Genomic DNA, 288,358 nt, shown 5'->3' with positions numbered 1-288,358 from the left:
AGAAATAAATGTGTTAGTTGAAACTAAGAAACTCAATAAAATGTCAAAGATTTTCATTTGCCTGGCATTCATTAGCAGAACATTCCTTCCCTCCCCAGCTCCAGTACTGCTGCTGGCTGCATCCGAGAGGCCTTTGTTGTCAGGGGGTGAAGGTCTTGGCCCAGCTCAGCAACCGCGACCATGGGCCCTGCACAGCAGCTGCTTGCCTCTGGGAACACGGTCAGCAAGACGGAAGTCCAGATGTCAGGGAACCAGATGAAACACCAGCTAGTGCTTTTGGGTTAGTGCTTCCAAAGTAAGCTGCTGCCCAGGCCAGTCAATATTGTGAGCCGTTAAAGAGGCTTCTGCAGCTGCCTGGCCCTGGGCAGGCCTCTAATGGTGAAGCTATAGACGGCTCGCAGACGGGAGAGCTTGCGATATTAGCTGATCCAATGTGCTGGAAGAAACGAAATAACAAAATTGGCAAGAGGTGGGTGCTTTCTGATTGGCACAGAGATGAGGTACAGGGAATTGGAGCAGATAATATGACCAAAAAAGGCATTCTAAAATGGATAGCGGATTGTTTCTTTTTCCTTTTAGAGCTAGGCCTCCCTGTCTAATCGTTACATCTGCTGCAAGGTGTACTGACTCTCTAGGTCCAGGAGCCCTCCCTGGATGGAGGATCCATCTTGGTGGATGCTCCGGCAGCAGCAGAGGAAGAGCCAGGAGCGAACTGGAGGCCGTCCCCCCATAATTCTGAAATAGATACTGCCCACCACGACTAAAGCAACCCAGAGCACCCCAGTGCATGGAAAAACTGTTTTATATCTGTGTTCAGGCAGACATTCTCTCAAATGACAAACTGTGTGCATCTGCTTTAACCAGGAATTTCAATTTGGTGGTCCCAATGTGTGTGTATGTGCGAGTAAAACCAAAGTTATCTGTTGAGAAGGAGGGTGTTGGAGAAACGTCGGGGACATGGAGAAGAATAGTAGCTGGTTGGAAAAGCTGCTGTGGAGAACTGGAGAGAATGCTGACTGAGGCGCGCGCAAGAATTGCTGGGAGGCCCAGCGGGCCCAGGTGAGATGAGAAGACACAAAAATCTAGAGGCAGAATCCATGCTATTGTGTGTTTTTTTCCAATAGCACCCTGCAGTCTTGCAATAAAGGAAGAGAAAGCAGATGTAGAGAGCGTGGGTGGAGGTTTTCCAGGATAGTGGGACAGAAAGGCCAGAGTTCAGGGTGACCATGTGTTTGGAGTAACGGAGAAGGCAGCCTCAGCTGAACAGGAATGGAAAGGAAATCAGGGAACAGCAGGTATAAAGCGATTTCTCTCGTGGAGTTCCTGGAAGCCAAGAGCAAGTGAAGTGAGAACAAGGGGGAGGGAGGTCAGAAGAATAACAGTAGCCCCTTGGTGAGGATGCATTCTCATTCACTCAGGCAACATTGTCTAGAGTCTAACCTCTGAAAGGGTGGTTCTCCTCCTCTTGGTTAGTTGAATAATCAGAAAATTGATATCCTGCCACCACCACCATATGTGTCTTAGTCAGTTCAGGCTGCAAGAACAGAATACAGTAGATTGGCTGGCTTATAAACGACAGAAATTTATTTCTCATAGTTCTCAAGGCTAGGAAGTCCAAGATCAAGATGCTGGCAGATGTGGTGTCTGGTGAGAGCCCACTTACTATGTCCTCATGTAGTGGAAGAGGGGCTAGAGGACTCTCTGAAGTACCTTTCGTAGGAGCACTAATCCCATTCGTGAGGGCTCCATCCTTATGACCTAATTACCTCACAAAGGCCCTACCTTCTAATACCATCATATTGGAGCTATGATTTTAACATATGAATTTTGGGGGGACACAAACATTCAGTCCATACCACCATGCCAACATTTACTGAAAGCTTACCATTTGACAGTGACCATGCTAAGAGGGATTTACAAGCGTGCCCTCATTTGCTTTTGACAGCAAATCAATGGTGCAGGTTTTGTGAATGGGACTTTTCAGACCTTGCACAGTCACACATACACTGAGTGATAGCACTGGGATTCTTACCTGGGCAGAACACTGGCAGAACCCTTCTCCTCCGTGCTTAACTACTACACAAAACTACCATCTTATCATAGATGGCACTATTGAACATTGTTAACAAAAATGATGTGGCTTAAAAATTATTATCGAACATGGAATCATTCATTGATAATTTATGAACTTGGGAATAATATGTGAATCACATTAGTTGATTCATTTTTTTTCTTAACAACCTTGTGTTAAGCACCTTTAATGTGTCAGGTGGCACATAGCCCACACCCTGACACAACATAAAATATGAATTAGTGTTACCATCATCATATTAAATACTGTATATTCATCAGGAAAAAACTTTATTAGAATGTTGCATGTAAATTTATTAGAATAGTCTACGTAACTCTAGACTTCACAATTGAGTTATGAAATTTTGAGTAATTATTCAGGAAGAGCCAAAGAAGTATATCTTATTGACAAACAGACATTAAAATAAAACTTAAAAATGATGTTCTAAGTTTGATAAGAGAAGAAGAGTATTGATGGGATAACAAATAGTAGTCTCCATGTAATTTGAAGAATCATTTTTTCTCATGGTTAGTAAGCAGCCTGCTGTGGTATACTGCAACAAATTCTCAAAGGAAGAACTGAGCAGTTACCTATATCCACTAAAGGCATATTTAGAGGACATAATCATGCACGACAAGGGGAGAAATTTAGGGTAGATGCTAAGTATTTCTTGCCTATGGAAATGATCAGAGACTAGAATGCCATGGGAGGCTGTGGGATCTTTCCCATGAATAATAGAGGGAAGACAGAAGAGAGGCAGTTAGCAACTGAGTCTCTTTCATTCTTAAGTTGTGGGTCATCTATGTTGGATGGATTCCAAATGTCTTTCTCACCTGTACAATTTGGGTGACGAGCCAGGTTTTGTCTTTATCCATATTACCACCGTGGGATGGAAGTAGGAGCTCTGAGGTGGCATGGCGTCCCTAAATAGAGGAGATAAAGTGTAGAGGGAGGAAGGGAGCTTTAAATAGAAGGAAAAGCAAGAATGAAAAAGCTCTTTGCCAACCTCAAAATGGACATCTCCTATACTTGTATTTCAGCATTTATCTTTTTTTTGTGAAGTAGATCAGCCCTGAGCTAACATCCATGATAATCCTCCTCTTTTTGCTGAAGAAGACCGGCTCTGAGCTAACATCTATTGCCAATCCTCCTCCTTTTTTTACCCAAAGTCCCAGTAGATAGTTGTATGTCATAGTTGCACATCCTTCTAGTTGCTGCATGTGGGACACGGCCTCAGCATGGCCGGAGAAGCGGTGCGTCTGTGCGTGCCCCGGATGCGAACCCGGGCCGCCAGCAGCGGGGCGCGCACACTTAACCACTAAGCCACGGGGCCAGCCCAGCATTTATCTTTTAAATAATAATATATTTAAATAAGAATGATACTGTGGAGAGAACATCAGTTAAAATACATTTACTTCCTCTGAGGCTTAAAGAACAGCTCACATTCCTTTATCTGAGTCTGTTATATCTTGTGTTACAGAACACAGTTGAGAAGTTGGGTAATTATCACTTATTTTACTCAAAAGCTCTTCTTTTGCTTGACATATCTCAGTCATGTACTCAGTTCTCTACTAGTAAAGTATCATTCAAATAGGAACATGTTTATGTTGAATATTTTTAAATGGATAATGTAGTGTGGGGTTGAGTTGGTAAAGTGGAAAAAATTAAAAATTGAGGCTCAGACTTTTGTGAGGATGGAAATAATCACAAATTTTTTTTTTTTTTTTTTTTTTTTTGGTTTCTGATTTTGTTAAAAAGGAAGAAAGGGATCTTGGTCAAATTAAAATAAAATTTTAGAAGAACTCTGAATGTTTGGACATAGTAATCTCAACAAATCCTGTTTGTACTTTTAGGGGAATATCTTGTTATAGGATTCCATAACTCAAATATGTAGCAAAAGGGATAAACTGGAAGTCATTGTACTCTAAATAGTTTTAAGAATTTCTTCTCTGATAGACATCTAGCCAGTGTTATCTAAGAACTTACACTTCTACTTTCTTTCAAAGTGTACTCAGCAATTCTGAATGTAAGCCAAGCCTCCAGTCACACTCAGTGCCTTTTCTGTAATGTTGTTTGACATTTTTTTCCCCCTGTTATTATTTCCAGGGCTTTTTTTGTTCTTCTTTATGTCACCTTTTATGTTGCACTCTTGGTGAAGAACATTCTGGAATATTCCAACCATTTAGAAAAAATAGCCTTGTGATGGAGAATGCACAAACAAACAAACCAAACCAACCAAACCCCCCAAAATCCCACATAATTTCAGATCATTAAACAGAAAAGTTTTCTAATAATAAAGGTGGGAGACTTGACTTGACTTTATAGACCATCGTTCTGTGCTCAGAATCTACCCCTTACCCTAACACTTTTAGTTACATGAATATATGGTAAAAACACCTTTCTAGAATAGAAAAGTTTGAGATCTGAGTACTTCACTGTATAAATTACTCTGCAAAAGTTAAAACTTGCTTTTATGGAGGGTAGAATTGAAATTATGCAAATTACATTGTCTTGAAGAAAATAATTGTTTTTCGTAGTGTTGACATAGGCTGTACTGTCCTGGGGGAGTGGGGAGAAACTTGTTCTTGGTAGAAAGGTTTACATGTTCTTCTTTAAGCCCTTTCATCCCAGAAATGAAGAGAAGAGAACTGAAACTTGGAAGGAAGATTATGGGGGTGTATTGAGGTGTATTTCCACTGCATGCCTGAGGAGTTGAGTTGGTTCTAATATTTTGAAATATCATTTAATGCATTTTTCCTTTTGTAATATCTTTTGAACTGAAGCCCTCTTGCCATTAAAACTTAGGCAGAATATCCATGACTTATTACTCCAAAGAAAGGAGACAAAGGGACATGGAGAGGCAAAGGAATCAATTGACTTTTAAATGGATTTTAAAATAACTCAGTATAAACAGTGGTTTTGAAAGCCTGATTTTCGATTGCAAGACCCAATCACTTACATTTTTGGATTTAGAACATGAAATTTTCTCTGTGTCTGTGTCTTTAATGAAAGTAGATTGACTGTAAGATTGTAAGTTCACAACCATGCAGAAATGGAAGCTCTTGAGTAAAGTTCAGTTATAGACCAAAAAAAAAAGTTACATTTCTGCACAACAGTGCAGGTGACTAAATTTTGACCTGCACAGATCAAAATTATAAAGGCAAGAACAGCGTGGAGCAGGATTGCGGCCCCCTCCACTTGAGGCCACTTAGTTTAGTGGAGGACAGTGATCCCAAAACTAACTAACGCAAAATAAATGGAGTGGAAAACAAAAGTAATTCTGGAGCTAAGTGACACGGGAGATGCCCTTCCGAGGCACAGACAACTCCCTCCCTGTCTCCCCTAAAAGCCCCTTCCAAGTCATCTGTACCAGACCAACAGGAACCTCGGAAAGGGGAAGAGAGGCTGAGGTCTTGCCAGTCCAGGAGTCAGGCTGTTAGATCAACACATTTGGGTTTAGAAGGTATGGAAAGAAGGACATGCTCATTTGTTTCTTTTTTAACTTAACAGATTCACTGAGAGAATCTGTCCTCTTAGTGATATCATTTGTTTTTATTAAAGACAATTGATCTTCACTGATATTTCAATGAACATGTAAATAACATATCTCACTCTTCCAGGATGCCTGCAATGTGTACACACTTTTCTTTATATTTTTGTGTTTTTTGAATATAAACTCTCCTATATTTTGCTATTTCCACCAACCACTACATAATTAGGAATTGTCAGTATTCCTATAGTCCTCCTTTTATTTCAAAAGGGCACATTATATCCTACTATGTTTATGTACCATAATTTATTAGAAACATCACTTAATGACAGACATTCATATTATTTTTCTTTTTTACTGAGTGGACGGGAATCCAGTGTTGAACTATGTAATCTTTTGCTTCTATTTAATTATTTCCCTTAAGTTTATTTTTCTTTGAACTTGAACTGACTGGGGTTGCAGGTGGTAGGCTTGCTTCCATTCCCCACAGTCAGTTGACTACGAAAGAATAGCTGACTTTTTAAAATGAAAATAAAACTTTGAGTCTCACTTTGGGCAACAACAGAATTCTCTTTAGCCAATAATTAAACAAAAAAGAACAGAATTTGAGAATAGGGCTGCACCAATGTATTTTTTGTTGTTTTTTAAACAAATGTCTAATTTTAGAATACTTTTAAATTTATAGAAAAGTTGTGAAAATAGTAAGAGAATTCCCACATACCCTACATCTAGTTTCCCCTATTGTTAACATCTTATGTTAGCATTATGACAGTCACAACTAGTGAACCAATGATGATACATTGTTATTAACTAAAGTTCATACTTTATTCATGTTTCCTTTCTTTTAGAGGGTTTGTTTGAAACATTGTCACAACTTGCTTTGTACAATAGGTATTTTAATTGTATGAAAAATTGATTTTTAAAAATCAATTCATACTGTACAAATGGGTGCTCTGAACTAGCCTAGAAGACATAGGGGAAAAGAGCTTATCAAAAATCCTTTCTAACTCATCACACAGATATATGTAGGCAGGGGTCTTATGGATAAAAAAGAAAAGAGGAAAGGTCTGCCCAATTCTTCACTCTCACTCTTCTTCCACTGGTCCCAAGCCAGGGCATTGCAACAGACAGGCATTTTCTGTTGGGACACTATGAGGGGCATTGAGAGCCATGATAAGGATGGCTTTTAAATGCTGGTAGGCCCCTTGAGTTTCCACTGTGTGCCTGAGGAGTTGAGTTGGTTCTGAACATATCACTGGTGAAAGCAAGCTCTGCGTACATGAGAGCCTTCTGGTGACTGTGGTGGGACCCTCTCAGCTGCTGTAGAGCTCCCTATCCCAGCCTGACCCCAGTCCCTAGGCATGGGGTTCTTTGCATCAGAACGGGGCCTGCTTCTTCGAAGGACATGCTTCTGTTACATCAGAAGTGTGGGCCTATTTCCCCTGGCTTGATGACTTCTCAGACTCAGTCAGAGAAGCAGGCGGGGCCCAGTTGGTTGCCCTTCTCTGAAAGATAAAGTTAATCCTGCGCGTAAAAATTGAAATAATATTATGTCCAGTTCATGGTGACCAATGCAATGTGATCTCTAGATCATGAAAAATGGCTGACATGGGCCAGTCACTGAGATAAAGCATTTTACCATGGACTTCACATAGATCATGTTTTACATAGATTATTTTATTTAATCCTCACAGCAACCCTTGGGAACTACTATTATTACGCCCATTTTACAGATGAGGAAACTGAGACATAGAAGGTTAAATAACTTGCCAGAGTCAGTCACATATTTAATGAATGGCAGAGTTAGGATTCAAACCCAAGCCCATGGTTTTAATCATGTTGCTATAAACTTGTGTCCCTAGTTTTTGAGGTAAAGTAAGATCAATAAATATTTCATAAATCAGTGAGTGAATGAATAAAACATTACCCAGGTGGTGAGTGGGGCATGTCTTACATGAGTGGAGCTTAGGAACTATACAGTATATGCTCATCTTTAACTTAGCTAAGTTATTCATGATAGACTTCCTGAAGAAATATAGATATGTTTGCACAATTTTGAGTTTGAATGGAATAGAAAGACTGACAAATGATATAAAGGAGGAAATGATTCTGTATATAAAGAATAACATGAAAAATCATAGTGAAGGAAATAAAGAGAGAGAAAGAAAAAGAGAGCCAAACATTCCTTTGATTGAATTGAAAGTAATACATGGGAATGGAAAGAGATTGAATCCCTGTTGTCTGGGTAGGTTATCTGAATGTGTGCAAATAGCAATAAGGAATCGCCTAAACTCAGTGAGAGGGCATGATGTCGTCATAGTCGAATCTTTTTATTATTTGGCTGCAGGCTTTTGTACTGATCAGGATGTAGGGAGAGCCCAAAGGTGGGAAGCAGGGGACAGAGGAGGCTTCATTCATCCACAGCCTGGATAAATGATTGACCACAGACGTGATGCAGAAGGAAGCGTTTGAGGAGCTGTTCCAGGGACAGAAGACATCCTCCTCTTAGAAGGTCATTTTGAAAATGAAAAGAATAATAACATAATTCATCTCTCTTCCTGACTTCTAAGATTCTCCTTTTTATTTTACTTTTCTTCCTTTCATTATAAGTCAGAATTTGGTATTAATATTTTCCCAATAAATATGAGGCCTAAAATATTTTAAACGTGAATATTGTTGTCTCAATTATTTATGTCATGTAGGGAACAGTAACACAGAAGGACTAAAACTATGCTTTTATAACTTATTGCATTCAATCTGCAATTTGGAGTACAAAAGGGCAAATAATTCTAATTTCATTTTGCTAAGATTAATAGTGAAGTGGGTTTACATTCTTACAAAACACAAAACTGGCAATGAAGAAATAGTCTGAGGAGGGGTTTCAGAAATATTGGGTTTTTGGGGGAAAACCAAATGGAAATTTAAAATTTTCTCTGAAAAATAAACCTAAGAATTAAGCACCTAATAATAATATAAATGTAAAATAATTTTTTAAATTATTTAGGAACCCTATCCTATTAATAGTTACTTTTTTTTATGAGGAAGATTGGTGCTGAGCTGACATCTGTTGCCAATCTTCCTTTTTCTTTTTTCTCCCCAAAGCCCCAGTACATAGCTGTATATCCTAGTTGTAGGTCCTTCTAGTTCTTTAGGTAGGACACCACCTCAGCATGGCTTGATGACTGGTGAGTGGGTCTGCACCCAGGATCTGAACCGGCAAACCCTGGTTCTAGAAAATTTCTAGAAAATTAGGCACAAAAGATGTAAAATGACCAAGGTAAAAAGTGTGCAGTATTAGGCGATAATGGTAAAGTCATTGTAGCAAGTACGGAGGTAGCATTGACTAAAGAGATTAATGATAAATATGTAGAAAAAATGTAGGTAACCTAACACTAAATTTCTAACATAGGTTACCAGTTACCCTTGGGGGACTTTTAACTGTATATATTTACGAAATTTTGAAATTTTGACAATAGACATGCATTATATAGAAAAAAATTTAAATCCAATAAAATCATGAATACTGAGCTGTTGCTTGATAATATGTCCTTAAATTAAGGTGGCTTATCTGAGCTGTATAAATATTAAACAACTATTTAAGGAATTGGCTTGAACACCATAAGGTGTTCTGTATGATTTTTTATTAGGTTCTCAGGTGTTCTTTACACTGAAGAAAAATTAACTGGAGGAATGATATGATCCCTTTTTCCAGCAATTTCATTCTCAAACTGCTTATTAAGGCTCTTTCTCACTCAGCACTCATCTTGTAGTCTGCTTCTCTCACACACGCAAATACAACTCTGAAATTATCCGTGGAGAACGCTGACAGAGAGGCGAGTTCAATCACACAGCAGCACACAGCAAAACTTCTTTAAAATCCTCTTTTAATATCTCTTTCTTTCTCCAGGATTCCACTCTTGATAGAAACTATCATATATCTCTTCTCTCTTCCAGCAAAATCTTTTCAGCTTTGCCAGTAAAATGCCTGCCACTCTCTTCCCCTACTTTCCTGTTCCAGGTTCCAAATGTGCTTGAATACCACAATTAGCTAGACAAAACCAAAACAAAACAGCACCAAGCCAAATCCACAGCCATCTATTATCCCTCTAAGCATGTCATTAAGGAAGATCAATTTATCACATCATATAATATATAAATAATAAACTAGCTGAAAGCAAGGTTCTTTTTCAAATGCAAGGGGCAACATAAAGCATTCCTCTTCTTTATCCTATTCCTATGCTATAACTGCTATTTCTTTCCTAGTGATAGTCATTTCACTCTCATGATTGACCCTTCATGGATGTGCAGAAGGTCACATACCAGTCCATCGGCAACATTTTTTTAATATGGAAAATATTAAGCCACCAGCTGAGTCATTTACCAAAGAAGCATTTTTAACAGGTGCTGTGGAAAAATGACCTGCTAAATTTATAGGTCAGAGTTCTAAGAACTAGTTAAACTAAGAGATGATGTGTGCCCATGCCAGCCTTTTTTTCAATTAGTATTATTTTAAATGTTTACTCAGCTGATGGGAAGAAGATACTTCAGCAACAGCTGTTAACAGAGTCCAAGAGCCTGCTTTGGAGAAAGAAGTGGTGAAGTAGAGTTTCTAGAAATGAGAGGGAAGGAAGCCATCTAGTTTCATGGTGGGGCCAGCTGATCTGATACCCCAGGCACCATTACAATATTGTGCATAGTCCATAAACCCAGAAGTGGAGTTGTGTGTGTGTAAAGAGAGGATTCAGGTTCCTCAATCATCTTCCTTCCTGCTATTCCAGCAGAGCATTTGTATCTTAGGCAATGAACATCAGATGTATAGCAAAAACATCAAATCATATCAGATGTAAAATAGAGAATTCAACTGTGATTAGTGGATATGTTAAGATGGGATTTTTTTTTTACTTCTATGTAGACAAATGAATTTATGAGACAATATAATGTATTTTACTTAAAAGTTATTATAGATGCTTTCTTGCCCTGATGGTTTAAGATTTGGTTCCTGTGATGACACCCAATTCTCACTAGACTGTAAGTACAACGAGGGCAAGAACTAACTTGCCATGTTTACCGCAGTGTCTCCAGTGCCTGGCATGCAACAGGCACCATAATAAATATTTGTTGAATAAATAATGAGGGTACATCATAGATGCAGATCATCTCTGATCTGAAGGACCTTGTAATGACACAATGATGATGATGATGATGATGATAAATAATAGCTATGATTTATTGAATTCCTTCTTTGTGCCAGGGATTGCACTATAAGTTTGCACATAGTATTTCACATTTCATTTAATCCTAGGAAGAATGTATTGTTGTCACCATTTTACAAATAAGAAAACTGAATTACAGAGTTAGGACTAAACTCCATCCAGATCAGTCTGACATCAGGGCCTGATCTTTTTACTGCATATCTTTGGACAAACACATTCTATACACACATTATGAATGTAGAACTAAATTAAAGATGATGGGTCGAAGGTAATATACACTCTTGGCTCTTGAGGAGACAGTTAAAGGTAAATAACAACACTAGAGATATTGCAAGGCCAATTTGCCAGATAACTGGTACAGAAAGTCACTGCTACAATTTCAAAGGGGAAGAATTTTCTGTGTCCCAAAGAGCAAGGAAAATGCTTCATGGAGGAAGGAAGCTTGGACTGGACATTGAAACATGAGCAGAATTTAAATAGGGAGAAAAGGAGGGGAAGGGTATGAACCAAGTTGAGAAGCAGGAACGCACAAGTGTTTAGAAAACAATGAGGAGACCACCGTCACTGGGGCAGGTTTCAGGGACAGTGCTCGTTTAGAGACGCGTTTGCAGAAACATTTGTTGCACTGGTGGTGGCTAGCTCAAATGCCCAGCTAAGAAGTTTGAAATTTATCCTATAACAACCCAAAATGTTTGAGATAGTATCTCATTGAAAACGATTATTTTATTTTCCATTTTAAAATGTTCTATCTCTGTTAACATATTGTTTATCTTCCTCCTAGTCTTACTTCCATGGATGTATCTTATAAATGGGAATCATTTTCTATGAAGTTTGAAATGGAGTACGTCAAAGTTAAAGTCGAGTCTATATCCTAGCCACAGAAGTGTCTCTTGCTGTCGCCCCAGGGTGCAGTGCCCAAAGCTGGTGCTGGCAGTGCACGGGGTCACAGCTAAACTACCCCGTGGCTGCAAGCTGTGCGCTTCTGTGAAGGCTCTACAGTCCTGGTTTTCGTGAGTGTGTTCTCAGAACTGCTGGGCTCCTGAGCTGTGTCTCGTGGACTACTGCAGATGAGAGGTGGGGCCGGTCGGGGAGCCCAGAGCCTGCCCCTCTTCACCCTCTGCAACTCCTCCTCTAAACGCTTACTAAATTGGAATTATGCCTACATTTTTATTTGAAAAATAAATTCTGCTGATAAAATACATTTGAAAACTTCTGCTCCTTAACAAGCACAGACGCAGTTCAATCATCAATCTCTAGCTGACTCAAGGTGCCTAAAAGTAGAGGAGAAACCTGATCTTTGGTGTGTGAAAACAGTGGCTGAGTACTGACCTGGCTTGAAGAAGACAAGTTTTCAAGTCTCGGCTTTGTGTATGCCTGAAAGTGTTGCTGTCATCTATACCCACTTTACTGTAATCTCCCAGCAGTCCAGAAATGAGCTCTACTTAGTACATTTATATCTTTCTTGTTCTAAAGCATTGTGGATATTTGTGTTAGTTAATTAAAAATATTTATTATTCTTAGTTTACCAGACAGCTGATACTAAAGGCCCTGGAGAGAAATACAAGGAGAGCAGGTGATTATGGAGAGGCAAGCAGGAAGCTCATAGGTGTTTATCTTTTATGACCCATTATATCTTGTTCCCCTTATCTACTGCCGTGCAAATAAATTCAGAATTTGCATAACGTATATTTTAAATATCTATCAACACAATTCCTATATCTATTATAAACACTAACCTTGATTGCTACTTTGCCTCTGCGTGGCTATTAGTTTTCTATTCCACTTAATATGCACTTTGCCCTCTGTTGAGAAAGATAACAATGCAACCAATTAATTTCCCTTTTAAGACTGGTTCTGGCTTTTATGCTCTGGTCTTCTGGGAACTAAAATTAGACCACAAATTACTTTAATGAAGAACACAAAAGTCTGCTAGGCAATAGCAACTTCCTGTAATTTTCTGAGATTTAGAGATCACATTGTAGTGTTGATGAAGTTCAAAGCTTTTCCTGGAAAAGTGGATCCATTTATAACTTATAACACTTGGGGAGTAATTTGGCTAAATCAGTGAGCTGTGGTTCTCAAATTTTTGCGTGGATAGCAACCACTCAGGCTACTAATTAAAACCCAAATTCCCAGGTTCCACCTTCTGATATTTTGATTTCAGTAGGTCTGGGGTAGGGACCAGGGCTCTCTCTTTTAAAGAACTACTCTAGGTGATTCTAATACAGGTGGTCCATAGGTCGCACTCTGAGAAATGCTGGAGTACAGAGTAAGTTGACCTCAGTGAAATCTTTTGAGAGGAGTATTTAACAGGTTTCCCTGGAGAGGCTAAACCATGAAGAATTTCCATGTCACCCATCACCGCTGTGTGTAGAACAGTGCAGAGCTGCCAGGCAGTGAGCGGGTGTAGGCAATCCCATTTGAACCTGGAGATGAGGCAGTAAATCATCAGCAATACTGCCTTCCCACCATAGTTATTCAGGCTGTGCTGTTGTTTATGCTTTGGCAATTCCACAGGCTCCTCTGATGATATCTTAAGTAACTGTCGGAAGATACACTTGCTGGTCCTTGAGTTCTGTAAGTTTTTTTTAAAAAAATGTGAATAACAAGTTCTGCAAATCCAACTATTCAGAAATTACCTTGACAACCATGTTTCATATTTTAAATAGAAATTTCTTTTCATTAACTGTTCTTCCCTCAATATAGTGTCACATATTAGAATTTCCCTTCCAAAGATGCTGAAGAAAACATAATCAAGTTGTTTAAATTTGAAGCGGTTTTCTGAATTATAAAAGAGTTGTCCTTGTAATAGACACACAAATATACACTTATTCATGGAAAAGTTTCTTTTGAAGGAAATTGTGTAAAGGGAATATTATTGTCTCATTGGTCTCGACAATAACGGGGTAAGAGGAAAGGGTTACCTTCTCTTCTGTTGATCTTCCACTGCTAGTGGCTCTGCACACCAGTCATTTAGACAGGCAGTCAAGTATTGCTGGGAGAACACCAGTTGGTGTTAGAAGGTACAGACTTGACAGCTGGCTTCAGCACTTCCCAACCATGAGAGCTGAGTAATTACGTTTACCTCTTTCTGCTCTCTGCTTCCTTATTTATGTATATTATCTCATCTTCATTCATTTTTTCAGTCATTCGATACACTTTATTTTACATCTACGATGTGCTATCTTCAGTGTTATGGGTTGGGTATGTACTGTTAGTATTTGAGAAGGGTGGTGGTGGGGAAGATGAAGAGAAGTAAAGGGACTCGCTGTGTTGTTTTAAGTTTCAAATGAGATAATGCAAGTAAACATTATGTCAAGATGTGCTACACAAATGTAAATTATTAGTATTTTGTTTCTCATTCCCTATCCCTGTCTGCCCATGTAATTTGTGTCCTGAGGTACCTATTTGAAGAGCCTTGTAAATATAGTTCTTAAGTAAACACTGTATGTAATATTTAAAGATTACAAATAACCAAAATATCTATCAAGGGGGAATTGATTAAATAAATTGTGGTACTTCTATACATAGGAATGCATACTAATAAATAATGACAATAAATATCTTTTTGAGCACTTATTGGGTGCCAGGGATGACTCTAATGCTTTGTTTATACATTAGATTGCTTGATTATTATAACATGCCTGAGAAGAAACTGAAGAATAGAGAAGTTATGTAGTTTGCCCAAAGTTTCAGAGCTAATAAGTGATGGAATTGGGATTTGATTCCAGGGGGTTTGGTCCTTAGTCTCCACACTTAACGCTAGTCTTTTCAACAGTCAGAATGAACAAAGCAGCTCTCTATGTAGTAGGAAGGAAAGCTCTCCAAGATATATTAGGAAGTGCAGAATGGTACCATTTCCGAAAAGAAAGAAGGAAGAAAGGAAGGAAGAAAAGGAAATCCAAATAGAAAACTTGCATACATACTCATAGAATATCTCTGAAGGATACACAAGAAAATGATACCTGTGGTTGCTTTCTGGGAGGAGCTCTGGATAGCTGGAGAACAAGGACAAAAAACTCCGTCTTCACTATAAACCTCCCTTGTGTCTTTTGATTTTTGTGCCATGTGCATACCTTACCAATCCAAAAAGTAAATAGATTAAAAAAAATTGTAAAGCCCTCGTGATGAATCCTTCTAAAGCAAATAATGACCTTGCAATGTACATCTTATCTCCCAGTCGATATAGTCAGCAATCACAGGTTCATATGTGGGGTGCCTAGGAGAGCTCACTGCAGGATAAAAACTTCAGATGATTTCTCCATGTGGTGCTCTGTGATCTGCATCAGCGTGCAGCTGGGATGAAGCAACCCTCAGAGGAATTAGCCTCAGTCACCTGCTCACTGACAGACTTTCTCCCAGCAGCCCAACCCAGGCTACCCAGAAGGTTCTCTCTCTGGGGCTTCTAAGTCCTGGCCCTCACAGTAAGGCTTAGGAAGCCTGAAAGGGCAAAGAGGAAGGGATTACCCAGTGACAGGCACACAGGAGTTGTCCAATAAATATTTTTTGAATGAGTAAGCCAAAAAAGGGAAGAAAGCAAAAAAAAAAGCAGTTGTATAAATTTACATGCCCCATATCTATACAATGATGAGATTTTTTTCACCTGCATCTGATAAATTGACTCTAAATCCATTCTGAAACAAGTTCCCAGAATGATTTGAGCAAGAGCTATCAGCTTAAAAGTCATCAATGATACAAAAAGTTCTATTTAACTTATCTTTTCCCCCAGCGGTGGGTAGGTGGATGCGGGTATGGAAACAGGATTTTAACTTGATCATCACAACTTGTACCATTCATCCAGTCCATAAAAATCTTTGAGAATTATAAAAGCAAAACATGATGTTCTACTTAGGATTGTAATTTTAAATAGGGACTTGTGGGACCTGAAATCGAGACAGAGGAATTTTTGAGGTTGTGGTTTTGAGATCTGTTTGGCTCCCAGGCCAGACAGGGCTCTAAGGCTCTTGAACGCATCAGAGGATAGCAAATACAGCATATATCCAGATAAACGTGTCAGAGCCCTTTCCCCAAAGTCCAAAACATTGAAACAGAATTTTCTTGGGAATTTTGATTATTAAGTTTGCTGCAATCTTGGACAGAACATTTTCCTTCGCTTCTTCAGAAAGAATGCTATTCTCAGAGGATCAGAGCAGTGTTATCAAACTTTAGAGACCTAAGGATAACCTGGGGAGTTTTTAGCTTTTGAAAATTGCATGTTTATGGGCTTCAGAGATTCTGTTAGTTCTGGGCTATGGTTCTTACTAGTCACTTTAACCAGCAGTGCTGGCAATAGTGGTCTAGGTGGTCATCCACTCACCCAGTGAGAAACATGGGAACACTGATTCCTTTTGACTGAATCCTAGGTACAGGTAGATCCCCCTTCTTGTGTTGCTCCTGTACCTCTGGGACAAAATCCTACCTGCCAAGGCTGAAGTTCAGCTTCTATAAATGCCACAAACACGACCGTGTACCCCAAGTTTATTTACTGGATTTTATTATCTCCCACTGACCAGAGGCCTTACATTTAATTTAAGAGATATCTTTTTAACTATAAGTATATTACAAGTAACACAGCACACACCTATGTCATTTTAGTTTCTGAATACAAAGTAGGATATATTTTTCCTAATTTATGTTGTAACCAAACCAAACATTTTTGTTGTTTCAGAGGAAATGCAAATACCTCAGGAGAAAAAAGTCATTTGCTAATATCATGTGTGTGCCTGAGGCTTTATGTTAAAAATAATTTTGCCAGAAACATAGAAATAATACCTGAATTGCTGCCTTTCTTATGTTCTTAATTTCTAATGTTACATCTTTGTTAGTATAGCCTTTGAGTAAAGCAAAAATAAAGACTTTGTATAATGGGATATAATACTATAAATTTGAACATATTAAGAAAAGATGTGACCTGGGTCATATATAATTCAAGTAAAATTATATTCAAATTAACAGTGGGTTCTATGTAAATAAGAGAGCTTTATATGATACGATATACTGATATCTAATTTATAGTTAATTAGTGATATTTTGGGTTATTTATATCAATTTATATCTCTTGTTCAGAAACGTAAAATCCAGTTTTAATAGGGTTCCAATGAGAAAATCGGTTACACGTGGAGGCATAGCAAAACGTTCAGGAGGCTTGGAATTAGATACAGGTCTGTTTGTTGGTTTTGCCATTCATCATCTATGTGATCTTTCTCAGGTTAATTGACCTCTCTGAGCTTCATTCTCCTCTGTAACAAAGGAAGAAAAGTATCCACCTCGAAAAGTTGTTATAAGAATTAAATAAGGCAATGTTTATAAAATATTGAGCTCATGGTGCACACGTTGAGAAAATGTCAATTCCAATCCCTTCATATATTTTGACTGATAGCATTCCTGAACCCTGAACAGAAATATGCTTTTTATTTTCCCATAAGGATTTAAGTATTCTCTATTCCTTTTTACATTGCTTCCCTCCACCCCATGCATTTGTTTTGGATATAACCCTTTATTGTATCTAAATATGTATGAGTAGAGAAGAAAAGTCAGATTCATTAAATAAAATTTCATTTCTAATTCAAGTCCTAACACTGTAATGCTAATGAGTATTGCATTTGAGTCACTAAATATTTAACCCAAATTAGTCTATGTTTTTACATTATCTTTAAAGGTTGATTTTTAATATTGCTTTGCTTTATGAATCCTGGAAACAAAAAGTGTATCTCATCTTGAATCCTACAACATAACCCAATCTAAGCACACTGTTGTTTTTTTTTTAACTTTGATCATTTTTTTAATATGTAAGTATGGTGTGTTCATTGTAGAAGGATTAGAAAATACAGATTAAAAAAAGAAAAAAATTATTCATAAATCTACAAATCAGAGATAACCACTGATTACATTAGTGTAGATTCTTTGAGACAGTTTTTATTCATATTTATAATTATATGTTATATAATATTATAATCTTTCTGTCACCCTAAAATAAATGTTGATCATCTCCCTCAGTAAAATATACTTCTAAAATAGAATTATTTTGCTGCATCATATTTAGTTATTTGCATATATTATAATGTAGGTAACAAATCCCTATTTTTGAGTATTTAGATTATTCAATTAATTTTGTTATTATAAAAATGCTGCTGTTAATATCCATCTTTATAAAATGATTTCCTTAGTTTGAATTCCTATGTGTAGGATTATTACCTGAATCCAGACACACTTAAAATTCATCATAAATTTTCATATGGAGCCTCATGTCTAATTTCTCCATTAGAGACTTGTTTCTTTTTCTACTTCTAACAAGTCATCTGTGGAGATGTTAATTCACTGTAGCTAGCATTGCAAACATGTGGTTCATAAACTCTTTTTCTTACTGTTAAGGCTTCATAACACCCAGCCTCCAATTAATTCTATTAAAGTTCCTTTTCTTAAACAATGGTAGTTGTCGCCAAATAGTTTTCCCATCATTCATTCATTTATTTATTCAAATGAGATTCTAATTAGAGCAAGACATTGTTGAAAATAAAGAGGAATTTAGGCACTCTCCAACCTCAACCTCATATGAATTATATGATTAGAACATGATGATAACATTGGTCTCTGGGAGGGTTCTTGTGAAGGTGGGTTTGCTCCTTTGAATGTCACTCTAGCCTCGGAACTAAATCCTCAGCATGGTGTTGGTTCTGGATACTTCTCTGCCTGCACTGTGTTGGGCATCCTGTTTTTACCACCAAAGCCTTTGTCCACTTATTGATTGCAGCAGTCTTCATATTTGACAGCTCCCAGAGATGCCCCCACCTTGACTGGCCCTCTTGCTGGCTTGGTCCCATCCTGGGCCAGCTTTCATTCCTTACCACAGGCCATTGACTCATATTAAGAGATCTCCCAGATTTTTATATACACATTTCTGGGCTACTTCTTTCTTGGAACTTACTTTTTACACTTAGAATTGAAGTGCCATACTCCATTGCACATGCACTCCCTCATTTAATCATTCAATACGTACTCACTGGATACCTACACTGTGCTAGGTGCTGGGTGAACAGCACATAGAGGCCTGATGGGAGAGGAGTCTTGCTTCTTTCCCTCCAGCACTTCCCCCAAGCACTTGTCAACACAGAGATTCATATATATCAACCGCCCAACGTCGTAAGGGGTATAAACATACATAACCAACAAAGTATAGGAGTTCAGGAGAGACGTCTCTGCTGAATTGGGGACCTCGAAGGAGAATCTGATAATGAGATAACATTTGAAGTTGACCTGGAATAGATAGAATTTTTTTTTAATCGAGGTAACACTGGTTTATAACATTATATAAATTTCAGGTGTACATCATTATATTTCGATTTCTGTGTAGATTACATCATGTTCAGCACCCAAAGACTAATTACCATCCATCATCGTACACATGTGCCCTGTCACCTTTTTTGCCCTCCACCCTCTCACCTTCCCCTCTGGTAATCACCAATCTAAGCTCTGAATAGAAAATTTTATAGGAATAGTTAGAATTTTTATAGGTAGAGTAGGAAAGAAAGTTCTCATTATCCCTCTAATGAGTAATAGTGAAGAAAACAGAATGGGAACGCAGCTTCTAATTCTCTCTCTCCCACTTTCTAGCCATAGGTACTTTTCGGCCGAGTTTTGTCGTCTATAAATTGGGTGAGTAATACTGCCCTGACATTTCACCAGAGTGTTATGAGGTCAAACTGAGCTAATGTAATTGGGAATATTTTAAAACTGTACAGCAATATATGAGCATAAGGAACATTTAAATACTCAATGTTAGGTTTTTAGCGGTCAGGATATCAATTCACAGTTTATAATTCTACCTGAAAAGCAGCTAAAGAAAATTTATCATGCGAAAAATATAAAATGATTTCAATATAAGTTCAGCTATTATTTTGAAAACAGGTAAATTTCGAGTTAGAGTCTTTGGAATTTTCTTTTTTTTTAAATAATCTTATTTATTTATTTTTTCCCCCAAAGCCCCGGTAGATAGTTGTATGTCACAGCTGCACATCCTTCTAGTTGCTGCATGTGGGACGCGGCCTCAGCATGGCCGGAGAAGCGGTGCGTCGGTGCGCGCCCGGGATCCGAACCCGGGCTGCCAGCAGCGGAGCGCGCACACTTAACCACTAAGCCACAGGGCCGGCCCTGGAATTTTCTAAAGTTATTTCATATATTACATCCCTAATTGTTATTAATGTATTGAGTACTGTGTTAAGTATCTTACATGTATCTTTTGTTCCCGGGTCTTAATTTATAAAGGTGACCTGGTGATGATATGGAGAGATCAATGCCACTGAAAGAAAAATTCAGTGTCATTCACAGTTTTCCTAGAAACAAGAGGCATGGCTCACCATGCAGGGCCACAGGAGGAACAGCAGGTTTTGATCAAGAAGCAGAAGTAAGAGCAAGTGATAGGTTTAGGGAAGAGCCTTTATCAGAGTTTCCGCAGGAAAGGCAAGAAAGGGCAGGATAAACAGTTAGGATTGGCTAGTTTGAATAATTTTGGCAGGCTTTGAGCCTTAGGGATGGTCCCTCGTTGTCTGGTACCTGGTCCTGAGATGGTTAAAGCAGAGGAATATTGCCTCCTGAAATGTACAGGTCAGATAGAGGAGGTATGGCTGTTGATTGGTGAGTTTGCCCATCAGAAGCATGCTCCTGGCTAAGTCTTTCGCCATTTCTAAGCATTGGCCCAGAGAGGGGCAGTTGCTCCTCAGCCAGAATTGTTTTTTAAGATGTCAAAACATGATATAATAAATGAAGGTTTAATGATATAATATAATACATTATCTCATTAAACCTTCATCATACTTAGCTGAAACTTTATGCCCTTTGATTAGTAACTCCCCATTTCCAATAAACTCTCGAGACCTGCTGTGCGTTATTGTACCTATAGTCAACAATAAGGTATTGTACACTTAAAAATTTGTTGAGAGTCAATCTCATGTTAAATGTTCTTACCACAAAAAAACAAAAGCTAAAAAAAAATCCTCATCACAATCCAGTAAATAGACACCATATTCTCCCAATTTCACAGACAAGTATATTGAGTCAGAGAAATTAAGTGATTTGCCCAACATCACATGATTGATAAGTGACAGAATGAGGATTTAAACACAAAATTCTAAACCCCAGCAACCTATAACCACAAGAGTACGTTTACAAATAGTATTCTAATAATTTATTTTCCAGCTTTATAAGAACTAAGGTAATGATAATGTTGGTGAGGATTGTGAAGTTAGAAGTGCTGTTGACTTGGCTACAGTGTTGAGGCTCAGAAGAGTTAAACAGATTACCCGAGGTCACACATGGTTTTGGTAATCTATTCCTGCATAACAAACTAACTCTACACTTTGTGACTTGAAACAATAGATTTATTTTGCTCACAACTTTTGAGGTCAGGAATTCAGGAAGAGCCTGGCTGGATGCTTTGTCTCTGATTCATGTGGTGTCAGCTAGGGCAGCTGGGACAGAAGCAGCTGTTCTCAAGATGATTTCTTCATACATGTCTGGCACCTTGGTCTCCTTGACCTCTCTCATTCTCCATACGGTCCCTTATCCTCCATGGCCTGTCCATATGGCTTCCGCTTCTCACAGCATGGTGGTCTCAGAGTATTTACACTCCTTAAATGGCAGCTGGCTTCCACATGGCAGGAAGCAGGGATGCCAGGCTAATTAAGGGAAATGCCTGAAACCAGCAGAGCATCACTTCTACCATATTCTATTGGTAAAAGCAATTACAGGACTTGCCCAGATTCAGAAGCTGGAGAAGTGGATTCTGCCTTTTGGTGGGGTTGTGATACATTATTACAGCTATCTTTGGGAAATACCATCTGCCATATATATTTAGTCAGTGGCTGAGCTCAGCTATCTAATATTAAAGATCAAAGTCTTAGTTTTTGTATTCTACTGAAACTCAGATAGCCTCACACAGCAATGATTAATGGACCTCTTTTTAAAACTTCAGAGTGACAATGACACATGCCATTGAAAATAAATTGACATTCACGTCTCCATTATCTTCCTGAAGAGGACAGCAAAGTTCCTGATCCATTGAGTAGACCAAATTTCTGTTACTTCTTACCCATATTTTATGACTCTACACTCTCCAAAGAGCATAAGCTTAGGGGCTTCAGGACTGCAGCAGACAGGACAGGTACATCTCAGGGGTCTGAGCCTGCCTGGAAATGGCACTGCTTTTCAATCCTTAGGATATAGTCCATTCTACAGCATTCTGAGGCTTACTCATACCCAAAACGTACTTCTGAGAGTGGGGTTTTCTATATACAAGCAAACTTTCTGCCACTGGATTAAAATTAGACAGTGAACAGAGTTGGAAAATACAGTAGGAACAAATTCTACAACTTCTCTTCTTCATATATGCTAAACAATTTCAAATTATACTTCAAGAACATAAACACTACTCATATTAAGAGTTCACATTTTTTAAAAGACTGAGAACTAAAGCTATATCTATGAAATATACTATACCTCTATTCTGCTTGTCTCTTTGACAGTATTAAAATAGCAGCATAACAATCAGTTTTTTAATAATAGTTTATTAATTCTTGAACCTTTGCCCTTCACAGTATCTAATTTACTTCATGTGAAACCAGAATTCTGTCATTTGTAAAGATACATAAAGATTAATTAGGGTGCCTTTTTTCCCACCCTAATTAATCTCTGTTTTTTAATTCAAGTATCTAGTTCATTTACCTTTAATATGATTATCAATATGGTTGGGTTTAAGAAAATCATCTTGCTTATTGTTTTCTATTTGTCCTGTTTTGAGACTCTATAATTCCTTTCTTATCTTCTTTTCAACTAATAAATTTTTCTTAGTATTCCATTTTTTTTTCTCCTCCTTTGTATTTTTATTATTGGTCTTTTATTTTTGGTAGTTATTCCAGCCATTACAGTATGCATCCTTAATTTATGACAGTCTGTTTTAAATTAATATTATAATATTTCCTTATAGTGTAAGAACTTTCTAAATAATACTTTTATGTGTACGCTTCCTGTACTTTGTGCTATTATTGTCATATATTTTACTTTTACATATGACATAAACCCCATAATACATTGTTATTATTTGTACTTTAAGCAGTGTGTGCCTGTGTCTGAAATTTTACTATCTGAATGATCTGTGGCTCTGTTATATTGTTTATTGTTCTCCTTGGTTTCAATCACATAGTTTTATCTCTGTGTACTTGATCTTTTAAATTCAGTGCCAGTTGTATTTGAAAAATTGCAGAGGTAATTTGATGCCTAAGATAATTATCTTCATCCCAAATGAGATTTACATCAGTCTGGCAGATAGCTTGGGACAAAAGCAATGGCAGATCACCTTAATCCAATCAGGACTGAGATAATTCAAGCTGAGCTTCAGTCCTTGTGAGGGCTGGGCTATTTCCATTCATCCTTATTCCTGAGATGCAGCCCTTGGGGGGCCCCAACCTAAAACCTGGGGATTTTCCAGGATTCCCCGTTTCCTGGCAGGCTCTACCTTTCAATTTTTATCCTATTAAAGTCACAAGGCTGTTAAAAGCCCAGTTTAGCTTCTCAGCCTCTGGACTATCTCTTACAGAATCAGCTAATGTCCCTGGAGGAAAGTGGTCCAAATGCCAGGCTTGCCCTTCTGGATTTTCTTCTCCTGGCTTGTGGTCCAAGGATTCGTCTCTGTCTTTGTAGCTCTCCAATGCTCTCATATTTCTAAAAACAATATTTTGACCAATGTTTGTTTATAAACCTCCCTAGGGTTATACCTATAATTATTTTGATACCTTCCTAGGCTTTCAGTAATATTAGTTCTGAAAAACTTACATTGTGAAATATAACACATTTATAAAAACTCATAAAATATAGGTACAACTTAATTATTATAAAGTGAATATTCAGTGCAACTAGCACTAAAGTCATGACTTTTAATTTTAAGCAAAATTATCCGACTCTGGAAAGTTTATTGATATTTTACAATATGATTATTATAACTGAGTGGGATATACCAACTTAATTAAAATTATAGGTGCATAGAAACTAAAGATTACAGATAATGTTTACATAGAAATGATAAATTTATCTTCAGAAATTTATTAATTCTAAAGTAAAGAGTAACTTTTATTAGCTAGAACAAAATAAGAATATTCTGAAGCTAGTTCACTGATCAAGGTTTAAAGTAAACACACATCATGGATAATTCAAAGTGGGAAATTATCTTGTTCATAATATTTTTTCCACCAGATTTAGGATAAAGAGGTTTGAATATCAAAAAATGGAGCATTTCAATTTGGGAGAAATAAATAAATATCACTTACTAATTTCATGCATTTTAAAAGTTACTGTTTCTTACAAAAGCACATAAATACAGAAAAGATAAACTGCTGAGAACATCTAGTAAAAGAGAAAATAATGATGGAAAATGAAACAAGAGCTAAGATTAGTATACAAAATCCTTTTCATAAGTTTCGTACCATTTTTAGATGTGTGCTACACATTTGACTTGAATTTGTTTTAGTTTCAAAGCAAAGGGGTGATACAATCAGTTTTAAGATTGACAGTACTTCAAACAATTGTTTGTGCATTCACAAACCAACCAACTGTTTAGGAGATGAACAGTTGTTCTTTATATCTGGTACTTATATCTGAGAAAAATATTCTGCTGTGAGCCCTTATTTAGGAGCTCCTTTGATGAATGTATAAAGTGGAATGACACTGATTAATTTTTGACCAACAGTGACAAGAAACATTAAATGTGGTATAGAAAGTAAATTGCTAAAATGGACTGGACAAACAATTACATGAATAATTTTGAGATATTTATTGAGCAGCTGTTCTGTGCCAGGCAGCATCTGAGGCAAAATACTCATGGTCCTGTGTGGGAAACAGACAAGTAAACTGACAGCGGTGTGAGAAAGCTCACCGAAAGCTGGTGAGAAATGGAAGAGACCCAGTTATTCCTCCACAGAAAGGTGACAAGCAGAGTCTTGATGTTGAGTAATATTTCTCAAGTCGTTAGGGTAGGATTGAAGGTAGATAGAATAATGCATACATAGGAATAGAGGCATTAAAAAGAATGGAGATCTATAAATAATTAGGGTTAGAGGGAGAAACGCAAATGGGAAAGAAACAGGATAAAGCTAAAAAAGAAGACAAAGCCATTTGGATGCCACCTTATAGCTAGTGAGCCATTCAACGATTTAAAGCTAGATAGTGACAAAATCAGATTGTGTTTTAGAAAGATTACTATTGAAGCAGTGTGGAAGATGAATCAGTGTTAACCCTGAAGGTAGCAGGAATAGTAAAGAGGATATTTCAAAAGTCCAGGAGAGAAATTATGAGTGTCTGGATTAAAATAGTTGTAGTGGGTATAGAAAAATGATGAATTTAAAGATATTTAGGAATCTAATCAATAAGACTTGATGATTGATTGGACATTAGAAGTGATGGAGATTAGAGAGTCTAGAATATCTCCTGGAATACAGTCAGGAAGGATTTGATTTTACTCGTCACAAGACTATAAGAAGGCTTGCTTCTTAAACTTTTGAATGTGTTTTATTTGTGACACGTACGGTCCGGTCAGCTGGAGCCATCCAGTAGGCAATAAGACATGCAGGCCTGAAGCTCAGAGAGGGGACCTGGGCCAGGGAAGCAGGAGTCGTCACTGTGGAGTTTCCGTCACGACCAGGTGAGCTCGAGCAGGGAAAGAGGCCAGCGAGAGAAGGAAGTGAGGTTGAGCACGGAGCACTGGGCTCGCCAGTACTGGAGTTGGCTAGTGGGAGAAAAAGAAGTCCGAAAGAAAGGCCAAGGAGAGGGGTCAGAGTGCAGGGGGAATTCCTAGATGATTTGTCCCATTATAACTGTGTGTTCTTTTTCTGACTGAAAATATTCCACAAGATTAAAGAATATTCTTGATGTTCCTGATTACTTCTCTAAGGCTTTTAAAAGGGTACAGCTGGCCAAGATAGTGGCAGTTTATATTGTTTCTTTCATGAAAACTTATGCAGTGCTCACAGACTATACATCCAAAGGAAAATAAAATATTATTTCTGCCCTTGGTATAATATGGCATGGTGTGGCATGTTTGGGGGAAAGGTATGATTAGCAGAAAATTTCAACATGAAGCAGTAAGTGGGGTTCACAGTGTAAACGACAGGTGTTGTGTGAGCACAGAGGAAAGATGTCTCCTCTCCCTGCCAGGCTCTCAGATGTTGTCTTACGTGATACACTCATTAGGAATATGAACAGGAAAGATGGTGAAGAAATAGCCCATCAATTGAGATTTAAGCCAGAGGAAAGTTCAGACCTCATCGAGAGGACCAAGACGAGCTTTCCTCTGCCAGTTCCCCACAAGCAGCTGCTCTTCTAAAGGGCAGTTTGATTTTACTGGAATATTTTAAAGAAGAAATGAGAAAAGCCAATGTGAGAGGGTATATTTGGGTTTTGAGGGGTAATGATTTTCCAAATGGCATCTCAGAAGCTAGTCTTTCCTGTTCAAAATCATAGAGAAAATATATTACCCCTCACTTCTCACACACACACAGAGGAATCATTCCTCGTTTAGATAAAAAGTGATGTTACCTGCTGACCTCTGCTAAACCCACCTGCTGATAACACAGTTATTCAAACTCTGCCAATACGATGAGAACGAGGACCAATATAAAGCAGCAATAGTTATGCGTGATTCATAAGTGTAGAAAAACTTTGTCCTATAATAATTAGTCATTGAATAATGAGCCCATAACTTACGGGTCCCTATAGCCAGAGAGAACCACATGAAACTCAAAAAAAGGGGCAAAAGGCTCTTCACAGAAGAGGACGATGCAAGAGAGAATGATGAGGAAGAATGGGAGGCTAACTAAAGTCATTCGATCGTTGAGAGACGTTACTTAGATATCCTGCCAGGTGGCTAAAACGCTGTTAACAGTTAACCAAATCTATATGGCTACCCAGTCTGGCATTTGATTCTTGACATTTTTTCCCCTGATGTCTCGGTAAAGAACTCTATTTAGGTACTGTGGAAATGAAGTTACCTGAATCCAGGGGGAGTAGAGCCTTTCTGCTCAAAGTGTGATCCACAAACCAACAGTATCATCATCTCCTGAGAATTTTCCAGTCTCCCTCCATATTGACTGAATCAGAACCTGCTTCTTAAAATTTGAAACAGACAGAAGTCTATTTTCCTGGTGCCTTGTCAAGGACTTCCTTACCTTGACCCTGATAAGCTACCTATTATTTTAACTTCTGTAAAGTGTTTCAGCCCATATAACCTTACTAGTTGAATGTATTACTATCTATGTAGCTATATAGCAATATAAGAAATTCAATTCAATTGTCATTTATTCTCTTGTTCAGCAAATAATTAATAAGCATCTATATCATCCTGAGAACATAGGTAATAAAGTAGTCCAAACACAGTTATTTTTATGGAAATAAAATCTAATTGAGAAATTATATCTTCACTAGAAAACAAATGTGTGACATAAGTATTCAAACCATTTTCCAACCTGTGGATCCAGGACCCTGAAGGGCTGCAGAGGTATTTCATGGGGTTCCACCAATTTGCTTATCAATGAACACCATCATCTTTCCCAATCAAAGAAAACTAGAAGTACAACTGTCATCATGTGGCACCTATGAATTTTTTCAATGTTAATAAGGTTCATGTTGGACAATTAGCGTAAATTATACACATTGTTAACAAAGTAGAATTGTTAGGTGATCTGAATAGGTTTGGAAGAATGCGAGTACCCTGAGTTTTACAGAAAGTGAAATATACTTAGTGTCTGGAGGGCGTTCTAAGCCAGAGAAAACAGTACACTTAAATTTCTGAACAGATGAAATGGGCAGAGAATGGAAAATAAACATCTAGTAGAGGTGAAGGATGTAACTTAGTCAGGCAGTAGTGAGATTCAGTTAGGTAGATAAGGATGGGGTAAACGATATCAAAATCTATTCTATTTTTAGTTACTCTGTACTTTACTCTTCAAGTTTCCATATATTGACAGGATGGATATCTCATAGTTGGAGAGACATATTTGCCAAGAGTCCTTAAATTAGAATTTCACAGCTGTGGTGTCCAAGCCTGTGGAGGGATTTAGCTCTCAGAAAAACAAAATTCTGCTTTAGAGTGAAGTCATGGTTTCTTTTTAGTTAGATTTCTTTTCTGCCTTTTTTCCTATGGCATAGCAATTTTATTTTGTGCACTTAGAATCTTTCATTATATAGGTATAAAGTAAAAGTAAAAGGTTGGAGAGTGACGTCAGCAAAATGGCAGCATAAGAGTTTCTAGCAATCATCCCCCCACAGAAACATCAATTTGAAAAACTATCCACACATGAAAATACCTTTACAAGAGCCAAGGTTTCCAAGTGAGGCATTACAGCATCTGAGTGAAGCACAGAAATTAGAAAAGATGTATTGAGGAGAGTAGAAAAGATAGATTCATATTACCCTCATCATTTATTTGCCAAGCCCAGGCAGCTCAGCATGGAGAGCGACACCCTTGCCTACATCAGGCTGATTTCCATGGCCTTAGGTAGTTCCCTGCATGCTCCCATGAACCCAGGCCTCTGGCTTACCTGATGCCTGCTGAATCCAGCAGCCCTAGGCAGCTTCTGTGGCCCTAGATGGCTTCCACTGCACCAGGCTCCCAGGAGGCTCCCACAAACTCATGTACCACTGAGGCACCAGGCACCTGACAGTTCCCAAGGCTCCAGGTGTCTCCTGTGGCACAAGGCTTTTAATGGCTCCTGTGAACCCAGGCTCCTGGAACATCCCAGAATCAGCCAGCTGTGTGGCCCTGGGTGGCTCCTGTGGCCCCAGGCTCCTCATCAGCCCCCATGAACCCAGGCTCCCAGCCAGACCCAGTGCCAGGACAACTAATGAGAACCTAGGCTTTCGATGTACCTTAGCACCAGGCTGGCTCTCATGGCTTCCCCTAGCCCAGGCCAGCCCCTGCGGACCTTGACACCAGAACTGCTCCTGCAGACCCTGGGTCCTGGCCTACCCCAGTACCAGGCCAGTGCCCATAGCCCCGGCCTTGAGGCCAGCTCCTAGCTTGCCCCAGCACCAAAGCAAATTCTGCAGACCCAACCTCCAGGCTGGCCCCCAAGGCTCCAGGTTACAGACTGACTCTCATGGGCCCCAGGCTTCAGCTTCACCCTAGTACCAGGCCAGCCCCCATGACCCCACCTTCCAGTCTGGCTCCCAGGAAACCAGGCTCCCAGCCCATCCCAGTATCAGAAGGGCGCCCATGGACCCAGACACCAGGCTCATCCCAGTGATCCCCAATGCCTCATTGGACCCTGTGGACCCAGGATACAGATCTGCCCATGCAGACCCAGGTCCCAGGCCCATCACCACACAGTCAAGCACCAGGCCCACCCCAGTGAACGCAGGCTCCAGGCCGGCCTACCTGCAGACTCAGGCACCAGATCTGTTGACCTAAGGACTCTAGTGGCACGCCCACCTGTGGACACTACAAGATAGCCCACCCGGAATATCTGGGCAGGTTGTCTGCTGAAGGGCTTTGCCTGCCAAAGGCAGTCTATGGAGACTGGATGAGGTTCCTGCTTTCTAAATACACAGAGATGAACTCAAGGCCACTATGATAATCAAAGAAACTAAAAAAACTCCAATGACTAACCCTAAAGAAAAGGAGATCTATGACTTTCTGACAAAGAATTTAGAATAATCCTCTTGAAGATATTCAGTGAACAAAAAGAAGACACAGACAACTAAATGAAATTAGGAAAACAATGCATGAACAAAATAAGAAGTTCAACAAAGAAATAGAAACAATTTAAAAAACCAAACAGAAATTCTAGAGTTGAAAAATAAAATGACTGAACTGAAGAACTCAATAGAGAACTTTAATAACAGACTCAACAAAGCAGAAGACAGAATTAGTGAACTAGAAGACATATTTCAAATCATTCAGTTAGAGGAGCAAAAAGAAAAAAGAATGAAAGAGTGAAGAAAGAATACATGAATTGTGGGATACTATTAAAAGAAACAATCTACATATCATTGGAGTCCCAGATGGAGAAGAGAGGGAGAAAGGAACAAAAAGCTTACTTAACAAAATAAGGGCTGAGAACTTCCCAAATCTCATCCAAGTTCATAAAGCTAATAGATGATCCCAAAACGTCAACACAAAACAAATAATCTTCTCCAAAACAAATTATAATAAAACTGTCTAAAATAAAGAGCAGAGAAAATTTAAGAAGCAACAAGAGAAAAAAATTCTCACATAAAAGGGAACCCTCACAAGGCTATCAGCAGATTTCTCAGCAGAAACCTTACAGGTCAGGAGAGAGTGAGATGATATATTCAAAGTGCTGTGAGAAAAAAAAACTGCCAGCCAAGAATACTTTACCCAGAAAAGTTGTTTTTAAGAAATGAAAGACAGTTAAAAATTTTCCCAAAAAACAAAAGCTGAGGGAGTTCATGACCAATAGATCTGCCTTACAAGATATGCTGAAAGGTATTCTTCAAGCTGAAATGAAAGGATGCTAATTAGTAACATGAAAACATATAAAAATATAAAACATACTGAGAAAGGTAAATAAATAGTCAAATTCAGAAAACTCTAATGCTGTAATATGGTAGTATGTTATTTACTTAACTCTAGTATAAAGATTTAATGGACAAAAGTATTAAAAATAACTATAGCTACAATAATTTGTTAATGGATATACAATATAAAAAGAGGTAAATTATGACATCAAAAACTTACAATATGTTGGAGGGGAAGTAAAAGAGTATAGTTTTTGTATGCCATTGAAATTAAGTTGTTACTAGCTGAAATAGTTATATCTATAAGATGTTTTATGTAAGCCTCACGGTGATCACAAAGCAAAAACCTAAGTAGATACAAAAATGTTAAAGAGAATAGAATCAAAGCATACCACTACAGAAAATCATAAATTTACAAAGAAAGACAGCAAAAGAGGAGGAAAGGAACTACAAAACAGCCAAAAAACAATTAATATGATGGTATTAGTAAGTATTTACCTATCAATAGTTACTTTAAATGTAAATCAATTAAATTCTCCAATCAAAAGGCACAGAGTGGGTGAATGGGTTAAAAAAACAAGACCCAACTATATGCTGCCTACAAGAGACTCACTTCAGCTTTAACAACACATATAGTCTTTTTTTTTTTTTTTAAAGATTTTATTTATTTATTTTTTCCCCCCAAAGCCCCAGTAGATAGTTGTGTGTCATAGCTGCATATCCTTCTAGTTGCAACACATATAATCTTAAAGTGAAGGAACGGAAAAAGGTATTCCATGCAAATGGAAACCAAAAGAGAGCAGAAGTAGCTATAGCAGTATCAGACAAAATAGACTTTAAGTCAAAAACTGTAACAAGAGACAACATCATTATATAATGATAAAGGGGTCAATTCATCAAGAAGATATAACAATTACACATCTATATGCACTCACCATTGGAGAACTTAATATATTAAGCAAATACTAACAGATCTGAGGGGAGATATAGAAGACAATACAATAATAGCAGGGGACTTCAATACCCCATGTTCAACAAGGGAGAGATCATCCAGAGAGAAAATCAATAAGTAAATGTTGGATTTGAACTATACCTTAGAACAAATGGACCTAAAAGAGGTATACAGAACATTCCACTCAACAGCAGCAGAATACAAACTATTCTCAAGAGCACACAGAATTTTCTCCAGGATAGATCAATTTGGGTCACAAAACAACCCTTAACAAATGTAAGAGGTTTGAAATCATACCAATTATCTTTTTTGACTATAATGGTCTGAAATCAGAAATCAATGACAGGAGAAAAACTGGAAAATTCACAAATGTGTGGAAATTAACACACTCCTGAACAACCAATGAATCAAAGAAGAAATAAAAAAATATCTTGAAACAAATGAAAATAAAAACACAAAATACCCAAACTTATGGAATACAGCAAAAGTAGCTCTAAGAGGGAAGTTTATAGTTTATAAATGCCTACATTAAGGAAAAAGAAAGATCACAAATAAACAACCTAACTTCACACCTCGAGAAACTAGAAAAAGAAAAACTAAGCCCAGAGTTAGCAGAATGAAGGAAATAACAAAGATCGGAGCAGAAACAAATGAGATAGAGACCAGAAAAATAATAAAAAAGATCAACAAAACTAAGAGCTGATTTTTTGAAAAGGTGAACGAAATAGACAAAACTTTCACTATAGTAACTAAAAAAAAAGAAGACTCAAATGAATAATATCAGAAACGAAAGAGGAGACATTACAACTGACACCACAGAAATACAAAGGATCATGAGACTACTATGAATAATTACACACCAAAAAACTGAATAATCTAAAAGAAATGGATAAATTCCTACAAATATACAATGTACTAAGACTGAATCATGAAGAAATAGAAATTCTGAAAAGACCAATAATGAGTAAGGAGATTGAATTAGTAATCAAAAACCTCTCTACAAAGAAAAGCCCAGGACCAGATGGTTTCACTGATGAATTCTACCAAACATTTAGAAAAGAATTAACATCTATGCAGAAATAGAAGTATAATGATGTACACCTGAAATTTATGCAATGTTATAAAACAATGTTACTGCAATAAACAAAAAATTTAAAAAATAAATAAACAAATAAAAAGAAAAGAACTAACACCAATCCTTCTTAAACTTTTCCAAAAAATTGAAGAAGAAGGAACACTCTCAAACTCATTTTACAAGGCCATCATTATTCTGATTCCCAAGCCAGATAGGGACACTATGAGAAAAGAAAACTATAGGCCAATATATCAGATGAATATGCAAAAATTCTCAACAAAATACTAGCAAACCAAATTCAACAGCACTTTAAAAGGACCAGACACCATGATCAAGTGGGATTTATCCCTGGGATGCAAGGATGGATCAACATATGCAAATCAATAAATGTGATAAATCACATTAATAGAATAAGAGATAACGATCATATGATCACCTCAAAAGATGCAGGAAAAGCATTTGACAAAATTCAACATCCATCTATGATAAAAACTCTCAAGAAATTGGGTATATAAGGAATGTACCTCAACATAATAGAGGCCATATATGACAAGGCTACAGGTAACATCACAGTCAATGGTGAAAGGTTGAAAGCTTTTCCCCTAAGATTAGGAACAAGACAAGTGTTCCCACTTTCACCACTCCTATTCAACATGGTACTAGAAATCTTACCCAGAGTGATTAGGCAATAAAAAGAAATAAAAGGCATCCAAATCAGAAAGGAAGAATTAAAATTGTCTCTGTTTGCAGATTATATGATCTTATATATAGAAAATTCTAAAGACTCCACCAAAAAACTGTTAAAACTAATAAACAAATTCAGTAAAGCTGCAGGATACAAAATCAACATACAGAAATCAGTTGTGTTTCCATACACCAACAACAAACTATCTCAGAAACAATCCCATTTATAACAGCATCAAAAATAATAAAATACTTAAGAATAAATTTAACCAAGAACGTTAAAGATCTGCACAGTGAAAATTATAATACACTGATGAAAGAAACTGAAGAAGATCAAATAAATGGAAAGGTTTCCCATGTTCATGAATCAGAAAAATTAATGTTATTACAATGTCCGTGCTACCCAAAGCCATCTATAAATTCAATGCAATCCCTACCAAAATTCCAGTGGCATTTTTCACAGGAACAGAAAAACAATCCTAAAATTTGTATGGAACTATAAAAGACCTTGAATAGGAAAAGCAATCCTGAAAAAGAACAAAGCTGGAGCTATCATGCTTTCTGATTTCAAACTTTATTTCAAAGCTATATTGATTAAAACAGTGTGGTAGTGTCATAAAAGCAGACACATAGACCAATGGAACAGAATCAAAATCTCAGAGACAAACCCACACATAAAGAATCAACTAATATTTGAGGAGGGAGCCAAGAATATTCAACGGGGAAAAGATAGTCTCTTCAATAAACGGTGCTGGGAAAACTGAATATTCACATACAAAAGAAGGAAATGGGACCCCCATCTTATACCAGTCACAAAAATTAACTCAAAATGGATTAAAGACTAAATTTAAGACTTTAAACTGTAAAACTACTAGAAGAAAACATAGGGGAAAAGCTCCTTGACATTGTTCTTGGCAACAGTTTTTCGGATATGTCATCAAAAGTAAAAGCATTGAAAGCAAAAATAAAGAAGTGGCACTACACCAAACTAAAAAGCTTTTACATAACAAGAGACATGATCAACAAAATTAAAAAGCAACCTACAAAATGGGAGAAAATATTTGCAAACAACATATCTGATATGAGGTTAATATCCAAAATAAATAAAGAACTCATACAACTCAATAGCAAAAAAACAAATAGTCTGATTTAAAAATGGAAAAAGGACCTGAATAGACATTTTTCCAAAGAAGACATACAAACGGCCAACAGGTATATAAAAGGGTGATCAACATCACTAATTATCAGAGAAATGCAAATTAAAACCACAATGAGATATCACCTCACACTTTTAGAAATGCTATCATCCAAAAGATAAGAGATAACAAGTGTTGGTGTGGATGTGGAGAAAAGGGAACCCTTGTACACCTTGGTGGGAATGTAAATTGGTGCAGCCACTGTGGAAAACAGTATGGAGGCTCCTTAAAAATTAAAAATAGAACTACCATATGATCCAAATATTCCACTGCTGGGAATATATCTGAAGGAAATGAAATCACTGTCTCAAAGAGGCATCTGCACTCACATGTTCTTTGTTGCATTATTCGTAACAGCCAAGACATAGAAACAACCTGTTTCCATTGACAGATGAATGGATAAAGAAAAAACATATATACACAATGGAATATTCTTCAGTCATAAAAGAGAAGGAAATCCTGCCTTATGTGACAACATAGATGGACCTTGATGGCATTATGCTAAGTCAGAGGGAGAAAGACAAATACTGTATGTTCTCAATTTTATGTGGAATCTACAAAAGCCGAACTCAGAAATAAAGAATAGAATGGGGTTGCCAGGGTCTGGAGGGTGGGGGAAATGGAGAAATGTTGGTCAAAGGTACAAACTTCTAGCTATAAGATAAATAAGTTCTGGGCATCTAATGTAAAGCATGGTAACCATAATTCACAATACTGTATTATACACTTGAAAGTTGAGATCTCTTGAATGTTATCACCACAAAATAAAATGGTAATTCTGTGAGGATATGAAGGTATTAACTAACTTTATTATTATAATAATTTCACAATATATACATGTATCAAATCATCATGTTGTACACCTTAAACTTATGTCTTTTATATTTCAGTAAGATCTCAAATCTGGAGGAAAAAAACACAAAAAATAAAATAAAATAAAAGTAAAGAATTGTTTGCAATTCCTTTATGTTTATTCTTGCCAGGTTTGTGAAAGGAAAGCTGCATTAGGATGTTGCAAGTGAAGCTACCCCATTTAAATAAAACTCTCACATATATGAGAGTTACATTGTGTTTCACAGTAATTGTAAGTAATTTCTTCAGTGTCTATCTTAATTATGAATCCTACAATCCGTACAAAGGAACCCTTTTCTAATAATTACTTTCATTCAAGGAACTGATCTGCCTTGATGTCAAAGACAAATGAATTACTCTAACTTTCTTTTTATTTTAAAGCATCTAAGCAATTGAAAGAAGTCATAATATGTTAAAGATCCATAAAAATCTTTATGATTTCTATGTAGATTTTAATAAGCTTGAAGGTGGCACAGTTTTATTTAAGGGACATTAGAGAATATTTAAGTTCTTTTAATCTTAAATAAATCCAACAGTTCATAGATAAATGCAAAAAAATAAATAGGACAACATAATGACTAAATATATCAGGGGTCAACAAGGTATGGCCCACAGGCCAAATCTTCCCCACTGCCTTTTTTGTAAACAAAGTTTTATCAGAACACAGTCATGTCCATTTGCTTTTGACTTGTTTATGGCTGCTTATATGCTACATTGGTAGAGTTAAATATTTATGACAGACACTTTACGGCCCACAAAGCCTAAATATTTTTACTATGAGATCTTTTAAGAACATGTTTGTTGATCCCTGAAATATATTGTCAAAACTACCTAGAAACAATATTTGCACTTATACAATAGGGTATTTCCTATGCCATTAAGTAAATAAAAAATAAAATAATGGAAGATTAATGTTGGAAGAATCTTTACAATCATACAATATATAAAACTTTGTCCTGGACAAGATAAGGAACTTGCAAGAGGCAGTCCTAGGATGCAAACCACAGCCAAAATTTTTTTAGTAGACAAATATCCTATATGATTTTTTTAAAGTACTCTGATCTCATATTTTAAATATATAGACAAACATTGAAGAGAGGGATACATACACACTTAGATAAGTTTAGGAGAATGATGACATCGGCCTATAGGAACATTATTAAGAAAGCTAATGACAAAAGTGAAAGTGCACTTTTGGCCTGTGGTAATGGAGGAATAGCTTCTACTAGACCAGCTCTTCCGTGATAACAACTGTAAACTCCAGACAAAATATATTTAAAAGAAAATGCCTGAAAAGGACTGAAGAGTAACTAAGAACAGGCAGAAATGGGAGATGAAGCTACACATGAAGGAGGGGAGCTGGACAGCATTGAATGAGTTTTTTTTTTTATGTTTGTTTTAGTGTAAAATTTTTATTTAAATGTTGATTTTTGACTGAGGGTAGGCTCCAATCAACTCCAAGCAAGGTGGCTAAAAGTTGGATAAAAACTGCAGTCTTTCTAGCTGAGAGAGCTAGAAGACAGAATTTGATATGACCACAGCAACTGGAAAATGAAGAAGGATATTAGGAAAAGGAGAGAGACACAGGGGTAAGCTCTAAATTCTGTGTATAAAGTCTGCCCCCAGTTATGGCTGACCCCTGAACTCTGCTTGCATATATGGGATTTCAACTGTTGCTTCCGCAGGAGTTACAGAGCTTGGAGATTTAGTTCAGCCAAGTTAACTGCCTGTTGAAACAACAACAAAATGAATACTTTCAGAAGAATAAAACATAATCTTTTCAATTCACAGTGTCCAAGAAAGAATCTAAAATTAATAGACATAAGGGACAGGAAAATGCGATCCATACTCCAAAGAAAATACAATCAATGGATTCTGACCTAAGATGACCCAGATATTGAAATTGGCAGACAAGAATTTTAAAGCAGATATTTTAACTATGCTCAAGGACATTAAGGAAAAATAATTATATATATAATAGATAAACACATTTGAAATTTAAGCAGAGAAATAGAATCTATTAAAAAGAACCAAATGGAAATCCTAGAACTAAAAAATACATTATATGATGTGAAAAAATTACTGGTTTGGCTTAACAGCAGATTACAGAAGAAAGAGTCCATAAACCACTAGAAATTTATTCAATCAGAAGAACAAAGAGAAAAAGATTGAAAAATTTGAATAGCACCTCAGAGACGTGTCAGACAATTGGAGTTCTAGGGTTAAGGGAGAGGGATGCTGGAGCATAAAAATTATTTGACAAAATAGTGTCCAAGTCAGTTCTGCTTCTGTTTAGGATGTAGAAAGTCACAAAAGCACATGGTTCCTACCCTAACCTTGAGTAAAACCAGATAACCTATAAAATCATAACTTTTCTTGCTTGCCAAGAATTGTTGTACTATAGCTCTGAACCACTCATGTTATTGCAAAATCAATATAACCAAAATTCCTTGAGGCAAACAGAAGGAACATTTGTGAAAGAAGCAAAATCAACATCACTTCTGTAGAACAGATCTTTGCCATAGAAACTCTGACACTAGAAATTTCATAAGCCACAGAAGTTGTCCATGGGGGCTAACTGTTCTCCCAGCAGGATGGTTATAAAGTAGCAGATTAAGTTTTTACAGCTTAATCTCCTCTGTTCTGCCCTCAGGGGATTGAAAGTTAGGCACATCTTTGTTATAAAATACATCGTGAGAATTAAAGAACTCTTTCAGGTCCAACTGGAATAAAAATAACTAATATTTGTTAAGTGCTTACAATGTACACTTTTAATTTATTTTAGTTGTTATTACACTTAATCCTCCTAATAAATCTATTAGATAGTTACTATTATCATCCCCACTTCACAGATGAGGAAACTCAGCCCCTGAGAGAAGGGATGAGGATCTTTCTTAGGGTCACAGAGCTGGTAAATGGTGGTGCTAGGATTAGGACCCAGGCATTCTTTCTCCTGAACCCACATTGTTAACTAATCTCTATGTTATGCTCCTTTCTATGTAGAACAGAAGAAGTACTAGTCTAAGGCAACAGCTTATTGGATAGCAGCTGAGAAGCTCAGAAAAGTTAAGTAGGTAAGAGGTAGGAAAAAGATTCTGGTCTTAATCATCTTTAATGACTCAGCAGACTTTAATGGCTTCTGTATGCTCCCATATCTCCTTTACAACTTTGATTTTAAAAAACACTATAAACATATTTAACTGTACTGAGTATCTGTCTTTGGCAATGCCTTGCTGTTCCTACTCACTGATCATATGAAGTGTTAAAATATTAGTGTCATTCTCCATAACAGTTACTTCTTTTTAAAAATCCTATTATGATAATATTGTGGTTTTCATCAAGAAAAATATGCTACAAACCTAAAAGATTCAGAAAACAAGTATAGCTATCATCACTGTCATTTGAGTAGTTTTAAAAATCTTCACTCCATTCAGATCAATCAATATTGCCTTGCCTCTTTATTCTTTGATGTCTTTTTAATAGAAAGTAAACTGTGACATGAAAGGAATAAAAATGAAAAATGGAGACCTCGGCCTTGCTATAAGAAACAAACAAATCAAAGAACTAGGTGAAGATAAAACTCTGTAGCCTCATTTCTTCTTTATCTACTTTTCTCTATGGAGCCTTTGAAATTTTCTGCCAAAACAAGCTTTTGGTCTCTATGGCTAGCACTGTCCTTGATGCTTGCACTGGGGTCTCTTATAGTACTGCAGTGGTCCTCCAGTTCACTGAGCAGATTGCTGGGTTGTCCAGCCAACTGGCATTGGAGCCTGGAAAGTACTTGTGTGCATGGCTCCCACTCCTGTCCAACTTCTGGGCTTGTCTGTATAAAATAAGACTGATAAAGTAGGTACAGAAGGTCCATCCTCTTGCTTACCTTTGAGCTATATTAGAGTTTCATTTAATTGGAATTGAAGTCAAAGAATTAAAAGGATTAGGAAAAGGTTAAAAATGAGCAGAAGGAAACTAAGATCATTGTTCTGTATGACATCTTTGAGCCCAATCAGAGGAAGAGGCTTTCAAGTTATCAACACAGAAAATACAAGTGGAAAAAATAATTGGCAATCTGGTATAATAATATCATTCAAGTAGAGAGAATATGAAAAATTCATTGAATTATGAAACAGATTTATATTTGTCTTTGCAAATAGGCATTTTTAACTCTTAGTTCCTCAGAAACTAACACTATGTAGATTCAGTAATTTGGTGTCTCTAATGTTTCTTTGGGTGAAATAATTTTATAGGCATGGAAGGAATCTCAGCAGTGCATATAAACATCCAAAAAACAATACGGGAAATCTTAGTGAAAGAGTTGGGGGTTTTCAGGATTATGTTTTTAAGTGCAAGACAGAGTTAATTTTGTAGACTGCCAGTCATCTAGTGATAGAATCAGAATAAAACATTCAATGAGAAGGGGAAGAAATATTTACATATTAATGTGAATATATACCATAAATAATATGTACTATATAGAAATATATTCACATTTCTAGAGTTATGTACTCGTATTCATATATTGTATATACATATTTATATTTTTGGAGCTAAGAAATAATGAATTTTTAAAATTACTTTCATTTATTTTTTTGAAGATGTATTCATGTAGTTCAATATTCAACAATTAGAAAAAGTGAAAAGACCTCCCTTCATCTGGTCCCCCAGACACCACGTCCTGTCCTCAGATGTTATGTATGTTTGCAGAGCTATTCTGTGCATGTTTTAGTAGATATATAAACTTAAATATTTTCTTTTTTTACACAATGGTAGCATACTACATGCAATATTCTGTATCTTTGGTGGTTTTTTAACTTATTAATATGTTTATGTATATTCATTTCATTGCATAAAGAGCTTCCTTATTATTTTGTATGAATGTATGCTGGTGAACCTTAATTAAGCTAGTCCCTCATTCAGCTTCTGCCAATGTGGCCATGTGGAATATGGACCTAAAGGAGTCAAATCTTATAATTCTATAAGGTAAGCCAATGGTTAAAATTTTTATGCTAAATCTTCCACATTTTATTTTTTAATTTTTTTAAATTTTTTGTTTATTGCAGTAACATTGGTTTATAACATTGTATAAATTTCAGGTGTAAAAATCTTCCACATTTTAAGTGCAGGAACTAATTTAAAAAATTTTTTTACAAAACTATGCAGAGTGACATCAGCATCATGGAGGAGTGAGCTCTTCCCTTAGACTCTCCCCACTAAGATACAACAAAAAGGATATTTATAAACCAACAGAGGACATTCACACAACACAAAAGACATCTGAGAGAACCACGCAGCCATACGTCTGAAGGTGGAGGTGCTGACACCCCCAGAGGGAGTGGAAGGAGGTAAGGGGATCTCCTCTCTCTCCCTTACTGCAGTGACCCGGGGACCACACAGCTCTCAGAGGAGAAGGGGGAGGGGCGGCCCTCCACAGGAACACTTGGCTCTCCAAGTTCCTTCACAGCCCATGGGAAAGCCCCACGCAGAGGTGGCTAAACTATCGTGGTGGTGTCTTCATCAAGCCAGCATCCCAGGAGAGCAGATAGCGAGGGCAGAGCGAGAATGCCACTGGGATCATACAGGCAAAAGAAAGCGCCTCTCCCCCCACCTGGTGCTTGAGCTCAGCCATTCAACCAGAGCACCCATGCATATGATAGAAAAGCAGCAGCTGTGAGTGAGTGAGCCAGGGTCACCGCCAGCTCAGGACACACAGCTCTGGACCTCCACCCAGTGGTGGCAGGTGGAAACTGTGACCAGATACTATCACTATGTGAAGGCACAAATCCATGCTGTCAAACAGTATGAAGAAATATATTAATAGTCCAGACCAGAAGGAAAATTACAAGCACCTAGAAATCAATCCTGAAGGCACAGAAATTTAAAATCTAAATGACAGAGAATTCAAAATAGCTATCATAAGAAAACTCAATGAGTTACAAGAAAATACAGATATACAGTTCAATGAAATCAGGAACAAAATTAATGAACAGAGGGAATTCTTCACAAAAGAGACTGAAACTATATAGAACAACCAATCAGAAATGTTGGAGATGAAAAACACAATGGATGAGATGAATAAAAATCTGGACTCCCTGAATAAGAGAGCTGATACTATGGAGGAGAGAATTAGCAGTCTGTAGGACAGAAATATAGAAATGTTTCAGATGGAAGAGGAGAGAGAGCTAAAACTAAAAATAAATGAAGAAACTCTCCAAGAAATATCCAACTCAATTAGGAAAGGCAACATAAAGGTTATAGGTATTCCACAGAGAGAAGAGAGGGAGAAAGGAGCAGAAAGCTTCTTCGAAGAAATAATGGCTGAGAACTTCCAAAACCTGGAGGAAGTGGAATTACAAGTAAAGAAGCTAATAGAACTCCGAATGATATCAATGTAGAAAGACCTTCTCCAAGGCATATAGTAGTAAAGCTGGCAAAAGTCAATGACAAAGAAAAAATATTAAGGGCAGCAAGGCAGAAGAAAATAACTTACAAAGGAACCCCTATCAGGCTTTTAGTGGATTTCTCAGCAGAAACCTTACAGGCTAGGACAGAGTGGAATAATATATTCAAAATTCTGAAAAACAAAAACTTTCAGCCAAGAATACTGTATCCAGTGAAAATGTCCTTCAGATATGATTGAGAAATAAAAACTTTCCCAGATAAACAAAACCTAAAGGAGTTCATTGCCACAAGACCCTCCCCTCCACAAGAAATACTCAAGAAGGCCCTCATACCTGAAAAAAGGTAAAGAAAGGGGTTATAAAGCCTTGAGTAAGGAGATAAATAGGTAGACAAAATCAGAAAATTGCAGCTTTCTATCAGAACGGGTTAGCAAACACTTAATTATAACATTAAAGATAAAGAGAAGGAAAACATCAAAAATAAATATAATCTCGTCATTTTAACCACAAACTCACAACACAAGATGGAATAAATTGTGACAACAATAACTTAAAAAGGAAGAAAAAAGGGATGGAATCAGCTTAGTCTAAGGAAATAAGAGGCTATCAGAAAATGGACCATCTCAACTATGAAATTTTTTTATACAAACCTCATGGTAACCACTAAACAGTTAATCAGAACAGAGATACAAATTATAAATAAAGAGAAAACTGAGAAAACTATGATAGCAAACTACCAAACTGAATTGGTAGTCCAAAATACCTGGGACGAGAAACAAAGGAAATGTAGAACAACTGGAAAATGAGTGATAAAATGGCAGCTTTAAGCCCTCATATATCAATAATCACTCTAAATGTACATAGAGTGAATTCTCCAATCAAAAGACACAGAGTGGCTAGATGGATTAAAAAACAAGGCCCAGAGAGTGACGTCAGCATTATGGCAGAGTGAGTTTTCCCATAAACTCTCCCCTGGATAAGTTACAACAAAAAGGACATTCACATGCCAACAAAGGACACTTACACAACACAAGGGGACATCTGAGAGACCCACGCAGCTGCACATCTGAGAGTGGACATGCTGGAGTCCCCAGAGGAAGTGGGGAGAGGTAAGGAGAGATCCTCCCCCTCCCCATCTGATCGGCATCTCTGGTGACTCTGAGTCCTCGAGGCTCCCAGAGAGGGGGGTGGGGCAGCCCTCTGCGAGAAAACGGTAGTTCTCCAAGCCCTCTCACAGCCTGTGGGAAAATCCCATACAGAGGAGTCTGAACTGTTGTGGGCGTGCTGTCAACATCTGAGCACCCCAGGAGAACAGGGAGTGAGGGAAGAGCGAGAAGCCCCCCAGGATCAGGCAGGCAAAAGAGAGAGCCCCTCCTCCCCCGCACGCCCAGCACTCCAGCTCAACCAGCTGGCCAGAGCGCTCATGTATCTCAGTGGGCTCAGAATACACAGCCCTTGACTCCCACCCAGTGGCGGCAGGTGGAAACTGCAACCGATATTGTTAGGACGAGGAAAAATAAATCAAATTCAGCAGGAAAAAATACATTAAATCTCCAGACCAGAAGGAGAATGACAAGCACCCACAAATCAACCCTGTAGGCACAGAAATTTACAACCTAAATGACAGAGAATTCAAAATAGCTGTGATAAAAAGCTCGACAAATTACAAGAAAACACAGATGAAGAATTCAACGATCTCAGGAATTTCTTCACAAAAGAGATTGAAACCATAAAGAAAAACCAATCAGTATTGCTGGAGATGAAAAACACAACGGAGGAGATAAAGGAAAATCTGGAACCTTTAAAGAACAGAGCTGACAATATGGAGGAAAGAATTAGCATTATGGAGGATAGGAATACAGATATGCTCCAGATGGAGGAGGAGAGAGAACTAAGACTAAAGAGAAATGAAGAAATTCTCAGAGAAATATCTGACTCAACTAGGAAATGAAATGTAAGGATTATAGGAATTCCTGAGGAAGAAGAGAGGGAAAAAGGAACAGAGAGCTTATTCAAGGAAATAATAGCTGAGAACTTCCCAAATCTGGGAAAGGAGCTGGAAATATGAGTACAGGAAGCCAATAGATTGCCTAAATATCTCAACAGGAAAAGGCCCTCCCCAGGGCGTAAAGCTGGCAGAAGTCAATGACAAAGAAACAATATTAAGGGCAGCTAGACAAAAACAAAAAATAATGTACAAAGGAACTCCCATCAGGCTGTCAGCAGATTTCTCAACAGAAAATTTACAGGCTAGGAGAAACTGGAATGATATATACAAAATTCTGAAAGATAAAAACTTTCAGCCAAGAATACTCTACCATTCAAATATGGTGGAGAAATAATAACTTTCCCAGATAAACAAAAACTAAGTGACTATGGCCACGAGACCCCCACTACAAGAAATGCTCAAGAAGACCCTCATGCCTGAGGGGAAAAAAAAAGAGAAAGGGGATACAAAGCCTCGAACAAGGAGAAAAATAAGTAGACAAAATCAGAAAAATAGTAGCTATCTATCAGAATAGATCAGCAAACACTTAAATGCCAAAATCAAAGATAAAGGAAGGAAAACAAAATAAATAAATATAACCTCATCACTTTAAACACACACCCAAACACAAGATGGAATAGGTTGTGACAATAACAACTTAGAAGGGGAAGAGGAAAGGGATCAAATTGACTTAGTCTAAGGAAATAAGTGGTCATCAGATAATGGACTATCTCATCCACGAGATCTTTTATAGAAACCTCAAGGTAACCACTAAACAAATAATTTAGAACAGAACCACATATGATAAATAAAGAGAAAACTAAAAGAGTCATCAGACAGAAATATCAAACTGAATTCCTAGTCCAAAACACATGGGACGAGAAACAAAGGAAATGCAAAATAACTGGAAAATAAGCAATAAAATAGCAACATTAAGCCCTCATATATCAATAATCACTCTAAATGTAAATGAATTGAATTCTCCAATCAAAAGACACAGAGTGGTAGGATGGATTAAAAAGCAAGACCCAACAATATGCCGCCTACAGGAAACACATCTCAGCTCTAATGACAAGCACAGGCTCAGAGTGAAAGGATGGAAGACAATACTCCAAGCTAATGGCAAACAAAAGAAAGCAGGTGTTGCCATACTTATTTCAGACAAAGTAGACTTCAAGATAAAATGGGTAATGAGAGACAAAGAGGGGCAATATATAATGATAAAAGGGACACTCCACCAAGAAGACATAACAATTATAAATATATATGCACCCAACATAGGAGCACCAAAGTACACAAATCAACTACTAACAAACCTAAAAGGAGAAATTAACAACAACACAATAATAGTAGGAGATCTTAATACCCCACTTTCATCATTGGATAGATCATCCAGACAAAAAATCAACAAAGAAATAGTGAACTTAAATGAAAACTACACGAGATGGACTTAATGGACATATAAAGAGTACTCCACCCAAAAACAGCTGACTATATATTCTTCTCAAGCATGCATGGAACATTCTCAAGGATAGATCATATGTTGGGAAACAAGGCAACCCTCTATAAATTTAAGAAGATTGAAATCATAACAAGTATCATTTCTGACCATAATGCTATGAAACTAGAAATCAACCACAAGAAAATAACTGGGAAATTGACAAAGATGTGGAGACTAACCAACATGCTACTAAACAACAAATGGATCATTGAAGAAGTTAAAGGAGAAACCAAAAAATATCTGGAGACAAATGAAAATGAAAACACGCCACACCAACTCATATGGGATGCAGCAAAAGCAGTCTTGAGAGGGAAACTCATAGCAATACAGGCCCAACTGAACAAACAAGAAAAATAAACAACCTTAAAGTACGCCTAACAGAACTAGAAAAAGAATGACAAACAAAGCCCAAATTCTGCAGAAGGAGAAAAATAATAAAAATTAGAGCAGAAATAAATGAAATTGAAACCAAAAAAACAGTAGAAAGGATCAATGAAACAAAGAGTTGGTTCTTTGAGAAGATAAACAAAATTGACAAACCCTTAGCCAGACTCACTAAGAAAAAAGAGAAGGCTCAAATCAATAAAATTGGAAATGAAAGAGGAGAAATTACAACAGATACCACAGAAATACAAAGGATTATAAGAGAATACTATGAAAAACTATGCCAACAAATTGGCCAATCTAGAAGAAATGGATAAATTCTTAGACTCATACAACTTCCCAAAACTGAACCAAGAAGAAATAGAGAATCTGAATAGATCAATCACAAGTAAAGAGATTGAAACAGTAATCAAAAACCTCCCAAAAAATAAAAGTCCAGGACCAGATGGCTTCTCCGAATTCTATCAAACATTCAAAGAAGATTTAATACCTATCCTTCTCAAAGTATTGCAAAAAATAGATGAATAGGGAACACTTCTTAACACTTTCTATGAGGCCAACATCACCCTGATACCAAAGTCAGACAAGGACAATAGAAAGAAGAAAAACTACAGGCCAATATTGCTGATGAACATAGATGCAACAATACTCAACAAAATATTGGCAAATTGAATACAGCAATATGTTAAAAAGGTCATACCCCACGATCAAGTGGGATTTATACCAGGGACACAGGGATGGTTCAACATCCGCAAATCAATCAACGTGATATACCACATTAACAAAACAAATAAAACCACATGATCATCTCAATAGATGCAGAGAAGGCATTTGACAAGATCCAACATCCATTTATGATAAAAACTCTCAACAAAAGGGGTATGGAAGGAAAGCACTTCAACATAATAAAGGCCATATATGACAAACCCACAGCCAACATTATCCTCAATGGTGAAAAACTGAAAGCCATCCCTCTGAGAACAGGAACAAGACAAGGATGCCCACTCTCATCACTCTTATTCAACATAGTACTGAAGGTTTTGGCCAGAGCAATTAGGCAAGAAAAAGAAATAAAAGGAATCCAAATAGGCGATGAAGAAGGGAAACTCTCGCTGTTTGCAGAAACATGATTTTATATATAGAAAACTCTAAAGAATCCATTGGAAAACTATTAGAAATAATCAACAACTACAGCAAAGTTGCAGTGTACAAAATGAACTTACAAAAGTCAATTGCATATCTATACTCTAATAATGCACTAACAGAAAGAGAACTCAAGAAGACAATTCCATTTACAATCACAACAAAAAGAATAAAATATCTAGGAATAAATCTAACCAAGGAGGTGAAAGACCTATACAATGAAAACTACAAGACATTATTGAAAGAAATTGATGGTGACATGCAGAAATGGAAAGACATCCCATGCACATGGATTGAAAGAATAAATGTAGCTAAAATGTCTGTATTACCTAAAGCAATCTACAGATTCAGTGCAATCCCAATCAGAATCCCAATGACATTCTTCTTGGAAATAGAACAAAGAATACTAAAATTCATATGGGACAACAAAAGACCCCAAATAACTAATGCAATCCTGAGAAAAAAGAACAAAGCTGAAGGCATCACAATCCCTGACTTCAAAACATACTTCAAAGCAATAATAATCAACACGGCATGGTACTGGCACAAAAAGAGACACACAGGGGCCGGCCCGGTGGCGCAAGCAGTTAAATGCGCACGCTCCGCTGCAGCAGCCCGGGGTTTGCCAGTTTGGATCCCAGGCACGCACCGATGCACTGCTTGGCAAGCCATGCTGTGGTGGCGTCCCATATAAAGTGGAGGAAGATGGGACAGATGTTAGCCCAGGGCCAGTCTTCCTCAGCAAAAAAAGAGGAGGATTGGCAGATGTTAGCACAGGGCTGATCTCTTCACAAAAAAAAAAAAAAAAGAGAGAGACGCACAGATCAATGGAACAGAATTGAAAGCCCAGAAATAAAACCACACATCTATGGACAGCTAATCTTTGACAAAGGAACTAGGAACATACAATGGAGAAAGGAAAGTCTCTTCAATAAATGGTGCTGGGAAAACTGGACAGCCACTTGCAAAAGAATGAAAGTAGACCATTATCTTTCCCTATACACAATAATTAACTCAAAACGGATCAAAGACTTGAAGGTAAGACCTGAAACCATAAAACTTGTGGAAGAAAATATAGGCAGTACACTCTTTGACACTGACCTTAGAAGGATCTTTTCTAATACCCTGTCTACTCGGACAATGGAAACAAAAGAAAAAATAAACAAGTGGAACTTCATCAGATAAAGAACTGCTGCAAGGAAAAGGAAACCAGGAACAAAAGAAAAGACAACCCACCAGCTGGGAGAAAGTATCTGCAAATCATATAACTGACAAGGGGTTAATCTCCATAATATATAAAGAACTCACACAGCCCAACAACAAAAAAGCAAACAACCAAATCAAAAAATGAGCCGAGGAAGTGAACAGACATTTTTCCACAGAAGGTATACAGATGGCCAATAGGCACATGAAAAGATGTTCAACATCAGTAATCATCAAGAAAATGCAAATCAGAACTACACTAAGATATCACCTTACACCTGTTAGAATGGCTATAATCACCAAGACAAAAAATAACAAATGTTGGAGAGGTTATGGAGAAAAGGGAAACTTCATGCACTGCTGGTGGGAATGCAAACTGGTGCAGCCTCTATGGAAAACAGTATGGAGATTCCTCAAAAAACTAAAAATAGAAATATCTTATGACTCAGCTATCCCACTACTGAATATTTATCCAAAGAATTTGAAATCAACAATTCAAAGAGACTTATGCACCCCTACGTTCATTGCAGCATTATTCACTACAGCCAAGCAGTGGAAGCAACCCAAGTGTCCATCGACTGATGACTGGATAAAGATGATGTGGTGTGTATATACAATGGAATACTACTCAGTGATTAAAAAAAAAGACAAAATTGTCCCATTTGCAACAACATGAATGGACTTTGAGGGTATTATGTTGAGCGAAATAAGCCAGACAGAGAAAGACAAACACCACATGATTTCACTCGTATGTGGAGGATAAACTAACACATGGACAGAGAGAACAGTTTAGTGGTTACCAGAGGGGAACTGGGCTGAGGGGTGGGCATAAGAGGTGAAGGGGCACATTGATATGGTGACTGACAAATAATAATGTACAACTGAAACCTCACAACATTATAAACTATTATGACCTCAATAAAATAAAATAAAATACAATAAACCTATGCAAGCCATATAAATTACATCTGCAAGTTAAATCGGACCAGTGGGCCACTGTCCACTTTTCAAAAAATCTCTGTCTCACTAAATTTGAACAGTCAATGGATGAAGAATCATGTGTGTTATGTCCACTCTATGTGAATGTGGTCACAATACCCTATTGATCTCCTTTCATAAAAATATTTTAAAATTTGTGATTTTTGTCACTGAACCTAAAAATTCTATTTTAAGATGAAAGAAGTTACAACATTGGGCCAGCAAGGAGGAGAAAAACAGAGTGTTGATTCTTTCTATAAGATGATGCCTTTGCAGCATATGTAATAAAAGTTGTTTTTTCTTATTTTTCTAATTAATTTTAATTTTATGTTAGCTTTATTTTTACAAAAGTTATACATATACACACTTTAAAAGATAAAATATTCCTATGAGATTTAGAATTTTAAAAGGGCTTTTTCCTGTCCCACCCCTACAGATACTTTGTTCTTATTCCTAGGAGGTAACCACTTTCAGTCCTTCAGCTATTTTTTTTCTAGTATTTGCCTTTATTTCTCTCTATAAAAAAAAAGCTTATACCAATATTTCTTGATTTTTCTAAATTTTAGATACTACCTATTGACTTTCTATTTTGAAAGATTATAATTTAGCTGGACATACACCTCCTTCTCCCCGTTTTCCCGGTTTTTCAATCATCGTTTTTGGTAAGATCACAATCTGGCGTTTACCATATCATCACTGAACTATGCAGTGTAGGATGATTACATATCCTTTCTTACAGCTTTTTATTTTCTCAGGAGATCATTATCATCCTTTTTTCAGTTGCTTACTTTCTATGTATCTGTCACTAATTTTCCCCAGACTTTCCACTTCTCAAAGAAGTCACACTTGCGGTAGTCTATGGGTTTCCTCCTCCTTCTTCCTGCCTCTCTTGCGTGCGCTCTCTGTCTTGGACATCCCCTCTGGAGCCGGCACTTCTGCTCCTGATGAACTGGTTCTGCTCTGGCTTGTACAGCTGCCTTGTCATGGGCACGGCCTTTCCCTTCAGCCTGGGAATTCCCTTCCCTTCAGCCTGGGAATTCCCTTCCCTTCAGCCTGGGAATTCCCTATGTGCTTGGCTTCATTGGACCTTTTATGTCTTGGAAACAATGTCTTTCTCTTTCTTTATTTACTGTCATGGTGTGGTGCAGCACATTTTTCAATGGCTTGCCAAGGAAGGGTGCATGGAAGGTAAAGTTTTTGATGCCTTACGGTATTACTCAGGATTCTCCAGAGAAACGGAACCAACAGGAAGTGTATAGAGAGAGAAAGAGATTTATTTTAAGGAATTGGCTCGCTTGATTATGGAGGCTGGCAAGTCCAAGATCTGCAGGGTGGGCCGGCAGCCTGGAGACCCAGAGAGGAGCTGCTGCTGCAGTTCACGTCCCAAGTCCGTCAGGCTAGAGCCCCAGGCAGGCGCTGAATTGCAGTTCGAGTCTGAAGGCCTGCCATCTGCTGCAGAATTCCTCTTGCTCAAGGGAGCTCAGCCTTTTGTTCTATTCAGAACTTCGGCTGGTTGGATGAGGCCCACCCACACGGCAATCTTCTCTACTCAGAGTAATCTCTTCCAAAATGTCTCACAAAAATATCCAGAATAATTTTGGCCATTATCTGGATACGGTGGCCCAGCCAAGTTGACGTCTAAAATTAACCATCACATATACCTAAAAATTTTTTTATTCTGCCTGCACCCTCATTGATAACTAAGTGTACAATTCTAGGTTGCAGACTATTTTCCCTCAGAAATTTGGAGACACTGCCATGTTGCCTTTTGCCTTCCAGTGTTCCTCTTGAGAAGTCTGATACAGTTTTGATTCCTAATTTTTTTTTTTTTAATTTAAACTTTGCAAGCTTTTAAGGTCTTCTCTTTATCCCAGCGTTCTCTTTACTCTCATTATTTCACCATGCCGGGCCTTAGTCGGGGCTTACCTTCACTAGCTGTGCTGGGCATCATCAGGCTCTTTCAAGTCTGGAAATGTAAGTTCTTCATTTCCGAGCAATTTTCTTGAAATTTTTTTCTTCCTTCAATTCTCCCCATTCAGTTTCTCTGGAATTCTTATTGTTTGGATGTTGGATTTCTTGGACTAATCGTCTATTTTTCTTACTTTTTTCGTCTATAATCCATTTCTTTTATTACTAGTTTCTGGGAACGTTCTCTACTTTATTGTCCATCTTTCTATCAAACATTTTTTTCTGCATCATATTTTTAATATCTAGGACCTCTTTATTGTTCCTAAAGAAAAGCTCCTTTTTTATTGCATACTGTTCCATGGATTCAATATCATATCTCTTGAAAGATACTAGTTATAGGGGCTTTTGTTTTAAGTTTTTTTTTTTTTTTTGTCTATTTCCTAAATTATTACTGTTTCCTGAAAGTTTCTTTTTTTTTCCCTGTTTATTTTGGTATTTCATGCCTCAGGTTTTCCTCAAGCATCTGCTGACCCTCAGCTACTGTTCATATTTAGGAGTGAGGCGTTACAAAGCTGATGGGGTGTTTGTGGGACTGCTTGTGGTCTAGGTGACTTCTCTGAAGAGTGACTGGCTGGGCTATTTCAGGAGAACTCTTCCTTCATCATCTACAGAACTTTCTCTTTGGTCTGAGGAAGGAATCCTCCAATCTCCTGTTTGGGAGATATAAACATGAAAGATAGCATTCTAGGACCCAAATAGGTGAAAAGAGAGGAGTTTTACAATTCAGAATAGAGACTTGCATTTAATCTTCTAATTTATAATATGGTACCACCCGCATCTATGTCTTGTGTCCATGAGTCCAGAACTTCCTTTGTTCTGGACTCACGGACTTCCTCTTCACAGAGAATAAAACTATCAACTTCTACTAGCTTGGAGGAGGGTGGTGTCTCTACTCCACAGTAACCCTGCTGCATAGGGTAGGAGAAGGAGATCTGGGAATCCAATTATTTATCACACATTCAACTATTTCTCAGTCTCAGCTGTATCCGCATTACCCCCTCTTCAGAGTTACCAATGGCTGAATTTCAAGCCTGTCTGCAGCTATGTCCTGGACTCGGCTTGCCTCCTGGCTTCCTCCAGCACAAGCTTAGCCTTCAGCTTTCTTTGGACTGCTAAATCAGTTATCACTGTCTGTCTGCTTTCTTCGAACTTTTTCTCTGCGTCTTACCTTTTTGCTAGTGGATGTATCTCTTCTTCCCTTTTGGAAATCCTTTCATTATAATTTGAGTGCCGTTTTTGGAAGGAGGTATGATAAACACCTGTGTTTAACAAGCCATGTTTTCTTGGAAGTTCAGTCACTTCTTGGATAGTCTTATCATCACTTTAGGTTCTGTTAAGCAGTGAAAAACCTTCCCCACGTGAGTGGGGAAGAAGCTGAGAATGGCAGGGCCAGAGCTAGGATGGACCGGCTTGCTTATGCTTGTGAGGACTGGCCCTTTTGGCCAAGCCTCTGTTAAGGATATTGGGAGATAATAGGCAGAATTCTAGCATAACCAGCAGTAAAGCAATTGCACTGCTTTGGTTGGGAGAGAGGAGGAAAGACAGACTTAGCCCTGCCCAGTGCTAGTATCCAATACCCAAGAAAACTTAGTCAGTGGGACACGACGGGAGGGCCTGTGGGCCATGGCAGTGTTCACAGATATCAAGGTAAAGATGTTTCAGAGAAATCTCTCAAGTTAGAACAGGATCTCAGGCAGTGACTAGCTGAACCGTAGAACGGGATCCAGCTCTTGAGAGAAAGGTTTGGCAATGGCCAGGAAGTTGTTCAAGACAAATGAACATAGGTGAAATGGCTGAGTAAGCACTGGACTATAAATCTAAAGACTGAGGTTGCAGCAAGTCCCTAGCCATGCTTGAACTTGTTTAACCAGCCCTTTCCGAGTTCTGTGCTGTGGGCGCTAAGAAGATTCTAGCCACACTTACTGCATGATTTATGATTTTATCCTCACTTCTGGATAATGTGGATTGGTATCACCCTTAAGGATTTGTGAAAACAAAAACAATGGTAACAAGTTTTTGTTTGTTTGTTTTCCCAAACACAACAGGACCTATTTCATCATAATGAACATTCAGTCTGGGGCCCTGCTGCTGCTGGCTGCTGGCCCTGCTCTGGAGCCTCCACTGTTCTGAGAGAGATGGAGCCTCTGTCCTCCGACCCAGCTGCCCCTCCGGGCAGTGCTGCAGAATCTGGGGTAGGGGCCAGTCAAAAGAAACATGGCTCTTAGTTGGCTTAATTACGTACAGGCCAGTACAGTTAGTTTCAACTGAGTATGCTGCTCAGTCTAGCTTATTCAGTCCTCAACTGACATTCAGATATAGGTCCATACCGCTTCCTCATGAAGGAACTGCTATTGTAGGCCTTCGTCATAGACAAGGGACTGTTTTCAGTTGCTCTGATACCATGGAAAATGTCAGAACAGAGAAATAAATCATTGTGGGTATGGTGATTGGTTAGAAGACAGGTATGGAGAAGAAATTGTGGGAATTCGGGAATTCAGGTCAAGCTCACCTAAAGGAAGGTAATAGAATACCTCAAATAGCTTCACTCGCACTCTCTTATCTTTATGTCCAGGGCAATCAGGACTAGTTCCCCTCTCTACTCAATGTCCCTTATTTTATGATCTTATTTTAAATCTTCACACTTTTGTGACATGATTTTTTTAATAGAGACACAGATGTTCTTTATTTCTCTGAATGAAAGGAATGAGACTGCATTGGTATCAACAAAGAATTTTTTTAAAAAGACAATTTTGTATGTCCCTTAACACAGAGAGGCAAATCAAATTAACGTAATTTTAAGCCAGTTTCCCTCACATATTTTGACTAAAAGACAGAAGAATATTTTCTGAAACTGCTATTATAGTGTTCTTATAGAAAGGGGATTTGGCAATGGCTAGAGGGGACCATCTCTTATCTATGTAATATAATATTTTTTAAAGAGAATAATAATATAAAAAGACACTATTGAAAAATGGGATATACACGTACATTATAAAATATACATAGAGTGTCAGCTACTGTGTTTCCAAATGTCTTTTTGAAAAGAAAGTTTCATGAAGGTGTAAACATGAACAACTCTAAAAGTCGAATTTTAAATTGTGTAGACTATTCTCATTATGACAAATCTAAGAGTATTCCTAGGTAATATGTAGATGAGTTATCACTAATACACATAAAGCAAAGCATCAGAATAAGATTATACAACTAGTAACGGATAAAAGTTATATTGAAACATTTGTGTTAATAGCACCAGATTTTGGAAACTTCTTAAAAAATAGAGTTTACCACAGTTTATCAGAAACTTATCCCTCTGAAGTGGAAGGTCACTTGGGTCACTCCATTTCTGAAGCTGATTTCGTTTGGCTGCTGACTATATCAGTCTGGCCAGGGGGACCAGAGCCTCTACCCTGTTGGCACCAATCCAAGATGGACCATATTGACTGTGTTTTAAAGACTCCAGGGAAATGACACAGGATGCTACCACCTCGGGCTAGGGTTACAGAGTCTTCACGTGTCTTGGCAATTAGCCAATCGCTGATCAGTTCAGTGAAACATTCTAATTAATATGTGTGAGTTAAATGTTTATTTTAGTCAAACAACCAGTTTGTAGAGCCAATGTCAACTTTTTGGCACGATATGGAATAAGTCACTACTTTCCTCTCTATATGAAAGAGGAAAGAGTTTTATAGGGCAGCACTTCAGTGACTGATACAACATAGTAAAGAAGAGAATTGCCCCAAAAAAGAGTTTTTAGATAAAATCTGAAGGTTAATAAACATTTCTATTGACTATCCCATATCAAGATTTTTACGCATTTTTCTGTCATGGGAGACAGAATATAAATTCTAAATTAAACTTTTCTTGACAACTGAGTGTTGCCATTGTGACTGGGCTTATTGGAATGCCCTGGCCATAATTCTACAGACAGAAACTGATGTTGCGGAGTATAGGTCCTAACTCACCAAGGGCTACCACAGATCTAAAGTCATTGCTTTCTTAAATTAAGTAATGAACATATATTACTTTAATAATTATGTACTTCTAAGGTATTTGAGAAAGGAAAGAACAGTGTGCTCATAAAATACTTATTTTTTCAAGCATATACACAAAACATACTGGGAGCAAATATACCAGCATATGGGGAATAATTCTAGCACGTGGTAATTATCATATTTTTGTGTAATTTTTATACTTATTAAATTTCCTGTAGAAAAAAAGTTAGTTGTATTTTAAAAGAAAAATTCTCTTATTTCAGCCATAGAAGCAGAGCAAAACAAGACGTTTGCAGTATCATGACCACCAGGAAGACATAAGATGAACCAGACTCAGAAACTCTTTCCTCTTCCCTGTCTTTTTTCTTTTTACCTCCTTCCCTTTATGCTTTGTATTTTTAACCATTCATTTGCAAGTATTTACTGAGTATCTACTATGTTCCAGACACTGTCCTAGGTTCTGGGATTTTTGGTAATTTTTAGTGATGAACCAAAACGTCAGTGCCTGTTCTGATGCTGACCAATGGTGACGGTATTCAGACTAGAGGACAGAGATTAATCAATTATCACACACACTCCAAAATAAACTTATACTTATTATGGGATCGATAGCTATGATCCCATCTGAGGCCACAGGGGACGCTGGGAGCGAAGGGGTAACCACACCACAGTCTTGAGGAGAAAGCAGAGGTCTAGTTAGAGCAGGAGATAAGAATTACTGAACAGACATTCTAGGCTTCTCTCTTTGGACCAGACACAGAGCTTCTGGGAGCTGTCAGCTTTTGCACCTGAAGGGTTTGGCTTTGAAAGTCATCTTCAGGAAATGAGAGTGATCTTTTATTCTGATTAGTGAGCCTAAACTCACTTTGGTCTCCACATCACCTCTTCTAATCAATTTTGGTACTCAGAGTTTTATTCTCTCTGGGTCTGTGGAAATCCCTCATATCTACTAGATAAGAGGGTGTTACTTTACTAACTCTCATCCCCTGTATCTCAGCACATGCTCAGTGTATTTTTAAAAATTTTAGGATATAAACTCTAAAATACCAAACGACTCTGAGCAGCTGTATTTTTTTTATCCTGGAAAGATATTGGTTTATCTTTTTCTGAACTAAAATGTCTTATTATGTCCTTAGTGTGCAGCCAGCAATACATACTAGTATATAGAAACTTAGAAGTTCAAAAATAAGGAGGGAGAAGGGTTAGGGGCAGTTGAGAAAGCCAGACATTATTGTCTTCATTTAATAGGGATGAAATAAGGTAAATGAGAAGTTAAGTGAGTTTACAAAGATTACATGATAAATGAGTGGCAGAGATGGTATTCAAACCCAGATTTTTTGATTCCAGATCTTATGCTTTTTCTACAGTATATCTAAATAAATATTTACATTTATTTTAGGTTTATGTAGATTTATTCAAGAATGTATTTATTTCAATATCTCTCTGAAGTTAGATTTTAACAAGGTTTTCCAATGTTCTCTCCCTGCTACACTGAACTTGCTTTATCTGACCATAAATTTTTAAGCAGCTGACTTAAATTTTTATACTTGGTATGCAAATAGATATTTGAATCATAAACAGGATGTGTAAAGTTTCTGAAACAACATTAAGGTACTAACCACTGATGCTATTCATTCCCAAATAGTTGAATTATATTTAGACCAGAAGATGGCATGAGAGCTATAGCAATGGAAAATTACACACAGCAAACTGTGGACTTCTGTAAAGGATTGCATTAGAAATCAGTATGTACATTATATAATTGTCTTTTTTTCTGACAAAAGGAAGCATGCTTTTCCTTGTGAAAATTTCTCCTTCATTTTAAATTACATAATGACTGCAGAAAAACATAAACACACATACACACACAAATTAAAATTAAAACCACTCAAATCTCACAATCCAGAGACAACTATTACCAACACATTAAACACCTGGGAGGCCAGTGTGCATGCTCAGAAGGCTAAGTTTTATGCCTAGGGGTCCAGGGAGACCAGATATAGGTCTATACTGCTTCCTCACGAAGGAACTCCTATTGTAGGCCTTCGTCACAGACCAGGGACTGTTTTCAGTTGCTCTGATACCATGGAAAATGTCAGAGCAGAGAGATAAATCAGTGTGGGTATGGTGATTGGTTAGAAGACAAGTACGGAGAAGAGACTGTGAGAATTCGGGAATTCAGGTCAAGCTCACCTAAAGGAAGGTAATAGAATACCTCAAATAGCTTCACCCGCCCTCTCTTATCTTTACGTCCAGGGCAATCAGGACTAATTCCCCTCTCTACTCAATGTCCCTTATTTTATGATCTTATTTTAAATCTTCACACCTTTGTTACATGAGTTTTTTAATAGAGACACAGATGTGTCTTGGAGATTAAGATTTCACAAGTGGAATGACAGGTGAAATTCTTGTTGGGCCAGCTTCCATGTGTAGAGATTGAGATTCCACGTATAGTGGGAGGTGCCAAGCTTGTAGAGCTAATTTAAATTCTTGGAAATTAAGATATTATATACACACTGCAAAATATTATGCATAGGTTCATGTATTGTAGAGCCAACCTCTACGACTTAAACACCAGGTTCCATGTCTTGAGGGCCAAGTTCAGTACATATAAGGCTGTGCCATGTCTCAGGCATGAAGACTGAGATTCCACACATGGAGCACTATATTCCATGCTTGTGGGTATATGTTTCATCCTTGAATTGGAGATTTCACATTGGAGCACCAGGTTCCATGTTTGTAAGGCCAGATTCCATGCTCAGAGATTGAAATTCCTCATATGGAGTGCGAGATTCTTTGTTTGCATTGCCAAGTTTCATGCTCAGAGATTCAAATTATACAACTAGTGTACCAGGTTCTATGCTTATAGTGTGGAGATTTAAATTCCTTATGATATATTAGTCTGCTTGGACTGCCATAACAAAATGCCGTAGACTGGGTGGCTTAAACAACAGAAAGGTATTTTCTTATAGTTCTGGAGGCTAAAAGTCCAAAATCAAGGTGCCAGAAAATTCAGTTTCTGGTGAGGGCTCTCTCCCTGGCTTGCAGATGGTGGCCTTCTCACTGTATCCCCATATGACATTTCCTCTGTGCATACACAGAGAGAGAATGAGCTCTGTTGCCTCTTCTTCTTATAAGGATATCAGTCCTATAGGATTAGTGCCTCACCCTTACCACTTCATTTAACCAATGCCTCCTTAAAGGCCCTATCTCCAAATACAGTCACACTGGGGGTTAGGGCTTCAAAATATGAATTTGTAGGGGATACAATTCAGCCCATAACACATGGTGTGGAAGGTATGATGCCTTGGAGAGCAGTTGCCATGCTTTGGAGTGCCAGTGCCTATGACCGAAATGCCAATTTCCATGTCTGGAATGCGAGGTTTCAAACGTGTCTGGCCATGTTTTATTCTTGTAATCCACACCTAGAGTGCCAGCTTCCATGCTTGTAGGTCCAGGGTCCATGCTTAGAAATCAAGATTCCACACACGGAATGCCAGTTTCTGTAATTGTAGGGCCATATTCTACCCCTGGATGTTGAGATTCCATTCATAGCATTCCAGTTTCCTTGGCAGGAAGACCAAATTCCATTTGTGGACAGCCAAAATCTATGATAGAAATACAGGTTTCCATATCTTGGGTACCAAGATCCACGTTCTGATGTGGTCCATTTTTAGAGATTGAGAACTTACACATGTGGTGCCATTCTTCACGCTTGTGAGTCTAGGACCCCTGCGTGGACATTGGGATTACATACATGGAGTTGCAGGATCCATGGCTAGAAGACCAGTTTCCAAGTTTTGGTGAGATCATGTGCATGACTGAAATACAAGGTTATATGTCTGTAGTGTTATGTTCCACACTTAAAGAGCCAAGTTCTATGCTTTGGGATCAACATTCCACACATCAAGTGCCAAGTTCCGAGCTTGTTGAGCCTAGTTTTTATGCATGAAATTTGAAAGTTTACACGTGGCAGACTACATTCTATGCTTGTTGGGTCAGTTTTCATGTTTGGATATTGAGTATGCATGCCTGGAGAGTGAAGTTCCACACCTGGGAGGCATGGGACCACGTTTTTCAAGGACAACTTCTATGACTCAAATGCCAGATTCTAAGTCGCAGGTATGACATTCACACAGTAAGTCCATGGAGATTCAGATTCCACACATGGAATGCCAAGTTGCTTGTTTGTAGGGCCTGGTACCATGATTGGAGATTGTATATCTACCCATGTAGTGGTAAGTTCATGATTGTAGAGCCAGGTTTCATTCTCTGAGACTGAGATTCCATATATGGAGTGTCAGTTTTCATGCTTGTAGTGCCAAGTTTCATGTTTGGAAATTGGGATTACGTATGTGTAGTGTAAAGTTCTATGACAAGGTTGCAAGTTTCCTTATATTGTATAGTCAACACCTATTTCATACCTATATATCCAGGTTCCACACCTAGAGAACGAAATTCTATGCCTTGAGAAGCAGGATTCGCTTTTTAAACTGGTTTGTATGCCTGAAAATTCAAATTCCATAGTAGAGGTCTAAGTTCTATGATTGAAGGGCCACATTCTATACCTGAGGTGTTAGAGGGCTAATTTTATGCTTACAGGCCTCGTTTCTACTCCTGGAGATCCAAGTCCATGCCTGCAAGGTTGGATCTCATGTGAAAAACCAGATTTTATGCCGGGAAAGGCAGAATTCACACCTAAAAGTCTTAAATCAATGTCTGAAAGATCAGATTCCATAATTGGTTGGTCAGATTCCTTTCCTCTAGGCTCATGTTCTACACGGAGAGTTCAAAGTTCCTTATCTGTTGGATCAAATTCTATGTTTAGGGTCAGGTCCCATGCCTTGAGTGTGAGGTTCCATGCCTGATGGCCAGGTTTCACAACGAGATGGCCATGCTTCATGCTGGGAAGGCTGGGTTATGTCCAGGAAGTCCAGGCTTCATGCCTGGTGTGCCAAGTTCCACGCGTGTACTATGGTTCCATAGCACTAAGGCAGGTTCCATGGCTGCAGTGGTTGCAGGGCCCCTTTCCATATCTGGAAGGCCCCAGATTTCACATGTGGAGGGACAGAATTCATGTCTGGAGGGGCTGAGCCCATGTGTGGAGGGCGTGAAACTTTTCCTGTCTAGAGGGTCCATTTCCACACTGGAGGGTCACATTCAATGCACGGGGCCAGGTTTCAACCTGGGGTGTGAAAGGGGGAAGACCTCATTCCATGCCTGCAGGGCCAGACTCCTTTCCTCAAGAACCAGGTTCCTATGAGTGGGAGACGTTTACTAGGCCTGAAGGACCAAGCCTGAATAGCCTAGTTTCATGGCTGGAAGGCAGGGTCCATGTGCCAAAAGCAGGCAGCCCAGCCCTTCTGTGCTCTAGCTGGGAAAGAGGATTTACTTTCAAATTTATTGTCCAGAAATGGCCATTCTAATTGCCAAATTGAGACTGTGTTGTGACATAAGTGACCCAAGAATAAGCAGAAAAATTGTGAGTCTTGCCGGGAGTTTTTATGCAGTGGCACAGTAAAAAAAAAAAAAAAAAAAAAAAAAAAAAAAAAATTCTTCTACTGAATACATTTATTTGAAGGGGACAATGGGAGGCACAAATCAAATATTTTGGTTACACACTAGTGGTGACTGTTTAACGTAGTAGTTACGCCAACAATTACTGAGTACTAATTAAGTCCATACCTGTGTTGCTAAGTTTATGTCTGAATTGTATTACTTAGTTCCATGGAATGTGTCCCATTATTTGACAGATAAATAAAACTATGGCACAGAGAATTTTACTGATTTTCCCAAAGTCTCCTAGCTGGTTTACAGTAGAGGAAGAATTTGAACTCTGCTGCATTTTTTGTATTTTAAATGATAATCGGCTATGTCTGCAGTCTTGAATGAGCCCCAGACAAGAAGTAGTTAGTGCTAATTCCCTGGCTGCACAACCAGACTCAGCTGTGTCTGTGTTATGATACACAAAACTTACATTTTGAACTGCAAAATAATCTTACATAGTGTAAGAATGAAATGCTATATCAACTCCAACAACTCTTCCTTATAGCATTAAAAAAACAAGTTCCACTCACCTTCAGAAGTATGAATTTATGGCATGCACACAGTGTGATAGTCATAATTAGTTTTTATGAAGCAAGTTTTCATCCCTGAAGCGTGTTATGAAATTAACTAATTAATCTTCACCGTATCCTTTAGAGAGAGATAACTACTCTGTCTGCAAAGAGCCTCTGTTATGGGACTCCAACTGCTTTATGAATATTATATATAGTGATAAGCAGACTCCAGCCACCTCAGATACACACAAACTGACATTGAGGATATTCGGATTCATTCATTCACTACGCAAATGTTTATTTAGTGTTATTACTAGAAATTTGTAATGGTGGGGCTGATGGCCACACGAGGTAAGACCTTGTCTGCCTGGGTGAATGCAGTGGAGATTATGAGGGTGAGATTTTCTCTTTGGAAAAAAGATAACAAATCTCTCTCGACCTCTTCGCCCCAGATATAGAATTGGTCTCATAACGGCAATTCAGCCAAGTGCAGAGACTTCTTCCTCTGTTCACACTTTCCAACCTGCAGAGTTTATTTCTGGCTTGGCTACACAACATGCATCTCCTTGAACTTGTAATGCAGCCCCCCAGTGTTTGCATTCCATTGCTCATCATAGCTAGTGCCACTTCCCACTGCCACATCTCCCCCTTCATTTTCAGCCTTGTTCCATTCTCTAGCACCACTCTCAACCCCACAGTCTGAAAAGAGTTAAGCATTCCTAGCCCAGAAATCTGAGGTTCAGTATTCAATCATCTGTTCACTTAGCACTGAACGTTAGTCTAGTAATACATTTGAAAGCTAGACTTGTGTCTGGTCTCAGGTGAGGTTCCCTAGAAACAGAGTCTGAAAGGGCACCCTGTGCAAGTGATTTACAGAGGCAACGCTTTCAGGAGAAACCAGTCAGGAAATGAGAAAATCATGATAGCACAAGTGTTGGAACTACGGTTTAAGGAGAAGTCTGGTCTCAGCCTGATCTCCTGACCACAGGTGTGCAATTCTCATTCCAGTAGTAAGGGACTAGGCTAGTATGTGCCCACATAAGTCAGTCACTGGATATGAGCCACCCACAAAGAGCGACTAGGTCCATAACTGGGACATCTTTAGGTGAGGTGGCCCTCATCAGCTTTGCAAAAATATTTGTCAGCAGTCTACACCTACAGTACCTGGGGGATAGGTACACTGGTCTGGTAAAGGGGATCTGGGCAGAGCACCACCAACATCTGCTATAGCCCACCTTGTACCTCTCAGATCCACTTACTTTTTGCATTGTTTCCTTGATGCACTCACAACTTCTTCTATCTTCTATTTATTCACAATTTCTGTGTAAACCTGTAAGAAGAGGCTTAATGAGACAAACTTACAGCCCTACCAGTGCTGTTGGTTCAGAAGAAGTAACCGAAACTCACTATCACCCTCCTTTACTACCATGCTTTATTTCTCTCATCCTCAGCTCATGCTTCTGATGGTCTAGGTGGCTTGCCTGGTGGCTGACCTAGATCACATTCCCAAGGTTCTGAGCCCTTGATTACCATGGCATAGTTGTTATATTTGCCCACCTCAGTTAAAATCGAGTGTGGGAGTACACCTAGAGATGCTCAGCGGATAATGTGTGTGCCAAGCATATCTCTCCTTGTCTCTCATATAATACCAGTCCTACCTCCACATGACATTAGTATGGTGTCTCATTTCTTTGTCTGCTGGTCTACTAGAACAATGATCCCAAAGTTAACAGGTAGTAGCCATAGCTTTTTGTTTAGTGAGACTTTTACTGTGTCCTTTGGTGGAAGTATTCCCTTTCTGGGAATGAGGATCTCTATTTCCACAGAGCCTAAAGTTATAGAAGTGGGAAACACAAATTCCCTGAGAAGGTCATTGGGAATGATGTTGACTGCGGCCCTTTTCACTTCTGCACCTTACTTCTCAAACCCACGTGTTCTATTTATCGGGAACACAATACCATGTAATGGATATTGATATAGGGCATATACTGTATCCGGAAGAAGAGTGTCCCACAAATCATAGTTATATTTGTAAGCTGGTATATTGTAGGAGCAATGGGTCACATCATCACGTGTCCACTGCTGCATCTCCTTTGCCATAAAGTGAGTCTCTTGGTCCAAGGCAATGTTATATACGATCCCATAAAGAAAAACCCAATAACCTGGTTATGGTACTGACTGAGATACTGTGGAAAGGAAAAGTAAACTTCTACTGCTACCTCAGGATGAATTGCTGTCCTTTTCAGAGTAGAAGAGGTCCATGTAATCAACTTGTTACCAACTGTCTTATTGGTCTCCTTAAAGAAGGAAACCACATAAGATGCTCAGTATTGTTCTTTCTTATTGGGAGGCCAGATATTCAGTAGTGGTATTAGCTAGATCAGCCCTGGGAAGAGAGTGCCTATAATTTTGGCCCATGTATAGCCTCCATTTTTGCAACCATGACTATTTCGTTGATGAGCCTACTGCATAAGCACACGAGTGGACAATGACATAAGCCAATAGGCAAGTAATCCTGTCCACTTCGTTGTGTAGGGCTTCTTCCGCACTGGATGCTTTCCAGTGATTATTAATGTAGAATACAGAGATATTCGCACTCTGTGCCCATTCCCCTAGGTAATATTCACACACCTCTTTCCTAAGCCTCCTTGTTCCCAGTCCTCTCATCTTGCTTGTTCCAGGCCTCTGACCAATCAGCCAAGCCACACACCACCATCTGTGATTCTATGTACATTCTTAATTCAGGCCATTTTTCTTTCCACACAAATAGATGATGAGGTCCTTTGCATCAAAGTTCTGTCCTTTGGGAAGATTTCACCTCACCACTGTTTTTCAGGGTCACTCCCAAATTCATCATCAGTCCATTTTCAACTTGCAGAACCTACTCAGTTAAACCATCTGTGAACCAAACCTGGGGTTTTTCCTCCTCCATCATCAGATCTTAGGGACCCCCATGAGGCCATAGTATGAGCTGAGGAAGAGGTGTTGGTACAACAGTGTTGGGTATATGGATATGAATCACCTGTTCTGGTAGATTAATCTTGCCTTCTGGACATGGTTAGGTCCAATCCCAGATATTCCACCTCCACTTTATGATGGATTTCTGTTGACTGTATGACATAGTGAGTCTGACAGAACTCAGCTTGCGATAGGTAGTTCTGTCTGTATCATCACCTGACGTCCCACAGTCAGAAGTTTAATATCCACTAAGGCTCCTGAGGTATGCTAAGAGAATTTGAAATAGTTCTCTGCTGCGGATACCATGGCGTCCTCTAGAACGCTCGGTGTCTGTACTGTTATTCTCCTATTAGACTTTGCTAGAAACTGCACACAGATAGCTATAGTATTGTGGAATCTGCTGAGTCACGTGGCAGAGCTGCTTGTACTACAGCCCAGACCTGCCACAAAAATCCTTTCTCGCTCTGAACCCCGCTCAAAACTGACAGCTTTCCATATAACCTGGTTAATGAGTTGAAGCATCTCCAAAAGCAATATATGCTGCTCCCAAAACCCAAAGAGGCCCATTAGTGTTGTGCTTCTTTCTTAGTGGTAGGAATGACAAGGTAAGATAACTAGTCCTTTACCATGAAGGAGATGATTGACATACTCCGTACCATTGACTCCTAAAAGTTTTGCCAATGTAACAGGCTTCTGAAATATTTTAGGATTTAGCTTTCACCCTTTGGAGCACATTGTCTTACCAGGGCATGTAGAATACTTGCCACTTCCTGTTCATTAGGGTCAAATAAAGTGATGTCAGCAGTACAATGGACCAACGTTATGCTCCATGGGACATCCAAATGATCCAAGCTCCCTTGAACAATATTGTAACAGGTATCAGAAGAGTTAACTAGCACTGGAGCAAAACCATGAATACATACATCCCACTCACACCACATGTGAGTGTGAACAGTTTTTGCTCCTTCTTCTTGATAGCTAGAGAAGGATACATTTTCCAGATCAATAGCCAGATACCACATACTGGGAGCTATACTGATCTCTTTGATTAGTGACAGAATTTGGCACAGATGGTTGTTTGGCTAAATTTGCAGTGCCCACTGTTATTCACCATAATCTATTCAGTGCTTGCAGGGGCCAGCCTGCTGAATTAAATGGGGATGTGATGGAGTCCACCACTCCTGTGTCCTTAAAGGGTTTGAAAGTGTCACTAATCCCTGCCATTCCACTCAAGGTGTGATACTGGTTTGGGTTTATTGTTTTGGCTTGAAAAGGGAAGCTTCAGGGCATTCCACTTGGCCTTTCCTCCTCCAGTAGCTCTTCTTCCACAGGTCAAGGAACTACTGTGAAAATTTTGCCAACTACTAAAATATTCCTTCCTATTTTACATTTGGGAATTGGGAAAATGAGCACTAGGTGAGTCTGTGGATCCAGTGGATCAACTGTGTACTATACAGAAGATAGGTCTCTACTTATTACCTGACTCTGTTCACTGCTGCTGTAATGGGGAAGGGGCTCATGATGGCACTTGGAGTCACCAAGGGTCAGTGTCAGCTCAGCCTATGTCCAGCAACCTTCAGAAGATACAGGCATCCCCAGTGCACAACTACCCAGTAAAGACCCATGGTCTCTTGAGGGAAGGACTGGGGACTTACAACTCGCTGTGGTATAGCAGCGTTCTTTATTCAAGGCGACCTAGCAGCCTCTCTTTTAATTGATGGGTTCTGAGAACTGGCTCAAGTCTGAAAACTGGGCGGGGGATCATGCCTTTCCATTGGGCAGTTTGTGTGCGTGTGCATGTGTGTATATATATTCTGTTGCCTATCCATAGATCTTGCCTCTAAGAACACCATGTTTTTATAAGCCATCTACATAGACTCTTGAAGGCACCCGGGCCACCATTCTGGCCTTGCTGCCCACAACAGTACTTCCACCCATCTTGTTTCTGACAGTTACACGCTATTGCCTGACTTCTGCTATTCTGAGATGCATCCTTCTCATTGCTCCATAGGAGCTTAGTTCTGTAACAGTATCTCCTACTATCAACTTACAGAGGACACTGAGCATGTCAGTGATGATGGTGTCTCCCTCTCCAGAGCATTCCTTATTGCCTTGATAAATACAGTATTCTTTGGGTCTTCCCAAGGAAGTTAGCTGATAGATCTTCCAGTCTTGCATGATAAATCCACTTTAGCATGTCCACTTCTCTGAATCTTTTGATCCTTGCTTCTACTGCATCAGAGCATTCTTAACTAGTACCTCATATCACCTCCTTAAAGAGCAGGACTTCAGGTTACTTACTAGGTCTCAGTATGGCAGAGCTCTGGAGTACGGAAAGAGAGAGGCAGTATCCCGGTTTCTCGGGACAGGTTCCTGCATCTGGGACTCAGTATGGAAATACAGGTGCAGTACTAGAGTCAGGAAAAGGCCTCTAGCACATGCTTGTGATGCCCAACCCAGGTCCCCTTTACCAGGCTGGCGTACTGATTCCCCAGCTGCTTTGAGTGTTGACTGCTGAACACTCAAATCTGCCTCCTTCCTCAGAGGACTGCCCCGGGCTGATAGGAACTGCTTTACCACCTCTCCCCACTCCACAGAACCAAGGACTGGCTGCTGAGGTGGTATAACATTCCAGCCTCAGCAGGGCCTGACTGGGGAGGCCACACAAGTATCAGCAGGAACAATAGCAGTGTGCCTGAGGGTCATTCTGAGGGTGCTGAGCTGGGAGGCGTGAGCCAAAGGCTGGATGAGGGAGAATTGGACAGCCTGCGGGATTCTGCTGTAGTCAGCAGCTTATGCCCTGCCAAAGGTCTCTAGAGCTGGTTCTAACATGCTGTTACGATGATGCTTAGGAGCTTGGACGAAGCAATGGTCCATGTTAAATCAAGCAGGGAAGGCAGAACCACTGTATTCCAGAGTCACTTCTCTGGAATCAAGCCTTCTGCAAGCTGTAAGACTGTGGGATGATTTAACTTTCTGAGTTTCCTTGTGAATAAATTGGGGATAATGATACTACCTACCTCGCAGTGTGTGAATGTTAAATGAGTTATGAGATGTACATTTGCTTCAAATAGGGCCCAGCATAGTAACCTCTTTGACAATATAAATTATTATTGTTTTCATCACTACTGAAAAAGTTCTTTGATATATGTGGGGTGCTTGGGCCTCTGAATAGTGCCTCTTCCTAGACTCCCCACTGCTTTACTCAACCTGCATATTGGAAACCAACGTTCTCCCACCTCAACCTTCCTTCCTACTGGTCCCCTCTGATAGCATCGCTCTTGTCATACTTCCTGTTCACTGATCATATTTCCTGGCTACTAGGATCTGCCTGCTGGCTTCCATTCCCAGTGGGCAGGTCTAGTTCTAAACTGCAGCCCTCTCATCTGCCTCTCACTTCTACTCAGTCTGCACTGGCAGGAAGAAGACCTGACTCCGGAGGGAGTGCAATGGAGTGTACTATGCTCTCTGTGCTTGGGAACTAATGGCATTATGAAGCCAGAGCCAGCCTGAGATTGTAGGAATCTTCAAAACCACTATGTTTCATTTATTCAACTTTAGTGCTTTAGAATATATTTTTATTGCATCACTGTCTCATTTTGCAAATGAGTGTCATTTTTAAGCAGGATTTGTTCCTGTCACATGAAATGATACATTTGTACATTTGGAACTGCAAATCTGGTTACTTATACTTTATGTAAGCAAATTAAATTTTTTCTTTGGGATTATTGGCAATATTTAATATTATGAATTCTATTGAGATGTTGAAGAATTTTAAGAATCACAATACTTGATCTGGGCGGTAACCAAGAAGAGACAACACACGAGCTGGGACTTGAAGGGTGACTTCAAATTTCCCAGGGAGAGATATGGGATGGGGTAGAGCAGATAATGGATATGCTGGAGAAGGGATGGCTTGAGCAAAGGTGTGGAAAAGGGAAAGGACAGGGTTAGTGGGAGGAATACCTACTGTCCAGTTTGAAACACAGTCAAAATAACTGGCTATAAAGATAGTATGGAGGCCCATCTACAGAGGTCCTTGAATAGTGAGCTTCAGAGTTAAATCTTCATTAAACGAATTCATATATGATAATAATACCATAGGTGATGTTATGGGTTATTGATACATATACCAAATCTTTTGAGGTTAGAGTCACAGTGGACCTACCAGAATGAAAATTCTTCTGTTCTTATTTATAATGAGTGCCATGGTATCATTATTTAAACATCTCTTAATGTGAACTGTTTAAAAACTATAAATAACTTTACAATATTTCTAATTATAAAATAATATACAATCATTATACTTTTTTAAATATAAGAAAAAAACTAAAAAGTCACTTGAAATATTATTATCCAGGTAAAATGGCCACTAATATGTTGTATTTTAGTAATCTTTCTTCCCAATATCTCTGGACTTACACACACACACACACACACACACACACAGTTAGTCACATATCTTTACATAATTGCATACATTATATCATATGTTAAATATTGTTTTTAACCCAATTGGATGCAATTTTGAATATATCAAAATTTATTGAACCACTTATCTACTCAGGAGCATTTGGATTGTATAAAAATGTGGGGTCCATAAACCGTGTTAAAATGAATATACAGCATACACCTATATTGACCCAATTTGTATTCTCCCCCAAATGTTCCTTGTCCCACCTGCCTGCCAGGCCCTCAGCCGCTTTCTCAATGGAGCTCAACGAACAGCAGCTGCCTTTGCACCTGCCTCACCTCCTAGCTGTGTGGGCCGCCTCCGGCTCCCCCAGAGATGAGAGTCAGGTGGCGAGAGATTCAGCAGGGCAGCTGCAGCCCAGGCCGGGTTCAAAGGGACCCCTGGAGGCTCTGACTCCTCCCACCACTTCCCAACTCAGAGCGGGCGGAGTGCTGGGCGCTATGGGCGGGGAGTGGACCTGGCTTCCCTTGGCTGCCTGGACGAACCACAGCCTGGAGGTGTAGGAGTACTTCATACTGGGCGGGGAAGGGGACAGTGAGGCACACTGACCAGAGAAAGACAGATGGAAAAGCCGTGACAGATGAATTTTCCCTCCTTTCTCCACCCCAGGGGAGTTTCCAGGCGCAGCGGATCTACACAGCCAGACCAGAGAAATCGGGCATGAGCCAGCAACTGACGGTGTTTTCTTGTGAAACTGTGGCCACCTCATTAAGTACCATTTTTTTTTTCTCCTTTCCTTTCCGACCTGCCTTCCCTTTTCCATCACTTTTGCTGCCCTAGGATTTTACCTCCCAATAAAGCCTGACCATGTAAACTTTGCCTCAGACTCTCTTTTCTAGGCTATCCGTGCTAAGACATCTTTGTCTGTTGTCTGCTTATCTCCTTAGAGAGAAGTGCCTGGAAGTAAAACCACAGCGCCCAAGGGCATAAACGTTTTAACTTTAATACAAGTTGCCTAACTACCCTCCACAGAGGTTGAATTAGTTTACCCACCCTCTCATCAATTGAATGCTAATTTCTTTTTGAGGCAGAAAATGATGAACTGTGAAATGAATTATTTTTGCTCACCTTTAATCTGTTTTGTATTTTGCTAAAATTAACACTAAATTCATACTAATTCTGAAAGAAAGGTTCAATAGCTCACTGCACTTTGGCCTTTGGAAAAATGCTTAATGGTACATTGTAATGTTTTATTTGTTAACCAGTTGTCCTCATGCATTGTTCCCAAGAAAGAAACGAATATATAACTCATCTAATTTAAATTTCCTTTGTTTATATGAGGTACCAAATTTGCTGAGTTTTAAATTTTAAGAGAACAGAATGAACATAGCAATTTATCATGTAACAGAGCTGCATTCAACAATACTTACAAAGCCACTACTTAATACATAGTGGGAAGAAAGTAAGGTACACCGGCCTCTGCCGTTTTTGAGTTTGCAGTCCATAGACACAACAACAGACAGTTTGCAGTTTGAGTGTTTTGATAGAAAAAGTATCAAGTCATGAAAGGGCTGCCTAAGGCTTCCCACCCAGGGGGAGTGAGCTCTAAACTGAAACCCGGAGAATGAAGAGGAGTTGGGGAGGCAAAAGCATGGAGGTGGGGGACTAAAGGAAGCATGTGTGTGTGCACACAAATACTTATTCACAGGTGTGCATGTAAATGTGTGCATGTGTGTGTGTGTGTGTACATGTGTGTATGAATGTGTGTCTGGAAGATGGGCTCATGGGGAGAAATGAAACTGGATTTTGCAGGGTATTGAGAGCAACACGAAGGACACAAAGATTCGTTTGGACTGAATCCCCAGGTCTACGATGCCACTGAATACTTGTGAGCAGGGAAAAAATGAGCTCATTTTTAGGATCATTGCTCTGACTGTGGGTTGGAACATTAATAGGGGAAGGAAATACAACGGGTAGGAGTTCCAGGAAGAGGCTCCAGCTTCAGGGGTGAGGTGCTCCAGGGGTGAGTTGGGGCAGAAATGCAGACAGATGAAGGGCTATGGATTCCAGAACTATCTATGTGTCAGAATTCATAAGACCTAGTGAATGACTGGGTTTGTGGGGGGTGAAGGGAGTCAAAGATGATTCCTACTCTTCTTGAAAAAGATTAAAATTTTCCATCAAAGTGTGTCCTCTTCTTTTGCTCATATTCTCAAGGAGCTATGAAGAGATTTATGTAACTGCTTGTTACATAAATTAATGATGATTAACTTTTATTGAGCAACTATTTTGAGCCAGGCATGGAATATTTCATTTAATCCTCACAACCCTCCATGAGGTAAGTGCTATTATCATTCCCACTTTCAGATGGAGAAACTGAGGCACGAATAGGTTAAATGATTTGCCTAAGGTCACACAGGTCAGAAGTAGAAGAGCCTGTGCACGACCCAGCTCCCTGTCCCCCAGCTCGCTCATTCAAACATCTCACATTGTCATGATGGCTTCTATTAGCCAAAACGAAAGAAAACCCAGTGAAGCTAGGAAATTCTTTTAAACTAATTCTTTTAAACCTAAAGCAATTTTTCCCTTCAAAATAATTCAAAAAGTTCATTCAAAAGAATTTTAAAAGCCCAATTTCTTAGAAATTAGGCATCAATTACGGCTAATAGGGCAGAACTTCACAATCACTTATCAGTTTGGGAGTTTTTTCCCTTTTTGAAATATGACTGATATTGCCAATTTTGAAAGTGTTATCCCTTTAAACCAAAACCTCCCCCTTCCATTTTTTTCTAACAGACAAATTTGAAGCTGGGAAGAAAACTGGAAGGAGGAAGTCATTGCTGTTGTTAAGCTCTGAGAATTTTCTCAAGTGTAATTCAGTCTGTAAATTGCTTTAGTAAATTAGACTCTTGAAAACTTTCCCTAAGATGTAAATAAAATGGTGTATTTTATATGGTACCTAATAGGATTGTATCTACTTACCTCAAGGATGTACTACAATCCGAAAGGACTGGTTTTCTTCATAAAAAATATTCTAAGAGGTTTATGCTGTGGGTTCTGAGACGTCTACTGGAAGAAGCTGTGTGACGAGCACGTGGTTTCCGATTCCTGCAACAAAAAGTGGCTTAATAAATCTAATAGAAAATCACATTTGAAAAATTGTTTCAAATAACCTTGGCTCATGCACATACTAGGTGACATAATTCAGCTTTTTGGGGTTCTATTTTGGAGAAATTGTTAAGTAGTCTGTTTTTACATATTTTTCTAATTAGAGGCTAATTTGCACTTTTTAAGGGAAATGCCAAATTCATTCTGGAAGTCCCTTTTCGAATATAAAGGAGCAGCCAAGAGGGGGAAATGCTAAGCAGTGTGAGACGGGGCACGTTCACCAGCCACACGCCGCACCCACGTGCAGAAGGTGGCTGCTTGGACAGCGCTTGCCAGCGCGAAGAGCGGGCGCCCTGGCAGCGATCACGTTCTCTCTTCACACCTCTTTGAGGTTAGTAAAGTTCACAGTGTTGCACACATAATGATGGCCCCGCTGTGTGCCGGTTACTGACTTATTCAAACAGTGTCATCGAGAGCTTCCTCTGCATCAAGAACAGCACTAAATGCCAGGGACTCAGTGATGAACAAAACACTCTGAGTCTGCCCACCAAGTCCTCATGGCCTGATTTACGTCCATTCTCATTAACCCCCAAAATCTCACAAAGTGGCTGTTAAAGTTCAGACAGGTTAAGCGACTCGCTCATGGCTTCATGGCTGGCAAGTGGCAAAGCTGGGTTTGGCTCCCCAGTCCCACCCCTCCTGCACTCCCTCATGCCGACTCTGCAGGGTCTAGCGACATGTCCCCAGGAGTTCATTGTGAGATCCCTAAATGTCCACACTTGTATGAAGAGGCCAAGTCAGAGAGAAACTAAGCCTGTTTCCATGGCCTAGATAATACCCTTGGGGCATCTACACAGAGTTGTCAGGTCCCCTCTCCCACCTCCTAACAAGCCTGAATTTTTAAAAAATATAGATCCTTATTAAAATTATAATAGCTATTTCCTATATTTTCTGATTGTGAAATGGTAGCTAACTTATCAACACTTAACCTTTCTCTTTTGGGGGATGGGGGTCCCCATGCTGTGTCTCCCTAAGGACACTCATCGCCTGCTGCTGGCGACCCAGCAGCAGCTCTGCCCGCCCAGCGCCCAGCCTCAGCAGCCAGGCTTACGGCTCTCCCTCCAGATCCTGAGGCCCCTCTGCTTTGTCTCTGTATCTTTGCATCATCAATTCATGTAATTGGATATTATGACAAGGAAGCAGCTAACAACCATCATTCTCTTACTCTGACTCCTATGTTAAGTATAATATTTATTTAATCTTTCCTTCTTTTGTTCATTCATTTCACATTTATTGAGTGCCTACCATGTATCTAGCAATTTACCAGACAAAAGATATAGATGAAAAATGCAGTTCTTACTCTCCAGCATCTCGGAATTTAGACAAGCAAGCAGAGAGGACACTAAAAAATTATTTTAAAAAATGGGATAAGGGACATTAAAGGGGTATATAGAGAGCGCTATGGAAACCAGCACGCTCTTCTGGGGAGGAAAACATGCCTGAGCTGGTTCTTAAAACCCACTAAGTGGGGGCAGGCTGACTAAGGAAGACCGTGTATTCTAGGCAGAGAATGCCAAGGGCAACAGCCCAGGGGCATGGGAGAGCAATGCATATCCAGGGATCTGCAAGTAATTATAAAGAACCACATTTCTGTGCAAGCTACCATGCTAAGTGTTTTACATGCATTTTTTAACTGAATCCTCATATAAACCCTGTGCAGTAGACAGCATTCCTATTTCTATTTGAGAGTGGAGAAAATTAGAGGCTAAGTCACATGCCTTAGTATTATCCAAAGATAAGAAGCTAGGCTGGGATTTGAGCCCAGGTCTTGCGGATATCAAAATTTGTCTGCTTAACCACTCCATTCCACTCCAGTAATTCTGCGTGGCCAGAATGTTGAGGCTAGGGGGGAGGCAGGGGGAGAACGGCAAGAGATGACACCAGCAAAGGTTATTTTACCTTGAAGGCTCCAGTGAGCCTCTGAAAGATTTTAAGCCATTCTGGGCTATGCTTAGATGTGCATTTGAGAGGGCTCCCTCTGTGCAAAGTGTAAAGTATAGACTAGAGGGAGGACAGATGGGAGGCAGGGAAACTAGGCAGGTTGCTGGGGCACTGCTCCGGGTGAGAGCTGCCGGTTTTCTGGTCTCGTGTGGTGGCGATGAGGATGGAGGGGAAAGAGTGAATTCTAAAATAAGCCCTGCAGCTGAGTGGATAGGGGTGGGGATAAGATAGAGTCAGGGTGAGGGGCAGTGAGGGAAGGAGTCTAAGGTGATCCTGGCCTTCTCTTCTGGATGAATTGATGAAGGGTGACATTCTTTGACAAGATATGGAAGATAGGCTAATTAGGAGAAAATGATGAATTCATTTTTAGACACATTCAATTCAAAATGCCTAAGAAAAATCCACAGGGAGATGTGCATCAGCCGGGCTGAAACGTGAATCTCTAGGTGAGGGGAGAGTCTGCTGGTTCCATAGTCATCAGCCTACAGACTAGTAGAAATGGTGGGATTGAACAATATCAGCATGTGGAGGAGAGAAAGAGACAGTGAGAAAGAGGGGAAAAGGTGAACCAGGCGCACGATTTAGAAAACATTAACATTTAGAAAGCTACGAGAATTAGAAGATTTCACGAAGAAAACTAAATAGAGGAGGAACATGATCAGAAAGCTGGGATAAGAGTTTTAGGAAGGAGGGAGCAATCGGTGGTGTCCACGGCTATAGACAGCAATCTCAGTTGTAGTGGCCACCACTGCTTACCAGGCGCCCATGTGCCAGACACCCCTCATGCGCTTGATGTGAAGTCTGGCTGGTCCTTACAATACGGTTGCCAAGCAGCGGTGCTGGCGGGGATAACAGTGACTGTCTCTGCTCAGCGCAATCTCTGTGCCTAGCATTGCTAAGCCCTTTGCACACAATTCCTCTTCCTTGTTTTTACAGGAGAGAAAGCTGGCCCATGAGAAAGATGACACAGGACACACTGATGGTAGCAATGCATAGAGTTGATGGAGGATACTGGGGGCTTTGAAGGGAAGAGCTCTAAGCTGAATAAACCAGTAGACGGGAGTTTTATTTTACTCACACAGTGGCATAACAGAAAAATTTTATCCTCAGGGTAAAATAGCTCATAGGAAGATACCCATTATTGGTTCATCATTTTGCCCAAGGCACTTACTACTCCTGAGCTCTAATTTTGCCATCTACAGTTACAGAAATGGACAGGCAGAACAGGCACTAATGGGGAGCTGTGCCTGCCTCCCTCCGTCTTCTCTCGGCACTCACTGCAAACCTCTGGTGTTGCTCGTGTCTCACTGCATGAAAATTATCTATTAAAATAGTGTCTCCTTAAGTTGCATAAGTTCTTCAGGGGCAAGGACTCATCTTTTTCATCATTTCCCAAGCTATGCCTGTCAGTTGCTTGGCATGAAGCAGACACTCAACAAATATCTGAATAGAATCATTTTTTCTATCAAATTTTTTCCCAGTGACTTAACAAATGGCTCTCTTTAACAGGAGGAATTTAGATTGAATTCATCAGTCAGACTTCAAGCATCAAAAACTAACTCAGACTAACTTTTCAGAGTTTTCTAACTAACTTTTCCATAGGATAGCCACTACGGAAAACAACATGGAGATTCCTCAAAAAATTAAAATTAAAATTAAAATCAGGACTACCATATAATCCAGCCATCCCACTTCTGGGTATATATCCAAAGGAAATGAAAACAGGATCTCAAAGAGATATCTGCACTCCCACACTCATTGCAGCATTATTCCCAACAGCCAAGATATAGAAACAACCTCAGTATCCATCAATGGATGAATGGATACAGAAGATGTGGTATATATATATATACAATGGAATATTATTCAGCCCTGAGAAAGAAGGAAATCCTGCCATTTGTGACAACGTGGATGGACCTTGAGGGCATCAGGCTAAGTGAAATATGCCAGACAGAAAAAGATAAATACCACAAGGTATCACTTATATGTGGAATCTAAAAAAAAAAGAAAAAATCAGGAGCTGGCCCAGTGGCACAGTGGTTAAGTTTGGCATGCTCCGCTTTGGCGGCCCAGGTTTGCAGGTTCAGATCCCGGGTGCGGGCCTACACCACTCATCAAGCCATGCTGTGGCAGTGACCCACATACAAAATAGAGGAAGACTGGCGACAGGTGTTAGCTCAGGGCCAGTCTTCCTCACTGATAAAGCAAAACAAAACAAAAAAAATCAAACTCATAGAAACAGAGAGTAGAAAAGTGGTTGCCAGGGGTGGGGGGTGGAGGGAGGAAATAGGAAGTGGTTGATTAAAGGGTACAAACTTTCAGCTACAAGATGAATAAGGTCTGAGGATCTAATGTAAAACATGGTGACTACAGTTGATAACACTGTATTGTATAATTGAAATTTGCTAAGAGAGTAGAACTTAAATGTTCCTAGCAAAAAAATAAAAAAACCTAACTGACTAAGGTAAAACATAATAGAAATTTTAAAAGGATCTTCCAAGTCTCTCAGGAAGTTGACGGGAAGGCTAGGGATCAAGCTGGGAGGACAAGGCTGCCGTCATCACAGCCACGGCCTCCTTCTCATGTTGGTTAAATTGTCTCGGACTCCGCTGGCATTGTGGCCACCTGACACTATGCTGCTTTTGCCCACTGCCATTAATAAACTTCCCTTCATGTCCCTTGACCCAGATTTAAAGATTTTATTTATTTTATTTTTTCCCCCCAAAGCCCCAGTGGATAGTTGTATGTCGTAGCTGCACATCCTTCTAGTTGCTGTATGCGGGACTCGGCCTCAGGATGAACGGAGAAGTGGTGCCTCGATGCGCACCCGGGATCCGAACCCGGGCCACCATCATCGCAGCGCGCGCACTTAACCACCAAGCCACAGGGCCGGCCCCCTTGACCCAGATTTAAAGTCCCAAGTGAAGCATCCTGTCGCCTGAGCCTAGATCTCAGTCTCTGCTCCAGCAGCCAGGGGACAGGGAAAGGGACCATCTTCCCTCCTCAGAAGAGGTGGGTCCTGCCCCTGATCAGGATCCACACTATAGAACAGTTCCCTAGAGGAGGAAGAGAATTTGATCTTAGGCCGCCAAAGCAACGAAAATGCCTGCTCAGCTGACTAAAGGATTCTGAATCATTGCTCCAAAGGATAGCCTTCCACAGAATTTTTTAAAATATTAATAAGATAGATTCCTTGCTGTCTGAAATGGTTTAGATAACAGTTCCTCCACGAAGTAGAGATGGATTGAAATACAATACATCCCCTAACAGCTACCATCTCCTGAAATGCTAGAAATACTTTTGTGTTAAAGTCTTATCATAAGAAGCCTGAGAGCTGGAATCTAGAATTACATTCCTTTTTTCTCCCCCTTGGACTTGCTGCAAAGAAGTTGGTAAGAAGATGCATTTCCTCTCTCCAGTTGGCTGTCTCCTGTTTGTGACTGATACTACATACAGCAGTGAAGCATCTGTGTTTCAGGAAAACGATGCGTGAAAATAGTTTTCGAAAATGCACACTGTCTACATAAAAAGAAAACCAAAAATATGTTTAGTTATCACTTTGTAGAGCCTATTGAATTTGGCTGTGAATGGGAATCTAATTGCCATCCGTTCCTACTGGAGCCTTCTACGAACATTACATTTCCATTAAGTAGAGATGTCAGCTACAGCATCACGGTGCTCACGCTGAAACCGTAAAAGAAATTGACTAGCTGGTTGTTTAATAATTTATATTTCTTCTTGACAGACCATTAGAGGAAATAAGCAAAGCCACAGGTACAGAAAATATCATTCGTGTCAGCAAAGGTATAAGGAACATATTTACTGAAGTGTTACAAATGGCTCCCTGGTTTTGAACGATGACTACTGATTATTCTCCTATTCTTCATTTATAATCAGAGAAAGTCTTCTTCATCACCTGCTTTTGTTACCATGGGATTGGCATAAAAGTATTGCCACTTGCAGGGCTGAATTGAAGAACTGAGGGACCCACAGCTCGGGTCAGAGAGGCCAGACTTAAACTGCGCTTGGTGCAGAAAAATCTATTCGATCTTCCATCCAATGGGAGTAACAAATAATACTGTATTTTTTAAACTTGGTAACCTGATGGTTGTGGTCAGTCCCCCTCCTCCTTCTCTTTCTGGTTTTTCTTCTTCAGTGATTTGGATGACCAGTATCCATTTGATGAGTTGGCCAGTCTGTTTTTAAATAATTTTGTACTTTCTTTTGGTGAGCAGTTGTCAAAGGGAAGGGGCTATTTCAGCAGTTCAGATAATGAGATTTGCAGTTAATAATGTAAAAGCACACAAAGATGCCAGATTCACATTGCTAATGCACAGTCTAATCAATATCTGCCCTGATTAAGTCTGATGTCTCTAATTCGTTACCTAACTAAGTCCAGAGTTCTATCCCCGGACTTCAAGTGTCTTCACCCTATAGCCTCTGCCGATCTTCTGATATTTTATTCTACTATATCCCCATAAGTACAGTATAGATCAGTTCAGTGGTTCTGAACCCTGGCTGCACACCGTAACCAACTGGGAAGCTTTTTCTAAAAACAGTGATGCTTGGGGGCCGCCTCATGCTAATTGAATACGAATCTGGAGGTGAAGCAAAGGCATCAGTTTGATTTTTCTGTTTTTTGTTTTTTTTTTTAAACTCCTTATTTTGGTTATTTATTGTTACAGAATAAACCACACCATGACTTATTTGTATAAAACAGCTACCATTTTATTGTGTGTTATTATGCTGACTCCTGAGGGTCAAGAATTCAGACAGGGCACAGCACTGATGGTGTGTCTCTGCTCCGTGATGTCTGGGGTCTTGGCTGAGACAACATAAATGGCTGGGCGTGTCTCAAACAGCTAGGTGCTGGAATCATCTAGAGGCTTCTTTATTCATTTTTCTGCCACTTAGGCTGGGATGACTCAAAGGCTGAGTTCAGCTGGTCCTGTCAGTCATAGTGTCTACATATGCTTTCCATATAGCTAGGACATCCTCCAAACACGGAGGCTCAAGGTAGTCAGATTTCCCATAGGAAGCCCAGGGGCCAGGAGCAAATATTCCACTGAAAAAGGTAGAATTGTGAGGCTTTTTAAACACCTAGCCTCAGAAAGTCCATAGCATCGCTTCTGCTACATTTTATTCATCGAAGCAATCACAGTCTTTCAGATTCAAGGGGAGGAGACCCACCCCTCTATGCGAAGAGTGTCTATGAATTTGTGGCCACATTGTAAAGTTGCCATACACCCCTGGTAATTCCAATGTATGGCCAGAATTGAGAACAACTGGATCCAGCAGGGCTGGGACTTGGGCGAGGTGAATGAGATACCTAGGGAGCAAAATTGAAGAAGGCAGTCACTCTCAGGACCGCGCAAGGCCAGGGTGCACCTCCTTACCTTTTGTGCCTAAGGCACCTCCCTGGGCTGGCGCTGGTCCAGGCTCTGCTGTAGAGCACCTGTACGTGACTCATGGGTGGGGGAGGGACTTGGGTGCCTGGGTCTCATACTGTGATATTCTGACTCAGTAAGCCTGGGGTGGGGACTAGGATTCTGTATGTTCACAAAGACTAATTACAGATTTCCACGAGCTTTCCTAGTGCCATGCCTTTGTTCATGCTGTTCACTCTGCCTGGAATGTCTTTTCCTTCTTTTTCTATCAACTATGGAATATCTACCAATTTTTAAGATCCATTTCAAATACCACCTCTTTTATCAAGACTTTCTTGGTCCCATCAGCCAGATTATGAACTGGCCCTCCTCAGATACCCATAGCACTTTTTCTATGCCTTAAGGCACTCACATTTGTCCTGTATTATGGTTGGTTGTGTGCCTGTCTTACAGAAAGAACAAGTTCTCCTTTCTTGGAGGGCCATGGAATGGCGATCTAGAGCCAGCCCATCAATTCTCAGAGGCAGAGCCTTGTTTGGATGAGGTACTATTCCTTTTGACTCATCTTACTCCCAGATAGTTCAACTTTGTGACCCACACAGCGATTGGCACGTGCCTTGCACATATTAGACGTCCAATAAACAGTGGATATCTCTCCTGATGAAAGGTGAGATTACCATTTTTGCAGCCCTCATAGAAGCTCTCAAATACTGAATAGTTACCCTAGTTTAAATTCTTAAGCATAGGGAGGGACTGCATCCTTTATTGTGACTTCAACTTTGGAAAACTTCTCGCTTGAATGTTATCTGACAATCTTTTCCCCATAGCGAACATTTTTTTGATGCTTACTCTACGCAGTGCCCACAGCACTACCTTTGTCGATGGCACTACCACATTTAAGCCTCAGAACCCCTTGAGGTAAGCACCGTCATTGTGACCATTTTACTGATGAGGAAAACTGAGGCTGAAAGATTTAGTGACTTGATAGATCACAAGATAACAAAGTAACCGAGGCTGGTTTGGAACCCAGACCTCTGAAGATTCCAACACTAGGTGGTAAACCCCTACAGTAATCCAGCTCTTCGTTAACTGGTGGCATCGATTAACCTACCTGCCTTAGGGGAGGATGGGGCAGACAGGTCCGCTTGGACAAAAGCAAAGTTGGCAAAACCTCTTTGAAACCCTCTAACTCATGTGGTTTCCACCCTGGGCTGCGCTCGCGGGCGTACTACTCCGCGCTGTGCCTGCTCTGGACGGACGCCCTTCCATCTGTTCTCCCTCTCCGGCTGGGCCGCCTCCTCCCTCGCGGCACGTGGGCTGCCGCGGGGCGGGCGGAGGCCCCAGAGGTGGATGGGCGAGCTGCTGCAGGCGGGGCTGAGCCGGCTCCGGGCGCCGTCCGCGCGGGCAGGGGCGGCGCGAGGCGGCGCGGGAGCGCGGAGGCCGGAGCCCGGAGGGAGCGCGGGGAGCCGCGAGGACGGCGGCCGGGGAGCCGCGAGGGCGGGCGCGGCCAGGCAGCGGTGCGGCGCCAGGGCGCCCGAGGATGGAGGACTCCCAGGAGACGTCGCCGTCCTCCAACAACTCCTCGCAAGAGCTCAGCTCTGCCCTGCAGCTGTCCAAAGGCATGTCCATCTTCCTCGACGTAAGTACAGCGGGCAGGAGTTGGGCTGGTGGTCCCCAGCGTCTCTCCTCTTCCCCGGGAGGAAGGGGGTCGGTCCGGGCGCTGATCAGCCAGGGTGTTGACCCCGGAACACCGGCGAGAACTACCTCCTACCTCGCTCCCCTCTCCCCCTGGAAAACCACCGAGGCAAATGGCAGAGAAATGACCCCACTCAGCTTGTAAAAAGGGCTGTCATAGACCTGCAGCTTGGGGCTTCACAACCCTTGAAGAATTCTGAAAGTTAGATTTCCCAACAGTGTGGGTTTCGGAGAGAGACTAGATTTGTAAATACAGCAGGATGCATTCGGGCGAATAGGGCGTTTTAAAGGGGGATGAGGGGGTGAGGGAGCATCGTCCCAGCTCATCTCCACTGTGCTCTGTTGGCAGCCCCCAATCTCGCAGATGCTCTAAGGTGACCAGGGGAAGCCAGCCCCACCGTCCTCCCCCAGCTCTCTCGGAAAACAATTACTTCGAAATCACATTTGTTTGTCTTTTTACAGCCGTGGCTATGAAAGATCTCTTTCATGATGATTCTTTTTTCACTGCCACCTCCCATCTCCCATTTTTTCGTTTTTCATCCCTGTTATTCTGCTACCCTGTACCTCTCCAACTTGTAATCACTGTTATTGTCTGCATCAATTCTAGCTTTGGACTGCCCTTCCTCTGGTCCTCTCTGTTGCTTGGGTATTGATTCCCTTCCTCCATTTCTCTGATATGATGATCATTCTTTCTTTTCCTCTCTCTGCTATTTTTCTGCCCTCTTGCTGTGGTTTCTCTATAGCAGTTTTATTTATTATTTATTTTTCAATTTTGCTTTACTCTCCCTTCCTGCTGTTTTTGTTCTCTATATTCTCACCCTGTTGCACAGCTTTTTTCTGCCTTTTGTATTCGTGATTTTCCTGTCCCTCAGTTGACTGCGCCAACTCTTGGCTCTCTCAGCCCCTCAGTTGTCACATTCCTGCTGTCCCCCGAGGTAGTTTCTGGCTCAGTGGGGACAATTCTGGCCGCTTCTTGTTTAGGCATAACAGAAAATGGGCAAAGGGCATTGAGGGGTGCTGCATCCTCTTTCCTCTACCCTTCTCTGAGTTATCAGTTCATATTAAAATCCAAGTGAGGGGACCAGAGGCCAAATACATTTATTTGTGGAGAGATGAAAATATGAGGAAATAAAATTATGGGTAACAAAATGGTGAGGCAGAGATAATGAAGATAAGGGAGTGGGGCAAGGAACCCTCCCAAGTTCATTTTGAATGGATTAGCTGGAATTTTTTGATTGGGAGAGAAAACCCTATGAATACTTAAACCTGATGTAAGGCAAAAGATATAGACAGGATTCCTCTGTGTCTCCGGGCAGCCTTCTCCCCTCATCCTCGTGTGGTTCCACCTGAGGATCCAGGCATTCTGGGCTCTGCCATCTTCTCGCCAAAACACGTGTTGGATGCCCATTCCTTCCCTCAGCAGGATTGTTAAGTATCTTATTCTTCGTGAGCACTCTCTTTGCTTGGCTTGGGTCAATCAGATGATGTTATTGGTGCTAATGGTTTAACTGGCTGATATTATTTCTTTTAAGTCCTGCTGTTCAGAGCCACAAAGCCCTCAACGAACTGAGCTGGGAGAAGGAGGAGGCACCACAGCACACTTGAGAAGGAAATCCTTGGGGACAGAGTGAGTCAGGGCCCCTGAAAGTCTCGTCTCTTATGAGGTTGATGGCTAAGCTGCCGTGAAACTGATTCAGGGAGGGCAAGAGGGCTCTCCATTCCTTCTGACCTGATCTGCACTCTGTCCCCCAGGATGCCAAGTGCTTTCCTGTGACTTTTTTAAAGCAGTTAACAAATCCCGGTGACACTGGAGATGAATGGATTGAAGCTAGATAAATGGAAAGTCATGATCCCCGACACACACACCAACTTGGCCCAAGTATTCAAACTGCTATTTAAAAAAAAAGAAAAAAAGAGGAAATTAAAATATCATTTATTATTATATATGCATGACTGTTCACAAGTTCTGTAAATAAACAGCATCAGGTCCTTGTCCTAAAGGAACTTGAGGTCTATGAATAGGAAAGCCTTGTCTTCTTATATCTGTCTCTAGAATTTAAAAATAAAAATATGAAACTGATTTCACATGAGAGGTGTTGACATGCTTGTTTGCCAGTAAAATGTTAGAGTCTCAAAAAAACCTACCACTGGATTTTATCTCTAGTAGAAAAGATTTTGTTTACACTTTTCTTCAAGATATTTTGTGAAAAATCTAGCACTCTGGAGAAATATGTGCCGTGAAAAAGGATTTGTTACTTAGGAATTTTTGAATTATTCATTTCTGGATCATATTGCTTTTAGCAAAAATAAAATATGATATATAAATACACATTTTTATTTGATTGGTTTTAATATATTCTAGTGGCACTGCTAAGAAAGATTGCTTTTTGAATTCTATTCAGATGATAATTAGTAGATATTCCCTGTTCCAAGAAATGAAACCAATTAGATGCTTCTGCATCACTTAAACTAATTTCCAAATTTGAGGAAAACTTTGATTTATATTCCAATGCCACTGGAATAATCAATCCTGTAAGAAATGATTTAAACTGCTTTTGAGGATACTGTTAATGACATGACTAGACATGTCCAGCTGGTTGGAAACTAGCCATAGATCAGAAAATCAGAGAAAGATTTACCACAACTGTTGGCTTTTGCTTCATTTTCCTTATCTCCAAATCAGCAATAATAATGAGTATGATACTTAATTCTAAAGTTGTTGTGAGTATGAAATGAGTTCATAGGACAGAAAACTGAGGGAAAAAAGGGAAATGTGATATATAAATTCGAACTATTATTGTTACATCAGTGTTCCATGTTGAATTCATAAATAACAGCAGCCAAACCCACAAACTGATACAGGGAGTATTTCTTCATAAATCTAACTTATATGATTTTCTTTCTAAAAAAATGACAATTAAGCATCAATTCATCATAAATACTCTTGAATACCTAGTGGGGGACTTAGAAAACCCAGTGCTGTGACAAGGCATGCGTGCACACTGAGGCCAGTGCAGTGTCTTTGCATGGGGCACACCTGCCACCCACAGGAGAGGGGCTGAACTGGTTCCAGAGGGCAGCAACATGGAAGGACCAAGAGGAGATGACCATGATTTTCCTTTTTACACCAGTATACTATCTTTTCCCAGGTTGTAGCATTCCAGATAACAGAGAATGAACTCTAATTTAGAATATAGTCTGTATAGCCTGTATAGGCCCTCTTTTGAGTCATTACCTTAATCAACTCTGCTACGGTGCAAAGAGAGAAAAGCAAATCTTCAGCTCATCCTTGAAAACAAGATAAATCCCAAAAGAAGTTAGTTGCGACTTTACCGGCTTGATGACACTGTCGTCTTCCAAACAGTTTTCCTTTGATTTTCAAATGGAAGGGAAGTGGTGAGGCAAGTGGGGCCGGAAAGGTTGCCAGGGAGAGAGATGACTTGACTGCTTGTCTTCCCTCCCTTCCCCCAACCAAGCACGCCCATGATACCCTGAACAAAAGGCACGGTGCCTGGATGGTCAGGGGCTTCGTGGGAATGAGTAATAGTTTCTCCTTGCAAAGATGCTTCATTCCAAAGCCCTGTGTGTACTCATCTGTATGAGAGGTGACATTGACAGAGGACTGACAAAGCAGACACTTTCCAGGGGCAGTGGTTCTAGGACTGAACTCTGTTATAGCTCCACGCCTCCTATCTTGCCTGATGCACAGTTGATTATTTGAGTGAGATTAATCAACTTGCACAGTTGATTATTTGAGATTGTCCAGTTGGGAGAATGACACTTAGCCCCATTATTGTCTACCCTAGTTGGCAAGGCAAATGCTACTCTACTAGTTTCAGGAAACAACAGAAATAAGGAAAACTTGGTTTTACTGTTATCGTACATTAAACGTTGTTTTCCTCCACAAGGCCTACACTAGGCAAAACTGAGAAGATGAAAGTTGACCTGATGATCTTTTCTCCATCCATCTTTCAGTGCCCAGTTCCCTGCATCCTATCTCGAGGTGATTTAGTGGCCTGATAGCAAAACTACCTGCCAGATGTCCAGGCCACACACTATGACTCACCAACGAGGTCTCCCCTTCTGCATGGTACTCTGTGTTCTGGATGAATCCCGACTCCCTGCCCTGTATCTCAGTCTCTCAGGTGTCCACTAAGCAACTGACCAGCTCATCTCATTACCTAATTTTAACCTGGTACATGGGAGGAGGCACTTAGAGAATATTAGTTCAGTGAATGGTGATAATGTCAATATTTTATGCCTCCAAGATAACATTTGCATTTTAACACCTGCATTCAATAACTTAAAGTGAAAAGTGAAGAATTTCAGTCAAGGCCATTAAAGAATATCTTTTGGGTAAAGGATGCTATTTGATAATCCTTAAATTGTTGCAAAAACATAGCATCACCTGCATTTAAGCTTTAAGTCTGACTAATGTTTAAATCTATTTACTATCTATCTTGTGACAAGCAACCAATAAGATTAGCTGATCCAGATTACTGTGGTAGCATAATGTAATGAACTCAGTACTCATCTGCAGTACATTTTTTATTAGTCTGTGGGCTCAGAGGCGAAATTTGCAGCAGAGACAGTCCTGTTCATATTTAATTACAAAAAGCTGTCTTAATAACAAAAGGGACTATCTTAATTTCATCTCTAAGAGGCTGAATGCTATTTAAGATAGTTCTTTATAAAATGAAATGACAGAAGTCCTAGGTCCAAGTCTCTGGTGTGTGGTTCTTCCTATTCTAGTCACTTCGAACTCATAAGGACACAGTAGAGCTTGAAACAGCATCTTAGAGTATATTAAAGGTAAGAAATAGACGGTGCTTCGTGCCTCCCTGACTCTCGGCTGGGGCTTCATGGTTTCAGAGGAGGGGGAGAAGCCGGTTATGATGGAGATGGGTCCCCAAAGTCTCCACTAGAAATTACCTCTGTGGAGTAAAAAGAATTTGTGTCTCTTTCTGCTCTAAGCATAGAAGCTCTTACTACTGAATGTAGTCCTCTTGCAATAATTAAATAAATTTAGTTTTAAAAAGGGACCAACTTCTTATGCATGCAAGTCAGGGTGATATGTATCTGCTGGGAGTTTTTCAGTGCTAAGATTTTCAGTAACAATATTAGTATTTTGTAATAAAGCACATTGTAATAATGATTAGATTTGTCCATACCTCATTTTCATGAAGTCAACAGAAGGAAATAAGGGTAATGTTTCTATAGTGGAAAGCAGTAAAACAGGCAACTTTGGAAATTAAAAACTATGCTCATGTTTCAAGCTGGCCACCAAGAAGTGATGACCTACGTATACGAGTAGCTCTGGTTACTTAACCATAACTACGTATTGCTCAGGAAAAATGATCCTCAAGTGCCCTTTTCTCATGATTAAACGTTGTCTTTGCAATATGGTAAAGAGATATTTCTTTGGTACTGTATATAACATAGCTATGTATTATATTATCCAGATTTTTTTCTATCAGTATACAGTATCAGTTAGGGCTAATTTCATTGTTGCTAACAGAAAAAATAACCCAAACTATCTTAAGATTAAAAAAAAATAACAGTATATTGATTGCTAACAGAAAAAATAACCCAAACTATCTTAAGATTAAAAAAAAATAACAGTATATTGATTGGCTCCCATAATGAAAAGCAGAGCTCATCCTGTCGGGGTGGCTTGATCAGGGGCTCAGAGAGTGTCATCAGGACCCAGTCTCTGGACATTGCTTTCTTGAGTGTTGGTTATTTCTAGGTTATATATTGTATTAATTTCCTAGGGCTGCCATAATAAAATACTACCAAGAGGTGGTTTAAAAAATAGAATTTATTCTCTCATTTCTGGAGGCGAGAAGGGTGAAATCAAGGTGTGGGTAGGACCGTGCTCCTTCTGGAGGCTCTGGGGAGAATCTATTCCATGCCTCTCTCCCAGCTTCTGGTGGTAGCCATCCGTCTTCGCATTCCTTGACTTGCAGCTGCGTGACTTCAGTATGTGCTTCTATCATCATACGGCCACCTTCTCTGTGTCCCTGCATCTCTGAATCTCTCTATCCTTATAAAGTCACCAGTCACTGGATTCAGGGCCCGCCACAATCCAGTAAGACATTATTTTAATTTGATTACATCAGCAAAGACCCTATTTCCAAACAAGGTCACATTCACAGTTACTGGAGGTTAGGACTTCAACATTTGGTTTTGGGTGACACAGTTCAACCCATGATGTATATGATAACAAAGAGGCTGACAGCAGCTCCTTAACTGTGTCTTCCCAGGTTCAAACCCAGCAGAACAAAAGTGTATCCTTCTTGACAACTCAAGAAAAACCATGGCCTATGGTTCACTGGCCTTACTATGCTCATGCCTGAGTAGTCACTGTCCCTGAGGGATCTGACACCCTGTTTGCCAGGCCTGCGTTCTCTGCCCAACCCTGGAGCATATGGGCTGACAGTAGGGGAAAGATTGGTTTCTCAGAAGAAAATTGGAGATCATTACCAGAGATACTGGATGGTATCATATCCATCAAAGATGATTTAAAATGGGTCCAAGATCATATAATTAATGCATGGAAGATATAATATAGACATGTTAGCTTCTATTTATCCACAATTTATTTTGTTTCTCTTTATTCCCAGTTTTATTGATATGATTGACTTACATTAAATTGCACAGTGAAACACTGATGAGTTTTACATATATAAACACCTGTGAGGCCATTGCCACAATCAAGATAATAAATATGTCTATGACCCCAAAAAGTTTCCTCACGTCCTCTCGTAATCCAGTCCTCCCTGCCCTGCTCATTCCTATGCAAACCCTAATTTGCTTTCTGTCACTGTAGGTTAGTTTGCATTTTCTAGAATTTTATGCACATGGAATCATATGGTAGGTATTCTTTTGTGTTTAGGTTTTTTACTCAGCATAATTACTTTGTTATCCATCCAAGTTGTTGTGGGTATCAAGAGCTCCTTCCTTCTTATTGTTCAGTAGTATTCATTATGTGGATATACCATGGCTACTTGGTCCATTCACTTGTTGATAGACATTTGGGTTGTTTTCAGTTTTTGACTGTTATAAAGAAAGATCTCAATTGGGAAATATTTATTTAAAATTGGAACTTCTTTTATTTAATAATAATGAATTATGTGTGAGTATAATGTCCATTGCAATACTTACAAAAAGTGGTGATAAAATTTTTCCTTTATCTTTTCCAGATACTGAGGAGAGCAGACAAAAATGGTAAGACCAAAAATCTACAGTTTCTATTTATTAATCTCTTAACTTTTAGATCACTTCATAAGGAATAATATGGAAGCGAGAGGAGAACCCAAGAAATTGACACATAGAATGTCAGTTTCTTGTGGTAGTAAGAGTTTTAGGCAAGTTCATGGCTCCAGATATTTGTGAGAAGTTGACAGAGGTGTTTACATTTGACAGGGAGACAGAATTTATGCCTTTGAAGTAAGAAGCCATCATACTTGGGCTCTGGCTTTTCCGTTTTATGCTTTAAATTAATTTTAAAGTAATAACAGCTTCTATTTGTTGAGTGTCTACTGTGTGCCAGACATTGGGCCAAGCGCTTTGCATGCATTATGTCTTAGAGTTAATAAGATGTAGCTCTGAGACTTGAACCCAGGTCTGTGTGGCACCAAAGTCTAGGCTTTCCACACTGAACTTCATAGCCCTTGAGGGCTCCTGCTGTACTCTAAGATGGTTACCTGGCAGCATGCATTGCCAGACTTATCTCTACTCTTTGGCTCTTGGCCATAGCTCTTCCATTTGAAGTGTGTGCAGTGGAAGTGATAATCTATAGAGACAGAAAAGTAGGAGAAACTAAAAGGAAACATTGCTACATCAAGGGAAATACAGTTTAAATGATGCCTACACAAAGTCCAATTATAAGCTGTCATAAGCAATATCTTTTGACTCCTTTTTCCTACTGCAAATTTTGTTGCATAGAATACCAAATCAGAGCTTATTGAGTTTATTCTTTTGCTGTAGTGTAAGTACACAATAGAGCTATATTCTTGACAAGAGCGTCTTGACCAATTTAGGATACAAAGAGTACTTTCCTTTTCTTGAAATACGGGTTCTTATCTATGGGGAGAGATTATAGGCAGAGTCCAGATCTGACAGTTTAAAGACGTATGTTGTAGTCTAGTTAGCCGTTAAGCAGCCAGACCAAGGAAAGCTTGACTGGCACTGTGCACCTTTCCACCAACAGAAAATATATTAACCCAAGGAGCAGTAAAATAGTGTCCCAAATCCTCGTAATACATGACTGAGCCTGCCCATCAAAATGTTTTCTCAAACGATGTTGCAATGATTGATGTATTATCAGTTCAAAGGGGCATTTTTTTCACTTGAACCACTTGATTAATTTTAAGACAGATGGGATGACGCTCTCACCTTGTCTCCTCGTCCCGCCCATTGCCCTTATGCCTGATATCCAGCCCCAGTGATGCTGAAAGCACAGCCGAATCACTCGTCTGTCTCCATGCTGCCTGCCTCGTGTTTCAGCAGCCCTTTCCAGCTCAGAAATGATTTTTCTCCCTCTCTACCCAAGTTCCTCGTTCTCTCAAGCTCCACCTTCCTTTCCTTGGAGCCCAAGGCTCCTACTGAGGATCACTGTTACCTTTGTATCTACCACTCTTCTTTCCAACAAAACTTGCCTCTTTGGTGGCCCCCTATCATAATCTGTAGTTGTAATAAAAAGCACCTGGAAAACCAGTTCACATGATTTATTGGATTTTATGGCAATTGCATATGTTATGCTCTGTAGAGTGGTCACTTGCACTGGCAGCCCCGTGTGGTCCTGTTTGGTCCCATATTTCCTCACCTGCCTCCTCCCCTTATATGATACCTCTCCCCTCCTTGCTCCCGTCCTAATGCCTGAGCCTAATGTGCTGTCAAAGCTGCCTGCCCTTCTGCTCTTATTCCCACAGTCTCCACCAGGCACCCTGCTCTGCAGCCCTCTGCTGTGCTCGCGGTTCCCCATCCGCCACTCCTCTGTGCTGTTGTCCCAGCTTTGATCTCCACCTGCTCTAACCTTTCCATGCTTAGCCAGCTTGAGAACTCTCATGTATTGCTTGCATGCCTGCTCAGAAGATACCTCATCTAGGATGCCTTCCCCAGGTGCCCCCGGCAGGGCCCCACCTTCTCTGTGCCCTCCACACTTTGGCGTCTACCGATTATTGCCCTGTGGTGAGGACGTCAGTTGTTTGTGGAGATTCTACTTCTCCAAGCTGAACATGCCTCTCCAGGGCAAGGAACTTGGCTCATGAGTAGACCTGTGCCCAGCCAGTACTAGGTGCTCAGTGGGTGTGTGTGTAATGAGTTAATAATGATTAAGGACTTTCCACTCCATTATTGCTCTTCTCCCTCATTCCCAGTGTAAAGTGGGGGCAGGGCAGAGTCAGGCTTGTTTGGATTTAAATCACAGTTATGTCACCTAGCTTGGTGGCTTTGGGTAAGTAACAAACTCTGCACCCTCAGCTTTCTCATCTATAAAATGGAGATAACAACATCGACCTATGTCATGGTGTTATTATGAATAATAATTGAGATAATATATGTAAAGTCCCCAGGCAGTGCCTGGCACATAGTAAGAACTTGTACCTGCTCATTTTCTGCTATTATTATGATTAATATTATCACTCTTAGTACTGAAACCTTGAGCTGTTTTTATGTTGTGGTGCCTTGGCTATTGGAGACACTTGATGACATTCTAGTCATTTCTATTTCAGTGAAGTTTAGTGGGGAAAAAAGTCTATTTATCACAGGTGCAGAATGGAAAAATGGAAAAAGGATAGTGGATAATCTAATGTAAATGAGAAGATACCAGCATTAAAAAACATCCTTCCATACCATGTGTTCATCATATTCTGTACTTGCAAATAAACAGCTGCTACACGTATTTGATCTCTGGGTAGCAGACCCTTGTATGATCGACTCCCTTGTGGACTGCATAACTGGTGATGGAATAACAAGGGGATACGAGGTGATAGCGGTGTAATGGTTAGCCTGCCAGACTACAGATTTAGTTTTTGGAATCTATCTAGCATGAAAGAGAAGCTACTGGAAAAATGGGAAAAAAAATACATGATTAGTGATTAGCTATAATAATGGTGTCTTAGAGAGATTTTTGGTTTTGGTTGTTTTTAAATCATAGGCTAGGATCCTAGACATAAAGATAGACCTCATAGTAGGATTGCTTAGGAGAGATGTGAGTGCTTCCATCTAAAGAACCCAGAATTAAACCTAGAAATGCAAAACTCCCAAGAAAGCTTACATGTATGAGGTTGAATGAAAATGGAAATGATACACTGGTATTTGTAAAATTTGCAAAAAGATTTTTTTAGCCTTGGAAAAAAGCAGAATGAAAAGGCTCGTAGTGGTGAAGAACACCATCTGATTCTTCCTGTTGATGTGCACTTGCTGAGATGTGCCGCCGTTCTCTACCTGCTGTTCTCCATCAGCAAATAGGTGGGCTGTGCTTTTGATCCAATTTAAGGACTGATCTCTTTAGGAGATGGTTACATTTCTCCTCGGTGGCCTTCAGTCCACTCCCGCAGCCCATACATGGTGACCTGTGAGGGCAGAGACAGGGCTTGTTTCACACAGCTGCAGACCCACAGTGGGGAGCAGAATGCCTGCCACGACATAGGTGCTCCATAAATGTTTGTGAATCTGTTTGTAAGAAGTGCATAACCAACAATTTGACCTTGAAAACTGAAGAAGAAACACAATTGTATATATCAGTTCATCAAACCAGCATTGTTGTTATTTATCTGTTGTTTATTAATTAATAGTGTTAGTAAAACGTATTGAGGACATATGTGGGCTAAGCCCTTCTCTAGGTATATGCATTGTCTTCAGTCATTTTGAAAAGTCTACAGAATAGACAGTTTAGAGCCGTGGGAAGAACACAGGCTTTAGTTTTATGATGGTGAGCAAGTTACTCAACTTCCCCTGCCTCAGTTTCCTCATCTGTGAAAGAGGATAATATTACTTCTCCCATTAAATTGTCCTGAGAATTAAGTGAGAGATTCTGCCTCTAAAACACTTAGTCTTGATCTCGCACATAGTAGTAATTGCTCAATATTTTTAGTTATTTTTATTATTTCTCTCTCTCTTTTTTTTTTTTTTTTGGTGAGGAAGATTAGCCCTGAGCTAACCTCCGTTGCCAATCCTCCTCTTTTTCCTGATGAAGATTGGCCCTGAGCTCACATCTGTGCCCATCTTCCTCCATTTTTTTTATGTGTGGGATGCCACAGCATGGCTTGATGAGCAGTGTGTAGGTCTGCGCCCGGGATCTGAACCTGCGAACCCCCGGTCGCCAAAGCGGAGCGCGTGACCTTAACAGCTATGCCGCCCGGCTGGACCCTATTTATGCATTGTTTGAATGAAGTGAATGAAGCTCAGAGACGTTAAATAATTTCTCCAGGTTACACTGTATGTTAACAGCAGAACCAGGATTCTTGAACCCAGGTTGCTCTGACTCCAAATTTGGTGATCTTTCACTTTATTATATATCACATATACTTCAGTATACACATGCATGAGAATAATTATAGTTGTAACTGAATTTGCAAAGATCTTGAATATGTCCTGATTCCCCAATACACAATAGTTTTATTGATTTAATGCACTAAATGCTTCCTTGGTAATCTGAAAGAGTTAAGACTCTTTGAATGACTAATCCACTTCAAGAAAATAATGGCTTTAAAAATCCTAGTCTAGGGCCAGCTCCGTGGCTTAGCGGTTAAGTGCGGGTGCTCTGCTACTGGCTGCCGGGGGTTCGGATCCCAGGAGCGCACTGCCGCACCGCTTCTCTGGCCGTGCTGAGGCCGCGTCCCACATACAGCAACTAGAAGGATGTGCAACTATGACATACAACTATGTACGGGGGCTTTGGGGGAAAAAACAAAAAACAAAATACAAAACCCTAGTCTAAGAACAGTAGACGTTGTATTTGTGTGTTTGGAATATTTTGAAGACTTCAGTATATCATTATATAACCCATGTTAATGGATTAAGTGAGAATTGGTAAGAGCCTTTCAGTTTGGTTGCCCAATGTTTGGTTTATTCAGTTAACATGTAAAAATATGGGTGAAACAAAGGTTGGATGAGTGGGAGTATTTTCCCTGCAGACCGAGAACTTGAGAGTACCAGCCGGAGGGCTGTGGATCTGCTCCTGCATCTCCTACAAGGCTAGCCTTGGACATGAGCTCCTCAGTCAGGCATCACTGGCCCCCGCTGGGCTCCACAGCCCTCTGACTGTCTATTCAGGGCTCCTGGCTCCAGTAAGGATGAAAAGACTAAGGGTGGGGCCCTGGAAATCAGGATTATTGGCATAAGGCTGATCTTTATTTCCTAATTCCTCACTATTTTCTCAAACTGTTTGGGGAGAATTAGTGCAGCTGAGCCTCAGAGAACTGATCAAAGAGCAGCGGGGGTCCCAGACGGCCCCAGACACTTGGTTACTCTCGGGCCTAGACAGACTTGCAGACTTTTCAACTACACCCATAGCAGCTTGAAAGTAAAAGGAAAGTCTAGTAAGAGTGATTCATGCCCTGACAACGACCCTATCTGAAGAAGTGGCCCCTCAAGCAGTGCAGAATGTGGGGGTGCGTGAGTGCAAGTTCTGACTGTAATGATTGTTTTTTAATAAAATAAAGGAAAACAAATTTTCTATTTCTATAGCACTTTTTTCCCCCAAAATGTAGAGCAGTTTCAAGCTCATAAATGTGTTGCTTTTCTGCCAGAAACAGAAAACTGTGAAAATTCTTATCTTTACATAGCTTGGCTTATCAGCTGTCACAGAAAGAAATAGAAAATTTAGATTCAAATTACTGAGCCCTGGGCAGCCAAAGGCTCAGAAATCAGACCCCGGAGCGTATAGACAAGTATCTACCCTAAAATATGGCTTCTACATTAAGTGCTTTCTGTAACCCAGAAATACGGGTTGGCAGCCCAGAATTCCTTTCCCTTTCTGCTCTGCACTGTAGTCATCTCCTCAACTCCATCTGGATCCAGGAGGCACATAGCACTGATGGTTAAGCTTATGACTCTGCACTCAGATTACCTGGGTTCGAATCCCTGTTCCACTTACTCTGTGATCTGGGCAAGTGACTTAAATTTTTCATCTGTAAAATGGAGATAAAGACAATGCCTCTCTCACAGACTCACTGGAAAATTAAATGAGATAATATATACAAATTCCTTGGAAAGGTGTCTGGCCCTTAAAAAGTTCTTAATAAGTGTTACCTATTTTCATTTTCTGTTCTAACTGTTATTCTTATTTGGTGAGATTGTCGATCACAGTGTCTGGCCCGCCCTCCCCCTGGTGCTGAATTGTTCAGCGGGCAGTGCCCAGAGGTCTGTCGGTGATAACCTTGCTAAGGCCCCCAGCTGCTCTGGGGCTTGTCCTACGTTTTCCCTGGCCATTTAGCATTTTCCATTTTTTGCAAACCAATAATCCTAATATAATTTCTTATGTGTGCTTGTTTGTAATACTGGGGTCACTTTTAGTTATGAGAGCTTACTTATGAATATCAATTGCTCTGTTAATAAGTGGTGTTTCTGCCATTTTCCTTAATATTCTAAATCACACCTAAATTGCTAAAAATATAATAGCCTGTACGTTACCAAGACTTACATGGCCATGAGAAAATTGGTTCAGACTTCAAAAGAAAATAATATTACAGTAATAACAATAAATAACCCTAGCAAAGGATTACTATATGCCAGAAGCTATGCGAGGTATAATTTCATTTATTCTCCATAATAATCTTACAAGGAAGTTAATATCATTATCCTAATTTTATCACCGAGTAATCTGAGATATAGGTAACTTGTTCAAAGACACTGAGAGAGTAAGTATGAGTTATATCCAGATTCCCCTCTAACCCGAAAGTCCTAGGGCTTAGCCCAGAATGCTTTGTGTACTGTGGCTCATCTCTTAGCAGACTTATGCTGTTGAAATCTAGAAGTATAATTTTTCCACGTGAATAATGCTAAGTAATTCAGTGTAATTTAAAAACAAACAGCAAAAATGTATGGAATTGTTTTGGCTATGATCCTGTTTGGAGGTGGCATGGTACGAGGGAGGTTTAGAACCAAAAAAGACAGCCCTTAGTCTTGGCTCTATCATTTGTGTGTTTGCTCATTCATTCATTCATTCATTTGTTCATTTATTTTCCTAGCATTTTATGACTGCCCTTTATATGCCAGACACTGTGCTAGGTGGTGAGATACAAAGATAAAAAAATGTATAAACCTTAGTATACATTTACCAGGGTGTGATCTTGGACAAATTAATTAGCCTCTCTGAGCTTGTTTCCTCTTTTTTAAAGAAGGAATAATAAGACTAAATTAGCAGGGCTATTGTGAGGAATAAGCAGGGTAAATATATGTAAAGCCCGAGGATTTTGTTTAGTATATTGTGAATATTCAACACATATCAGTTCCCTTCTGCCTTCCTTAATTTTGTATAAGTCCTAAAGATATGACTTCTTCACTTTGTGAATCAGCTATGGAAGGCTGACTAAGAACTGTGAGCCCTTGCAAGGCTTCTGTTGCTAGGACAAAGGGTATATTTGTGTAATGAAGGTAACTCTTCTTAGATTTTTGCTAACAGATCTGGAGAAAACTTAGTCAATGACCTCCAAACTCTTAGGGATCTGAGGTGGGGAATGGGTATTGGACAACATTGTCTTCTGAGAGCTTAGCATCTTATTGATAAATGGTCATAAACACGGAGAAAATTGAATAATAACGTCATCAACAATACAAGAGGTATCACTAAACCAAATGAATGGTAAATACACTAATGTGTAAGAGTCAGAGGAGGAAGAAGTATTTGGGCTCCGGGTAGCCTGGGTAAGCCTGTGGAATAACTGTCCTCAAATAAATTTCTAAAGATGAGTAGAAATTGAGATAGCCAGAAAAAAAAAAGATGGTTATCAATCAGGACCAATTCAGTTTAAAGTGACAAAAATCCAATCCAGGTAAAGTTGGGAGTTTGTTGGCTCTTGTAATTGAAATACCCGGGAAATGATATAGCTTCAGGCATAGTTGTATCTAGGTGTTCAGGAATCACTTCCTCTTTCGCTGTGTCCCTCCCTCTCTCTCCATCCCAATTTTGGTTTTCCTCTGGTTGGTTTTACTTTCAGGTAGGCTGTCTTACCAGGAGTGAAAAGATAGCTCCTGGAATGCATCCTACCAGTTCAACAAGTCAGAATAAAGAGAGAGTGTCTCTTCCACAATAATTTTAGCAAAAATCTCAAGATTTTCTCTGATCGATCAACTAGAGTCACACGCCCATCCTTGAAGCAGTAACTGGGAGATGGAATGAACGGACTTTTCAGGCTGGGATTATGTACACACCCCTAGAGTAGGGTGGGGTACATAAAGCCCACCTAAAATACTTGGCGTGAGAGAGAGGACCAGTGATCTCTCAAGGGAAAAATCAAAATATTTTTACCAAAATAATGGAAATTAGTTGGTGACCAGGCGAAAATAACAGATATTCCTCTTTTGGAAGGTAAACTAGCTGGGGAAGCAGTGATTATCCATTGGGAATGAAGGTATGGAGGAGGGGAAAAGAAAGCAATTCAACTATGTATTGTATTCCTTTTTCTATATTAACACCTATATTAAAACATTTAATTTTTCATTTTGCAGTAAAATTTGCCTACAAATCGAATATTCTTTACGTTGCTAATTTTGAATCCACATTCTCTACAAATGACTAAATTTTCCTCCAACAAATGTTTCATCTGTCATTCTACGAAAGGCTGAGTAAATGGGGGTGTGTTTTTTGTTGGCTTTTTCTCAGTCTCGCCTAAAATGCTATTGTTAATCTCTATAGAAGTGGCATTAAACAGATATCTTTTTCACTAAAGTAGAAGCGCATCATTTCTAGCCATGAAAAACTAATATACACTCATTCCCTCAAGATGCAGACAGTTTTTTCATATTCCCAATACAATTCTAAATGACAAAAATATTTTGATATAAGAAATAAGCTTTCCTGATAAAGTAGCTAAATATTTGGTACCAAGTCAGTGAAGAGCCAAGCATCTGACTGAATTATTCAGTTTTCTACCTGATTTCTGGGCACTTGGTAAATTTTAAACGAACGGCAGCTTTAATGACCACCTTCCAAAAATGTGTCCCAAGAGATGTGCTTTCAAGGACCACATCTGAATTATTTAACCTTGTTGTATTTCAGTTTTCTTTGGAAAGAAAAGTAAGAATACATATCTACTTCATTAAATTATTGTAATGAATACAGTCAATAAAATTTAGAGTAAAAGTGTTTTGCAAGATAACAGGTCAACATAGTTTTACTTATATGAGCACTGGTACATAAAACATATTTCATCCTCCCGAAGAGTCGGTAGAAAACATGAGAGCCAGCATAGACTATCTAGGGTTAAGAAAATGAATCTATTGAGTTGATTACTGAGTTAAATATGGTAGATTTCAAGATCTAATATGAATAAACATAACTATTTTACCATGTTGATAACATGGTGAGTCAGTTTTTAATATATTAAAGTATTTTATTTAATTCTATATAATTTTCACACTCAATTATATATATTTTTTAAATAAACTTTTTATTTTAGAACAGTTTTATATTTGCAGAAAACCTGTGAAGCTAATATAGAGAGTTCCCATATACCTGACATCCACTTTCCTTTATTATTAACATTTTACGTTAATGTGGTACATTTGTTACAATTAATGAGCCAATATTGATTGATACATAAACTAAAGTCCATACTTTATTAGATTTCCTTAGTTTTTACCTAATGTCCTTTTTCTGTTCCAAGATCCCATCCAGGATACTACATTACATTTAGGATCCTCTTGGTTGAGACGGTTTCTCACACTTTCCTCGTTTTTGACAGTTTTGAGGAATACTGGTCTGCTATTTTATACAGTGTCCCTCGATTGGGATTTTTCTGATGGTTTTCTCACGATTAGGCTGGGGTTATGTGTTTTGAGGAGGAAGATCAAGAGGTAAAATGCCATCACATCATATCAAGGGTATATACTGTCAACGTGTTGATGTTGGCCTTGATTGCCTGTTGAGGTGGTGTTCGTCAGGTTTCTTCACTGTAAAGTTGACTCTTTCCTTCCCTTTCATAACTTGACTCTCTGGAAGGAAGTCACTGTGGACAGCCCACACCTAAGGAGTTGAGAGTTATGCTCCACCTCCTTGAAGACTGAGTATCTGCATGAATTAGTTAGAATTCTTCTGCATGGGAGAGGTGTCTGTTCTCTCATTTATATATTTATTTATAACACTATGAACACATGGATATTTATTGTATAGTTTGGATTATGATCCAATACTACTCAATTTATTTTGTTGTTCAAATTGTTCCCACTTTGGCCATTGGGAGCTCTCTCAGCTGACTCCTGTGTGACTTGAGCATACTCTCGTAACTGAGAGTTTTTTAGCACTTCCTTACCTTCTAGCACTATCAGATGCTTCAGGCTCATCTTTGATAATTCCTGTCCCAGTCTTGGAATCAGCCAGTTCTCCAAGAAGCCCTGATATTTTTTACTGAAGAATGGTATTAGAAACCAAGATCTGGTGCTAGATGTTCTCGTTGTTACTGCAATGTCATTGTTGTTTCTGAGATCTCTCAGCTGATGGAGCAAGTAGATATATATGTGCATACTAACCCATGTATACTCTCATTTCTATAAATATTTCTGTATTTGTATCCATATTAAGCTAAACATGAGTTCATGCTGATATCCCAGACTCTAAACCACTACCACATGGATTATTCTAGCCTCCTCCCTTTGCTTATTAGCAACCTCTCACTCTAACAGTGACAAACCTGGCTACCCCAGTCAGCCATTCATTTACATAACTGCTCAATTCCAGTGCACATGTGTAGTACTCAGACTGTCTAACATGAACCCCATGGGAAGCAACTTTATCAGCTATGGTATATGCTTATGTACAGCTTATTTTGCCTTTAGCTTATAGATTCCACTCGTTTCCAAAGTTACTTAGGTCAGCACTGTTTTCCCTCACTCCCTTCAGTGAGGTGGTTTAACACATTTCTAACACAGTTATTTTGTCTCATTCTGCATTCCATCTTGGGATCTCCTGAACTCCTAAATGACTTTTTAAGAATTTGCACACATTAAAGTTTATTCTTTGTGCTGTAAAGTTCTATAGGTTTTGACAAATGCAGAATTTCAAATAGCCATCATACTGTGTCATGCACAATAGTTTCCCCACCCTAAAAATCCACCGTTCTCGTCCTTTTCACCTGTCCCTCCTTGCCCTGAACTACTGGCAACTACTGATCTTTTTCCTGCCTTTATAAATTTTTCTTTTCCAAATATCATAAAATTGGAATCATACAATAGATAGCTTTTTCAGACTGGCTTCTTTCAGTTTGCAATATACATTTAAGATTCATCCATGTCTTTCCATGGCTTTATAGCTCTTTTTTTTTTATCATTGAGTAGTATTCCATTGTGTGGCTGTACCAAAATTATTTTATCCATGCGCCTAATGAAGGACATTTTGGTTACTTCCAATTTTTGGTGATTATGAATAAAGCTGTTATAAACATTCACATGCAGGTCTTTGTATGGTCATAAGTTTTTGACTAGTTGGGTAAATACCTAGGAGCATGATTGCTGCATAAGAAAATGCCAGTGTCTTCCAAAGTGGCTGTACCATTTTCCTTTCCTACTAGCAATGAATGACTGTTCTTGTTGCCCCGCATCCTAGCCAGGAATTGGTGTTGCCAGATTCTCTGGGGTTTAGCCATTTTAATGGATATGTAGTAGTATCTCATTACTATTTAAATTGTTAATTCTCTATGACAAACAATATTGAAAATATTTTCAGATGCTTATTTGCTGTCTGTATATCTTCTTTGGTGTAGTGTCTATTCAGATTTTTGCCCACTTTTTTCATTGGCTTTTTGCTTTCTTATTGTCGAGTTTTAACAGTTCTTTGTGTATTATTGATGTTAAGTCCTTATTCAGGTATATGTTTTGCAGATAGTTTCTCCCAGTCTGTGGCTTGTCTTTCATTCTCTTAATAGCATTTTTTTTTCATAGAGCCAAATTTTTTAATTTTAATAAAGCCCAGCTTATCAATATTTTTCTTTCATGGATTGTACTTTTGGTGTTGTATCTAAAAACTCATCACCCAACCCGAGGTAACTTATATTTTCTCTTATTTTGCATGTTATATTTAGGTCTATGATCCATTTTGAGTTAATTTTTATTATCTCAAAGGTGCAAGGTCTGTGTCTAGGTTCATTTTTTGCATATGGACAGCCAATTATTCCTGCATCAGTTTTTGAAAAGACTATTCTTTTTTCTGTTAAATTGCCTTTGCTTCTTTGTGAAATATCAATTGACTATATTAGTGTGGGTATATTTCTGGGTTCTTTATTCTGTTCCATTGATTTTTGCATCTCTTCTTTTGCCAGTACAACACTGGGTTGATTACTATAGCTTTAGAGTAAGTCTTGCAATTGGGTAGTATAAGTCCTCAAACTTTGTTTTTCCTCTTCGGTATTGTGTTTGTTATTCTAGGTCTTTTGTCTTTCCATATAAACTTTAGAATCAGTTTGTCAATGCTACAAAATAGCTTGCTGGGATTTTGATTGAGACTGCACGGATCAAATGACAAAGATGGGAAGAATTGACATCTTAATAATATTGAGTCTTCCAATCTGTGAACATGGAATGTCTCTTCATTTATTTATTTAGATCTTATATAATTTCTTTCATCAGAGTTTTGTAGTTTTCTACATTTAGATCCTTTATATATTTTGTTGGATTTATACCTAAGTATTTCATTTTTTGGTACTACTGTAAATGCTATTGTTTTAAATTTCAAATTCCAATTGATTGTTGCTGATATATAGTAAAGCAATTGACTTTTGTGTATTAATCTTGTATCCTGTGACTTTGCTATATTTGCTTTTTAGTTCCAAAAGCTTTTGTTTGTTTGGATTTTTTTTTTTGCTGATTCTTTGGTATTTTCCACATAGACAATTATGCCATCTGTGAAGGAATACAGTTTTGTTTCTACCTTTGCAGTCTATATACCTTTTATTCCTGTTTCTTGTCATATTGCAACAGCTAGGATTTCTAGTATATTGTTAAATAAGAATGGTAAGAAAGGGCGTCTCCTAAGATCTCTTCCTGATTTTAAGAGGAAAGCATCTACTTTCCCATCATTTAATGTGCTTTTAGCTTTAGGTTTTTTGTAGACGTTCTTTATCAAGTTGGGGAAATTCCCTTCTCCTCCTAGTTTGCTAAGAGTTTTTATTATTAATGGGTGTTCAGTTTCATAAAAAGTTTTTCTTCATCAATTGACATGATTGTAAGATTTTTTCATCTTTAGCCTGTTGATGTTGTGGATTACGTTGATTGATTTTTGAATGGTGGCCCAGCTTTGCGTAACTGAACCAAATCCTACTTGATCGTGGTGTAATCTTTTTAAATATTGTTGGATTCGATTTGCTAATATTTTGTTGAAGATTTTTACATCTTTGTTCCTGAGCAATATTGGTTTAGAGTTTTCCTTTCTTGTAATATCTTGATCTAGTTTTGGTATTAGGATAATGCTGGATTCATAGAATGAGTTAGTAATGTTATTTCTGCTTCTATTTTCTGGAAGAGATTGTGGAAAATTGATGTCATTTGTTACCTAAATGTTTGATAGAATTTACCAGTGAGTCTGTCTGGGTCTGGTGCTTTATTTTTTGTGAAGCTATTAATTATTAATTCCATTACTTTTGTAGATATAGACTTATTAAGATTAACTGTTTCTCTATGTGTGAGTTTTGACAGTTTGTGCCTTTCAGTGAATTGTTCCATTTCAGGTAAGTTATCAAATTTGTGGGTATAGGGTTGTTCATAGTACTACTTTATTATCTTTTCAATGTCCATAAGAACAATAGTGATATCTCTTCTTTCATTTCTGATATTGATAACATATGTCTTTTCTGTCTCTCTATTTTTTGCTTAGCCTGTCTAGAGCTTTATCTATTTTATTGATCTTTTCAAGGAATCAGCTTTTACTTCTGCTGATTTTTCCCTGTTGTTTTTCTGGTTTCAATTTCATTGATTTGTGCTCTAATTTTTATTATTTATTTTCTTCTGCTTGCTTAAGGTTCAAATTACTCCTCTCTCTCTAGTATCGTAAGGTAGAAGCTTAGATATTGATTTTAGATATTTTTGCTTTTATAATATATGCATTTAATGGTATAAATTTCCCTCTAAGCACTGTTCGCATTACATTCTATAAATTTTGATATGTTGTATTGTCAATATTTTTTTCAATTTTTCTTGACACTTCTTTTTTGATTCATGTGTTAATTAGAAAGGTGATGCTTAATTTCCAGATATTTGGGGATTTTCCTGCTATCTTTTTGTTACTGATCTCTAGTTTATTTCCACTGTGGTCTGAGAACATACTTTACGTGACTTTTATACTTTAAATATGTTAAAGTGTGTTTTATGGCCCACACCGTAACAAGATAAGTGGCATATCTTGGTGAATGTTCCATATGAACCTCAGGAGATTACACATTGTGCTGTTGTTGGAAAGAGTACTCTATAAATGACTATAGATGAAGTAATGGATAGTGGTAGTTCGTGTCAACCATATCCTCACTGATTTTCTACGTGTTTAATCTATCAGTTGCTAAGAGAGGAGTGTTGAAGTCTCCAACTACAATAGTTGTGCGTTTTTCTTTTTATTTCTATCAATATTTGCCTCATGTATTTGACGTTAGGTACATACATGCTTAGAATTGTTGTCTTCTGGGAGAATTGACCCCTTTATAATTAGGTAATGCCCCTCTTTATCATTGATAATTTTCCTTGTTGTGAAGTCTACTTTGTCTGTAATTAATTTAGCTACTTCAGCTTTCTTTTGTTTTTTGTTTAGACAGTTTTTTATTTTTTTTGTGAGGAAGACCAGCCCTGAGCTAACATCCATGCCCATCCCCCTCTTTTTGCTGAGGAAGATTGGCCCTGGGCTAACATCCGTGCCCATCTTCCTCCACTTTATATGGGACGCTGCCACAGCATGGCTTGACAAGCGCTGCGTTAGTGTGCACCCGGGATCTGAACCCTGGGCCACCGCAGCGGAGCATGCACACTGAACCTCTACGCCACCAGGCCGGCCTCCAGCTTGGTTTTGCTTAGCGTTATTATGGTATGTCTTTCTCTATTCCTTTATATTTAGCCTAAATGAGTCTTTATATTTAAAGTGCGTTTCTTGTAGACAATATATGCTAGGCTCTTGTTTTTTTACCCATTCTGACAATATCTGTCTTTTAATTGGTGTATTTAGACCATTCATATTTAAGGTGATTATTGATTGTTGGATTAATATCTACTATGTTAGTAGTTGCTCTTGTTCTTTGTTTCTTTTTCCCCCTCTTTTTCTGCCTTATTTTGTTTTAAACAGTATTTTATATAGTTCTATTTTATCTCCTCTCTTAGCAAATCAATTATATTTCTTTTTAAAAATTTTAGTGGTTGCTACATACATTTTTCACTAATCTAAGTTTGCTGTTTTTTACTAATCTAAATCTGCCCTCAAATAACACTATACCACTTCATGAGTAATACAAGTGCATTATAACAGAGTATTTCCAATGATTCCTTCTGTTCTTTATGAAATTGATATAATTTATTTCATTTATCCATATTATAATTACCAATATGTTGTTAGTATTATTACTTTGTACAAACAGTTATCTCTTAGATCAATTCAGAATAAGAAAAATAAAATATTTTATTTTACTTTTATTCCTTCCTTCTCTGACACTCTTCTTTTCTTTGTGTGGATCTGAGTTTCTGATGTATATCACTTTCCTTCTCCCTAAAGAACTTCTTTTAACATTTCTTGCAGGGCAGTTCTGCTGGCAACGAATTCCTTTAGTTTTGTTTGGCTGAGAAGGTCTTTGTTTTTTTTTCACTTTTGCAGAATAATTTCACTTTTAAAAATTTTAAATATTGTTGTACTATGTGTGGTACTTTTCTTTCAACACTTTAAATATTTCACCCCACAATCTTCTTGCTTGCATGGTTTCTGATGAGAAGTCTACTTGTAAGTGTAATTCTTATCCTTCATCCTATATAGGTTAGATTTTTTTTTTCCTCTGTCTCTTTCTAAATTTCCTCTTTGTCTTTGGTATTCTGCAGTTTGAATATGATATGCCTAGGTGTAGGGTTGCTTTGTGGGGGATGTGGAAGAGGAAATTTAGTCTGTTTGGTGCTGTCTGAGCTTCCTGGATCTGTGGTTTGTGTCATTGACTTTGGAAAGTTCTTGGCCACTATTATTTCAAATATTTCTTCTGCTCTGTACTCTCTTTCTTCTTCTGGTATTCCAATTATATGTATGTAGCATCTTTTGAAATTTCTCAGAGTTTTTAGATGTTCTGTTCTTTTCTTTGTTATTCTTTTCTTGCTATGCATTTCAGTTTGTGAAGTTTGTATTGACATATCTCTAGCTCACTGAGTCTTTCCTCGGCTGTATCAAGTTGACTGATAGCACATCAAAGGCATTCGTTTCTGTTACAGTGTTTTTGATTTCTAGCATTTTCTTTTGATTCTTTCTCAGAGTTTCCATCTGTCAGCTTACGGTACCCCATCTCTTCTTGCATAGTGTCTACTTTTTCCATTAGAACCCTTAATATATTCATCATAATTATTTAAAATTTCTTGTTTGATAATTCTAATATCTGTGTCGTATCTGAGTCTGGTTCTGAGGCTTGCTTGCTCTCTTCAGACTGCTTTTTCTTGCATTTTTGCATGCCTTGTAATTTTTTTGTGAAAGCTGAACATGATGTATCAGGTAATAGGAACTGAGATAAATAGGCCTGTAGTGTGAGGATTTATGTTAATCTGACTAGGAGTTGGGCTGTGTTTAATGTTTGCTCTTGCTATAGGTGCCAGAGGCTTCCAGTTCTTCCTGTGTCCTTTTGTCTCCTGTGTTGACTTTGGGCTTCCCTAAGTACTTCTCCTCAGAGAGAGTCTGAGTCTTGCAGTTCTTTCAGCTGTGACGCACTGTTGTTATGCGGGAGCCATGCTGGTGTGATGGTAAGGAAACGGGGGAGCAGAGGTATTCTATAATCTTATGGTTAAATGTCGGTCTGTTAGTGGGCCTGTGTCCCTGGGCCGCGACTTTCGCAAGTGTTTCTTAGTGCCTCCCACCGGCAGCTGAGACAGGAGGGCCGGAGGGACTGCAGTGGGAGAAATGCCCTCCCCCAGGTAGGCTAGGGCTCTGATAAAATCTTTGCCCCTGGAGAGTAGACCTCTGTCATGGAAGACGCTCAGGCACATCTCATGATTACTCTTCCCCCTTCCCTGCCAGAGCTACAGGGTGATCTTTCTTGTCTTCTTACTGTGAGAATCTGGTAGGGCTCCTGGAGGTAAAACCACGAAAGTATGGAGGCTTCTTAAAGTTTTTTCCTCTCATGGTAGTCTGCACTCAGCCTCCAGCAATTCATCAGAATTACTATTCAAGCATTCCTGTCAGTTTATGGCTCCAGTAGCTCCTGCTCCAGGGAAGCGTTTCCTGGCTGTGATTCTCTAGTTTTGCCTGTTTCTCCAGATTTTGGGTGGTGCTTTGCCCTGTAACCAGAGTTCTCTGATGAGTCCAAGAAAAGTCACTGATTTTCAGTCTGCTCAGCTTTCTGTTGTTCTAAGGACAAGAGTAAAGATGTCTAAGGTCTTTACATATCAGAGCTGAAACTGGAGGAGCTTCTATTTTATTTTTATTTTTATATTGTCAGTAAATTGTTTTAGATATATTGTCAGTATATTGTTAGTAAATATAACATTAGAATCTTGGAACAAAAGTGGGCTTTTATTTAGAAATAAGAAAGTTAATACACAGTGATATTAAGTGACTTGTACAAGGTGATATGTACATTTACTAGAGAGTGTTTAATCTATTAAATTTAACAAAATGTTAATATTTTTTTTTGAATTTACAATTTAAGAACTTCATTTTAGAAACAAGTTTGCTATTTTTTATTTCTGCCTCTAAAATTTGCATACACATGCAAAGTACATGCTATCCTTTGTGTATTAAACTCAGTAATGCTTCCCGGGTGTTCATTTTTGAACTCAGAGAGAGTCTGACTCTTGTAACTGTTTAAGCACTTCTGGCAAGGAGCTTGCTAGAACCATCTTTATAATAATTATTTTAAACACATCACTACAAGCATCACAGAATGTGTATCACTGTTGTTGTTATGGAAGACAATCATGTTTTGGTGTTTTAATCTTGATAAACTACAGTATTTAAAGTGTTAAAAAATGTTAAAGTCATACATGAGAGAAAAGCCCGTGTTTTGAAAGCATAATCATTTTCCATGCTCACAAAGCCTGACTAAGATTGCGGTAGCTGGGGAGGGATACTGAGATCAGGGCTCCGGCTATTGGGGCATTCGTGGAAATGAAACTTGAAGGAGATATTGAGCGTTTAAAGAGCCTCTTTTTTTTTTTTTCAAGGAAGCACTAGTTTTAGGATGTACAAAACCTGATTACCCAGAAAATAAATTAAAATTTCTATTTTTAAACAAACATATTAAATACCTCTTTTCTATATGTAATCAATAAGTGCTTTTTGAGGAAGAGTAGAAAATGGGAATTAAAAACACATAAATGGTCCCTTAGCAAGACTGAACTAGTAAATCCACCCCAAATCGTCCTTGCTCTTGTTGAACTCTTACTGTGTGCTGGGTACCGTGCTGAGTGTTTTCTCTATAGCCTCTTACTTACTCCTTGCAACAGTCAAGCATTTATAAAATATAAAACTTAGAGACTTTAGTTAGCCCTTTCCTTTCTCACTGTAGGCATTCTCCCTGGGAGAACCAGCTCACAGACTTCTAGGACCAATGACTCTGTGCTGATAACTCCTAAGGGTACATCTCACCCTCTCTCTCTCCCTCATCCTCGCCCCTCCTCCCTCTCTTCTTCCTTCTTTTCTTCCCTCCTTTCCCTCCACCCCCGACCCTCTCCTTTTCTAGACCCATATCATCCCTCTGCCCACTGATGCCGCTGCTTGTTCCACAGGTACAGCTAATTTCAACATGTCCAGAAGACCTCTGTACGTCACCTCGTGCTTTTTGCCCTGTGTTCTTTCTTACAATGAATGGTGATATCATTCATCTGATTGCTCCATCCTGGCAAGTGGGCATTATCCTTGACTTATTGCTTCCTCTCACCCATCATCTCTAACTGATCACCAGTTCCTGTTGATTCTATTTCCTAAACAGATTACAAATTTGTCCACTTCTCTGTGTTTTTACTATCGCCAGCTAAGTTTATGCCACCATTGATTCTTGCCTGAATTATTGCAATATCCTCTTAATGGATCTTCTCTTCTAGTGGCATACCTCGCCTCTTCATGCTACTCACTGCAGCCACAGTAAGCTTTCCTATATGACAGTGGCTCCTGAGTGCTCTTGAAGTAAATTCAAAATTCTTTACCATGATTTTTATGGTTTTTCATGACACTGACTCTCTGTGTTTAACTCTCTGGCTTTTGCTCCTTCACTCCCAATCTATATTCTTTCTTTTTTCCGGCTTTATTAAGATATAGTTGACAATTTAAAATTGTATATATTTAAGGTATACAACTTCATGATTTGCTATACACATACATTGTGAAATATTCACCATAATCAAGCTACTTAACATACCCATCACCTCATATAGTCACCATTTTTTTATTTTGGTGCGTGTGGTGAGAACACGTAAGGTCTACCCTCTTAGCAAATTTCAAGTATACAGTATAGTCATGTGTCCCTTAACAATAGGGATACATTCTAAGAAATGAGTTCTTAGGTGATTTCGTCGTTGGTCGTTGTGCAAACATCATAGAATGGACTTACACAAACCTAGATGGTATAGCCTACTATGCTCTTAGGCTATATGCTATTAATCTTATAGGACCACCATCATATATACTGTCCGTCATTGACCAAAACACCATTATGTGGCGCATGACTATACAATGTTATTAACAATACTTACATTGTTATATGTGAGATCTCCAGAACTTATTCATTTTGTGTAACTGAAACTCTGTACCTCTTGACCAACATCTCCTCATTGCCCCCTCTCTCCAGCCCCTAGTAACACCATTCTACTCCAATATATACTCTTTGACTGAGTGTACTGATTTTTCTTTTCATTTTCCAACCCATATTCTTTCTTGCCTCTTAACTTTGTAGTTGGCATTCCCTCTGCCTGGAACACTCTTCCTCTTTACACATCTTCCCCCGTTAACTTCTGTTTTTCATTTGTGTCTCAACTGAAATATCACTTCTTCTGAGAAGCCTTCCCTTTGCCCTTACATCTGGAATAGATTTTTTTTCTACATGCTCCCATCACCTTATGTCTCCCAGAATTGCCCGTATCATATTGTATTTGGCTGTTTATTTGCCGCATCCTCCATCATAATTATAAGAGCCATAGGGCTTGTCTACCTATATTCTTAGCACAAAACAGTGTTTGGGCTTATAGTAGGATCTTGATGAAAAAATGGATGAAAGTGCTATACTAGTAAATGGCAAATCCATGTTTAATACTCAAGATTTTCTTTGTTCTAAGACTGTGCTCTAAGCAACTGCACTCTACTGCCTCATCTCAAAAACATTAATGGAATTTGGAGGATAAGGTCAAAGTCATTCAAAAATAAAGCAGAGAGGGGCTGGCTATGCTCAGGACAAACTCAGGCAAAATATGTAATTCTAATAGAAAAAGCTCAAAAACCTGTACTGTTTTGTGGTAAAAGTTAAGATTTATTATAATAAGACATCAAACCTCACAAGATTTGGCTGTTCTGTGAGCCACACCAGTATAAATCAAGGTTTAACTGTGTTGTTCTGTTTCAAAAGAAAAGATCAGCAGGAAAATTGAAGTTGAAATAAAACATTTTAATAAAAATTTCATAATTGCTTCATTAATGTAGAACCACACTAGAAGGGAATATTTTTTCTCCCTTTCCTTTAAAAAAAATATACTACTTTTGTTTAACATTAAGGCACTAGTCTAGAAATATTCAACAGTAACTCTTTGCAATTGATTGTTTAAAAATGTGGCAGTCTAAAGTGAAAACTTCCAGTTTGGTATGTGGTAAAAACAGGCTTTCAAAGCACACTTTCCATCCCTCAAGTCAGAACTGTAATTCAATGTGTCCTTTTTCTTTTTATATTTTTTTCCAATAAGAATTCAGAAAAAAAAAAAGAGCTTTTAGCCTCCATAGAATCACAGAGCACTTGTTATTCAATGTTTTTATTTGATAATATGTGCGTTATTACTTGAACTCATTTATGGTAATTATAAAGCAGTATTGCAGAGGCCTGCCCTGTCCATAGGGTGCACAGGCAGCCTCGTTCTTTAATAGCCTGGTTCAGCTCACCTGAGAGCCAGTGAATATTCACCAAGGAAAACACATTCTGCCATGAATATGAACGTATTACACTTGCGTATCACTGTGGTAGAGTTGGAAATAGTAGGTTGATTTCTGTTTTTCTTTTCTTTCTTTTTTTTGTTTAAGTAGATGAAAAGGTCTTTTCCTTTCTCTCTTTGACCTATACCTAGATTTGGTTTGTGTCCAATTCCTCAACCTGGCAATATGTTTTTCATCAAAGTAAGGAGATGCACAGTAGAGATACAATTCTAAGTCTCATCTGGGATATACATCGGGTTACATGGTGCTAAAGCTTAAAGTAGTCACTTGAGACGTGACACTAAAATAGCCCATCCAAAACAGAAACATAAAATTAGACAACTGATGAGCTTGGTGGATTAAACTTCATTTTGTAATGGGTTGCTATGACGTTTGAATGGCTGAGCTGGCCTGGTCCAGGGGGCTCCTGGGGGTCAGGAACTCATTCTGTGCCTGATCCAAATAGAGATTTTATGACCTCTAAGGCTGTGTCTGCCCAGTTAACTGTTGGCAAGAATTAACTGGAAGATTAGTTTAATATACCCATTAAGTTAAAAAGGAAAATGAAACACAATTTTAAAACTCTCAGGGGTCTTTATATCTATATTTTGCAAATAAGAATTTTTGAAACGTTACAGCCTTTAAGTCCCTATCTGAAAAAGTAAGTAATTCAGTGATTAGGCCTATTTTGTCCTTTATAATAATACGTCTCAAGCATTAGTGTAAGGAGGAATCACACAGGTTGTTAAAAATCCTGATGTCTTGTCTGCCCACCTCTCCATGCCCCTGTGAGATTCTGATTCTCTGGTAGGGCCCAGGAATCTGCATTTTAACAGTTCTCCAGGTGGTCTGTGAGCCATCTTTTCAGGGAAAAAAATGCTCTAAATGAGCCTTGAAGATCCAATCCCAGTGAATCATACCTTCCACTCAAAGACACTTTCTACTTTGTTCAGTGCAGTGTTGTTGGTAGGACCAGCCTATAGGAGTTTTGTGACCTTGGGCAAGTTCCTCCTTGGACCTCAGTTGCTTCTTTGTAAAAGGAGAGGATCTTGTCACCACTTACAGTCATTGGGTGTCTTACCCGAGGTGACTGACAAGGCAGCTCCTTGCGAGGAGAGAAGGTGCTTTCCTCGCCCTTCATGTCTGTTCACTCCCTGAGATTCTCTGCTGCTGGGTCTCGTACAAGTCTCTTCCTTTCTTCTGTTATTAATATGTTTCTTCCATCTCTACAATTTACCTGTTATTCAAAGTCAGGCGCAAAAGTTACTAAAACTCCTCATGCCCCCAAATGAAAAGATCTTTTATTACCCCAACTCTCATATGTTCCAAAGTGTGTCTGTTACTGCACTTACTGTGTTGTACTGTGTAATGTTCTTATACTTATGTCTGCACATCTTATCTCTTTTATTCAACTCCCTCATTGTCTTTCACTTTTGTATCTCACAATAAGTAAAATGTGTTTGGCTTAAAAAGTGTTTGTTTAAAGAGTAAAGAAATGAACACAGTTTGCTGGACGTAATAACAATTCTGATATTCACATGTTAGCATCCATTCAATCAATATACACTTAGTAAACATCTACTATTTATTCTGCAATCTGCTAGATCCTGTATGTCAAGGCAAAACATCTAAATAGTTGACTCTGTCTTGGTCTTTTATTTGGTTGTGTGAATATCTTTTTGGTGTGGCTAGTTAAATTACTTGTTAAATGTTAAATGTTTGCCATATGTATAAATGAACCAAAAAATACTCCAAACCATGTAGACATAGTTCATGTTGGTGTATACATCTGCAGTATGTATTATAAACATATATTATTTTTCTTTTTAACTCCTTGAATTGTTCTTTCTTTTTGAATACATTTGTGTGCATGCACAAATAAACCTGCACAAGCTTTTGAGCAAAGTTTTAAAAATTAAAAGGTAAAACAATGTACAAAGTTGAAATGATGTGCTTCTCTTCTCTTTGTTTTTACCATTTCAGATGATGGAAAATTGTCCTTTGAAGAATTCAAAGCGTATTTTGCAGACGGTGTTCTGAGTGGAGAAGAATTACGTGAGCTCTTCCATACCATTGATACACATAATACCAAGTAAGGAACGTTTCATCACTGGATTCTGTAAACGAGGTAGAGAGAGGATGAACAAGTACATACCGATGAAGCAGAGAGGGAGGAAAGCTACAGAGGGCTCATTTTGTAATGCTCACCTGTGTTTAATCCGAGGTACCCCCTCTCTAATATTTGAAATGCTCTGAAAAACTGAATATTGAATTGGAAAATAATGATCTTCTGCCAAGACTTCTCCTAAAGTAGTTTTAGAGTGTACAAAATGTAAAACAAAAGCATAGATTATAAATAATTCTAATTTATCATTAAGAAGAAAGTAGAATTTTACCTTGTTTCTTAGGTTTCATCTCAGTTTGCTTCATTTAAAAATTTTCCTAGAGCCATTCTTATATTAGTGTAGTCAACTGGGAAATTGCAGCAATCATCTGGACAATTCAGATGTGTTGAACTCCAAATCACTGTTACCTGAGAGATGCACATAATGCAGGACATAGAATTTTCTCTGAATAATCAATTTTTTTTCTCTGAATAATCAATCAATTTCTTCTACTTTATTTATTTTACTTATGTAAATCTCTCCTTTGCATTAGTATAGCATTTATAAAGTTTCTGTTTCTGTTCTCACTACACTTAAAAATGTAAAATAATGAGGAATTTAGGATACAGAACAACAGAAATGTGCTGCTTGATTTGGGTAACTGAACCAAATCACATTGTTTGTGACGGTTGTGATTACAAAAACCTGATGTGGAAATGCACCATTTCAACTACGCCTTGAGACCCATCAGTGAGTCTACTGCTTGAACAATCACTGTCTTGCTTTAGGCAAAGCGTTGAGATGGTTTCAGGCCAGCATGCCAAGAAAATGCTCTGGGGCTACATCTATGCACAAATGTTTTCTTGCAGCAGACTAATAAGAAAAATTAGAAGATTAAATTCACTTGCCAGAAGCAGCTGAATGTTTTTAAAACAACCAGTTTGTAAGTTTCTTGACTTCTGTTGAGGTTTCAAATTCCCTATGAAATGGCTTAAGGTTTTTGTTGTCAGAAACAGTATTAGCAGAAAACTGTATCAGAAATTCCATTCTGTCCAACAAATCTAAGAATATCAAGTCCCCAGTAGATATTGGTGGAGGAACACGGAACCAGCTTATAGTTTAGTGGAGCAATAGACCCACTAACTGATCATTCAAAATAATATCATAAATGCTGTGATGGGAGGTATGCACAGCACACTTTGGGGTGACAAGGCGGGGAATTTTAGCCCAGCTTGATAGGCTCAGGGGATGTTCCTATGATTAGTTAGCCAGGAGCTGAGTCTTTATGGGAAAGTAGAAATTAGTTAGGTAAAGAAAGAGATGGGGGAATATTCCAATCAGAAGAGAAAGCATAACAAAAGACCTGGAAGCATAAAGTCAATGGGAGCAACAGGTATTTTCTTATTGCCAAATGACAGTTGTGAGGCTGAGAGTGGGAAGAGAAGAATCTGGACAGGAGAGAATGGGCCAGACAAGAAGGAATTTGCATTATGAGATGCAAAAGTGCTTCAACTTAATTTATAAGCCAGGGAAAGCCGCTGAAGAACTTCAGCCAGGGAGCAACATCTTTGTAGGAGCAACATCTTTGTAGGTCACTGTGGCTCTACTCAAGGATAGGCTTAAGGGGGTAAAGATGGAGGAAGACGACAGATGTTAGCTGAATCTTTAAATTACTGCTAGGGAATAATATTTATGCATGGAAGAAAGAAAGCTATGTTGTACCGTTCTGCGAAATGATAATTTGAATGAAAAAAAGAGCAGAGGCTTCCTTTGTGGCTCAGATTTTGGAAGTTGAGAGGCTAACATTCCACCATGAATGTTGATTATTTTTTCCTCTTCACAGTTATTATTAAAGTTTTAACAATATTTAGGTTTGGAACAATTAGTGATAATCACAGTTCCAGAATTAGATGTCATGGAGGTTTTTCAATACATATTTACTTATATTAATGAAAAATAAAGTTTTCAATAGAACTTTTTGGTCTGATTTACTATTTTATTTATATATTTATTAGTTGGAATTACTTGGCATAGCATTAAGATTACATTAAGTGATAAAGAAGTATATGTAATGATTTATACGGTAAGTCTAAAGGAATAATTATTACTACCAGTTACTCTCATATATGCATAAGTAACAACAAGAAGTGTTTTCTGATCATAATGGTGTTCAACTTGATTTGGAGCTAATGTAGATCAGATATTGACTTCTGAATTATATCCAAGAAATTCCTGTCAAAAAAATCCAAGACGTCAGTGTTGGGCTTTGAACTTTTAAGGAGATTAATTCAAACATTGGCACCAAAATTTCAGAGCTGTATTTCAAGCAAGTGATAACTTTTATCTTTGCCTGATCCAAGTTTTAACTATTTTAGTGATTGTATTATATATGCCATATATCTTTCCCTTTCACGTGCCTTCAAAGAAAATATGCTCTCATATGGTCAACATCCCCAACCACTCTGATCTGATCAAGGGTGCAGCACGGCCTGAAGGAACCAGTTCATACATGACTGATCAAGTCACTCAGACTCATCATCTCATGTTTGTGGCAAACCCCAAGAGTCAGAAACCATGAATGTCTGTTGCTGAGGCCCCAGGGGCTGCCCGGTTCCTGCTTTTCCTGGTGTCTGGCGGTTTAGCTTCACTCTGGAGTCCATTAAATTGTTATCCACTTAATACACTGCGTTTGCTTGAGCTTGTTGAGTAGGATCCTGCTCCTTGCAAAAGTGTATTCTCAGACAGTATTACCTTAGCTCGTCCCTGCCATCCATGGAAATCCAAGTATCTTTGCTATAAACATTACATTTTGCCATGTTTGAAAAATGACATAAACACCTTGAAAATATTTGGAAAGAAAGAAGGAAAATACTGAGAATGTATCTTGCTAATTGAATTTTCCCCTTTTGTCTCATAAAGAATATTCTTAAAATATTTTGCTTGATCATGAGAAGCAAATATTATTTAGTAACATAATTATAGCTGTGCCCATATTACAACATATTTTAAATATTAAAATTAAGTAAACCATTCCTTGTAAAATGACATCAAAAAAACCTTCAGGTTAACCTACAGATTTTCAGAAATCATATTTTAGATTTTAAATGAACAAACTGTAAACATAGAACTGTGCAATGATTTAAAAAAACAGTTTTGACAAATACAAAATGTATACTGCCACCTCCACACACATTTTGGTAGCAGTCTTAATTTCCAAATCCAACTCTTCTGTGTTTTTTCTTCTTTCATTTCATTTATTCATTTCTTTGCTCTTTCAATTAAAAAAATCAATATATTCATTTGAGAAATTATGTTAAGAGCATTTCACTGCAGTGTTTAGTATGCCTTAGAGCCACTTAGATCTTTTTAGTCAAATTTTCTCTCATGGATGCAAGTAAACTATAACAGACAAACAGAAAAACAAACCCCAAACACAAAAACAAACCCCAATACATGCAACCTCCTAAGAACTTACACATGTGAGACTGTACAAAGATTCTGCACATGAATATTACCAAGGTTGGAAGTACTTCAGGTCTGAACCATAGAGAATGTTTTTAGTGTATTTCAAAACTGAACCATCAGCTACTTGTCTCTCTGCCTGTTGTCTGGGGAGGTGTGGTCACCCTTCCGGCCTGCCCGGGGACAAGCATAAGCTCAAAACTCAGTATAATCTCATTCTAATGAGAAGTCCATGAGTCATCCCAGTTGTTTGATTAGAATTTTAAGATAATAAATGTTTTGCTGGAAATTCGTTCCTCATCTATATGGCCTCAAGATTTCATTCAGAGCAGAGACTTTAGAACTGAAAAGAACCCTGAATGAAAGTAGGAGAAATCTGAAGGCATCAGAAGTCCAACTTTCCATCACCTTTTTAAAAAATTATTTTTAAAATTGATAGTTCTTTTCCATTTGCTTGGATAATTGGAAAATTTTCATGAGTTTTTCTCAAATAGAGTAATTGGTTGAGTGTGGAACAAAAGACGAGATTGTTTCTGTGGATAATACCTGAGATATGTGGCATAGCAAGGGAAAAGAAGGTCAAAATGCAAGTTTTTGTCAACAGGGAAAAATATTGTTGAAAAATTTAACTCTCTCAAACTTTCAGAGGAAGTACACAATCTAATATTTCAGAATATTCTGAGGATTGTTATGTCTACCCTGCTAAGACTTTCATGATTTCGCAGACTTTTGTCATCTTATTTTAACTGTCTCCTTTCTAGGTTAAATATGCCTAATCTCTCTTTTTCTTAAAAAAAGAGAAAAAATTGTTAATTTTGCAGTCATTTTATTTAGCCTTATTGCATTTCTTCCAGCTCCATGAAAGGTTTTTTGAACACACTTTTTTTTCAAATTTTGTAAAAGTTACTGTTTAGAAAAGAATACTTAAAACCCTTAAAGTTTAAGTGTGGGAAAAAAAAGCAATATTAGCAAAAACGAAATCTACAGCTTTGGTAACTTACAAATTGAAACTACCATACCAGTTAGAGAGCAAGAATGGGTAGATGGGAGATCATTAGGTCAAGAGGAAACTTCCATTGTTCCTCAAAGGTGCTCTCATTCATCAGAAAGACAGCTTATCTACATTTTCAGTCAGTTAGAGGAAAACATGGAGAAATTAGCGTAATTCCTGTGGTGGTAACCATAGCACAGGCCGGGGAAAGATCCCCTGGAGACCAAAAATGATTCTCCCAGTATACGCACTTTGGAGTTCCAGGTTGTCAGGACAGACCAAATGGCAGACCAGATGGAAGTTTTGCTGTTAGGTCAGAGAGTGAACGCACAGGGAAGCTTCCCAGGGCCCGCAAACGGAGGCCTGTGACTGGAGATGGACAACTGATGTGTTCAGATCAAGTGTTCCTTATTCCGGGCTAAAATAATTCTTTTGGATGTTGAGCACTGGGATTTCAACCCAGTACTTGTTAAATCACTGAAGCACACCAAAGCAAAAGAAGTACCACCACCTACCAAAAGAGCATTGTCCATCTTGAGCTAGCTCCGAAAGTTTAAAAAGCTCTTTCTCAAACTAACCTGAATTTTTTCTCTCCAAACTTCCACTTATTTTTCTTAGTTCTGTTCCTTAGGGCCATGCAGAATATGAATATCTTACGACAAATCTTTCTAATATTTGAAGACAGTTTTTATGCACCAATGACGAGATAAAGTCCCATAATAATTGGAGAGTAAGGATATCAAAGGGTTTGTTTCAAATGGCAGAATTTTGTTCCTTCTGAAACAGAAAAAGTTGTTCATTTTATGTTTATGCATGACAGTTAAATTCTAAAGCTTGATGAGTTGGTTGAAGCCACTTTCTTCCTTGAACTATCCATCACACTGCTTAAGTAGACACATTTTGTGGGCAGTAAGAAAAGAAGGCAGGAGTAAGCAGTAGGTTGGTCTAAAGGCCAAAGGGAGAGAATAACATTCTTTTGACAGATTTTCCTCAACTTCTTCTACTTGGCAGAAGTCACAGCAGTGCAGAAGATGATAGAGTAGACAGAACTTTACTGGTTGTGAATGACAGAAACGTAAATTAAGCTGACTTAAAGAAATAATTATCTGGCTCATGTATCTGAGAAGCCCAGAGATACGCTTCATATGTGCTGCAGCAAAGTACTTAAATGGTGGTACTAGGAATCTGTCTGCCCTCATCTCTCACCTCTTCTTTTCTCTATGTTGGCTGTTCTCTTGGGAAGACTCTCTTGCTGAATGGTCAGGATGGGTACTGGAAGCTCAAGGTTTGTTTTGCCACCAGCTTGGCAAACACTGCTTTTTCCCAATAGTCCCAGCAAAATTCTGGTCTTGAATTTTGTTAGCCTGGCTTGGATTTCATGTACACCCCTGAAAATCACTGTTTTCAGCAAAACATAATGTGAAAGGGAAGCAGGATGCTATTATCAGAATAAAGAGGAATAGATGGTGGGCAGGCAAAATTTGAGTACCCTGCAGATCAGATAACTGCCTACTCAGCCTCAAAGACTTCCCTTTACCATCTCATATTTTAGAGGAAGATGCTCCACTTCCCCAAGAAGACGAGGGAATTGGTGGAGTTTGAATTCCAGAGAGTTCCTACTAAGTGTGGAGTCAATCAGGAAGATATGAAGCTGTCTGTAATGGAAAAGATTGAAGCCAGGGAGAAATCCTTGTTTTTACAGGCATCTTGGTTCCACTGAGCTGTCCAGGGTCCTGGCCTCTCACACCCCACCCCACCCTTCCCCCTCCTTGACTGTCTGATTGTGTCTGTTCCCAGCGTTCATGTTTTCCCAAACTCCACTAGAATCATGTCCCTAATGCCACTTCTTTCTCCTTGTGGTCCTGCCAGCTCTCTCTATCTTTAGGGACTACCAACACCTTAGGCAGACTTAGTGAGTAACACCTGGTCTTTAAGATTTTATTTATTTATTTATTTTCCCCCCAAAGCCCCAGTAGATAGTTGTATGTCTTAGCTGCACATCCTTCTAGTTGCTGTATGTGGGACACGGCCTCAGCATGGCCGGACAAGCCGCGCGTCAGTGCGCGCCCGGGATCCGAACCCGGGCCGCCAGCAGCGGAGCGCGCGCACTTAGCCGCTAAGCCACAGGGCCGGCCCAACACCTGGTCTTTAATCTCTTAGTTTTTCTCCATAGTCACCCACCTAACTTAGATACTCTGGGCAGTTCTCACAGATTGCAATATCTTAATTTCTTAAGAATTTAAAAATTAGAAAAAATTATGTACATGGCTACAAGAAACACTATTTGATTATATCTTATACAGGTGTACTTTTTGCCACATTTTTAGAGACTGAAAACAGAAGTCTTAAATCCTGGTAGGACTCACTCTAACCTATAACCAGATCTCCAGTTACCGATTCCATTTGGCCATTAGAACTTATCTGTGGCTATCAAATTTCCTTATTATCCATCCATTTTTTAGATGTGCCTTTCACTGCAATAATTTCTGAAATCCATTTACTTTCTTTGAGCATCTCTATCTTGTGAAGATATGGAGAGCAAAAAAAAGGCTATTTCCTGAGAGTTAATATGTGTATGTTTTTTTTTGGTAAGGAAGATTACCCCTGACCTAACATTCATTGCCAATCTTCCTCTTTTTGCTGAGGAAGGCTGGCCGTGTGCTAACATCTGTGCCCATCTTCCTCTATTTAGTACGAAGGATAAGCAGTGTGTACGTCTGCATCCAGGATCTGAACCTGCAAACCCCGGGCCGCTGAAGCAGAGCAGACGAACTTAACCACTACGCCATCGGGCTGGCCCCCCGAGAGTTACTTTTAAAATTCTTTTCTTTCCTCTGAAGTCATTTCATTGGCACCATTGCCATTTTCTCCTAAATCAGGCCACTCCACAATTTACTGTGTTGATTAGGGCTGAGGATTCTTCCCTGGAGGAAGAGGGAGGAATCAATGAAGTCTACTTTATAATTAAGAAGATTAGCATAGTTTGGGGGATTTATAGAGAATTTTAAGGAGTCTTTTTCAGGTAACATGGAAATGGTTTCTCCCTAGTTATAATTTCTGGAAAAAAAGTTGGTTCCAATTTTCTCCAACAAAGGTGGTAGACAAGTCAAATTTTGTTTCAAGGCAGTTCGTATATAATTTCTTTAAAAATTTAATTTCTAAAGGAAATATTTAATTTTTAATTGAATAGGGAAATACATTTATTGAATGACTATGTGCCAGGCACTTACTTGCATCATTTTATTTAATCTTAACAAAAACCAAATAAAAAGGTATTGTTATTCACAGCCTACAGTTAAGGAATCTGATACAGAAAGTTAAGTAACTTGCCCAAGGTTACACAAATAGGATGAGTAAGGGCCTGGGATTATCTTAAGGCTACTTGAAAACAAAACTCAAACTCTTTCCGTTGTCATGCCACCTCAGTAAATTTTCATATTTTTAGCTATTTATTTTGTATATCAGCAATCAAAGTATTCCAAGGCTAGTTTTTAAAATCACTTTCAGGTATTTTATTCTTGATGAAAAGGTGGTTAATTCTCTCCAGCAGTAGAATATATTTGGATGTACAGTATAGAGGTAATTGCTTTAATTGCTGCCTTTATTTCTTCTCTTTTCATATCTATTATGTAGGATTTTTACAGTGTGGGAGTTGATACAATGCAGAAATGTTATTCTTTTTCTCTGTGGACATTATTTCCATTCTTCGCACATTTCCTCTTCCTCCATGCTACCTTTGTATCTGGAATTCATCTTCTACTTTTGGACTTAGACTCCATTCCATCACTTGGCATTTGCCTTGTTTTCTCCATTGTTCTTCAGAGCACTCAGAGAGTTTTACTGTTTCCTTTAGTCATTTGTATTAAAGGCTTTTGCTTTCAAACTTTTTCAGATATTTTATATTTTTAATCTTATCTAAAGAATTATTCTCTGGTTGTCATATCTTCCTCCCAATAAAGAACTTGATTTCTCTTTTAATCTTAATTGAACTCTCTCTTCCCAGCAGCCATGATACAATTGCTAATGACCACTGCTTAAAACAGAAATTGTCTACTGAGGAATCTAGGTGAATTATTTATTCATATAAATGTCCTGTTCTTTCTTACCTCGCCAATATCCACCAAGTGGATGAAATCAAGCCAGTAAAATGTTAACCCCAATCTTTTTAAAGTACATGATGCTAGCTTCTTGGACAATTTCCTCTGTCTCTCATCTCCCATGTCTAAGGCACTGACCAATTCTGTCCTTTTTCTCCCCAATTTATTTATCCTATGAATCCATATAATTCTCTTTTTCATTACCACCACTACCTAAGTACCAGCTTTTTCTCTTTTACAATTACATTATTTTCAAAAATGATCAGTATGATGAAACAGGTACAATTGTTTTTCTCTATGACAGCTCAAGATTTCAGAATTCTTGAAATAAATGTAGATTACAAATCTCTTGAAAGTCATTGCTTACTTTTGAAATAAATATTTTTCAAGAGCAATTTCTTTGGAAAATATTTTCCCTCCACAACAAAAATTATATAAATAACATTTGCTTATTGTAAAAGGAATTCAAACAATTTATAGGAATTATAAGAAAGGGCATAAAAACACCTGAAGTACCACCACCTTAAGATAACTACCAGTAGCATTTGGTTGCAATACTTCTAATGTGTGCATTCTGTTTTAATCACAGAGAACTGTTTTCTTTTGGCTTTCTTCTCCTCTCCCACCGTCTACCCCTATTCCATTTCTCATAACCAATCTTTACCAGCAGCTAAAGTGTAGTCTACTGTATCTCTTTTCCAGCTTATACAATCATATACACATCCGTATGTCTCATGAAAGCCTTCCCTAACCTTCCTTATTAGGTTAAATTTCTCATTCTGTGTTTTCATTGTAATATGTATCTCTGCTCCGCAGCACTCATATCAGCTATGATTTTATATTTGTTTTGTGTTTATTTGATTAACATTCACCTCCCCTGGTCTCAACTCCATGATTTGTTTTCCATTGATTCGCAGGACCCAGCACCGTCATACTGTGACATCAATGAGAAGGGGTAGATCCCTGCTCCCCCATACCGCATACTGTGCATTTTGCCTGAATAGCCCTGCCTGTCCCCTCTGCCTAGTTGAGTTTTCCAGGCATCAAGGTCCGCCCAACTGCGTGAAAAGCAGTGCTGCAGTGTGGAAGGAACGCAGGAACTGGCCAAGGTGGGGTTTAAATTCCTCCACTATCTAGCTGTGAGGACTGTGAGTGATCTTTGCTCTTTATGGAACCTTAATTTCATTGGCTGTAAAATGGAGCCAACTGTAAAAGCCCATGTTGAAAAGTTTAGCAATAATATGTAAACACCTGCCACAAAATAATAATAATGATTATTATTATGATGATGTATTCACTAACCTTCCCTTCTTTCCTGATCATCTTCTTTCTCCAAATTTCTATAATTATAGTTTATGCTTTCATAAGGTACTACTTAATTATATAGTATCATCTGTTATGTTAATCTTGTCTCCAAATCTAAATTATAAACTCCTTTGAGGCAGGGACATTGGTCTCCACTATTTCCAGGAATTGCTGGAATACATTTAATAGGTACTTGGTTAGTTGATTGCTGTGGGAATGGGTATATTGATTAAGTGTAAAAACAACATGCAAAGGTACATTGATGGTGATTTTAGAGTAGAAAAAGCAATGCCACTGATGGATCCTGTCAAATAAAAAAGGAGAACTGACTCTTTTTGTTGGGAACAGAGTAAATGATAAATCTGGCTTTGGATTCTCAATTAAACAGTTTTAAGGGTTATTTCTCTTTTAAAATAGTTATCTACTCCCATGAATTAAGAGCCATGAAATGTGATGTTAAGATATAAATGTGGATTATTTTCTTATTTTAACAGACTCAAAATATGTTCAAATTAGGGATTCCTGTTTATCCCAATATATTTAATGAATCTGCATTTATATCTAAAAAAAGTTTCCAATGCTTAAAAAGAAGCTCCTATTACATAGAATATTATATTCTATTTTCTAATCTTAAAAGCTTTCTCAGTGGGGAAAAAATAGCAAGAATTTTTAGTAGTTAAACTATAATAGGAAGAAAGCTGAGCATCGGTATTAACTGAACATTATTGTTCCTGACTCATTCACTAATGGGTTCAATGGTTTAATTTTATTTTTAAGTTTTTCTGGGAATCTATTTTTAATCAACTTTAGATTAAAAACAAAGATTCAGAATAATTAGAAATCTGCCTGTGGAGGGCCATAGGGTTTTGATCATTGGCATGAATAATTTTCCCTCCATCTTTCCGTCTTTACTGCCATTGACATTAATAAATAGAGACTTTAAATTAATAGATTTAGACTTGAGACTGACACAAAGAGTTTCTTTTTCTTTCTCTTTCTTTTTTTGAATTGTGAATAGTTTCCAAGTGAAAATTTAGATTGTCAAACTTGACAACTGTTATTCCAGTTGAGATTGCAGCTTCCAGGAAATTAGTCGCTTATTACCTCCTTATTCATTTATTTATTCAACAACTACTTATTAATCATCTACAATGAATACTGTATGGCATGTATTATGCATAAGTGAATAAATATTACTTCATATTCATTGAAAGCTGGCATATTGATGGATAGAAAATTGTTTTCCAAATATATTATGGAAGGCTGATTCTTTGCAGAAATGCTGTCAATGGCTCCCACTTAATGTGATTGGAAAACATGAAAAGGCACTCTTGTCCATTAATATTTCCATTTCTATGCCTGTCTTTAACCCAGGATCTTTACGATAGTTAATTCTTGGGGATAAAAATACAATTTAACATGTTTATGTTACTGATTGAACAACCTATCTTTTAACAAAAATTAGATTGTCTGAAAGTTATTAGTAGGAGACTAACTTTTTAAAAATAGTTTCAAAAAACCAGAGACTCTTGGGTTATATGTTAATGGAGGTCGCCTGTCTCTCTTTGGCCAAAGTTCAATCGTTTAAGAAAATAATGTAGACAAGGGAAATGAAATCCCATTACTTGAAAAATAATTGATTGGAACCCCTCCTGTGGCCTCATCAAGAATTGAATAGAGAGAATTACCATTTGACCTTTATTTCAGAAATGTAAGTGAAAATAATAGAACTGTGTGTACTGTCTCTGGGCCCCTGTCTCTGTCTGGTTTGTTTTGCTGTCTCTTACTCTCACTCTTATGCTGTAATCCATCTTCAAACTTGATGTCCAAAACTTGTGTCTGTACCAGACTCACTTAAATTAGAATGGATTCTAAGAAGTCTCCAGTCTTTGAATTTTTGTTTTGCTACTTATTCTAATTATCTCTTTGCATTTCTGCTGTATTTTGAATTCCTAATCTCGGATTTTGCCCTTTGTATTTTACATTTTAAAATGTTTTTATTGTCCATGGAGCTCACTGTGTCTATGTCTTGGCTGGTTCATGAAAACTCAAAGGGATTTTGTCTTTAATATAGAGTCTGTTCAGAGAGCCATATTCCAATGAAAAGATCCTGGTGTGTTTCTTATTTACTTTTGTTTAATATATGAAAAAATTATTATCCTCATTGTGTTAGATTAGAACTAATCTTTAGAGTGCAGAAAATGATCTAGATTTCAAATCCCGTGACAGAAATCCCCCTTTCACAGTCATAGACTACATAGGAAATTTTTGTCCTTGATTTATTATTTCAAGTCTTTGGCACAAGGTTTCTTAACCTGGGTAACATGAATCCCTAGCAATTTAACATATAATGTTATAGATATTGCATATTTTTATTTGGGGGGCGGGTGGGGGATGGTTGATACGTTGTTTCGGATGTTCAACGTTCTGTACCGAAACAGCAGAGCCACTACCTGAGACTCAGCTTTCCTCTTAACTTCTAAATCCAGTAAGTCACCAGCCTTTTGTGAGTAATTTTATATCAACCTCGATATAGCAAAAAAGAGTTTAAATATTGTAAGAGACTACCACAAAAACCCAGTGACGTTCTTGGGAATTCCAGGGAGAGTTTCCTGGAAATTAGGGGGAGAAGGAGGCTATCCTGGTTGAACTGCGAAGGTGGCCTGTGTCTGGGACTCTGCCTTGCCCATGCGAGCTGAGCTTGCTGTCCTTTTCACAGAGAGCCGCTGAAGGTTCACCATGTGCCAGATATGCTGCTTAGTCCTAAGGGTTCTGTGGTGAATGAGGGATTCATAGCTTAGCAGAGAAAGCAGAAAAGTAATAACTTGATTAATTATATGGGGAAATACAACTACTTTGGGGTAGGGGTGGGGGCTCACCTAGTCTAAAGGGTCAACCAGGACCTCTTAGAAGTGACTTTTAAGCTGAGTCATGAGATATGATCAAGAAGAGGTGTGGATATGGGTAGAGATGGGATGAGAGAAGTTTCCAGCCAAAGAAAATAGCATATGTGGAAGTCTTTAGATGAGAGAGAGTGTGGCATGTTGGAGGAACTGAAAGACATTAAGCATGCCCTTAACATGGAATTCAAGAGGGCGAAGGGGAGAGGGACTAGAAAGGCAAATGGGCCCAATTGTGAAATTCCTTATGAACCAGTGGGGGTCTCAGATTTCTACCCTCAGGTCAGTGTGGAGACATGGAGGGTCTTAAACATGGAAGTGACTGGTTTAGGTTTATGTTTTAGAAAGGTAGACCTCCTCAACATGGAGAGAATTAATGGGAGGTGAGAAGTCTGGAGGCAGAAAGATCGGTTAAGAGGCTGCTGCAGCTGTACTTGAAAAAATATTCATCTGACATCGTTTGGAAGTCTGCACCTCTAGTCTTTCTGAGTTGGCTTAAGTCCTTCTGATCTGGAAAGATTTTAGGTCACAATTACTTTGACGTTGCAGAGTGATAGTAATGGTTAACTTTTATGGATCATTCACTACGTGCCAGATCCAGTTTTAAGCACTTTCATTCATTAGCTTATTGAATCTTTACAGCAAACCTATGATTGAGCCCATTTTGCACATGAGGAGACTGAAATACAAAGACATGGAGTAATTTCCCCAAAGTCACACAGAGAATAGGGGAGAAAGCTGGGCAGTCTGGCTTTTTACCACTGCTCTATGCAGCTTCCTGTGAAATCGATCCTTGTACACTGCCTCGCTGTCTGGCAGAGCAGTCATCTTCGTTTTCTTTCTGACAGCCCTGACCAAGTATACTTTTCAGTGCTTTACTATGTTTGAATATTAAGTGAAACTAATAATATTTTCTGACAGGAAATTGTGAAAATTCATGAAACACATGTTAAGAAACTGTTTAGTCTGCCAGCCAAGGAAGGTGCTGCATAAATATGTGAGGTTTGTTTCACTGGGGTTAGTAGTACTTGTGGGTGTAGAACCACATGAAGGACAAATTCACTGTTCATTGCTGCCTCCTGGGTTAGGGACAGGGGAAAAATCATGGTGGCTGTGAAGCTGTACCATTTGTTTTGTTCTCTGTACACTGTCCTAACTCTTCTTTGGGGGATATTGCTGGCATCTGTGACTAGGAGCACTGGTATCCTCAATCAGTAGAAATCTGATATTTCAAGAGGTGTTACATGGAAGAACAAAATGGTAGTGACGAGCCTATCAGTTTAGTGACCAGGTAGTTGAAGACATTTGATTGGAAAATGTGTGTAGAAATGACCGATCTTAGGCAGAGAGCCCTTGAAGGTTAATCTCTCTCTTTCTTTAGAGCCCTTGAAATGTAAACTCCAGTTGACAGGAATTGCTTTTTTCTTAATCCTGTCTTCAGGATGCAATAGTAGTTTGGCAAATGGGCTTTCTTCAAAAAAGAAATTAACACAGTATAGAGACAGATGCAGGTCAAAAGGACCTTGACTTCAGTAATAACAGGAGAATATTGGAGACCACTTAAGCTTCTGGGTATCATCTAAGAAAGGGAGTTAAGAACATACGTGCTGGGAACTCCACCTCCCTCTCTCTCCTCTGAGTGTTTAGTTTCTCAACAGTGAAAACGGCCTGGGGACTTGCTTTCAAGGACAGCGAGGAAAGGGGGGAACTGAGCTGACTGGGTTTCAGACTTGAGAGAGAAGAACCTTCCTGATGGATATGGGGGTGGTGGCAGCTGTGAGAATTAAAGGAAAGCAATCTGAATCCTGGCAGGAATTATCGAGGAAAAGGGCAAACAGAAGTAGCCAGGCCTGAGAAGTAATTTGGGACACTGAATAGTCAGGAGCTCATGCAGTTCTCTAAAAGATAGAGACTGGGGTATTCCCCAAGCCGGGCCCCAGGGAGCCGCCTAAAAGGTCCACCCACCTCCAACTCAGAGGTCGACTTTTGTCCTTAGGCTTGAAGTTCCATCCCGTACATATCTATATGTGTGCCAAATAGATGTGATGTTACTTCTTTCTGCGTTTTCCCATTGTTTCTCATCCCTTAAAGACAACTGCTGGGTAGGAGGGAGGATTGGTTAAGCTGCATCTCACATTGTAGAAGCTGTCTGCAGAGGAAAACTGTCAGCGGGCTCTCAGGGGCCTGGCTGTGTGGGTGGGCTTCTTGGTTGCTGTTCCCTGTTTGTTTTATGAAGACTAGAACAGCTTGTCTGCCTAAGCTCTTTGCTCTTCAAATGAGTCCCGCGCTGTCTAGCCCTGCAGTGTGCATGATTAGAGCTTTTTAGCCACACTCAGAGGCTTTTGCAATGTAGGACATTTTCTCTACAGCCTCAGAGTGCTGAGACAATTCTGCCATTTTGATGGCCAGAGGATTTTTCTTTCGCTGTCTTTCTCGATGGATCTCAGAACGTTATGTACACATGATTTTTATAGTGTGTGTTTTGCTAAGGACTTTCAGTGCAGTGTAAATGGTAAGTGATTGTAGGTGCCAGAAAAGTTGTCTTAGAGATGAGGATAGATGGAAACATGTAAAGTTTGCTTCACTATTTTGTGCCCGTTCCAGAATCATTCCTTTGGTTGAATGGGTGGAGAATTACTGGTCTTCTTTTCCCCTTCATATCCAAGAAGGTTATACGTAAACACTTCCCTTAGCAAAAGATGGAGGGAAGAATCTTCTTGTGTTTCCTCCTTCTGTTCTTTTTCTTTAATTTCTTTTTTTCTTTTAAATTTCGGCTGTATGTAATTATATTTTGATTTCTGTGTAGATTACATCATATTCACCACCCAAAGGCTAGTTACTGTAACCAGACTGAAAAGTCTGATCACCAGGTTCATGGTCAGTGTAAGAGAGGAATTCAGACACCGACACAACAGAATCAGCAAGCAAGTAAAGATTTATTAGAGGAAAGGTCAGATACACTCTAGGTGAGGAGCGGGCAGTGCCAGAGAGCGCATCCGCCCCGAGTCTTGGGTTAGTTTTATTTTTATTTGGGCTGTTTAGAGGGAATTTGCATTATCTGGTTATCCACCAATAATGGTTTTTCCTCCACCCACACGTTGGGAGAGGGAGTTCTTGACCTTTTAGCAGAGTCTCCGGAACTCTCATGGCAGCCATCCCCAGAGGAAGGGGGGCTAATGCTTGTGGAATTTCTATGTAAATTGAAGAATGGTCAATGTCCTCTAGAGGTGTAGAGCAGAAGGCTTTGTTTTGTGTACTCATTATTTTTATCATGGTGGTTGAAGGTCTCAGACTCCGGTGCTATCTGTATCTTGTGGGATGCCAGCAAGATGCTTCTTTGATGCAGTGAGGTCTCCAGCTGTGATCTCTGGCTCATGTGTATCTAGCTACCTATCTCATTACCATCCATCACCATAGACATGTGCCCAGGCACCCCTTTCGCCCTCCTCCCAACCCCCTTCCCCTCTAGAAACCACTAATCTAATCTCTGTCTCTATGTGTTTGTTTGCTGTTGTTTTTATCTTGTATTTATGAGTGACATCATATGGTATTTGACTTTCTCCCTCTGACTTATTTCGCTTAGCATGATACCCTCAAGGTCCATCCATGTTGCTGCAAATGGCAAGGTTTCATCTTTTTTATGGCTGAGTAGTATTCCATTGTGCATATATACCACATCTTCTTTATGCATTTGTCCCTTGATGGGCACCTAGGTTGCTTCCAGGTCTTGGCTATTGTGAATAATGCTGCAGTGAACATAGGGGTACATATATCTTTACACATTTGTATTTTCATGTTCTTTGGATAAATATCCAGCAGTGGAATAGCTGGATTGTATGGTAGTTCTATTCTTAATTTTTTGAGGAATATCCATACTGTTTTTCATAGTGGCTGCACCAGTTTGCACTCCCACCAGCAGTGTGTTGAGAGTTCCCTTTTCTCCACATCCTCTCCAACATTTATTATTTCCTGTCTTGTTAGTTATAGCCATTCTGATGAGAGTAAGGTGATATCTCATTATAGTTTGGATTTGCATTTCCCTGATAATTAGTTACATTGAACATCTTTTCACGTACCTTTTGGCTATCTGTATATCTACTTTGGAGAAGCATCTGTTCAACTCTTTTGCCCATTTTTTAATTGGGTTGTTAGTTTTTTTGTTGTTGAGATGTATGAGTTTTTATATATTTTGGAGATTAACCCCTTATCAGATGTATGGTTTGCAGATATCTTCTCCCAATTGTTAGGTTGTCTTTTCATTTTGTTGATGGTTTCCTTTGCTGTGCAGAAGCTTTTTAGTTTGATGTAGTCGCATTTGTTTATTTTTTCTATTGTTTCCCTGGGCGGGTCAGACATGGTACTTGAAAATACGTTGCTAAGACTGATGTCGAAGAGCGTACTGCCTGTGTTTTCTTCTAGAAGTTTCATGGTTTCAGGTATTACATTCAAGTCTTTAATCCATTTTGAGTTAATTTTTGTGTATGGTGTAAGATAATAGTCTACTTTCATTTTTTTGCATGTGGCTATCCAGTTTTCCCAGCACCATTTTTTGAAGAGACTTTCTTTTCTCCATTGTATGTTCTTGGCTCCCTTGTTGAAAATTGGCTGTCCATAGATGTGTGGGTTTATTTCTGGGCTTTCAGTTCTGTTCCATTGATTGGTGTGTCTCTTTTTGTGCCAGTACCATGCTGTTTTGATTACTATAGTCTTGTAGTGTATTTTGAGATCAGGGAGTATGATACCTCCAGCTTTGTTCATTTTTCTCAATATTCCTTTGGCTATCGGGGGTCTTCTCTTGTTCCATATAAATTTTAGGATTCTTTGTTCTATTTCTGTGAAAAATGTCATTGGAACTTTGATAGGGATTGCATTGAATCTGTAGATTGCATTAGGAACTATGGACATTTTAACTAGGTTAATTCTTCCAATGCAAGAGCACGGAATATCTTTTCATTTCTTTGTGTCTCCTTCAATTTCTTTGAACAATGTTTTATAGTTTTCAGTGGACAGGGCTTTCACTTGTTTGGTTAAATTTATTCCTAGGTATTTTATTCTTTTTTTTGTAATTGTAAATGGGATTGTATTCTTAATTTCTCTTTCTGCTTCTTCATCGTTAGTGTATAGAAACACAACTGATTTTTGTATGTTGATTTTGTAGCCTGAAAATTTACTGTATTCATTTATTATTTCTAAAAGGTTTTTGATGGGTTCTTTAGGGTTTCTGTATATAAAATCATATCATCTGCAAATAGTGACAGTTTCACTTCTTCCTTTCCAATTTGGATCCCATTTATTTCTTTTTCTTGCCTGATTGCTCTGGCTAAGACTTCCAACACTATGTTAAATAAGAGTGGTGAAAGTGGGCATCCTTCTCTGGTTCCCAGCTTTCAATTTTTCTCCGTTGATAATGATATTAGCTATGGTTTTGTCATATATGGCCTTTATTATGTTGAAGTACTCTCCTTCTATACCCATTTTATTCAGTCTTTATCATAAATGGATGCTGTATCTTGTCAAATGCTCTCTCTGCACCTATTGAGATGATCATGTGATTTTTATTCTTCATTTTATTAATGTGGTGTATCACGTTGATTGATTTGCGAATGTTGAACCATCTCTGCATCCCTGGAATAAATCCCACCTGATCGTGGTGTATGATCTTTTTAATGTATTGTTGTATGAGATTTGCTAGTATTTTGTCGGGGATTTTTGCTTCTATGTTCATCAGTGATATTGGCCTGTAATTTTCTTTTTTTGTGTTGTCCTTGTCTGGTTTTGGTATCAGGGTAACGTTGGCTTTGTAGAATGAGTTAGGAAGCTTCCCCTCCTCTTCAGTTTTTTGGAAGAGTTTGAGAAGGATAGGTATTAAGTCTTCTTTGAATGTTTGGTAGAATTTACTAGGGAAGCCGTCTAGTCCTGGACTTTTATTTTTTGGGAGGTTTTGATTACTGTTTTGATCTCCTTAGTGGTGATTAGTCTATTCAAATTCTCTATTTCTTCTTGATTCAGTTTTGGAATGTTGTATGATTGTAAGAATTTATCTGTTTCTTCTAGATGATCCAATTTGTTGACGTTTAGCTTTTTGTAATATTCTCTTATAATCTTTTGTATTTCTTAGGTGTCCATTGTAATTTCTCCTCTTTCATTTCTGATTTTATTTATTTGAGCCTTCTCTCTTTTTTTCTTGGTGAGTCTTTAATTTCTAAAGCAGCTATAATTTGAAGGTTCATGAGTGGAAAATCTTTAATATTTTCTTAGCGTGTACCAGAGAAATGAATTTGACGACTTTTCATTGGCCTCGTTGTCTGTTGTTAGAGCAAACTATTACATGCTCACCCACCAGAACAGTGAGACATAACTAGGTGACAAGACTCCATGGATAATTTTGACACTGAACTCTGGGATTTGTTTCATTTCACTTAAACAGATATTTACCAAGCACTGGCTATGGGCTAGAAACTATGCAATGGCAAAATCTAGCATAATTTTTGGACAGAAGTATTTCCTTCTGAGCTAGATGTTTCCTTTTAAACTTTTAGATCACTGACAATGTGTGTCAAGGAAAAGAAAAACCTTGCTTCTGCAGGGAACTTCTAGGGCAACTCCTTCATTTTACATTTGAGGAAACTGAGTTCAAAGAAGACAATTATGACTGACTGAGCCTGGGCTAGAACCCATGTCTCCTCAACGTGTTTCTCTCTCTTTTCTCTATTCTGTACTGCTTCCTTACTTATAGGTGTAAGTAGGCGATGAAACTCAGGTGGATGGGAAATGGGAAATGTCACTTTTTTTTCCCCTATAACAACTTAATTTCTGTTTTGAGTGTCCATTCTGCTGAGCGGTAGAAATTTAATCAATTTTAATTTAGTCAATTTTGAGTCATTCTCTTCCTTTCCTGGGAAACCATATAAGTCTAGGGCCTCACCTAGTGCAAAATCATGAGAGAGGCGGGGCACCTCTTCCTCTCTGTGGTCAGCGCTCCGTGATGCATCTGCAGTGGTGTCTTCCTTTCCACCTGATCTTTGGTCATTAGTTCAGGCAGGTCCCTTGCATTCTTCCTTTTTCTCAACCCCCAACCCTTTTCAGGTCTACCAGCTCCCTGTGCCATGCTTCTGCTGCTCTCAGGTCCTGGGGGTCCCCATAGTGTTCCCAAACCAGTCTCTGTGCAGATAATTCAGTGAAGCTGTCTCAGCCATACCATGCAGATGTGTCTGCTGCTCTCACCCTGCAGGAGATCTCCTCATTGTGGAGGAGAACACAGTCTTTCTATCTGGAGATGGGTCACAAGACCTCCTATTGTCAGATCTCAAACTGCCCTAGGGTTCTACTGCCAAAAAACCACCTCCACTACCACGTCCACCTTACAGACTTGGCCTTGAGGGGAAGACTCGGTAAACGACCTTCTCAGGGAAGATAATACCTGAATCTAAGCGCTCTTCACTTTCCTTTTCTCTCCTTTCCTCTTCTACTCTAGGGCCTCTTTATCTAGTTAGGGGTGGGGAGGCTTAGCTCTTACTGAGCTGTAGTCTTCTAAATCTTTTATCTTATCTGAGTCTAGACTTTTGAATTTTGGAAGTCAAGAACCTGACCCCTTGTATTAGTCAGAGTTCTTCAAAGAAGCAGAACTGTTAGGATGTGTATATATAGAGAAAGAGATTTATTTTAAGCAATTGGCTCATGCAATTATGGAGGCCAGTAAGTCCAAAATCTGCAGGGTGAGCCAGCAGGCTGGAGACCCAGGAAGAGCTGATGTTGCAGTTGAGGTTCAAAGGCTATCTGCTAGAGAATTCCCTCTTGCTTGAGGGAGGTCAGTCTTTTTTCTATTCAGACCTTCAGTTGATTGGATGAGGCCCACCCACATTATGGAGGGCAGTCTGTTTTACTCATAGATCACTGATTTAAATGTTAATCTCATCCAAAAACACTCTCACAGGTACGTCCAGAATAATGTTTGACTGCATATCTGGGCACCGTGGCCCAGCCAAGTTGACACATAAAATTCACTATCACACCCTCTCTTGTCTGTGGTCTGCCTTACCATTGCTTCTCCAAGACAGTAGTAACTTGGTCAGTAGAAGGAAATAATGGCAGGACTGTGGGGGTCGAAGCAGATGGGGAGAGTTTGGTCCATATTTTTAAAATAACTACCATGCATATTGTAGTACTTATAAATTTATTTTGACTGTTATTAATTAGAACTTTTCAATATGCTACTTCACAAGTACATTTTCTTTTTTGCAAGTGTTTATCTTTGGTCTTCCAAAAAAATAAAAGTTTCTTGAAAGCAGGCACTGGTTCATCTGCCATTGGTTACAAATATAAATATTTTGTACAAATAGTCAATTAATAAATTCCATTAATTGAAAAAAATTTGTTTTTAAACCACAAGGTGCAGCACTATATATTTAAGTGAGAACTATGTAATTTTCAAGGAATGTTTGTCACTAAGAAAACATATAAGGGCCCAGCCCGGTGGTGAAGTGGTTAAGTTTGCATGCTCTGCTTCGGTGGCCCGGGGTTCACATGTTCAAATTCCGGGCATGGACCGATGCACTGCTTGTCAAGTCATGCTGTGGCAGCATCCCATATAAAGTAGAGGAAGATGGGGGCCGGCCCTGTGGCGTAGTGGTTAAGTGCGTGTGCTCCGCTGCTGGCGGCCCAGGTTTGGATCCTGGGTGTGCACCGATGCACCGCTTGTCAGGCCATGCTGTGGTGGCGTCCCACATAAAGTGGAGGAAGATGGCCACAGATGTTAGCTCAGGGCCAGTCTTCCTCAGCAAAAAGAGGAGGATTGGCATGGATATTAGCTCAGGGCTGATCTCTTCACAAAAATAAATAAATAAATAAAGTAGAGGAAGATGGGTGTGAATGTTAGCCCAGGGCCAATCTTCTTTAGCAAAAAAAAAAAAAAAACAAAGAAGGAAAGAAAACATGTGAGGTATAACTGCTTTCATTTAACTTGAAGTATTTTTGGATTTTCTTGAGAATTGCATTTTATTGTCTTTAGGCAAAATCAAAGGACACTAGTATGTTAAAAGTTCTAGAAAAAATTTTCCAAAATGAGCAATGTTTTTTGCTCCAAACAGTAGAGTGGTTTTTCTTCTTTGACTGTCATCTGTGTTCTTAATTTTTAAAGTAGATTTTCCCTGAGTGATTTTTGAAAACCAGCAAAGTAATGTTTACATCTTCCTTTGAGTTGCTGGGAGACCACAGGGTTTTCGAGAATGAAGTGCCACCTGGTACATCCTAAATTCCGTGAAGCAGAGATCAAGCTGGGCTAAGTGAACAAAAAGTGGCGTATCCTTAATTAGCACAAAATGGTACCTAATTACCTTCATGCCAGCTGTAATAAAACACTGAGCACAGCTAAGATGGCATTTGATTTTAATGTGACTTACATAAGGTAACCTTTCTGAACTGGAATGACTCCACTCATTTTGCAAGTTGCATTTTAATAGGCATCCTTCGGGTGTGCGTGCTGTCACTGTGCTAACCATCTTCTGCCGCTGATAGCTAGTGCTGTCCTCAGCTTGTTATCATAACAAAACAGTGTATCGTTCAACGTCAGGATTGCAGGGCGGTTATTTCACTGTGTGCTTACACTTGTTCTTGACACCTCAAAAAGAAAGAAAATAGACATTTTATTGTCATCAAAATGGAAACTGCAGTAATTAAGTCATAATAGGTTTAATCTATGAACTTTGCTTGATCTCTAGATGGAACTATGATAGTTCTAGAAGCCTCGAAAAACTACCTCAATAAATATTTTAGAGTGTTCTTATTGTAAGAGACTAGCTATGACTGGTCTTCAGCCTTTTATAGCAAAAAATTTAAGACAGAAAATTTAGTTTTAAGTACCTTCGATAGTAAGAATGTATCAATCAAAAAATCAGGTATTTTTTTCACTTTATGCTGTTTTCTATTCATTTATTCTATAATTATTTATTGAGTGCTTACTGTATGCCAAACCATCTAGACTAGAATTGACCGATATTTTAAAATAATAGACAAATTTAGATTGCTGTTTCTCACATTTGCTAGTTTTATGGCAGAAGATTAAAAAAACAAGATTTTATTTAAAAATTTTCCAGTATTATTTATTTTTAATAAAACTATTAACAAAAGATTCATAGGTGATTATTGTATGTAGTTATAATTTCCATATTTGTAATAAAATTATTTGCATTTGTACTTGAACTCTCCAAAGCAGAAAGAGAATGATTCAATATAACCTGTCAAGCAGAGTAGTCGCCAATTAACTTCAAATCATTTAAATTTCCTCTTCTAGTTGTCAGAAAGGAACAGAGAGAGGAAAATCAAAAATGGAGATGTAGAAAGGAGAAACTAGAGGTATAAAAGAAAAGTAAATAAGGTGAGGAAGGAAAAGACAATTACATATTTGATTTTAAGGCTCATTTTCTTGAATGCAAAAATAACTCAATATGATTTGTGAATTTGCCCTGAAAGAGGAAATATTATCTTCTCTGATGGTAGTGCCCCTTGATACTCACTTCAGTAACTTAAAAATGGCCCTGTGCACAAAGCAGCACGTCTCCCCACAGCACGTTATGTAAAGAATCAGTGAATTAGCGGAGAGTGGAAAGAAGATTTCGGCTTGAAGAGATCTGGAGTAGTGTCAGAGAGGCCGGGGAACTGGCAGTCTGGGACAGATAGCGAACCCTGGAGAGATGAACCCTGAAAGGCGAATCTTGTTGAGATCTTTTGTCATAAATACAGAGAGCTGATAAATATGTAACACCTCTTGCGGAAACATCATAAAAATCACAAAGTATGCTTTATTGGACAGCCCACAGGAAAGAGCACTAGACTAGGAAACAGATCTAGAGTTTTGGTACTTTGTCTATATCTTATTGGTAGAGTTCAAGTCTATTTCCATTGAAATCATTAAATTTCTCTTTGGTTTTTAGTTGCGTTTATTTCTTTTGTGTATGTGTGAGGAAGATCAGCCCTGAGCTAACATCCATGCTAATCCTCCTCTTTTTGCTGAGGAAGACCAGCTCTGAGCTAACATCTATTGCCAATCCTCCTCCTTTTTTTTTTCCCCCAAAGCCCCAGTAGATAGTTGTATGTCATAGCTGCACATCCTTCTGGTTGCTGTATGTGGGACGCGGCCTCAGCATGGCCGGACAAGTGGTGCGTCGGTGCCCCCCCGGGATCCGAACCCGGGCCGCCAGTAGCGGAGCGCGCGCACTTAACCGCTAAGCCGTGGGGCCGGCCCCTGGTTGTGTTTATTTCTTAACTTCCCCAGTTCACAGGATCCAGTGTCACCTTTACTAAAATGAGTTAAAATGAATTAATGTACCTTTAGTGTTGTTTTTAGTTTTATGGCAGGGGGAGGGAGTGTTTTTGGAGAGATGCATCAATAAAAATCTCTCTTTGATGCCCTACATGCTCACTCATTGTTGGGAAATATCTGATTGCCTTACGTGGATGTCTGTCAGGAAGAGTGCAGGCTAAACATCTGCCAGATTCCTACTTTGCAGAGCACTGTGCTAAACATTTTAAGCTGTTACCTCCTTTTAAATTACCACCACCTGTCAAGACCCTGAAAAGTTCAGCAACTTACCCAAGGTCACATAACTCAAAAGGATGGATCAGGGAATCAAACTAGAACTTTGTGGCTTCAAAGTTTGAATTTTCTCATCATGATCTGTTTTCTCACCCATCTCTAACTTGGCGGCGCCCATTTTAAGTAGAGGAAACTAAGATTGAGAGTGATTGAGTAATGTGCCTAAGCCGTGCTCTTGTATTTATAACAAGTCACTGATACTTCTTACAGTATTTGCTTTTTAGCTTTTTGGAGGAGGGGATGCAAGATTAAAGTCCATACTCAGTTGTATATTTTAAATTTCATCTTTATAGAAAGACATTAGGAAACTAGTTTTATTCTCCCAATGGAAACAAAGCTCACAATTTTTTCTAACGATAAGCATATATTAAATATATCATTTCTTTGCCTGTTCAAATTTGCAATAATCCTAAAATAAAGACAGTACTATTTGAAGCCGAGAAAAACATAGTTATACATGGATTATTATTGCACAAAAATGTTCCCAGGGAAATCGTCTCCCCTGAAGCCAGACTCCCACCGCAAAATGCTTCAACGAGGAGCCTCAGAGAGGGCTCTGAAGGCAGGACTCGGCAGGTGCTCTGTGGCCGCGCCTGGTCAGGTGCATCTGATGGTACCATCAAGTCAAGGATGCTGACTCAGAGAGACCATATCACTATATAAGTTATACCTGTCCAAGCTTCTTTCACTTGTTACTCCTGTTGGGGCTTTCTTGCTGTTTCTACTGCCACACCCAGAAACAGGATCATCTGACATAGCTGAGCTGTAGCGCAAAAGCATGGAGAAAACTCCCTGGGAATAATGGCTGGAATGAAGTCACTAATAATTATATGGGAGTCACCTGTGTTGTTTCTAAGAGGGCAAGGCACTTAAGCCTTGGTTGTGATGTGTATATTGTATCATCTATGCATGTGTATTTTAGTTATTTAGAGTAACACTAGCAGCTAATATTTATTGAATGCTTACTCTTTGCCTGACACGTCAAATATTTCAAGATTTATCCCCTTTAATCCTCAGAACAACTGTAAGGCTGAATTTACCATTATCTTCACTTTACAGATAAAGAAACTGAGCCTCAGAGCAGTTAAGTAGCTTGGCTAAGATCGTGCAGTTAGAAAGTGTGAGAGTTTGCTTCAAACCCCATCAGTCTGACTCAGGAGAGTTTACTGTTAGCCACCCACCAGTGGTTCTCAACTTTGCCTGCATGTTAGAATTACCTGGGAGCCCTCTACAAAGTCCCTAGGCCAAGACTGTACCAAGACCAATTAAAACCTTTGGGGGCAGGGCCTTGGCATCAGTATTTTTGGAGCTTTCTAGGTGATTCTAATAGGCATCCAAGGTTGAGAATCCTGGCACAATGACCCACTACTATTCCTGGTGCACTCCCAACTCCTGGGAGGCACCACTGTTTAAGAGGTATTTATAGAACACTGAGCATGATATCAATAAGTTAAGAAATTACCCATGTGCTCATGAATTTACTAATCTAGGAGAGAGATGACACATGTATTACGTTTTTCAGCTAAATAACAATACAAGGCAGCGCCAAATTGATTGGAGAGAAATACTGTAGAACCTATGATTTGAACGATAAGTTTAGGAGGTTCTCAGAGTACCAAATTAGTGTATGTATATGATATATATTTGCAATTTCCTGGTGGATGAATGGACAGAGATGATTCGTGGCTTTAATCAAATTCTCCGTAGGGTCAGTGATGCAGGAAAGGCTAAGAATCATAGCTGAGAGTTCAGAGGAGTGAAAGTTGAAGATGGGCTGGAGTGGTCAGAAAGAGCATGAGGAAGAAGATGGAACACACAAAGGGCATTGAAGGGGCTCAGCATGACAATATGAGAGGAAGGAAGGAGGAAGTCTTTCCAGATCCTGGTAAGAAAAGGAGCAAAATTCTGGAGGTAGGAATATGTCCTCTAGTGTAAGGGTAGTGGAGAGAAGTTTTGCTGTGGGGCTCCTTGTAAGAATTTTTTTTAAACATCAGGGATGATTTTTTTTCTTCTTTTCGGGTCCCACACTAATTAATACATTCCTTTTATAAGCCTGGGAGTTAAAGGCAGAACTCTATGAAGATACGATCTCTAAAGGGGCTTGTGCAAATCCCTTTATTTTCTATTCCAGATGACACTCAGTAACAATCAGATATTACCCCCTTGGGCTCCTCAGATTTCTGTGATGATGAGGTCTCTGTTGGAGCTGTTCCCATGTCCAAGGAGAATTGAAGACACTCCCCACAATGTCCGTTTCTCTGATCTTAGGAGGGCCAGTCGAGGAGAGGTTCATCCACAGGCAAGCTCTGTAAACAGAAACTTCTCTCCTTTAAGGTAACCCAATGTGACTGGCAGTGATGACATACAATTCCACCTCTCTCTTCCTCGTTTGAGCTTCCGGCAAAGAAGCAAGCAGGCAAAATTTTCCTGACATAGGGCAAGATATAAAGACTAAAGAGCATCCCATACATTTATTCTCTTTCCTTTGTCATTCGTTTAAATCATCACTTAGAAAAAGAATGGCCTAGGCCTTGTTACACCATCCTCTCCTAATAAAAGAATAAATTCCATATGGTTAAGGGTAAAGTAAATACTCTCACACGGCAAATGACTAGGAACTCCCCACACTTTTGGTCTGCTGAAGCATAATTACTTAAGTGTCCCTTAGAATGAGAGCTACCACTTTGGGGGATACTAATTATATGTCAGGCACTGGGCTAAAGGCATTACATATATTAGGTTATTCAATCTTTACAAACAATCCTTTGAGAAATGTGTACAGTCATGCATTGCTTAACAATAGGGATACGTTCTGAGAAATGCGTCATTAGGTGATTTTGTCATTGTGTGAAGGTTATAGGGTATTCTTACACAAACCTACGTAGTATAGTCTACTACACACCTAGGCTGTGTGATACTAATCTTATGGGACTGCTGTCGTCTATGCAGTCTGTCATTGACCAAGATGTTGTTATGCGGCACATGACTGTCATTATTATTATCCCAAATTTACGCATGAGGGAACTCTAGCTTAGAAATGTATGTAACTTGCCTAAGGTCACACATCTAGTAAATGGTGGAGCCAGGCACACATTCAGCTCTCCTGAATCTGAGGCACTACTGGATACCACCTCACAGTACAGATTTAAACCCAGGTTTGAAGCATGAGACTAGTACATTGAGAATGGGAGGTAATCTGATAACAATGAATTGGAGAAGGAATTGCTGGGGTTTGGAAGGAGTAGATAGAGGCAGACACACTGATGTGGTACTTCTATATAAATAACCTCTCAATTAGTTGAGAGGTAGCCTGTTTTAACAGCTGTACTTATGAGAAGGGACTCTACAAATAAATTATGGTACATTCATCTGGCAGAAAATTACATAGCTATTAAAAAGAATGAGACAACACTATATATATGGATAAAGAAAGATGTCTGAGATGTGTTGTCAAGTAAATCAAGCAAGATATAGAATAGCCTGTACAGTGTGCTACTCTTTGATTAAAAGAGAGTATGTATGCTCATGAATTTGTTGGTGAATATAAGAATATCCTTGGAAAGATACACATGAAACTGGAAATAATAGATGCCCCTGATAGAAGTGAACTGTGTGGCTAGGGGATGAGGTGGGAGCAAATAGACTTTTCACTGGAGGTGCTGTTTTACCTGTTCAATGTTATGCCGTATACATACATTATTATCTGCTCATCGATCAGGTATGCTGTTGGTATGATGATGAAGATGAAGTTCTCATTGGCAACAGTGGTGTTTAAAATAAGCTTGCAAAATTTAGTTTTAGAAATCTTAGTAAAATGAGACATTTTATGAGGCAAACCAGTGAAGTGGACTCATGTTTTAGTCCTGAAGGGGAATACGCAGGCCATTGAAGGAATATATTGCTCAGCACATGTATACAGACGTTTGTATCTGTTTGTTTAAACTTATATGATTTTTCTTTGAGACTAATTTTTTAAATATAGGATCACTATCCAGCCATATTTTTAAATGGCTAAATTAGTAAGTGAATGGAAGGGATTCTATTGGATATTGGAGATATAAAATGTATGCCAATACCCAAAATGTTTTTACAAAGTATTTTCCTTACTTCTTCTCCCCCAACTCACATGCCAAATTCAGAACATCAGAAACTTGCTACTAGTGTGTGAGAAAGTTGGAATTGATACCATGTATCTTGGTTCTACACAATAACCTCTCTCCTCTTTCACTTATAATCAACATTTTGCATTTTTTAACTTAAAATAGTGCTTAATTTTTTCTACTTCTGTTCTTTCTGATAACATAAATATTACATAAACCCCAGGAGAATTGATTTTCTTTTCATGTCTGTCCATATCAAGCTCTTGAATGGATTTTGGTGAAAACACAATACTGATTTTAAAGGGGGAAAAAAAGGAAGAATTAATTTTTCACTCCTAACACTATCTTCCTCCACTGTATTGAAGAATTTTCTGGAATGTTTCTACTTGCCTTTCTTATACTGTCTCCCTGATGACAAAGATTGAATTCTCAAAGGCAAAGTCATGTTTGAAATAAGCCCAGAAGATTGAATTTTAGAAATATTAGTAGAAAGAAAGGTCAAGCATTTTATGAGGCATGCTAGATTCAGAATTATGTATAACAATTTTTCATCACATAAAAAGAAAGGTATAGACATGCTCCGAACCCATTTTTCCTACTCTTCAAAGTAACCTTTTAATTTCCCTGAGTTTTTCATTTGTTGAAAAGATTTAGACATTCCTAGTCATATCAAACTTTCTTAAATTAGGAAAATTTTCTGATGCTTTTTGTATATTTACAAAAATGTGTTTGTGAGTTTTCTGAGACTTAACTCTTAGACCTCCATCTTGTGAAGTGAAGTTTCATTAGTGAGACCATTTTATATGTTGCCAAGACAGACCACTTTATATAGAAATTTCATTAAGTAGTAGATAGCAAGATGGAGAGTATTAATATGTTTAATGCTTTCTTGACATTATTTGAAAAGTCTTTAAGCCTTAGAATCATAGACATTTTTTTAGTTAAAATTGGGCTTTTCTAAAATCCAGTTATTTTAAGAGATAAGACAATAGAGACCTAACATTTGTGGCAGAACCAGAAGTAGAACACGTTTTTATTCCATATTGTGCTGATGTTTCTGATACAAAACATGTTTCTTAGAAAAGAATTCTGAAAATGCAAATAGAAGCGTGAAGAACAGTCTGCATCATAGCAGCTTCTGTGCTGGCACTCCTCAGAGTGTGGACCGCAGATTGATGCTGGCCCACAGACTGTTACTTGTCCACACTGAGAGAAGGAGAGAACTCGGCGGTGTTTAGAAACTTTTATAGTGATTTGACATTGCTACGGCCTCCAAGCACATGATCTAGTCATTCATTTTTATGTTTTTTTACGAAACTATCATTTTGGCAGAAATTGGAAATTTTAAAATCTCATCCTTCCCCACAGAGAGTTTGAAAATCACTACTCTGGAGAATGTTTGTGAGGCTCCTGAAAGAGTTCCAAGTGGAAAAGGAGCTAGATAAGAAATCACTAACAGGTAGAGGAGGGGAGCGGGAGGAGGGAGAGGAGGCCTTGAAACCACTCGGCAGTAGACACAGCTGAGCAGAGCAGAGCAAAAGACCCAAATTGTATGTCCCATGTGAAGGGAAGGTTAATTTGCCCCTTAATAGAAAAGAAGTGCTCTCGTGGGTTATGAATTCTCAGCCTTCTTTCAGCCTCCTGTGACAGAAACCAAACTCAAGCTAGCTCCAGCACAGGAAAAAAAAAGAGAATTCATTGGCTTGCGTAACTGGAGACTCTTGGTGTAAGCTTGTCACAGAGATTCTAGGGACTTGGGGCCATCATTCTTATTTATTCATTCATGCTGTCCCAATCCTTACTCTAACCCTCTCTCCCATCGTTTCTTTCTCGGGATTATCCCACTCTGTTCTACCACAGATGGGATTCTGCCGTGTGGTGGGGGAAGGAGAGTGGCTGTAGGTAGTGCAAGGCTTATATCACCTTCCCTTAGCCACTCCAGAGGTAAGAGGGAGCCCTTCTCTCAGAGCCCATACGTAAAACCCCAAAGGAGCACTCTGAATAGCCCCACTGATGCAATGTGTGCAATTTGGGGCCATTCATCACAGCCAAAGGGAGAGGAGAGTACTTTCGTGCACATGCCTGTGGCCCAGGGTTTGGGTTAACTTAGGATGGAAATGGGGTACTATGATCAACAGCCCCACCAGAAACCCCGAGTTGAGCGCAAGTTCTCCAAAGATAAAGGGATGATGCAGAACAAGCAAGAAAGGTTCACTGCATTATAGAGACTAATCTTTTCATGTCAAAACTAAAAGGTATGAGAAGTAGCAGGAGGTAGGAGAGATAAGAAGGAAGACAATCAGAACAAAGACAAGGAAGAAGAGCCCCCAGCAGATACTGAAGCTCTGATGGGGGATGGGGGTAGGTGTTGAGCAGCAGAGAAGCAGTGTCAGACAAAACAGAAAAGGAAAGTGGAGGGGTGGAAAGTCTTATATATTTTATTGTCCTCCGAGGACATCAGCCATGAGACAGCTTTTTAGTTCTGGAATACGGTAGATGTCAATCAGCCAGTTAGAGCTGAAAATCCTCTAACAGTTTAGAGTATACTGTTAAGCCATAGCAACTGCTTGTCAGTTATTTTATGCTTCGGCAGTTATCCAGCACAGTGTGATGAGAACAGCATCTGGCAAATTTTTGTTTTCCCCCAACCCCCTCTCTAGTATTACCTTATTGATATAACTTTAAAGTCGGAGTGGGTTTTTTTTTTCTCTAAATATGAAATACCGTTACAAAAGAATCTCTGTAAAAGATCCATTATACTGGCCTCGTGCACAAGTTTTATACCTGACATAACATTCAAGATGTATTTTTTAACATCATTTGTGTCTAGAAATCTGTTCAGAATCAGAGCCTTGGAGAAAACTGTGACTTGACATCTTGTTTGAGTCTTTGAATGGTGGGCTCTGGAGTTAATCTATTCACCAATACCTGAACTCATGAGAGCAGACTCTCTCACATGCCATGAACATGATCGTGCGGGTGAGGCAGGGCCAGTGCCGGCTGACAGATGGTGCTGTGGCTCATGGTAGAAACCCTCGATCAAATGTGGACCCGGAAAAAGAAGCTGTGCTCAGGTGAACCTGTTTAGCTGTCAATCAGTGCTGCTGAAATTGTGGTCCTGGAACCAGCAGCATCAGCATCACATGGAAGCTTAAGAGAAATGCAAACTCATGGGCCCCATTCCCTGGTGGGGAATCTCTGGGCGTGGGGCTCAGGAATCCGTATTTAACAAGCTCTTCAGGTGATTTTATGTACCTAAAGGCTGAGAGGCACTGGTATAAATAGTGGCAGACTATCCACTAACCTTTTGGGAAAAGCCCAAAAGGTGGTTGTAGGAACGAGACTGAGGTTTGGGTGAGAAGACAAGACTAGAGCTAAAAGGAGTGATTGTCACAGACCATTGAGTTATATGCCCATTCTGGGAATGGCTGGCCCAGACTGCAGTAATAACTGCCAAACTAGTCTCTTGGCCTCTTTCTCCCCTCTTTCTGTTTAATCTCAACCCATCTGTCAGTGACCTTCATAAAGTGTAAATCTGATCACGTCACTCACCTTCTTGAAATTCTTCTGTGATTCCAAATTGACAGAAAGATAAAGTAGAAACTTCTTAGATTATCACATGAGGCTTTTCATTGTTTAATTCCATTTCTTCATTAATGACTTATGTTCCAGCGAAAAGAACTACTCAGTTTTCTGAGTAGTTTAGTAATTTAGAAGTTTAGTGATATATTCCTACAGTCTTAATTTTTATTGCAAATAGTGTTTCTTCTAACTGGACTATTCTTCCTTTGTCTGCCATTTCTACTCGTATTTAACCTTTGTGATTTAGCCCCCCAAATTTTATCCTCTATGATATAGTCCTTGATACCTTTTGCCAGTTAACCACTTCCCCAGTAGCAACTATTTTATTGCATTTTAATTATTTACTGTATGAGTCTACCTCTAAACTGAGATGCTAGAAACTAGTGATCTGTTGTAGTCATCTCAGTGTCTACTGCAGCCTGATATACCTATGGCAGTTGGAACAATGCCTGGCACATAGCAGTGAATGTTTTTAGGATGTACGAATGAACAGAAACCCACACCAAACCTACTGCAGAAGACTTTACATGCTCTATCTGGTGGCAAATACTACTTTACAAAAAGATTTACTTAAGTATGGAGATACTATTTATCCAAGATCAGATATTCAATATCTTAGGATAAAATCCTGAGTTTAAAATTACATTATAATACTGGTGATAGAGCTGGTAAAAAGACCCAGTGTTTGGAATGCTTACCCCAGTGTCCCTCTAGTGACCCTGACTGATACTTAAAGGAGGACTGGGTTATGAAGTTCATTTTCATTGAGCTTTGACATGTGACAGCTGTACAAAGGCAAAGATTTTCAGTTAATTGACGTTTGAAGTTGTTTTTTAGTAATCTTCATCATCTTTAAGAGGTTTACTTCTATTCCAAATTCATTTAAACTTTTAAAAATCAGCAATGACTGAATTTTATTGGATTTCTATTTAGCTTAGTTACTATGATGGTTTTTCTCCTTTAAGTTTTGATGTAATAAGTTATATTGATGTAATGCCTAATATTGGACCATTTTTGCATTCCTGTACCATATCTTCCTCGGTCAAGGCATTATTCTTATAGTAATGTATTACATCTGCTAACATTTCATCTGGATGTTTTGCATTTATCTTCCTAAGAGTAATGGGCGTCTATTGTATGCATGTAAATATTGAGCCATGTAACTCTTTATTATGTGCTAGAAATCATTTGAAATAAGCATTGAATCAGGCTTCCCTCAAAGGTTGAATTTAGGCACAAGAGTTCCAACAGGTCTACCAAGTCAGGAATCATGGTAGCTAACATTTATTAAGTGCTTACTTTGTGCTAGTTACTCTTTTAGCTGCTTTTTATGTATTAACTCATTTACATCCTATGACATGCCTATGAAACAGAATTATTATTATCTTCATCTTGGGGCTGGGGAATTGAGACACAGAGACATGAAGTACTCAGGGTCACATACATGGTAAATGGTAGAGTCAGGATTTGAACTCGGGCATTCTGGCTCTGGAGCCTACACTCTTCACCATCGTGCAGTATTTCCTCAGCATGATACTGGGAGAAAGAGAAACACAAATCCCAGGGGTTATTTGTTCAAAGACAGAATCTGACATAATCATTGTTAATAACTTATGATTGACTATTTAAACAATGTAGAATTTATAAGAGAAATACCATAACTACATATCATCTCTTACCATAATATAGATTGGAGGAATAGCTGTATTTAACTATTTAAAAACTTAAATATTACCAAAGTAATACTTTTTCTTTTTATCTTTTCAGCAATCTTGACACAGAAGAACTATGTGGTAAGTTCCTTTAAGACCAATTGAACTCATTACTTGCTTTAGATTGAAAAAGAACACTGTCTTTTATATTTCTACGTACTTTGAAATTAATGTCATAGATTAGGACTTCTGGAATAAAATAAAAGATAATCAAGATCTCAAGGGATTTCTTTATCAGTGAGTTTTGCTCAAGTGTATATTTCACTGAGGAAAGAGTTGGGCCTCATAAATTTGTTAATGGAAGGAGAATTGTTATTGAAATTGGTATAATTAGTTTCAGAAGAGCAAATTCTCCACCAGTTTAAATATATTTTTAAATTGGTGTTTAATAAAACTTCATTATTCTCTTCAAATATATTGTGCAGAGTCTTTTGTTAGTGTTTTTCAAAGCTGACCCTTTGACATGTAAAAACAACTTTGTCCCATACCTGCCTAAACCATTCTGGAATTTTAAATGTCACTTGCAAAACAAGTGATTCAATGGCTAGAGAGAAATCTTTTTAAATTCCTGATGTAATGACCTCTTCATTTATTTTCTTCATCTTTGTGGTTGGAAACAAAAGTCAAAGGTTACAAAAGTAGGAATGCAAATTTTGTTTGTTTGTTTGTTTTTTGTGAGGAAGATCAGCCCTGAGCTAACATCCATGCCAATCCTCCTCTTTTTGCTGAGGAAGACAGACCCTGGGCTAACATCCGTGCCCATCTCCCTCTACTTTGTATGGGACGCGGCCACAGTATGGCCTCACAAGCGGTGCATTGGTGTGCGCCCAGGATCTGAACCCAGGCCACCAGCAGCGGAGCGCATGCACTTAACTGCTACTCTACGGGGCCGGCCCCAGGAATGCAAATATTTTTTAGATTTATTTTTTGTTATGAAAAAGTTATGAAGCATTGTAAGACTATTCAATTTGAAACAGCCATATTTCTCTGAAAACTGGAAGGTTTCAAGTTTTACATTTTAAGAAAAATGTAAAAGGTAACCCCTTCGTCCAAGTTTCATATTATTTTCTAGGCTACTTAAAATAATTTTGATGATTAGAGATGAGTTTCTTTGAAACTCTGAATTAAAGCCACGAGCACTTTCTGAATATCTTGTAATTCTTACAGATTTAAAGTTTACCAAAACCATCAAAAAGCCATTTTATAATACTCAGGAGTGCTTATCTCACATTTCATCAAAATGGTGGTGCAACACCAAGAGATGTCATGCCAGGACAAAATGTCAGAATACAGGATTTCAAGACAGTAACTCTGAACAACACGGATATGATAATCACCAACCAGTAGCTTTCAAATTTTCTAATGGTCGGGAAAAGCTGTTTCCTGTCCCTGTGTAGTGTCTATCTCACATTCAGTGAGAAGAATCCAACTGAAAAGCAAGATACATTTATACTGAAATAAAGTTCTTTGGCACCAAAGCAAGTCATGCTTTAGTTGGTTATGAAACACTAGTAGAGAAAAACAGGGAACATCCTGACATGCTGTCACACACAGTCAGACCATGACCCATCCACACGGGGGTATTAAACTATTCTAGGTGGGCAAAGGGGCCCATGTGGACCAATGGCCACCAGGCTTTATGATGAATAGCAATCACAATAAAGGTCAAATTGTGGTCCATTCTCATCCATGTACAGATAGTCCCTGCCAGTGGAGAGATGAAATAGAGAACTGAGTAGATTATATTGATAATTTCATGAGGATGGGAGACCCATTTGCCTCAAATGCCTGGATGTGTCGGACCAAAATAAACATCTCTTCAAATCATCTAGATAATTCTTTTTGTTTTCTGCTTAACATTGCTTAAGTAGGCAAGGCTCATGAGAAAGCAAACAGTTATAAGGGCTTTTAAGATAATATTTAGTGGCTCTTCTTTACTTGCTATGTTACTTACCTATTGTCATTAAAGAATATTACATTATCTTCTATCTTAGTATGATAGTATATCTCCACTTGATCATCTACAATAAAAGTGATTTTAATTTGTCTTCTATAATAATAGAACTACATTAGGAACCTACTCTGTAGTTATTGAAAAAGCTTTGACTATGATTTTCTCTCTTAGTGTTAGTTGGAGAACCTAGGATATGGGTTTTTTTTTTTTTGTGGTTAGCATTTTTTAGCAACAAACTATTTTTTAATTAAGGTATGTACAATTTTTTGAGGTAACAATTGGTTTATAACATTATATAAATTTTGAGGTGTACATCATTATATTTCAACTTCTGTATAAACTACATTGTGTTCACCACCAAAATTCTAGTTGCCATCCATCACCATACAGATGTGCCCCTTTACCCCTCTCGCCCTTCCTAAACTCCTCTTCCTCTCTGGTAACCACCAATCTGTTCTTTATCTATTTCTTTGTTTGTCTTTGTTGTTTTATCTCCCACATATGAGTGAAATCGTACAGTATTTGTCTTTCTCCATGTGACTTATTTTGCTTAACATAATACTGCCAGGGTCCATCCATGTTGTCACAAATGGCAAGACTTCATCTTTTTTATGGCTGAGTAGTATTGCATTGTGTATATAAACCACATCTTTTTTATCCATTCTTCTGTCAGTGGGCACTTAGGTTGTTTCCAAGTCTTGACTATTGTAAATAATATTGCAATGAACATAGGGCTGCATATATCTTTTCAAATTAGTGTTTTTGTGTTCTTTGGATAAATACCCAGAAGTGGAATAGCTGGGTCATATGGTAGTTCTAGTTTGAATTTTTTGAGGACTCTCCATACTGTTTTCCATAGTGGCTGCACCAATTTACATTCCCACCAGCAGTGTACAAGTGTTACCTTTGCTCCACATCTTCTCCAACACTTGTTACTTCTTGTGTTTTTTGGAAGAGGCATTCTAACGAGCTTGAGGTGATATCTCATTGTAGTTTTGATTTTCATTTCCCCAATAATTAGTGATGTTGAACATCTTTTCATGTACCTGTTGGCCATCTGTATATCTTCTCTGGAAAAATGTCTGTTCAGACCCTCCATTTTTTAATTGGGTTGTTTTTCTTGTTGAATTCTATGAGTCCTTGATATATTTTGGATATTAACCTCTTAACAGATATATGAATTGAAATATCTTCTCGCAGTGAGTAGGTTGTCTTTTCATTTTGTTGATGGTTTCCTTTGCCATGCAGAAGCTTTTTGATTTGATACAGGTTCACTTGTTTATTTTTTTCTTTTGTTTCCCTTGCCTCAGGAGACATATTCAAAAAGATATACCTAAGACCGATGTCAAAGACTGTACTGCCTATGTTTTCTTCTAGGACTTTTATGGTTTCAGGTCTTACATTCAAGTCTTTAATCCATTTTGAGTTATTTTTTGTATTTGGTGTAAGATAATGGTCTACTTTCATTCTTTTGCATGTGGCTATTCAGTTTTCCCAACACCATTTATTGAAGAGACTTTCCTTTCTCCATTGTATGTTCTTGGATTCATTGTCAAAAATTAGCTGTCCGTAGATGTGTGGGTTTATTTCTGGGCTCTCTCTTCTGTTCCATTGATCCTTGTGTCTGTCTTTCTGCCTGTACCATACTGTTTTGATGGCTATAGCTTTGTAGTATACTTTGAGATCAGGGAGTCTGATACCTCCAGCTTTGTTCCTTTTTCTCAGGATTGCTTTGGCTATTGGAACTCTTTTCTTGTTCCATATAGATTTTAAGATTCTTTGTTCTATTTCCATGAAAAATGTTGTTGGGGTTTTGATAGAGATTGCATTGAACCTGCAGATTGCTTTAGGTAATATGGACATTTTAACTATGTTTATTCTTCCAGTCCATGAGCATGGAGTATCTTTCCATTTCTTTGTGTCATCTTTGATTTCTTTCAACAATGTCTTATAGTTTTCAGTGTACAGATCTTTCACCTCCTTGACTAAATTTATTCCTAGATATTTTATTCATTTTGTTGTGATTGTAAGTGGGATCGTATTGATTTCTCTTTCTGCTAGTTTATTGTTAATGTATAGAAATGCGACTGATTTTTGTGTGTTGATTTTGGACCCTGCAACTTTTCTATCTTTGTTAATTATTTCTAATAGTTTTTTAGTGGATTCTTTAGAGTTTTCTATACATAAAATCATGTCATCTGCAAATAGTGACAGTTTTACTTCTTCCTTTCCAATCTGGATACCTTTTATTTGTTTTTCTTGCATAATTGGCTCTGGCTAGGACTTCCAATACTATGTTGAGTAAGAGTGGTGAAAGTGGGCATCCTTGTCTTGTTCCTGTTCTTAGAGGGATAGCTTTCAGTTTTTCACCACTGAGTATGATGTTGGCTGAGGGTTTGTCATATATGGCCTTTATTATGTTGAGGTACTTTCCTTCTATACCCATTTTATTGAGAGTTTTTTTCAGAAATGAATGTTGAATCTTGTTAAATGCTTTCTTTGTGTCTATTGAGATGATCATGTAATTTTTTTTAGTTCATTTCATTAATGTGGTGTATCGTGTTGATTGATTTGCGGATGTTGAACCATCCCGGCATCTCTGAAACAATCCCACTTGATTGTGGTGTATGATCCTTTTAATGTATTGTTGTATTTGACTTGCTGATATTTTTTTGAGGATTTTTTGCATCTATGTTCATCAGTGATATTGGCCAGTAATTTTCTTTTTTGTGTTGTCCTTGTCTTGATTTGTTTTAGGGTAATATTGGCCTCATATGATGAGTTAGCAAGCATCCCATCCTCCTCAGGTTTTTGGAAGAGTTTGAGAGGGATAGGTATTAAATCTTTGAATGTTTATAGAATTCACAGAGAAGGCTTGTAGTCCTGGGCTTTTGCTTTTTGGAGGTTTTTTATTAATGTTTCAATCTCTTTATTGTGATTGGTCTATTCAGTTTCTCTATTTCTTCTTGATTCAGTTTTGGGAGGTTATATGATTCTAAGGATTTATCTACTTTTTCTAGGTTGTCCAACTTGTTGGTATGTAGTTTTTCATATTATTCTCTTATAATCCTTTATTTCTGTGGTATCCATTGTAATTTCTCCTCTTTCATTTCTGATTTTGTTTATTTGGTCCTTCTCTTTTTTTCTTAGTGAGTCTAGTTTAGGGTTTGTCCATTTTGTTTATCTTTTTAGAGAACCTGCTCTTAGTTTCATTGATCCTTTCTATCATCTTTTTAGTCTCTATTTCATTTATTTCCACTCTGATTTTTATTTCCCTCCTTTGACTGACTTTAGGCTTCATTTGTTCTTCTTTTTATAGTTATTTTAGATGTAGTGTTGGATAGTTTATTCGAGATTTTTCTTGTTTTTTGAGGTAGGTCTGTATTGCTATCTACTTCCCTCTTAGTACCACTTTTGCTGCAGCCCATAAGTTTGGGTATATTGTGTTTTCATTTGTCTCCAGGTATTTTTTTATTTCTCCTTCAATTTCTTCATTGATCCAATAGTTGTTCAGTAACATGTTGTTTAGTCTCCACATTTTTGTGACTTTTCCAGCTTTCTTCTTGTAGTTGATTTCTGGTTTCATACCATTATGGTCCAAAAAGATGCTTGATATGATTTCAGACTTCTTAAATTGTTTGAGACTTGTTTTGTTTCCCAACATATGGTCTATCTTTGAGAATGTTCTGTGTGCACTTGAGAAGAATGTCTATTCTGCTGTTTTTGGATCAAATATTCTATATGTATTTATTGAGTCCATCTGGTCTAGTGTTTCATCTAAGGCCAGTGTTTCCTTGTTGACTTTCTGTCTGGATCATCTATCCATTGATGTAAATGGGATGTTAAAGTACCCTACTATTATTGTGTTACTCTCTATTTCTCCCTTTAGGTCTGTTAATAGTTGCTTTATTTACTTTGTTGCTCCTATGTTAGGTGCATATATAATAATAAGTGTTACGTCTTCTTGGTGGAATGTCCTTTTTGTCATTATATAATGTCCATCTTTGTCCCTGGTTATCTTTTTTCGCTTGAAGTCTATTTTGTCTTTTAAATATTGCTACACCCACTTCCTTTTGGTTGCCATTTTCTTGAAGTTTCATTTTCTATCCCTTCACTCTGAGCCTATGTTTGTTTTTAGATCTGAGATGTGTTTCCTGGAGGAAGCGTATTGTTGGGTCTTGTTGTTTAATCCATCCAGCTACTCTGTGTCTTTTGATTGGTGAATTCAATCCATTTACCTTTAGAGTGATTATTGATATATGAGGGCTTAATACTGCCATTTTATCTTATATTTTCTGGTTGTTCTATATTTCCATTGTTTCTTTTTCCTTGTGTTTTCTATCTGCCATTTCAGTTTGGTTTTCTGTGATGTGTTTCTCAGTTTCCTCTTTATGTTTTGTGTCTCTGCTATGGATTTTTGTTTTGTGGTTACCATGAGGTTTGTTTAAATGTCTCATAGGTAAGATAGTCATTTTTCTGCTGATAGAATCTTATATCCATATTCCTATGCAGGTTCCCTCCTTTTCATCTTCCCCATCTATATTTTTGTTGTCACAAATTATCCGTTTTGTATTGTGAGTTTGTGACCAAGTTGAAGTGGTTATAGTTATTTTTAATGCTTTCTTTCCCTTTAACCTTTATGTTGTAATGGAGTGTTTACTAACCTATTCTAATATAGAGTAGCAATTTTCTGATTCTGTCTATTTATCACCTTGCTCACAGCTTTTTATACCTTTGCCTTTTTGTTTCAGGTAGGAGAGCTCCCTTCAACATGTCTTGTAAGGCAAGTTGTAGTGGTGATGAACTCCCTGAGCTTTTGTTTGTCTGGGAAAGCCTTTATTTCTCCTTCATATCTGAAGGATAACTTTGCTGAATAGCGTATTCTTGGCTGACATTTTTTATCTCTAAATATTTTGAATGTATCATGCCACTCTCTCCTGGCCTGTAGATTTTCTGCTGAGAAATATGCTGATAGTCTTTTGGGGGTTTTCTTATAGGTTATTGTGTTTTATTTCCCTGGCTGCCTTTAACATTCATTCTTTGTTGTTGACTTTTGACAATTTTATTATTCTGTATCTTGAAGAAGGTCTTTTTGCATTGAGATAATTGAGTGTTTTACTAGCTTCATGGATTTGATATCCATTCTTTCCCCAGGTTTGGGAAGATCTCAGCTATTATTTCTTTAAGATCTCTGCTCCCTTCTCTATCTCTCTCCCTCCCTTTTCCTCTCCTTCTGCAATACCCATTATCCTTATGTTGCCCTTTCTAAAGGAGTCAGATAATTCTAAAAATGTAGAATTTCTGCATCTAAAAAAAAAAAGCTTAGTTCTCTCTCCTCTTCTACCTGCATTATTTCTAGGTTTCTATCTTCAAGCTCACTAATTCTCTCTTCCATATAATCTGCTCTATTTCCAATGCTTTCTAATGCATTCTTCATCTCATTTATTGAGTTCTTCAGCCTCAGAATTTTTGTTTGGTTCTTTTTTAGTGTTTCAGTCTCTTTGGTAAAGTATTCCTTCTGTTCATTGATTTTATTCCTGAGCTCACTGAACTTCCTTCCTGAGTTTTCTTGTAGATCACTGAGTTTCCTCATCACAGCTATTTTTGAATTCTTTATCAATTAAATCACATCTTCCATAACTTTATTTGGTTTGTGGAGAATTGTTATTTTCTTTTTGTGATGCTGTGTTACCATGACTTTTTGTGGTACTTGCTGAGTTATTCCTCTGCTGGTGCATTTTGTTGTGGCAAATACTTTTCTCATTTAGATATAGTTTTGTTTGTTTTGATTCCAACTATTCAACCAATTGGAGGTTAGAGGCCTTTCTTTTGTTTTTCAGCAGGTGGTGTTATAGTGCTAGTTTTTGGTTTCTCTTACCTGAGCTGCCTCTGGCTATATCTGAGAGCCTGCACATTCCACCCTCCACTGCCTCTACTGGGTGTGTTGCCTGTACTGTCATCATCACTACCTGCGCCTCTGGGTGTCACTGAAGACTTGCTGTTGCTGGTGTTGCTGTGGTCACTGGCTTTGCTGCTAGGGGTACAAGAATGGCTGATGCCTCTGCTACATCTCAGATCACCTGAGTCAGAAGTTCCACTGCTGTGGTGGGGGGAGGGAAGAGAAGGAGCTGGCTTTACAGGGCACTACCTCCGCTATTGTTTGACACTATGTGGTTGCAGGCACCTCTGCAGTGGGGATGTCAGAGTTGTGTGCCTCCCTCCACTGCTGCTTCTACCAGGCTCGGAGCCACAGTTGGGGGTCTGGGATCATGGGCCTCCACTTATGCTTATGCTTCTCTCTCTGTGGCCACTGGTGGAGCCACGGCTGGCTGGCCAGAGTTGCATGTGCTCCTCTGCTGTTGCCCACTGGGTTCTCTGGGGCTGGGGGTGGCTGACTCAGGTACCATGGCCAGGGGTCCAGGGTCCTGGGCACTGCCTCTCCTGTTCCCCTGTTTTTCCTCCTCTATATGCTCCAAACCACCCTTCATATGTACCAATATGTGGCTCTTTTGGTGTCCTGGTGTGTTGGACAATGTAGCCTTTGTGGGGTTATGGGTGTTTTAATCACTGTAGATTGAAGAGGAGAGACAAGGGGATCCTCTCATACCCCCATGATGATGATGTCCAGTATGTGGGGTTTTAATTCAACAAAATTGCTATATATTTTTAAACCCAGTGATTATACTCCCAATCATGTGTTATAATCCTTTGCCTCTGTTCAAGAATATACATTTTAATTTCCAGAGAGTAGTTTCACTTCTCATTGTTTTGTGAATATAAAGTAAATATTTAAGTTGGATTCTAATCAAAACCAAATGCTTCAGTGCTAGTAAGTGAAATATGTTGACTTACACCCCACACAAATTCCCCCTTGTGCATGGGAGGGACAGCACTTGATTGGCATGGAAAGCAGATTTCTATGCTCTTTCATAGAGCCAATTAAAAGGTCCAGGTATCTAAAAATTTCATTCTGTTGCTTTTACTTATTTTGTCAGTTTACTGAATTATGGACCCTAGAACTCATAATCTATTAAAATAAAGTATTTCTTTTTTAAAATGTATTTTTAATTAAATATTACTTTCAGAATTTTAAAAAATTTAACGATATGGAATTATGTAGGTACATAAGACATACCTTACACCTTATATAAGGTATATAAGACCAAGTCTTTCACTCCTTTTTCCTTGATACTGATCTCCACTGCTAACTACTTGGAACATATCCTTCCAGACATTTTTATGCATATATTAACATTGATATATATGTATATGTATTTTTTCTAATAGTGAGATCATACTGTATGCTCAGTGCAGCTGCATACTCTTCTACCTCATTTTATTTGAAAAGGTTGTATAGTGCCCCATTTATGTTAACTTTTTCAACCAAGTCTCTTTTAATGGATTTTCAGGTTGTTTCCAACTTCCCTCTGGGACAATCAGCATTGAAGCAAATACCCTTGTTTGTATCATCTTTGCACCCTTGCCTGAGTAGTTCTGTATGGCAGATTACTAAAAGTGTAATTAGTCAGAAGTCCTTCCAATGTGTACACCCACCGGTAGTGTATAGTCGTGCCACATTTATTCACTCTTCACATAATTGTGAAGGCCTTTCCAAATAGCAGGTTTAGGTCCTTATCTTTCCTATTAGTCAATACATAACTCAATTTTATTTAGGTAATTATGCTTGAACTCAAGCATTGAGTCTTTGGTTTTCTACTCGTGCCATCTTTTAGCCTGTGATCTAAAATCTGTCAAGAGCAAAATTATTACTTTCCTGACCTATCCAGTTTATAACTGTTTTTATAACCTTACTCATTTTTACTGAGCTCTTTTGCAAATGTTGAACTTAGTAGCTAAGTATTTTGAGATATTTATAGATGGGTGAAGAATAATTGCAATGAAAGTTCATGTAGCTAGAATGCTTGATCTGAAAGCTTCATGAGCAAGGTTGAATATATTCAATAATCTAACTTATCTAGTTAGTTGTTATCTACCAAATATTAAACTATTTTAAAAGTTAGATAAAGTCTGTAAATAGGATTATAGAAACTGAGAGTATAGGAAACTCCCATTAAAAAACTTATAAGCTTCATATGGAAGGTTCCTTTAAGTAACTGTGCCCAAAGCCCCTCTGGTGAGACTACAGAGGAGCACCAGCTTGCATTGCCAGAGTCTGGGCACTGCTGAGGGGCTGTGCTGCCAAATCTGGATACTAGAAACTCAGAAGTCTGTATTCCTCTTCCAGGCTGTTAGAGCTTGGCTACCTGGCACATTTATAAAATCAACAAAAAAGAGTTATGTACAGTTTGAGTGACACTGATCTACATCTCCTCAAAATAACCCATATTCTTACATCACCAACTTGCATCCCTATTGAGAGCATAGGTTCTCTTTCCCTCCCTCGCTCCCTCCACAGTTATTTTCTTTCCTATCTACCATACTGCCTGGGAAGCTATGGCAAGGTTCATACTGTGGGGTTCATCTGAACTCATGAGGATGCTTTGTGAGACCAGTTCCAGTGCAGCCTTTGTAATAGCTGTGCGTCCTCTGGTTCTGACTTGGAAATATCAGGCCAGACCTGAAAACTCAGCAACTTGGAGGGCTGAGATGCAGAATAGAAAAAACTTTGTAATTTGATCATGCAACACCATCAATTAAGTCCTGTAGCAAAGGGAGACACTAAGCCTTATTAGTTAGCATTTTATTAAAGATGTTGCATTGAAAATCCACAAGGATATAATTTGCTTTCTGACAGATAACTTGTTGAATACATCTGTTTATAAATCATGCTCTACTCTTTCATTATAACCAGTGCCAGACTCTTCTTACTTCTCAAAGCTTCTTCACTTACACTGATCGGGATCGGTTCTCACACATTTCCATATGTGCCATACCACTCTATTTGGCTCTGGCCTATGGTACCCACATGCAGGATTCAATAAAATTAGGTCTTTTCTCCAGGAAGCTAGTCTAGTTACCAAAGGATGAGTTTTAAGGAACAAATATTCTGAATCTTTCTTTCTCTCTAATGCTATAATTTAAGGACAAAACAAATTTACCAGTTCACGTTGGCACCATGGGTCCAATAAGGAACATGAGTCACAATAGCAGGAATAAAACATTAGTCTAAGCTCAGCCACTTCCAAAGCCATCACAAACCTTCCTTCCCTGCTTGCCACATCTTGGGGTATGCAAATACTGCTGACATTTCAGGATCCTGCCGACTTCCACCTAGTAGCTTTGGTATGACGCATGGTCCTTGTTTTGTGATGAAATCACTCCTGGAAATTGATGCTAATTCTTATCTCTCCTGATGGTGTGTCATCGACATTCCCCAAACCTCCCACAGTGTATCTAGGATAACCTTTTTAATAGAAAAATTTGAGGATGTCACTCTCCTTTTCAAAATTGTTCCATGGCTTCCCATTGTCCATAGTGGTTTTCAGATTTAATCTGCATCCTAATCTCCTAGCAAGCCTGTTTTTTTTTTTTTTTTAAAAAAGGTTATTCCTAGGCCTCAACCCAAAGATTCTGATTTAGTAGAGGAGACCTTATTAATAATTTTCATTTCTAACAAGTATTCTAGAGCAGTGCTTTTCAAACTCAAATATGCCTGCAAATCGCCTGCGGTCTTATTAAAATGCAGATTCTGACTCAGTAGGTCTGAGGTGGGCTTGAGATGCTGTGTTGTGACAAGATCCCAGGTGATGCTGATGCTGCTGGCCCACAGACCACAGTTTGAGCAGTGAGGCTGTAGAGAATTCTCTTGAGAGTCTGATGCAGATGGTCAAAAACATTGACCTAGACTTCAGGGTAAAATTCAGAGTGCCTAGCAAGGAAAATTTCCAACAGATCCAACTTCCTCTCTCATCACTGATTTTTAGCATCCTGCTTCCTTGCTGCCTTTTCTCCTTAAATTTCTCCCAATCCTGTCCTTTGTGTCCTGGCAATGCTGAATGACACAGACGCTGCAGACATGACAAGATATCACCTGCTTCTATGCCTTTGTTCACCCTCCCTCTGATTATTCAGCAGAGTAAGTTCTGTTCACCTGTTAATTCAGGCCTTGTCAGCATCTCCTCTGTGAAGCTCTCTCTGACCTACTCCAGGCAGATCTGGGCATTCTTTGCCCTACATTTTGATTACACCTTGTACCTGGGCTCTGAACCGTTGTCTTGAACAGGATCACGGGTAGGGCAGTTGTTTGTTGAAATGTTTATTTCCTCTACCTGATTGTAGGCTCCTTAAAGATAGAGGCTCTGTCTTTTCATCTTTGTATTCTAAGCTCCTAAGATAGCACCTGGTGCATAGAAGACACTAAATAAATGTGTGTTAAGTCATGGATTATGTAAATGAACCTTCACTATGGTGAAATGGAGGAAAAATTCTCTCCATTTATCTATGTTAAATGTCTCTGGCTCTTTTATCTAACTTCCCTCTTTGAGTTCATTGGAGCCCTACTTGCTGTGGCACATGTCCCTCAGTGAATAAGTTATAAAACAATTTGGGTGACACTGAGCTAGCTGCACCACCTCAAAATAACCCTTACACTTAGATTCACAACTTAAGTTCCTATCCAGGGCTTAGGTGTTGTAATTCTCTCTCTCCTCAGAGTTATTTTCTTTATGATCTAGCATATTGCTTGGGGAGTGGTTTTATTTGTTTGTTTTTCTCTTTGGATAGTTGAGACGAAGGAATGGATGAGTGAAGGAAGGAATGAGGCTAGATGGGTGTCAGATCCAAAGCCTCTGGTCATTATCTTATGTGCCTCATCAGAATATGCCTGCATTGGTTGATTTCAAAATAGAAAGACAACTTTTATTCTCTCCAGGGACCTTCACTGATCAAGCCAAATATCTTGTCTATGAATGAAATATTTATTTTAAAAGGTGGTTTTCCTTTTTGTATTTTTTATAACTGCTTTTGTAGCACCAAATTCTTTTGTTTTCTCTTTATATGTTTCTGGCTGCTTGCATTTAAAATCCTCATTACAGTCTTCCTTGAGTCTTGTATACATTAAAATAAATAAAAATGTACTAACAACTTCACCATTTTGCATTTTTCTTTACACTTTTTGCTTGTTTCATCTTAGTATGGACTCTATTCTGATACTGATTATCTTTCCAATTTAAGAATATTCTATATCCACATTAACTGCTTGCTGATTCTGCAAGAGTTTTATCCACAGGGACTTTGTTTGTTACAGATAATTGCATGGACAAGGTCAGACATCTTTGTCAACACTGTCAGAAAGTCAACATCATAACCAAGAATTAAAATGTAATTTTGAGGCAGGTATTTAAGGAATATCTGCTTGCTTATCTTCCAGCTAGTCCCCCTAAAAGTACCTTTATATGACATGATTTGCACCACACTATTTTTTTAAGGAATGCATAATCAGAAATGCGTTTGCTTTTTGTCAAAAACAAGTCATTTGTTTTTAATCCATGTGTACACAGACTATATTTTGACAACCATAATCTAGAACTGATTTATTGCTCACCTGTGTTTTCTTTCTACTTGGAAGTCTGCACATTTTACTAAGAAATGAGTCAATGATACTTCCCATTTGTTATTCATATCAATGTCAACAAGTAATTCCATCTGGAGTTTTAAATTAATCAAGAAAGTTTCCATCAAATGCTCAAATTTATCTCAGTGATCTCAAATGGCTTATATGTGATTATACTTATCATTCAGTTTAATTCCATAAATACTTATGGCACATTAAAGAGAGGGAATAATAAACTACAGTTCATCCAAAGATAAGTTCTTAGGAATGCTGAGGTCTGTTGATTTTCTAGTAACTGAAAGTTCTAGGTCTTTTCAATATATGACTTTCTATGAATTTTTGTTAGGCTAGATCTGTCATTTCAGAAATATATAAATTTCTATGAGTAAATATAAAGTTTTACATTTATCTGTCTTCTATATTTCAACTTACTAGTTTGGGATCAGTCTATGTTCCATACTCTTATTTTTAATTGTAACATCCAGTGTATTATTTATTCCTGCCAACTGAAAAATGTGATAAACATGCCTTTTGCTCTACCCAAATTGTTGAAAAACACTCAATCATGACAGGAATAGTTACACAGAAGGTGCCACAGGAGACCTCCCTTGTGTTTTGTTGCATTACTAATTCTTAACCTTGAAGAGAGCTTACCTTCCTGAAATGTGTCCCAGAAGAAACAATAAAATATGGCTTAATTTTTTTCTAAAGCTACTATCCTAGTGAGAGCTATACTAATATGCTGTTGAGAACAATTTTTTATTGAAAGTCTTGTCGGTAAATGCAAATTCATTTTTTTCCTATTTTTGTAGGAAAGAATATTTCTCTAAGAATAACCATCCAGTTTTGTTTTTTTGTTTCTTTTTTTTTAATGCAGTGAGTATATTGACACCTTAGTCTCTTTTGAAAACCTTCCAGTTTTCATTTATAGATGACACTTTATTTGTTTTACTCATTAATGGAGTAAACCATCAGTTGATTTGTTTTGTTTTGTTTTGTGATTACCTAAATGCAAACATGAATTTATTTCAGTATTTTCACTTTTCAGAATATTTTTCTCAGCACTTGGGCGAGTATGAGAATGTGCTAGCGGCACTTGAAGACCTAAATCTTTCCATCCTGAAGGCAATGGGCAAGACAAAAAAAGTAAGGAAATGTTTATTTTCTATAAAATCTGTTCTTTGGACAAGATTTTTTTAAATCATACTTATTTCCTAAAGTATCATAAAAATATACATTCATTTTTATCACTAAGAATTTATTTTTCTTGGTATTAAATGAGCTATTGTATTCATTCACAATACAATTACAAAATGCTTACTAGGTAACAGATACTGTGCTTTGTGCTTGAGGATACAAAGAACTGTTCAAGCAGCTCTTATTTTTGTGGGGAGACAAGTGTGTAAACAAGAAATTACAATACAGCATGAGAGACAGAAGCACAAGATGGAACACAATTTATACTGGAGGAAGTGACACTGGAGGAATTAGAGATAAGGAAAGTAGTTATAGCTAGGCAAAGGACAACCATACACACAGAACAACATGTGCAAAGGCCCTGTGTTGGTAGGGGCACAGGGCATTCCAGGAAATAAAGATGGTCAGTAAGGCTAAAGTCCAGAAAACCCAAGAGTGGCATGGTGTGAGATGTCACTGTGGGCATGATGTTGTCAGCAAATGTAAGGATTTAGATGTATATCCTAAATGCCAATAAATCAGCCACTATTTTAAGCAGAGATATGAAAACTCATGCAATCTTTTGAAATTTAAGACCATACGAGAATTAGCTTGGGATTAGGATGGAGAACATGGGGCAGGAGAATCAGGAAGATGGGTGAGAAGGGTAGTTCACTAATCCAGGTGAGAGATGTTAGTAGTTTGGAGGTGTTGGCAGAAGATAACAGAGAAAAGTAAATGAATTGCATATATATTTGAGATCCTATCAGTAGAACTTGGAGAAGGATTGAGTATGGGGAATGGGAGAAGGAAGTGTCGAGGATGAACCCTAGTTTTTAGCTTGTGTACCTGGGTAGTGGTGCTACCTAGACAGAGAATGCTAAAAGAGGAACAGGTTTGAGGGGTAAGATCATAATTTCTTTTTTAGACATATTGAATCTAAGCTGACCTTAAGACATCTAAGGAAAGTCAAGTAAGCCATTGGGTACATAGATCTCTATCTGAGAGGTGAAGTCTAGATTGGAGATATAAAACGTATGAATTGTCAGCACTTAGGCAAAGGATTTGAAGGACATCATCTGGAGAGAGGATGTAAAGTAAAAAGAGGAGGGGACCTAACACTGAACTTCAAGAAACTTCAACTTTTGTTGGTGGGGAGAGGAGAATGAGCCAGCAAGAGTCTGAGAAGGAGTAGACAGAAAAATGGGAGGAAAGCTTGGCGAGTGTCATGTCCAGAAGTTGAAGAAGAGAGTATTTCATGAAGTAGAGAGTGGGCAATAGTGTTGACTCTGTGGGGGGTCAGAATTGGCCACCCTGAAATGTGTCTCTTTGGCTTGATTTTTATTATTATTAGTAGTAGTATTAGTATTTTTGGTGAGGAAGATTGGCCCTGAGCTAACATCTGTTGCCAATCTTCCTCTTTTCGCTTGAGGAAGATTGTTGCTGAGCTAACATCTGTGCCTATCTTCCTCCATTTTGTATGTGGGACGCCGCCACGGCATGACTTGATGAGCGCCATGTAGGTCCACGCCTGGGATCCAAACATGCCAACCCTGGGCCGCCAAAGCGGAGCCCATGAACTTAACCACTACACTACCAGGCAGCTCCCTGGCTTGATTATTTTTAAAAACAAAAGACTCTGAAAGAAACTCTGATCTTCCCCTAACTGACTAAAAGAATTTAAGATAAAAGGCCTGTTCTAGGAAGGAGCTAACACCATAAGATAGCTGTGGTGTGAGGTAAACTAGATGTAAGAGACAGGAAGACACTAGCAAGTCCATTTGTATCAAAGTTCTGTCTCTCGGGTCCCATTGTCTGTAGATGGCCCAGCAAACATCTGTCTACCAAACATCTGCTTTTCCATCTCCATGTGAATTGCCTTCCTCCCCTCTGAAGTCCCAAACCACTACCCCCAACACCCTCCTTTGTCTTTAGCTGAAGATGGTGTTTAAGGTGGAAGCTTCGGCCATTCTGGCGAGTTACTCAGTTTTCCTGGGTTTTTCCCATGTATACGTGTTATTAAACTTTGTTTTATTTTCCCCTGTTATTCTGTCTCATGTCAATTTAGTTCTTAGACCAGCCAGAAAGACCTAGAGGGTAGAGGAATAGTTCTTACTTCCCTACAACTGCTATGGAGAGGTCAAGAGAGATGAGAATTAAGGTTCCCATTGTTAATAAGTCAAAAAAGACATTTTAGGATGTAATGTACATAACCAAAAGTAAAAATGTTTTAAAATATATATGGAACATCTGGATAAAGACAGTAGATTTATACATACAAGGAACCCCACTTGCTCCTGAAGCCCCATGAAAAAGACTGAAATGAGACTTTTTAAATGGGGAAATTTATAGCAACAAAATTTGGAAACCAAAAAGCAAATGGACAACAGTCAGGTAGCTGACAGCAGACCTGAGGCATTTGACTTCTTGGCCTGTGGTGGAAAAGCAGAAAGTCACCAGCTTGGTTTGTAGAAAGACTCAGGAATTGGTGGCACTAGTTGCTGCTGAAACAGGAGGGGGATGGTAGGGCTAAAACAGGGTGACCTCTTGGAAATCTAAGTAAGGAGCAGTTAGATCCCCAGATCCCCTGTTCCTCTCTGCCCAGCTGAGCAACTGCCCCTTTACCAACCCAGGTAAAAAACACGATGACTTGTTTTCTGAAAAAGTAAAAGAAAGGCTCTCTGCCCCGAGGTGGTATCAGCCACACTTGGGGGATTAAGTAGAAGTTCACATATTAAATGACAAGACCTCCAGCCAACTTCTCTAATTTAACTCCCAGAGTGTTGGCAACCAGGCTTACGTTCTGCAGACAGAAAGAGGTTGTCTTTGAGAAATCGAACCAGTACAACAGAAAAGATGTAAAGATTCTCTAACGGTACAGCTCAGCCAGATCTCCCTCTTCTCCCCTCAATCCTAATCAGCTTGTTTGTGGCCCATCCTTAAATATGCACAGGAAAGGCAGAGACCAAAACAAACAAAAAAAGAGGAGGAAGTGGGAGGGAGGGAAGGAGACTGAGGGGTGGAAGGAGTGAGGAACTATTATAGGGACTATACAGCAGATGAAAACTTCAAAATAGTACCCTTAGCCTCCTCAGAGAGATACGAGAAGATGTTGCATCCATGAAGCAAGAGTAGGGTGACAAACAGAACAGGAAAGAGCTCTTGGAAATTTAAACAAGAGGGCAGAAATAAAGACTTAACAGAATTCTGGAAAATAAAGTTTAGAAAGTCTCCCAAAAAGTAAAGCAAAAAATAAAGTATAAGAAAATTGGAACATCAGCTGAGGATGTCCTATATCCAAATAACAAATTCCAGAAAGAGAAAAGAGAAAAATGGAATCTGAATACATTTTCTCTTGACCTCTTCAGGAGTTTTTGGAAACTGCATAAAATTTCATCCCTTGGGAACTTCTCTCCAGAAATGGTAATTTTTAAAACCTATGCTTGGTGTGGCTGGCTTCTCTCCTCATTCCTGAGCTCCCATTCCTCAGAAAGGTCTTCTCTGCCCACCTTATCTAAAAGAGGTTACCTCTACTGGGGTGTCTTGTGTTCCTTGCCGGCAAATATCAGAATGAGTAACTATGTATTTATTTGTTTTTGTTATCTGTAAAGTGGGAAAAAGGCAGTGTCTTTTTCGAATACCCAGAGCCTAGCACAAGACCTGACAAAATGCACACAATAAAAATTTATTGATTGATTAAATGGATATTCATACAGCTCCAAACGCTAGATACTTTTGCTCCTGAAGGGAGAATTGCTCCTAAGTCCATTTAAGAAGCTTTCAGGTTTCCTTTAATTGGAAGGAAAAGCAAGTATATAATCTTCCTTATTGTCTCACAAATTGCATTAAAATCATGTTCTTTTCCTTGTGTTAACACAATGAGGCTTTGTGGGATTGAAATCAAGGTCAGCCTGTTATTTTGGTCTCTTAGGTACAAAATCTTTTTCTTAGCACTGACCCTTAAAAATACATTTGATCTGTATAATCATACTGCTTAATCAAGGAGAAGGTCTTTGGTTTAAAAAAGAGAAATGGTCAAAAATAAAATTAGAAAAGGTTCTTCGTGTGATAGCTCAAAGATGAGTACAATGCAGAAGTTTCAACATTTTTCAAGCCACTGTTGAACTGACGTCTTCTCCAAACTGTCGAGCACAGTGAACCCTTCTGAGTGAGAAATCCAGCATTTCTTTTGGAGAATCTCTCTATATTTTTAGCCAGATGAAAAGTCCTGTCTCAGTAGGAAGGGCTGACTGTTCTAGGTTTTTATGAAAAATGAAATGCAAGCCATTTCTGGTCTGTCTTAGCAGGCAGTGCCTCTGTCTGCCGTATCAGAGGGTGGATAAAGTGGGTTCCAGCTGCTTCACGTAAGCGCCAGGAGGTGACTCAGGACAGACACAGACTGTTAGTATTTTCCTCTTCCTCCCTCAACCCCAGCCTCTTGATAGCTCCTCAAGGGTTACCTGGATTGTTTTACTTTGCTTATTTTTCAGAACAAACACCATAAGTCATATTCCAAATGATCATTCGAAAGCCCAGAAGGTAGCGAAAACCAGAACTCCCTGCCCGACTTTGAAATTTCACAAAAACGTTGGGCTTGTCAATTTGTTTTTCTTCTTTCCGCAGTGGGGTGATAAGCTAACTGACATCATTAGTATGTGATGTGCTTGTTATCTTGAAGCAAATGTAGAATTCCGATGCTCAAGCTAAAATTCATCTTGTGCTATGTTATATAAATATGAATGGGATTCCCTTAAGCCTTATTGCTAAGGCTTAAGAGGAGACTATGGTAAGCTGAAGTGAAGAATGGTGTTCTGAAAATAATCACATAGGGCCCAGCCGCATGGCCTAGGGGTTAAGTTCGGCGCACTCCACTTCGGCGGCTGGGTTCGGTTCCTGGGTGCGGACATATACCAGTCGGCAGCAGTCCTGCTGTGACGGTGACCCGCATACAAAGTAGAGGAAGATAGGCACAGATGTTAGCTCAGGGCAGATCTTCCTCAAGCAAAAAGAAGAAGACTGGCAACAGATGTTAGCTCAAGGAGAATCTTCCTCAGGAGAAAAAAAAAAGAAAATTACTTAGCATGTGGCCGTCACCCTGCTGAGTTAAGCTTGGAAAATGTCCAAAATTAAAATGGGTATATATTTTATAGTTTTCTCTTGTAAGTTTTTTCAAACAAGCACATCCTACAATACATCTTCAATGATTTTAAGAAAAAAATAGACGAGTTCTAGCGCTGTTGGGCCTTTGTCTCTCTCTTGCTTCTTAAATCTGTCTTTGGGATCTATGTTTTTTGTCTTCCTGGCATCTGTAGACTCCTTCATCCTTCAACCTTCCCATCTCTCTTCTATCTCTGTTTCCTTATATTTAGCATCTGGGCCTCTCCAGGCTCCATATTCCTTTCACTAGTTAAAAATCACAATCATTTGATTTATAAATCTTACTATAGAGAAGAAGAAGAAATAGCAATAGGTCTCAGAATTCCTTTCTGGGGAAAACATTATTAATTAATACAATTTTATGCTGGATTTATCACTAAAAATTTCCTTTGTTGCAGGCAAAATATAGGAGCTGAACTAATACCAAGTGCAAAACAGTGAAACACCCTCTTAGGCTCATGGGATGCAGGCACTCACATTCTTCATTATAGTTTCTTTACAATCCTTTTAAGTATTCACTGAAAATAAAATGAAAAAATTATTCTTGGACTTCAGAAAACCATAAGGAAACACTTTCCAAAAAGCTTATTTTGATATCCCATTTGTTCCTTGAAATGATCTGCTTTTATGTGAGTGTGTTTAGGGAGGAGGAGGTAGAGACTAGGGGCATGGAAAATGGGAGAGAAGTGTCTTGAGGTTGCAAATTGGGCACAGTATGAGAGAAGCCCTGTTTCAGGCCTACGCCTTAGAATCCTCCTTCCAGCCTTGGCCAGACTTCTGCCCAGTGCTGGCGAAGGGGAACCCTGACCCTTGGAAAGTTGGCTCCATTAAGTCATGGGGGCGTGGCCCTCTGGGAGACCCATGTTCTTCTGAAGGAGTCTGCAGTACCTGCTGACTCAGAGTAAGGAGTCCTGGGCAGAGGATCTTGCCCCCTATGTCTGAACAGGGAGGGGGCAGAACTGAGATCAGAGGCCTGACCCAGTTCACCTGAGTCTGACTTTTGGGGTAATTTAAAGGAGGGAAGAGACCACTTTGAGGTTAATGGTAGGGTTCAGACAGTGGTGTGGGAGGTTAGCTCAGGCAAAGATCATCAACAGGTGGTGCCGAGGAAGAACAGGGACAGAAGCTCACAGCGAAGCCTGGGCATGCTCAAGACCTGGACTGGCACCCGCCTGGCAACCACATCACTAGTTCTTTCTGGCCATTGGTGCAGCCCTGCCAACCTCCTGGCAGCCAACTTGAATTCCCTGAGCCAAGGTACCAGACAAAGCCCAATGTCTCTTCTTCCCTACCAGCTTAGGGCGTGAGTGGCTATGAACAAAAAGAGAGTGAAGGATAACTAAAGTCTCACATTTATAAGTGCCTAGGGTTTCACTGTGCTTTAGTATACGGTATTTCATTTATTCTCCAAAACATCCTAGTGAGGAATGTTAGGCAAATGGAAATATATTCATTTCAGAAAGGTGAGTCACAAAGCAGTTAATTTATTGATATCATAAAGTTAGTGAGGTTTATGTGGTTCCTTATTGAACATATTACACACATGCAATCTAAGTCGTATCACGACACACAATTTCTGGTGTTAGATACATTTGGTCTTTGAGACAAATGAACTCTTCGGAGTTCAGCTATGGATCAGCAAAGGCCTGGAGACTGCCAGCTTCTCTGGCAAGGATGTTTTAAATTTTGTTTTAGGCAGATAAACAAGTAGGTGTCCAGAGCTTAGTGTAATATGTGAAGAATACATGAAAGAAATTATAGACAGAAACAATGACTAAATGCTGAAAGAATAATTAAATACTGAAATCAAAAGATGAATGGTGCATAAGCAAAGTTCTAGACAAGGGAGTTCATATATTTTTAAATACGTAGTCTATTGTCATCAGAGAAATAGATGGAACTTTAATTAGAAAACAAGGGAAGTTACATGCCATGTCAAACAAGGGAAATTTAGCTTTTTATTACTAGGAGAGTGAACTATACCCAAAAGAAAAGCTAATATACTTGAGAGCAATGAGCAAAAATATTGGTGGCCTTCTGAGCTCTGGGTAGATTTATAAAAGATCCAAAAAGGAGTACAACTGACTTTTTTTCAAATAGTTGATTAACTATTCCAACACTATTTCATGAGCAATCCGTTCTTTATTTACTCAGTTAAAATGCATTCACCATTTGCTAGGTACTTAATACTCAGGGTTGGGTCCCAGCTCACTATCCCATCCCACTGATAAAACTATATATTCTAGTATCATCAACAGATTGTTTTAATTCTTGAATACTTGAGTATATTTGAAAATATGAAAGTGCAAGTCTGCTCTGTTCTTCTTTTCCAAATAGTTTTTTCCTCTGTTTTGCCATTTTTACATAAGTTTCATTATTGCTTTTTTTCCAATTCTAAGGAAAAATCCCATTGGAATTTTTATTGGATTTGCATTAAATTTGTAAGGTAATTTTGAGAGTAATTATCATCTTGGTAATATTATGTCTTCCCATACAAGTGCATACATTTTTCTGCATTCATTCGAGCTTCCTTTTATATCTCATTAAATTTTTTATACTTCATATAGTTTCAAAACATTTCTGGTTAAACCAATTCATAAATATTTTATATATTTGTTGCTTTTATAAATGGTTTGCCTCTACATATTACTAACTTATTGTTGTTGGTATATTGGAAAATGCTGTTTTTGGATATATATTTGGTAACTAGGTTAGCTACATCTTGAGTAGCTGCTCTGTCTGTGACATGCCACTCATCTTCCTTTGCTGATATTACGGGCTTGAATATTGATATCCATTGCCACTTACTAGAAGAACCAACCCATCTCATCTGTCTTCAAGAAAAATCAACCAATCTCTACATAGTCTTTAGCTTTCCAACTCACCTTCTCCGATTTTTCTGATCTGAACTTTGAAGCTATGCTTTATGCCTATTGTTGGGTAAGGTTTCAAATTCTGCTTCAGGGCCACAAGGCCATAATAAAGCATGACCCTACACTTTACAGTCTTGTGTCTCAGGGGAACAAGAGTTTTTCACAATACCAAATGTAACTTTAAGAAGTTTAAGTCACAAAATACTACAAATACAAACTTGTAAAACATTAACAAATTCTTTATATATTTTTATCAGAAGAGAAAAACAGAAATAATAAGACAGTGAACAAATAATGTATTTAATTGCCACTACATTGATATAAGCTATGGATAAACTTGCTGTTCAAAAAAAAGAGCTCAATGTTAACTGAGTAGTCAGATAAGACTTCACGGAGGAGGTGATACTTAAATGAGCCTCCAACACTGGGCAGGATTTTAGTAGAGAGAGAAGACAGAAGAGCCTGTAGGTAACGGCCCTTCTTTGACCTTGTAAGGAGGCAGTTTTGGGGGCTGGTTCTGCCAGAGATCCTCATTTGTGTCCAGAAGAGGCTCTGGTTTATCGACGGACAGGGTCGGGTCATACTGACTACGCTTTGCCACATTTGACCTATTTACTGTTTCTTGAATAAACACCAAGCGGTGATCTTGCAAATAATCTTGAGACAAGAGGAATTGAAAAACAAAACAAAACAAAACTCAAATTCCTAGAGCTGTGACAGTTAGAGACCTCAGGTAAACCTCTGGGGTACCTCAAAGCCACTTTCTTTGTGATCACTTTCTATTTTCAGACAATCCTACCAGTCCCCCCAACCCTACTCCCACCCCAACCAGAAATAAGATATGGACAGACGTTATTTGATTGTGTCATGTACCTATTGGCTTTGAATTGCTGTTTATTTCCTTCGTGGGAATCTTTTTTTAACTTATTTTCCTTAAATCTCTGGCTGGAACGCTTATGTTCTTAATAGAAATTGGGAGTTAATTTTCTGTCTGATGAAGTGAGGAGTACAAAGTACACTACTGTATTTAAACAGAAAAGCTGGTTTATTTTGCCGAAGGATATAGTTCTGAACTACGGTTGCCTTGGTGAAGTTATAGCCCTATTTCTGAAGAACTCATCTTCGAAATGTTCAAAGCTAGATAAGGGAAAGAGAGGTTAGTGCAAACGTTTATAAGGGGATACAGAGCACAGCATGTGATTCCTTCTGTCATGAGAATCAAATCTGATATGACTCATTTCTTTTGCCTGAAGTGGAAAAGTGCAGAGGGAGAGATGACAACACTGGCCTGTGTTGTATTTCTCAGATCTGACAGGCATCAATTAGCATCACGTTGAAGCTGTTCTTTCCCTTTCAGGTTTGTCGTTGCAAACAAAAAACACTAAATATCACTTGAGGATTATTTAGTTTTGCCAAAGTCTTTATTTGAATAGTATATTCAAAACCGATGTGTGGTGTGTTACACTTGTGCTTCCTGTATGGCCACAGCACACGTTGTGTGCTGTCCCCTTTGGAAGGATTGATTCGCTGATCTGACTGGTGGGCACCAGCACACGGCCCGTAGCTCTAGCAGTCCTGCAGGTTGTAGCATGGTCTGGGATCTCCGGGTGGTTCAAAGTGACGTGCTCCTAGAGTTTCTTTGGACTTGGACAAAATTCAGTTTGAATTTCTGTTATGGATCATATTCACTTTTTGACTACCAATTGCCCTGCCGGTGGTCTGACTTCTGACAGTATGAGAAGGAGATGGTTTTCATTAATTGTACGCATAGGTTTCAAATACTGGCCATGTGTTGTTAATCTGTGAGATTGACTGTCTACCCAGGCAACCTCTTAGCTTTTCTTTTAAACAAAATAATAATAATAATGTAATAATTTATTAATTACCACTTACCAAAGACTATGCTAAGCACTTTTATTTTAGTATCTTATTTAATCCTAATGTTTTATTAGATAGGTTATGATTTTGCTTTGTTCCTATAAGTGTATAAAGAAACTGAGGCAAAAAAAAGTTAACTCACTGAAGGTCACACAGCTGAGATGTGGACAGCTGTCTCAAACTGATGCCTTGTGAATTTCTTTCTAGCCCTCCTTGGCTTGAAGCTACCATGGTTTCTAGTCAATTTCTTGAAAAGATGACAAAAATCATGGTTGGAGAGAAAAGAAAAATATTTTAGGACTTATTAGTTGTAATAGTTATCTACTGCTGTGTAACAAATTTCCCCCTAAATTAGTTATTTCATCAGTTTCTGAGGGTCAGGAATCTAGGAGTTGCTTAAGTGGATGATTCTGAATCCGAGATTATCATGAGGTTACAATCAAGTTTTGAGTTGGGTCTGCAGTCCTCCGAGGGGCTTTGAGGAATTGTTTCTCAGAGACTTTGGCACATCCAGAGGGAATAGCAAGTCAGTCAGGTAGCTTCAGTTCCTCATCACGTGGACCTCTCCATAGGGCTGTTCACATGACATGGCAGCTGGCTTTCTCCAGAGCAAGTCCTCAAAAAGAGGGAGAGACAAAGATACACGGAGAGAGACTAAGATGAGAGACAGACTAAGATGATGATATAATCTTGGCAATAACATCCTGTCACTTCTGCCACATCCTGTTCATTAGAAACAGGTCAGTAAGTCCAGCCCACACTCAAGGGAAGGAGAATTAAACTCCACTTCTTCAAGGGAAAAGTATCAAAGAATATGTGTACAATCTTTACAACCATAATAGTCAACTTTTCACTGCGTGTGTGCGTGTGTGTGCTAAGATGGAGTGGTAGAAGGGAATCTTTATCTGTTTTTTTCTCTATTAATATCTGCCTCTGTGAAAAGAAACCAAATTGATTTTTAAAACTGACGTACATGTCCATTCCTTGTCTTAGTTGAGGATTACTAATGCTGAGAGAGAGAATCCGTTATGTTTTCAGGACTGTGCCTCAAGCCACATATACAAGTGTGTGTTAATGAAATAGGTATCAGTAGATCCAAAACATGTATAACAACATAGAAAATACATTTTCCTGTGTTTGAGTTAACATTAAATATGACTAGTCTAAAACAAGTTTTTAAAGAAATACTTAAAGGTATCAACTTTCAAAAAGGCTTCCTGTGTTTTTAATGACTGAAAATCCATTTCTCTTAGGAACGACTCAGTTCAGTCACTGATTCAGCAGAAACATTGTGCTAGGAAGTGGAAAAGAATCTAAGTTGTGCCACACAGTGCCCGCCGAGGCTCACTCTAGAGGAGAGTGGGTAATGCAGGACTACCTGCAGTGCAAAGCTCTGAATACATTTGGTAGGAATCATTCCAACTACACAGTAAGAATAGAGGACAGGAAGGCATCACTTTGTCCAGCTGATCTGCAAAGTTATCAAGGACTAAATGGCGTTTAAGCTGAACTTCACAGGATGGAAAGAAGGTCTTCAGGCAGCGATTGCTGGGATACAGCGAGAATGGAAGTCACTTTCAGGAAAAGAAGGAACATAAGCAAATGTGTGAGAAACACAATGCATTTTCATGGAAATACAGAGAATACAGCATGTTTGAAGCATAAGGCTATTTTGGATACTAGTAGGTATTCAGGCTGAAAGGCAAATTGGATGGGAAATTTAGAGTTTAATTGTTAAGCAGCAGAGGGACGTTGAAAATTTGACAGGGTATAGAGTCGGTCAAGTGGGGGTCCATTAAGTGAGCTCTTACTTCTCTCATGTATACTTTTCTGGTTTCCTGACTGTCACCTCTAAAATGAGCATAATGTTTACTCCAGTTATAATATTCATCTTTATTTTTTGAAAGACTAGTTATTGTGTACATTATGCCATTTTGTGCATATTTATGTGTATGTGAATCTAGAATTCTAATTTTTATGAATTCTAGAAAGCTTTTCACTATTTTCAACAAGCATTATTTATTCCACATAGAAAAAAATATGATGGAACTATGAATTTTTCTCATTTTTAAAAATGTCATTTTTGATCTGATTCCTTTTTTGCTGTTAACAGTCAAAGTGAGTTAAGAAACACAAAGCCAAGGTTGCCAGTGCTGAGTGTTTTCCTAGTTGAGTGTATTTTTACATGATCCAAAAGTACTGGATAAAGGCTAAGATACAATGACAAAACCACAGTTATGCAAAATGTTCAGAAAATATTGGTATAAGGATTTTCTCTTTTTTTCAGGAACATCAAAATTTGTAGGTTACACACTTTCTTCCTCACATGCTGATGTCATTTTTCTGTATTACTCTGAAAATCAGTATTTCAATGAAACAAAATTGGGGTAGGTGAGGGGTTAACTCACAGATGTGCTCTCTATTGTGCGAGAGAAATGCGCCTCGATTTACCTTATGATTCAGTCAAGTATCAGCAAAATAACTGATTATAGTAAACATTTGTTAGCATCATGATTTCTATCTTTTTAAAAAAACATTAGATCACTAAATATCACACCTATCAAAGTTTCTTTGTAAATTATGATATTTAAAATTATAAATTATATTTAATATTATAACAATAAAGAAACATTTTAAATGAAAAAGAAATCACCCATATGACTATCACCTTTGTGTCTCCTTCAGATCTTTGTCACCTTTCGCTCTTTCTTGTATCCCCTGTGGTCAAATCAATCACCTGGTGCCAGTGATTCATCTCTGTAATGTCGCTCCCATCCATCCTCTCGCTCAGCCACCCTCTGGGCCACATGTGGTAGGACTGCCATGACTGCCCCTGGGATTCTTTGCTACAGACACTGCATTCATTATTCTGCTTCCAGTGTGTCTGTAGATCATGCTCCACCCTGCAGGATGAGAAATCTTTCCAAAAACAGAACTTTCCCTCATCTGCCTAAAACCCTGCAATGGCTCCCCATTGCCCTCAGGAAAAAGTCCAAACTCTGCCCGGGGTACAAAAGACCCAGCAAAGGCTGGCCCCTCGTTGCCCATCTGGTACCCCCACCTATCTCTCTAGTCCTACCTCTTGCCAGTCCTAGGTGATTTTTGCCTAGCTGTACTCAGCCGTTTACAATTCCCGGAATGCCCCAGGTTTCTATCCCATCTGGACCTTGCCATATAGTGGTCCTTCTGAGTGGATGAATTCCTTTGCCCGCCCCAGGTTCTTCCTCAGGGCTCCAGTTATCCACTTGCTTTTCATCTGGCTGGTCCTGTAATATTCCTGGTGATGCTACAGGACTCAGCTTAAACATCCCTTCCCCTGGGAAGCCTTGCTTGAACTCCAAGGGGAGTTGGATGCTCTCAAAGCACCTCATGCATAGTCCCATGATCACTATCCCTTTTTACTTGTCTGTCACCCCAACTGTTTTGAGATGTCTTATGGTGCTAGGGCTAGTGAACGCACTCAGTAAAATTTTTTGAATATATATTAGCTAACAGGAGAAGTGAGGATATGCTGCAGGTTACTGCTGATCATGAACCAGCTAGAAGGGAATAGGGGCTCGGTAACTGCAGTCCAGCACTGGACAGGTTGGAGAGCCAAAGTGACCGTCCATTCCCAGGAAGTAAGGGGAAGGTGAGGGGAAGCAGAGTCGTGGAATCTCCACCAAAGACTGTTTCTAAAATTTGGAATGATTACTTGCCCAGGGCAGCAACATCCTCTTCCTGAATTGACCAGCTTGTGGAGTGGGAACCACCTCTCTCCAGCCGCTGGGGTTCCATAGACAGTCAGGGCCCTGGCGAGGCCACATGCATTGTGTGGCCAGCTGGGGAGGGCTGGAAAAAAGAAAGGGATTAGCAGTTTTCATCATAGCACTCATACAATTTTGTATTTTGTAAAGGATGCTATTTTTTTATTGATGTTTTAATAGTTTTTAACATTGTGAAATTTTGGGTTGTACATTTTTGTTTGTCCATCACCATATATATCACTCCCTTCACCCCTTGTGCCCACCCCCCACCCCCACCCCCACTGCCCCTGGTAACCACAGTCCAGTTTTCTCTGTCTATGTGTTGGTTTATATTCCACATATGAGTGAGATCATACAGTGTTTGTCTTGCTCTTTCTGGCTTATTTCACTTAACATAATACACTTCAGGCCCATCCCTGTTGTTGCAAATGGGACGATTTTGTCTTTTTTAATGGCTGAGTAGTATTCCATTGTATATATATACACCACATTTTCTTAATCCAGTCGTCAGTCGAGGGACACTTAGGTTGCTTCCACTGCTTGGCTATGGTGAATAATGCTGCAATGAACATAGGGGTGCCTAAGCCTCTTTGGATTGTTGATTTCAGGTTCGTTGGATAGATTCCCAGTAGTGGGATGGCTGGGTCATAGGGCATCTCTATTTTTAATTCTTTGAGGAATCTCCATACCGTTTTCCACAGAGGCTGCACCAGTTTGCATTCCCACCAGCTGTTTATGAGGGTTCCTGTTTCTCCACATCCTCTCCAACACTTGTCGTTTTTTGTCTTGGTGATTATAGCCATTCTAACGAGCATGAGGTGATATCTTAGTGTTGTTTTGATTTGCATTTCCCTGATGATTAGTGATGTTGAACATCTTTTCATGTGCCTATTGGCCATCTGTATATCTTCTTTGGAGAAGTGTCTGTTCATTTCCTCTGCCCATTTTTTGATTGGGTTGTTTAATTTTTTGTTGTTCAGTTGTGTGAGTTCTTTATATATTATGGAGATCAACCCCTTGTCAGATGTATGTTTTGCAAATATTCTCTCCCAGCTGGTGGGTTGTCTGTTCATCTTGATTCTGGTTTCGTTTGTCTTATAGAAGCTCTTTAATCTGATAAAGTCCCACTTGTTTATTTTTTCTTTAGTTTCCCTAGTGTGAGTAGGCATGTCATCCGAAAATATTCCTTTATGACCAATGTCTAATAGTGTGTTGCCTATATTTTCTTCTATCAGTTTTATAGTCTTAGGTCTCACCTTCAGGTCTTTGATCCATTTTGAGTTAATTTTTGTGAATGGCGATAGCAGATGGTCCACTTTCATTCTTTTGCATGTGGCTGTCCAGTTTTCCCAACACCATTTATTGAAGAGACTTTCCTTTCTCCATTGTATGTTCTTAGCACCTTTGTCGAAAATTAGCTGTCCGTATATGTGTGGTTTTGTTTCTGGGCTTTCAATTCTGTTCCATTGATCTGTGTGTCTGTTTTTGTACCAGTACCATGCTGTTTTGATTACTATTGCTTTGTAGTATGTTTTGAAGTCAGGGATTGTGATGCCTGTGGCTTTGTTCTTTTTTCTTAGGATTGCTTTAGCTATTCGGGGTCTTTTGTTGCCCCATATAAATTTTAGTATTCTTTTTTCTATTTCTGTGAAGAATGTCATTGGGATTCTGATTGGGATTGCATTGAATCTGTAGATTGCTTTAGGTAATATAGACATTTTAACTATGTTTATTCTTCCAATCCACGTGCATGGGATATCTTTCCATTTCTTTGTGTCATCATCAATTTCTTTCAATAATGTCTTGTAGTTCTCATTGGATAGGTCCTTCACCTCCTTGGTAAGATTTATTCCTAGGTATTTTATTCTTTTTGATGCAATTGTAAATGGTATTATCTTTTTGAGCTCTCTTTCTGTTAGTTCATTATTAGCGTAGAGAATTGCAACTGATTTTTGTAGATTGATTTTGTACCCTGCAACTTTGCTGTAGTTGTTGATTATTTCTAATAGTTTTCCAATGGATTCTTTAGGGTTTTCTATATATAAAATCATTTCATCTGCAAATATTGAGAGTTTCACTTCTTCGTTACCTGTTTGGATTCCTTTTATTCCTTTTTCTTACCTAATTGCTCTGGCCAAAACCTCCAATACTATGTTGAACAGGAGTAGTGAGAGTGGGCAGCCCTGCCTCGTTCTGGTTCTCAGAGGAATGGCTTTCAGTCTTTCCCTGTTGAGTATGAGGTTGGCTGTGGGTTTGTCATAAATAGCCTTTATTATGTTGAGGTACTTTCCTTCTATTCCCATTTTGTTGAGAGTTTTTATCATAAATAGATGTTGTATCTTGTCAAATGCCTTCTCTGCATCTATTGAGATGACCATGTGGTTTTTATTCTTTGTTTTGTTGATGTGATGTATCATGTTGATTGATTTGTGGATGTTGAACCATCCCTGCATCCCTGGTATAAATCCCACTTGATCATGGTGTATGATCTTTTTAATGTATTGCTGTATTTGGTTTGCCAATATTTTGTTGAGGGTTTTTGCATCTATGTTCATCAGCGATATTGGCCTGTAATTTTCTTTCTTTGTATTGTCTTTGTCTGGCTTTGGTATCAGGGTAATGTTGGCCTCATAGAATGATTTAGGAAGTATTCCATCTTCTTCTATTTTTTGGAATAGTTTGAGAAGGATGGGTATTAAATTTTCTTTGAATGTTTGGTAAAATTCACCCGAGAAGCCATCTGGTCCTGGACTTTTATTTTTTGGGAGGTTTTTGATTACTATTTCAATCTCTTTACTTGTGATTGGTCTATTCAGATTCTCCATTTCTTCTTGGTTCAGTTTTGGGAGGTTGTATGAGTCTAAGAATTTATCCGTTTCTTCTAGATTGTCCAATTTTTTGACATATAATTTCTCATAGTATTCTCTTATAATCCTCTGTATCTGTTGTAATTTCTCCTCTTTCATTTCTAATTTTATTTACTTGAGCCTTTTCTCTTTTTTTCTTAGTAAGCCTGGCTAAGGGTTTGTTGATTTTGTTTATCTTCTCAAAGAGCCAACTCTTTGTTTCATTAATCCTTTCTACTGTTTTTTTGGTCTCAATTTCATTTATTTCTGCTCTGATTTTTATTATTTCTCTCCTTCTGCTGACTTTGGGCTTTGTTTGTTCTTCTTTTTCTACTTCTGTTTGGTGTAATTTAAAGTTGCTTATTTGGGCTTTTTCTTGTTTGTTAAGGTGGGCTTGTATTGCTATGAGTTTCCCTCTCAGGACCGCTTTTGCTGCATCCCATATGGTTTGGTATGGCATATTTTCATTTTCGTTTGTTTCCAGATAGTTTTTGATTTCTCCTTTAATTTCATCAATGATCCATGGGTTTTTCAGTAGCATGTTGTTTAGTCTCCACATTTTTGTCACTTTCCCAGGTTTTTTTTCATAGTTCATTTCCAGGTTCATAGCATTATGATCTGAAAAGATGCTTATTATGATTTCAGTCTTCTTAAATTTATTGAGGCTTGCTTTGTTTCCCAGAATATGGTCTATCCTTGGGAATGTTCCATGCACGCTTGAGAAGAATGTGTAGTCAGCTGTTTTTGGATGGAGTGCTCTGTATATATCTACTAGGTCCATCTTGTCCAGTTTTTCATTTAAGTCCACTATTTCTTTATTGACTTTTTGTCTGGATGATGTATCCATTGATGTAATTGGGGTATTAAGATCCCCTACTATTATTGTGTTGTTGTTAATGTCTCCTTTTAGGTTTGTTAATAGTTGCTTTATGTACATTGGTGCTCCTATGTTGGGTGCATATATATTTATAAGTGATATGTTTTCTTGGTGGAGTTTCCCTTTTATCATTATATATTTCCCTTCTTTGTCCTTCTTAACCTGTTTTATCTTGAAGTCTACTTTGTCTGATATGAGTATGGCAACACCTGCTTTCTTTTGTTTGCCATTAGCTTGGAGTATTGTCTTCCATCCTTTCACTCTGAGCCTGTGCTTGTCTTTAGTGCTGAGATGTGTTTCCTGGAGGCAGCATATTGTTGGGTCTTGCTTTTTAATCCATCCTGCTACTCTGTATCTTTTGATTGGAGAGTTCAATCCATTTACATTTAGGGTAATTACTGATATATGAGGGCATAATGTTGCTGTTTTGTCACTTATTTTCTCGTTCTTTTGCGTTTCCTTTGTTTCTTGTCCCATTTGTTTCGGACTGACAATTCAGTTTGGTTGTTCTGTCTTTATGATTCTTCTAGTTTTCTTTTTGTTTATCATATGTGGTTTTGTTTTGATTATTTGTTTAGTGGTTACCTTGAGGTTTGTGTAAAAAATCTTGTGTGTGAGATATTCCATTATCTGATGGCCTCCTATTTCCTTATACTAAGTCAATTCAATCACTTTCCTCTTCCCCTTCTAAGTCGTTCCTGTTATACCTTATTCTATCTTATGTTGCGGCTGTGTGTTTACAATGATGAGGTTAATTTTATTTTTGGTGAATTCTTTCCTGTGATCTTTGATTTTAGTATTTGAATGGTTGCTAACCTGTTCTGGTAAATATATACTATTTTTCTGAGTTTATCTACCTATTTTTCTCCTTGCTCCAAGCTTTGTATTCCTTTTCTCTCCTTTTTTCAGGCCTCAGGGCCTTCTTGAGTATTTCTTGTAGTGGGGTGTCTCGTGGCCATGAACTCCCTTAGCTTTTGTTTATCTGGGAGAGTTACTATTTCTCCATAATATTTGAAGGAGATTTTTGCTGGATAGAGTATTCTTGGCTGAAAGATTTTGTCTTTCAGTATTTTGAATATATCATTCCAGTCTCTCCTAGCCTGTAAAGTTTCTGTTGAGAAATCCACTGAGAGCCTGATGGGAGTTCCTTTGTACGTTATTTTTTGTTTTTGTCTAGCTGCCCTTAATATTCTTTCTTTGTCATTGACTCTGGCTAGCCTTACCACTAGGTGTCATGGAGAGGGCCTTTGCCTGTTGATGTATTTAGGTGACCTGTTGGCTTCGCTTACTGGTATTTCCTGCTCCTTCCCCAGATTGGGAAATTCTCAGCTATTACTTCTTTGAATAGGCTCTCTGTTCCTCTTTCCCTCTCTTCTCCCTCAGGGATACCTATAATTCTTATGTTATATTTCCTAATAGAGTCAGATATTTCTCAGAGACTTTCTTCATTTCTTTTTAGTCTTGTTTCTCTCTCCTCTTCCTTCTGAAGCATATCTGTATTCTTATTCTCTAAAATGCTAATTCTTTCCTCCATATTGTCGGCTCTGTTCTTTAAAGATTCCAGATTCTCCGTTATCTCCTCCATTGTGTTCTTCATCTCCATCAGCACTGATTGGTTTTTCTTTATGATTTCAATCTCTTTTGTGAAGAAACTCCTAATCTCATTGAATTGTTTGTCTGTGTTGTCTCGTATTTCGTTGAGTGTTTTTATGATAGCTATTTTGAAATCTCTGTCATTTAGATTATGGATTTCTGTGTCTTCAGGGTTGGTTTCTGGGTGCTTGTCATTTTCCTTCTGGACTGGTGATTTCATGTATCTTTGCATTGTGGTTCCTGTGTTGGCTTTGTTTTTCCTCATCCTGGAAATCTCTGGTTGCAATTTCCACCCGCTGCCACTGTGCGGTGGTAAAGGGCTGTGTAATCTGAGCCCCCTGCACTCTGTTGCGGTTTTTCCGCTGCGATCCTCGGTTTTTACACTGCAATCTGCTGGTCGGATCATTTGGTCTGGTCTGCTGTGGATCGCTTGGTCTATTCTGGTCGGCTGAGCTGCAGGGTCCGGTTTTCGGGGAAGGGGGCTCTCTCTTTTGCCCTCTGGGTCCCTGGCCTGGGGGGCTTCTTGTTCACCCCTCGTTATGCACTCTCTGGGGTGCTCAGATGTTGATGGTAGCCCTGTGGCTCTTCTGAGTCCTCTGTGTGGGAGTTTCTCACTGGCTGAGAGAGCCCAAAGAGCTATGGTTTCCACGCTGAGGGCCACCCCTCCCCCCTCTCTGGGAGCCCCCGCAGCCCTGGGATTGCTGATCTGATGGGGAGGGAGAGGAGTTCTCCTTACCTCTCCCCACTTCCTCCGGGGGCCCAGCACGTTGCACTCTCAGATGTGCAGCAGTGTGGATCTTTCCGATCTAGCTTTTCACTGTCTGGGATTCCGTTGTTGGTCTGTGACTGTTCCTTTTGTTGTATCTTATCGGGGAAGAGTTCACAGGAATGCTCATTCCGCCATGATGCTGACATCACTCTAGGATGCTATTTTTTGAAAAATATTATAGGTCAGCAGTCAAGTTTTCTCACTGTTGGATGTTTTTCCTTAATCCGTTATGTTGAACTTGTCTTTAAAATAGTTTTGTCTATGACACATCTTCAGTTCATGATCTTCTGTTCTGACATTTCCAGAGCTGTAACCGAGATTATAAAGTGGCAGAACATGGTAGGTACAGGTGAGTAATATTTTTAGAGTTTCTTAGAAACAGCCTCGTTTGTATGCTGATAATCTAAAGAGCAAGGAGGAAAAAGACATATAGCACAAATATCATATACAGTGGGTTGATAACATATTTAGTTATATGTTCTTAACAGCTCCACTTTTTTCCCACATAAATATTTTTAACAATGATGATGATAAATAGAGGCAGTTTCTCTCAGAATATAAGAAATTCCTGATCCTAGAGAAGAGAGAAACCTCCTTTTGTTTCCTATTAATTCTGCCTTTGACTTCTGTGTAGGTCACTCCTGTACGATAATAAATGGAAAACTATTCTCCCCCAAACTCTGCAAATTGGGATATATGCAGAGATGTCTCTGGAAAGAACAATTTCAAAATCAGGTAAAACGTGATTTGAATCCCAGTTCTGCTACTCGCCAGCGTACGCCCAAGTTAGCCTCTGAGCCATCCTTTCTGCATTTGTCAGATGTGAGTAACTAGACTTCCTTCCCAGGGATGTGGGGAGGATGGAATGAGATAATGTATGTAGGGTATCTAGCACCACGTCTGGCTCATAATAGGGACTCCAGAGAGACTAGTTACCTTTTTACTTCCAGGGTCATTCTCAGGTTTCAGCCTTTGTTATTGGAAAAAAATTGCTAAGCATGTGTTTTGGAGCTTTATACAGATATGAAGGATTATTTCTTAGAAAAAGAACAAAAACGTTTTGTTTCTACAAGGTAGGGAATTCAACAGAGCAGCTAACTTAATCTAAATAAATTTGGAATGTTGATCCTCCAAAGAAATTTAACTTTAAATCAGAAGTTGAGCATCCTGATTTAAAAAAGAAAAAAGGATAATAAATGCGAGCACTTGATGAAACTTTCCTTCTTTGTGAGGATACACATTTCAGCTGACCTATGAAAACCAAACCAAGAGTTGGGACAAATGGACTTGTTTCTGGAAGAACTTCAGTCTGGTGGATGCATGGAGATGCGTGCGTATCCCCGAGTGACCCGCCAAACTGCTCCTTAAGGGCAGAGACACATATGCTTGTGTGGAGGTGCAAATGGCTGTCGATAAAAGAGCGATCAAAACCCCACGGAAGTTAATTCACAACAATGTAGGGGCACAACTGAAAAGGAGGCACAGCTCCTAGTCAGCTGTTTCCTCATTAATATGATCAAAACAGATCATCCGCGGCGACAGAACACACACTTCTACGACCCTCTTGGAAGCACAAGAGGGGGGTGTAGAACCTGCCTACTCGGGGTTATAAATAGCTCCAGGAGCAGAATCCAATGCCTCTGAATCCTAGAGAGAAAACAGAAAACGTAGCCTCTAAGCTGAGGAAACGCAGACTTCTTTTGAAAAGCAATAAGCAAACAGGCAAAAGGTGTGGTGTGGCGGGGATCAGAGTGCTTTCGCAATCCAGTTTAATAAACACGCAAGGAGCACCTACCACATCCAACGTGTTGCCGGGTGTTAAGCACCAGGAGGAATATAACAACAAAAATTAACCCCTACCCACCAATGAAGTGACAGGATAAAACATTTGTATTAATGGCTACTCTGCTGTCTTGATCATTGTGCTGCAGGTTTTTTTCTGCTGTTGGAAAAAATGATTGTCAATTTGATGAAGAGAAACAGTAGGAAATTATGTGAAACCCCCTTTCCTATCTGACAATGTTTAATGCGAAATAGATCTTCAGGCTCTTTGCAAGGAAGGGGCTACTGTGAGGAGTGGACTTTTGGCGTAGGAAAAGGGCAGTATCTGGAAGGGGCTGATTTCTTCCTTTAATTCTTACTCTCCACTGCCTTTGATGTTTTCTCAGGCAAATCAGAGACCCAGGTAAAGTTAAATCAACTGATCATCAGTAAGAAGATAATTCCTCCAAATTACTCATTTTAGACAAAGCTTTTTGTAGTGAGCCTGTATTCAACGTAGCCTAAGAGGCATTTTATAGCTGAGTCTTAAAGAATTAGCAGGTAGAAAGCAGCAATAAAAGTCCCCTACTTCAATTTCAAGCTAAATTCTTGGCAGCTCTTTCTCTTCTGTTCCCACAAACCTGGTGGGGATTGTTTGAGGAGGAGTTAGTATGCAAATTCCCTACAGGTCCACCACTCCTTGTCTGCAATTCCAAAATCTGAAAAGTTCTGAAAACTAAATGCTTTGACTTTGTTGATGTTGTTGTTTGGTAAGTTTAGCACCAAAATCCATTTGGTAGCAAAACCTTTTTTAACATTCAGGATTGTGCTGCAGAAATATCAATATGGTCATTATAAGGTGATGGCCCAGATCCTGCTGGGGGTATGTCATAATATATGGTATATGCTGGGTATTGCCTTTCTAGATTTTAAAAAATTCTGAATTTTGAAACACATCTTACACCAATAGTTTCAATAAAAAGATTGAGTTAAGATGGCTATATCGTTATATTTGCTCTGGTAATAGATCTTCTAATTATTCTTTCATACCATCAGATTGTATGCTTCAGCAATGCTGAAATGCAGTACTATCCTATGTTAAAACAACAACAACAACTACTAATTCTTTGTGAACTTCATTGCATTTCAAAGAGCAGCAGAACACATCAGGCATAGACAAGTGAAAATTGACCACTGGTACTGTGGGGAAAGTATGGATGGATTTATTAACCTTTCAAAAATGACACTTATGAGACTGAACTAATTATGTTTGTGGCAAGTGTACTGGCATGGAATGAATTAGGAATGCTTCCACTTGTAGGCTTAATTTAATTTACTAAGAGAAATCATGAGCTGCCTTCTGAAAGTCACTACTGACAGATGATTTAGATGGCTTTGAGCATAACCAGTTGGTTTAAAGAATAATTCCTTTTTATATTTACTATTGCTACAGATGAGGTTGTTTCTTTTCAAGCTCTTTATCCTCTCTAATGTTCTATAAGAATTTTCCTAGTTATAACCTATATCTTTTTGGGAGATAAAGAATGTGACCTCAAAATTGTGCCTTATGTCTGGAAATTCTCTGTAATCAAACTACAGTTAAGAAAAGCCCATAATCACACACCTAACAGTGGAGTTGCATTTTAAGCAGATGGAAAGGCTAACTGCCAAGCCCAGGAGTTCTCCGTGAGAATAAGTTCAGGTAAGAAGGAAGTCCAGGTCTGCCACAAGGCCCCGTCTGCTCTCACCTCCCTGCGTTCTTCCACCCACCACCACTTGGGGCCCCAAATCCAAATTAAAAATATAGTCTTGTCTTTAGACCTGGAGTAGGACCATTTATGGATTTATACCAATATTCCCCCATTTCACTGAAGTCAGACATTATATTAACCATTTAGGGACATGTAAAACCACAGAGCCCTGAAAAATGAACAAATTCAATATTTGGAGCCACCTAGGGCTGAACGTCCCCAGAAGGTCTAAAACTTCAGTAGAAGCTGCAGCTCCTAGAGTGCTTCTCAGCCTTGCCAAGATGACTGAGCCCAGATTACCGCCTGGACCATGCTCCCCTCACACCCCTGACCTCTTTTCCTGCGTGATTCTTTGCATCTTCCATGACTCAATATCTTATACCCACCTGACCTTTTCACACAGAATCCAATTTAATTCTTGTTAATAGGGGTAGCTACTATTTATTGAGTATTTGATACGTATCAGCTGCTGAGATGTATTATCTCAATTAATCTTTTAGCCCAACCTCACCAAGACTCTCTCACAGTCAAGCACCTGGCAAATGGTAGGTACTCAATCTAGTTTCTTCACCTCTCCTAATAGTTCATTTGCCTCATCCCAACTGAGATTCCTTTATCTACAGCAGCAAATATTTATGGAGTACTGTGTCTGCTCAAATCCTCTGGAAAGCAGATACCAAGATGGAATTAGGAGTGTAGGAGATTTTTTGGGAGAAATGCCGGTCAAGGGTAAAGGGTAAAGGGGAGAGGAAGCAAGAGTAGCGAGAAGAACCTTCAGAATGTGATCAGGTCTGACACCTGGAGAAAGACATGAAAGTTAGGTAGGAAGAAGCTCTGAGGAAGTCTTGGCCAGGCCACTGGGGAGCCCAGAGCAAAGCTTGCCCATAAGAGGAGTCCCACATCAAGCAGAAATGGCCCAGCTCTTGACTTCACATCATTCAATCATTGGCTAGGAATGGCCTGAAGAAAATGTGGCTTCAGCGTGAATATCTCAGAGGATCCCTAGGGTGCGGCAGCTGGAGGCTTCAAGTAAGTACACCCTTTTGGCAGGTTCTCTCTTGTGGCACCTCCATGGCTGCCACAAGTAACTACTATGTACCAGAATGTGATTTCAGGAACATGGGTAAAGATTCAAGAATCCTTAAAAAATTCACCTTCAGAAATCCATTTCTCTTAAGTCTCAAAGGTTTTTCAATCTCTAAAAGTCCAGTCTTAACAAATTTTTAAAAGGAAATGTGCCTGAGAAGAGAAAGACTTGAAGTCCTCATTAGCTAATAACTTAGCAAAGGATAGTTGAAAACGTGCTAAGAGTGGCAGGATGGGACCCAACATTTATCTGAGCTGAAGAAAGGAAAGGAACTCTGGGACAGAGAGAGATGTGCAGGAAGGGTAGTGACTGCACCAAAAACAAATTGCCTAGATCTAGCCCTGCCGTGGTTTGTGATATGCTGATGCTCAAATGTCATCCCTGTTGTATGCAATATTATATAGTACATTTGATTTTTGTATTTATTTTTTATATATTTATTATACCCTGTTTTGATCCAGAAAGATTTACATTGTTTCCTTCTTCATTATACGAAATATATAACACGTAAGTTCTTATTCCTGATACCAGTTTAATAATGAGGCTAAATGTTATGGTTCCTAGAATGTTCTGGAAATATTCTGAGACCCAAGATTGACAGCGTATGAGACAGAAACCCAGCATGTCTCCCTAGAGTCAGATACCCTAGTAGGAATAATCAGCGTTGCTGAACAAATACTGAGTACCCAATGGGGAGCTTTGAAGACCACACTAGTATTTAACATGGTGTCGTAAAAGCACCCTTTGATCAGAAGGAATAAAAGCTTCCCTCTGCTTTTCTCTGGGAGTCTGCTTAGTGTTTCCACAATTTCATTGTTAGAGTCGTTTTCTTCAGTTTCTTAAGAAAATAAGTAGTTGCTCAACAGTGAAGCAGATGGCCTCAGTCCTTGTCTACTGAAGAGAGAAGAGTCAAGGATCACACGAAGTGTCAGGATGCGTGCAGCAGAAGGTCATAATCCTATGCGCTCTGCGTTTCCCTAGGTTGACCTTTTTGAGGCCGTATAGCAAGAAGAGAATGGTAGAGTGGGCATGAGAGAGTTGATTCAGCTGTGGAAAGAAGAGGAAGAAATGGTTCTTTTCTTCCCACCCAGCGCTAGATGAACCGGTGAACACAGACTTAGCCTCTTCTGGGGTGGAAACTGTGCCCAATGTTCGCATTTCATAGATTTGAGGGAACAAACACAGAGGAGGTAGTGGACTTGCCCAAAGTCACACTATGGGTTAGTGGCCAAGCCTGTTACCCAACATAGAATCACATCCCTCATGAGAATCAAAAATATTATTCAGGGGGCCTGCCCAGTGGCGTAGTGGTTAAGTTTGCACGCTCCACTTCAGTGGCCCAGGTTTGCATCCTGGGTGTGGACCTACGTGTGGCTCATCAAGCCATGCTGTGGTGGCATCCCACATACAAAATAGAGGAAGATTGGCACAGATGTTAGCTCAAGCAAAAAGAAGAAGGTTGACAACAGATGTCAGCTCAGGGCCAATCTTCCTCACCAAAAAAAAAAAAAAAAGGAAAAGAAAAAAATATATATTATGCAGAATTGGGTAGAAATACTCAGATTAGTTCCTTTCAGTCCAATCACTAAACCGTTAACACAGGGCCTCTTCTGAGCATAATGAGGATTATCACTGTAACCTTCCAGGTACGGGATTCTACATCTGTTGCCATGGCAAAGGAGCAAAATCTAAGCCTCTGATTAAAATGCATCCTTTTGTAAGAAATCATCAAGATTCCTATCAGAGTTTCATCACTGTCTTAGTCTTTTCATTTTCCATAGTCTCCCGAGCCTGGAACTCAAAGCGCCTGCTTGAAATTTGATTTCTGTTGTTAGTATACTAACTGAATTAATTTTGCTCTATCAGTTTCTTGATTTTTTTTCACTAACATAAAGGTACTTTAATCATTCTGAATATTTGAATATTTTGATTTCAGTGATGAAAAATAGATTGATGAATAGTGAGGCTATAACGTACACATATTTCTTCTAGAATCTAAATTTTACCTTTCATTACTAAGGTTTTTGAGTGTTTGATTCAGTACAGAACACAGAAAACCTATCTCAAGTATGAAAGAAGAATAGAAAATTATCAATGAAACAGCTGGCCGCCTGGAGACATTCCTTCCAGTGTCGGCTTTGATAAATCTTTACCTGAAGGCCATAAATGTTTCTGAGAAAAACCTTATGAGGCTGATATGATTTAAGTGTCTCTGCTGAAGAAAAACTAGTTTTAGAAATTATGCTGCGTTTTTGCTACTATCGACTTAAAGAGAAATTCAGCTGCAATTTAGATGATGTTTCCTCTCCTTTTTAATTGCTCATTTTCTGCCTTGAAAAGCGTTTTTTCCCATGGTGCCCTTCAGGGCACAGGTTTAGAATGAAGAGCCTCAGCCTCTCTTAGCCTCATGAGGCTGGGAGCTGCTGCTCCTCTCCAGAGATGCGCAACACCCACCTGGGAATGATGGAGAGGAGCTTTGGGTGTTAAACACTTTTTGAGAGGGGGCAGCAGGGAAGGGACGCCTGTATGCTAGGCTGGGAGAGCTGTGTGATCTTGAGCAAGTATCCTTAACCTACCTGGACCTCATTTTTGGACATGAGGAATTTGGATTTGATGGTTCCTTCCAGCTCTATAATGCGTTGTCTTTGGCTAAGTAGCTAATTGCCTATGAAGTTCAGTGACTTTCTGATACTGAACTTTGTTTTCCACGTCAACAGACTTACAGATGACTGGTTCTTGCTATTAATTAAATACATCTCTCTCGTGCCAAGGGAGACTGTTTAGTAGTTATGTAGATTCAATGGAGGAGTGAGCATGCTCCCTAATTAGTGAACCCTGTGTGTAGTTAGTGTTGGGCTAAAATCTCATTTGTACTCTCTCAATGATTTTGTGTGTTAATGTAACATAAGTGTTTGTTGAATGAATGCATTTTAATCTGTACAACTTCAAAATCAGGTGGTTTTATTTTATTTCCTTTTTTAGTGAACTTTACACAGTTATATTTACAAAGGGGTATTCAGTAAAAGATAGAAGTACTAATCTACATCTTTTTTCCCAAAGTAAAGATTAATCAATGAGCTTGAAAGTAAAGCTTTGTTAAAAAAGATACTCTGTGTGTGATAAGAGTAATTTGAAAATAGAGATTTGGAAATATATATTTTTTTCTTACATATTCACTTATTTATTTTAGTGTGGTAAGAACACTTAACATGAGATTTATCCTCTTAAATTTTTAAGCATACAGTACATTACTGTTGACTGTAGGTACAATGTTGAACAGCAGATCTCTAGAGCTTACTCATCTTGCTTAAGTGAAACTTTAGGCCTGTCGATTAACAACTCCTCCTTTCCACCACCCCCCAGCTCCTGGCACCACCATTCCACTCTTTGATTCTATGAATTTGACTATTTTAGATACCTCATATAAATGGAATTATGCAGTCTTTATCTTTCTGTGACTGGCTTATTACACTTTGCATAATGTCCTTAGGGTTCATCCATGTTGTTGCATGTTGCAGAATTGCCTTTAAGACGGAGCAGTATTCCATTATGTGTATATCACCACATTTTGTTTATCCATTCGTCTGTCTGTGGACATTTAGATTGTTTCCATATCTTGGCCATTGTGGATAGTGCTGTAATGAACGTGGGAGTGGTAATATCTCTTTGAGATAATGATTTCAAATCTTTTGGATAAGTACTCAGAAGTGGGCTCTTTTTGAGAAACTTCCATACTAGTTTCCATAAGAGCTGCATCATTTTACATTTTGCAAGGGTTCCAATTGCTCCACGCCTCTCCAACATTTGTCTTTTGTTTTTTTTTATAATAGCTATCCAGACAGGTGTGAGATTATATCTTATTGTGATTTTAATTCACATTTCCCTGATAATTAGTAACATTGAGCATTTTTTCATGTACCTGTTGGCCATTTATATGTATTCTTTGGAGAAATATCTATTCAAGTCCTTAGTCCATTTTTTAATTGGATTATTAGTTTTTTGCTAGTGAGTTATAAGAGTTCATTATATACTTTGGAGATTAACCCTTTATCAGATACATGGTTTGAAATATTTTCTCCCATTCTATCGGTTGCCTTTTCACTCTGTTGATTGTTTTCTTTGCTGTGCAGAAGCTTTTTAGTTTGATATAGTCTCAGTTGTCTATTTTTGCTTTCATTGCCAGTGCTTTTGGTGTCATATCCAAAAAATTGTTGCCAAGACCAATGTCATGAAGCTTTTCTCCTATGTTTTCTTCTAAGAGTTTTACACTTGCAGGTCTTATGTTTAAATCTTGAATCCATTTTGAATTGATTTTTGTATATAGTGTAAGATCAGGGGCCAATTTCATTCTTTTGATTGTGGATATCCAATTTTCCCAATACTGTTTGTTGAAGAGATGATCCTTTCCCCATTGTGTAGTCTTGGCATCATTGTCAAAGATAAGTTGACTGTATATGCATGATTTATTTCTGGGTTCTCTATTCTGTTCTGTTTTTCTATATGTCTATCTCATGCTAGTATCATACTGTTTTGATTACTGTAGATGTTTAATATATTTTGAAATCAAGAAGTGTGATTCCTCTAACTTTTTTCTTCTTTTTCAGGATTGATTTGGCTATTTGTGATCTTTTTTAGTTCTGTATGAATTATAGAATTGTTTTTTCTATTTCTGTAAAAAGTGCTACTGGGATTTTGATAGGAATTGCATTAAATCTGTAGATCACTTTGGCTAGTATGGACATTTTAATAATATTAATTCTTCTAACCTTGAACAGGGATATCTTTCCATTTATTTGTGTATGCTTTAGTTTCTTTCATCAGTGTTTTATAGTTTTCAGTATGTCAGCCTCTCACCTTCTTGGTTAAGTTTATTCCTAAGTATATTATTCTCTTTGATGCTATTGTAAATGGGATTGTTTTCTTAATTTCCTTTTCAGGGAGTTTGTTGTTAGTGTATAGAAATGCAGCTGATTTTTGAATGTTGATTTTTATTTCCTGCAATTTTGCTGAATCTGTTGATTAGTTCTAACAGTTTTTTTATTGTCTTTAGGGTTTTCTATGTATGAGAACATGTCTTCAAACAGGACAATATTGTGTCTTCCTTTCTGATTTAGACGTCTTTTATTTCTTTTTCTTGTTTAATTGCTCTCACTGGGACTTTTAGTACTATGTTGAATAGAAGTAGTGAAAATGAGTGTTCTTACCTTGTTCCTGATCTTAGAGAAAAAGCTTTGTTTTCCACCATTGAGTATGATGTTAGCTGTGGGGCTTTTCATATTTGACCTTTATTATGTTGAAATACTTTCCTTCTATTCCTAGGTTTTTCAAATTTATTTTTAACTGGGTAACATTGGTTTATAACATTATATAAATTGCAGATGTATATCATTGTATTTCAACTCTTGTATAGACTACATCGTGTTCACCAACAAAAGTCTAGTTGCCATTCATCACCTTACAGATGTGTCCTTTTACCACTTTGGCCCTCCCCTTCTGGTAACCACCAATCTATTCTGTGTATCTATGTGTGTGTTTCTTGGTTTTTTATCTTGCACATATGAGTGAAATCATATGGTACTTGGCTTTCTCTGACTTATTTCATGTAACATAGTACCGTCATGGTCCATCTATGTTGTTGCAAATGGCACGATTTCATCTTTTTTATTGCTGAGTAGTAGTCCATTTTGTGTGTGTGTGTGTGTGTGTGTGTGTGTGTGTAGTGTATACCGTATCTTCTTTAACCTTTCATCCACTCATGGGCACTTAGGTTGTTTCCAAGTCTTGGCTATTGTGAATAATTGTGCAATGAACATAGGGGTGTGTATATCTTTTCGAATTAGTGTTTTCATTGTTCTTTGGATAAATACCCAGAAATGGAATAGCTGGATCATATGGTATTTCTATTTTTAATTTGAGAAATCTCCATACTGTTTTCCATAGTGGCTACACCAGTTTACATTCTCACCAGCAGTGTATGAGGGTTCCCTTTTCTCCACATCCTGTCCAACACTTGTTGTTTCTTGTCTTTTTAAAAATAGCCGTCCGGACAGGAGTGAAATGATATCTCATGGTAGTTTTGATTTGCATTTCCCTAATAATTAGTGATGTTGGACATCTTTTCATGTGCCTGTTGGCCATCTGTATATCTTCTTTAGAAAAATGTCTGTTCACATCCTCTGCCCATTTCTTGATTGGGTTGTTTGTTTTTTTGTTATTATGTTGTATGAATTCTTTATATATTTTTAATATTAACCTCTAATCAGATATATGATATCTTCTCCCAATTGATAGGTTGTCTTTTCGTTTTGTTGATGGTTTCCTTTGCCATGCAGAAGCTTTTAGTTTGATGTAGTCCCATTTGTTTATTTTTTCTTTTGTTTCCTTTCTATTCTTAGTTTGAGAGTTTTTATCATAAAAAGATATTGAATTTTGTCAATTATTTTTTCTGCATCTGTTGAGATGCTCATGTGATTTTTATCCTTTATTTTGTTAATGTGGTGTGTCACATTAGTTGATTTTCATGTGTTGAACCATCCTTGCATCCAAGGGATAAACCCCACCTTGTCATGGTGTGTGGTTCTTTTAATGTCCTTCAGATTTGGTTTGCCAGTATTTTGTTGAAGGTTTTTGCATCTATGTTCATGACGGATATTGGCCTACAGTTTTCTTTACTTGTAGTGTGTTTGGCTGACTTTGGTATCAGGGTAATGCTGGCCTCATGAGTTTGGAAGTGTTCCCTTCTCTTCAGTTTTCTAGAAGAGTTTGAGAAGGTTTGGTCTTCTTTAAATGTTTGGTAAAATTCACCAGTGAAACCATCTGGACCTGGGCCTTTCTTTGTTGGGAGATTTTTGATTACTGATTCAATCTCCTTATTAGTAATTGGTCTGTTCAGGATTTCTATTTCTTCCTGATTTAGTCGTGGTATGTTTCTAGGAATTGATTCATTTTTTCTAGGTTATCCAGTTTGTTGGGATATACTTGTTTATAGTAGTCTTTTATGGTCCTTTTTATTTCTGTGGTATTAGTTGTTATGTCTCTTCTTTTATTTCTGATTTTATTTATTTGAGTCTTCTCTGCTTTTTTCTTAGTCTACCTAAGGATTGGTCAATTTTGTTTACTTTTTCAAAAACCAATTCTTAGTTTTGTTGATTATTTTTTTCTATTTTCTATTTCGTTTGTTTCTAATCTAGTTTTTATTTTCTTCCTTCTGCTAACATTAGGTTTAGTTTATTCTTCTTTTTCTAACTCCTTGACATATAAAGTTAGGTTGTTTACTTGATACCTTTCTTCTTTTTTAATGTAGGTGTTTGTAGCTATAAAATTCCCTCTTTGTACTGTTTTTGTTGCATCCCATATGTTTTGGTATGTTGTGTTTTGATTTTCATTATGATGTTTTTTGATTTCTCTTTGGATTTCTTCTTTGACCCATTAGTTGTTCAGGAGTGTGTTAAGTTCCACATATTTGTGAATTTTCCCATTTTCTCCTATTATTGATTTTTAGCTTCACACCATGGTGGTCAGAAAAGATACTTGATATGATTTTAGTCTTCTTAAATTTGTTAAGACTTGTTTTGAGGCCCAACATATGATCTATCTTAGAGAATGTTCTGTGTGCACTTGAGAAGAATGTGTACTCTGCTGCCTTTGGGTGGAATGTTCTGTATATGTCTGTTAGATCCATTTAGTTTACAGTGTTGGTTAAGTCTTCTGTTTCTTTATTGATTTTCTGTCTGGATATTCTATCCATGTATTGTATTTCTATTTGTTTCTCCCTTTAGTTCTGTCAATGTTTGATTTATATATATAAGTGCTTTGATGTTGCATGAATGTGTATTTATAACTATTATTTCTTCCTGGTGAATTGACCTTTTTATCAATATATAATATCCTTCATTGTCTCTTGTGACAGTTTTTGACTTAAAGTCTGTTTTGTCTGACGTAAATATAGCTACCCCAGCTTTCTTTTGGTTACAATTTGCATGGAATACCTTTTTTCATCCCTTCACTTTCAGTCTGTGTGTCCCTTAAAGCTGAAGTGAATTTCTCATAGACAGCATACCCATAGGTCTTTTTTTTTCCATTCAGCCACTCTATATCTTTTGATTGGGGAGTTTAATACATTTACATTTAAAGTAATCACTAATAGAGAAACATTTACTATTGCCATTTTGTTAGTTGTTTTCTGTTAGTCTTGTAGTTCCTTTGTCTTTCCTCTCTTGCTGTCTTCCTTTATGTTTTGTTGATTTTTTGTATTAATATGCTTTGATTTCCTTCTCTTTTTCTTTTGTATAACTTCCATAGGTATTTTTTGTGGTCACCTTAGGGCCTACATAAAATGACTTATAGCAGTCTATTTTAAACTGGCAACAACTCAAGTTCAATCATATACAAAAAGTCTACACTTTAAACTTCTCCCCTTTCCTGCACATTGTTATTGTTGTCACAATTTACATTGTGTATCTTTTAACATAATTTTTAGTTATAGTTATTTTTTTATTACTTTGTCTTTTAATTTTTATACTAGAATTAAAAGTGATTTATCCACTACCATTATAGTAGTACAATAACCTGTATCTGTTTATATATTTACCTTTACCAATGAGTTTTATACTTTCTCATGCTATCATGTTGCTGTTTAGTGTCCTTTCATTTCAACTTGAAGAACTCCCTCTAGCACCTCTTGTAAGGCAGGTCTAGTGATAAACTCCTTCACCTCTTGTTTGTCTGGAAGTCTTTATCCCTCCTTCAAAAATGAAGGAGAGTTTTGCAGGGTATAGTATTCTTGGTTTTCAGATTTTTTTCTTTCAGCACTTTGGATATATTATCCCACTTTCTTCTGGCCTGCAAAGTTTCTGCTGAAAAATCTGCTTAGAGTCTTATGGGGATTCCCTTGTATGTGACAAGTTGCTTTTCTCTTACTGAGTTCAAAAGTCTCTCCTTGTCTTAGACTTTTGACAGTTTAATTATAATATGTTTTGGTGTGGATTTCTTTGGGTTCATTTTATTTAATGTCTTTTGGGATTCTTGGTCTGGATGTCCATTTCCTTTCCCAGATTTGGGATATTTTCAGCCATTATTACTTTGAATAAGCTTTCGGACCTTTTCTCTCTTCTCCTACTAGGACTCTGATAATATGTTTATTGGTCTACTTGATTTTATTCTATTTGTCTCATAAACTTTTTCTACTCCTTTTCATTCTGTTTTACTTTTTGCTCCTCTGATTGAATTGTTTCCAGTGACTTATCTTCTAGTTCACTGATCCTTTCTTCTAATTCATATAGTCTGCTGTTGAACTTCTGTAGTGAAATTTTCACTTTAGTTATTGTGTTCTTCAGCTCCATGATTTCTATTTGGTACTTTTTAATGTTTTCTGTCTCTGTTGAAATTCTCTCTTTTTCATCCATTGTTCTCTTGACTTCAGTGAGCATCTTTATGACAGTTATTTTGAATTCTCTGTCATGTAAATATAACTCCATTTCTTTTGTTTTATTGAGGTATAATTGTTGAGGTTTCAGGTGTACAACATCATGATTCAATACTTATATAGCAAAATGGTCACCACAATAAGTCTAGTTAACATCCATCATCACACAGTTGTTACAAAATTTTTTTTCTTGTAATGAGAACTTTTAAGATTTACTCTCTAAGCAACTTTCAAATATACAATACAGTATTATTAACTACAATCACGGTGCTGTACATTACATCCCTAGAACTTATTTTATAACAGGAAGTTTGTACCTTTTGATCCCCTCATCCATTTTGCCCCTCCCCCCACCTCTGGCAACCACCAATCTGTTCTCTGTATCTGTGAGTTCAGGTTTTTTGTTGTTGTTGTTATTTTTTTTTAGTTTCTACATATAAGTGAGGTCATACAGTATTTCTCTTTCTCTGTCTGACATTTCACTTACCATAATGCTCTCAAGGTCCATCCATATTGTTGCGGATGGCAGGATTTCCTTATTTTTTGTGGCTGCATAATGTTCCGTTGTATATATATACCACACCTTCTTATTCATTCATCCATTGATAGACACTTAGGTTGTTTCTGTCTTGACTATTGTAAATAATGCTGCATTGAACACATGGGTGCAAATATCGTTTCAAGTTAGTGTTTTCAGATAAATACCCAGAAGTGGAATTGCTGGATCATATGGTAATTCTATTTTTAATTTTTTGAGGAACCCCATACTGTTTTCTGTAGTGGCTGTACCAATTGACATTCCCACCAATAGTGCACAAGTGTTCCCTTTCTTCCACATCCTTGCCAGCACTTGTTATTTCTTGTCTTTTTGATAATAATGATTCTAACAGGTATGAGGTGATATCTCGTTGTGGTTTTGATTTGCATTTCCCTGATGATTAGTGATATTGAGCACCCTTCCACATACCTGTTGGCCATTTGCATGTCTTCTTTTGAAAAATGTCTCTTCAGATCCTCTGCCCATTTTGTTTTTTTGCTGTTGAGTTGTATGAGTTCTCACATAACTCCATTTCATTGTGGTTGGTTTTTAAGGATTTATCTTATTCCTTTGTTTGGAACATCTTTGCCTTGTTCTTCATTTTCCATGACTCTCTGTGTTGGTGTATGCACATTAGACAAACCAGGCACCTCTCCCAATCTTTATGGGCTGACCTTATACAGGAGAAGACCCTCACCAATCAGCTCACTGAGAGATTCTTGGGGCTTCTACCAACTCATTCCCTCCCCAGGGGCAAGCAGGAAGATGTGGTTTTTCTCCACTCATTCTATGCTGAGCCAGGGTTGGGAGAGGAGGGTGGTAACTATGGTGTCTATCAGGCTTGGACTGGGGCTAGACTGCACCAGATCCATCAGAGCTCCTAGACTGGTAAGAGAGATGCCAGGTCTTTGGGAAGCCCCAGAGAAGTTGGGGACACTGGACACACAGATCAACTCTTTCTCTCCCCAGGGGAAAGCTGAGAGCTAGGATTATTCATCCACTCATTCTGTGCTAAACAGGGGGAAAGATCTATGCCATCTACCAGCCTAAGCGATTATCTCTCTTCTTCCAGCGTGGCTAGACTGTGCCAGACCCATCAGAGCTCCAAGACTGGCAAGACTGATGTCAGTTCTTTGGGAAGCTGTGGGAAAGTCGGGGTACTAGATGCATGGATCAACTCTTCCCCTCCACAGGGGGATGGCTGAGAGCTGGGATTTTTCATCTGCTCACTCTGTGCTGAGCAGTGGGGTGGATCCATGGCATCTACCAGCCCAAGCCAGCATCTCAGTCCTCCCTAGGTGGTTAGTTAGTGCCCGGCCTGTCAGAGCACCAAGACTGGAAAGACAGAAGATAGTCCTCTGAGGAGATACTTCAAAAAATTTGGGGTGCTAGATGCACACACCAACCCTTTCTCTCCCATGAGAGAAGCTGGGAGCCAGAGATCTCTTCCTGCTCTTATGGTGCTGTGCTGGGGCCAGGGACTCTGGTGAGAAGGTGTCTTGACCTCCCTGCTGGCTTTGGTGAGTCTGGTTTTGCAATCACCCAGGGTTCAGGAGCCTCTCAGCCGGCTTCTGGATTTCTCACAAAGGGAATTTGTCCGTGAATTGTTGATGAATCAGAGTGTTTGTAGGGGAAGAGAGTCTAGGGCTTCCTACTCTACCATCTTGCTGATGTTGCTCTCCTATTTATTTTCTTAATAATAAGAACTGGAGTCTCTGATTTCAAAGCTCATCCTCTTTCTAGCAAACCACAGTGCCTATTGATTGAAACTTCCCAAATTCTTCTGCTATAAAACATATCACAATTGAGATATATGTGTAGAAAAGAAATAAATTATGTTATGCTTACAAATGCAAAGGGGCTCTCTCTGCATGTATTTATAATACACACCCACAACACACAAACACACGTTATATGTATAATATATATAAAACTATAATGTTTATATATGTGCTTACATTATAGTCTATATTCTTGGAATGGTCAAGCTTATCAATAGTCAAACGTGAATTAAATTGAGAGTAATATATACTTTCAGCAGTAAAAAAAATGTTTCAAATAATGCTCATTATTCAAAAACACAGGACAATGAAGATTCTCAAACATGATAATGGGACTTTCAATTAGTACAACCTATTGGAGGGCAAGTTTAGTGAAATGTATCTAACACTTTCAACTGTATATATCATTCCACTTAGTAACTCCACTTCTAGAAATTTGTCTAAGGAAATAATTTGGAATGTGTGCAAGGAATGTTCATCATATAATTGTGCAATAGTAAGAAAAATTAGAAATTATCTAAATGTCCAACAATATGAGATTGAACGAATAAATTATGAACACACTAGAATATACCATTCAGCCATTAAAAATTATATTGCATGGGGCCAGCCCCGTGGTGTAGTGGTTAAGTTCAGCATGCTCCACTTCGGCGGCCCAGGTTCACCAGTTTGGATCCCAGGCACAGACCCACACCACTCGTTAGCCATGCAGTGGCAGCAACCCACATATAAAATGGAGGAAGACTGGCACAGTTGTTAGCTCATGGCCACTCTTCCTCAGGAAAAAAGAGGAAGATTGGCAACAGGTGTTAGGGCTAATCTTCCTCAGCAAAAAAAAAATATATATTTCAAATGAATATTTATAGACAAAGAAAGATGCATGTATTTTTAAGTGCAAATAGCTGATTACAAAACACAATTTTTGGAAAATAAACAATATATTATGGGTATTTTTAATAATTTTATTGAGGTATAATTTAATACCATAAAATTTACAAATTGTAAGTGTACAATTAAATAATTTTTAGCAAAGTTATAGAGTCATATAACCACCACAATCCAGTTTTAGAATAATCTTTTTTTATATATTTTATGTTGCTCATCTGTATTTTCTAATTTATAATGAACTAATTGTTACTTTAAAACTGAAAGTTATTTATCTTTTTAATTTAAAATATTAATACAGCTGTATCTACAGAAAACATGTTTTATCTTTTCAGCCACTTTAGTCTGTAATTGTAGGTTTTTTATGACAAGAGTCAGCAGGTTCTTTAACTAGTTACTAAAAACAGAGATGGTTTTTAAAAATTTTTTTCTATGGATCAGTTGTTACTTATGAACAGAAAGGTCCAAATTTACCCATTAGCTGTATGACCGTAGGTTACTTACTCTCTTACATCAGGTTTGTGAGGCTCAAATAAAGTATCTATAGAAAATAATTAGCAATTTCTGTTTATGGCAGTTTTCCTTGAGCATTTGTCTTGCTAAAACAAACTAAAAATGATGGATACAATATATTTTTAAAATTCCTGAAAGTATCAATTACCTGGCAAGAAAGTAAAAGTGCCACAGAAGCTAAAATCTAAGCATAAGAGGGAACTTGAAGAAATAAGCAGTGTGAGGAGGCTAACTATAATCCAGTAACCTTAAATTTTACTTTTCAAGCTTTTCAGAACACCAGGGGAAAGAGAGAAAACTTAGCCACCACACCCCCTCTCCAAGGTAAGGATTCCAATAAGGGATCTACTGCATAAACTTGGAACCCAAAGGGCTTCACTCTGCACAGCAAGGAAAATCATCTCTAATCATCCTGAGCATCAAATAAACAAAAGGGAAAAAAGAGTGTGTCTTGAGAATTGTAACTACAATTTGACCCTCATGTGACTTTGCAAGCCAAATTTAAACTTTCTGGGTGGTGGGAATAGCCTCAAGCCAAGAATTTAATTTAAAGTTATTCCAAAATTGTGGTGTTCCCAGGAACTGGACAAAAGCAAAATCAAATCCTCTCTTAATTTAGATATTAAATAACTTCCACAGATTCATCTTGCAAGTAATATGAACTGATAGTAAAAAAAAAAAATCTCAAAACACACAAAGACTTCATACATTGAAATTATTGGGGAATAAATATGTTAATACATTTTTATAAATACATGGTGGGCTTAAAAATATGAGAAATGAGCTAGAGTATACATAAGAAGACCAAGCAAATTTGAGAAAGAACCAAAAATAATTACTAAGAATGAAATAAAAAATTGGAATTAAAATATCAGGAGACTAGTTCAACAATAGATTAGATACAACAGAAAAGAGAATAAGTGAACTGAAAGACAGAACTGAAGATAACACACAGAATGCAGCTCGGAGAGACAAATACCTAGAAAATATAAAAGAGATTAGGAGATGTAAAGAACAGAGTGAGAAGTTACAACATACCTCTAGTCAGAGTTCCAGGAGAAATTAATAAGAGAGTTTAGCAGGAAAAGCGATAAATATAAAAATAAATTGTATATCTGTAAACTAACAATAGTCAGAAAATGTATAGAAACCTAACTTGTGATAGATCTGGCAAAAATGTATAGAAGAAGAGTAAAGACTTAAGAGTTTTATTATGTAAGAAAATAGTTTAATAACTTTGGAGTAGGGAAGGATTTTTAAAATAAGGTATAAGCTATATCTTTATAATATGGTATGACTGATAATATTTACTTCATTATGTTTAGGAACATCTATACATCAAAAGACAGCCCTCAGAATTTGAAGATAAAAACCCCAAGCCAGGAGAACATAATTGCAAAACTCAGCTATCAAAGGATTGATATCAAGAATGTTTAAAGAAATCCTTTAAATCTGTAAGGAAAAATCAGAATACATAATAGAAATAATGGCAAAATACAGGACCAGGAACTTTAAAAGGGAGCAGGGCAAGTCCAATATTGTGAAAATTACTGAACCTGTTTTTGTTTGCTGAGAGTTGTGAGCTGTAGTATCAGACAATTGTGATTTCTACTCATCTTTGTCCAAGTTAGTGGAGGGCTTCAAGGAACCAATACAGAATATTTATTCTTGTACCCTGGAGTTTAAGAGACATTGGGAATGATTCACCACTTACTTGTGGTGAACCCTAAAGGTGAGAGGCTGCGATTGGAACTGTCCCTGCCTGGTAGCAGATAGGAGAGCAAGGCTGCATGGTTAACAGCCACATGTCAGATGGAGTTGGAATGAGGATTTATTCATGTTTTAGCTGTGGATTCCTCAAGATGGGTGAGAAAGAATAAACTACGTAGATTAGTAGTTATATTATTTAAGAAGTTTTACTATATTACATCTGGGTGCTGATTTATTTTTATTTATGCTGCTTGGCATCTGCTGATTCCTGAATCTGAGGTGTCATGCCTTTGTTCACTGCTGCAAAATTCTTAGCTATTGCCCCTTTTCTTTCTTCGCCTCTTGGGACTCTATTTATATAGTTAGACCTTCTCATTTTCTCCCCTGTCTCTTAACTTCTATTTCATATTGTTTATCTCTGTGCTTCAATTTGGAATGTTACTTTATATTTATATTCTACTTCCCTAATTCTCTCTTCATCTGTATCTAATCTGTTATTTAATCTACCCATGAAGTGTTTAATTCATTTTTTTTTGAAGTTTTTATTGTTTCTTTTGAAATCTGCCTGGTCTTTTGTATAGTCTTTCATTCCTTTCTTGTGTTTCAATTACGTTTTTTATTTCTTTGAACATTGAAGCATGTTTCTGCTGACTCTTTTTCATGATTCTTTTTTTCTTTGTGCAATATGGATATGTGGCTAGATTGATTTTTTGTTTTAACTGTGAATTCATACTTGCATGATTAAATTTTTGGTTATTCTGAGAAATCTGGTGTGATGATGTATTCTGTAAACAGAGAATATGTTTTTGTTTATGACAAGTGCCCCAGGGTACTACTACTAAGAACTACTTTGAGTTAATCTCTCAGTTTAGGACTCCCCTGGATCATGCAGGTAGAGGAACTGAATTTGAGACTCTAATGTGGACTAACCTTTGGTTATAAATTTTCAGGAGTTTTTTGTACCCATAGCTAAGACTAAGACAATTTATTCGTCATATTCCTTTTTTCATGGGTGTGTTCCAATGCCAACTCCCCACCTTGACTCGTCTCATCTCTTCCCAAAAGTTGTTAAAATATGAAACTCAAAGTTTCTAGCTAAAGAAAATTCCTAGAGGACAGCAAGGATTTCAAAGCTAGATTACTAGTCTGTTTCCCGTTCATTTTGTACACTCTTGGTTTTCTCTTACTTTCTTAGAAGCGCTGCTGTGCCTTTATAATAATATTTGTCATGCTTTATCTACCATTTTTGTTTGTTTTGTAGAAGGAGCATTTTTAAGGATATTTAACCAATCTTATTGCCAAAAGTGGAGCTTGCAGGAAATTTGTGTAATATAAATATTATCTTACAATTTATATGTTTGAAAATAAGATATTTAGAACTGATTTTAAGTAGTCTGTATAATCACCTAGAAGGCTTTTTTAGAAAGGAGAATACAGGTAGATTTTTATAAGCCACTTTATATATATATATATATATATATATATATATGTATATTTCCCCCCACATATATTTTTAAACAAGAGGAGATTGGGGGGATTACTTTTTGTAATCCACCCAGCGGTGGATGGGTGGATGTGAACAAGCAGGCTGCATTATTTTATCTATGCTAATACCATAGAATCCCTTCCATCATGAACACTTGACTTGTTATTCAGGATGCTCATGAAGATTGCAGCTAGCTTCTAAGCGTTTTTGTTAGTGCCACTGAGTTGATTCTGACTCCTAGTGATCCTGTATACAGCAGAGCAGAGCCCTGCTCAATCTTTTTTGTATCATCCTCTCACCTTCCAGTGCTATATCAGATGATGCTGCTATTCATAGTGTTTTCACAGCCAGTTTTTTCAGAAGTGGGTGGTCACTCTAGCCTGGTGGCGTAACTTTCAGTATCACCGCCACATGCAGCCACCACAGTATGACAACCGACAGACAGGTAGTGTGGTTCCCTGACTGGGAAATGAACCTGGGCCGAATCTTAACCACTAGACCACCAGGGCTGCTCATCTAGATATCCTTAAAACCGAGTCTGGGAGTTTCCCCCATAAACGTCTTTGCCACAAGCATTTTCGCTGCAAACATTTTTGAGGCATAACTAACTGGCCATAAGGCGATTTTGCCATAAAAAGTAGAATAACTGGTTGCAATTTTGGTTTCATTTCTTCTCCATTGAAGAAGTTCTTACAGTACTTCCATTTTTACATTATTTAAATCTTAGCCTTCATAATGGTCTACACAGTGATGAGTAGACGTGATAGTCTTAAAATAGTGGTTGATAACAACTACGTATATCAACCTGAAAGAAAATATGGTGATAAAACTTACTGGGAGTGTGAAATAAGAGAGTGTGAAGCCAGATTGCATACAGCACTAGAAAATGATAACATACCAGTTTGCAAATCGTTTGGTGAGCACAGTCATCCTTCCCCCCTGTCAAAACCGAAAGTTTAACCAAGCTATGGCAAATATATTAAAAAGGCAGCTACTAAAGTCTTTTTAATGTTGTTATCAATTTTAATGTCCCTCTTTCATTTTTTGTTATTGTAACTTTTACTGCAAAATTGCCTTACAGCCAATTAGTTACGTGGTGAAAATGCTTGTGGGGAAAATGCTTGTGGCAAATGTGCTGTGACAAAGGTATTTACGACTAAACTGCCTAGAACTCCCTAAAACAATCCAGGAGACCTTGACACGAACCCAATTTTAAGAAAGTCAAGCCAAGGCTGTGATTTCAGGTGATAGCCAGTTTCTTCTTACGTTGACCAGTTATTTTGAACAGGTGGGGGAAATGGTGAGTGCTGTCCCTCAGTGTAACATTCCAGACTTGCAAACGTGGGAGACATAACAGTCTGAAATTGTAGTCGCAAAGAAATCGTTTATACCCTTGTTATCAGTTGTTACCGTATTGAAGGGTGAGAATACACCATATTTCATTAACTTCTAAGATTCATATTCTTTCACTTTTTTGTGTGTGTGTGTGAGGAAGATCAACCCTGAGCTAACATCCATGCCAATCCTCCTCATTTTGCTGAGGAAGACCGGGCCTGAGCTAACATCTATTGCCAATCCTCCTCCTTTTTTTCCCCAAAGCCCCAGTAGATAGTTGTATGTTATAGTTGCACATCCTTCTAGTTGCTGTATGTGGGACGCGGCCTCAGCATGGCCCAACAAGTGGTGCGTTGGTGCGCGCCCAGGATCCGAACCCAGGCCACCAGTAGCGGAGCGCACGCACTTAACCGCTAAGCCATGAGGCCGGCCCCTTCTTTCACTTTTTAACATCTATGAAATTGGGATGCATCTTGTGCTCGATGGTGTATAAAATAGAGTTACAAATATTTTTATTTCCTAGTGGTGTACAAAATACCAAAATGATGCATCTTATAATTAATTTGAAGTATAATATTTTGGTTTTTTGAAGTCTCACTGGAAAAAAAATTCTTGCCTATTTATTATTCTGAAAAAGTCATCTATTCCCAGGGATATTTGTTCCTGAATAGAAAGTTACTGGAATAATTTGGTATTCTGTTCATAAATGGGCCACAGAGGCAAATTAAATCCAAAAATGTGTTAGTGCTCATATATATTATCTACTATTTCCCATACATTATGCTGTTTGGAAATGCTCATAATATTTTAATACCCAATTACTCCTTCAGACACAGAGTTTGTTTAAATCAGAGACAAGGATAATTTGTCTTTGAAAGCAGAAAGATCATATATGACCCTTTGAAGACGTATTTGTCTCTGACAACTTCAGTGACCTAGGCATATTAACTCAACATAGTATAGGACTGTGGCTAAGACAGACCTATCCATCTGACATACTATTAGGAGGAGTCAAATTACATGTGAATATTACCCTTGAGATATTACATGTGCTTAAAAATGGATATTCAAAAAAAAGTGTGTGAGCAATAGAGTGGAAAGCAATGTACTTATGGAGAAGAAAATTTGGTGATATTTTATTATCAGCATCAACAAATATAAATTGAGTCCAATTTATGTATGAATATAGCTCTGTGCTCTTTATACTGAAAAACTTAACATTTGGTTCTGTGTTATGCTCTAGAAAAATGCTGGCTAGCAATTGAGATAGAATACGAGAGGTGATAAAAATTACTAATTTGGAAGTGTTTACAGATTTTCTAGTCCTACTGCCTGCCAAAGAGTACTGTATTTTACAGCCCAGATCCATCTACTCCCACGACCTCTCAAACACATGAGGATAGTATATCTCTACCAGGCTGGTTCCTATACATATCTTAACCTTTTCCTCCTAAAATAAAGTGAAAAGAAGAAAAGCCATACAAATCAAATGTGGAATTGAATGATTATAGGAAAACACTGTTTAGACTACTACCCAGATCAAGAAACCAAACCTGCCAGCCACCCCAGACCTTCCATGTGCCTGTCCCAGTATAATCTCCTCTCTCTCCTGAAGATAATAACCAATCTGATCCCTCTAGTAATCACTTCCTTGCATTTTATTACGTTTTCGTCACACAAATGTACATCCCTAGAAACTATAGTTTAGTTGTGCCCATTTTTATGCCTGTTACATCACTTTTAATTTACAAGTTACCGTGCAATGCTTTAGAGAGGTGTTCATGGTCTAGACTTTGCTGATTGCCTTCTCATGGTACAGTTCAGCTTGATCTTCTGAACTCTGTTATTCTGCAAATTGTCAGCTGAATCCAGAGTTTCATTTGGCAAGACTATACCTGGCAGTGTGTTATCTCATCAGGAATCACGTACTGTCTGGTTTTCTCTCTTTTTGGTGTTGGCAGCCTTTGATGCTCAATGCATCGATAGAGATTGGAAAACTCCAGCCATGGGCCAAATTCTTCCAACTGTTGTTTTATATGGTCTATGAACACAGCCAGAATCATTCATTTAGGAATTATCTATGGCTGCTTCCATGATACAATGGCAGGGGATGTGGCCTCTTGGTTCACAAAGTCTAAAATATTTACCATGGAGGCCTCTACAAAAAAAAGTCTGCCAGTACCTGGCCTACATCATCAGTCTTTGTGTTGAACACCCTGTAGTCATTTTGGCTGTCTGAAGCTCATTCTCTAGTCGATTCCTCAGGAAGAGCTCATGGGAACAATATAACTTGAGTTTTTGCATGTTGACAATTTTTCTGTGCCCTTTATATTTAGAAGTCAATTTTTCCTGATGTAAAATCCTGGCTTCAATTTCTTTTCACTTTCTTTCTTTTTTTTTTTTTCCGAGGAAGATTAGCCCTGAGCTAACATTTGTTGCCAATCTTCCTCTTTTTTTTTTTTCTTTTTGCTGAGGAAGATTGGCTCTGGGCTAATATCCATGCCCATCTTCCTCTGCTTTATATGGGACACTGCCATAGCATGGCTTGATGAGTGGTGCGTTGGTCCGCACCCGGGATCCAAACCTGCGAACCCCGGGCCGTCGAAGCAGAGCACTCAAACTTAACCACTATGCCACCGGGCCGGCCCCTCATTTTCTTATTTTGAATATCTTAAATATGTTCCTCTACTTTCTTCTGGTATAAAAGTGTTGCTTTTAGAAAGTCTCATGATAATCTAGATTTTTTTTTAACCCCATAAATCATTTGCTCTTTATGTCTAAGTACACCAAGAATTCCACTAATTTTACTAAAATGTCTTGATGTGTTTGTTCTAAGTTGATATTCTTAGATATGTGGTATGCTTTCAATATCTAATTTCAAGTCTTTTTCTTTCAGCAAAGCATTCTTGAATAATAGATTCCAGTATTTGTTCTGTCCTTTGTTGATTTCTAAACTTATTCTTTAGGAACTCTATTATAAGTATGTTGGATCTTCTTTGCTATCTACAATATTTGTCACTTCCTCTTAAATTCTTTTTCTATCTTTTCCTTATTTTCTTTTTATTTTTAAACATTACCTCCTTCTCGTTTCTATATATTAAAGTATTGCCTGTTATGTTTGTTTTCATGTTCCTTTTAATTTAGACTTCATTTCTGAAATGATATTTTTTCTTCTATTTCTAATTCATTTCTGGATTCTATTAGCTTGTTTCTGAGTTAGTCTAACTCAGATTTATGTTGTTTCATTTCTTCAATATTTTTCTTAATGTCTTTCAACTCATTTTTAAATACTTGGTCATACTTTTGATCTGTTTTGTGGGCTTGTCCTCATGGTGTGCTTTCACTGTCTGCAGAATGTTATTTTCCTTTTTCTTATACTAACATTAAATAGAATTTAACCTTAATAATTGTCTATTGCTCATTTTAAAAAACACTAATTTTCCCAAGAACGCTGTGTTCAAAATAGTTTTGCTAACTTCAAAGAGCTCCCTCTTAGGTAGTTGTCTTGTAGTACTGAAAAATTTAGTGGCTTTCCTTTTTAGATTCCCTGGCTCTGTTTCTCTCCCCTACTTTTATTTAATTGTCTTTCCTTTATCTCTGTGACCCTGTCAGAGGGTCACAGTTTTGATTTGACTCCAAGCAGTTTGTCTTCAGTGTGGGGCCCTTCTAGCATACTATCTTGGCTAATTGATTTCAAGAATTCACAGGGGTTACACAGTTCCAGCCCCTTTATGCTTTACTAGGATTTTTATGCTCACTCACTTTTGGATAAAACTCCTCTCAGCTTTAACTGATGTTCTCAAGTTAGCCAATTGTCCTTTCTAGTGAATATTTGTTGGTTATTTTGGAGTTTTCTTGTCCTCAGGTCTGTCACATATCCCATTGCTTCCCTTTGTTTCTTCCTGTACATCCAGTGATACTATGCAGTGCAGACCTTGTGGCTGTTGGTGATTTCGTCTTTACCTACTCGTAATTTGAGATTCATGATAATACCTTGAAATCTAGTTTTGTTGTATTTGTTGTCTATGGAGTTTGTTGTTGTTTTTCTCTATTTGCTCTATCTGACTTCATGTGAGGATTCCAGGAGTTTCAAAAACTATGCCACCAGTATGGCCATTTTTCAGAAATCCTCCTGTTATTATTTTTATAGTTTCTACACTTCTGTGATACAGAATCAGGGAAGGGTTTAGATGAATAGAACCAGACTCAGGGAGGCTTGAGAAGAAGGGAAGAAATCTTAGCCAATATACATAGTAAGATCTGAGAGAAAAAAGGAAAGGAGAATAAAATCAGATTAGAAACTGAGAAAGAATTTTGAAGAGATTCTAGAAAATGAAATGCTGTGGAAGAGGATATGGCTGACAGAATTCAGAGGAGATAAAGGGGAATGAAAGGAGTGTTGTCTAGATCTATCAATTGGATCCCATGTACTATCCTGGATGAGAAACAAGTCAAGAATAGAAATACTTTTTTTATTTTGGGGTTGAACTCTACATTTTTAACTTGACACTCCTCAAAAACTGAATTCCATGGGTCACAACTTCAATATGGTAACAAATATGTATGTAAAAGTAATACTTTTTTGTGTGTGTGTGTGAGGAAGACTAGCCTTGAGCTAACATCTGCTGCCAATCCTCCTCTTTTTGCTGAGGAAGATTGGCCCTGGGCTAACATCTGTTCTCATCTTCCTCCACTTTATATGTGGGACACCTGCCATGGCATGGCTTGATAAGTGGTACACAGGTCTGCACCTGGCATCCTAACCTGCGAACCCCAGGCCACCAAAGCAGAACACGTGAACTTAACCATTATGCCACAGGGCCAGCCCCAAAAGTTATACATTTTTGAATAAGCAAGGCAGCAGATGTGCAGCAGAAAATATATGTAGAAAGAACTCTGAAAAATTAATATTTGTGGAGAGCCTGCTACATACCAAGCACCAACCATATATTTATTCTAGCAGTAATTCTGAAGTGGACTATTATCATTAACATTTAAACCTAGGTCTTGTGAATTTTGAGCCAATGATCTGTCTATTACACTTTGCAGTATCCTTCCTTCAGTGGGTTGATAGCAGTGATAAAAGTTTATCAAAAACTATAAGCTAGACACCATACTGTGTGCTTTACATGCTATGTTTCATTTAATCCTCACAACAAGCTTATGAGATTAATACTATTCTTATCCACAGTTAAGGAAATAGGGACTTAGGCTGAATACTTTCCCAGGTTCACACTGTTGAGTGGCACGATCACTAGTTAGAACTTAAGTGTAACTATCTTCAAACCCAGATTCTAATCACCACACTATGTTTTAGATGTGGATAAATGTAATCCGAGTCTTCATCTCAGATTAATCTTGTTTATTATTGTATTATTAATCTAGTTAGCTGTTAATCTCCAAATTTGGGCTGACTCTTTATATGTCCCCATCTTCATACTCATATGTATTTTCCTGAAATTCTGCTTGTTTGAAGAGGATTACTTCTCAGTAGAATGGGATTATTCTTTGGACAAAGACATTCAAGAATCTTTATTTAAGGAGCCGGCCCAGTGATGTAGTGGTTAAGTGTGCACACTCCGCTTCAGTGGCCCGGGGTTCGCCGGTCTGGATCCTGGGCATGGACCTATGCACTGCTCATCAAGCCATGCTGTGGCAGGCGTCCCACATAAAAAATAGAGGAAGATTGGCAATGGACGTTAGCTCAGGGCTAATCTTCATCACACAAAAAAAGAATCTTTATTTAAGATTCAAATCTCTAAGATTTATTTATTTGAGATTTAAATCTTTAAATAAATCTTAAAGTCCAGGATGAGCCCTTTACAGTGGAGTTTGTCAATGTAAAGGTCTTAAATAATATAACTCATCTCTAAAATATTTTCTCCTTTCAAACTACAGAATATCTAGTTGATAGGGCATAGAACTTAGTTAAATTTATTGTTTATTTAATAACATTTTATTCTAAAATTAGAGCCTTGTTTCCTCTTTCACTAACCTGCAAATCTACCATTCCATTAATCTTTGGGAGCCTGCAATTTGAAAATATTTTAATCTCTTGTTTTGCCGTCTAAGATTTCCAAAGACCTATCTGGAATTAACCTCAGTCCATTTTTAAGATTCTTAATTAAAGATCAGTTCTTTATTATTTTTTTATTTTTTAAGGCTTGAACTTGGTATAGTGTTCTCTCAGTTAAAAAAAAAAAAGTGTCATTTAAAATAAAAGCCTAAGAATGTTTCAAAAAATAGGATATAGATAATATAGTCTAAGCCAGTTAGCATTAAAAAAAAAGTAACAGTTTTAGGGAGAGTAGAAAAAGCCAATTTTATCTTTGTAAAAGTGCACATTTTCCTGTTATAGAAGCCGGCACAGATGTCTCACACAAGAACGGAAAGAGCTACAGGGGCTTAGATCAAAAGCCAGTCAGAAGCAGTACCTCCTGCTAAATGTGGTTGTGCCTGATCTCATAAACAAGGAGACACTGAGACTGCATGTCACTGAATTGATTAATTTTCAAATAGGGCAAATACAAACAGGGAAGACTGATGCTCTGATTTTCCTAATTAACTCAGATGATTCATAGTGGGTTAATAGCTAAGATCTCCACTCTTCCATCACCCAGTTGGGCAAGAGCTCACTTTCTGAGAAATGATCTGACAATTAAGATGCTTAGGCAGTTCCCTAAGAAACCTGATTTTCAAAGCACTATTCTTCTAATCGTAGGTTTTTTACTTGAATGAATCCTAGCCGTGTTCAAACTCCACACAAAGGAAATATGTGGATTGAAATGTTTACATTCTGGCTTTCCAAAAGCACAAATGGAAATATTAATGCTGCTTGGTTAACAATTTCCACTTAATGATTAATTTAACTGCCAATTATAAAAGACTTGAATGAACGCTTTTGGGATCTGAGAAACATAGTGTTAGCCTTCTTTTGCCCATATCCTTTCTAGTAGACATAAAGGACTAAACTTTGTTTGGAAAAAAGCAGAATCTGGATATCAGGTACCATTCGTACATTTTTTTTTTTTTTTTTTTTTACTGCTTTATTAGACCAATAGAAGTTCTTTCTGCCAGTCTGTCAAATGCTGGGCTTTGCTCAAAGGAGCATATGCCTTAAACCAACATAGTACCAATCTTCTGGGAGTTCAATATGTAAAGATCCCTTTTTGTACCTTCACAACCAACACATTTGTTGAGAATAAAAAGGGCCAGGCTTTGACATTTTCCAGCTTGTTATCTATTTAATTTTCCATCTGCTTCTTTTGCCACTGCCTTCCAAAGGAACATCTGCTGCAGATCTGAGAGAAGGAAAGAGAGATTGGATCTATGCCACCTGGGTCTACAGTCCTAAACCTTGGGATTCAGGATAAGGGAAGGGAAGAAGACTAACAAATGTTCCAGAAAATGAAATAACGACAAACAATCTGTTAAGAACAAAGCTGTATTTCCCTTTATTGCAGAGACCATATGACTGGGCACGCTGGATGGCAGCATCTGCCACCAGCAAGGGCCAGATGCAGGGAGAGGCAGCTAGGGCTGGGGAGAGGGAGGGCAGGTCCCAGAGCTCAGACACGCCCAATAGTGCCTGAGGCTCCAGGTGGCCCCCTGCTGCTCACATACTCTTTAAGCATTTATGGGGCAGCTGCTATGAGCCAGGCTTTGTCCTGGGCATTCTGGAGGCAGAGATGATTAAGACATATTCTCTGCCTTTAAAGAGCTGGCGTAGGATGGGGGAGATAGACAAGTAAACAACAGATTACAAAATAAAAGGATAAATTCTATCCCCCAGGCAGGGAAAAGGTGTTACAGGAACACAGGGGAGGGAAAGGAAGTGTGCCTGATCCCGAGAAGAGAAGTGGTGGTTCAGGGGAGGAGAGGCTGTCCACAGACGATGCTGTGAGCAGAGAAGAGTCAATAGGAATGCAGGAGAACAAGTGCTTTTCTCTCCTTATTGTCAAAGAGCAGCTCAGAACAGCACATCTCCGTAATTGACTCAAGAAACTTAATCCCCTAAAGCCTTAAACCCACACCCTACCCCTCTCAATGTCAAGTCATCAACGCTTCTGTCAAGTGTACCAACTGGGTCGCGCCATCTCTTCCTGTCACCTGGAAAGTCACCAGTGAGGACAGCACACTCGTATCAGAGTGAGAGATGAGTCTCAGCGTAATCACAGTTTCTTGATTTGCTGCAATAGTACAACGATGGAGTAGCCAGTTGTCTGATTTAACATAAATATCTAACTCTGACATCACCGTTATATCTTTATATGTAAGACTACAATAGCAAACACAATAAATTCTTAGAGTTAGGAGCTGATCTGCAAATAATCGAGTATTGAATGAGTATCTGCTCCGGGTACCACGAGGCATATAGAAGTATAAGACATGGCCTTTGTGTCTAAGAAGCTGAAAGCTAACCACAGTGACCACTGTTGAAATTGGATAACTCCAAGAAGAAAAACATCTCCTTTCTGTAGTTAGGACATGACAAATGAGAAAAGAATAAGGCCAACACAATGCTGCGTTGCTCAGTAAATACATGCTTCCTATACTTGTCCATGCTGTCTACAAATAGGTATAAAACTTTTATCATTTGCTTTAGATTACTTGCAGTGTATACTGAGATGCAGTTATAATTGGCATGATCTCTGACTACAATTACGTCTTCTCATCATTTTAATAAATTTTATTTTAAAAATATGCTTTAGCAAAATGGCATAACTATGGGGAACAGATCAAGCACACCTCTTTTTCTATCATTACATTTTCTTTTCATCTCAAAAGCTTTACTCACTTTTTTTTTTAAATTTTTTGTTTATTGCAGTAACATTGGTTTATAACATTGTAAAAATTTCTGGTGTACATCATTGTACTTCTATTTCTGCATAGATTACATCATGTTCACCACCCAAATACTAATTACAACCCATCACCACACACATGTACCAAATTATCCCTTTCACCCTCCTCCCTCCCCCCTTCCCCTCTGGTAACCACCAATCCAATCTCTGTCCCTATGTGTTTGTTTATTGTTGTTATTATCTACTACTTAATGAAGGAAATCATACGGTATTTGACCTTCTCCCTCTGACTTATTTCACTTTGCATAATACCCTCAATGTCCATCCATGTTGTCACAAATGGCTGGATTTCATCGTTTCTTATGGCTGAGTAGTATTCCATTGTGTATGTATACCACATCTTCTTTATCCATTCGTCCCTTGATGGGCACTTAGGTTGCTTCCAAGTCTTGGCTATTGTGAATAACGCTGCAATGAACACAGGGGTTCATGTACCTTTACAAATTGGTGTTTTCAAGTTCTTTGGATAAATACCCAGCAGTGGGATGGCTGGATCATATGGTAGTTCTATCCTTGAATTTTGAGGAATCTCCATACTGTTTTCCATAGTGGCTGCACCAGTTTGCACTCCCACCAGCAGTGTATGAGAGTTCCCTTTTCTCCACATCCTCTCCAACACATGTTGTTTCCTGTCTTGTTAATTATAGCCATTCTGACGGGCGTGAGGTGATATCTCATTGTAGTTTTGATTTGCATTTCCCTGATAGTTAGTGATTTTGGCTTTACTCACTTTTAAAAAACACATTGAGAAATAATTTTTTGAAGCTTTTGTTACCACTGAATAGCAAGCAATTTGATCAAATTAAATATTTTGTATATTTCTTAGACCTTGAATTAACTCACCAAAAATCCTCATGTGGTCATTATAAGCATGTAATGGTTTGTTTTATGGTTAGTTTGTTAGGTGGAGTTTAAAGACATTAAAATTTTTAATTTTTAAATAAGACGATGATAAGAAAATTTCCTGTTTTGTTCACCTGCAAAGAATGGTTAAAAAGAGACTGATGAGTGAAACCTTTTATGATTTCAAATTAGGAAAGAAATGAGGTTTATATGACATTAGGTTGTTCTACTAACAGGAGAAAAATTCCAAAGTAATTTATATCAGGAGGCCACAAGTCCAGTATTTCCCAATTTAGAGTTGATAGAAGCACAGAATATTTTTGAGTTGGAATGTATGCCAGAGTTACTTGGTCTGATTTGTAAGTGAGAAAGCTGAGACCCAGAAAGGTTAAACAACTAAATCTTATTTGTTTGGGTTTACAACCATGCCCTCAAGTTCCCCAGCACATTGTGTCTCCTGGCACTATCTTGTCCCCATCACTCCTTTCAGTTTTGTATTTTCAACCATGAAAAAATCATTTTGTTTAGGGATAGAGCCAAAGAAGTCTTTTCCTTCGCTGAACTTATGTCTACGGAGCTCACTGGAGACTCTAGGTATCAGGTTTAGCTGGCTGGTCCCATGACCTGAAAGAGTGGTCCTGGCGCTGTCCCTCTGTGCCAAGCTGGTTCCCTTTCTTTGTTGCTTCTCCTTGAGACTTTAGAGGACAGGAGCAGCAGGTAGCACCATCCTCAGCCCACCTGTCCACCTAGACAAAGCTCGGCAAGTGTAGCTGTTAGGCGTGTGCTGATCTCCCTGTAGACCTAGGGCTGTTGAACGAATGGTGCTTCTCTGGCTGAGGTGTTGTCCTAGAAGTTAGATACAGTGAGCATCAGGTAGAGTTCCTGAGGGAAGGACAGAAGCAGATTTAGTAAACCGTTTAAATATTCCAAGCCTAACATTTTCTAAATTTTGAGATAACATCATGTAATTTCCTTTGGCTTCAGCATAATGCAGATCGGCGTAATAAAGACATCAAGAGGGAATTAAGCCAATTGCTGAAACGTGACTGCCTTTAGCTGGTAGTAGAGAAAATATAGGAGGGCATGGTCATCATTTAAATGAAACATATAACAAACTCTGAGTTAGTCACATTCCAACCATTTTTCCAGATAAGATTTTTTCTTTTTCTACAGATGTCTATTCCATAATTTTGCTGGATTTTGTCCTTTTTCCTAATCTTGAGGCAGGTGCAGTGGGAGATGAGATATTCCAGGTGTTTCTGTACCTCTTTTATTCAAATTCTGGGAGGTGGATAGAGCTCTGCCCCAGCCTCCAGGGCCCAACATGTCTTCTCTCCTCTTTGTCTCTCTTTCTTGAGGATTAAACTGAGATTGATGGGTACGTGGGGAAAAAACTATCCCTGGCTATTTTTCCCTCCCCATACTTCTAATTGCATTTGTTTTGTCATACTTAGGACTACCAAGAGGCCTCCAATTTGGAGCAATTTGTAACTCGATTTTTATTGAAGGAGACCTTGAATCAGCTACAGTCTCTCCAGAATTCTCTGGAATGTGCTATGGAAACTACTGAGGAGCAAACCCGTCAAGAAAGGCAAGTTAAATGTTTTCATGTAATATCTCTTTAGTGACTGTTTATGCAAGACCCTTTGAGAAGCGTCATACTTTAGTGAAAACTAAAAATGAGAATTAATAGATTTAAATAGAATGGCAGGGACCTCCACTGGGTGCTTGCCTTATATTTGCCTCTAAAATAGACCATTCTACTTTTTCTTTTTTATTCAACAAATTTTAATTGAGAATTTAGTGGATGGAGAACACTTTAAAAGACACTGTGATAATGTAAAATATACTTTATAAAGTCCCAATCCTTGAGGAGGCTAAAGTCTATTACATAAATAAGACATGAACACTAAAACTATAATGCAAGGTACAAAGTGGTAAATACCACAGAGCAGAGGAAATAAATTGCCAAGGGATTTCAAAGGAGTAAAAGATTAAATATGGATAGAGAGATGAAAGACAACTTCATAGAGTGTCCTGGTAATATTTGAGCTCATCTTGCTAATGAGTATAATTTGAAAATGTGGAAATGGAGGGAAAGAGCCTTATAGGCTAAGTGAACCTGGATATAGCGGGGACCTTGAGAATTCAATAAGCCTAAGTATTTAAGGGAAAAGTGAATGATGGGAAAAGATTTCAAAACTACCAATTGACATCACTGAGAAGATAAGTGGTATTATAATAGTTATATAAATAAAGGCACTTAACGCTAAAGAGAAACCTGAATTAGAAATATGTAAAGCAGACATCAAAATAATTCCAACCAACAGTTGGTACTTTCTTGAGTCGTCATTGTTTATACCTTGCAAGGTAGAGAAGGGCTTGGCAAAACTCGTGCTTTATGCAACATATTTTTGCATGTGTTAACTTTGAACCTATAGATACGACTTATCTAACTGTTGCATTTTAAATTAGGGAAAAACCACACAGTAAGTTTTTTGAACAGTCTGATAATAGACTACTCTGTAGGGCTGATTTTTCTAAACAAATTACTGGATACATAATTATTATGACATCTCAAAAAGACAGTGGAATTTTCAGCCATGTATTTGCAATGTCAAAATGAGTGAGCGCCACCAAATTCTAACAAAAAAGCCTGTAATCTCAGATCTAATGAGCTTGTGCAGCCGATGGGTGTGTGCTCTTCAGTGAATGTGTGTGGTGTTTTCACATTATAAACTTCCTATTTCACTGCATTGGGTGATACCATATCAAATGGCAAAGTGTAACAATTAGCTTTAGAAAAGCAGCACCCCAACTCCGCAGGTTTGAGCAGAAGATAGCTGAATGTCTTGAAGCACAATGACATCGATTTCATGTTCCTAATGAGACAATAAGGCCTGTTTTGTTGTTTCTTTTGTTTAGATTTTCTTGACATAAAATAGATTCTCTCTTTTTAGAATTAGTCTTTTGCCACCTGAGCAGAAGCTTGAAAAGGTGCTCTGCTCCCCTTCTTCGCCTGCACTTTGGATTGTTTCTATAGTCACCTCCTGCAAGCTTGCGTTCTACATTCGCCACCATGTAACGAATGTGTAATGAACAACCATTCTTTGTGTCAGGCCACAGGCTAGCCTTGAACTTTAATGACCGCTGCCAACAGCTGCACAGCAGCTGTGTTTAATGAGAAGGAGTGTGATAATACAAAGTTTAAGGAAAGTAGAAAGATGCTAGAGGACTAATGAATCTCTTATTTTTAGATTTCTAGCTCAAAAACAGCTTGGAAGAGCAGGAAATATACAGTCTGAAGTCAGTTTGGGTAGTGCTATCATATAGTATTTGACTGAGGCCCCCAGCGATGCTCAGATCCCACCGCAAATCATTGGTACGCCTCCTGGGGAAGTTGCTAGAAAAAGTACACAAACAAGCAAATAGAAAACAAGGTTCCACTATAGGTTTTGCCCTTACTATCCAATGTGAAGTCTCTGGTGACTCCGACTGAAGCATGTGAATTAGGCCCAAGCCTACAGGGACTGTCTCCTCTCCCAAGTCTCTGTCTTCCTATCAACTGACCACCAGAAACCAAAGTTGAGGAGAGCCCCCGGCCTCACAGTGGAGAGAAGAGAGGGGAAAGATGGCTGTCCCTTTTCCATGATACCAAACAAGAGACTAGTAAAGAAGCCTCATGGGAAGACAAGACTTGAACTTGAACTTTAGGGTGGATTTAATGACAGAATATAATGAAAATGATATTCGCCCTGAAGGGATAGGTGTCCTCACCCCTCCCATATTACCCATCTTTTCTCATCTGGCTAACTCCTCCTAGTTTGTTTGGTCACTGTTTGGACAGCTCTTTCTCTGGGAAGCCTTCACTGCTCTCAAAACAGGATTTTATACCTCCCACTCCATCATTGTGTACTCCCTTGGTACTCTACTTATAATCTCAGCCTCTTTCTTGTTTATTTCCCCCATTAGACTTTGAGTTTCTAGATGGCAGGGGCTTTGCCTTGTTTCCCTCTACCCGGCACAATCACCTGTTAAATATATGAAACTGATGAATGAAAAGGAAGTCCAGGTAAAGGGAACCCTATAAAGGAGCAGTGGATGAGGGCCTGGGACAGTGAGGACACCAACTTACTTGGCATCTGGGATTAAGAAAGGTCTTAAAAGCTAGATAGCTGCATTTACATTTAATACTATCAGAGATTGTCATTGAATGTTGTAAATAAAAGAGAAATAACCCGAAAATGAGGTTTAAAGGAAATTAGTCTCCCAATGGGTTTGTAGTAAAGATGTAGGGAAGAGGAGAACAAGCTCAGAGAGGAGAGGTCAAATTAGTGTATCAAAAAATTCATCAGTTTATTATATCATAAAGAAGATTTCATGATGCCCTGCACAGTTAAGGGTTGCAACCAGCAGATATCTTTAAAAATCCCAGGGTTATAATAATTTTCTTCCTCTTCAGCATCAATATTACTTTGGGGGTTAATATTTGTAAAACCTAGGGATACAAAGACTCCTTGGAATATAGCGAATTTTGAGAAGTCATCTATTCTAGCTATCAGCCCCCAGGGAGTAATTACAAAGTTTCATTCATCCTGCAGTAATGAGTTAGACATGCCATGTTGGGCAAAATGTCTGTGTCTATTCATGTGAAAATGGCAATTTCAGAGAGAAGGGATGCTTACAGCTGGAATGCCACAGAGGTGAGGTTTTCAGATGGCGTTCTGCAACACTCTTTGTATCTGCCTTTGCAAACTGGTGAAACAGGAGCCCTTTAATTCTATGTCCTTTGAAAGTACCTAATGGCCAATGACAAGAAGAATCGTTACATTATACAGAAGTTTCTCTCTAGGGGACTCCTGTCCTCTTACATAAGCCTCTTCCTCAAAAGCCAGATTTCTGGGAACACATTTAATTACATGTGAATTTCTTTTTTATAATGGAATCTTCAAGTTTGCTCTATTTTCCAAAGTTCTTCTTTATCCAGAGAGATGACTGATTCCTTCTGGACTTGGAAGTTATTTTTCTCCTTTTGCTGGTTGTTACAGAAGTAAGGAAAGGCTTTAATTTCACCTACAAGTGATTATAAAAGTTCAGGCAGTTTTCATTCCCTCAGCTTGAACATAGAGAAAGACTGCTCTAATCACCTACTCCTAGGACCACCGAAGCTGCTAAACAATGGATATATTTTTTTTACGCCATAGGAAAATCTGTAGGGAGATCTAGTTAAAGATTGGAGAGTAAACATATATGATTTCTTTTGTTGCCTCCCTAATTGCTTCAAAAAATGGCATTAAAAGTGCCTGGACAAAAAAGGAGTTATAAACCCACAAAGATGAAAAAGGATAGAAGAGCTGAAAGGACAGAAATTTGGAATATGGAAAGAAGGTGAATCTAATGGTAACTGACTTGGAAGATCTGAGAAAGCTGAAATGGGAGCAGGCAGTGTAAGGAGCCGAGATGCAATGCGGTTGGTCTCACAGAACCCCGGACAGCCTCAAGAACTGGCCTCGCCACGTGCAGCTGGTAGTGGGGGTGGAAGCGGGGCTGACGTGCTGTCGAAAGCTCCACCCAGTGCTGTGTAGTGACTGCCGCTCCCCAGTCCTTGAAGAAGCCTAGAAGTGTGCTCTCTGGAGAAAGAGACCAGATATACACTGGCACAAGTGGGGGTCAGGGCATGAGACTGAAAAATGAGGTGTCAAGTGAAAGTCTCCATGCTGAACAGTGAGATTGGAAACCCCCTCAGCATGCTTTTCTCCCAGAGCACTGACAGCCAGCCTCCTACCCTCCAGTGGGGGGATGCATCTCTGAGGGATCTCATCAGTCCAAGGGAAAAGACTTGAAGGTACTAAGAGTCTGTGTCCCCCAGTGAACAGGCCTAGCCAGGCCACTCTACAGTGGAGGCTGCCAGTGTGTGGGACAGTCACCGTCACACACACAGATTCCAATCATCCTGTAGTTCCTTCCTCTGAAACAGGCTGGGACAACCAAGAGAACAAATCAAATACAAGAAAAGAAGCTGAAAAGAAACAAACCAGAGAGCAGAAGAAAACTTCCAAAAGAAATCATCAGATACCCTCAGACAGCTAAGAGAAGATATTGCATTTATGAATTAAGGACAGAATGCTATTTTTTGTTTCAAAAGAAGAATATTCAAAGCACACAAAAGAGCTCTTGGAAATTATGATTGCAGTCATGAAAGCCTCCAAGGAAGGTTTAGAGATAAAAATGTGATGACATTTCCACAAAGAGATGAAAAATAGGAAAGAAAAAATAAGAAAACTATAGGGCAAGTCCAAGAGGTCCAATGTTTGAAAAGTAGTAATTCCAGAAAGAGAATAAAGGAGAGAAATTGTCAGAGAAATAATTCTCAGAACAAGGACATGAGTTTGCACGTTGATAGAACAGACCAAGAGCCCATTACAAAAAATAATACAAGTCTCACCCCAAGGCACGTTGGCAAGCAGTACCTCTCATAAATTTTCATTTCATGATCAGAAAATCGTTATGACCGATGCTTGAAGATCTGTTCCTTGAGGCAAGAGACTGAAGCCCTGACGTTGGGGTTAAATGTTGTCTCTGTTGTTCAAGGCAAGGGCCAACCAAGCCGGAAGTCCTGTCAATCCAGTGGCCTGGAAAACGGTCAAGTCGCCGCGTCCAGAGACACAACAGCTTCTCCCCCAACAGCCCTCAGTTCACTGTAAGCGCTCCAGGTAAGGCAGCTTTGTCATTGTTCTTCTTCAGAGTCGACTTGATGTGTATTTTCACATTGACTTATTTTTTAAAAAAGCAGCTACAACAACAATAGTAATGGAATGCTTTACTTATGCCAAATACGTTTATCTGAAACCACAGTGGCAAAGAGTCTAAGGTATTAAGAACTGGAGTGCTGATTCCTCCCCATCAGCTCTGTCCGAATCCCAGCAAGTGTGCCTGGGCCGTACACAGAGAGCTGGTGGGTAGGGAAGAAGGTGGCTCGGTCACCTAATACATGAAAGACTTGAGACCTATGGAAATCCCCACCGTCTTCGAGCAGAGATCCCCTTTAGTCTGCACCCTAATATGCTCTTAGATCCCAGGCCTACCTAAGCATACTCTTAATTCATTTTAGGAAAAGGTTCCTTGTCTCCTTTCGTGATAGGATTAAAGTCACAGCTGGTGTTTTTGAAGTGTATAATGTAATATAAGATTTATTGGACTAAAACCTTAATAATAATTGTTAGGTTATTACATTTTGACAGTGTCATTTATAATAATTACTTTAAAATCACTTTGAAATATGCAAACTCACGTTGCTAAATATCAGAGTAATTTTTATAAAGCATATATATGCATAAGTGTGTATGTATATGTGCATATATATGTATATACACATATCACTTCAGCATGTCATTTTAACACAAATGAATCTTTAAATATCTAACATTTCAGAAAATCAAAGTCCTAACTATAGCCTATATTTACACAGACTGTATTTGAAAGATTTCAGAGTGCTTTCTTGAACACTGTCATATTTTATCCTACCATCTTATAACATAGATGCTCCATTTCTCCAGAAAGTGAAGTGATTTGTCCAAGGTCATGGGGATGATTGGTCCATTTTTATTGTGGAACAAACAGCCCCAATCTCAGTGACTGCAAGTGCAAATATCTGGGTTCTTCTCTCTCATGGGTCTATTCTTGATTTTGATTCGGGTGCTGTCAGCTGGACATGGCTCCAGGCTGTAGGTTGGCTTCGGCTCTGCTCCTCATGTAGCTTCCTGGGATCAGTGACTACTTGGAGCAGTTTCTTCTCCTGGTGGGTGTCAGAAGTACAAGCAGCTGGGACAAATCACATAGCTCATTTAAAACCACTCTGTGCATCTTATCTGCTAACTCCCCATTGGCCAAATGAGTCACATGCCATACCCAGTAACAATGGTGGGGAAATGTTCTCCACCCATTGCGGTAGGAGACACTGGAAAGTTGTGAGGCAAAGGCTGTATACATATAATTCTATAACAGGAAGAAAGTGAAGAATTGGGAACAGTAATACAATCTACCATATGTGGCTAGAAATGACAATACTAGGTTCCCGAGCCAAAACATAGATTGTTCTTCTCACTTTAGCCATTTAGAAAACAGAGTTTTGTCCTTCTAAGGGACTTTGCTGTGACAGCCACCTTAAATTCTTCTAGGAACAACCCAGAATGGAAATGTGTTAACTAATTTGTGAATTAAAAAATAAACATAAACTTCGTTTATGCATTTATAATATTTTCTATTATAGAGCACCCTTATTCTGATTTTTTGTAGCCACTACTTTGTGGCAATGCTACTGCTTATTTTTGCATCATAATTTATTTGGTGGGCTTTGAGGGGCGATTCACCCGAGAAGGCTTATAGAGAAGTGAATTCTAATGTAAAGTACTACCCATTTATAATTTAGGTTTTATCTTCCTAACATTCAATGCTGAAATAGGCTTTATAGTTTTGAATTCAATCACATACTCCTATCAAGAAATATTAAATAATATTGCTTCAGCAAATGCCTGTGAAAATGTTTTGAGCAAACTGCAGTGAGGATGCACAAGGATGCTAGGAGTTTGTGCAGGGGGCCCAGACCACCACTCTTCCTTTTGCACCTTTGCATGATAATAACAGCAACAATAATCGCAGCAGAACTTGTAAAATGTTTAATCTGGTGTGCATCCTTCTAGTTTCCGTATGTGGGATGCGGCCTCAGCATGGCCGGACAAGTGGTGCATCGGTGCACACAGATATATATGTGTGTGTGTATGTGTGTATACATGTACATACATACACTACATACATATATGCATACATATATGTATGTATGTATACACATGTGCATATACATGTATATTCTAATTTAATCCTCACAATGACTATGAGGCTGGTGATATTATTATTCCCATCTTAAAAATGAGAATACCGAGGCCGGAGGAGTCAAGTGATTTGACCCAGATCTGCAGGCTCCAGAGTCTGCTCTCTTCCCCACTGTGCCATGACCACAGTGTCCACGTATACTCAGGCTAGTCTCTGGGAAAGGAGACACCAGCTACCTTGCCCATACTTCTCTTTGATTGTAACAATCTGTACCTTGTTGTGGTCAGGGCTGTGATTTCCCTGCCACTGCCCTAGAAGTGAGTTTAGAATTATTGATTGATGCTTTCCTTTTTTCTAAAGAAAAATCAACCACCTTATGGGGTGGTGAAAATGGCTCAGCAGGATGTGTTCTTTTGAAAGGCCAGTACAGGCAACAACATAAAAGAACAGACTTGTGCAAATGAACCCACTGGGGTGCATGGATCTAGGGAAATCAATAACTTAGAAAGCACTCATGTAAATATATTTTTTAAAAATGTGTTGACTTCAGTGACACTGTGTTCTTCCTTCAGGGCAAACGGAAAGCTCTGAGATACCAAAGCATTCTTGCTCTGTCTAGAATTTAACATATTTTTCTCATGATTTTCCCCTCAAGGGTTGTTAGAAGAAGATAATCAGTGGATGACCCAGATAAACAGACTCCAGAAACTAATTGATAGACTGGAAAAGAAGGTGCGTGCTTCCTTTTCTTTCTTCTCTCTCTCACTTTTCAGTGGATTCTCACCCATTATTTTTCATTGCCCCAATATGCATGGCTGCAACATGAATAGAATAACAGCCAGGATCCCAGTGATGCTATGAATGGCTGCTTGGTAATTATTTGAGTTTTTTGTTAAATATAGAAGCTCATGTTAATTCTCATTCCTCCCACCCCTACCCCTAGTTATATTTAAAACAGGACGTAGGGTTGAAAGTTAAATAGATCTACAGCATTGCCTCTTAGGTTCTCAGTGATGTGGGTAGCAGTGTGCTTGAAGGATGCAGGCGCCAGCTGTTAGGGATAACCTGGTTGATGTCTTGGGAATGTTTTAAAGTGATTCAGGGGTGGGCCAGCCCCATGGCTTAGCGGTTAAGTGCACACGCTCTGCTGCTAGCAGCCCGGGTTTGGATCCCGGGCGCGCACCGATGCACCACTTGTCCGGCCATGCTGAGGCCGCATCCCACATACAGAAACTAGAAGGATGTGCAACTATGACATACAACTATCTACTGGGGCTTTGGGGGAAAAAAGTAAATAAAATTATAAAAAAAATAAAGTGATTCAGGGAAATAGCTGTGTGATATACTAAAAGATGAGATTATATACTCGACTTCTAGAAATTAGCATATTAACTGATGATTTTTTGCATTAAAACTACCCAGTTAGCAAGCAAGTTAGGATGTGATGAAGAACTCTTCAGAACTATATTTTGTTTCCAATTATTGTATTTTTATTGACTAATTCAATTAGTACCGAATAGTCCTGATATTGTAGTCGTATTCCCTTTAAACAGCTTTGATGGAAGATGCAGCCTTTGGCAATCATTAAGAATGTGAGTTTTCTGTGCATGCCAAGCACCAAGAAAGAACATTTATGTTTGAGACAGAGTTACTGACTTTGAAGAACCCACAGTTACCTTATAAAATAAGCTATATTCCAAAAACCATGAATTAACAGATTTTTTGTGTGTGTGGTAGCACAGAACCAGGTTCATACGTATTGTCAGTAAATACTTGCTGACTGACTGAGAGATGCTGAGGGAGTGGAGCAGATGCTAAAATTGACAGGTGCTCACCTGAGGGAATGATTACAATGAGCTGGGGTGCTTGGGAAGATACCTTGTGTGTCAGGAAGGGCTTAAGTTGGCCCTTAAAATTGATGACAATTAGGAATTTTGATTGCAAGCAACAGAAATCACCTCTTTAACCAAAAAGAGAGTTTTCTGGAAGGATATGGGAGCCACAGGGGAAATCTCAAATAGGAGTCTGAGGATTTGAGCCTGAGTGTCTGAGACAGTTAGACCATTAGCAGAAAAGGGAGGGACAAAGGAGAGAGAATTGGTGAGGTGAGAAGGTGGCCTGTTTCTTAGGTGTGTTAATTTCAAGGATACAATAGGACGTCTAGGCAGTAATACCAGTCAGACGTCAGTAGGCAAGAAGTCAGCCAACAGATCAAGGTCTTAACAGCCATCTCCACAAAGGTGAAACCTCAAGTCTTGAGGATGGGTAAGGTCTCTGAAAAAGAAGATTCTGTACAAGGAACCAAGTCCAGGGGAAGCAGCCTTGGAGAGTTCCAGTCCATCTGCCACCACATCATCATTTATTAAATTTACATTGACCACTTACTGGGGCAAATAACCTAAACGAAGAGCTTGCTGCAAATCAACTTTCCTCCTTTCTAATTTTATTAATTGATATGTGAGCTGAGACTAAAAAGATTCATTGGAAAAATAGTGGCTCTGAAAATTAATTTTTCAATGGTGAAAGGTCTGGAAATCCAGGACCCTATTTGAAAACAAAACCTTGTTAAAACATAAGGATTCAGTTGTTAAATAAGTTTGGGTTCATTTAAAGAACATAAATAACTATTTTTAAAAATGGCTTCAAAGTTCTGGGAAAATCTGTCTTTATTTGGTGTCTTAAATTTACACAGTTATTTTTAAAGGAATAGCTCAAACTTAGGTTATACCTTTTTTCCAACTTTAAATCAAAATATTGTCACGCCCTTCTTTCCTAGACTTTTTTCTCCTTTTGTTTCTATGAAAGGGTTTCATTTTGAGGACAGTGTCTGAGAGGTTTACTAAATGTACAATGGGACGGTCTTCAGCATGGGGCTCCAGCTGTGTGGGGCTCAGCATGATCTGTTTTAATGAGTGGAGAAGCAGTGCAAGTTCAGTTTTCTTCTATGACTTATTCTATACTGTGCTGAATTAGATTTTTAGAGAAAAACTACCCAATTGCCCAACAGTAGCTAAGTGCGTGTCATTTCACTGCTGACTGTCTTGTCTCCTGCGGTTGTGGGCACCAGGTTTGATCTCCCCATTAGAAGCAGGCGTACCTGTGGTGGAACACGCATTATCTTTTCTCTCCACTAAGTACTTACAATAAATCTTCCCTGCGCTGTAAACCAAGCCCAATACCATTCCTGTGGGGGAAAAATAACACGAGATTTCTGCAAGTTTCTTCAGGCATTCCTTCTTGCCATTTCAGCCTCTGTGAGTATTTATGGGGATCAATTGAGATTATATCTCATGTTTTGCTTGAACTCCACAGAAAACACCTTTAATGTTTAACAAAACAACCACCCCCAAACCTCTTCAGTTTTCATGAAGTCCTGAGTGTGTCACCAGATCACAGGGTATCCTCATTTGACGGGGTGTCATGAAGGGTGTTGCACTCATCCAACTTGTTTTACGTTTTTCTAACCTTAGATCAAAGAAGGTAGAAGTGACAAGTGTACTTGAGTTGTTAGGGAAAGGCAGTCAAAGAGATCACTGTTGTTACAGTTTCTGTCTATAGAATACTTTTTAAGATTCAGTTCACATCTATATGCATTATATAAGTTTGCCTTCACAGAAGAGCTCTGATTTAGATGGGGCATTCATTCAGCCATTCAGTTATTCAACTAACATTTATTGAGTGTCTGCTTTATGCCAGGTACTATTCTGGCAGTGGGAATACAGCAGTGATCAAAACAGATAAGGCCCTGGGTCTCTGGACAGACAGACAAAAACCAAGTAAACAAATCCATGAAACAAAGTAATTTCAGATAATGTAAAGTGCCATGTAGAAAAAGTAGGGCAATATGATAGAGATGGGGGGGGCGGTGGATACTTAAAGTGGGTGATCTGGGAAGGTCGCTTTAAGGAGATGATATTTGAGTTGAGATGTGAAAGACAAGAAGGAGCCAGCTAGATGAAGACCTAGAGATAGAGAATTTAAGGCAGAGGAAACAGTAAAAGTGAATCCCAGAGACATTAAATAACTTACTGCAAGTTCCACCGCAAAAGAACAGCATAGCTCGAGTTACATAGCTCTGTTATTAATAGGCTTATGTTATTTCAGACAGTCTGGGTTTCTACAACTTTCAATTTATTTCTTATCTATTTGAAGGAATTACTGTGCATAATCCTCACTTAGCAGCTATGCTAGGATATATAGTCTCAGAATGAAGTCCTCAGATTATCTGCTTGGTTTCACTGGGACATTAGCATTATCCGTTGATCATCACAGAAAATTCTCGGGTCTTTTTAGCAGCCCTTCATTTTTAGCAAATATCAATAATGTTTTCATTTGCCTTTTAATTCAGTTTTTAATAAAGCAATATTATCACTAGAGCATAAATGTATTATTGCAGTAGCACTAATGACTATCATGATCTCCCAAGAAATGTGGCAAAACTCACAGCAAAAGAAATCAGCCTGGTCATCCTAACTTTTTCTTTTTACTGTCCTATCCTTTCCTTCTCTGCTTTAATGAATCTTCTGTCTGCTTTGTTCTCTTTTAATGGCATCAGTGAAGTAAACTTAAAGTAATAACAAGTTGAACACATCTGAAATGGCTCCTTACAGTCGATACAATGGGTAAAAGTCTTTATTGGAACAGCTCAATTAAAAAAATCAGACGTACTTCATCTCCTTTCAGATAATGAGGTTCTTTTGGTTCAATACTAGCCATAAAAGAGCTACCATTCAAATATATGGTGTTTCTTTTAATTAACTAGTTTCTGGTTTTCCCCTCATTTTTTCCTCTAACTGAAGGATCTCAAACTTGAACCTCTGGAAGAAGAAGTTATTGAAGGGAATACTAAATCTGTAAGTACTTTTTCTAGGTCAAAATTTTAGAAATAGGTACTTTGAAAACGATTTAATTTCTTCAAAATTAGTTACTGTCTTAGTGAAAATTTCAAAAAGTAAGTAATACATGGGCATATTTCATTTTGTATGCCAAGTAGTATCTTCTAAATTGTGCTTTGTGGAAACCTAATGCCTACCTCAGAGTTTTTGTGAAAGCACTTGGCATGTAATATGTGCAAAATGAAGATTTTATGCATGTATAAATCAATGGGTTCTTAGATAATTGAATGAATATGACTGGCAGAGAAGGGCAACATTCAAATTTGTGTCATAAACACATTTTGTAAACTCTGCTAGGCTGAGTGCTACACCTGAGCTGAAACTTGGTCCTATTTGTTATTATATTTCCAGCATTCAGCCCAGGGCCAAGCACACTGTAGATGCTCAGAAATCATTTTTCAAAGAAAAAATTGATGTTTAGAGAAAAGGGAACATTTATGCACATAGGGAAAAGATGTCCAGCCAGAGTGGTGGCAACTTACAGAGACTGAAAGAAAATGGACAAAGTGATCCTGATAGGTACGTTAAATGCAAAAAGTTACTGAATAAATTAACTAATTGAAAAGCAACACATACCATGCTTTATTATTTTACTTTATTTTGAGGCACATATTTATAGCACAGTCTATTTTGGGAAATTGGATGCTTGCATTTACATTTAGTGGAAATTTGGATTTTAAAATCTTGGGTACCCACAGAAAATCACTGATACCTTAAATGTACTATATAGTGTGTAGATCTTGTAGAGTCAGTCACATTTACGCAAAACAAAGATAGGAAATACCTTTCACCTCTGCACTGTGCATTTACTCCACCGGCACTGCCTATGTGATAGAAGGTGAGACTCACCTGTGGGTCAGCTCCTGTCCGTCTGTCCAGACTCACAGTACAAAGGGAGTCTTCATAGAGGAAGCTTTGAGGTTTCTCAGAAAAGTTTAATAGTAGCTGTTATGATTAGAATCCCTATAGATATGGACACATTCCCCAGATATAAGCTATATTTTCATTACACGTTCAGTGCTTTTAAAGACAGGAATGAGGTCTTTTAATTCATCAGGCACCCAGAGTTTTAAAGTAGTGGATTTTGGTGGAAAGCCGAGAGGAGAGAGGGTCGTTGAGCACACCTACTGGGAACAGCAGGTCTGTGCAGTCCCACACTCACACAGCATCACTAATTCAACAGGGCATGGAAGTACTTAAAAAACAAATGGGACTAGGACAGGTGGTTCGGTAGTCAATATTATTTAAAAGCTGGGAAGGATATTTCTTAACTATTTTCAACTATGTGTAAAGGTAAAATAAATATGCTCTTTGGGAACACGCATATAGTGATAGTTTGCACTGGTTTGTTTTTTCAGAAATAGCGGTAAAATACTTGGCATTAAAAGTTGTATTTTTTCATTAGTACGTGCATTACTGTCACTTCCTGTAAAACCTCTGCGTTCAGAATGATCAAAACAATTTTTCACTGTTATTTCACAGCTAGCACTCATAATTGTATGTTACTATGGTTCAGTGATTTGTCCTGGTGACCAAAACCAGGTCTTTAGAACTCATTGACTAGAGAGGTATTTTCCTTTACCATTAGTGAATACGTGAGAACTTTGAAAAATAAATTTCGCATCAGAAAGCAAAGAATAAATTTTTGTTTCTTTTTCAAAAGCTGATCATTACTGAGCCTTTGCTGTGTGCCCAGTGTTGTGCCACACACACACACATAATTCATTTGCTGTCACATTAGCCTCAGGAAGTGGCGCTGTTATTCGCCGCATCTTCCAGAGGAAGAAGTGAAGGGGCAGCGAGGTTTCAACACCACCGCTGAGCCCACTCTCTTCCCCTCACTGCCATGCTGCGGCTCTGGTGTCTGCTGCACTTCTGAGCGCTGAAGTCGAGTTGCGGTTTGCTAGCGAGGTTGTGAGCTAGTGGAGGGCTCCGTCTCATGCGATTTCCCACATGGAACAGAGCAGATTATCGGGTAGGCTTATTTATGCGCACAGCGAAAGTCCTGAACCCTAGCAGCTGCCGTATCTAGTTTTTTGGGTATGAGCCATTACATAACAATGAGTCTAGGATATGATTTATTTTTTTAAGTCCATTTTTTTTCTCAGCCTGGAGTAAGAGAAGTAACGTTTATTGAGTATCTATCCTGGGCAAGATCTGTACATACACTGTTCCATTTAATCCTCCCACTATTCCAATTTTATATATCAGAAGACTTAAGATGAGAAAGAGTGAGTAACTTGCTCAAGGCCACATAGGGAGTAAAAGTGAAGCCAGTTCTTTTAAGTCAACACCTCTTGCTCTTCGTGGAGAAAGAACAAAGGAAAGAGGACAAGACGATGCAGAGAGCTGAAAGAGCACCTGCCAGTGACGCCGTGCTCGAGGGTTTTCAGGACCCCTCACGTCCTTTCTGGAATGAACAGTGTGTAACAAGATTTGTTAAAGGATTTTAAGAATAGTCAGTAGCTAAAAGCAAAAGCATCTTGTTTGTTCCACAAATAACTTGATCACCAACTATGTGTCAGGCCTTGCGGGAGGGTCTGGAGATAAGGTGGTGACTGTTATAGGCTAGAAGACAGACCAGAAAGAAACACAGGCAATTAAACAAGGATCTACAATAAAATGTGATGAGGATTATTATGGGAAAGTATAGATTTGCACAGCAAGAGAATACAGCCTAATTTAGGAGGCCAAGAAATGCTTCCAGAACAACACAATATTTAAGATGAAATAAAAAAGAATAAGTAGGAGTTTTAAAAAATAATATTTATATATCTTTTACAACATTGAGTTCTAACATTGCACTAAAAGAACACTAAGGTGCTACATAGGAATATTAAAATGTTCCAAATGACTTATAGCAAGCATGTCATACAGAGAGCAAGTTTAGGAATTCACAGTTTTATTCTTGCTATACTAGGAAATAAATGTACATCAGGGATAAACCCAGATCTGAAGTCCAAGACCATGACTTTATGACTCATTGAAAATTTGGGGACCATTTATTATCTTCTAGCTATCAAGTACTAAGAATTGGGTATGAATCATTGAAAAGTGAATATGATTTTTATTTTTTTGGCTAAGGAAGATTAGCCCTGAGCTAACATCCGTGCCCATCTTCCTCTAATTTATATGGGACGCCACCACAGCATGGCTTGACCAGCAGCGCGTTGGTGCGTGCCCAGGATCCGGGCCTGTGAACCCCGGGCCGCCGCAGCAGAGTGCGCGCACTTAACTGCTTGCACCACTGGCTGGCCCCAGAAAGGTCAATATGATTTTTGAAGGGAATCGCTCCACCTGAATCCTTTCTGCCCAGTGCCATTGTTTGCTTTGTGTGGCACGTTTTCTCAAACGACTATTGGAAAAAGATGATCATTTTCCAGATATTTTCTACATTCAAAAGCAGTTTTTAAAAAGTCAGTGTAATTTCAAACAAACTTTGTTCACCTTCTGGTGCTTCTCAAAAACTGACTTTTCTTGAGCATATTATTGTGTACACTAGAATAGCTTATCATACAAGGAGTTTACAAATATAACATGTTTTTCTGCCTGTGTCCCCTCATCAAACCTGTGAAGAATGTTTTGTGAGGTAAATCAGCCCCTGCCATACAATCTTATATGTTTTGGGGGTTATTGCCCACAACTATGTCCGGGACTACCAAAACACAGTCTTGTTTTGCAGTAGCTGTTAAGAGATTCAGTGAGAGCACACAAGAAAGGCTGTGACGTTTCTGGAGACGTGCTTGGAACACAATTGTGAATGGAGCAAGCAGAGCCAGACAACGTGAAACAAATTAGTCGCATTTAAAACATTTCTCTGTCTCCAGTGATTAAAACTGAAATTTTTTGGAATAAAAAAATCCAAAGAATGAAAGGCACATGCAGCTATAACCTAATGTCACTGGCAAATACTCTTCTGTAAACTTGGATTAACCCTTCATACTTAGACTGTGCCTGTCAGCCCTAGAAGCCCCGAATATTCCACTATAGTTCCATTGTAACAAAATCCATGTAAGGTAGGTGATAAAGCTGCACTCCCGCTCCCGCAGCAAAGGAACAAAGATGGACACTACTCCACTGCACCATGAGAGAACGGTCTGTTCTCGCCATAGGATCTCAGATTTCGGTAAGGATTGCAGGCTGTGTACTTGACACAAGAGACGTATAGAAATATCATGAAGATATTAGGACTCTTTCCCCACGTCTCCATACCCCACATCCCACAGCTTGACCTCACCAGCATAGAAAATTTAAGGATTTTCTTTGGACCTCAGAAAGTTTACCTCAAATTAACCAAGATTTAAAAAGCTCCACTTGTCACAATAGTCAAAAGACGTGGGCAGGTTGTCTGGGCCTCATAAATTGATTTCTGTGTAAACGTCTGAGGAAAGGAGAAAAAAGACATGCCTTGTTTGGGTTGCAAAGTAAATTTAATTTTTCCAAATCATATTCACATCCATGTATATAAGTGAGTGAATCAATTAGCTATTGCTATATAACAAACCACCCCAAATTGAGTGGTTTCAACCACAATTCTGCAGGAAGGCATTTTGGGGTGGGATCAATTGGGTGGCTCTTACGGTCTCAGCTGGCCTCCTCTAGGCATCTGTGGTCAGCCGCATGCCGTCTTTGCTGATCTTGGCTGGCATGACTCACTGACTCAGCTCTGTTCTCTGTGCTCTTTAATCCTCCAGCACAGAGGCTGGCTAACTACAGCCCACTGACTATTTTTATATATAAAGCTTTATTGGAACACAGCCACACCTGTTTAGTTATTGTCTATGGCTGCTCTCACACCAGAACAGGAGAGTTGAGTAGTTGTGACAGGAACTATATGGCCTGCAAAGCCTAAAATATTTATTGTCTTCTTATTTACATAAGAAGTTTGCTGACCTCTGCTTCATCAGGGCTTGTTCACATGACAATCTCAGGGATCCAAGAGAAAGAGGGGAAACTTACAGGCCTCTTGGGGTTTAAACTTGCAACAGACACACTGTCACTTCTGCCACATTCTGTTGGCCAAAGCAAGTTAGCAGGCCAGCCCAGATCCAAGGGAATGGGAAATAAAATCCATGTCTTGATGGAAGAAACTGAAAAGTCACACTTCAAAGGGCATGCGTTCAGGAAGTAGTGAAGGGTTCTGGTCATATTTGCAATACACCCCACAGGATCACATAAGAATTGCCTTCGGACTAAAAGAATTATGGTGGAACAAGTGGATATATTTATATATCTCTTTAGGAAAGCCCATGAGAATCATCTGAGTCATTGTTAACCACAGATACCTGATCAAGAAGTCCCTGCAGATTTCTGTCAAAAGGACACGTCTGCAATTATTTTGGGAGAGATTTACTTTAACTCTTAGTTATTGATATTAAAACCAGTGCCTGGGAGAGTCATACAGCAGGCTGGCTGTTCATTACATGACCTTAGGAGATAATTTTAGACTTGTATCTACTGATTCTTGATCCCTGATCCTGAAGGGAAATAAAAAAAGCTCAATTAAAATTACTGAACTCATTAGGGTGGCTGGGCTATGGAGACAAATAGATCCAAAATGTAAAATGATTTCAACATAATAAAAAGTTTGTTCCTTGCCCAGTAAACTATCTACACAATGATTCAGGGACGTGGACTCCTCTCATCTGTGGCTCTGCCATTCCTAAGGCACGTCTTCATCCTACCAACAGGAAATGGAAAGGATGTGGAGGAGGCTCACATCCTTCTTGAAAGTCTTCTCTCAAAAGCAGTACACAGCACTTCTGCTCATGTTCTCTTGGTGAGAACTCATTAGCTGGCTCCACCTAACTGCAAAGGATGATGGAATATGTAGTCTAGCTGTGTACCTAGAAAGAAGAAAGAATTGGATTTTGATGAACAGCTTGGAATCTCTGCCACAGTCTACCTTCTGGTCATCAGATATTTATTTGCATCCTTCTTTTCATATATATAGCACATACTCACAGACCCCTTCACAAGGGAGACCACCCAAAGTCTCTTCCAGTACTGCTTCTATCTCAAAATCCAGCATCCCTGAATGATGGTCAGTCTTCTGTGTAGGGTTAGGATGTAGTCCCTTGAGGTCTGACACACTTATGAATAAAAAAGAGGTAAGTTATCTCTACTGCCCCCCCCCGATAAAATATTAGTGATAAAACTGGGCCAGGATAAATGCCATAAAAACTGCCATTCAGAAAAGGGATGCCTAGGAAACACAGCATCTACTGGTTCATTGCAAAAATGGATTCATGCTGGGAAGGTATTGTCAATGAAGGAAGTTCCGTGATTAGACGTGGGATCTCCATTTTGGGAGGAAATCTGTTGTCCGTTGTTGTTCTTTTGAGAGTGCGTTATCCTCCATGACCACGTCTGAAACAGCCCATTGGAGAATATTACCTTTCTTGGGGATTATGCAGTATTTACAGCTTGCTTCCTGCCCATGTGAGTTTGGAGGCCTAAACATTATTTTAAGCAATAAACAGTCAAAGGATTTTAAGTCTGAGATCAAGATTTATTTGGCAATACAGTCCCATCAAAAATTTAGTAGAATTGTGATCAATTTACATATAGTCAGTTTCATGTGCTAGTAATCATACCTAAAATTACTCCTTAGACATAGTTTACCAGCCTTGTTTATTTCTTTAAAACCCTGTGAAGATAAGAATTCTGTTTTGATCCATTACTGTATACCCAGAATCCAGCACCTAGTATTTACCTGTAGGAACACAAAGTAGGAACATTTGTTGAATATACAAAATGCCTAACAATACCTACAATGTAATTGACATTCAACGAACGGTAGCTATTCACATGAAGTGAGAAACTCATTGGAATAGGAGACAGTAAACCAGGGGCTTAATTGTTGCTCTGTCACTACATAGCTGAGTAATGTTTTGCAAGTTATTTTCCAAATCGTCCTTAACGTTGTTGTTGTTTTGCACTTTTATGATGCACCCCTCAATCCTTTTTTTTTTGCATTTTTATGATTCACTCCCAACCCTTGATGAGGAAAGGACTAATTTTGAGATCAAATACCATGAGAAGCCCATAGGCAGATCTTTAGTGGTGCTATAATGGTAGTAGGATTTGTTACAAGTTACAAGGAGCAGTTGGCATCCAACCCAGTGTGGTCCATTAAATGCAGGCTCCATTTAATGCTGTGAGATTTTGAGTGGGGCCTATTGTGTGTGGTTAATATGTTTGAGAACCCTGTGATGGTTCATGTGCCTTTGGAAATGCATCAGTGAACACATTTTTTGAAATGTGGTTGTTTGTAATGATATTCACAATATGTCTAATATCACAAAACATCCAAGGAGAAGCGGGAGCTGTGTGCTGGACACAGTAGGACTTCTCTTTAGGATTTGGTGACTCTAGGTCAGTGATCCCAACACCGCTGCACATTAGAGGCACTTGGGAAGGTTTTTGTAAATAAAGTGTCTGCACCCCACTCCCAAAGATTCTAATATAAATGCAATTTTAAAACCTCCCCTGTGATTCTAACAGAGAACCACTGCTTTCAAAAGGGAAACATGTCATCGTGAAGAACACTTTATCATCTGTTGCTAGAGGCAAGGAAAATATCCTGCCTATATTACAGCTTTTATACAATATTATTACTTAGACTAGCCTTAGCTTTCTTGGTGATATTTTTAGATGAGAGTTGGTTGCTTTGTGAGGAGGGATGGGACGGGCAGTAGGGGGTTGGCGTAGGGAGGCTCCATGCCGGCCAGCACAGTAACACTCGTCCCTTCCTTGGCAGCACATCATGCTTGTGCAGCGTCAGATGTCTGTGGTAGAAGAGGACTTGGAGGAATTCCAGCTTGCTCTGAGACACTACGTGGAGAGTGCTTCCTCCCAAAGTGGGTGCTTGCGGTAAGTGCTGCTGTGCATGCGCCGCTGCGCATGCGCCGTAGATGAGGGTAGGTCTGGAAGATGCGTTTGAGAATCCACACATAAAGTTATGCTGGTCATTCCAGCCCTCTGGGAGATGCATTTTGTCCAGTTTAACTGGGTGTTTTGTCTTTACCCTTAGACTCCATGTGGATTTGATCATTAGGGCACCAAGGGAAATAAAATGGAGAGAACAATTTGAATGAGAAAAGGAGTTTCAAATGGACTGAAATTCTCCCTTTTGCATCCAGGCAGACCCACACCCTGATTTAAAATCACCTGTGGTAGATGAGGCCCAACTCCAGTGCATCTAGCTCTGATTGCTCCCTTGGCAGCAAGCCCTGTGGCCTAATAACCATTTCAGCCATTATGACATTGCACCATCTCTGACGTCTTCATTGCAGACCTTGGTCATTTAAAAAAAAAAAAAAAGTTCTTCCCATGGCCACTCCAGCTCAGACTTCGTTATCTCTATTATACTAAAATATACTAACTATTCATCTTCAGTTTCTCCACTTTAAGTGGTCCAATAAATAGCTACTAGAATAATTTTCCAGAACAATTATCATAGAATTCCCTTGATCAGAAACCTGCAGTAACTTTGTAATGAGTGTCTTATCAAATGCTAGATGTTTATCCTGACCCTACGATTATCCTGCCAGCAGACCCAGGAATCCGTAGCGCTGCTGCCATTTGCCCCCGTCACTGAGCGCTGTGCCTCAGCAATGCGCAGCTGACGTTTGCCTTTCCAGCGTAAGCGGTGTCTTAGACCTGGCCACCTCCTTCCCAGAAATGTGTACCCAGCTGCAGGTCTCTGCCAGCCAGTGCTCTACCTCAAGTCCACAGCCCAGCCCGACTCACGTGCTTCTGGAAAACTGCCACAACCGAATCTACCCCTACCTTGGGAGCTTGTTTAAACTGCATATCATAATGCTCTTCAAATATTGCTTTGGGAAAGCTTTTTAGCATGCGTGTGTGTGTGCATGTGTGTATGCACACACAGAAACACATACTTCATGTCTCTGAGTGCTTTGGTGTTCCTCCCAGTAATTAGTTATATTTTATTCATATTTCAGCATAATACTTCCCCAGCTAAGAAGTCTGGCTCTGGAATTAAACGTGGGATTGTTGTATTAGATTTGTGGTTTGGGGAAAGACCCTTACTGGCTCTAAGCCTCAGTTTCCTCATCAAGATCCTCATGAAATGGTTGTGAGGATTAACTGAGGGCTCAGCACAGTGCCTCCCATCCACAGAGGCCCAGGAAGTGTGAGCTGGGGTCAGTGGTGCGTTTACTGTGGCTTCCTCGTTGTCTGGCTGGCTGACCTCCTCTCCAGAGTATAAGAGGACTTGCTGAGAGTCACTGATGTCAGACAGCTCGAGATCTTCCCAGGAGTGCCTTTCTAACAGGGACACAGGAAATGGAAATGCTGTGTTTCCTTTGTTGTTGTTGTTCTGCTTCACAACAGGCTCAGAAGGGCACAAATCAAAGTCCCATGTTAGTCCTTTTAATTCAGTGCCTTAAGAGAGATTTGCTGAAGTGAGAACATATGTAGTTTTAAAAAGTCTATTCATTTAAGAATAAAACTGAATATTTAGAAAATGCACAAAGAATCTATGTATATCATCCACAGTGTAAAGTGCAGAAAGTGGAGCTCAGTAAACTTTTATTGAAGTATAATTGACATACAATATCCTATTAGTTTCAGGTGTACATCACAGCTATTCAATATTTATATACATTGCAAAAATGATCACCACGATGAGTCTAGTTACCATCTGTCACCATACAAAGCTATAACAATATTATTGATTATATTCCCTATGCTATACATTACATCCCCATGACTTATTTATAACTGGGAGTTTGTGCCTCCTAAACCCCTTCACCTATCTTGCCCACCCCCCAGCCCTCCCCACTCTGGTAACTACCAGTTTGTTTCCTGTCTCTATGAGTCTGCTTCTGTTTTGTTCTGTTTGTTTTGTTTTTTAGATTACACATATGAGTGAAATCATATTCAGTAAACTCTTTTTTGATTAGTGATGATATAAAAAAGATAAAGTCTGGTTTGGTGTATCACAATCTCCAGGGATAGTTTAGATTTTTTACATTTATAAACATGGCACAAAGTTTGATTATCTTTAAGGTTCAAAAACATTGCTTTAATATATGTTGGGAAAATGACCTGAAGCTACTAGAACAGCCCAGGGTGAGGGAAACAGGCTGTGAGGATAAGAGAGTAAATACATTTGTGTTGCCTGCCGCAATCTCTGTTCTGTCAATAACCAGGGGAAAAAATCGCTCCCTCAGCTCCAGCTGTGACGTAAAGGAAAGGAGAGTATTTTTCCTGTAAGATAAATTGAGACTCTCAGCTTCTCCTTTTCCTTGGCAAGACAGCTTTGTTTTTTAACGACTCTTCACTCATTTTTTTTTTTTTTTTGAGGAAGATTAGCTCTGAGCTAACATCTGTGCCCATCTTCCTCTATTTTGTATGTGGGATACTGCTACAGCACGGCTTGATGAGCAGTGTGTAGGTCCACGCCCTGGATCTGAACCTGTGAACCCTGGGCCACTGAGGCGGAGTGTGCAAACTTAACCACTACACCACCGGGCTGACCCCTCTTCACTCACTTCTTATTGCTGATTTTTCAGCTGATTTCTTTCTTTTACTGGAATTATCAAAAAGTAGACTTTATCAGATGGAATGAGCATCAGAGAATCTCCACACATGGATGGAAAATATGTGGAATGCACGTTATGCCAGTGTGCCTAACTTCAGTTGTACCAGTTAATCAGATTCAGTTTTCTGTGTCAACTGATGAATAATCACGTCACCCATGCCATCAGTCATGCTCCACCGCACCGGCACAGCTGCCTAGTGCTGGGCTGATGAAATAAGGCTCTAGGAATCATCAGAGTTTTGCAGTTTCTTCTTCTCCCGTCATGTTTGGCTCAGCCTCACCTGGGTTAGACAGGAAATGCTGCCATAAAATAAAGTAGAAATTAAGGATGTCCTAGATTAGGCATTTGCATCCATTTTCTTGTTTAATCTTGACTGCAATCATCTGAGGTGTATATCACATCCAGTTTAGGAGGAAAAGGCTCAGATGGGTTAAACAACTTGCTTAAGTTTATCTGACTCCAAAACCCATGTTTAATCTTTCTTGCCAAAATTTGGTCATCCTTGGAGTTTCCTAGACTTTTCTGTGGTTAACCAGGAGTAGAATGGACAAGATCCCTCCCATTTCAATTACAAGGTCTTACTTTTTTAAATTCAGGCCACTGAATTAGAGAGGTCTTTGACTAGGTATTTGACTAGGAGACTCACAGGTTTGGGGGCTGACAGAGGCTTTGTCAGAGTAGTCAGTGAAAAACTCAAGCAGATCAACTCTGTGACCCATGTATAACACACACACTTGCACACATGCACATATGTGCACGCACACACACACTTGCACGCACACACATTGATGCTCTTTTTGCTATTTTGTAATTATGAAGGCTCATTAATCCCAGTGCTTGGTGTGGAGAGGTACCAACTGAATATATGTGGTGTACACAGTGTGTTCTCCATGCTTAACACCAGAAATGGTGAGAATAGTTTCTGCTTTGAATGATCTTACAATCCAGTTGGGAAAACAGGATACTCATTCGTGAGCAATTAACGCCGTATTCATGGCCTAAAATTTCACAGCTGTTATGTAGAATAAAATGATTTCTGAAGTTACTCTCAGCTATGAAATTTTAGAAGTTGTATGTGTTCTAAACTCCATGCCATGGGCCTAGGCAGCACGAATGTGGCATTGTATTATAAACATCAACCCTGAGACTTTTACCATGGCCAAAGTAGAATCCTTAAGAACTAATGGTACCTGTGGCACACTGAGCCATGAATCATTTATCAGCATTTTTATATAGATGAAATAAATTAGTGAAATTAAATTATACAGATGAAATAAATTTCTCCTTGATGTGGAGAAATGCGGGGACTGTCCCTCCTGTTGTGCCTTTTCTCCAGTGGTCAGGCTCTGTGATAAGGTAAGGCATGCAGGGAAAAGAGGAAGCCAAGAGGAAGGAAGAGTTTTTTCCATGATGAGCCAGTTGCCTTAGGTAAGATCTTGAACCCCAACTGTTCTTGAGCCAACCCTTTTCCCATAGAAGCCATTTCACTGACATTTTCCAATTGCTGGAACTATTCAAGGTCTCTGGGAGCTCAAGGCTGAAGCTCTTAGGACTGCATCCAGGGACAGCTTAACCAAAGAACTCTCGCTGCAGCCAGTGAGTGTTGTGTCACAGGAAGTATGAACACATCGAGGAGGAAGACTGAAGGCGTTTAGGTCAGTGGAGTCACATAGCAACAGCTCAGAGGTGTGCTGCGTGATTCTACGTTTGCCAATAATTGAAAGCTAATCATTCAAGCTCTAAGCCTTTTTAACAGAAATATTGCTGACAGAAACATTTTTAAAAATTACTTCATAATTAACTTTTCTTGCTGTCTCAGTGTCATCATTGCATATGTATCATTATCTGTATCGTACAGTCTCAAATAGCAATGTCCTTAAATGTCACTGCTATATATTGGTCCGTTTCACCCTTAACTAAAAGCATCCAGTCTGGTAGAACAATTCTGGTTAGCATTTTCACCCATGTCCCTTTGAGACAAAAATCTGCACTCTCTGCACTGGTCTCTCTCTCAGCTCTGTCATCAGGCTCTTCGCCAGATGGCCTACAGTCAGAAAGAAAAAGGGAGCTATACCAGCAAGCCTTCCTCTCATGTCTGAGCCTAAGGATGCAAACGTTTCCCAGAAGCCCTTGCTTCCTGGCATACTTCCCTTGGCATCTCATTGGCCCAATTCAAGTCACATGGTTATTCCTGACTCCAGGGGAGGTTAGGAAACAAGTATCCAGCAGAAAGGAGTGAGGCTGTGATGACTGTCTCAGCCAGCACTGACTGGTACAGTGGATATACTGCAGACGAGCGACAGCAGGGCTCTGTTAGACAGGGGGAGTGACAGTCGGGGAGGCAACAGACAGTGTCTGCCACATGACCCCCAGAGTGACTGTGCAGGTAAAATGACTTCATCCCTGGGAAATGCGTAGATCAGGGCCTGGAACAGAACAACAGTTAGCAATCATCACCACTGTGATTAGTGCATATAAGAATATAATTATGATTATCAGCATCATTATTGGCTTGCTGCCTCTCATTGTTTTCATAGATATGTCTGTTTTTCCCTCAGTTTCTTTTCCCTCCTGTTCCTTTTACTTCTGTCATGCTTCTCAGCTTTGACACCATAAGGCTTAGCTTTCATCACTACTCACCCAGTGAAAATGCTACTGTCTTTTTAGCTGTTGAGCTAAACACACACACAATATCCGAAGTACTGGGCTAAGCATTCTTTGTGCAACCCCTTATTTAATCCCCATAGTACTACTGTCATCATTTTACAGATGAGGAAGTACTAGGCCCAAGGTGACAAAGCTAGTGAGTGGTGGATGAAGGTAAGCCTGTTAGGCCATACTTCAAACCACTATCTTATCACACTGTGATATCTTCTTCAGTCCTTCAAAAACTTGAGAATTATGCTAAAATTTTGTGATTTTCTTTTAGTCTTATAGGTAGTCTAGAAAAAGGAAAGTTCAGGTAGCAGGATAAGTGGGTTTTTAATGTAATAAGTTGTACAAATGAATTAGTTTGTAGAAGGCAGTTCATGAAGAGCCTAAAATGCTAGCCTAAGTATTTTAAACTTTATCCTAAAAATAGTCATGGATTAAAATTTGTCCATTACATTATCAGGTTATGTTTGGAGATTACAGACCTTTTAAGACTATGATGGAAGCTATGGATTCTCTTCCTAGAAAAAAATAGATACACACATTAATTTGCAGCTCATTTCTGGATTTCAAGGAAACCCGCCCCCCCCCGCCCCCCCCCCAAGCCTATCCATGACCTCCTGGGATTAGAAAATCTCTGATTTCACTTTCTATTCAATTCCTTTGATTCTATTATAAACCTTTTCCCCACAATCTGAAATTAAGCTAACAATATTTGCTACATCATACCTTAATGAAGCAAGCTAGATAAACAACTCTATGAAAAACATTAAACTATTTACAGGCAAAGAGCTAAAGAAAAAAAGTATTAAAATTTCTGTGTGTAGTTACCACCACCTGCTGGTCACGCTTAGGTAAATCCTAAATCTACATTTGGCTTGACTATTATACTGGTATGTGTTCTTTATTCTCTAATAAATCAATATCTTTTTTGTTTTTCCAACCTCTTATTTTGATTTCTAATCTGAATATATTGTGAAACATTAGGCTGAACAAGCCAGACTTGTGGAATTAATTTTTTAAAGGCATCTTTATACTGGTCTCCCACTCTCCCTTAAGTTTATGAATCTGTCCCCTCCTCCTTTCTTTCTACCTTAATTTGGATCTTCATCACTCACCTAAGTGATTTCACCACCTTTCTAGCTTTTCTTCCTGCTTTTTACTTTTCTCCATAGGATACCTCACACTGCCATCAGAAGGATCTTTTAAAACCATGACACTGTACCTGTTTTAAATCCTTCAGTGGTTCTTCATTGCTCCTCACCGCTACAGGATTAAATCCAGCCTTCGCCTCAACTTGTCTTTTCAACCACCGCCCACCACCCCTCCAAAACATACTATATAGGCTTTAGCCATTCTCAGGCTAATCAAAGAGCCAGAAGAAACACATTTGTCTTCCCTAAATTGGAAAAGCAATTAAAAAAAAAAACTACAATTCTGGCCAGAATGTGGACTCTCAAACTTGATCTGGACAGAAAGGTGAGAGGTGTGTGTGTGTCAAAGAGAAAGAAGGAAGACCTTTGGGCAAACTAGCAGTCAGCTGTGTAGCAGCAGTGTGGTCCAGGTGGCTCAGCTGGCTTATAGCAGGACCCCAAACAGAAGCTGTAAATCCAGGGACAGGAGTAAAGGCCAAGAATTTGGCAAGAGCTCTAGAGGCTGACAGGATCAATCCAAAGAGCTACACTTGAGGGCAAGGGCAGTGGCAAACACACATTTTTCTGAACCAGGGCACAACGGATACTCAATCTTTTTGAACAAATAAATGAAATATTACAAAAATCATATTTGTGATGTCTATAATATACTGAGACAGTCTTCATGATGGCAAACCAGAAAACTAAAAAATTATGTCAAACAGAGATACTGAAGTAATCAATTCTTGACAAAACTTTCAATTTTCTTGTCTTCAATTTCCTGTAGCTAATTATGCCTTTTTTCTTCATTTCAGTATTTCTATACAGAAGCTTTCAAATGAATCTCGCTATATGATTTATGAGTTCTGGGAGAATAGTAGTGTGTGGAATAGGTAAGTTATGAGCAGGCCTTTTTTTTTTTAATTGCCAGGGAGTAATATTACATGATGTAATTTTAGGGCTTGTAGGAAAAGCTCCATTCCCTTTACCTTACCTTAAAACCTGTCCCATTTGCTCATTTTCTTAAATTCCACACTTTTAGGAATTTATTTCATGGATTAGAAACCACTTTTCTCTTGAAGCACAAATACTTTTGGTGATGATCTCACTTTAAATATTACCATTTTACCGATGCTTCTGGTAAGAAGATTTAGATGTGGCTCATGAGTGTCTGAGGTGGGGGGACAAAGGACACAGACAACGAAGGATGAGAAAAAAATTTACTTCCTAATTTTTCATAAGCTCTGCAGTTATTACTTTATTTTACAATAAAACTATATATAATGGTTAAGATCAGCACAGCTTAACTTTTCTAAATGTAGACACTGCAAATAAAAGGGAAATTCAAGACACTGGGAAAAAAACAAGTTAACGTCTCTTGGTAATCATTCTACAGTGTATATCAAATCATCACGTTGTACACTGAATATATATATTTGTCAATTTTCCTCGATAAAGTTAAAAAACAAATCAACTTCTTTGAAGTTAAAATAATAACAAATATATCATTAGAAAAATGTGATGAAGGAAATTTTTGCTATTCTGAGATTATATAAATAATTCTAGTTGGTTTTAAATGGCACAGAGAATATAGCTCTCCAGTGAGCCCATACTTAGGGTGTTAACTACAGTAATGGAAGTAACAGAATACTTGGAAATTTAGTTGATACGTACTTCACCTACAAATTTTATTTTTGTGGCTATTTTAAGGCACTTTGTGCTATAATGCATAACGACACCAAGAGAATTTCAGGCACAGAAGGGAGCTTTAAAGGCAACTTTTTCAACTCTGTGCTTCCAGGCCTACAGTGTAAGATAGATGATTTTTATTTCTTTTTATTCTGTAGGGGTGGAAATTCTATAGCCTCTCTTTTTAGCTATCCTATTTCTTAAACATACTGACAGCCAAGATATTCTTTCTGTTTAAACTTCTTGCCACAATTAAAGCCTATCTCCTTTTGTTTTATCTTCTATAGAGAATTAATGTTCTCCTGTTTTTAAAAATATTCTTTTAAAAATTTATGATAATTGTTATATTCCTTGAGTCTTTTTTTTTTTAAAGGCTAAATAACCTTAAAAAGAAGTCTGTATTCAGGCACTTAATCCAAATCATCCAAAACCTTGCCACCTTGACTGAATTTGAACTCTGCTATACTCTGCCTTAGGAAGATATGTAATAAAAATGCATGGCTTTAACCTATAATTATTTATACAGCCACCTTCAGACGAATTATAGCAAGACATTTCAAAGAAGTAACGTGGATTTCTTGGAAACTCCAGAACTCACATCCACTATGCTAGTTCCTGGTAACTATCCTGGGTTCATAATGCTTCTATGTGCTTTTGTATTGTCTTTCACTTTTTAAAAAATAGTTTGTACTTTCCCCCCACAATTTATTGATGGTGCTCTCTTTATTATTTCTTTATAGATCTTAAAATTTGAGAGTGGAGGGAAAAAGTAAGAGATCTATATATTCCATCGCCTTTAGTCCTTAGTTGAGCCTATTTGTATTCCTGGCTGTGTTAAACCTAATGTTAGTCATTTGCTGGTCACCTTTAAAATTTTAACACATTTACAGTACAAGTCAAATCATGGTATTTCAAATTATTCAAATGCTTTACTACATTATAGTGTATTGAATAAAATTTGAAATAAGTGACCCACAGACTAGACATTAGAATTATATTAGAAATAATTTACTATAATAGCTGCTAAAATATTATTTGTATTTTGGGGAAAGGAGAAAGGAAAGAAATTTGAAATGAAATTGTCTAAGAATTCTGGCCTAGCCAAAGCTCATTTAAGATAACTGAGAACCAAAATTTATTTGCTCATCTACCCATCCATTCAATTACAGATTAAACATATATTTACTGAGTTAACACTCAGTGCTAGGCACTGGGGTTAGTGGGGTGCTTAGCCTGTTTACTAGCACTGATTGAGCTCCAATTTTGAACAAGCATTGTGTTGGGAGGTAGAAAGGGTACAAAGTAAAAATGCAGTCCCTACCCGTAAAATGCTTTCTGTCCAGTAGGAAAGACAGATGTTTGCAGGAAAAAACCAAGCTCAGGGCATAACATAGTAGTTATTAGAGTCATAATGTGCTATGTGGATTTAGAGAAGTGATTGCTTCTTTAACAGTTTTTAACGAGGAGATGATCCTTGAGGTGGACCTTAAAAGATGAGATTTGGACAATAAAGGTGGAGAGGAAGGGTACTTCAGTAGAGGTAAACTGTAGACACAAACAAATGCAAGAAATGCTGAATGTGCTTGGCCAGTTGGTGCAAAGGTATGACTAAAGCATAAGGCTTATATATGGTACATGTGGAGAGAGAGTAGGAAATGAGGTTGAAAATGCCATAATGAAGAGTTTGAACTTTCTTCTTACAGTGATACGGAGTCATTAAAGGTTTTTGAAAGGGATAGTGAATGCTCTAATCAGTAGTATCTATGTCAGGAGGGAGAAAGGTGGATGTCATAGAGAGGAGAGAGATTGGTCAGGCAGGCCAATAATCTAGGCCAGGATAAAGAAGCATCTGAACCAGGAGCTGCCCAGAGTTCCCTGCGGAAACAATTTTCAGGAGTTAACCACAGCAAGATGACGGCTGAAGCCTGGGATTGGTGAGCAAGTGTATAAGAAAGAACAAGATATCTAACAGAAGCCTGGGAAAATGCCTTTAGTTAGAAGGTGGGGAGAGAAAAGCCTCTTTGTTAAGGAGACTGAGGAGAAGCATAGGTCAGAGAATCATAGTAGTAGAGTGTCAAGGAAACCAAGAGGAATAAAATGCAAGGAACTGTGCTCTTCAGGGACCTATGTAGTAGAGTGTGACTAAAGAGAATGGCACTGAAAATTGGATTTGACAAGAAGTCAGTGTCCAAGAGTACAGTTTAATAAAGTAGTAGGAATTTAAAAATTAGGGCAGATTTTGATTGACTGGGAAAAAATGGAAAGTGAAAAAGTAAATTCTAGAATTGAACGTAGGTGACTAGATGAGGGAGATCAGGTGTGACTGCTTTCAAGTTGGCTGACTCACAGTCTCAGCCTGAGCTCTAGTTACATATTTACTTTAGATCTTAGGGACAGGTTTGTCTGGTCTAGAGATGGTAGACTTGTAGAATTTCTCTTGCTGTATATCTCAGATTTAATCCTCAAATAAGAAAGCCATGAATATGGTTGAAATTTCTCGTGATTCACAATTTGACTCATGCAGTTTAAACTAGGATGCACCGGGCCGGCCCCATGGCTTAGAGGTTAAGTGCGTGTGCTCTGCTGCTGGCGGCCCGGGTTCAGATCCCGGGCGCGTACCCACTCACTGCTTCTCCGGCCATGCTGAGGCCGCGTCCCACATACAGCAAGACGTGCAGCTATGACATACAACTATCTACTGGGGCTTTGGGGGAAAAAATAAATAAATAAAATTATAAAAAAATAAACAAACTAGGATGCACCATAGCTTCAGGAAAATTGCAGGTGAGTGTGGTAGCACGGGGTATTAAGGAACAGACTTCAATGACTGCCTTGAATTTACCCAAAAAAAGTTTTAGCTCAACTATTATACCAGACTTGAACAGTCTGTTATAAATGGGAAGAAAAGAACTAGAACATAAATAATTTCTGTAAATATGACTGCTGCAGCCTTTATGCATAGAATGCAGGAAAGCAAGATCCACATCTTATCTATCTTCACATCCCTTACAGTAATGCAGTGTTAGTACAGTGTTTGGCACAAGGAAACAAATATTTCCTAAATGAAGGAATAAATAAGGACTTTGACATCATCATAAATGCCATCGGTATTCAGTCATGACAACTTCCCAAGAAGTCCTGACACTTGTAATTTTCGTGTCTTCCATCATACCCATTTTCAACTCTCCTTTTCTTGAAACTACTGATTCAACAATGTAGAAGCAACAGAAGAAGCTTGTTCTTATGGGTGTTTTGAATTTTTCCAGGACAGAAAACACTTGAACAAGAATACAAGAAAGAGTACAGAAAGGGAGGCTAATGAGTTAGTAGGAAAAATTACCATAGCAAGAATAGAGTATTTATAGTAACTTGATTGATTTTTCTGGCCCAACTCCACTTCATCATCTTGGATTAACTTTCAGTGCCATTATTAGTGTCATTAGTACATGCATTATATTACTCTCTCAGAGCATTTTGTAATTTAGAAAGAAAAACTGAGTGAGTGTAAATAAAACTGCATCAATTCCTGTTCTCAGAGCTTGAATTCAATACAATTTAATGCCTTTTAACTGCTACCTTATTTTACATTAATTTTCATATCACATCTAATTTCAACAATAACTACGGGAATTTGATAGAAAAGAAAAGTTAGGCTTGATTTCTAACACAATTTTTTAAACCTGCCTCAAACAAGATTTTAACATCTACTGGGGCATCCTACTCTATTTTAAAGTGAAAGTTTTGTTATTGCAACAGCATACACACCTCCTGGGACAAAAAGCTGAATTAGCTTATATATATTACTTACTGTTTTAATGGCCATATGACTTCTAATATTTTTAATAACTAGTTTTGTGCATTTTGTGTGTTATATGGTTATGAAGGCTAAAAATAGAAAGAAAAACATGTTAGCTGTACATATTTAGACCTAAAATAAAAATCTGAAAGAAAAAAGCTATTACATTTAGAAACAAGATGAATAGGTTTGTATTTCTAATTTAACTAACAAATTATGATTTCTAATAAGATTGCTTTTTTAAAGATTTCTAAGTAGTCTACCTAATACACATCTTAAGAAATAAAGCAACTAAACCCGACTGCATCCAGATTAGAAAATACAAACCAAAATATATTCCTATGAACTCGCAAATATAAAAATCATTCAAATGAGGCATACTGGAATATGGCAGCTTAAGCCCATTAGCCATCATAAACCACCCAGACTAAAAGACTATGCGAATTCAGTCTATGGAACAGAATATCCCTTGGCAGAGGGGAAAGGACTGTGGTTATGGGAAAAGAAGATACATGAGAAAGGAAGATCCTATTGCTAGTTAGTGTATTATTTAAACAGCTTTGAAAACAAATTTTAATCCTTTCTATTTCTCTCTTTCTCACAGCATTCCACCAATCTTACTTCTTTGCCATAGGTTTGTCTTTGGGTTATTTATATTCACTAGGGAAAACCATTTCCAATTTTATAGTATAGATATACTAAAAAATATTTAAAACACATCGACTTCCTTATACCCAATCTTTCTGAAATCAGTATATAAAAGTATCTTTTATGTTATATTTCCAAACTAGTGCCAGTACAGGGTAGATTAAAACAACAACATGATTTTATTTTCAGGGCATTTATAATCTTATTGCCAAGACAAGGTCTATTCATACATAACAAAAAATTTTTAGTTAGCGTATGACCAAGTGCCAGAAGATATGGTACAAATAACTGCATAGGAAGTGTTCAATATTGGCTCAGTCAGGAAAAAGTGACTAGAAAGATAAGTAATTCTTCAGATTAAAGGTGGGGGAAATGCTCTCTTTAAGAATGATTTGCACCTTTAACTTAATTAGCCTGGCAGTTATTTTCATTATTTAAAAAATTGTTTCTCTCTTTTCAGCTTCATGGTGGATCCTGAACAACAACTAGATGTTCCTAGACATTTTCTTTAGGGTTCCAAGTGCAAAACAAGCGTTATCTAAAATGTGAATTAGAAAATTCTCCATAGTTATTCATCTACTCAATACTTTTAATATATTTACTCTAAGATGTGCACTCTTCTAATATGTCTTCTGTAACTTTACCTTTCAAGTGAATTTTAGCTCAATTTTCAAAGTTCACTATTATTCTCAATGTTTGCTGCTGTTTTGCTACATTGTAACCTAAAACCCTTTAGTCACAAAATCCTAGTATGTGAAAAAAGTATGCACATAAAGGAACAAAATTGTGAAAAAAAATTATAAAGAAAAATTTAAAGTGTCCTTTATAGGACAGTTTTTGTAGATGTGTCATAAACTATAAAGGTTAAATCAATGTTTTGTGATTTTTAAGTAACTGATTTTCTGTGAGAGTTTATTCTTCAATAATGCCTACTCCATTCCCAATTTGTGACCCTATGCCTATTCACTTCAGAAGTTAATACATGATCCCATATGACTGGTGTCCTTATATGCAGAAAGAGAAACAGCAGGGATACACGTACACAAAGAAAAAGCCACATGAGGACACAGTAAGAAGGTGGCCAAGTGCAAGTCAAGAAGAGAGGCCTCAGGAGAAACCAAGCCTGACAGCACCTTGACCTTGGACATCTAGTCTCTAGAACTACGAGAAAATAAATTTCTGTTAAGCTAAAAACAAAAGTTAATACATGAGCATAAAACAACCTTGGCTATAACCTATAGAATCTCTATCCGTCTGTCAGGTTATAAACTGGTTTTTCACAGTGAACAATTCTGTGAACATACCATTTTGTGATGTAATGCCATTATATCATTAGTATCATAATTCCCTAAATGTAAGTGAAAAAAAATCAAGAAGAGAGGAGAGTTTTACTTTGAGAAAATCTGGTTCAAATTTTATGGCATATGATCCAGAGAGTATGTGTGTGATCCAGAGGGCTAACTTTTCTTATGAAAAAGACACTTGCATTTAAATAACAATTTCAAAATACTTCGAAAACAAAATTTTAACCTAAGTGAACAAAGAATATATAACAAGCATAAAACTTTAGGGAAGTAATAAAATAGTAGGGAAGGTACGGAACAGAAGACACTTATTTTCCAGTTTCAACACTAGAATGACTACAACCCCAGTTTCACTAGAAGAACTAAGTACCTTATATACTCTGGTGTACAAGCTCATAAATTAACTATTTTTAATAAAATCTATTCTGATTATAAACACTGTTAATGAAAATACAATGCATATACAAATTTGTTACCATATTATTCTCTAGTCCAAATTCCTTTGAAACCACAGGTCTTTCAGGAAAAATGTTTCCTGTTTCTTTTAGTGTTGGAAAACTCAGAAAAAAGGAAATGTTGAACTAAAATATTATTTTTTAAATATAAAATCTGACCTAAAATATTTTCTCACTTTTGTATAACCTCAAGCCCTATTCAATCTAAATAAAATTATTTTTTTCATAGCTTCTACTAGACATAGTAAATTTTGACATATAATATACACACACACACACACACACACACACACACGGGTGTGTGTGTATGTCTCTGGTCATTTCTAAAGATGAAAAACACTAAGAAACAACACCTGGCTCAACTCTTTTAATTTGTATACAAAGCAAAGAAAAACATTAATGGAGATATACAATGATTATTCAAACAAGCTATGTACAAAGGCAAATAGATAATAAAAGTCTTTGTAGTCTCATTCTGATTATATACAGAAAGAAAGGATCAAAAGACTTTGAAACTTAGGGGATTTCTGACATACAAACTCTTCTTGAAAATGGTTACAAATAATTTCAAAAATACAAATTATAGCCAGTCAAAACATTGTTATGGCCGGTCCATTTCAAGTATCAGATTCAGAAAGTACATCAAGTCTTTTGCGTACTAGGCAGTTTCCAAAGTAGCAGGGTAGTATGACTTTAAAAGGGTTCTGCCCTCAGTAAAAGTGCTAAGTGGAAGGGTTCTTTAGATTCCCAATTGGAAAAGGTTCTATCATAGGTTTTTAACCAGAATCAAAAGACCTTGAGGATAGGCAAATAATAGAGCAAACCAATTTAATTATATGGCAATTCTGACTCCAGCTCTTTTTTTTAATTTTTTTTATTGAGATGACTCCAGATCTAAAATTATACATATATTTTTATGTATGTGTGTGAGAACGTGTGTATATTCACAAACATATAGTGGAATCTATAATGTAAAGGGAAAATAATACGGCGAAAAACAAATGAAAAAACTGGGCCCTAGATATAAATATTTCATTGTGAGGTAACCGATAAATTTACGGTTAATGAAGTTTTTTTTTTCCCTGTGGAACAAAGTAATGAAAATTAGGATACTAAAAGACCAAGCTGGGAAACCTACCATGGACTAAAGCCTGAATCTGGGTAATAAGCCCAAAGACCAGTAAAGAAAAAGGTGCTAGTTTTAGGAATTCAGAATTCAGTTTAAAATAAACTTTCTGTCAAATGATGGCCTTGAATGCCTTGCCAGGAGACCCAGAGATCTGAGAGAATCTGAGAGAACAGAAGTACAGAGGGTTTACACTTATCTTTTATATCAATTTTTTGACCCTTTGCAAGAAAAAAATTTTTTAACAGTAACATCCAGAGTAACAAAGTGAAGGAGATTTATTGTATAAAATTTCTAGGTGCTAAAAGTTTAAGCCCAAAAATTCTTCATCCATCCATGTTCTTGTTATAAGAAATTATAGAATTGAAACTTAATGCACCTCAATTATTTGCAAATGCCTAAATTTTTCCTCTTTTGGAAATAAAAATACTAGTTTTATTTTGCAGTTCAACTTCAACTGTTCATGTGGTCTGATTAGTGACACAAGTAGCAGCTATTTTTCACCTTCAGTTTCATTCACTACCATTGTTTCCAAATTGTCAATCTCTGCTAGTAATTATGAATCTTAGACAATGTTATTTAAAAATCTAGAGACCAACCATATATTTGAAAAGAAATGCCTATTAAAATATTCTCCCTCCTGTCATTGAGAACTAGGCATTGAACATCCTGAATTGTTCTAAGCCTCTGGAAAGACTGTAAATATCCTTTCAAAGGCTGGTATGAAATCAGTGGGAAACAGAACAAAAGCAACTTTAGAAGCAACAAAAAATTATGTACCATATATACATCGTAGCAAATAGTTTATATCTGAGAATCTTTACAGCTTACATTTCCGTTATTACAAGTGATGAAAAACAAAAAATTGCAAGTGGCATGCAAATTTTAAATACACAGTCTTCCCACTTCATTAACCAAATTCTTACTTTGCAGTGTTACTTCCCAATTTATGCAGGAAACTGCCTGCAAAACAAACTGATTAGAAAAATTCTTTATAGTTTAAAACATCTCTAATTTTAGGAGAACCCAAATACTCAACCATCAAAATTAAAAATAAATTGAATTGTTACAGTTCGTTACAGTTACTGTTACTAGAGCCACTTGATTTGTAGGTGTCCGAAATATAAAACGAATAATTCTTTATCTTCAAATTCATCTGTTCTTAAAATGCTACTTAAAACTTTGGTTGTCTTCCTGTAATATAGAAAAAAGTTATCAATTAGATTGTATAAATAGTTTTTACTAATTAGTTTATCAAACTAAATATTGTGACCCTACTGTTTATAGATCTAAATGCATGTTACTATAAAAGTAACTGAAATTTGTCAAATAAAAGTTTTTCCATGTTTAATAAACATATATAATTCATTTTTAAATATATTAGATTGTATTCCAAACCTGTTCTGTTTTTGTGGTACCTAGTTTTTTTTAAATGTTAATGCATAAATCAAAAGTAAACTGAATTCTAGTTTACAAGGTTTGTTCAAAATAATGTGTATGTCAAACTTTTATTTACAAAATAAAATGGTATTAGAGATGGAAAGTCTGCAAATGAAAAAGTGACTATTTTATATAGAATTGAAGTTTAGATTTACTCTTACAGATCAAGGATCATATGCCCCTAAGGTCCCTGAACTAGTGGGAAAATTCAAACATCAAGGACATTTTTCCTCATTAAATATTCCTGTGTACAAGGTATTTTTAAAAAAAACTTTTAAATTTCTTTCATTTTAAAAAGAAGAATTGGCTGGAGGTCTGCAAGGTGCTGTTAGTGCCACCGACTCCTAGCAACCCTGTGTACAGCAAAGTGGGAACCCTGCCTGGTCTTTCTGCACCTTCCTGTCACCTTCCAGCACTTTATCAGACAATGCTCCGCTGCTGTTCATGGGGTTTTCATGGCCAATATTTTTCTGAAATGAGTGGCCAGGTCCCTCTTCCTAGCCTGTCTAGTCTGGAAGCTCCACTGAAACCCGTCCACCGTGGGTGACCCTGCTGGTGTTTGAAATCCTGGTAGCACAGCTTTCAGCGTCACAGCCACACGCAGCCACCACAGTATGACAACCAACAGACAGACAAGTGGTGTGGTTCCCTGATGGAAAAGGAACCCATGCCATGGTGGTAAAAGCACTGAATCTTAACCACTAGACCACCTGGGCTGGCTGGCTGCAAGGTTAGGGAGTTTACATTGAGAAACATTGATATATAACTACGAAGAAAAAAAAAAAAGGCTATGGATTCCAAAAGGTTAGAAATCTCAAAAATGAGAACACAGGTGGCAGGCTATAGCTCTCATTTGAGCCATTCTCAGCATACTTATATTCTGAACTCATCACAATAGAATTCTAGTTGCTTTTACCTGTATACAATAGTGTTTATGAAAACTCTAAATAAAAGAAAGTCAAATTCCAGTCAGAATGGAAGTCAAGACCCTAAAAGATGGAAATCGACATTTACTGAGTGCTCTATAAAGAGAGATAAGTACCATAATAAGCACTTTCATACATTATTTCATTTAATCCTAACATTGAAGATTATCATCCTTACTGGCAATGGCAAAACTGAGGCTCAAGAAGATTAAGTGACTTGTCTAAGTTTGAATGGTATACCAGTACACAGAGTGGAGCTACAACTTGAAACCCAGCCTGATGCCAAAACTCATGTCCTTTCTAATCAATATCCTAAAAGATACATATGTATTCATTTACTGTATTTATTTTGATGGAGTTTCATGAGGTGACACAGAAATATAAAGGTCTAAGAACAGCAAAGACAAGCTGAAGAAGAGTAAGTGGGATAACTAGTTTTACTGTAAAAAGACTAATTGAACAAAAGAGCCCATAAACAAACCACATATATACTGCCACAAAGGTGGCAGAGGACTATCCTTTCAATATATATTGCTAGGATGACTGGATATCCATGTAGAAAAAAATAAAACTTGACCCCTACCTCACATCATACAGTAAAATCAATTACAAGGGGATTATAAAACTTAATTGAAAAACAAAACAGAACTTTTAAAAGATAATATGGAATGCTCTTTCATGACTTTTCAATAGAAAAGTATTTCTTAAACAAAATACAATATTCCATTCTATTTCTTGACCAGAGTGGTAAACTTACAGTAATTGGTTATACTATACATTTAGATTTATGTACTTTTCTGAATTATATTCCACAATGAGAAAGATTAAAAATCTAGAGAATCAGGGGCCGGCCCAGTGGTGTAGCGGTTAAATGTGCGCACTCTGCTGCTGGCAGCCCAGGTTTGGATCCCAGGCATGCACGGAGGCACCGCTTGTCAGGCCATGCTGTGGTGGCGTCCCACATAAAGTGGAGGAAGATGGGCACAGATGTTAGCCCAGGGCCAGTCTTTCTCAGCAGAAAGAGGAGGAATGGCATGGATGTTAGCTCAGGGCTGATCTTCCTCACGCACACACACACACACAAAATCTCGAGAATCAAATGAAAATATTAAAGATGTATTGTGGAATTAAAATAATACAAAATTAGAAAACTACTTACTGGTTTTTGAAGTACAATGGGATGATCAGGCAGAAAGTCTGGTTTTTTCCTGCATATGGAAACACTTGAGAGCTTCAACAGGAAATCTCTGCTGTATTTGATTCTCTCTGTAGATATTAAACATCAAACGTAACATTATGAAACACAGAACTCTCCCAGATCACTTTTTGGTTCATTTCTTTCTGCATGTCCTTTAATTGTCCATTATTTTATAAAATGATGAGTAGTATCTATGCAAAAGAGAAGGGAGAAAAAAGGTTTGAAAAACATCTGCTGCCTCCAATTTTCCTTTTACATAGAAAGAAAGCCAAGTAACCAAGGAAAAATGGAAGAAGAACCATTTCAGAAAAGGGGTAATTTGCCTTCATTCATCTGGTTATTCATGTACAGTAAAGTGATCTTGTATTATAAATTATAACAGCAGTAACACCTATTGGGCAATTCAGATTCTGCCAAAATAGAACCCTAATAAACGTATCTAGTCTTTATATTAACTTACTAAAAATGTCATACAATCAAAATAATTCAAGTCAATGAACATTTATTGTACCCTTACTGTGTATCAGGGACTGTGCTAGGTAATGGTGAACAAGATCCAAGATAGGATCGCTATCTTCAAGGGGAACAATAATTCAAATATCTGCAGATTTCTCATCAGAAACTATCACCAAGATAGACCATCTGCTGGGCCAGAAAGATTGGAACAATATTTTTAAAGTGTTAACAGAAAAGAACTGGCAACCTAAAATTCCATATTGTGAAATAATAGAAAAAATATATATTGGTCTCTGTCCCCAGTTCCTGGCACAGAGCTCCTAAAACTCGTGTAATTTCATAAGTGATAAGAGTACTAGGAGCATCGTTTGTTCTAATATTTGGTCTTTGACCCTGGTTCCTGACACAGAGCTCCTAAATCCCTTGGAATTTCCTGGGTGATAAAAATGTTTTTTTTTCTAATGAGGTACCTCTTGGTGGGCTCCTGGATTGGGGCCAGTAACCAGAAAGACAAAGTAATGATTAGAAGCTTGGAAGTTTCTGCCCCACTCCCACATCCTCCAGGAAGGGGAGAGGGGCTACAGATTAAGTTAATGATCAATCACGCCTATGCGATAAAGCCTCCACAAAAATCCCCAAAGTACAGGGTTTGGAGAGCTTCTGGGTTGGTGAACATCCATGTACCAGGAAGGTGGTGCACCTCAACTCCATGGTGACTGAAGCTCCTGCACTTGGGACCCTTCCAGACTGTGCTCTATGTATCTCTTCATTTGGCTGTTCATCTGTATCCTTTATCATATCCTTTATTATATAATAAACTGGTAAACATAAGTGTTTCCCTAAGTCCTGTGATCTATTCTAACAATCAATCAAATCCAAAGAGGGGATCATCGGAACCTCTGCTTTGTAGCCAAGTTGGACAGAATTTGTAGGTAATCTGGGGACCTACCACTTGTGATTGTCACCTGAAGTGGAGTATAGTCTTGTGGGACTGAGCCCTTAACCTTTGGGGTCTGCACTAACTCCAGTTAATGTCAGAATTGAATTGAATTATAGGACACCCAGGAGGTGTCACAAAGAATTACTTGATATGTGGAAAAACCACACATCTAGTGGTAGAAGTGAATGTTGTGAGTATAGTAGGTATTGAGAGTAGAGGACAAAGACAGGGGGAGTGTAGTTTTTTTCTGTTACACATATCCAGTGAAAAAATCCTTCAGGAATGCATGTGAAGTAAACATTTTCAGATAAAAGAAAACTAAAAGAATTCATCACCAGCAGACCTGATCTACAAGAAATGCTAAAGGAAGTTCTTCAGGTTGAAGGGAAATGATACTAGACAGAAACTTAAATCTTCAAAAAGAAAGAAAGAATAAAAGAAATGGAAAATAGTTGGATAAATATAACAGATTCCTTTCTTCCAATCTAAGTTTTATAAAAATTTGTATGACTGTTGAAAGCAAAACTTCTGATATTGTCTGGTGGGGTTTTCAAGGTATGGAGATATAATTCATATAACTATAGCAAAAAGATCAGTGCCGTGGGGTAAAGGGAAGGGACCTACATGTGGCTGCAAGGTTTTACCATCATCATTTTGCATAAAGTAGCACAATATTATCACACTGAGAAAGTTAGATATTATAGTATATTATAATCCCTAGACCAACCACTTAAAAATACAGAGAAATATAGCTAAAAATCCAATAGATAAAATGAAATACCAGGAAAAATTCAAAAAATCCAAAAGGTAGCAGAGAAGGAGAAAAAGAAAAACAAACACCCAAACAAAAAAGAGAGGACAAACAGAAAACAAGTAATAAAATAATAGGCCTAAATCCAACCATACCACATTAAATGCTAACGGTCTAAACCAGAGGTCAGCAAAATTCTTCTCTAAAGGACCAGATAGTAAATATAGTCAGGCATCACTTAATGACAGGGATACGTTCCAAGAAATGGGTCATTAGGAGATTTCATCATTGTATGAACATCATAAAGTATACTTACACAAACCCAGATGGTATAGCCTACTATTCGCCTAGGCCATATGGTACTAATCTTATGAGACGACCATCATATATGTGGCCCATCATCGACTGAAACTTTGTTATGTGGCACATGACTGTATTTGAGGAGTTTTGCGACACACAGTCTCTGTCACAACTACTCAACTCTGTCTTGTAGCACAAAAGGAGCCACAGATAATAAATAAAGCATGTGGCTGTGTTCCAATAAAATTTTATTACCAAAACAGGCATTTGGCCTGAGTACCAGAGTTTGCTAACTCCTAGGTTAATGCTGCAATTGAAGGCCAGATATTGACACAATGGATAAAAAAAGAAGACCCTATTACATGCTGCCTGCAAGAGATCTACATTAAACATAAAGACATATATAGGTTGAAAGTAAATGGATATAAAAAGATACACCATGCGAAGACTAGGAATAAGAAGGCTGGAGCAGCTATCTTAGTATCAGACAAGGGATAACAATTAGCAGTATGTTGTGCCTAATGACAGAGTTTCAAAATATATGAAGCAAAAATTGACAGAAATAAAGGGGGAAATAGACAATACCACAAAAATATCAGGTAATATAAAAACCCCTCCCTCTGCAATTGATAGAATTAGACAAAAAAAAAAAATCAGAAAAGACATAGATACTATCTATGACAATACTACCAACCACCCTGATTTAACTGACAATTATAGAAACGACATCAACAACTGAAAAATACAAATTATTTTCAAGTAGATATGGTACAGTCACCAAGACAGACCTTACACTGGGCCATAAAACAAGTCTTAATAAATTTAAGAGGCTTGAAATCATATAGACTGTATTCTCTGACAACAACAAAATTAAATTTAAAAATCTATAATAACAAGATACCCAGGAAAACCCCAAATATCTTGGAAATTAAATAATATACTTCAAAATAATTCACAAGTCCAAGATAAAATGAGGAAATTAAAAAATATTTTAAACCGAATGACAATTAAAATATAACATCAAAATCTGTAGAGTGTAGCTAAAGCAGTGGTCCAAGGGAAACTTATAAATTCTTATAAGAAAATAAGTATCTACAACAAATGACCTCACAATCCACCTTAAAATGCTAGAAAAAGAAGAGCAAACTAAATCCAAAGTAGAAGAAAGGAATTTATAAAGAGGAGAAATCATCAAAATAGAAAATGAACAATAAATAAAATTAAAAAGCCAAAAGCTCCTTCTTTGAAAAATGGAAACAAAATTGACAAATCTTAAGCTAGATTAACTGATCAAGAAAAAGAACACAAATGGCCAATACCACGAATAAGAAAGGGGTTATCAACACAGATCCTATAGATATTAAGCAGAAAATAAGAGAGTACTTTAAGCCAACATTTGACAACTTGGATGAAATGGATATACTACAAATTTTTGTGTGGACATATTTTTTCATTTCCCTTTGGTAGAAAAGTAAGGAGTAAAACTGCTGGGTTATGTGGTAATTTGGAAATCAGGACCTATTAGAATTGCTAAAACTAAAAAATCATAATGAACTGTCAATACCAAGTTTTGGCAAGGACTCAGAGCAAGTGGAATTTGCAGATATTGCTGGTGATACAGTCACTTTGAAAAGAATTTGTCAAGGCAAGTTATGCATACACTTATCATAAGACACAGTAATCCCACTTATACCCAAGAGAAATGAAAACATATGTCCACATAAAAACTTTTACAGGAATGTTCACAGGAGCATTGTTCATGCTAGCCAAAACCAAAAACAATAAAAATGTCCATCAACTGGTAACAGATGAACAAAATGTGGTACAGCCATACAATGGAATACAGAAAAAGGAAGGAACTACTGATAAATGCTACAACATTGATGAACCTTAAAAACATTAAGTGAAAGAAACCATACTCAAAAAAATTACATATTATATGATTCCATTTACATGAAATGTCCAGAAAAAGCAAATCAATAGAGACAAATAGTGATTAGTATTAGTTGCCTGAGGCAGGGTACAGGAATGGGAATTGACTGCAAATGTATACAGGGTTCTTTTTGTAGTGATGAAATGTCCTAAAACTGAATTGTGCCAATGGTTGCACAACTCTGCAAATTTACTAAAAAGACAATGAAGTATATACTTAAAAGGGTGAATTTTATAAAGTATGTAAATTATATCTCAATAAAGATCTTTAAAAAAGGAGTGGGACTTGGGGGCTAAGGATTCTGAATTTAGAGAATGAGAAAGGGAGGGAGGGAGAAAGGAAGAGAGGGGGGAAGCTGTTGCTGCTGTAGTGCCACATGGAAGAAGTGAATGAGAATTTTCCAGTGATGGGAATGACTAGTGGTTTTTAAAAGCATGGCTAATACTCAATTTCAAGTTGTTCTCTGGACTGTGCTGCCAGAAAAAGAAATTGAGGAGAGCTATTAGGAAGTAAAACCAAAAGATGAGAAAATGTAAAGAAAATTAGAGTATCAATACAAGCGGGAATATCACTAATATCTGACTATAATAGGACTTTCAGGAAGAGAACACAGAGAAAATGGAGATGAGAAAAATTATCAAAGAAATATCCACAAAATTCCACATCAGAAGACCCCAAGTCTTGAGGTTAACCTCAAGTCCACCAATTGCCCAGGAAAAAAAATAGAGGAAAAAAAAAAAAAAACACTACACAAAGGCACATTAGGAAATTTTAGAAAACCAAACATAAACACACAATCCAAAATACTTCCAGAGCTACAATAACAGCAAAAAAAAAAAAAAAAAAAAATAACAAGGCCATTTACAAAGAATTGAGAATCAGAATGGTACTGGACTTCACAGAATTAAAGGCCAATTAATACAGACTGTTAGAAAATGAAGCAAATGCCTTAAAAATTCAGGCTGAAAATAATTTCCAAACTGGAATTTTAAAAAAAATCAAATTCTATATTTAATCAATACAATGGAAACCCAACTAGTTTTGTATGAATGTGCGTTCCCAAAGCACAGGCTCCTGAGGTTGAAGATACACTCCCTGCCTCAGGAAGGTCTCACTTGGCAGGTTTTGACAAGACTACCAAGCAGAGTTCTACTAATTCTCCTTTTCCTCCTCCTTCATAGCTTTACTGAGGTATAATTTACATAACATAAAATTCACTCATTTTGAGTAAACAATTGAATGATTTTGGTGTATTTACAAAGTTGTGCAACCACCACTACAATCTATTTTAGAACATTTACATTAACGACCATCAGATACCTCATTCCCAGTTGTAGTCATTCTCCATTCTCAATCCCATCTAAGCAATCATTACTGTGTTTGTATAGATCTGCCTTTTCTAGACATTTTATATAAATGGAATCATACAATATCAGATCTTTTGTATCTGCCTTCTTCACTTAGCTTAATGTTTTTGAGGTTCATACTCAACCTGGAATTTTCTATCTAACCAAACTATCAATCAAGAGTATAAGAAGTACATTTTCAAATACACAAATTCAAAGAATTCAGTAACCCAATATCCTTTTTTATGAAGCTCCTGGAGAATGCACTTGAGCAAAACGTGGAAGTAAATCAAGAAAGAAGAAAACACATGAATCACAAAACAGAAGAGAGTGATATCAGCGAAAATGGCCAAGTAGGGAACTCTGAAAGTCAATCTCTCCAGAAAAGCAACAAATAAATTGGCAAAAATTTCTAGAATCAACTTTTTTGGAATTCTATAATCTAATCAAAAGCTTAAAAAAATAAGTAGACTGCTTAGTGAAGAAAAAAACAGATAAATTTGGTAAAGTTTTATGGCATTTTAACTTGCCTGGGAGCACCCCTGACAGCTAGCCAGTTGTGGCCTTGAAAACAACAGCCTCGTTCCTGGTATAGGTTTCCAAAATAGGAGAGAGAAGTACAGACCATACTATCAAAAAACTGCAGTTGTTTGTTTTGACCTGTCTAGTGTCTCCCTGAAGAATCATCTCAAAGGACTTGCCTATATTTCACCTAACTACGAATTCTCCCAGGGTTTAGGCTGCTGTCCAAATCCATTTGCCAAAACATATAACTTTACAATATTATTTCAGAAAAGTCACTAAACAAACAACAAGAATTACAACAAGCAGCAAAAACAGACCTTAAGAAAGGCTGAGAAATATCATTTCCAGAGTTGGCACAATATAATACTCAAAATATCTAGTTTTCAACAACAAAAAAAAATACAAGTGAAATAAGTCAGAGAAAGACAAATACTGTATGATTTCACTTATATGGAATATAAAAAAACAAAACAAACAAAACAAAATTCATAGAAACAGAGAACAGATGGGTGGTTGCCAGAGGGAGGGGCATTGGGGAGTGGGCGAAATGGGTGAAGGGGGTAAAGAGGTACAAACTTCCAATCATAAAATAAATAAGTCATGGGAATGTAATGGACCGCATGGTGAATACAGTCAATAACACTGTATTGCATATTTGAAAGTTACTAAATCTTAAAAGTTCTTATCACAAGAAAAGAAATTTGGTAACTTTGTATGAACTAGACTTACTGTGGTGATCATTTTGCAGTGTACACAAGTATTGAATCATTATGTTGTACACCTGAAACTAATATAATGTTATATGTCAACTGTACCTCAATAAAAAATATATATAAATTTTTTAAAAATAATAAAAATAAAAATTTTCTTTTGGGAGAAAAATGTAGAATAGTTCAAATCAATACCTAACATTAAACATTAAGGAACTAAAAAAAGAAGAGCAAACTAAATCAAAAGCTAGCAGAGTGAAGGAAATAATAAGGATTAGAGTGGAGATCAATGAAATAGAGATTAAAAAAACAATAAAGAAAATAAACAAAACCAAAAGTCGGTGATTTGAAAGATCAAAATTGACAAAGACTAAGAAAAAAGAAGACTCAAATTACTAAAATCATGAAAGACAGTGATTTTTTATCATGCAACTTTGCTGAATTCATTTATTAGCTCTAATAGTTTTTTATGCGGATTGTTCAGGATTTTCTATATATAAGATTGTGTCATCTGTGAATAGAGATAATTTTACTTTGTCCTTTCCAATTTGAATGTCTTTTCTTTTTCTTGACTAACTGCTCTGGCTGGAACTTCCAGTATAATGTTGAATAAAAGTGATGAGAGTGGGCATCCTTGACTTGTTCTTTTTTTTTTTTTTTTTTTTTTTTATTTATTTTTATTTTTATTTTTTAAATTTTTTGTTTAGTGCAGTAACATTGGTTTATAACATTGTAAAAGTTTCAGGTGTACATCATTGTACTTCTATTTCTGCATAGATTACATCATGTTCACCACCAAAATACTAATTACAACCCATCACCACACACATGTACCGAATTATCCCTTTCACCCTCCTCCCTCCCCCCTTCCCCTCTGGTAACCACCAATCCAATCTCTGTCCCTATGTGTTTGTTTATTGTTGTTATTATCTACTACTTAATGAAGGAAATCATACGGTATTTGACCTTCTCCCTCTGACTTATTTCACTTTGCATAATACCCTCAATGTCCACCCATGTTGTCACAAATGGCTGGATTTCATCGTTTCTTATGGCTGAGTAGTATTCCATTGTGTATATATACCACAGCTTCTTTATCCATTCGTCCCTTGATGGGCACTTAGGTTGCTTCCAAGTCTTGGCTATTGTGAATAACGCTGCAATGAACACAGGGGTGCATGTACCTTTGCAAATTGGTGTTTTCAAGTTCTTTGGATAAATACCCAACAGTGGAATAGCTGGATCATATGGTAGTTCTATCCTTGATTTTTTGAGGAATCTCCATACTGTTTTCCATAATGGCTGCACCAGTTTGCACTCCCACCAGCAGTGTATGAGAGTTCCCTTCTCTCCACATCCTCTCCAACACATGTTGTTTCCTGTCTTGTTAATTATAGCCATTCTGACGGGTGTGAGGTGATATCTCATTGTAGTTTTGATTTGCATTTCCCTGATAGTGATTTTCAACATCTTTTCATGTGTCTGTTGGCCATCTGTATATCTTCTTTGGAGAAATGTCTGTTCAGGTCTTTTGCCCATTTTTTAATTGGGTTGTTAGTTTTTTTGTTGTTGAGATGCATGAGTTCTTTATATATTTTGGAGATTAAGCCCTTATCAGATGCCTTGACTTGTTCTTGATCTTGGGGTAAAAGCCTTGAGTCTTTCACCATTGAATATGACATTAGCTGTGAGTTTTTCATATAATAGCCTTTATCACATTGAGGAAGTTTTCTGTTCCTCGCTTTTTTCGAGTTTTTATTATAAAAGGGTGTTGGAATTTGTCAAATGCTTTTTCTGCATCAATTGAGATGGTGATATTTTTTTTTTTGTCCCTGCACTCTGTTAGTGTGGTATATTACACTGATTGATTTTCATATGTTGAACCACCCTTGCATTCTTACGATTAATCCCACTTAGCCATGGTGTATAATCTTTTTACTGTGCTGCTGGATTTGTTTTGCTAGTATTTTATTGACGATTTTTGTATCTATATTCTAAGAGAGACTGATCTGTAGTTTTCTTTTCTTGTGATGTCTTTGTCTGGCTTTGGTATCAGAGTAGTACTGGCCTCACAGGATAGTTGGGAAATGTTCCCTCCTCTTCCATTTTTTGGAAGAATTTGAGAAGGACTGGTGTTAATTCTCCTTTAAATGTTTGGTGGAATTCACCAGTGAAGCCATCAAGTCCTGGATTTTTCTTTCTTGGGAGATTTTTTATTATACATTTAATCTCCTTACTTGCTATAGGTTTATTCGGATTTTCTATTTCTTCTTGAGTAAGCTTTGGTAATTTTTGTGTTTCTGGTAATTTTTCTATTGCATGTTGGTTATCTAATTTGTTGGCATACAAATAATTGTTCATAGTATTCTCTTATAATCCTTTTTATTTCTGTAAGATAATAGTAATGTCCCCACACAAAATCAATTATATTTTATACACTATCAATAAGCAATCCAAAAAGGAAATGAAGAAAACAATTCCATTAGCATCAAAAAGAATAGTTAGGAATACATTTAACCAAAGAGGTACAAGACTTGTACACTGAAAACTGTAATACACCGCTGAAAGAAATTAAAGAAAACGTAAATAAATGGAAATATATCCCATGTTCATGGATTGGAAGATTTAAGACTATTAAGATGGCAATAATCCTCCAAAGTGATCTACAAATTCAATGTTATCCCTATCAAAATTCCAACAGCCTTTTTTGCAGAAAAGAAAAAGCTCATCCTAAAAATAATATGAAATTGCAAGAGACTCCAAGAAACCAAAACAACCTTGAAAAAGAACAAAGTTGGAAGACTCACACTTCCCAACTTCAAAACTTACTATAAAGCTATATTAATCAAAACAGTTTATTATGGGTATAAGGATAGACATACAGATCAAGGAAACAGAATTGAGAGTCCAGGAATAAACACATACACCTATGGTCAAATAATTTTCAACAAAGGTGCCAAGATCATTCAATGAAGAAAAATTCATCTTTTTAACAAATGGTGATGAGACAACTTGATGTCCAATGCAAAAAAACGAAGTTGGGCCCTTATCTTACACCATATATAAAAATTAAATCAAAATTGATCAAAGACCCAAATGTAAGAAATCTTCATGACCTGAGATTTGGCAACGATTTCTTAGATATGATACCAAAAGCATGAGCAATCAACAACAAAAAATAGATAAATTAAACAATCCAAATTTTTAAAAAACTTGTACATGTAAACACACTATCAAAGGAATGAAAAGCCAAGCTCCAGTGTAGGAGAAAATATTTGCAAATTATATATCTGATAAGAGTCTAGTACCTAGCATTATATATCTGATAACACACTAACATACATATCAAATATATATATTTAATATCTAATATATATATATATATATAGAGAGAGAGAGAGAAGCGGAGGGAGGAAGGAGAGGGGGGAGTGGAAGACAGGGAGAGAGAGAATAGATAAGGGTCTAGTGTCCAGAACTCTTACAACTCAACAACAAAAAGAAAACACCCCAATTAAAATATAGTCCAAGAACCTGAACAGACCTTTCTCCAAAGAAGAAATACAAACGGGCAACAAGCACATAAAAAGACACTCAAAATCATTAGTCATTAGAGAAATGCAAATCAAAATCACAATGAGATACCACTACACACTCACTAGGATAGCTATACTAAAAAAGTCCCTAACAAGGATGTCAAGAAATTGGAACCCTCACACATTGCTACTGGGAATGTAAAATGGTATAGCCACTGTGGAAAACAGTTTGGCAGTCCCTCAAAAAGTTAAACATAGAATTACCATAGGACATGGCAAGTCTACTCATAGGTATACATCCAAGAAAAATGAAAACAGGTGTTCAAACAAAAACTTGTACACAAATATTCATAGCAACACTATTCACAATAGCCAAAAAGTAAAAACCACCCAAATGTCCATCAATTGAGAAACAGATAAAAAGAGATGTGGCATAGACATAACGGAATATTATTCAGCCATAAAAAGGAATGAAGTGCTTATATATGCTACACATGGATAAACCTCGAAAACTTTATAAAGAAAGAAGCCAGACACAAAAGGTCACACATTGTATAATTCCATTAAATGAGATGTCCAGAATAAGTAAATCCATAAAGATAAAAAGCAGATTAGTGTTTGCCAGTGGCTGGGCAGAGGGGAGAATCAAGAGTAACTGCTTAATGGGTATGAAGTTTCTTTTGGGGTGGTAAAAATGTTCTGGAATTAGACAGTGGTTGCTGCACAATATTGTACTGAAAGCCACTGGACTGTACATTTTAAAATGGTTTAAATGGTGAATTTTACTTCAATTAAAAAAAAAAAGAAAAAGAAACCAAAGAATTGCAAAGGGGCATCTCAAGGTAACAGGAAAAGTTCATTCCAGGACAACAGCTACACAGCAGTACTGAAGAGCAACTAGTCCGTACTGGAACAGATAATGGAGGATTCTGAAGGGAAAGTCTCTAGAGGAAAAAATACCAACTGATATATTTGAGCTTAAGAAAAACATTATAGATAAGTGTGACAGAGTTGTTGGAGCACTTGAGGGGAAAAGTTAACAACAGTTACACAGAAAAACAAGGCAAAAGTTAGCTCCAGGAAAAATGATGGATTATATGAAAAAGAGATATGTACCTCTTGGCTAAGCAACTGTATTCACATAGTCATATAAAGAGTGATAATGCTTTAACTGAAATTTATGAAGTAACTAGCAGGTGGAGAGGGGAGACAGAAGGGTGAAGAAGTGAGGGGACTGATGTGGAAAATATAAGTTGTCATTTTCCATCAATAACCCATCAATATATAATATCAAAAAATGAGAAATTTGGAAATAAACACTTTATTTAGCAATATGGAGTTAAATACTAGAAAAAAAGCTAACAGTATTTTCATAACTTTTAAACTATGATAAAATTTTGGAAATCAAGAAATAATTTTCATTTTATTAAAGAGTAGCTGGTGTGGGAGAGACTATTGGTTCTCCCCAAGAGCAGTGCTTTCCTTCTGCTTCAGTAATAGAACTAGCTGGCTGCATAGCTAAAGTGTACATTTTCCAGTCTGCTTTGTACAGCATGTCTAAGTTCTGGCCAATGAGATATTAAGTGGAAGTGATATATGCAACTTCTGTGTCATACTTTTAAGGAGAACTTCCTTCTCCCTTACTTCCTTCCTTATGGCTAGATAGGGGACATGATGGCTGGAGCAGAGGCATTCACCTCGGGCAATGAGATGGAAGCCATGTGTTAAAGACAGCAAAGCAATTAGACAGTATAATACCGACACCAGTAGCACCTTCACAGAGCAGAATGAATACACCAACTCAAAATTTTACATGATATAGAAGATATAGAAATAAACTTCTATCTTGTTTAAGACATTGTTATTATGGTCTCTCCTTTAGAGCAGTCAAACCTATACCCTGACTAATATAGACAGAAATTAACCAAAAGAATATAATAAAATTTCTTATGTACATAAGGTTTGCAGCTAAGCAAATATTAACTTTACATGAATGCTAAGACTCGCTTATGAAATTTGGGAATTATGGTAAAAATTTACCTTTTTTAACTGGAGACTGATGTTGCTGTTGTTCATTAAGACCTTGAGAAACAGCTTGCATTCCATTTGTCTTACACTGTTGAAAGAAGAAGATAATACACTTTTTAACTAGAGTTTAAAATTTTTATATAACCTTTTTTTTTTTTACCATACAAAAATATTTTCCTAAACAATCAAAGTATAGTCAAGGCATATTTTTGGCCTAAAGGATAAGTAACCTTATAAGTATGTTTATTAAAAGGAAGCAACAAAAACATCTTTCAAAACACATTCACATATGTCTATAACTATTTTTGTCATGTTATAATTATTTTTGAAAGGGAACATAAAACCAAAGATGAATTATATGGTCCTAAAGATAAATAATTCCAAAGTAATTAAAAATAGATAATTCATGAAAACAACAGATATTTATTCAAAAAATCTGCAATAATAATACTACAGTATTTACTTTTTTTGATCTCATGTGAAGTATGAGCCTGATGTCAGTTTATAAGCATACGGACTGTTTCACCCAACACCTTGGAACAGAAGAAATAAGAAAGAATTGCTTCATCCAATGAGGCAAAGAGAAAGCAAAAACATTGGCAGAGTTCAGTCCTGAGAACAGAGAGGCTTTAGCCCAGTTTTCCAGTCCTACTTACAGGACCATCTTTATTATGAGAGTGGCTCAACTAATCTGACGATATTTTTAAAAACCATTTTTTAACTAACTCCTCTTCATCTGATTCCATGCTCACCAAGAAATATTTTGATTACAATTTAGATTACCATAAATCTCCCTAGAGCAGATAACACACTAGTGGAACCAATAAGAGAATCCCAGAGTCCAAGACAGGAGAATTTCTCCTTATAAAATAATGGGTTTTCTGATTTTATAAATCAGTTTCACATACTTGGTCAGTATCCCTAAGAAATGATCTCCTCTTATGCTGACAAAATTCAGTTAGCTAACAGTAGGCCAGACCTTGGACCATGGTAATTCACTAAGGTAAGTTTCTTTGGCAACACCTATCCTGAGGAAGGAACATCTCTGCTGCATCAATCACTGTATTAGCAAGTTGCAGCCCATTCCTTAAATATCTGCAAACTCTGCCAAGGTAACTCTGCCTAAAGTCAGAGGATTAATTATCTAACCCTATAACACAGTGAAGAGTAATGAGGCAATTCTACACTACTGAGATGTCAGAATTAAGTCATCAGAAAAAAATCACATTTTAGCTGAATTTTTTTATTTTTAAGTAGAGGTAGAAAAAATCAGAAAATGCCCAAGATTTCAGTTCTCCAAAGTTCTACCTGAATGTTAAATTTAATAAACTATAATATGAATTATATAGTCCTTTTTAAAAACTAATTTCTTCATCTTGAAAATTTCAGCAAAGGCACACTTCACTATCTTTCTAACACCTACTTAAATGCAAGACCTAAAATCAAACTCAAAAGTAAACTGTAATCCAAAAAAATATCAAGAAAACAATCCCTTTCTAAAATGTATCAACAAGAATAAAATACTTAGAAATAAATTAAACCAAGGAGGTGAAATATCTGCACACAGAAAACTCTAAGACAATGATTAAAGAAACTGAAGACATATATAAATGGAAAGATATCCCATCCTGTGTTCATGGATTGGAAGAATATTGTCAAAATGTCAATACTACCTAAAGTGATCTATAGATTTAATGCAATCCCTATCAAAATCCCAATATCATTTTTCATAGAAATAGAAAAAACAATCCTAAAATTTGTACGGAACCACAAAAGACTCTGAGTAGCCAAAGTATCTTGAGTAAGAAGAACAAGACCGAAGGCATCACACTTCCTGATTTCAAACTGTATTACAAAGCTATAATAATCAAAACAGTATGATACTGGCATAAACACAGACACCGAGACCAATGAAACAGAAAAGACAGCCTAGAAATAAACCAATGCGTATATATTCCACTAATCTTTAACAAGGGAGCCAAGAATACGCAATGGAGAAGGGACAATCTCTTCAAAAAATAGTGTTGAGAAAACTGGATATCCACAAGCAAAAGAATGAAACTGGAACTTTATCTTACACTATAGACAAAAATGAACTCAAAATGGATTAAAAACAAATATAAGACCTGAAACTGTAATACTCCTGGAAGAAAACAGGGAAAAACCTCCTTGACTTTGGTTGTTATGGCAATGATTTTTTAGATATGACACCAAAAGCACAAGCAACAAAAGCAAAATTAAGTGCGACTACATCAAACTAAAAAGTTTCTTCAAAGCAAAAGAAACAATCAACAAAATGAAAAGGCAACCTACAGAATGAGAGAAAATATTTGCAAACCATATATCTGATAAGGGGTTAATATCCAAAATATACAAGGAACTTACACAACTCAAGAGCCAAAAACAAATAATCTGATTTAATAATCAGCAGAGGACCTGAGTAAACATTTTTCCAGAGAAGACATACAAATGGTCGAGAGGTAGGTACATGAAAAGATGCTTGACATTACTAATCATCAGGGTAATGTAAATAAAAACCACAATGAGAGCCAGCCTTGATGGCGTAGTGGTTAAAGTTTGGCGTGCTCCACTTCAACGGCCTGGATTCAGTTCCAGGTGCAGAACCACACTACTTGTCTGTCAGTTGCCATGCTGTGGCTGTGGCTCACATAGAAGAACTGGAAGAACTTACAACTTATACACAACTATGTAACTGGGGCACTGGAGGGTGTAGGGGGAAGGAAGAAAAAGGAGGAAGACTGGCAACAGATGTTAGCTTAGGGTGAATCTTCCCCTGCAAAAAAAAAAAAAAAAAAGATGTTCCAGATTTATCTTAAAAAAAAAAAAAAACTACAATGACATATCACTTCACACCTGTTAGAATGGCTATTATCAAAAAGACAAGAGATAACAAATGCTCCCTCCAGTCCAAAGGAGAAGCTGAACGCTAAGCCAACAGCCAGCATCAACTGCCAGCCATATGAGTGAGCCATTTGGCCATCCAGTTAAGCCTTAAAATGACTCCAGTCCTAGATGCTATGTGGCTGCAACGACATTACTAAATTAAAGTGAGAAATGGCCACCTGAGCCCAGTCAGCCCACAGAGCCATGAAAGATAACAATAAGCTGTTATTTTAAGTCAAAGTTTTAAATTACTTTATTATGAGTTAATAATAAAAAACAGAGGTTAAAAGAAGTTGTTTAGGGGCTGGCCCAGTGGCATAGTGGTTAGGTTCACACATTCCACTTCGGAGGCCCAGGGTTCACAAGTTCAGATCCCGGGTATGGACCTACGCATGCTGTGGCAGGCATCCCATGTATAAAGTTGGGGTAGATGGGCATGGATGTTAGCCTAGGGCCAATCTTCCTCAGCAAAAAGAGGAGGATTGGCAACAGATGTTAGCTCAGGGCTAATCTTCCTCACCATAAAAAAAAAACAGAAAAAAAAAAGAAGTTGTTCAGACACAAGGAAGATAATACCAGACAGGAACATGGATTTACACAAAGAAATTAACGGTGCTGGAAATAGAATAAATGAAGGCAAAATAAAATTCATTCTTTTTAAAAAAATTATTCTAAAAGATAACACATGAAAGCAAAAAAATAGCAATGTATTGTGTATTTATAATACAAGCTCAAGTAAAATTATTACCATAATAGAGCAAGAACGGAGAGAAGACTCTACAAAAAAGCTACAAGATCTAATAAGTGAGTTTAACAAGGTCAATATACAAAAATCAACAGTACTTCTGTATATCCTAGCAGCCAAATGTAGCATGTGAAATTTACCAAAAAATCACTTAGTATCAAAAAATATGAAATGCTTATAAATTTGACAAAAGATATTCAATACTCCTATGCTGGAAAATACAAAGCATGGAGAGAGATGTCATGTTCATGGATCAGAAGATTCAATATTGTTAAGATGTTAATTCTCAAATTAATCTTTAGACTCAATTAGGCTTTTCTGTAGAAACTTACAAGCTCATTTAAAACTTATATGGAAATGCAAAGGACCTAGAATAGCCAAGACAAATTTGAAAAAGAACAAAGTTAGTGAACTTGCACTACCTGATTTCAAGACTTATCATGAAGCCACAGTAGTCTGTAAAGTGTAATGTTGACATAAAGATATACATATAGGGAATCTAATGCACAGCATGGTGACTACAGTTAACAATACTGTAACCTATTCTTGAAAGTTGCTAAGACAGTAAATCTTAAAAGTTCTCAACATAATAAAACGGTAATTATGGGAAATGAAGGATGTGTTAACTAAACTCATTATGGTAAACATTTTGCAACATATATATGTATCAAAGCATCACACTGTACACCTTAAACTTACATGATGTGATATGTCAATTATATCTCAAAGCTGGAAAAAATAGACATATAAATCAATAGAACATAATAGAGAGTTTAGAAATAAATTCATACTTGTATGATATACTGATTTTCAACAAACTTAAAATTCAATGATAAAGACAACCCAAATTTTAAAAACACGCAAAAGATTTGAACAGACACTGAGAGAAAGAAAAATACAGATGGCAAATAAGTTCATAATAAGATGCTCAATCTCATTAGTCATTAGGAAAATGCAAATTTAAAATATAAGATACCACTATTCACACACTAAAACAGTTAAAAATAAAAAGACTGAGCATACCAAGTGTTGACAAGGCTATGAAGTAACTGTAACTATCACACACTACTGGTGGGAATATAAGATGGTACAACAGCTTTGGAAAACATTTTGGCAGTTTCTTATAAAGCTAAACAAACTTACATGACCCATAAATTCCACTCCTGGGTATTGCGTGTATATCCACACAAAGACTTGAACACAATCATCCACAGTGGCATTATTCATAATACCCAAAAACTAGATACAATCCAATGTCCATCAACTGATGAATAAACAAACTGTCCTGTATTCATACAGCAGTATACTATTCCACATTAAAAAGAAACCAACTACTGATATATACAACATGGAACAATCTCAAAAACATTATGCTGAGCAAAAAAATTCAACTCCAAAGACTATATATTGTATGATTTCATTGAAATTCTACAACAGTCAAAACTAATTTATAGTTAAAGAAAGCAGATTAGTGGATGCCTGAAGCAGGAGAGAGCATTAGCGGTAGTGGAAGTAGGGGAATGGTGAATGGTTGCAAAGTGATATAAGGGCACTCTTGCAGAAGATGAAAATGTTCTATATCTTCACTGAGGGGTTGGTTACACGGTATATATTTGCCAAAACTCACTGAAAAAATGAGTTCATTTTACCATATGTAAATTATACCTCAATAAAGTTGGTTTAAAAAATATAGTTAGTAAAAAGTACATTTCACTATGAATTACGTTGCATCTCTGACATACGTTCTGGTAGCTTTTGCATTATAATTGAGGCAGCACACAAAATTTTAAATTTAGAAGTAAATTTAATTGCATAATTTGATATTTCTCTATAAAATTTACAATACTAATATACTCCTTTTTTACATATAAAGTTTCTAGAAGGAGGTCAATGGTTCCAAAGAGTTATGAATATTACTATTGTATTAATTAGGTAAATGCTAGCTGCTAGAACAAATAAAACATTACAATGACATAAAAAAATTAATATAAAGAATAATTAAGGTATCACGGTATTGACACAGAGATACAAATAACAGATCAACAGAATAGAATAATAAGCCCAGAAACAGACCCTATTTATATGAAAACTTACTATACAATAAAGATGGCATAAATCTGTGTAGAAAAAATAGATCATTTAATAAATTATGCTTTACAGTTGGTCATCTATATAAAAAAATCAGATTTCTATCTCATATAATATAACACGTTAATTTCAGGTAGACTATACATCTAAATACGAAAGGAACACTTTAAAGTTTTTGGAAAAATATGCAGGAAAATATCTTTTGATCTTAGGGATGGGAAGACTTCATAAACAATGACACAAAAAGTGAAATCATAAAGAAAACCGTTGATAATATGACTACATTAAGATTTAAAACTTCTGAACAAAAACACCATAAAAAATAAATAATTCTCTCATAGACCATATTCCCAGGAAAGAAAATATTTGCTGTGCATGTAAGAACAATAATTAGAATCCAGAATATATTTTAAAGGCATAAAAACCAAGGAGAAAAAGACAACTCAATGGGCTGGCCCCGTGGCTTAGCGGTTAAGTGCACGCGCTCTGCTACTGGCGGCCCAGGTTCGGATCCTGGGTGGGCACCGACGCACCGCTTCTCGGCCATGCTGAGGCCGCATCCCACAAACAGCAACTAGAAGGATGTGCAGCTATGACATACACCTATCTACTGAGGCTTTGGGGGAAAAATAAAAAAATAAATAAATAAAAAAAATTAAAAAAAGACAACTCAAGAAAAATGGGCAAAAGCTATGAATTGGCAATTCACAAAAGAGAAAATCCAAATAGCCAAATTAAACATATGAAAAGATGCTCCACTTCACAATAGAGAATTAAAAATTAAAACCAACAAAAAGATACGATTTCTCACTCATTAAACAAGAAACAGTTGTTCAATCTGACACTAAAAACATAAGGATGTAGAAAAATCAGAGCCCTCATGCCCTGCTCGTACAAATCACTTTGGAGAGTAATCTGGCAGTATCTAATAACACTGAAGATAAGATTATCTCTTAACATAGCAATTCTACTCCAGTTTTATACTGTAGAAAACCTCTTAAACATTTATAAAATGTAACACATAGATGGATGTTCCTTACAAGCATTTATCATAAAACAGAAACAAGCGCTGGTGCCCATCAACAGAAAGTGGAAAAATATGGTATATTAATATATATATGAAAATATTTTTTTGTATCAACACATACAGAACTGCTTTATTCATTTTAATAGTTGCCTAGTATTCCGTTTACAGATATATTATGCTTGTGAACGCATAATCTATTTCTGAAAGTATCTAGACAAGAAACTGGTACAACAGTTACTTCCAGTCAGATGAAAACATGTAACTGGGGGATAGAGACTGGAGGGAAACTTTTCACTAACTGCCAGTTTGTATGTTTTAAATTTTAAACTTTGTGACTATTTTACTTAGCCAAAAAATTAAATCAGAAAATATAAGCCTAAATGCAAAAAAAAAACAAAAAAGGCAAAAACTTATCTGGTATGATACTATTTATATAAAATTGTAAAACAGTGAAAACAATTCTATTTGTTGTAGCATACGTACTAATACATTCATAGAAGCAGTAACAAATTGAGGATAGTTCTCTTGCAGAAGGGTGGGAAGGAAATGGGATGGTGGAGGGATATACAGGGGTTTTTAACTGTATCTGTAAAGTTTTTCTTTAAAATTTTCTAAAACAAATATAGCAAAATGTTTAGATTTGAAAATGCTGGGGCAACAGGTATAACGAATGTTTAATCTCCTTAATATATGCTTGAAATATGATCTTTTTAAAAAGCATATAAAGCGGGTGGCATAGTAACTGGCATACAACAGCCATCTAACAGATATACTTTCCAGTCTGTAATGCTTCATTTTATTATAATTTCTGACTTACTCTGCTAACTCCACTTTGTAAGCACTGAGTGTTGCATGGGTATTCATTTTGAAAGGTGAAAGGGAATACTGCTTCTGTTAGGAGAGAAAAAAAGAAAACTATTTTAAATATCCATGACTTCAATAAATGACATAACATCACCTAAAAACCTTAAGTGTCCAGGATCTTCTAGGCACTGTTCAGAAATGTTTTCTGATAGTTCATTTACTCAAATCTATGAAATGTCAGCCACTGTTTTAGCAGATGGGTATATAAGCATTAAAAGAGTTCAGAGATAAAAGAGTTCATAGTCTACTTTAAAAGATAAGCTCATAAATAATGACTATAATAAAAATAAATAAGTTATATGAGAGCTACAGAGAAGATACAAGGGGAGAGCAGAGTGAGCTTTGGGGTATCAAGGAAGGCTTCACAAAAGGAAGTAATTCAATCTGAGTCTTGAATAAAAAGTAAATTTCTTTGGGGATGTGAGCTGGCCAAGGAGTATGAAAGTATGTTGGGAAAGGCAAAAATTAATTTATGATTTACTAAACTTTACTGCCTAGTAAGCCCTTACTCCTGTCAGTATCTTAAGAGGATATAATTAAATGAAAGATCAGTGCTACCTGCCCACCCCGATTTACCCTTGTAATATCGTGGGAGGGAAAGGATCAGTGAAAAACTGAATTTGCACAGATGAGGGAGGGAGGGATCCTGTAAAAGGTTGCTCACAGAAAGGAGCTGCTGACAATGGCTTTACACTCTTCCCTTTAGGATAAAAGCTGAGACGTGACCTAACACAACTGCTTCTTCAACATATCAGAAGTATACGACACCAACAATGCTAAGCTATGGTCCAGAAGATCCACTAATTTCATTTGTCTGTCCTAAGTCACAGCCATCTTCAGAGGAAACATGGCCAAAGTGGAGACAATCTTCCTTGCAGGAAGCAAGGACGGAAGAACAAATGGAGGACTGAGGAATTGGCACCATCTCTATCTTTTCTGCTTCATCTTTGTACTTGATGAAATGGCTATTTTTTCCTTTTTTCTAAATAGCCAGTTATTCAGTTCAACACATGGACTAAAGAGAATTTAAATACAGATTTAAATATCACCTAAGTTTGAGGCCGGCCCAGTGGCATAGCTTAAGTTGCAGTGCTCTGCTTTAGTGGCCCAGGGTTCGCCGGTTCGGATCCTGGGCGCAGACCTACTCACTGCTCATCAAGCCATGCTGAGGCAGCGTCCCACATAGAGCAACTAGAAGGATGTATGACCATGACATACAACTATCTACTGGGACTTTGGGGAGAAAAAAGGAAAAAAAGAGGAAAATTGGCAACAGATGTTAGCTCAGGGCCAACCTTCCATAAAAATAAATAAATAAATAAATAAATAAATAAATAAATAAATATCACCTAAGTTAGAATATAGAAGCCAACCTGGCAACAAATAATGAAAAGAATAAAAAGGTTAATATTCCAATTTAGGAATTAAATACCAAGTATTTCAAGAATTTGTCCAAAAGATTAGTTTCATGGGCAAAAGAAAATTTTTTAATTTTAGAATTTTTTTTGTTTAGATTTTCTGAAATTAGATTATATGTTCCAGCTCAAGCAGAGTCCTAATATGCAAGTTTTGTTTTGCACTAATCTTTTTTCTTTTTTTTTACAATTTGATATATTTTGTTAAAAGGCTAAGTCTCTCTCCAGCATGACTGCTCTGTAGTGATCATAATCACAAGACACAATTTGCATTGAGAATATCATTCTGAGCAGAAGCCAGTTAATCATGAAAATGAGACATGAAAAAAATACACAAAGTTGCTCTCAGGCAACAGCTATTCTTCTTACCTTTGCTGGTCTGGTAGACTACAGACTGGCAAATTATTAAGAATCTTTTTCTTTGGTAATATTTTTAAATTCTTCAAACAGAGATCATTAGTTTTCATTATTTCTTTAAATATCTACCTTAATTACTTTATATATTAATTAGGTTTTCAAATACTAATTAGCCATTAAGTAATTAATATTTAAAGATGTGTACCCTAGATCACTCACCAGGGGGAGAAGTCAGATGACGAGCAGGTCTTGCTGGTTGAAGTGGTTTCCCAATCAATTTTTTGGTTTCCATTATCACAAAGACCTTCAGGTTCCATACTTCAGGAGGGAAAAATACACTTTTATCTTTTGGACAAGATAATTAAGATGCTTTAACATAAACACAAATAAGCAGAACATTTATGTGAAGATATCTATTTTATAAGTTAAGGTGGAAAACACAAACATAAGCGTTTAATATGCAACAACCTTAGACCCCTCTATAGCATTTGTCACAACTGGACATTCCCTCTTTAAAACACTCTCCTCCCTTACCTTCCCTGACTCTTCTTTTGGTTTGTTTCCTATTTCTTTAATTGCCTCTTCTAACTTCCTTAGCTGACTCCTCTTCTTTTCTCCCATTAAATTTACGAATTTTTCCAAATTTGGCTTTGGTCCTCTTAGCTAACCTCATCTATTCTCATGATTGCAACTATCTACCTACAAGATAAATACGCCCTAATCTGTACATCCAGCATCTACCTCTCTTTTAAATTCCAGCTCTATTTTTCTAATTGCTTAAATATATTTCCATTTATATCTTATCACAGGTACTTCAAATTCAACATATGCAAAGTCAAATTCATTACTTTCACTCCAAAGATGTACCCTCCTCCAGTATTCCTTAAAGTCATCACCAACTCCCTCAGACTCCCCTTGGTGAAGGACACCTTCAATTTGACGGTCTAAATTAGAGCCCCACACACTCATAATCAGTCTCTAATTCCTGTCCATTCTATTTCCAAAATATCTCTCAAATCTATTTTCTTCACTCCCACCACTAGTCTTTTAGTTCTATAGTAGTTCTTAATTCACCTCCCTCATCACCCCCTAGTCTGATTTAAATATTCCCTCTCCCTATGTTCCTGGGACACACTAAATGTGCCCACATCGTGGCATTCAGAGAAAATTGTACTATACCAGAATGGCTGATTTGTTTGTTTTCCATACTAGGCAAAAGCGAGGAACAGATTCTTCTTAAAATGAGGAACAATATTTTCATTCACCCTGTGTCCCCTGCAACTAACATAGTACCTGGACTGAAGCCAAAGCAGGTTCAAAACAAGCATTTGCTAAACAAATGGGTGAATACAGGCTCTTTCCTCTCTAAACTATGATCCCTTTACACACACACAACTGCTTAAAAAACTTCAGTTCACTATCATCTCCTGGATTATTAATAATAGAAACAGGAGCCACCATTCATGTGTCATGCATAGTTAACCATTTACTTAGGTTATAGTATTTAACATTCAGAAGAACTCTATAAATTAGGCACTATTAATAGCTAGAGCCCAGGTCTCAGGTCAGCCTACCTGGGTTCATATCATGGCTCCACCACCTAGTTATATAACTATGGAAAACCACAGCCCCTACCTCGTAGGTTTGATGTGAAGACTAAATAAGATAATCTGTATAAAGCATTAGCACAATGCCTGGTACACAGGAACAGTTCAAAAAATGTTAGTTTATTATTTTTTTAATCCTAATTTTACAGATAAGGCTTAGAGAAATTAGGTAACTTGCTCAAGGTCATGAGTCTAGGAAGTGATGGATGGCTATGCCCATGCTCATGCTTCTGGCCAACACTCTATAATCAAGCTAGCCCCAACCTCTTTTTCCACCCCATACTCAGGCAGAATTATCCAAGTTCTGGTTAAGTACCCTTATATGCTCACAAAGCACCCCTCTATCTTCTTCCAATGTGGTCCTTACTGCACTAGTTGCAATTGCCTATTATCTGACCATTAAACTACAGCTCTATCACTCAGGTATATCTCCAGTGTCTAGCACAGAGTCTAGAACACAGTGGATGTTCAATTACTGAATTCATAAACGTTATTTTGTTTCATCATATATCTGGACATTCAGGTGCTCCGTTTGGAATTTCCTTACTCTCCCTGCTGCTCTTCTCCCAAATTGTTCTTCATCCTTCAAGATCAAGGTCAGGTTCCTGTTACTTCTCTGGAAAAGATCCTCATGTCTCAACAGTAACATTAAATAAAATAATTCATGTGATGTTCTCTAGTTCCTCACAAATAGTTGATAGTAAAATAATAACAATAATTTCTCTTTTCTCCTCCGCTGGTCCCTACCGTACTTTGTCTGTTAATTTTTCCAAAATGTATCCCAGTAAATCTATTACACGCCTATTTGATTAGACTTAGTTGACGCCAAAAAAACTAGACCTTATTTATCTTTGCATCCTAGTACCTGCCACATAATTAGTTTTACTAAACAAATCTGTAAATTTAAATACCTCCTAAATATAACTAAAATCTTCTGAGGCATGAATGGGACACAGCTTTCCAAATTTTGATGCCTATCAAGACAAAGCCAAAAGTAAAACTTCCACCTGACTTGGCACCTGCTCATCCAGAAACAATTGTAACCATGTGATCTTAAGCAGATCTTTAGTCCAAGTGATTGTTTCCCTAAGTATAAAATAGGGTTAATAACTCCCTTTTAGCTCCAAAGAAAAGCTTTCATCTATTTTTAAAAATACTCTTGGACATAGTTCAAATGTTAAAAGCATAAATTTATGAACAACCTCTCAAAGTCAGTAATGATAACTAAGAACAAAATAGCTTCTTTTTCCTAAAGTTTGGAGATAAGCAAGCCAGTACTCCAAGTTAACACCCATCTAGCTTTGTAATGTGTCTGTTAACTGGTATTTCAACATTGGCTATTAACCTTCTAAACAAAACTAATGCTTCTGTACTTGCTGGCAATACAACTTTGATATAAGAAGCAAAAAAAGTTATAAGCATATGTAGCAAAAACCAAAATACTTCAAACAAATATTTATCGGATATTTTCTATGTGGAAGGAAATATTTTAAATAAGGACCAAAAAGCAACCTAATATTGCATTCTTTAATGTCTATCCTAACATTTTTAATTAGGACCCTAATACTAGTATGTAGTAACTTTCCATCCTGTTCCCCATATGAAACTAACGAACCAGAATACAAAAGACTATGTTGGCACACACTTTCTTGTTTTTCATTGCTCAGCTGAAATTGAGCTGGTAGATTGTAAAGTCTTTTCCAGTTGCTGAGCAATGCAAATCCACAGTATTCAAACTAGGGATTTTCAAGAGTTGGGGAGTTCAGAACTATTTATATGATTTTGCAACACAAATAAATAAACAAAAAATAAAAGATCTTTTAGTATCACCTATCCTTCCAATTTGTAGTAGGAAAACCACAGCAAGGGCTCCAGATATATAAATCCACATCAGCTCAGGAAATTAGAAAAGATGGTAGTACTATGTTTTGTTTTGTTTTTTAAAGTAACCTATGCTTGCATAGAGACACTGACATCACAAGGAATAAGTTTGAGATGCATACTACACAACAGCATCATGTCCTAAACAGTGTTATTAACAGAAAAGGCATTTACAATAAGTAATTATTATTCTAAAACTGATCCACAGGATCATAATCTGTGAAGGACACGACTTCACAAACCAAAGCCTAATTCTCAGTTTAGGTTAAAAATAATCAAGACTTAACTGACCTACAAAGTCAGTATATAAAATAACTTCAATCAACATTCCAATGCCTGCTTCACTCACTGAACCGAGCGCTCCAAAAGTTTCCTTTGAAGCTACTGGTATTACCTAGGGCAGGCATTTATGATAGCAACTGTTACAAAGGACAACGCTTGCTCGCAAGGAAAACAGAATCCTACCTACCACACTGGGTAACAAGTAGTGGGCCTATCATCAAGTTGTCTTTTAAAATGTGAATATATAGTTTTGTGGTGTAAATATTTTTTAAAGGTCATTTTGATCCAGTGTCTCTAAAAATTCATTTTATTAATATATACTGGGAAATGGTTACTGAATAAAGTTTTTGTTTCAAGTTTACACTTATTTAACAAATCGTCTTAAAAGGCCAAGTGGTATAAACAGAATATTGGTCTGCTTAAGTCAGGAAACTTAAGTGTAGTTGCTATTCTACATCTAGCAACACTAACTATATCTTAGGTTTCTTTCCTGTTTTTAAAAAAAAAAAATTGAACTAAATATGAAACCTCAGGACCCACCAATTCTGAAATTATAAATTAACCTAGAATTTTCTAAAATACATTACAATGAGATAATAAGCATATATACCCATCAATTGGGTCACAATCTTATTACCCAACATATACTATTTTTTTAAAGTAAAACTCCATTTTCTGAGGTCCTACTACATGCTAAATGCTTTACACGTATTATCTCATTTAATTTTGAGCCATACATTAACTGTTGTAGAAAATCATTATTAGTCACTTTACAGATGAGAAACCTGACATTCACAAAAATAAGAGGCATGCTCAAGTTCACATAGTTAATAATTGGTAGAAATTAGGATTTGACTATATAGTTCATGCCCTTGTCTCTAAACTTGTGTGTTACGTAAGTAAAAGAAAACTATTCCATGTGGACATTGTATGTGTAAAAAAAAAAATTACTTATGAGAAGGGACATTTATGAATAAAGCCTTGCTGAATAAATTGGTATGTACTAATAATTTCCATTTCCTCAATTTACAATTTTTCTTAGAATACTAAATAAATTATGGGATTACTATGCTTTCCTCATTCTGTAGACATGGTACACTGTCATCCTAATCATAGGTCACATAAACATAAAAAACATACTATGTACTGTATTTACAAGTTGGGTACCATACTTAGAACTTCCAACTTAAATTTTAGATTTCTTTAGAAAGTGCTGACGGTTCTGCTGCAATTAAGAAATAAACTCATATAAAACGAAAGAAAGCTGAGACAAGTGAAAAAAGGTGCTTTCATCTACCTCCCGTATATTTGCCATATAATAACCACATAGGATTTAATCTCAATGTTCAACTTCAAAATATTACTTTAAAAAGTTAGGATTCCTTGAAACCAAATGCTGCTTGTAAGGAAACAGCACATACTGACAAACTGATAGATGAAAAGTAATATAAAGGAACTATAGTAAGAGATAAACCAATTATGACAGGTGATGAAAGACATTTTATATTCCACAAATCATATTGTGATAGTCAAGAAAAATTAAAACTAAAATATCAAAGTTGTAAGATGAGTGTTCCATCATATTTTCCATTTCATGCCTTCTCTTTACAACTGACCCCAAAATTTTTTTTTTCTCTGTGGAGCATCTTTCAATACAAACACCACAACATTTAGGTGGGATGAAATCGTCCAGGTAATGGGTGCCTATGGTTATCCTAACTGACCTAACTGTCCTTTTTTGTAGCTTTGCCTAAAATCCCAACCATTAAGAACTTTTGATACAAACATTGAATCGTTGTCTACAACCGAAACTAACGTTATATGTCGATTATATCTCATTTTTTTAAATGGCATACCGTTACATATAAGTTACGCGGAACACCCGCCAAGGTCTTCATTAACCCTTTGCCTTCCTTCTGTGGATTAACCACACATGTTTTTTGGTTCTTTTTTCCTCCTGGGTTTTCTTTTCTTCTTCAATATAATTTCATGTAATTATTAGCTTATTACTTATTTTATTAAGAAAAACTACAATAATGAGGGGAAAAAACTTTTAACCAAAATTAGTAGGGCTGAAGTCAGGGCATGGGGGACCAGGCATCTTCAAACCACCCGCCACCTAGGGGCAGGCCCCGCGACAGAGGGCGCCAGGCACTTGACGCGGCGCGTCGTCCGCTTTTCAACATCCCCTCAGCGGCGTCACTCGGCCACTCGCCCGTCGCCGGTTTTCCCACAGCAGCCACCACCTCCCCTTCCGACGCGCTCGCGCCCTCAGCACTCGACGACCACCGTGGGGACCCTGACTGCTGTGTCCCGACCGACCGCAGCGCCTCTCCGCGTCCCCTCAACGTTCCCGACGTCCGACCCGGGAGACGTGCCCGCCCGCACCTCAACCCCGGGGCCTGACTTCTGCCCCCGCGTGTGGCGCGTCCTCCCAGCCACCTACCGCCTCAAGATCTGAGAGGACTCCGGCGCAGCAGCGAAGCCGCGCTCTCCCAGATGCGGCGGCCAGGCGCCCGCTGCCCGTCGGGGAACGGCTCCGCCGCGCGTCCGCTCGAGGCCTGGGGCGGCGACAGCGGCGGCGGGGGCGGGGCCAGCGGCGGCTCCGAGGGGTGTGGGGCGGAGCGAGGCCTCGGACGCTGGACCCGAGCGCGCCCGAAAGGCCGCGGGGTGAGAACCGTTAAACCGGCGGCGCCGGCTGCGCGGGGCGTGCCGGGCGCATGGGCGGGGGCGGCTGGGGGGGTGGGGGCGCGTGCCTGGCGCGTGGGCGGGGGCGTGCCGGGCGCGCGGGGGCACGCGAGAGGGAAGCCTGCTGGGCCGCGCGTGGGCGGAGGAGCCGCGAGAGGCTGCCGCGAGGCGCTGACGGCTCGTGGGCCGCGCGCGCCCGCACGGACAGCCTCCGCTAGCCCAGTCGGCGGCCCGGAGTGCCCGAGGACTGCGAGGCGCGAGGCGGACGGCCGGCGCGGGCGAGGACGGGGCGGCGGGCTCCAGGCGGCGTCCGTGAGCGAGGCAGACCGCGCGGACGACCGCGTCCTCCGCCGTCGGAGCGGCCGGCGGCCCGACGGCGCGGGCCTCTGCCCCGCCGAGGAGTCGTGTCCGCGCCAGCGCTCGCGCTGTCAGGCCCGAGGGGTCTGCGAAACGGTTAGCGTGAAGCAGGAGTACGTTATCCCACAGACTGCGGTCCTGGAAAGAACATAGTCGAGGCAACTCCATCCGATTCTGAATCCTGTATTTCCAGTCTTCACCTTTCTCTTTTACTCGTTTCGCTGTTACCGTTGAGCGCCCCTGGGGTGCCGGCGCTCCGCTGGGGGCCGTGGGGCGGCACGGGGGAACAGGGCGGTCCCTGCCTTCCCGGGCTCCCGGGCGGGCGGCCCCTGGGCTAGTGAGGAACTCGGGACCTGCTCGGGACTGAGAGAGGAGCTGGGGTAGGTCCGGGGCGCAGTACGAGGAATGCCTCACACGGCCCTTGGGCCTAGAATGTCAGAGAAGTTTTCAGAGCAGCTGAAGCTCGGTTTGTTGCAGGTGGCTGGGGGAAGACGGCAAGAAAGGAGAGGAGGAGGTGCAAAGGGAAAAGAACACTTGTGTAGGGTAGCTGGAGTTGGGGCAACAGTAGTGGGGAAATGAAACAGGAGAGGTGGACATGCATCAAATTTTGAATGTTTTATAACTCGTCTTTTTGAATATTTGAAAGATCATTCTGACAGCAATATGGAGGGTGGATTTTGGAGGGGAGTGGAAGATATGCCAATATTAAACAGGCTACAAGAAAGCTTCCTTGGAGGTGTTTGCAATAACTTTAGTAAGAAATGATGTCTGAGATAGGTAATGAAGAAGGGATAGATCTGAGAGATGTTGCTGAAGTGAAATCAACAGGATTTAATGACAGATTGGATGGAAGGGGTGAATGAGAAGAGAATCTAGGTGAAGAAGTGAATAGGTGGTGGTGACAAAGTAAGGAATACAAGAGGCAGAACAGGTTTGGGGAGGAAAACGAGGAGCTCAGATTGGGACTTGTAAATATGAGATTATAATAGGATATTTAAGTTGAGATGTCCAAACAGCTATTTCATATATACACACAGAAAATATATACCCATACATATATAACATACATACACATATATCTCATAGGCATATTATAGGTAAATTGGAACATTAGGAAAGGGATGCTGATTAAGAAAACTTACACATTCCAGAAAGAAGTATTTAGAAAGAGAACTCAAAAGGCAAGTAACCTCCAAAGGAGGCTGTGTAAAGGCAAAGAAAGCTTGTCTAGAATGGGATAACTGAAGACGGATGCCTCTCTGAAAAGGGATCATCTAAGCTAGGCCTGAAGGCTGATGCAGAATAGTAAAAAAGCGTTTAGGTAAAGGGAATTGTAGGTATTAATGCCCTTGGGTGAGAAAAAACAAAGTTTGGCATATTTCAGAAACTGAAGTAAGACCAGTATGGCTGGGCTACAGAAAGCAAGAAGAGAACATTAAAGATGACTTTGGAGAGGTGGGAAAAGCTGAAATCCTACAGTATTTTGTGGGCTCTAGTAAGGAGGTTTTCTTCTTCAGGAATATATTTAACAATGTAACATAAACAATTATATATACATCATACAATAAAATTATTTTGTATCTATTACTAAATGAAATCAATAGAAATTATTATGACAAAAAAAGTGAGTTGGAAGAAAATTTTTTTCAGATCAAACCAAAATCAGTAATCTGAGAGGAAGAGATAAATTTTAAGTAGAAGTGATATACTCCTAAATTTTTTGATAATGAATTGATGAAGAAGAGTGAAACATATAAACACACTGAAATTTTTTAAAAAATTTTGTTAACTTGGCAAGAAATAAATTGGCATCTACAAGAATAATCTAGAACTCAATACATCTCTACAACCGGAGCTTGACAACAGGTTAACGAGCAATTTAAAGAGCATTTAAGGTTAATGACACTGCCCAAGAAAACTTGAAATGCCCTAAAATCATAGAACTCACATAAGAAATTCAAGACAGATTTCCCCAAATTTAACAATACTGAAAGCTGACTTGTTATTACCAATCGAGTTGTGACTGAAATTACTTTTTTAAACTTTCAATAATAAAAAACAGGGGCCCGTCCCATGGCCTAGTGGTTAAGTTCAGTGCACTCTGCTTCGGCGGCCTGGGTTCAGTTCCCCGGGCACGGACCTACACCTCTCGTCAGCGGCCGTGCTGTGGTGGTGACCCACATACAAAATAGAGGCAGATTGCCATAGGTGTTAGCTCAGGGCTAATCTTCCTCAAGCAAAAAGAGGAAGATTGGCAACAGATGTTAGCTCAGGGCAAATCTTCCTCAGCAAATAAATAAATAAATAATAAATTTTGATTAACTGTGCTAGAGAAAATACCAAATTATTGATTCTCACAAAAAGCATTACAAAATTATTGTCAAATAAAGAGGTAATCAATATAAAACTAAAAATATAGGGGTGGTTCAGGTAGTTAAAAATATTATTTTTATGGATTTTTTGATGTTTGTGGTATTTGTCAGCTTTTTTAAATTTGTAATTTGTTGTCGTTGCTTTGCTTTTCTCATTCTAAGTAAATATTTACTTTGGTTCAAAAAAAGTTTGGAGAATGGATTGAGGAAAAGCAAGAGTGGAAACAGGAATCCCAGTTAGAAGGATAATTCATAGTTAAATGTGTCTTATTACTTATAAGTAGAGGTTTTATTTATAATTATATTTTCATATCTTATTTAACTTTACCTCCACAGTACCTTCCATTGAGTGAATAAAACCCTGTATAAGCACAAGTAACACACACAGACTGGTTACCTGCTCTCACGGACATACTGTGTAGTGAGGGTGCAGATACACAGACAATTCCAATTCAGTAATCTAATTGTTAAGATAAAAGCACTCACAGTGTGCCTGTGTGCCTAGGTGGTGCTACTGAAAGCCTGGGGAGTTGGGAAAAGCTGAAGGGGTAGCATTATCTAGTATTTAGCACATAATCTCCTTACCAACCTCCTGCCAGCAGTCTGCCTCTGAGTCACTTATCCCACAAACATTTACAAAGCATTTTGTGGAGGACACGCATACACACATATACAGAGATAATGATTATAGCAATGCATTAAAAGCTATAATAGAGACTTGGTTCCATTCAGCTTAGCTCAGCAAAAAAAAGTTTTGAAGGTCTTTGCCTATTATGTGCCAGGCACTGAGGATACAAGACAAACTGAAATAAGACTAGCATGACTGAGGCACAATTAGCAAGAAGAGAATGACAGTCTACAAGTACCTATAAACTAGTAAGTAAAATAGAGGGTACTATATGTATTAGAAGTGTTTACATGGAATAGAAGTGGTACAAGGAAAGAAAGAATTCTGTCTGGGGATGGGAGGGAGTAGAGGAGAGATCATGGAAGGGTTCAGGGATCAGGAGGTAATGCCTGAGCAGAATTTTCAAGGATAAAAAGTTTACCAAATTAGACAGTGATAGTCCTTACAGGTGGAAGGACATGTCCAAAGACATATAGAAAAGAACCAGCCGTCAATACCAAAAAATACCAGTAATTCAGTACTGCAGAAACACAAATACAAGGCGCTGCTGGGGTAGCAGTTCAGTATTAGGCTAAAAAAGGATGAAGGATCTTTTATCTCCTTTATAACAGTCTAGAGAGATGGTGAAGGACTTTAGGTAGGGTATGTAAGATCATATGTGCATTTGGAAAAGAATCACTTAAGTGACAATGTGGAAAATGGATTGAGGAGAGGGACAGGCAGCAAGCAAAACAAGAACAGAAGCAGAAGGCCCAGTCCATAGGCTTTTACGGTACCCCAGGCAAAGTTGATGAGAGCCACAAAGGTAGATAGGGACCATGAAGAGAGAGTGCACATAGAGAGAAAAAGGCAGAACTGATGGACTGTAGAGGATGTGAGAATAAGAAGTGAAAATGGTGATGCTAGTTATTGACTTGGGCAGCCAGATGAATTTCAGAAATAATGAAAAGATATCATGAGTTCCCTGAGGAGGAATGAGGGAATGGGATGGATCTAGAATGTAGGTAGAGGGAAGGGACAAAGGTAAGAATAGGTGAAAAAAGAAATCATCCACTTAAGAGGAAGGGGGTCTACTGTGGAAAGTGTGGTAAGGGGCTTTAGGACTTGGAAGTTTTCAAATAGTATCTGTGAGAAATTTGCAGAGAGAGCTGAAGACAGGTATGCAATGTTGAGGAGCAGTTGAAGGTGAAGATCAAAAATTAGTAGTGGCATTAATCTGTGTGGTTATGGGATTCACTGGTAAATATAGAAGGAGATGATAGATTGGAAGAATAATCAAGAAACGAAGTGTTGAAGGTGATATCCAGGAATAGTGGTACAAAGAGAGTGAGGATTTTCTAAGGATAAGAGGAGATATACATTCAGAGAGTGGATATCTGAGTGTAAGAGTTCAGAGATGGAGTGGTTCTAAGTTTGAGTGCCCAGCGTTCACCTACAGAGGTGAGTAGCAGAAGTGGAATAGAGATAAAGGTCATTGGACTTGAGGGAATCAAAGAGCTGAGTCCAGACCAGAGTATTAGGACATTCACGTTGACATTTAAATCAATGGAATGTGATAAGAATGAAAACACCCACAGGTACTGAAGTCTGCACTGATTACGGGGAAGTAAAAGGAGACCTGTGGTTGGCAGATGGCAGGTAGAGAGGAACCTTTAAAGGAAGGAGTAAGGCAGGTGTGTAGGAAGAGGCCAGGAAAAAATAAGGCATTACCTAAGCTAAGAAATTCTCTACAAATCTTAGCTACTCTTGCTAAAGGCTTAATAACTAATAAAAATTTAATGCATTTTCTCCAAGATTATTTATATGTCTAACATCTTAAGCCAAAGGTATATATCATGTAGAAATATCAGACAATGTGGCAAGGTTTTTCAGAAAAAATTTTTTGAACACTGGGAACTTTCAGTAGCTCTATATCCAACCATTAGTACCTACACATATGCATAAGCCACTCAGGGTATTTGAAAAATTCAGTGAGAGAAATGTGTGTGATCACTTCCTATTTAGCAAGTTACCTTAAGTGAGTTTTAGTTACACTGACAAAACTGAAGACTACCTCTATGGTAGATCAAAGACTCGCACCTGTTTAATTACAAACTAGACTCACTTCTTAGATCTTTAGCCTTATCGGATACCTTACTCCATGGGGCAGTCCCAAAAGAATACAGGCTTTTTATTTTTCTGCTTTTCACATAGTACTCCACCTCAAGTCAAACACATGTACCTTTACCAAAACATAAAGAACCTTAGTATTTATTTAAATTTGTAACTGAGCATGTAATATGGATAAAAAATTCAAATCCATTACAAATCTTTTTTAGCATTTTTTGCTATTTAATAACCATTTTAATAAATATTGCTATTATAAGAAGTTATATTAAGACTCATTATATGTCAATTTCCTCATATTTAATATGTAATATTCCTACTCAGTCTTATGATTTCATGTTAATTACAAAAAAGAACATAAATACATGTAATAATATTTTGTTAATATAAGATGCTCTAAAATTAATAAAGTGGGATATAATATCAAATTCATAAAAATATTTTTTAAACTAGAGTATTCTATTCTTTGTGAAATGAATGCTTGGGGCAAACATTTTGTTAATTTCCTTTCCACAGATGAGTTACAGACAATGAACAGCAGGGGGCACAAAAATTCAAAAGTTATTCTCTACAAAGCAGAGCACAATGAAATCCCATGCTGTAGTGGAAAGCAGATAAATTTTGGAGGCAGACAAACTGATTCCAACTGGCTCTATCACATATAGGCTGAGTGACCTTTATCTAATTATTTAACCTCTCTGAAGTTCTTCAATGGTAGAATCATGCTAAGTATGACGTAGAAATTAAATATTAACATATGCAAGGCTGCTCAATAAGCACTAGGGTTTCTTCTTCAGGGCTTGTTACATATATGTGTACGTGTGCACCAAAAACACATAGAATAAATGCAAATTTAGATTTTATAGTAATTTGTGCAGACCATGAACATGGAAATGGCTGTAGAGGTTCATGATAGCATACGAGCACACACATAGCTAGATCAAAACTAAAGAAAAGAAATGGTGGTATTGACTCAAAAACAAAGCTTTCTCTATAAGAGAAAATGTGAATGCACAGAAAGTGGACGTAAACACGTGTGTATACTTTCAGCGTGGTGTAGTGTAGAGTTTCTCAGAGTGTGATCCAGGAGAAACCTACATCAAAATCATCTGGGAGTGCTTGCTTCGAATGCAGATGCCTGTCCTACTCAAAATCTACTTTTTCAGATCTATGGGAGTGGCACTTAAACTTCTTCTGGTAAAAGAGAAACAAGAATACTTGCTGCCTAGGGTCTAGGGTTCCTGTGAATATTAAACATCATGTGTTGTGAGGCTAGTACTATACCTGACAGATACCATTATCAGGATCTTTTCTTCTAAAAATCACATATGTATACTCACAAATGACTTGCTCAAGAATACCTGACCATGGTTCCATTTTTCCCCTATTTTTTAAGAAGAACTAAGCCATTTTTTACTATTTTGGACAGCAGGGGACAAACAAATCCTTCCTTTTCTGATTAGTAGATATGGTATATTCTTTCAAATGACATTTTCCCAGCATGTCTGTGCTCCACATCTGTACTAGGCACTAGAAGGCAAGCTCTACTTTCAATAAAACTGAGTAAAAAGTCTCATAAATTTGGATTTAATTAATTAAAAATTGAGGGTAATTCATATAGGATTAAGCTTAAATATATAATTTGTGAACTTTAAAACTTAAAGTTTTATCAATGAAATTCACTGGTTTGGGTTTTAATAAATTTATTTTAAAACTCTTCAAGAATCTAAATGAAAATGTAACAGATATTGATGTACTCATCACATAACATTCTTACCTATTGATCAAAAGCAAAACTTAAACTTTCCAACTGTTAATGTAGTACAGAAATTTTTAAAGTCATTTATCTTCCATCACCTAGATAACCACACTTAACACTTTAGTGTTCAATTTTCCTTAGTTTTTTCAACACATACACATAAAATCATTTTTTTCAAGAAGTGGATCATACTCTACATATTGATTTGTAATCTGATTTTGTCACACAATATTTTGTGAACCATTTCCAATTCAATAGATGAGAAATTTCCTCATATTTTTAAGATTGCCTATTATTTTATACTATGAGTACACCATCATTTATTTCACCTGTCCTAAATTATTGAATTTTTGAACTTTTTCTTGTTTTTAGTTCCTATTATAAACATAAATATGATAAACATTATTGCACATTCATATTTGTTCTTTTATCCACACCTTTAGGAGAAATTCCTAGAGACAGAATTACTAGGTCAAAGAATATGTGTGTGTGTGTGTAGTTTCTCATATCCTCAACATTACAGGGATATAATCACTCTTTTTCATTCTTTGTTAATATGGTAGGTAAAAAATAATATCTCTTTGTTTTAACTTACATTCTTTGCTTATTAGCGAATTGAAAAGCAAGTTAATTTTTCTTACTTATTGTATTTTGTCTTTTGTGAATTGCTTTTTCATACCGTTAGTCCCTTTCCATATTAAAAAGATTAACTTCTTCTGTTTTGAATTTTGAAAATATCTGTCTTCACCAATTTATCTTTTGGTTTTGCTTATGATTTTTGTCAAACAGGTTTTTTTTTTTTCTTTTAATCATACAATCTATCAATCCTTTCCTATATGATTTCTGCTTTTGGGTTTTACTTGGAAAGTTTTTCCTTAACGTACAATTATATAAATATTCATCTATACATTCTGTACCAAAATATAAAGTCCGACCCAAGGGCATATAAGAATTTAACATACCAATTAATTCAATCATTTATTCATTCATGCAACAAATATCCATTGAGCACATATGCACTAGGCACAGTTCTAAATGCTGGAGATAAAAAAGCAGTGAGCAAGACCACCAAGATTCCTGCTGTCACGAAGTTATATTCCAAAAGAAATATAATCATGCAGCATATAATTTAATGTGGAATTTCAAATTAATGGGAAAAGAATGGATTATTAAATATACAATCC

General features: G+C 38.1%; 2 protein-coding genes across 3 annotated transcripts; one reads left to right on the top strand and one right to left on the bottom strand.

Annotated features, from left to right (window-relative positions):
- Positions 1–79,913: 79,913 nt before the first annotated feature.
- Positions 79,914–247,379, top strand: NECAB1 (N-terminal EF-hand calcium binding protein 1). 2 transcript variants are annotated; one of them, XM_087447690.1, is made up of 14 exons: positions 79,914–80,165; positions 87,427–87,451; positions 110,688–110,796; positions 120,277–120,468; positions 144,604–144,629; positions 159,063–159,160; positions 212,362–212,498; positions 217,499–217,620; positions 220,392–220,468; positions 224,536–224,589; positions 232,394–232,506; positions 239,806–239,883; positions 241,206–241,297; positions 245,584–247,379. In XM_087447690.1, the coding sequence occupies exons 1-14, from the start codon at positions 80,067–80,069 to the stop codon at positions 245,610–245,612; spliced, it is 1,251 nt and encodes a 416-aa protein (XP_087303816.1). In that variant the 5' UTR covers positions 79,914–80,066; the 3' UTR covers positions 245,613–247,379. The 2 variants fall into 2 exon arrangements, with proteins under 2 accessions (XP_087303816.1, XP_004431213.1); XM_004431156.3 differs by lacking the exon at positions 120,277–120,468.
- On the bottom strand, positions 247,235–279,785 carry C23H8orf88 (chromosome 23 C8orf88 homolog). The gene is made up of 6 exons (XM_004431157.3): positions 279,711–279,785; positions 273,714–273,812; positions 271,676–271,749; positions 264,107–264,182; positions 251,534–251,640; positions 247,235–249,202 (listed from the first exon to the last, which is right to left on the bottom strand). Exons 2-6 carry the CDS (start codon positions 273,784–273,786, stop codon positions 249,179–249,181), a joined length of 354 nt encoding a protein of 117 aa, XP_004431214.1. The 5' UTR covers positions 273,787–273,812; positions 279,711–279,785; the 3' UTR covers positions 247,235–249,178.
- Between the last annotated feature and the right edge of the window lie 8,573 nt (positions 279,786–288,358).

Source organism: Ceratotherium simum, chromosome 23 (genome assembly GCF_057802395.1).
Source record: "Ceratotherium simum simum isolate JZ-2026a chromosome 23, ASM5780239v1, whole genome shotgun sequence".
Taxonomy (NCBI): Eukaryota; Metazoa; Chordata; class Mammalia; order Perissodactyla; family Rhinocerotidae; genus Ceratotherium; species Ceratotherium simum.
The sequence above is the reverse complement of the archived record's forward strand: the minus strand, read 5'-3'. Positions and strand labels throughout refer to the sequence as shown.

Bases quoted from the DNA above. Each gene is read 5' to 3' on its own strand.
- NECAB1 (XM_087447690.1), top strand. From the start codon at position 80,067: ATGGAGGACTCCCAGGAGACGTCGCCGTCCTCCAACAACTCCTCGCAA. The intron at 120,469-144,603 runs GTGGGGTTTAAA...TTATCTTTTCAG, and splicing joins GAACGCAGGAACTGGCCAAG to CAATCTTGACACAGAAGAAC. The intron at 217,621-220,391 runs GTAAGGCAGCTT...TTTCCCCTCAAG, and splicing joins GTTCACTGTAAGCGCTCCAG to GGTTGTTAGAAGAAGATAAT.
- C23H8orf88 (XM_004431157.3), bottom strand. From the start codon at position 273,786: ATGGAAACCAAAAAATTGATTGGGAAACCACTTCAACCAGCAAGACCT. The intron at 271,750-273,713 runs GTGAGTGATCTA...CTCTCCTAACAG, and splicing joins TCATCTGACTTCTCCCCCTG to AAGCAGTATTCCCTTTCACC. The intron at 264,183-271,675 runs GTAAGTCAGAAA...TTCTTTCAACAG, and splicing joins TACAAAGTGGAGTTAGCAGA to TGTAAGACAAATGGAATGCA.